Source organism: Anas acuta, chromosome 2 (assembly GCF_963932015.1).
Source record: "Anas acuta chromosome 2, bAnaAcu1.1, whole genome shotgun sequence".
In the NCBI taxonomy this organism is placed as follows: domain Eukaryota; kingdom Metazoa; phylum Chordata; class Aves; order Anseriformes; family Anatidae; genus Anas; species Anas acuta.
Window position 1 is genome coordinate 2,111,916 of NC_088980.1, and position 288,358 is coordinate 2,400,273.

Consider the following 288,358-nt stretch of genomic DNA (forward strand, 5'->3'; position numbering starts at 1 on the left):
TACCCTGCATGACACTCCTCAGGCTGCCTGAGTCCATGCTAACGGACTTAGTACATCAAGGACTTGGCCCATGAAGAAAATGTATTTTCTTTAGCCAGAAGAGATTAGGGCCATAAAAGATATTTGTCTCTGTGTAGAAATGAGGGGCGTGCCAAGCGAAATACCATATGAAATTAGGAACAGTAGAGAGCCTGCATTCTCATCGTTATTGCCTGATGCACCTCTTAGACACCTTAGGGGTTTGGGAGTTTTACTTTAAGAGGGTGGTTAGTTGGCTGATGGGTGGGTAGTTTGCTCAAAGCACCTCAATACATGACCTCCCCCACGCCCCAAATAGAAGGAAACAAAATGGGAAAAGAGAATGTAACTTCTGAAAATGACATTTTTCTTTAAGCCTATAAGACACACAACCTCTTTGAAAATGGTCAACCTTGCCCATAACATAAAGATCAACCCAGCCAACAGGTGAAAAGCTCTGTTTCCAGTCCTAGAAATATTTACCCATTTATTTCTTTATTTATTCATTTATTTTGGCTACTAGAAGGAGAAACCCATGGTTTGAACAGCTCTCCCTCCAGTTTGGGACTTCACAAGTCAGCTGGTGGAAGGAGACTCTCAGTCCCAGGGAAGGTTTCATTCATTCTCAGTGGGTCTAACCAGGTGATCAGGACAGCGTTGGTGATCCAGATTTCTTCCTTGATATCCCCAAAAAGGGAGATGGGCACAGAGAGTTCTCCTTCTGAAGGCAGAGCCAAAACCCTGCTAATACTTAAATCTGTATTATGAAACTAGTAATAATCAAGCAGATCTTGTTCACAGTCTAGTTGTGCAAGAAGTACACAAAGAGAGAATGGAAAGACCATTATTTTTCCTTGAGAGTCTCTGGAGCTGCTGTAATTACTCCAGAGGGCTTCATCCTTCAGAGAAAGCTGCAATTGTAGTGAAAAGGTGTCATGGAACTTCCTAGCCATATGTGTATTATCTCTGGGCAAAACAGAACAGAAACTATGCTCTGTTTTTCACTGTTTTTTGTTGACAAATGCTTTTTATTGATAACATTAAAAGCAAAACCAATGAGCAAAAGAGAGAGAGAGAGAGCAAAATGAAGAAAGGAAGGAAAAAAGAAAGGAAGGAAGAAAGAAATGCCTGCAGTTTGTCGATGGGTTTCTTTCACAAATGAACCAGAGATGAAATTCAAAATCTTCACCCCCTCCCATTGACCTGCTCGTCCGGACTCATGATTCTTATTGCAACCCCTCGAGGACATCCAACTAGTCCAACTCAACCTGCATCCACCAAAGGCAATGCATATTTTTCTGATGGCTCTTTTATCAGTGATGTCCTTGGGGTTTTAAATGACTTTCAGCTGTTACCTCTACTAACCTGTGGAACACTAATACTATAAAAAGATGATTGCTCAGGTGGATTGATTTGATAGAACAGATGCCACGAAAGACTTCTTTAGACTGAAGCAGGGATGTAACAAAAGTTAGGCACAATTTAAAACCACAAAAATGAGAAAATACATCCAGCACAAACTACCTCTGAAACCGTCTCCAGATACAAAATATAACTATAGAAGAACAAGGTCCCCTCTAGTGGAAAGTTATGGAATCTGTCGATCAGGAGCTGCTACAAGTCCTTCCTCATCCAGGTTGTGTAGTATCTCAGGTTGTTTCCTCTTTATCACCCATGTCATGAACACATCAGGCTCAACTAACAAAAGCAGAGACATTGTCATTAATACCTGCGTATCTGGATCTCCAGTCTTAAATCCTGCTTTTGGCCTCGGGGATTTGTTGTTGCACTTATGTTTTCAGAGAAATCTGTGTATCTCCAATTTTGTCATTATTAATGCATTTTGCAAAGCTTCAGCAGCTGTGGATGTCATTTTTTCCAATGCAATTTCTCCATCTGGTGGTGTAAAAAGCAGCTCTGGAGCTGCTGTTGGTCAGTGTGCTCCACTCCAGCAATGTTAATTTGCACCCAAGGAGGATAAATCTTGGAGGAAGTGTACACCAGTTTTGGGCCATGCCTGTAAATTTAGTTTAGTCCCTCTCCAGTCCTTACAACAAGTGTTGTTAGGTGGGATGTTTTCTTGAAAGTCTGCAACCCCCAGTAGTGCATTCCCTTAATTATACCCACACTCTGTAACTCTGACAAATTAAGAGACAAGGTGTTGTATCCCCCCCAGGTGATCCAGGGCCAGTCCTTCTCAAAGGAAAAGCAATTCACTTTATTTTATTTTATTTTATTTTATTTTATTTTATTTTATTTTATTTTATTTTATTTTATTTTATTTTATTTTATTTTATTTTATTTTATTTTATTTTATTTTATTTTATTTTATTTTATTTTTTAAATTAACAGAACATCTTATTTGTTTCATAAGGCATGACCATAAATTAGTACAAGTTGATATATAATAATGTGAACGTATATTCTCTCTGCTCTTGTCAGAAATTAATTAAAATTTATTGCAAAGACTCCAGTAGTCCCAGGTGTATTATTATTATGATTATGATTATCATTTAATGTAGGGGGAAAGCAGTAAGACTGGGGAGGAGAGGATTAAGGAGAGGTCTGTTTTACGCTGCAATGGTGAATTTAAAGAAAAATTGAAGAGGCAGATTTTCTTCACTGAGGCTTTGGGATCAGGTGTATATCTGTCCTTCTTCCCTCTTACCAAATAGGTACAGATTGGGTCAGCATCCTCATTCTGCACATCATAAGGAACACTAACAGCAGGATTAACAGCCCCACACCATGTTTCCAGCTGTGGAGCAGGGAAGTAGTCTTTCCTGCCCAGCTCACAGCTGGATGCTGTCCTACAGATGCTCAGACATGTGAATTGGGGTTTATAAGGTAGAGGCATCCAGTCGGACCCTAAAATACACAGTGAGCCAGACAATGAGCTCATGTAACCTTGTGCAGTTCCCAGGTACTGCCACCTGTGCATGCAGGGTGTGCATGCAGGTTTTTAAAATCTTTTTCCATTTATTTTCTCTTTCAAACTCTGTTAAAAAAATCATTAAACAGGGGGAGACCAGAAGAAAGCAGGTGACTGCTATGTAATGATTGATACCCGTCATGTTTCTCTGTGTTGGAATCAATGTGATTTCATCAACTCTGGCACTAGGAGTCTCTGCAGCTCCCCAAGCAAAGGGGGGAAGACCTAAGGAATATAAACTGATACCTCCCTCATCTGCTATTACACACACACGTACACACAGACTGGGTTACAGATCTGGGCTCTTGCAGAATTGCTTCCTCCTCAGCACGATTCTTGTGTTCCCATTTGCTCCAGCTGAAGTAGTGGATAAAAGTCCTTTTCCTTGTGTTACAACCCAGTGGTAGTCCTGAGCCATAAAGCTGGGCATCTGAGGCCTCTCAAGTTGAAGAGGGAATTAAAAACATTTTCTCCACTCCTGCTTGGAAGCTGTAATCCCCACGCTTCTTGCCTATCTTCAGCCATTGAAAAACTAGGGATGGGACTGAGATTCAGCAACTTAAATATAACAATGTACATATTCGCACTCATCAGGGGTTTAATTGCAGTGGATGGAGATTTAGGGTTCCAACCACCTGTCTGCATCTAGAGTCAGAAGTATTTTTCATACTCTATGGAGATCATACCTGGGGCCAGTGAGGTGCCACGATTCACTCTCCTAGTAAATATTTTTGTGGTTGTAAACATCTTTGCTCCTCAAGTCCCACACCAGCTCTTCACTAGCTCTGGTGCCTTTGTACCAATATGGGGTGAGTAGGAAAGGAGAGAAGGGGAGCAACAGGCAGGACGAATGTCTTTGCAGTGATAGATCAGCTCTCTGTGTACGCTGAAATCACAGGGTGGATAAAAAATAGTTGGGTTAATACAAATGTAAATCCTAGGTCCTGAGCCTTATAAGCAACTGGAGATAATTCCCTCCTCACCCCGCAGTGTAGCATCGTATACCACTATAAATACTCAGAGACAGTGTAGGCAACAGAAACAACAGGGAGAGATTTAGTCATCCAGATAGCTTGAAAACTCTCTCTCATTAGCATGAATGTGTTGTATTTGTGCATGTAAATATTCCGTGGCTATTAATCTTAAGGCATACATTGCTGTGATATTTACAGGACACGCTAGGAGAAAAGCTGCTTCTGTTAAAGGTACTCTTGAAAATTCTCCGGGAGGTGAGAGAAATAGCAGCCACGTGGAAGCGTAGCCAAAGGCCAGGTTTCAAAACTGCTCAGGAAGAGAGAGAAGACATAAATGCATTCAGCCCTGCTCCCTGGAGACCCTGAGTTTCTCCTGCAACACGCCGAATAACTTCACATCCCCTTTATCCCGGCGGGCTCTCGTCGTCTGCAGCCTTCGTGGAAGGGATGATGATGGACGGAGGGCAGCCACTGCCCGCAGCAGCACAGATGCAGTCTCTCTCTTTATTCTGTGCACATCCTCCTACAGCTTGATTTATGTGTCTTTCATCAGAGAAGAGAAAAAGGTTGATAAATCTTCTGGGAAATATGCAGTTCTGTGTCTGAGGAAGTATTTCCTTCAGCAGTTCAGAGAAAGAGGCATCAGAGAAGGAAGGAAAGCTCTCTCCCATGTGTCCAAGCCAACTCTCAGAAACCAAATGAGCTATGACTTAAAAACCCCCATTCTTTGGGTTTTAACAAGCAGAATTTACTTAATGCCTAAAATTACCCACGTGCAAATTCTATTTAGGAGGAGATGAGTGCTAGTTAATGTTTATCAAAAGCCTTTAGGCCTTCAAGAAGAACATATTTTAAATGAATCATGTCCTCCCTTTAGTTTAAGGAATGCAAATCTCTGTGAGGTTCCATGCTTGTCCAAATATCTGCTTCTTACTCCAGGCTGCAATTTGGTTCCAGCTGCTATTCTCACGTAGCACTGCACAGTGCTTTATTTTATTTATTTATTTATTTATTTATTTATTTTTACAAGCCCCTGTCTAGCCAAACGGCCAGATTTCCCCTAATGGACAAAAAAAGTCAGTGACTTGGTCTTCAAAATGTAATAAATCCGTACATCTAGTGGCACTCAACAGCCTGAATGCATGGAGGCAAGTGCCATCAGCTCCCCACAAGTATTTGAATGTGCCCTCCCTAGAGGACTGCTACCACCACCTTTAGCGGGGTCACTTCTTCTTTGCTGGGGCTTTGGCATTCCCACCAGCTTTGCCATTTGTTTTGGTGCTTCCTCCAGATTTTGCTGCTTCACCTTCTTTTTCACCTTTCTTTCCACCACCTTGCTTCTTGTCATTGCTGCCCTTTTCACCCTTTTCACCTTTTTCTCCCTTTTCTCCTTCTTTCTTTTTGGCATCTTTCCCTTCTTTCTTGGATCCTTCTTTCTGGTCTTTTTCACCATCCTTCTTCTTGGAGCCTTTGGATCCTTCTTTCTTACCCTGAGCCTTGTCCACTTTTCCAGATACCGTGGGAACGTCTTCTTTTTTTTCTTCTGCCACCTGAGCTGTATGTGAGGACATAAAAAGAAAACAGAAAGGCAATTAATGTAGGGTGACACTATCCAAGAAGAGGGTAAAACTCCTGCTCCCTAATGGTAAATCCTAGACAAAGGAAAAACACCGGGCTTTGTCCCTACAGCTGTTTTTCTCACTGGCTAGCAGCTTTCATATCTTTGTTTTGAGAAGGCAGACTAGTGGGGTAAAGCAGAATTGGTGATTTGAAGAGCTGAGCTGTAGCTCTGTTGGAAGAAATAGCTCTCATTGGTAAGAATTGGTCCCTGAACATTATAATGAGAGTCCATAGGCATTTCCCAATAATGGCATCACTGTGGAGTGGTCTCCTTCCAGGCAAAGGAACAGAAACCTCTCTGATGTAATCCAGTTCAGCCCTGGTCTGTCTTTGCTTTTTTTTTTATTTATTTATTTTTTTTTTCTTCCTTTTTTGTTTGTCTTTGTTGTTGTTGTTGCTGCTCTTTGTTTTGTTTTGTTGATTTTTTTTTTCATGTTTTCTTTGTTTAATTTCCTGCATGGGGTATGTCTCCTAAAGCTGAGAGTGGACAGCAGAGATTTTGTGGGGGGGCTTTGCTCTCAGAGACAGACAGGCAGAAGATGACCTGCCCAGCACAGGACTACCAAGTAGACTTTGCTTATATCCTGTCCAGACCTGGTCATGGGACTGGCTTCCTGCCTAACTCTGTTTTGTTATGTTTTAACACACAATCCATAACAGTTTTAAGAATTTTATAATATCTTTATTTCTCCAATATATTTACTTAGGAATATCTTGGATTTGCTGCCCATATTTCAAGTGAGAAGACTCATAAGTATCCCACTGGGTCTTGCAGACAAATTATTCTGAAAAAGGATGTTATGAAAAATAATTTTCCTGCCCCCCCCTTTTTTTTTTTTTTACTTCTAATAAAACTGGTTAATTTTCTCTAAAGTATTTCTAAGCTCAGAGCTTGATGCACTGAGCTCTCATTTCAAGTTGCTACACAACACTCAAACACAGATCAGATTTCCTATATTTCTTACAGATTTTTTTTTTCTTTGCTCATGACCAACCAGGTATAAAGTTTTGAAAAAATGAGGTGAAAACGTATTAACTTTCCACGGCTTCCTTTTCTGAAAAGCCCCATTGTAGGACTCAGATACGTAAACAGATAACCATATTGGCATAACTTAATAATTAAGCTCAGCCAAGATATAGGAATGACCTGGGAGTGACCCGAGGAAATGGAGGATTACTGGTCACTGTTTAGCTAAGGAAAGATGACAGTGAGCTGGCTCAGGAGGTAATTTGGTAAGGGGTGATCATTTGGTGAGATATCTCAACCTTACATGGAGCCATTAGACTCCTGTCCATTTAATTGGCCCCAGACCTCCCTGCTATGGAGATCTGTAGTGTTGCTTTCAGCTTGCAGCAATGTATTGCAGGGGTGAATCAAATCTGCATTTATTATTTTTGCCTAAAATATTCTTTCAGGCTGAGCACTAATTTGAAATTTTATCCTTTCACCTTGGGAACTGCTAATTCATTTATACACACAGATGGGAATGGAACATTTTTTTCTTATAACCACAGGGGAAATCCTGACATCTCATATAAAAAGAGGAGAGAAAACCAACCAACAAACGAATAAAACAAACACAAACAAACAAACAAACAAACAAACAAAACCAACATTGTCTGCTTCCTGGAGAAATGTGGTAGGATCCAGATGCATTCCCAAAAAAGTCAGCTGGATTTGCCTCAGACCCGAATACTTGAAGATTTCCCAGGCCACAACCCCAGACAGCACATCTCCACTCACAGCAAGGGCCCAGTTCTGCTTGTACCCCTCCCACATGCTGGGAGACAGAGCTTAAATAAATTAAGTTCTATGTAACATTTCATGCACTGAACTCTATCTAAAGTTCATTTTCTTTTATGTCCCCCCAAAAAAGGGCTTGCCATATACAACACTCAGAAAAGTGCATGGAGAGTCATTTGGCAGTTAGAATATTCCATCACATTAAATGTGAAATAGAGTCAAATAATGCCAAGAAATGAGAGTATTATTGTAATATATTCTTGATTAATAGCATTTGACACTTACAGAAATCTTTAAACCATTTAATGGCCACTCGGTAATTAAAAGCATTCAGGTTGTCTGTTTGGCCTTGACCAGATCCACTGAGGGTTGTCACAGTGTAAGTAGAGAAATAGTCAGTGAGTGCATACATCATATTTCATGACCACATAAATCAGGGTGGACTGCCAATTGTCAGTGGAGCAGCATGGCAGACCATCACACCCTGTACAGACAAGAATAATAGCACAGAGACGAAGCCCGAAGGTTTGCATACTTTCCATGTTAATGACTAAATCATGAAGTGAAACTCATCTGAAGACAGGATTCACATTAATCTCAGCAGGAGGTTTGATCACACACAGCTTTTGCATCTACCATTTAGGCACTGACGGTTGAGTCAGAGCCTTTTGGTCCTCAAGACTGGAGACATGCAGGCATTTCTAAGGCACAATTTACCTCCCTTACTCTGAGAGGAATCACATCCTTTTTATTTATCACTGTGGATAAAAGAATAAAAACTACATGACTAATGCTGATGCAGACTTCTCCACAGATGTGGGTAATGTGTTTGTGGACAGTTGAATTGCACCCCAGTACCAGTTCCTTCAGGGCAACCTGGTCAGATTTATGTCTGCCCACAGAGGACCAGGAGACTCAAAACAAATATCTTCAGAAGCCGTTACCAAACATCAGCAGCCACTCAGTGACGTTATCCACTAGATTCCTACCCTGCACCATGCCTTGACCATAGATTTGGGACTCTCATGAGGTTGAAGGGTGGTGAGGTACTCATATATTTCACGGGATAAAAGCTATATGGTGCAGGTGACTACTCATATATTGCTTTCTTGTGGCTATTTATTCATGAGCTCATGATGCAGCATTTTACCATGGTCCAATTAAACCCACACTAAACTAGCAAGCCTTTGGATAGAGTTTATATACATGTTTACATGTTGTGAAGGCTGCTTACAGGAGATCAAAATTTATTAAAATTCTGGAGTGAAACTGTCATTCTACTGCCCCAAACTCCTTTCTGTCTCTTTGAGATATTCTCATCTTTATTTTATTTTATTTTATTTTATTTTATTTTATTTTATTTTATTTTATTTTATTTTATTTTATTTTATTTTATTTTATTTTATTTTATTTTATTTTATTTTATTTTATTATTTTATTTTATTTTATTTTATTTTATTTTATTTTATTTTATTTTTTATTTATTTATTTTTAACAGCCAGGCCGTTAAATGCTACAAATCCTCCTAAAAGAAGATGTAGCAGATGGCTGAACTTGGCTTTCTGCTATCTACAGGAATGAGCCTTCAGACTCTCTGGGATCTACTGAGCACTGGTCCTTACAGAATCAGAATTTGGTCTTTTGACCAAGAAGTCAAAAGATGTAATAGTAAGTGCTCCTATACACGATTGCTTATACATGTAGGAGAGCATTAACTAAACCTTTGGATGACTTTTGACTTTGAAATACTTTAAGAGAATTTAACAGTATGGTCAAGGGTTTATTCACACCAATTGGGTTCAGGTCCAGAGAGTGGCCTGGCCATCTTTAGCTTACAGTATAGGCACAGTCAAGTGGCTGAACACATCAGAAATACTGAGGTATGTGCAACAGCTTACTATTAATAACATATATCTATAATTTGCTGGTGTGGGAGTAAATTTCCACAGTTACTTTGTCTGCCTCTTTCACCAGTTTTATAGACTGAAGCATCATGTTGTGAGTTAAAGAAACTCCAGGTTTTTATGAAGCTACAGACCCCATTGCTTATAGAGACACAGAAACAGGGAACAACCAAACAAATAAATAAATAAATAAAGACTTTCATTAAAAGTTCTTGAGAAAACGAGTGAAATGCAGAAAGGGAACTGAGAAGCAGAGAGTCCAAGGCATGATGGATCTCAGAGGAAGCCACGGAAAAGAGAAGCCACAGACAGACAGACAGACAGGAAGGCAGTCCCCTAATTTCCTTGTAGGGCCATTTCATCTTCTTCTTTCACCACAGGCAGGGAGTTGAGAGGTCTGGACTGGACATGACCAGAGAGAGTTGGGAGAGTTTCAGTAGAGCCTAGGGCACAGAATCAGGAAAGGTGAGTGAGAGGAGAGGAGACCAATGACAGAAATACTCTTGGCCATCCAAATGGGGCAGACCAATCATGGGCACTGTGAAATTCTAAAACTTTTTCTTCCTAATGAAAAAAAAACCCACCCCAGAAACTGTCCTTTAAAATGGACGAGACTATCTGGAAATTTTAAACATGAGATGCAAAGGAAGAACCCTTACTTGTACTATCAGAGAAACTGTCCCCTGTATCTGAGTGACCATGTCTGCTGCCACATATGTTGTTGGTTTAGAATTGTGCATCTGAATGGGAGAGGTTAACCATGTCACAGTGGTATCTTCATTGTTATGCCCAAGGAGCTACACTGATTTACACATTGGGAGGGCCTAACCCCTACCATTTAAGCATACAGAAAACAACCCCAAAAGAAGAGATAGGTCTTATGTGCAGGTGAGGGCATGAGAAGTACCTCCAGGGATCTCTGTCAGCTCATTGAGTGGTGGCACAGTCTCCAGTTTGTCTGCATACGTCTTGGCTGCTTGCCGTTGAGCATATCGTGCCTCAATCTCTTTCTTTGTCCGGGGAATCCGGCACTTGAAGATACAGCACAGGGTAATAACTGGGAAAGGAAAGAGAGAAGCAAGAGCATTGAGCTTAGATGAGCAGATCTCTGTCTAGCATGGGTTGGTTTCTTCAAGTGGGAACCTGGAGCTATTTGCATCTGTGGAAGGGCCCATCAGTTACCAATTAAGTTACCTGAAAATAAAGAATTATTACTCTTAAACTGAGTTGTGGAAAAAAATGAAGAAAGTCCTTCTCTCCAAAAATAATGTGAAACATTGCCTTAAATCATATATACCACTGCTGTTTCTGAGCACAACACAGTCATTACTTTTATTTTCATCACCACCCTGTAGATTTGTGAAGTATCATCTGACTTTTCAAGGTGTGGTAGGATATAAGAACATCAACAGCTCGAGTTCATTATCTGTTTTTGACATTAGCAATTAAGATGTACTGTCACACTTCAACAGTATGTTATTGCTGGAGATTCCTGACACCATATCTTAGTCACCCAGTTTTGTGGTAGGTAGGTCCTGGGGATATGGACCACCAGCTGAAGAAAGTAATGAGGATAGGAATGCTGTAAACCCTTCAAAATAGATCCAGAACAAGAGCTCAGTCTATGCCTTTAACGACTTTCATCCAAATCCATTTAGGGTAAGTCAAGAACTGAATCCAGATCTCCTAAATCATCATGCTCTTACTATATCACTATGCTTCTTTCCATGAGCTTCTCTTCTTTACATGACTTAAGGATGCAGCTGATGATTTAACTCCGAATAAGATATATCTTTCCTACGTGGCTAAATATGTACATTATTTCAGAGTTTACATCTGTAAATCTAATCATGATTCAGATAATTAATTATAAAGAAATAGCTATTGGTTGATTGCCTAGACTAGGAATTCACAGGCTTGATTAGATCATTGGTTCATCTATGTGTCACCTCTGACAACAATAAAACAGCAACTTCAAGAAAAAAGGCAATGAGGCTTTGAAACTAGTAATCACAAAATTAGGTGACCCATAGGTTCCTAACGCAACTGAAAAAACATACGATCTCATAGTCTGTATGAACTTTCAAATCACTTTTTCCTGGGCATTCTTTTAAAGGGATGTGCAATAAAACTCATCTTTTCAGTCTATCTAAATGCTTAATCTCATTTATCTATCCTGTAGAAAGAAACAGGTTCTGCAGGCAGGCAGAGACTTGTGCATAGAAAGACGTTGTATGATTAGTTTTACACGTTCTCTCTTATCTTAACTGGAGATCCCCCATGCTCTGAGAAAGGAACATACATCCAACTTTCTGGATATTTCAACAGCTATTTCCTCTGTTTTTCTATCACCATGAGCAATGGATCAGACCTTTGAGGTTAATTCAAGGAAAAGAGAGAAATAATCTCCATGTTTGGTTCCAAGTGCGAGCATTCCTCATCCACGAGGAGTAAAACCTTTTTGCAGAGAGCCTGCACAATGTCAGCACATAGAACATTTGCTGGTGTAAATATTTCTCCTTAAAAGTTTTTTTTTGAGCCTGTCCAGCCTCTCCTAAGCAGGACTATGTCAGCCAGGAACAAGACTTGCATGATGTCATCATATCACAAAAGAGAAAAGAACAGTAGTAAAACACCTTTCTTAGGGATTTAGTTGAGACTTGTGTGAAGTCACCAAGCAAAGTGCAGCACGTTCCCTATCCTTTCCTGCCAAAAATATCACTCCCCTTAAACAGCCTGCTGCAGGGGCTCTGGGCCACCTAAATGTCACAGCAGCATGAGACACCTGAAGCTGTAGAAAATTGCCTAAAACAATGTGAAATAGTAATAATCTGTAATTGGGGAAGCAATCCAGATGCTTTTATCCTTATTCTTCCACAAGGGTCAGCCACAAGCTGAGGGTAATTGAGCTTGTACTTGTCTGACACAAGCAAAGCAAGGTACCCATATGGTGTTGTTGGCAGCACAACACTGGCTGCTCACAGGTGGGTAACAACTGTGTCTGGAAAGCACATGGCTGGGTCTGCCTGGCTTTTTGGGGCAGCAGGATTTTTCACTGTGCACCTGCCCAAAGGGCCACAGCGATATTGCAAGCAGGGGATGATGAGGGCTTCTTCATGTTAGCAGACAAAAAAAAAAAAAACAAAAAAAAAAACAAAAAAAAAAAAACAGACATCCCCTGGGCAAGGACTCAGGGCAAGGTCAGGCTAGACACGCGTTGAAACAGTGACAGAAAGCTGGGGAAAAATTTACTTGGGGGGAATGGGGATACGTGCTTTTTTTCTCTGCCCACTTTTAAATCAAGATCCATGGTTTTCCTGAAAGCATTCTGGAATTCAGCTGAGCTGTTAAGTTCTCTACTCACAGTCAAGAAAAATAATTACTAGGAAAATTAGCACCGCATTTCTTGGGGAGTGTTAAACTTTGAGCATATCGACTTTCAAGTAAAGCACAAAGAGATAAATCAACGCCCTTGAAAGCCAAAGAGAAGATGCCTGCTAATATCACAGTTGTTCGCTCAGCCCTGAGAGAAGGACTTGGAATTGTTGTATCTCTCACAGATTTACTTCTTTTCAATTACAAAGGCAAAAAGCATTGTTGCCACATGACAGTAATGAGCTGGCCTCTCTGTTTAATTTTCTAATGGAGATGATGAAGTGCTGTATTGAGATATCAGGGACGTGTGCTGTCTTGGGGCATGAAATGATTCACAATCAGCCATTGCAGCAAGAAGATTACATGAAAATAACAGAGTAGTTTTATATCTCCATCCTCCTATGCTTAGTGTGAGGCTAAAGCCACACAGGGGGCTAGATATTGGAATGAATGATGTTGTGTTTTAACAGAATAGGCAAGTGAATAAGATTTTGGTACAGGAGCCTTAGGACACTGAAACTGAGGCCAGGAATGAACATGTAGTTGCAAGTGGGAAGTTATGGCCTGTTGGATTTCTTTGCTTTTCCATCCAGGTCAGACAGAGCAGGCTGTGGAATTCATCTGCTCTGGTTTGCATGTCCCAAAGCTAAGAATGGAGATTAGGCTCTCAGACAGTTACCCCAAGCTGCCTTCTGCACTGATAGAGAGAAAGAAATATCTCTACGGAGTGATTAATCTCATATTAAGACATATATTTCAGGTAGGTCAGATGAATGATCCTCTGCACCTGCATTTCTCCCATTAAGTACAAAAAGAGCCTGCAGCGACCAGTCTGACAAAGGGCCACGGAGAGCAGAGACCCCCTGAAGCAAGAGCCAGGGGCCAGACAATGTTCCCTAAGCTTCTCAAATGTCACCAGAGATCTACATTTAGGCATACAAACTCCCTCAAAAAAAAAAAAAAAAAAAAGGTAAATCTCATCCTTTGGAAGTCAGAGTGAAATTTTCATTCTGTATTAGAAGAAGTTTGAAGCCACGTTAGCATCGTTTCTGTTGTGCCTGGTAGATCTTGGATGTTTTTCAGGCTTCAAACCAGTCAGATGTTATTTGCTCCACTGGTAATTTATCCATTAAATGAGCCAGAAGGTGATGTAGCCATAATGTTTCCTGGGCCTTTGCTGGTGCCAAGTTTATTTCCACTTGGAAGAGCAAAGCTTATTTATTTATTTATTTATTTAGCTCTGCAGACAGAAACCTGGGAAGCTGAACATGCCTTAAGGGCATGCCTTAAGAACATGCCTGAGAGCACCACACTGCCAACAACCTTTCCGGAATTTGGCTGCTTGTGTTCAGGACCACATGAGAAGTAAAACACTTGATGGCCTTCAAAGGAGGAGTTAGAAGAAGCCTCAGGAGAGGCTCCCCTCTGCTTCACGTGGGAGTGACTTTCAAGCTGATGAGCTCATTCCTGGTCCTTGCCAGGGGTACACAGCAGTGGTGCTGCAGCTATGGCCATGGCAAGCCATGTGTCCCATTGAGCTGGACTCAGACCCATGGATGTGGTGTCCCAGCTCGACCTCAGACCTGCCCCATCACTTCTGCTTTGTCTGTGTCTGACTTAGCCACCATGTGAGGATTGTTGATAACGAGGACTGCCGTTTAAAAATATCCATTCCCACAAGACAACAGATCAAGATTTGGATTGTGCTCCCTTCCATGTGAGTTAGACATCAAAGCAATCCTCCTACAAAAGCTTAGTACATACCACAGCATCAGCTGAGCCTGTTAACTGATGGGCCCATGTTCTCGGGACAGATGAATTACCGTATAAAACAAACCACATAAAACCTCCACGCGGTTTATATATGCAATGCGAGTAGCTTGAAGATTTTGTTTGAGATATGAATTTGTGTAGAAATATTAATTGCAACTCAGCTGAATGGTGATAAACTGATCATGAATAGTGATTACTTGACCACTTTTGATTCTGGGTCCATAGGGTCAAGCAATAGGAAGATCCAGTTTGTTGGATGAGATTTGAGGATTTGTTGCCATGCTTTTCTTCTGGTAGGCAGATGACTGACTTCAAGACTTGAATGTTTATTACTGATTCTCTTATACCCCAGGTAAAAGCTTTAATTGCTCTGCTATCAGACGATATTAAGTTTCATTCTTCCATGCTGTGGCTCTTCTTTTCCTTTCCAGGATTTCAGCTTTCATTTCGGCTGTTGCAAAGCCTTCTAAAACGCAGCCTAAGTCAACTGTTGCCTTAAAATCTGATGCTGCTGTGAGCTTAAACAATCTCCCTGTAATGTATTAGGGCCACATGAGTGCTATGGAAGGTCCACAAGAATATCCAGGCTTGAAATGCTGACATTATTCATGGTTTCTTTGATGACAGACTACACAAGGCAAAAGAAACAACCTGTGCCACAAAATGTAGTGGAGTCATTTTCAATTCTCTCCCTTTTTCTCAGCTTTTCTGTATTAACAATATGGTCTTGTGATACCATGATGATAGGCATCTTCTATTAACTGCAAAATTAAAACATCAGCTTCTTTTGCAGCAACATGCTGTGGATTGCTTTGCTTTTCATCTGCTAAAAATCATTTTCCCATCTCTCCACCCTCCCCTTCCTTTTCAGTTATCTGACACACATGGCTGAATTCAGCCACTTATTTTTATTTTTGAAGGAACAATTATGTTTTAAATTAAAAAGCCTGGTCTGATTCTGCACACAATGTTCTTTCCACCCTGAAGGTTCAAGCTGACAACATATCAAACTATTTTTCATTGCTTCTACCACCCTGATCATAAGAAATGTAATTTTTCAAGAAGGAAACAAGCACTTTGTAGTCCTTTATGAAATGGTTATTTTAAAGGAATCAACTTTTTTCCATCTATGATGACAAAATAAATAGTTTATTTTATTATTATTATTATTATTACTTTATTTTTATTTTTTTACTTTCTTCAACAAATATTAAAGAACTCTGACTGGGGAAATAATGAGAAACTGAAACTTGTTCCTTTCTGGACTTTTACCATGTTTTCTTTAAATTTGACAAGGGTCAATGTCTTTGTAATATCTACTGCTATTCAGTTTGGAAGAGCTGAAAAACGGCCCTCAAAAGCTATAATTTTAAAACGTCATCTGAAGTACAGGCACAAAGCAAGTGTTAAATGTATAGTTCCTGCCATGAATAATTAGATTCCTGTCATCATTAAATGATGACTGCACATTCACTCTTGCTAGCTTAAGCTAAAATATTTTGCTTCATAATTAAACAGACTAACGGTATATACAAAAGACTGAAAGAAGCTTTAATGTCTTAAAACAAACATCCACATGGCTAAGTTACTTTGTTGTCTCTTTTCTCTTCCTTAAGTGAATTTAGCTATCAACTTAAACAAAGTTCCTTCCAATTTAGCTAGAGAGTAAATTCAAAAATCAAAAACTACAACAACAAAACTCAATTCTCCCAGGAATTAAGAAAGATGTAAATTAAATGTCTTTTCCAGAGACTGTCTAGCCTAGTATGTTAGCAAAGCTATGACTGAGAAGTGAACAATTTCATAAATTAGTTGGAAATTGGCTGTAATACACAGTAGGTTTGTTCTCTTTGAAGCTGAAAAAGTATAGCCTGCCAATGAAGCATTTAATTAACATTTAGCAAAGTAGCCTGTGCTACCGTGAGTTAATTAGGCAGCCATTCCATTGTTAATAATGAAAGCAATTAATGCAGATGTATTCAATGGCAACTTAACTGCAGCACTCTTATTTAAATGCTCTTTGAGAAGGCTAAAGAGTTGCTTACTATATGACTAAGATGGTGCTTTAAGGAAAGAGCTACCATATTTTGGCAGTCCAAGCTACTCACAGAAGTGTTACTAACAGGGTAATTGTGATAATGTGAATTCGTGAGGGCTACTGAACTCTTAAAGAAAATTAATGCTTGGGTGGCTGCTTGTAGGACTGGCCCACCCTGAGCGCTTCTGGTACCTGAATTACCTCATTTAAAGGAGCTCTGCTGCTACCAGAGCTCCTGCTGAGCTTCTGGTGTCGAGAGGAGGTTCCCCAGGCTCAGCTCCAGAAGAAAGTGGCTTTCCTTCTAAAGGATGTTCATCTGCTTACAGGGCACGTACGTGCAGTCTGTCTTGGCTCAGCATGGGCGTCAGGTCGTGACAATGGGGGTTTGGGATGTGTTTTCTTCCAGAGGGGGGAGACAGACATATGGATGGCAAAAATGCCAGACTTGGAGTCTGGATTAGGGATGGATTAAGTGCCTCTTCAAGATCCTTCTTAACCTTGTATTTTATTCTACTCTGTGGCTGTTCTTTCAAGGCAAATGTAGTACTTGGATTAATGTACTGATTTCCTAGCAAGCAAAAATAGGAGTGAATGAAGAAGGAGAGGTGGACTGCAGACTCAGTTGTGCCGATGTGACTTCATGCAAAGCATTTTTAAATGTGCCCACCTCTGCAAAAGGCCCTAAGGAGATGCTGACAGAACTGTTGAAAGGGACAGGGGCTGCTTCAATATTTGCACAGCCATCAACTACATTAACTACGCCTCTGCACAGGATATTTTCCCCGGTGTCTGGAAATGAGGGTCTGTCCACACCATGGGGTCACATCAGCTGACCCCTCTGTACATCACAAGCTGTGAGGTTTAATTAATGCCTGAGTGAAATAACTCGTGTTGGACTGAATCCCACCCTACTCCAGGGAGAGCTGTTAAAGGGTGGAGAGTGTGGCAATACTTAATCGCCTTCCCTGACACATTTATTTCTCAAATTCTCATTTGAATTGACCTGGTTTTAATTTCCAGACCCTGCTCTTGCTCTATCCACTAGACTAAAAGTACTTTTAATACTTTTATTCCTTCTGAAGTCCTTCAATGCTGCAATTAAGTGGCCTTTTGATCTTCTTTCCAACAAGCTAAACAGACCGTGCTCGGTGAGATTCTTGTTTGAAGACCTTTCTCCAAGCATCAAACAGAGGTGAGGATTTTACTTATTTATTTTGCATTTTTATTTATTTATTTATTCTTTCAGAAAAAGTTTTAACGCATAGGCAGAAGCACCCTGACAGGACAGCAGTTAGAGGTGAAATCACCTTCTTACTTGTCATCGACCCCTGCAAATACATTTAAATATCTCATTGATGAAGTATCATCCTGAACTGCTTTAGCTTTTTGCTTTCCTCTGACTATAATAGCTACTAAGTTTTGCTGATCATCGTTCAGTCACTGTCTCTTTATTCTGTAGATATGGTCTATACTCCTTGCTTCCAACCGTAGATCCTTACTTCCACCTGCATTCATGGCATTTTGTCTGAAAGAAATCATCATACTCCCTCCATAGCTCCTTCCACATCCTTTTTGATTCTCTGGTCTTCTTGCAAGGGTGATGGATTTAACAGCAACTGTTTTGTATTTATTTTGAGCTCACTGGTGAAAAATTTGGGTTAAGGTTGGGCCTTTCATTAAAACAAGTGTTTCCTTGGGAAATTTTGGTCTTAGTGGTCATACTGCTTGGTGCAGTAGCTCCTGTGGTGGTTTTAGTGAGGCTAAGGTGGAGCGCTCTCCAACCTTCTTTCCCCACCATCAAGACCTAGATCAGGGATGGGATTTACCCTTGCAGGGGGTAGGAGATGTGGAACTGGTTCCTCTCCATTGCCTCCATGCAAGGAGAGGAGCTGTCACAAGGAGGAGCCAGCACCGCAGCTGTGTGAGGCAAGATCTAAGGATTTTTCTTTCGTCTAATAAGGCAAAATGCCTCTTTTCAGGCATTTATTGAAAACATAGTCAATCAGCTGGGCCTGACTTTTCTGCCAAACTGGAGCTAGCAACAAAACCCAGGGTCCCAACACCCACAGTTAATCTTGTAATTTGGGCAGATAAAAACCAGATTGAGATCTAATCTCTGCATCTCAGACCCGTGTATACCCCTAGACCTCATGTAGTGCCAATGATATACACAGATTTCACACAGTGAAACACATTATGCACAGTGCACAGGATATACAGAGATTTCAATTCATAATTGAAATGTAACATCACTGTTACCTCCATTCATTTACAACAACTGAGGATCAAGGATGTGGGCTGTTGTTTACCTTGTTCAGGGAATCTGTGAAGTATTTATTGTTCTTTAGACATGTATTAGTGGGATTTTGCATGAGAAGGTGGCTTATGCCTGTTTTCTGCACTGGATGGAGAAAGCACCCGGCTGGGGGATTAGGCATGAAATTGCACGTGAAGAGCAAGTGGGAGTTAGAATTATGATTGTCTGTTGAAATAACAATAGTAATAATGAATCAGAACTTGAAGGCATAATCGAGTGGCAAATGAGTTTTGCCCAGGAAGGCAGAAAATCAACCTTTCATTTTCAGCTCCATAAAGCCATTCACAAGCGATGCTCGTCCGGTGCAGATCTCAAGCACAGCACACCTGAGCCTTGTGCACTGTGCAGAACAGCAGTGCAGCCTCTCCTTGCAGTCCCCATCCAAGACCCCACAGTCCCCAGACACAAATCTACACTTCCCAATCCCATTGCCCATTGCAGCTGAGGTCACAGAGCAGAAGAGAGGATGAGGTAGCTGGTCAGGATCCCACCTGGTGGGGACACCTGTGGGGAGAAGCTGTTTGGGAGTCTTGATGTTGTCCAAGGACCCCTCCTTCCCCTTGCAGATTCCATACACAGCCCTCTCCATGTGACCTGACAGCTCTCGCATTTAAGGGAAGCCATCCTCAGGCACTGACATCTCCAATATTTTAGCTGATTTGGGTCACAAATAAATCTTGTAGAAGACTTGAGCATATATACATGTGCCTGTGTGCATGGTAATGGAAGTTTAAGGTAACAGTACTGTACAAACAAGAACAGTATAGTTTATTATCAAAATAATCAACAAGAAATAATATTTGTTGATCATTGGAGGGCATAGAAATGGTCCTTTCTTTGTAAAAGACTTTCTCTTAATCCATTTTTTTTTTTTTTTGTGCTTGGCTTGAGCTACGTATGGTGGCGTCATGATATCTGGGGACTTGGGCTACAGCATAGGCACACGTGCACAACGGTTCTAAAACACAAGGCATTTTTTCATGTGGTAAGAGGTTTCCATGCGGCGATTTGGGCTGAGGGCAACAAAGATGTCAACCTGTTGTCCCATGCAAGAGCCATCCCTCATCCTAAGTCGTGTTCTGTGGTTGAGGATGCTATTCTTGCCCTTGCCATCTCTGCACAGAATATTCCGTGCACCCTGATGAGATTTTCTCATATACTGGGCTGTTAGTGAGGCAGCATTTAGTAGATAGATGGCTAAAGCCTCTTGCAAAAAACACCATGTGAAGCATCCCTTAGCCAGCCTAAATTATCTGCGCCTCACTGCAAATTCTGCACATTAATGGAAACATCTGGACAGTTTTGCTATCCAAAAAGTAATGGTTATTTAATTGTGTAAATCTTTTTTCTGGCATTTATACTTCGACACCCACAGCAAGTTGGTAAATAAAACCTCTAGCACTTCAAATTAAACTGCTCTTGGTTAATTGCATTCAAGATGTTCAACAGCTTTGTTGGTACTCGTTAAATAATACTTGATTACTGGGAACACATTTGTCCAATGTGAGCCTCCCTGATAGCAAACAAGCTTCTTTGAGCTTTCATGTCTGAATTTATATGTCAGGAGAGAAATTACTGATGCTTGTGGCCGGGGCTACACTTTCCCATTTGACTGGCATGAATGAGAATGGGAAAGTGCCTCCGGTAGGACAGAGATAGGGAAAAAGGGATCAGAACTGAGCCTCCTACTTTTGCAATCAGCTTCTGCTTTAACCCACTACTTTGTCACTCCTAGTCCATATACGATTAATTTTCCAGCAGTGCTAGACCTGCTGTGGACTATATGTAGGATGTCCCTGCCCGTGGCAGGGGGATTGGAAATAAGATCTCTTCCAACCCAAACCATCCTATGTACAGTGAGCAAACCCATTTCCATGGCCCCAGAGCTGTTCCAGTGCCACTAAACCACCAGCACTGAATAATCTTCTGTTAATTAAAGATCCCCCCCGCTCGTGGACGCAGAATGATCTAATGTGCACCACCAGCTTAGCTCAGCAGTTCCCTGGCATGGTCACAGAATCACAGACTGGACAAGGTTGGAAGGGAGCTCTGAAGACCATCTAGTTTACAAAATGATAACGAACACGTGCAGAGCCTTTGATCTCTGTGGATGAAACAGGCTGTGCGAGATTCAGAGATTATGAGTCAATTCCATCCTATCAGTGCTGGGCCTCAGTTCCCCATTTACAGCTCTTCAGAAAAAGAAAATGAAACGCCAGATAGAGCAACTAGATAACAAAGCTCCTGAGTGAATCAAGTCCTAATAGCTAATCCCATCTCTGTTGTCCACTGTTGTCTTATCAAGGTCTCTCTGAGAAAGAGAGAACCAGATGCAACCACAGTCTCTGCCAAGTGCTCCTGCTCGCCGGGGCCTCCTTCCTTATCAACCAGCACTCAGAGAAGCCATCCAGAGCAGCTAAACATTGCTAGGTGTGAAGAGACAGTCCTGATAAGGGTTTATTTCAAGGGACACTGGCAGGAGATTTCCCAGCCTAATGGTCTGCCTTGTCTACCTGATTAAAATATCTAAGGGGGATGGTTTTCTTTAACAAAGGACAAAATGACTGAGATAAAATCTGGGTAAAGAAGAGCAACAGTGAGTTAACTTGCTCTGTCTGGTAACTGAGAGGTTTTCTTCTGCCCTCTCCAGATTTTCCTCTAGAGGAGCTACTTAATTTAAAAATAAGCGTTCATGAGCATTCTTCAGTTACAGCAAAAAAAACCCTTAGCATTCCTATTATTTTAATAGATGAAAAAGAATTGTACAATGATCAAAAAACATATTCTTGAGGGTTATATTTCCAACAACACCTGAATGATGTTCTGCACATACTATGAAGTTATATTTTCTACCATGGGCTTCTATACTCCCAAAGATTTTGTTTGTTTGATTAGTTTATTATTATTATATTTTTTAGTTTATTTTATTATTTTATTATTATTTTATTGTTTTTATTATTTAAAGATTAGTTTGTTTTTCTGCCATGACCTGTACCCTATCACAGAACAGAAGCAAAGATGGAGAGGAATGGGTCTCTCAGGAGGAGCCTGGAGGATGCTTTTTTAAAGCATCTAAGAAAGCTGGCTATGAGCTGCTGCGGGAGAGGCAGAAAAGCCTCCTGCTACCAGGTGTGCAAATGCTCTGGCTGTCCTGGTCTCAAATAAGTAGAGTTAGGAGGCATCCCATTTGCTTTGTAACTCCCTAAAAATCTTGCTGTGAGTTAGACGACCTCCTTAGGGACCTGCTGCTCTTTTCAGTGGTGTGTGTTAACAGTATAAGAAGGTGCCTTTTTCTTTTCATTAAATAAGGAAATGTAAAAAGGTCTTGGCTTTTTTTTTTTTTTTTTTTTTTTTTTTTTTTCCCTGCCTTTTATTATGTGATGACGCCATCTTGTGGAAGTTGCTAAGAGCAAGAGCTGGAAGCAACACCTGGATCATATCTATATTTGCAAGCACTATTGCTCAGCAGAAGCAGGCTTGGGGGGTGGGAGAGCATGGAGGACCTGCACCCACACTCGTTGCACTTTGGGATTGTGGCTGTGCAGAAGTTGTAGCCTGGTCTTCTGGGTGTCCTTTGGAATTATGATGTACATCCGGGACTGTATCTTGCAGGATCAACTGTCTTCTCTTTCTATTTCAACCAAAAGGAACCCAGCATGAGTACTCCATGACCACTCAGAGTGAGGAAGGTAGGAATATCAAAAACATCTCAGGTCACCTCCTCATCTAAATTAAAATGATAAAGCAGACACACCTTTAAGGCCCTAAAGCTTTGTTAACGAGGTCAGGTTGTAAGCCAATGGGATCATGCCCAGGCCCTGAAAAGGCCTGGAAATTGGCCTCTTTTTTTTAGTGCTATGAGAGAGAGGGTTGTGGTCTCCACAACCAGAAGAAAAAAAAAAAAAAAAAAAGGAATTTATCCTAGAACCCTTTCCAGCTCTTGTTCCATGGGACAAGAGTAATATTACTTAGCTTTCTGGACTGATACTAAGGTGGCTTTCAAGAGCTTGCTCCTAGAAAAACCTGTGCCTGCTCTTGGGATTTGGAGCTGTGCTGGTCAAGCTGGGGAACCACCACTGCTTTGGGGATCGCAAGGCTCAGGAGCAGGAAGATGTTGCTGGAGCAAGATACAAGAAACTGGTGAGAACTGGCTATGGGATTCAGTCAATCTGGTGGTGTTAAATTTGAACGTTTTGGTTTGGATGAGGGACTTGGTTAATAGTTGCTTTTTAATAGTTGCTTTCTTCATATAATGCTTATTTTTTATCATAAAGTTGGCTGAATACATAGCTTAAGCTGGTACAGCTGTTCTCAGATCTACTCTGCTCATTGAAAGAAGAGGGTTCATCGAATAAAAAGGTTGTACTAGAGGAATAGTAGTACTAGAAGAGTAGTACCATAGACTGTCTCCCATCTATGTTGTCATGTACTTAATCTTTTTGTCACTCTGAGGCTCAGCAAGCCAAAACCCTCCAATTTCCTAGGAAATACTTTTCCACTTCTTAGTAATATGTCTGTAGCAGGCTGATGTAACAGACTTTTTTTTTTTTCTTATTTTTCTCTGAACTACCTATGTGTATTAGCTTGATCTCAACCCTTAAAGCAGATGGTGTTTTACGGAATTACACACAACCTGTTTTTGTCTAGATGTAGATCCTTAAAAGGATTTTAACTTCTCACTATCCACTGCTATCAACACATGAAGTACCTATCCTGTAACATTCTTTGTACAGTGTTTTCTGTAATAAGTTTTGCTTCTGGGCTGTCACTAGATCAGTTCAATTTACAGGGGTCTTTGCTTCTTGCTACAGAGAATTTTAGGTAACAAAAGAAAACTGAGTTTCTTTACTGTAAGTGGTGCACCTTCTGATGGCTTACCACTCTTCTGTTTTTAGTAACCCTAAATAACCCTGTGATATGTAAACCAATTTCTAACAAACAACGAAGTCATCAGACCTACTGGGTGAAATATTTGTGACAAGGTAACACACCTAAACAAAAGGAAAGCGCATAAATAAACCCTATTGCAAGCATACTTGCATTGTGAATTTGGTGCTTATTTCAGGTGGTGCATGGAGTCACCTGGCTATGTTTACTCTCCTCTGTAGAGTTTATTGAGATTATTTGCCAAGGGTGTTGTGGCATGTGAGGAATTAGCATAAGCTTCATTGAATAAGAGGTAAAATATGGGAGTGCTTATCCTGGAGACTAGGTGCAGGGTGTGGTGCTAGCCCAGAAGGGGCAATAAGGGGAAAACAAAAGAGAGGAAAAAGCTGGTTTAAGCTGTATGGTTGCTCTGGTTTAAACTGCATGGGAACATAACAGGAAGGCTCTCAGGAAAGGACTGCTGCAGCAGCCAAAGAGGAGGCTGTGACAGCAAGTGTCTGACTTCACCCCGTATCAGCAGAAACAACACACACACCGCAGAGCAATCAGATTTAAATCAGCACCACATCTAGAGGTAGCACCAGCAGCAGTTCTAGCAGCAAATGAAAACCTAGCAGGGAGTACTAGCTATTAGTTTTCTGCACTGCTGTGCTTTTAGAGATTGCCCAGCAAGCCCATTCCCTGCTGGCAGCTTGCACGTGGCTGCCTTGTTTTGGAGTGTGCTCATCGCTTATGAGGAATGAAAGCAGAAGTTATGCAGAAAGCTGAGGCACTCAAGGTTGTCCTCCTGCATAATGCTTCAATGTTAGACCTATGAAATTAATTTTAACAAGCCATTAGCTCCATAAGCCAGAGCATGGAGAAGGCAGTAAAAAAAATAAATATATAAATGCCTGGAAGATCTAGGTGTGTCTAAGCCCGAGTGGCTAGGTGACATCCTTCCTGGAGCAGGCAAGGGTTTGAGGCAACCTCTGAGCTGATTGGGTTTGCCTTGAGGGCTAGGGACAGGCTCTGGATGTCTGTTCCTAACAGGGCAAAGAGCAGGTGCAAGGGACTTCTAGATGAGTCAGTGTAACTTCATTTCACAGACTGAGGTTGGATGGGATCCCTGGAGGCCGCCTTATCCCAAACTCTTGTTTGAGCAGGGCCAATGAGAGCAGGTTGCCCAGGATCATGTCCTTTCCTGGAAAGAGGCTGGAAATGAATTAAACTCTTTGCAAATGACTAGAGGGTGATAAGAAGATGGGGAAATCAAAGTGGGTCTATCGATTTTTATTTATATCCAATTAATCTATTTTTTTTTTGTGTGTGTGTGATTCTAAAGTTGGCTCAAGGAGAGAGCAGAAGCTATTTCCTTTGAACTTAATAGGGTTATGGGCCTGCCCTAAATGATATTCTCATAATCAGACTTATGGCAGCAGTGCACAGTGAGGATGGTTTAAATATTGTTCCCCAAGGATGAGCTGCCTGGGGATGAAGGTGGATGAAGACTTTCAGGTGGGGAATCAGCTGCACCCAAACAGCCCCTCCAAGTGTGCTAGGACAGTGCCTGATCCCACTGCATCCACAAGGTCTGAGTCAGTGGATTCCTGATGACTGGATCCAAAAAGGACTTCTTTAGGTCTTGAAAACCCTTCCAAAATCAGATGGGGAGTCTGGACAGCTGGGGTAGCATTTAAGTACCCTAATGCTAGGTCTGGCTGTGACCACAGACCCCTTGGGGTTTCTTATCTTAGCATGTGGGACAGCACCACAAGAGGTCATATATGACTTATCTGGGTTGTGCGACAGGGCAAGACCACGTCTGTAAGATGTATTTGAGCCTGAATGCGGTACTGCAGCTGACAACAGTCCCACGTGTGGCACGGTCCTACAGTTTCTCTTTTGTTCTGGGATACCACCAGCTAATGCATTACAGGGTGGAGCCGCTGTGGCTGGCTTGTGGTTCCCTCAACCACCTCATCTGCCTCTCCCTTCCTGGGGGAGGAGGAAGCCAACAAAATACCCTCGGTGCTGCCAGGCACCGCAGAGCCTCAGCCCATGCCTTTTGTGTCCCTCCTCGGGCTGGCTCAGAGCCTGGTCCCAGGTAGGGTGGTGCTGCGGTGGGTGCAAGGCAGAGAATTGCCACTTACTGACTGCCAGGACAAAGATGGCAAAGATACCAATCACCTGCCAGAGGCGCAGCCCCCAGATCACCACCGTCTCCGAAGTGACAGGGTCCGGCTTCTTTTTGGGGGGTTCTGTGGTGGCCTGGGAAAGAGAAGGGGAAAAAAAGAGAAAAGTGGCTTAAGGTTGGCAAGGGGAAAAATGCCACCGAGAGGAGCTGGTGAGCCCTTGTCCTCCGGGCTTACAATAATTCAGATATCTTCAGGGAATGGAGACTTCTTTAGAGGTTGTGTCTAAAGCTTTTGTTGTTTTGAAATGTCTTAAGTGTTGGCAGTTTATTTGGTTAGGAAATAACAGTAAAAAGATTTGCTTTGTCAAGTCCCACTTTTTTCCTAAAAAGTTCAGCTCCTTGGGTCAGGAGGAGATCTTTTATAGTCTTGAAAGGCTTTTTTGAGGCTTAGCTGTGAAGAACAACATAAAATTAATAATTACATATATACTACATATATATTACATATAATAATTAATAATAACATAAAGTTATTTGAAACAGGGCAGGCTATGGTGAGGAGAGACCTCTAATCACCAGATGTGACCCTAGCGCTGGAGCAGAGCCATGGCCAGGCACAAGCAAGGCTGTAGCTCAGGCAGGGTCCAAGCACTTGAGCTTAGGGTTAAAGCAGCTCCTACAGGATGGAGCTCAGCCTTTGCTGGGCTGTCCCAAGCAGCTGGACCTCTAGGGATGGGATGCTGCCTTGCTCCTGAGCCCCTGTGTCCACACCTTGCACTCTCTGATTTGTGTTGCAACATCACTCGGTGCCTCAGCTTCCCCACTTATAACAGGATTTTTGCCTTGAGATATTTTGAAGGCAGATGTCATGTGAATTTGATACAGGAGCAGGTACTAGGGCCCTTTTATAAGCTGAGGAAGGATGCTTTAGTTAAATCCCTACTATAGGGCCCTAACTGCTTTATCAGTGGGGGATGAGAGGTTGATGGACCCTTGAAGGGCAGCACAGGCAGAAAATCCTACAACATATGTTTTAATTGTACAAACAACAGAGCTGAATTAGATAGCTGCATTTAAGTGCTGGGGATTCAAGCACATCATTTTAACCATTTAAAGTTAGCCTCATCAAGCAGAGATGTTAGATTTCATGCAATACAAGCATGAAGTGTTCCAAACAGGGCTGGTCTGGACTAGAGGCTACAGATTGGTAGAGCTCAGATTCCCACAGCTCCAGGAGTATTAGAGATTGATTTGATGCAGGTAGGTGAACATACCACAGGGAGATTAAACAAAACAGGCAGCACCAAAGAGATGAGACTAAAGCTAAGAGCAGGGATCTTACTTTATATTAAATATATTTATAGTATTAATTTAAATTATACATATTAGGAGTAAACAAACAGCTGTTTGCATCAAGGAAGTTATCTCCCATGAGATGAGAGGTGGGTTCCCCACCTCTGAAATGGGGATAAGGATATTTCACGGGTGTGTTAAGAGGATAAATGTTACATCAGATGGGTTGTCAAGACCAACTCCAGAGGTCCAAGTGCAGTGGTGATGTATTGGGTTCACACACATCAGCAAGAAGCATTTATTCTCTTATCTGATGGCTCAGAAGATCGGAGGTTCGCAAGCCCTCACTGCCAGTGAACTTTGTTATGATGTTCTGTGTTGCGGCAAGTCAGAGTTAAAACCTGCTAGCGACCTTTCAGAAGCAGGTGTTAACAAAACACCTATATTGGCTTATATCTGAATGTAGAATCTGATCTGAGTTGGCAACAGCCTTTTGATATAAGCTGAAAACACTTTGTTTCTGAAAACCAAACAGGAAAAAAAAAAGAAAAAAACCTTCTAAACACACATCTGACTCCCTGCAGTGCCCTCTCCTTTCCAGCCCAAGAAAGTGCTGTTAAAACACAGCTGTAATGGATACCAGAGAGCTGGGGCTGCTCTCCAATTACTTGCCGATTTATGCAACATAAACCATAATTCAGTCTTTTCCTAATGAAGGATGCTTCCCGTTGAGTCTGGAGTGCTTTGTCTCCCAGAGGATCCTATTCAGAACCCATCCGTGGTGGATAGGGTTGCTGTCTGAGCTCGGCTCTTCCAAGCCACTCAGCACCACGTGGCCTTGCCTCCCTGCAGTTTGTGACTGCCAAACTTCTCTTCTAGTGCTGGGCATGGAGCATCCAGCTCTCAAAACCCAGAACTGCTACAGCTAAACGAAGGGAGAAAAGATATCTGACTGGGGTGGTGTGGTCCTGTCTGGAACAGTTGAGTAGGAATCTGTGACAGTCACCACTGGAAAAAAAAAAATCCTTTTTCAACCATAGGGATTCTGTATGCTGCTTACAAAGCATTCAGTAACACTGAAAATAAATCAAAGAAGCCACAGTAAACAGCGATCCTGGGAGAGCAATCAGGGCAACAATTTAGGTTCAGAATATTTTGTCTAATTGGAAGTTAGACCAACAATGACCTAGTAAATTTAGATTGCTGACTCCAGCGATCTGAGTTTATTTCTTGCTGTGTCTCTGGCTTCCCGTGCTACTGATCCTGGGGTTAACCTCTAGGGTGGCCTCAATCCGAATCTCAAATCATAGATTATTTTTTTCTCTTTTTTCTGTGCGCTACTCGGTGTGACTTTACCCTCTTGAGAAGCTGAGCTCTCCCAAGGATTCATCTTTCCTTCCAGACTTGTCTCTGATGAGCATCTGGGAAAGGGAGCCAGATATAAAGAGGGAAACTGTTGGGTTTGTTGGGACTCTGGACATCTGTGTAGGTTTTAAGTGCACATCAGGAAGGGAAAAAAGAGAAGGCAAACAGGGACATGGTTGCTTTTAGCCCAGCCAGAGTTGTGCCAGGTGGGAGCAGAGGTGAAGTTTTGGCCCTGTTGGTGGCTGGAAGGAATGGGTTTAAGGTTGACCAGCTAATGCTCTAGACAGTCTTAAAAGCAAGTGCCCTTTGTGGGTCGTGTAACCTGGTTCACTGCCTGATGTCTGATCAGGGGGCATCTCATGCATCAAAACCTGATCTTCAGCAGGACATAAACTACAGACAGGAGGCAAACAGCAGACCTGAACCTGAGGGAACAAGAACCCATGCTCAGCACCAAGGATTGGAAGAGATGGCACCAGTTTTCTGCAGCACACACGGGCTTTGAGTCCTAATTACTGCCTTCTGTGCTCATCTCCAGCAGAGCATCAAGAATAGGATGTGTTTGCCTCCCTGTGTGACTTCTGCATGGGACAGACTCATGCAGCAGAGTAATTGTAATCGGAATCAGCAAACTGAAGCTAGTCGGCACTGACAGCATTAAGCACGGAGCTGTGGGATCAGAGGTCCTTGCTGCTTTTCCCTGCCAAGCCTTGCAGTATTGGTCTTTTTGCTCTGGGGACCTCAAAGCACTTAATGCATCATGTTTACAGAGCCAAAGCAATATTTCCAATTCAAAGTAAATTAGCTGAGACAGGGGCAATTAAAAGATGTTCTCAAGATCACAGTGTGGATCAGGAGCTCTGAAGCACTTGCCATCAACTTATGGCCGTTTCTGGAAGGAGTTGTGGCCATGGAGCAGCATCTTTCAGTGAGACAATTTGTGTTGGAGGGGAGAAGAAAAAGCAGGGTTGATGATCTCTGCCACTTTCCTTGCTTTCACAAAAGCTTTTGATGTGAACCAATACATAAAGAAGAAAATATCTTAAATATTTTAAGACAGGAGTGCAAGGCAGGAAGCAAGGCTGCTGCTGAGCCCTGGCCATTCATGCAGATGCTTTGGTTTAATCACTGCAGATCTTTATCTCTTCTTCATGTTTGTAGAGTGAGGGTTGAGAATGCCAAGGCAGAAACATAGAGTGAAGTTACTGTAGCATAGTGGTCAAGCTACCACAGCTTAATTAATCATCAGATAGAAGCTCATCTGTGGCAACTGCCTGTGGCCATGCACAGGGACTTGTAGCTGAGGGCTGAGTGCATCGCTACATATCCTGACCAAGGAAGGGGTCCAAATGTTTCAGTTGGTCGTAAGGTGCAATGCTGGCCCACAAGTCATCTCCAAAAGCTAGAAAAATGTACATCAAGAAGAATAATATATTAATGAGAGCAATTCTTAGTAGCTGCAGGAAATTGGAGCTATTGGTTTGTGCCTAGCAATACATGTCAAGATTTGGAGGTGCTGATTTGTGCATGGGAATAAATGTCAGGATTTGGAGTTACTGATTTGTGCTTGGCAATAAATGTCAAGGTAACAGTGATTGGATCAGGGACAAAAGGAAAAGATATAATGAGGCTGAAACACCACAGAAATGAAACTGTGGGGCAGGGCAATTCTTACATACCCCTAAGGAGAAAAAAATACCAAAAACCTGAAGCTGGTCCTTGCAGCTCTGTTGAGGGTGAATTTGTGCCAATGCATTCCAGAACTGGAAGATGTATGGATAGATGAAGAGGTTATACTTGGTATGAAGGATAACAGCATGGCTTTTTCTACACAAGGCAGCTGCAATGAATTAAAGATTCCAGAAGACTGGAGGCAGTAAAGAAAACTCCTGCAAGAGCTATCAGGCTTTGTCTTTAGGTGCAGGAGGGTGTTAGGAAATGCTCAGGTAATTAGTATGATCAGGGAGAGGCTTTGGGGCAAATAGATGAGAAAATATAAAAGAAAATTATGCAAACACCTCACCATGATGTTGGTACCACATAGGTATCTGGGCACTGTTTATGGGAATATGAAAAAGCTGAGGCTCAAGAAAGAAAAATAAATGAGCAGAAAGGAGTAATTGATAAGTTACAAAGCTCCCCGTGCCTCTAAGGATGCTCTGTTCTGGAAGAGTATATGAAGATTTTACAGCAAAAAGAAACTTCCAGCTTGGTTAAGTAGCCTGAACTTAAATGTAAAGGAGATGATGGAGACCTTGGTATATATTCCACATTACTTTGATGGAAGACCTGCACTATCTGGAGCAGCAGATAAAAAAACAGGCAGCACAAAATAAGATTAGACTGCTGGTGAATCCAACTCCTAGCCAACACCAATTATGAATATTAACCCAAAGCCAGACCATTGGTTTGGGTGTCTCTTGCAGGACAGTGGAATAGCTCCTCAGCCTCTGACTGTGTCAGCTGCATATCCCACAGCAGCTGGCATCACTTGTTGATGCCAGGAGACATAAATACATGTATATTTGTGTCTTGCAGTTCAGGCTAAATATCTCCCTCTGAAGTAAATGCATCTGCCCTTACTTAGGAGCTTAAAAATGTGCAGTACAAATAGTTAGGTCTCAGCTAATTTTTCCAGGGTTTTGGTATGGCTGTGAGAAAGCAGCACTCACACAGAGCCATCCACCTCGTTGAGGCAGCCTACTGAGAAGTGATGAATAAATGAGTATTTATTTCTCTTTAGCAATTAATAGTGGAGCTTATAGTGATTAGCTCAGATCTCACTGAGGCTAAGCTAAGGCTGGGTCATGCTGACAGTACCCTGGCCCCTTTCCTGCTTTTCCACCCACCGTAGCAGGCTCCCTTACCTCTGAAGGCACAAATTCTGCTTGTGATGAAAACCACACCATCCCCAAGCCTGCTGTCCCCAGGTTTTGTGGAGGCTCCCAGGCTGGGAGCAGGCAGAAACCACACCATAAGGAGCTGGATCCAAGCTGACATTGGGCTCTCAGGGCTGTAAAACATCTACTAAACCCCAAAACACTAAATCATTTCCAGGCAGGTTGCCTTTTCAGGTCAGAACGGTTTGACACTGTTTCTCCTAGCTAGAAAATATTCACATTCACCTTTTCTGATTCATTTCAGAAATGAGAGAGAAGCTGTCAGTGGTGACTGGGGCGGGGTGGGCAAGCAAAGGTACCCACCCCAGTGGAAAAGGAGACAGCTTTATTTGCTTCACTAAGCACCAAAGAAAAATGGAAAAATGGTAAAAGGTGCTACTTTTCAATCTGTGTTTTTTTTTTTTTTTTTTTTTTTTTTTAATGCCTCCTCTAATTAGGCTTGGCTGGTGTTGCTGCTTTTCCTGCAGCATGGCTGGGCTTGGGAAAACTAATGTTTAGTCCTAATCTTGTTTGATTGCACCTATCTAAAGGGCACAGATGTTTATGAGGGACTGTGCTTCAGACAGATGCACAAGCACACTCCATCCTAACTCCCTTCTAAGTAACAGGAAAGACATGGGCTACCTGAGGATGGGTGTCCTTGTAGGCAAAACCCACCCAGAGAGGCCAACAAAATCTTCTTGGTGGTGGGGAGCCCTGACATGGTCCAGATACTGCACCCAAAATACCGTGATGTTAATCAGTCTGTGGCTTCACAGGTCAAGGGACAATATAATATGATGGTGTATTATGGTGGGGAGGGGGAAGAGCAACCATAATGATTTAATTTAAGTGTGATAGCTGTTAAATCTGGTGTTTACTGTTAGATTACAGTGTAGATGTAGCTGTTGCCCTGGTCATGAGGCTTGCTTGCACTGGAACAGCTCCTGGGCTGGCTGAAGGACCCCTCTCGTGGTCTCAGACCTTCCACGTTACCCACTAGAACCCTGTTTTTTTCATACCTGGACCAGTTCACAGCCCTGTGAGCACTAGTTTAAGATTGAACCCTGGTGTTTCTTTTCATCTGAGAGTGGCAGCAGTCACAGAACAACCTCTTTGGCACAGCTGTAGCATTTTGTACGATATTTAACAGAGACTGTGCATTTAGTTACGGGCACTAAATAGCATGTCTAACCCTAACCCTAATAGCATGTCTATTTTTTTCTTAAGTTCATGTGTTTCAGAGGTCTGGCAAGGTCCAGTGACTTTGCACCCTGCATGCCTTCCATCCCTCCTCTCTCTCAGCCCACCTCCTCTGATAGACCGTGACAAGGAACTTTCCAGAAAACAGCTTTGTAATTTTCTATAATATTTTGAATCCAGCTGGCCTGAAATGCTTGTATCTTCCTTAAAGATGCCCTTCTTAAAGCGAAGGCTTATCTCTTAAATCATCATGTGTGTTGCTTGTGTGTGTGTCTTTGTGCACTATTATTTTTCTTTCTGCGCTATTATTTTATTGTCAGCTGTTGGGTTAAATCTATGCATTCACATGGGAAATCAACCTCAGGAATCCACTTGGTAATTTCGCCTACCTCCTTTTGAGCTACAATCACACACAGGTATTTTTAGATTATTGCATACAGAGTCACATCCATCACATTCACTTGTAGGCTACAAATGAGGTCTACTGTCCCTCGAGCCCAACGGTATACCACTAAATATAATATAAACTACAGATATTCATAACTAGTAAAAAAAGTAGTTTATTTTTCCCTGCTATCTAATCTGTATCGCAGCTTTTTTGTGGAGTCTAAGCTGGAAAGTGGGGGGATCAGAAACATCTTTATTTTTCTTGCTATATTGGTAGAAAAAAGGAGCAATAACTTCTAGTCTGATGGAGTTTCTGAAGAGTTTCTTTTACATAACTGCCTAGGATCTAGTTTTACCTTCTAACTCCAGAGCTCCAAACACCAATCGAGAGACTAAGAATGTATTAAAGATACAGCAGATGCAGAATTTGACTCAGTGAGGGGAAAATTGACTAAACCATGTGCTGGACACCAAACACCTGCTACTTATTCCCACCTCAGGGTCCAAATGCATACATATTCCAAGCCTCTTAGAGGTGAGCTGATGCAGGGAAGAAGAAAAAAATAAAGTCATGTTCAGAGGCTTTAAATACCTTCTCTCTCCCAAGTGGAAAATACGCACAGGTCTGCACCTTTGAAAATGCTTGGGCATCACTAAACAAGGTCATGGTCTTGGTTCCTTACTCCTGGTTGTGGGGTGTTTTTTTGCTCACTGAAATGCCTTGATGTCCAGTCCTTTGACCTTCCCTCTGTTTGCTCTGATGCACTGGCTTAGCATAAATTGAATTATTGGGGATAACTGCATTGTATAATTATTTGAAGGAAAAAAAAAAGTCCTTGCAGAGCTTTGGAGCAGCCTGTAATTCATCTGCCTTAAATACAGCAACTGGCTGTTCATCTAATCTCATTTTTTGGATACCTGGTAATTAACCTGTTGTACAGCTCGAGTTTCCAGACAAGATTTACTCCCTCCAGCACACTATAAGAAGCGGTCATGTTTTTTTCAGAGAGGCTGGTATATGTAAAACAGACGAGAAAAATCACACCTGTTTTATAACGATTTTCCTAGTTTTGACATTTATCTTTGTTCTGCTTTGGCGTGAGGACAAATCCTGGAAAATGTGTGTCTCTGAAACATCTGTCTTCTAACTGAAAGTGTCAGGGTGCTTATTCACGTGGCTGTCTTGGTGTTGGAAATGACAAGAAAATTTTATTTTATTTTTTAAGCCTTCCTGGTGAGGTAGAAGCTGAGTCTGCACGCTGACCTGGCTTCAGCGAAGCATGCCTTGTGAAATGTGCTCCGTAAGAGAAAGTTCTGCCTGGGCAGTCACCTTGAGAGCTGCTGTAGGCTGAGCAGCTCAGGAAAATGTCTACATCAGGGTGTGTGTGCATTTGCAAAGGAGCTTATGGGCTCCTGTTTGGCTTGTTGGGATGTTACAACATAGTCAGGTGGGTTGATAGACCCACCAATACTAAAATACTGTATTAAGTAAATTTAAGTTGAGGCATCTGGAAAGATAAGGCAGAACCTGGGCTGTAGGGTGGGGATATGAACATGGCACTGCTCCTGTTGCCTCTGTTTTGGAGACAAACTGCTGAAATCTGCAGACCAGGGGCTACGGAGATCAGACCTGACATGATGTAAGGCCAGGTGAGGGGCAGGGCTGCCAAGGATGCAACTCTTAAACTGCTTGAAACAAGATGTTCTCTTGCTAGCCTATTAGAGCCCTTAGCACAGACACAGCACAGCTGCAAGTTTTAGTTGAAGCAATCAGAAATGTGAGCAAAGCAAGCCCTGCTGTATGAACACGCTGCTCATCAGCAGCATAGCACTGGGGTGCTGACCCCAAACCAATGCAGTAGCTGCTTCCAACATGGTTCAGGCTTCCTTAGTTCAGTAAAGTGATAAAGAAGTTGAGGCTGCTCAATTTTTTGCAGCTGTAATTACAGGGGACCACCTTGTGGACAAGACTTGCTTCTGAAAATGCCAGCAATGAAGTTGTTACGGCTGCCAGGGCAGCAGTGGGTGGGGAGCATCGCCTCCGAAAGGAACATTTTCTCTGAGCTAGGCAAAATGAGGGAAGACGGAGGAAGAAAAATGCAGCCCAACCACTTACCCTGTACAGGTACATCCATGGATAGGATCAAGCCTGATCCTCCTCTGTCCCTGGGCCCCTGATGTGGGCCACTTGTTGGCCAGGCAGTATTGGGCTAGAAGATGCTGTGCTGGGACTTTTTGTGCTCTCTCAAGTTCTCTTTGGGGATTAAAGGAGCAGTTAAGTGCCAGCTGTGATCATCATCAGCTGCTGGCATTTTAAAAGCGCTTTCTTTATAGGCTGGGCCTGCAGAAAGCAACAGATATCACCTGAAGGAGCCTCTAAGTCCTTGGAGCCACCTTAAATTCCCTGCTTTCTGTCCCTCCTGCCCTCCCTGGGTAACCTGCATGGAAAAAACAGGATTTCTGGCCACCCCTAAGCCCCCTGATCCATAAAGCAGGCTGCTCCTTACCTCGATTAACTGTGCCACAGCAGCTCTGGAGCATGACAAGAAGAGGGAAGAAGGCTTCATCCAGGAGAAAGGATGCTTCAGGGGTGGATCCCACGCCATCTTCTCTCCCTGGTGCTGTTGTAGCCCAAAGCAGGAGAGGTGATGAATAACCGAGCCAGCTCTCAGCAGCGTTCAGCATTTACCAGAAGCCGTCACGTGCTGTCCCGACCCTTCTTTGCTGCCTTCCTTCCCAGCCCAGCAGCCACAGAGCCGGGAGTCATTAATTAATTAATTAGGCTGGTGTCGCTTACAGGGTGCTCTGCTGCTTCTCCGCTGGGGCTTTGTGCAGGGGGGATGCAGGGAGCCAAGCAGCGCTCAGCTGCTCCAACAAGAGGGAAGCTATTTATTCATTAAGACCCTGGCTTTTTTTTCTTTTTTTTTTTTTTTTTTTTCCTGTCTGACTGATTCCAGCTCTCCTGCTCTTGTTCTCCCTCCCTGCCTGTTGAGAGCAGTCTCTTCCCCTAATGAAAAAGGGCTGTAAGCCAAGCTGATGCATCAGCAGCATCGCAGCTGCCCTGTGCTAGCAGAGCCCGGTGTTACTGGAGATGAGCTCTTGGTGTCTCAGGATTTAAAAGCATCGTTCATCCCTGAAGGATCTCGGGGATGCGTTGCTGCTGTTTGCAACTTCATCTGGCCTTCAGGTCTTGAGGGAGTGGAAGGCAACTGGGAAGAGCAGCAGAGCCAAACCTTGGGCCACCAACCGAAAAAGAGGGCAAGGAGAAGAGTGTTTGGACAAAATGGGTTAAAATACCTGCTTTGCTGGATTAAAAATACAGAAATCTTACAGATCAAGACCCAGTGAAGGTGCTGAGCGCGTGCTGATGAACTTTTCAGCTATGGCTTTCTTATTTCAGCGGAAACATTCAGTGTTGGGAGTAGGAAGCTTTTTCACTTCAAAGTATTAGGAGAGTTGTTCTCAAAGGTCCGGTTCTGAGCCCAGTTACCAGAGAACCAACAGGAATCACAAAACTATTTAGAAATCTCCCTCCATTCTCCATTGCTATAGGAAACATAAAGTTTTGGTGTCTCATTGCCAAGATCTCTTAAAGAAATAAATATCTGGGCTTGTTTGCTTTTGAAATGTTATGATCCAACCACATGAGGACACATCCATCCTGTCTTCTTGTATTTTGGGGTGGCTGAGTTAACTGTATCCTCCCATACTCAAAGTATTCATATTTGTCGTGTTTTGTACTGGGAGAAGCCCGAGATTTTAGGTCAGAAAGTAAGCAATGAGATCTGTGAGGATCTAGTCACTTCTGCTACTGCCCTCTAGCACTTTTAGAGAACTAAGTGCAATTCCAGGAGAAATAGCTATGTGGCAAATTAATATTTTATAAGCTCAAATAGGCAGACCAAATTTAAGGCCTGCCTGCTGATCAGATGGTGAAGATTGGAGGAATATGGAATTAAGCCAACGCATCCACTGCGCTGGAGGAAAAACAGCATTAGGTCCTCTGCTGCCTTTGTGCAGGTTCACATGGTGACTGCTTCTGGTTCATGAGATGATATTTCATGCTTGGAAAATCAGTGTAAGGATAGGGTCTGGTGGAAAAGTGAAGCAGAATGCTGTCCTGTGAGGTCTGGTCAGCAGACAACAGATGGTGGCAGCATCGAGGCAGAAAATTGTGCGTCTGTCTCAGAAGTTGTACAGCTTGGTCCTCCCTTACCCCCTGAAAATCCTGCTGGGGGCTCTGGGATTCCCAGCAGTGGTTCCTGGTTTTATTTTTTATTTTTTATTTTTATTTTTATTTTTTATAGCTTGAGTTCATGGGGAAATGGGGTTTCTGGACAAGACAGTTTTCCTCCCCTCTCTCCCTTCCTCTGCCCTGTCTTCCCTCCTCTGGACTTTTACAGCTTGTTGTTGCTGTTTTAACTCAGCTGAAACTGGCCAAGGTTCAAGGAGATGCTGAATTTCAATGTATTGCATTTTCAAGTGTGCTATTGGGTAAAATGTTATCTTGGTTATAGTCCCCATGCAGGGAGGAAGGAAGGTATGGGGGCAGAGCTGTTACCCCCGTCCAAGCCCCAGGGACCTTTGGTTTGTACCCACATCTTTCCAGACACCAGGAAATGCAACCAGGGGCACAAATCCATGTTACGCTGTGCTGCCAGCTCTGCTGCATGTGGGACTGCTTCCCTTTAGAAAAAAAATGGTCTAAAAAAAATAAAAAATGAAGAGGAGTCTGGGAATGCAGCTGCTGGGCCCTGGGTCAAACACAGTACGATCCTCTGAAGCCTCTGGGGTGCTGTTTCCAGGCTCTAGATTATTATCAGTGCCTTGCCCATGGGCTGGGAGTTCAATGCTGCACCTACCCTTTTATTCGTAGGCTGTCAAGAGGTGTAGGGCTTTTTTTTTAATTATTACTATTTTTATTTTATTTTTGTTATAAAAAAGTACCAAGAGCTATGTAAAAATAGAACAAAAAAAGATCGTGTTTTTCCAGACTTCATATTTCCTATTCTATATATGGATCACTGAATTTGAATGCCTCCTTTAGTTTTTAGGAAGAAAAAAAAAAGGCAGATTTTTGCAGACTCCAAACCTGTCAGCACTTTATAACTTTGTTTCAACTTTTTTTCCTTGGGATAATTTGAAAAGACCTTGAACAGGTCAGAGCAGAATCTTCCACTGGGATTTTAAATAAGATTTCATATTGATCTATCTCTTTGATTTTTTTTTTTTACTTTATTTTTTTTATTTTTATCTTCGTTCATGATAGGGAAGGCAAGGAAACTCCTATGCAAGCATTTGCTTTCAGTTTGGTGACCTAACCCCTCAATGATGTTTTGTAGAGAGAAAAAGTGTTGCAAAACTTCTGAATTTAGCAACACTGAGGAAGTGGGCTTTGCAGAGATGGCAAATAGCTGTCTTTTCCCATGTACATCTCTACCAGCAGTGACCGCTCACTGGATAAGGTTAATCAGAGTCCAGATTGCACGTGCTCTTATGTGCTCACCGATGACTGGATGACCACCAGTCTCCTCGCAAAACCGCAGGTGCTGTTAAACTCATCAGCTTCCTATTTATAGCCTGTCTTCTGTGTCCTCCTGGGAAATACATGAGATATGGATCTCGTTAGACGTGCCAGCTTGCCAGTCGCTGGGACGCTGGTGGTGGTGCACAAAGGTGTTTTGGAGAACATCTCAGACCTGAATTGTATGCGTTTGCTCAGCTTTTGTAGCCAAAACCCCAAGGGTCAAAGCGCTGAAAGGGGATGGAGATGTGGTTCCTGCCTGCCTCATCTTCTCCTTTATCCCCTGGGGCTTATCCCACTGGCTGCCCACGTTTGGGCTGATGGACAAGTGGATGAAGAGCCACAGGAGACTTGAGGTCTGGAAATGCTCCAAACCTGACAGCAGGGAGCAGGGCAGTAAATCTCCTTCCTTCTCTTTGGCTTTATCAGTATAGATCTTGGCCACATACCTGGGATTTCTTAAAAGAGCTTTCTAACACGAGCGTGCTTTGTGAGAAGGTCTGGCTGAGTGCTCACGCTCACGTAGACGCCGTGATGTTGTTCACAGGCACTGCTGATGGAAATCTGATGGATTGTCCAGTGGGAAACTTCTGAGCATGCACACAGAATATCCCTGAATAAGTGGGAGGAAGGGATTTGGGGGAAGGTGGAGGGTCTCCTTTCCTGTCCAACCACCCCCAGAGCCCCTGTGCCCCCAAGCAATCACTCCCAGGCTTTCTCTGCTCTCCTTGCAATGAGGTTTCTTGTTCTCCCTGCTCTGTGTCCAGAGACTTCCAGGGAGAACACACCAGGCTCCCAGCTCCCCATCACTGTCCAACCCAACCCTAAACAAAGAAGAGGCAGCCCTGGGGCAGGGGAGGAATAGATCTTCTTAAATACTTTTTGCTGCCACTTAATCCCCAGAGCACAGGAAGATGTTTTCATCCTTGCATCCTCCCTTTAGGTATACGAGGATCATCCTGTGTCCCTGCAGGCTGCATCTAGGGAACCTCTCTTGTAGGAGAAACGAGGAGGCTGTATTCATTTTCACCCAGCTCTGCCATAACTTGCCTGCCCTGCGTACGGCAGAAACGTGACAAACTTCCCCACGGAGCCGAAAGCAAACAGAGGAGCAGCCCCAGCGCCTGCCAACGGGGAGCAGCAATCGTGTTGCCCGCCCCTGGCTGCCGTTTTCCTTTAAATGCCCTAAAAAGCCATCCCAGTGTTGAGTTGCTTGCTGAAATGTTAATGTGGAGGCTTGCCAAGGGCTGGCAGCCCTCCAGGGGTTTCCATGTCTACCAAGAATGTTTTGCGGTGCACCTTGGGAGAGGAACATTACTTCCTTGATTTTTTTTTTTCCTTTCCTCTTAAAATGAGTAAATAAAGCAGCTGAAAAGTTAGAGCAGGCAGTTTTCATCACCCAGCTCGGCTTTCCACCCACATGGCTGCGTGTCCTGGCTGATGTCTCGACCCATGGTAAGCCGGGGGGGCTTTTTGCTCAGGTGACGCTTGGAGGTGGGAGATGCTGCCGAGGTGGTCTTTGTGGGATGCTGTGGTCCTTTTGTTAAATATTTGGCTCCGTGCTGTGATGAAGGTCAGGTGATTACAGCTTTGGAAGCAGGTTGATGTTAAGTGTCTCTCTTCAGAGTTTGGTATTAGGGTATTTCATAGGGTTGGGAGAAGATGCATCCACGTTTAAGGCAGGACAGTTTAAGGAGGCTGAATTCAGAAAATCCTGCCACTTCTGCCTCTGTAAAACAGGAACGTTACTAATTTTGTTGCTGCACAGAGACAGATATTCACAAAGTCGTCCAGGCGTGTACGGCAGGATCAGCCCAGTGAGACAGGACTGTGCTATCCACATTGAGGCACTGAAGGGAGAAGACAAATGTGGCCATCTTAGTGGTATGGGAAGGTTGCTCCAAGGCAAGGAGAAGGCCACAGAAGAAAGGTCACCTGCTCCTGGTCAGCTCTACCTCTTAGGGTGGTTTTGTAGTGAGTCATTGCTTTTACTGCAAAGGTGGGTTGCTGATGGGTCTGGTCTGTGCTGCTGTCCCATGAGGGTTTGGGGAACTGGGAGGGATAGGAGTGGGGGAATGACTGGGCCAAGTCTTGCTTTGCTCTTCTGATTTGCTCTTGTGCTGGCTACCCCTTGTCATCTGCTCCCATGCTGCCTGTGTCTTCAGGCAGGATAAGCCCTTCCCAACCCTCCCAAATGAGAGGGTGGCTTTGTCAGGTGGTACAGATAAAACCTAGCAGGGTGATAAGCGTGGGTCTTGGCCACGAGTCAAAAACATCCCGTGCATTGGGAAAGAAAATGTAATTGATTTCTGCTCTACGCCCTCCTTCAGTGAGGCTCTCCGTGTACTCGTGTACCCTTGCTCCTCTTTCGTGTCCCCACGTGCCAGCCGCCTCTGGATATTGGGTTCCTCTGATCCACCGACGGCCTGCATGTGACAGAGCTTGCCCAGGAGTGGGAGGAAGGTCCCAGCATTGCAACTGGGCTTGTGACACTGAGCTGAGAGCATTTGGGGGAGCCCTGGTAAATGTCACCATCCTCCTCTATGGCCAAAAGGGCCCCCAAAAGGGCTGCAGCCCCCAAGGACTCATGAAATGTGCTTGCTTACCTCACTGGCATCACTTCTCTGCTCCAATTCAGACAAATTCCACCTTATTTTAGAAGCCTGAAGGGTTATAGTCATTCTGCTACCGTGAAAGAACAATGCAATGCTTTTTTAGTGCTGTACAGTTTTCTGTAAGCTCACCATCCAGCCACTGAAAGGCTCCCAGTTTCAGCTACCTTTGCCCAAAAGTAGCAGTTCTGAGCTGAAAGATGACAGCTTGGTGGTGATGCCATAGGAATGTAGGCCTCTTTTGGCCAGTTTTCCTGTTTTCTGGCTTTCTGCATGTATATCAGCTCCTATGTAACAGGCTGACTGCCAGAGGCCGGTGTTTGTTTTCCTCTTTAGCAAGGCCTTTGGCTGGACAAGCTACTACAGAGCAACAAATAGTTTTGAATCACAAGTCACATTTTATTCCTGTAAGTAAATGGCCATCATGGGTTTGTTTAAATAAGTCTTCGTTGTTTCTGTGTTTGTTGTTATAGAAAAGTAATCATCAAATAGAGTTCTCGTGCCTCTCAGCCTGGCCAGCTGGCACTGTAGAAGGTAGCTGCTCTATGGACAGGAATTTCTGATCTCTTTTGTTCTGTGGAGTGAGAATTAGAATTGCTTTAATGACCAGTAAGCACATCGGTCACATAACTTCATGTGGTATGGCATCTCAAGTGCACTTGAGCTTGTCTTGGATGTGATGAGGAGCTTGGTGCAACTGCTGAGGTGCCCCTGGTCTTCCCAAAGTGTCTGCAAACCATCTGGGCATCCCAAGGTCCTGAGAGCAATGCAGCACCCTGACTTTTTGGCCAGATATGGGCATCCTGATGGGCCCCCATGAGGCAGGTACCACAGGTCTCATGGAGGGAGGTGCACCTTGACATGGTAACCATCGCCACCAAGGCCATCTGGTTGTCCTGCCTTCACAGGCTCATCTTCTACCCCATGTGGGATGGAGGGAAATGGGATCAGTTGGTGTGGCTTGGGACCAGCTGCTGAACAGTTCCAGCACCACCTTGCTGCAGGTGGAGTTTGTCCAATGGGGTAAGGAACTGGTACAGCTTGACTAACAGGCACAAGGAGGCTAATGCATGTTATTCTTGGACACTTTTTGGTCCTTCAATCAAGATCAATGTTTATTCCATTATGCTGATTATGCTCCTTTTATTTTTTTTTCCCCCTTCCAGCTCTTTCTTACCCTAAAAAGAACCAAGTTGGTGAAGGCAGTTCAACTTAAACTGAAATGTGTAGGATCAGGTATACTTCCAGGGATCAATTCTCTTGACTCTCCAAGCTGAGAGCCTGTGTGGGACCAACACCGTCACGTTTAGTCTGAACCTGAGCCCCATCTAGCAAGCAATGAGACTGGAGGTTGTAGAAAGAGTTAGCCCCATAACTCTTCATGGGGCTTTTCTACCTCAGGAAAGATCTCAGTGTGGAATATATGATTATTTTTTTTTAATGTTTGTGTCTTTTCTTCTTATGCTTGTTCTGTGCTGGTCATGCTCCTGGCCAGTCTTGTCTTCGAGTACATCCCTGGTCTTCTCTGATGGTCGGCTCCATCTCCAGTAAACATGAGTACAGATGCCCACACGTGACTGTGTGTTACCTGAATTCCCATGTGCAAGCAAAGCACTCCTTGTGCAAGCTAGAAAACTTCTAAAAGTGTTTGATTGTTGTACTGGGTTGCTAGTGAATCGTTGCTCAGATGTAGAAAACATGTCTGTACTCATTGTCGATCCCAGTTCTGCACCTTGTTTTCTAACCACTCCTGCCTTGCATACCTCTCTCACCCTTTAGGGGAAAAAAAACCTTGTGTTGACTCAGTGAAAAGAACCAGGACAAGTTTGATAATCAAGAAGGTTGTGAAAGTCCTTTTGCATGAGATATAAATAATTACACACATCTAGCTACTGTTTCCACGTGTAGTTTCTCAACAGCGTGCACAAATACCATGTTTCTGGGCTTGCACGGCACAGGAGTGAGAGTACATGCGTGTGTCTGAAATCCACCTCTACATCAGTCTCCTGGGTGAGTGAATTAGAAAAATGCAGCTCGTTGCTCCTTGTTGGGGTGGGTGTTGTGTCAGATCTGACTAAGGTAGAGCAGATCCAATGCAGTCCCAGCAGCTACGACTGCCCTCATCCCTGCCAAAGCCTCAGACGGTCCCAGGGCATGCCTGCAGCAAGGCGACAGACACATTGAGTTGGTGCTGGCTGGGAATACAGGCCTGGTGCCATCTGAGGCTGGTATTACATCTTTAATCTCTCAACTCTTCTTGCTTTGATGTTGACGTTCATCTGCAACTCTTAGGATGCATTGGGAAGTGGTCAAAACTGCTGATTTTTTTCTAAAACAGCTTTTTGGAAGGAAAGGTAAACTGCTTGATGCTGAGACTTATACTAGGGGAATCTATCTTTCATTTGTGGGGGAAAAATGTTTTTTCACATCTTCAAACAGCCTTTGCCCAGGGGTAAGCAGGAGCCGAGTGCCACTGTGAGAACTGGAGGCTGCAGACTCCTTGCTGCTGCTCTGGGGCATGCTTCAGTAACCCTGTATCGGAGCTGGCAGAGTCAAGGATGTTCTTGTTAACAGGGTGAGTCATAAGGCAGCTATTTCCAGCATGGTTGGTTCTTGTAACATGGGCTGGTATTGCCGTGGTGATAGAAAGATGTGCTGGCCAGCAGCGCTGACTCAGCATCGCAGCCCCAGAACTCGGGAATGTGCCCAGTTTCCGTAGAAGAACAGGGGCTATAAATAGGCTGTGCTTAAAACCAAACCCAAACGACAGTGACAACAAAACCCCTCCTCGATGGAAAATGCCACTTGTTTCAGAGAGGCAGTATTTGAAGGACAGGAGAGGTTTTTCTCAGCAGTTGTAAGCTGGGGGGAGATTTGTTCAAAGAGCCCATTTCCACAGTTAAAAACCCAAACACAAGGTGCAAGGTGAACTTCTCTTAGTTTTATTGATCAAAGCCAGTTCTGTATTTCTGAACGGGCAAGTGCTTTTAATTGCCACAGATAGCTGAATGCCAGCTTAGATAATCTTAGAGGTCTTTTCCAACCTAAATGATTCTGTAACCCTATGATCTATTTAAGGGTAGACCTGGATCTCTCGGAGATGGCACACTTGGTGCTACTGCACTGCAACTCTCTCCTGTGATCCCTTGAGTGATGTTTGGTCTCATTCCTAGAGATGGTTTTAAGCCTGGCTTTAATCAGCACTCCCCAGAGTGATGCCTGTGAGTGCAGGAAACAAAGACTTATAACTGTGGTCAAGCAGAAGAGCAAAATATAAAGCCTGAAGCAGCTGTCGCTGCTGGTTGGAGACAAAGGAATGCTGGTGGCATCCCCAATGCTCCCGCTGGAAATGATAGCACGCGCTTTGTACTTGAGATCTGCGGCTGCTGATAGCCAGAGACAATTTCATTAATAACAATCTGGTCAGATAATGGAACTAGACCTGACGGGGAAGATTTTTAAAGGCTTCTGTGGAAAGCCACTGGTTTTATTTAATAAAAATTGTTGGTAGAAGAGGCTGCACAGAACTCCAGATGTGGACTCCTTTTGTCAAAATGAGAAAGCTCCGGCTTTCGATGTGTCCCTGATTTTTATTTTTATTTTTATTTTTCCCCAAGCAAAAGTCTCTTAAGTCTACCTTTTATTTTTTAAAAAGGTAAAAACAGATCTGTGGACTGCACAGATGACAACTTGCCTTGCCCACACCCAGGAAGGATGTCTCAGAGCTGAAGTGAAGAGAGGCAAATGTCAGAGCTTGGGGCCTCTGCTGCAGTCCTATGGGGTTACGGCTGAGAACAAGCCTGCAGGTCTCAGACCGAATGTGACATTTTTGCCAGCTCTGTGCATTTCAGGAAAACTAGTTGAATGGCTAGAAACAGGATCCTGATAGGAAATGTGAGCAAAAGAAAGAGAATGTCCAAAAGCAAATTGTCATACCCCTCTGTCAGCAGTTTCTAGCATTACCAAGCTAGAGTCAAAAGCACCGAGAAAAACATGAATTCAAGACACACCTGACCAAGCTATGAATCTCAGCTTGAGTCCAGGTCTAAATGCACTCAATGGGTTGAACCTGAAGGTCTTAGCCATGCAGTGGGCTCTCCATTGTCCTGGCATGGAGCACAGCTCCTGGGCTTTTCATGCAGTGCTGCTGGGGTTCTGGTGGTCCCCAGTCTGTGTGCTTGGTGAGAAAGTGCTCAGCAATGCCATCTCTGAAACCCTCTTTGGAGGGCAGGCATGATCATAAGCACCATCAGGGAGAAATCTTCATTTATACGGGATCTGGAGGCTGGAAAATCCTCCTGAGCTCAAGCACCTGTGGAAAGACCTTGGAAAGACTTGAGGCTCAAGCGGTCTTGAATGGCGAGGTGCCCACCTGGTGGGTGAGCACTTCAGACGTGGGAAATCTGATTTCATTCCCAACCTTGGACTGGCAGGGAAAGGTCTGTCATGGTGCTGGAGCCTTGGTCACCAGCTCTCTGCTGTCTCAGCTTGTAGAGCAGGTAGGAGCCTGGCGCTGAGCTCATTGCTCGCTCATCCTTTCCATTCCCTTGGCCGCATCCTTCCCTGGTATGCATCATTCCCTCCTTCACATGGGGCTTATTGCTCTGCCTGCCCCTGTTGTGCGGTCTAATTTAGACGGTGAGTTATGGGCACATCCCATCCAAAAAAGACCCGGGAGTCTGGGAAAGCAGGAAGGAAACCAACACAATAGAAGAATCTCTCCGAACAAAAGGTGATCGAGGCACCTCTTGTCCCCTGCTCCACCCTGCGCATTCTCACTCTACGAAGCCGACTTGTCCTCATCCCTCTGCCCGCAGTGAGTGCCACGAGCCTGGAGAAGTCCTTGAGGTCATGTAGCCAGGGAGGAGGCGAGCCGCAGAGTCGGAAGATGTCCGAGGGCCTGGGGAAGAATGGGGCTTTGTTCATGCTCTGAAGCAGAAGGGGAGGGCGCAGGGCTGCGGACTTAATTTTTCCTGGTGCACAGAGTGAGTGTGTGGCGGGGGCTGCAGCTTTGGCAAAACATCTTTGACAAAACATTTGTGGGGATTTGCTAATTGTGGATCGATTGGAAAAACACAGGGGGTGTGTGCTGTAGGAGAGCTCCTATAGGTGAGCTAGGCAGGACACTCAGTTGTTTTTTGTTTTTTTTTTTTTGTATGTTTATTTTTTGCTTAATAAAAGGAAGGGGGAAATTATTGCTGCTGGCTGAGGGGTAGCAGAGGACAGGCTGCATGCACCACATGCATCACATGCAGCCTGTCACACGCTCTCAGCAGCAGGCTCTGAATGGCAGGAAACGTCCCGTTTCCCAGGGCTTCCGCCTGCCTTCTGTGGGCTCCAGCAAGTGCAGAAGTTGTGAGAGGAGAGAGACCGGCAGAACGAGGAGAAACTTCACTCGGCAAACAGCTATGGAAATGCATTGTAGGGGAAAAGGGATCAAAGCTGAGCACTGCCACTCCACACAGAAAATAATATATAGCCTGTTGTTTTCAATAGCAATTTCCTGTGTTTTAACTTTTCTTTCAACACGTGCCGCAAGAGCGTATCTCTCAATTTTTTTTTTTTTTTTCTTTAAGAAAAAGAGTGAATAACAAGTAATTGCTGTAGAAACCCCATTTACGCGGGTTTCGTAACTGTCTCTCCGGGCCCTGTGGGTGTCTCAGTTAATGAACAGGCCCAGATTTGTGTTTCGGCAGAGGAGGCGGCTGGACGTGGGAGGGAGCGGTGGGAGGGGAGAGCGGCAGCTCCGGGAGCTGCGGGTATTTCAGGACTCGAGAGCTTGGAGGAGCTGCTGCCGTAGCACTTAGCACAGGGAAGTTGTAATTGGCCACCTTATGTGAGGTACGTTGCTCTACGCGCTGGTTATTTTTGGGTTTCGCGACCCGTGTTCGTTGGTCGGTTATGTTCCCATTAGTTCCGAGGCTCAGTTTCGCGTGTAGCATAGGAAGGGTGTGAGATTGGCTGTAGCAGGCTGAAGGGGACCGCTGACAGTGATGTCTTGTGGATAAAACTCCTGAAGCAGCATAAAGCTTTGGGAGTGTTTTCTGAAAGCAGAAATCATACCTGTGCAGGTCAATGCAGGTGTGGAGTGCATTTTCCTGGAGTGCAAAATGCACGTGCATGCACGCCGTGCTTCATCTGTCCACGTTGGCTTAAAGGAGGTGCAACATCTTTAAGTATTTAATTCCTAGGATGATCCCGCGCCATAAAATCCTCTTATTGCTCTCAGCTTGCGTCCTCAAGAAAGAGATGCTGGAATAGCACATGCATGTGGGGTCCCTGTCCTGCAGGCAGCTGTCCTGTCCCCTGTGTTGGGGCTCCCTCCTGATTTTAGGGAGGGATTTTCCACCTGTGTCAGGTGAGCAGGCAGCCTCCGCTGGCAATGTGAGCCTGATGAAGCAAGGCTGGAAATAGAGCGTTCACGCTGGGTTTGCACAGCTTGCCTGGCAGAGTAAAGAAACCAATACCCAGCTAATTAGTCACGGCGAGAGAGGCTGATAAGCTCGCCTGGGTTTCTGCAAGGGAGGGAAGCAGTCGAAAGCTTGCAGGTGGTTTAGGTGTTAAGTGAAAAGTCTGGGTCAAAGGCCCAATTATAGGGGAATGGTAACACACTTCAGGTTTCTTAAAAGGACCAAACAACTAGGTGTTTAGAGCCAGAAGAGGAGGAGCTTCAGTTCATGGGAGGGATTGTTGTTTTTAAGCTTTAACTTGGTTTAATTTGGACCTGAACCAAAGCTGTGTCTCTTTGTCCGTGGAAATTTCCTATGGCCAGGAAGCTTCCTCAACCTTGCAGCTGCTTCCTCGACTTCATCTTTGTCATTACTGCAATGACTTCAACTCCCAGTGAGCTGCAAGACAAGATTTTTGAGGATTTGCAAGGAAAATAGGCAGAATTGTCTGTCAAGACCTTGCTTTCAATTTATTAGGGCCTTTTGGAGGCAAAATATATAAGCACATTCAAGAGGGATAAGATCAACTTGGGTCCATAAGCAGATACTAGGGACCAGTAGGGTTTGCACCCTTTGAGATCCTTAATTCAACAGCTGTTTTTTTGGGGAATACAAGGGGAATGGACCTCAGAAAAAGGCCAAGCTCACGTTTGTTGCTCTTACTGCCAGACAAGCTGGGCCCCTGTCCTGACCTGGCCGGGCATTGTTTACATTCTTGTTGAAATGGAAGAGGCTCATGCAAAGCACTCGGGGCTCAACAAACAGGAATTTTATTGTGAAACAGTTTTGCCAGGACTTCTGACCAGCTCTTCAGGTCATCAAAAGACCTGGGCTTTGGCACTCAAAGCGCCTTAGTGAGCTGTGGCGTCTTGGAATGATGATCAGAGGTTAGGGAGCGCTGGTGACTCTGTGCAGGTCTGTCCTGCCTTTGCTGGCTTGTAATTTGTCCTCCAAGAGCACCTGAAGGCTTTGATTAAACACTGGGAACTTCCTACTGCAGTGACTCTTTGGTAAAGGCCTTGAGCTCTAGAGACAGGAGGAGGGAAAATTTGGCAGCTGCTCAGTCGGGCTTGGTGTAAATGTTCCTGGCCGGGAGACAGCTTAAGGAATCCAAACAGAGAACAGAGAACGACTGAGTGCAGGGATGACACTAATCCAGGCAAGTCTTTTTTTTCCTGTTCTTTTGTATGGGCTTCAGCCCTGCCCTGTTTCTGGCATGTATCGGGGATGCCGTGCTAAAGGCTTCGTGTCTTCAGGCTTTCCTTGGGCTACTTGGTAGGGCAGATCTGGGAGGCCCTGAAAGTGGCATTTCATTGTGACACCTCGATACCTTTTGAGTATTATGCCTCGAGCATAAGCAAATGGACTTGATGGTCCTTATGGGTCCCTTCCAGCTCAGGATATTCTATGAAATGTGTCTGAGATGAGAGGAGAGGGCAGTCCTAGCATGAACCTGGAGCCTCCCTTGTGAATATCTGGTGAAGTCAGCCATCTCACAGGTGACTGCTGCAACAATTTTTTGATGGTCCCATCTTTTAGCACAGAGGAAATGAAAGCTTCTCTCGTCCTCCTTAATTTCTGGAGGTCCTGAGTGGAGGGGATGGAGCAGGGTGGTGGTGTTACTATATATTGAGCTCCATCTTGTCCATGAAGCAATTGCCCCGTCAGCTCTCCCATTGTTCCAAGGGACACTGCTGTGATATCCTTTGTGCCTCTGGGTTGTTTTAAGGGCTGTAATTCCAGCTCATGCTCTGAGTCTGACTCAGAATTGCTTTGATACAGGTGCTAACGTATTCTGAATGTCAGATGTGTAGCACCTGTGTCATTTCTCTTGCTTTTTGAGGCCCATTTGCTTTTGAAAAACAGAGTTGGCATGTGGGGAGTATAGGGCCAAGTAAAAAGGAGCTCCTGTTCCCAAAGCTGTGACACAAAATTGCACAGAATTTCCTATAATGTTCTTGTTCCAATGGTGAATTATTGAGTTCACTCTTTTCATGATCTCCTTTCTTTAGATGCCCCTAGACAACCTGCAGCTACGTCACATCTGGCTTGGAGTTTCATTTAGCACCTCCAAGTCATTTTGTGTTGCATATCAGTTGCAGGGTCAGAATAACTCTGCTTCCACTTGTGAATGCTGCTTGCAAACGATAATGATAACAGGAGGTACAGGATCATAAGGGATTAAACCACTAAATAAACATCTCACCTCTATGCCTTATCATACTTGCCTCACTATTTACAGCGGTTAAGTGATATCCTCTAATTGTGGTGAGAGTGATCTAGCCTTAGCTGCCAACAAGTAAAATGTCCTATTAGAACTAAATGTTTAATTCTGTAGCTAGTGAACAGACCAGGCATGCCCAAAGGTCCCTTCATCTCACTTAGGCTGAATAAAATTGAACTTCTTGTGTGTCTCCTATCTATGTTGGTTACAAAGGGGGTCTGAAGTGGGTAGCTCAGCCCTTGGATAGCCAGCAAAGGCAGATGGGTTTTGTCTTTTTTAGGTCAACTATAGTTTTCTGTTTGTTTTTATTGATATGGGGAGTGAGCTCTCTAAGGGAGAGACATGAACTCCCAGTTCAGGTTTGGGGAAGAAAGGGAAAAAATAAAGTTGCGTATGTTAATTTTTTTTTAAGGGGGTTTTGCGTTCCCTGTTTTTGGGGAAAAAAAAAAAAAAGAGAGAAAAGCACGCTCACTCATGGCTTCCTCTTTTTCCTGTTTTGAAGATGGGCAAAGACAAAAGTCCGGAGAGGGGAATAAAAAACAAAACAAACAGAAAACCCTTCTGCTTGGGCTGAAAAATGAATTACTAACATTTCTGCGGAGAGTACTGATACATTGTTTGACTTAAGCTCCTGGCTGCACACTGTTATCCTAAATCTGCTGAAATTTTAACTTGGTCCGTGTTTTTACTACCTTGCGTTGTTTCATCTCCTATTCCCTGAGGTCCTACCATGTAGTGGACCAACAAATGTTTTTACGGCTGGTGCATAAAATCAGCAGTATCAAGTCAGGCTACCTCACCCCTGATAGAGCAGAACATCGTGTCTGGAGAAGAACAACACAAAAAACTGGAAAGGGCTGTGGTAATACTTCCTCCGTATGTGCTTACCTCCTCAGGGACTTCCTGGGCTGGAGCTGATGTCTTTGTTTTTATTAGCTTTTAATTGATTTTTCCTCCATGGACTTGTCCAGCTGCTTTTGCATGCACGTATAAGACACTCGTAGCAACAACAGACTCTTGTGGCAGTGAGTTCCACAGTTTAATTAGAGGTGGTGAGCGAGGTTGGACATCCTGCTGGTTATCCTGAGCTGGCCCCATCGCTTGAGGGCAGAGGAGGCTGTGCTGTGGTCCTAACGTATCTTGTGTGGCCCAGCTCTGTGGCAACCTGGACCACTAACTTGAGGGTCTCGTCCTTGGGGAGAGTCTTGATGGGTCTGTTCCTTTTTTTGTGTTTTCAAATGATATCATGAATCGTGCCTACCTTTTATTATTGTTATTCTGCTCAACAGTTTTGCCTGGTTAAGAAAAGTTTGAACCAGACCCTCTAGCTCCTTCACACTCAAGCTTCTGCTGGTATCTGCACATTCCCTGTATTCTGAGCTAAAGTCTAATCTAAATAACTACTACCTCCTTTGTTCTCCCCCTCCTTTCAATGCTAAGGGCTGTCCTGGGATTTGGGGCTGTATTGTCTTTCTGCCCTATTTATTCCCAATTATTTCTTGTACGTTGTCTGTTTTTGGTGGCTACGAGGTGGCTCCAGTAAGTTGGTTGCTAATTCATCCTGGGGCTTGACAAGACAGTCTGAACGGGAGCATTCACTCCAGAGTGTTGGTGTTGGTTAAACAAAGCTTGGAACTGTTTTTCCGCACGACAAAATGGTCTTTGTGCTGGCCTGAATGCAGACTCAGCTGGAGCGTGACACGTGAGGGGAGATGTCATTTGGAAATATAATTAGCTGCATGAGGAACTTGGTCCTTAGAGAAAAGTAGAAAAGGTTAGGATTGAAAGAGGAGCAATGTCTCAGCACGGGACACCAGAGTTTCCTCCCATGGCCCAAGGAGCTCCTGAATTTATGGACTCTGAGCTGGCGCTGCTAATGAAAGAGGATATCCCATTCTGCTTGTGGGCATGTTTATATGCTGTTACCTTAAATAAAGCTAGGGAACTGATTTAGGCTAAAAACTAATCTGGCAAATAAAGATAGGTCCAAGTTCAAAGTTTTCCTTCATTCTCCTCACATTAAGATGAACCCTTATGATAATCCATTTTTTCCCCTTCAAAAATATATATATTTTTTTCTGCTCATGGTGACACAGGCATTGAGCTGAATGAAAGGAGGAAACATACATAAGTCTATGTTCATTTCAGTTTAAGGTCCCTGTACTTATCGCAAAGCATCACTGTGATGTGACAGAAAGCGTTGATCTGTAATAACTCAATGTGACAAACTCACTGGCAGGTTTTGTGCAGAACTGTATGGTATTCTACTCCGTGATGTGCATCCTGTAGAGCTATACACTGAAAAAAAAAAAAAAAAGTACTCTGGAAAAGTATAATGATCATGCAAAGGCAAAGTGAGTTGTTAACAATGGGAAAGGAATTGTGTGTCCTGGGCTCCTAGAAGACAGGGTGGTTTGAAAGTCCCAGCAAGCTTTTTGCTTTCAGATGCTTCAGGCTGCAATCTGCTGCTAAGTGGAAGGGCATTTACCAGTCTCAGTTTAAGTGCTCATTGCATCCTCAGAGGGATTTAGTAGCTTTAGTGACAAGTAACACCATTACCAGCATGAGAGAAAGTACAGACTGAAAGGTGATATATGGAGAAGAGTATAGGGTTTACTCTGATGGAGAAATATCTTTAGTACCTCTTGTCTTCACTTTAGGCTGCTTTTATACGCTTCTAGACTACAGCTTGAATTATTGCAGCTTTATCCCTGGACGTGCTCTGTAGCATGATGGTACATCTTGAGCTACATGGCCATAACTTGACTGCCTCTCAAAGGACAAGAAAGGGAAAACTTGTCCTGTTTGAGGAGTGGATGTGACAAAGCATGAAACAGGCCTTATTTCTGAGGCTGTTGGTAGTAGAAAGATCGGGAACTGCAAAGACGGAGGAGATTGAAAGGGCTTCAGTGGTGCAATGTCCCTTAGGAAGGCTGATGCAGGGAAAGAGAAGAGTTCACTGGGAGGGACTACAGCAGATGTGGTCATGGCTTTTACATCCCAGGCAGCTCAGTATTACAGTGCCCTGAGTGCTCCCTAAATCTGGCATTGCTCTTGCCATGTTTCTCCTGAGAAGTCTTTGTTTTTACGGACTGTTTTTATAGACTGATAAGATTAACTTTAATGTAGAAGGGGATTCACAAGAGGAAGATGGAAAATGAACAGTCCCTGTATGAAGATCCAGTTTTTTCCTTGCTGAGGAGATGATTGGATCGTCTGGCTGGATGTGTTTCCAGGACAAACTTTGTGCCATGTCTCACAATAAGGGGCTTTCCAGGCTTTTTCATGGTGGAACAGCTGCTTCAGAGCAACAGACCCCACAAAGCTGAAAACGAAGCTCAGCAGTTCACCAAAACGTCTTTTTGCTTGGTTTCCTAACCGTTCCACCAATTTCCTCCAACTGGGTGTAACTTCCTGTTGTGGCTCCTCAAGAGATGAGCTTTGCTGATGTACAGTTTTGGACAGACACTGTTGAGGACAAATGCTCTTCCAGATGATCCAGGCTGCTCACTTTGTGATGTTGGATACTTGGGAACTGCTTATGCTCCCATTAGCTTCTCCATCGCCCTTTGTTCTGCCCCCGTCATCATGCATGGCAGACAGGCCAAGAACACGACAAGCCTCAGACATCCAGCGACTCCCACAGATGATGTTTCTCAAGGCCTTTCTTGTTTCTGAGTGAATGCTGCTGCTTGTGTTCCTTCTCTGACTGCAGACATGACTTTCCTGTACCTTCATTTAGACAGAGGGAACAGAAACCTCTTCTATTCTGGAAAATATTCTCCTAGAGATCTCACCATTCCTCGTGGGAGCCTGAAGCAGGCGGGTGGCTGAGTTTTGCCTAGCAGGCCCTACAGAGACTTTTGGGGATCTCCATCCTAACTGGAGACTTTCTGACTTCTTCATGTAAAACCAGCGGCTCTCATGCTGTAAACAGCAGGCAGACCCTTCCTTGGGGACACATATCCTGCAGTTCTGGCTGAGGGGTGCACCGACTTTGTAGACCTGGAGACCCCACCAACAGCAGAGCCGTGCATGAAGACCAGAATAAAACCTCCTGAATGAGCTTCATGGGAGCTCTGCTCAAGCTTGCCCTGCCCCTCCTTGAACACAGAATTACAAAAACCCAGGCAGGGGGAAGGAAGACAGTGTGACAGCCGGGTCCCAACACCCAGCGCCGCTGCACTTGTTGAGTTTTCAGGCGTGCAGACATGCAGTGTGACCTCTGAATACCCCAGACCGTCCTGATTGTTTCCTTTGCACCCTGTGGCTGAGTCAACGTTGGTTTTGTTCACAAGGTGACGAGCTTAAAATCCCCTCCGTCTGACTGAGCTGGAATACGTGTGCAAGTGCTGTTTTACAGAGCTGATGGGGAAAGCCTGGAAGTGATGTCTGAGACTCGTGCTTACCTTATTGGGTGAGGGGATGTGGCAACTTAGGTCTTTTTGTGGTGCCAGAAGGGCTGTTTTGAAACCTGACTGGTGCCAGTACAGTCAGGTACACTGGGTGTCTGTACAGTGCTGCTGTTGTTGGGGTTTCTCAGCCCATGTACTGCACCACAGGGATGCTTTGGGGATGTCCTAATAAAGTCTGAGCTCAGGACTTCATGGGTCATGGGATTTGCAGGTAGGCTGGGAGGAGCAGCTCATGGTTGGAAGGAGCAATGCTGCATCCAGACCAGTAGGTGTCCCGGACACCTGCTAGGACTTCCCCGGTCCTTTCAGTACAGAAATAACCAGATTAGCCTTAGGTTGGGGCAGTGATGCTCCTTGGGTGTTGCATCTGTGCTCCTCAGCCCCCTGGCCATGGGCTATCCTGGCTGGTGGAGCAAAGCCGTGGGTATCTGCACCCTTGCTTTGAGACATGCAGCTTGCATTAAGCCACCTGTATCTGGTGGTTGGGTTTTTTCTTTGCCCGTTTCGATATGAGAAGAGTTTGGGAAAGTCTTTCTGAGGCTGGCATCTACCACCCATTCTTTTTGTTCAGCCCAGATTAAAATCTTTTCTTGCAGAACTAAAGGATCAGATAGAGAACAAGCCCCTCCTACACCAGTTATCTTCCCTCCCTCTCCCCCTCTTCCCCACACCAAAAAAAAAAAAAAAAAGAGAAAGCAGTCAGGCATAAAAAATATGAAAACCCACCAGACAGTTACTCAGTGATCCTAATAAGTGATCCTACCACCCCCACTGCCTGCCTACTGTTCTGCTGAAGCATTTGAAAGCGCAATGCTGTCACTTATCCAACCTGATTCTTTTTCCCTGATTAAGCAAGCTACTCAGAAATTCGCAACAAGCTTGAACGCTCTCGAGTACCTTTGAGAAACAACTTTATCTTTGTGTCTACAAGACAGGGTGATTAGCGGTGGTGGAAAATAAACTTTACTATCTGCCCTGTCCTCCTGGTGCTGTGGGGTGAGGGCTGTCTGGCTGCTGCTTTGTTTTGCTTTTTTTCCTGGTTCAGTTGCTCTCTCTGGGAGGGGCGAGGAGGAGCCTGGATTCCAGCGTTTTGACCTGGTTGCATGCACAGAGCTTTCCTCTGGGACGATTCAGCAATGTTGCTGCAAAAAATAGCCTTATGGTCACGCAGAGCTTGATATATGAAAACTTGCACACTAATAAGATTATGGAATTTTTGAATGCTTCCAATTTTTCAGATAAATGAAATTTAAGAGGCAGTGGTTATGAAGAAGAAAATACTGTTGTTCATCTATGTAGTATGTAGTTGAGTTTAGACCCAAGCAACCACTTAAAACCAGGCCACTTAACCATCTAAATTGCAAAATGTCCCTTATTCCATGGTGCTGTATCACCCCCAGCTCTGGGATGACAAGGAAAGGGAGCTCCTGAACAGGGTTTGGTGAGTTTAGAGAGCTCAAATGCTTGTGTAGCAATGAACCCAGCCTCCAAGAAGCTTAGAAAACGAGACACTCCCACCTAACTTAGTCACCCGGAGAAATTTTTATAGCCCATGATGAGATATTTCAGGTATTTCTTCCCATGAAGTGTAAATAGTAGGCTTAGGCTTAGACGTCTGGCTTCTGGACATCTCAACATGAGGAGAATGAGTCTCATCTGCTATCTACAGAAATCAGGGTAGAAGCTTAGGATGCCTTAGAGTATCCTGCCAGCAGACAGCCTGAGTTTAGCTCTTGCTGGGGACAGTGCAAATATGCTAGTTACATCTCTATTAGTAAATAAATTAGGGCTGGCTCCATAGCCTAGTGGTTACAGCATAACCTATGAGTAGCTGAGCTCTCCTCACCTCCCCAACCTGCGTGGCTACGTGCAAGCTGCCTGTTTCAAATGGTCCCTTGGCCACGTCTGAGCATTGTCTGGGACCGCACTAGTTGGCACACCTCAGGACTGTGCCAAAGTGTGCCACCAATTTAGCAATCTTTGCAGTGTGATGCCAACACTCACTCGCTTGCTGTTTTGGGTGTAGCCTTTGAGCCTGCACTCCAGCCAGGCCAAGGATAAAAGTGGACAGACCATACGCGGTCCCTTCATTTTGCTGTTTTGCTTCACAAAGCTGAATGAGTCTGAGTTGTGTGTTATTTCTCTCGGTTAGTATCAGCTGGCTCCGCCCGTAGTATTTTCACCACCTGGGCTTTTTCCAGATTAGTCTCTCATGACGTGCTATTAGCTGGCTGGTACGCACTTCCTCTGATACATTTCTTTTGGGAGGTGAGGCTAGGAAGGAGGAAGCTGCCGAAGCTACTGGAGTGTGCTCACATGGGTTTGTTGATTTTTTTTTTTTTTTCTTTCTTTCTTTTTTTCTCAGCACTTCAGTTGAAGTGCTGCCCACTTCCACTTTAGGCAAGCTGTCCCTGTTGACACTGGAGTTGTGACATACGACCAGCAGTGCAGTGTCCTGCTCAGGAAGGAGTAACACCAGACTTCTGTTCCTCCAGAGGGCTGGATGCTTTGCAATGGCTGGCAGGGCTTTGCAGCTCCGTATGATAGCTTACGATGCCAAAAGGTGCAAGCTGAGGCATGCAGGCAGAAAACCGGTGAGAGACGGGAAGAGATGCTCTGCTTCATCTTTTGTGCGACCTCAGGGATTTCCCTTTGGGAGACTGAATCTGGCACTAAGCAAGATTAACACACACCGAGAAGTTTAGGGCCATCTCAGCCACATGGAGAAGTATCGTGGTTGATGTGAGAAGCTCTTCAGCTGGGGCATCAGAGAAATGGGCTGTAGTCTCGGTGGTCTTCTGTGACACCACCTCATCTCTCTTGAGCTGTCGGGTTTCTGTTTCCTCTTCTAATATTTGTAAATGCTTTTTGAGGACAGCAATTACATCCGCGTGTGAATGCTGCTGAGAGCAGGGAAGGCTGAATGTTTGCAATGAGCACCGAAGCCATCAGTAGATGGATAGCCTTGCAGGGACTTCACGTGTGCCTTTTGTGTTGTGTCCAGGACATGTGTGCAGCTGAAGCTACTGCATCGTTGCTCCATGCGGAAGAAAACTTCTCGGCGTGCCTGGCACGGATAGATGCCCTCATCTTCAAGCCTCTGCTCCAGGCAGGTAGGTTGGAGAAGATTAGTTCTTTGCCTCTAGATCTTCCCTTGAGTTATACCTGAAACCCGATGGCTGAGGGCTTGCTGGGGGCAACTTTTCATGCAAGGCGAGGACTGTGATTCCTGTTGGTTTTAGAGGTTAATCCAATTTCTGAGTAGTGTAATTTCCAAGGCTTGCTTCCAGCATAACACACGGAAATCCAAAATGCTTCTTGCATATGTATGACCCCTGAACTGTGCCCGTTCTGCCGCTCTGCTCTTGGTCTCTGCTCATGCCCATCTTTGAAGGTGAAACTTGTGGGTGCAGGTTCTAAGCTGGCAGTAAATCAGAGCAGCTCCACTGAAATAACAAATCCATAAATATTCACAAGCTTGTCTGGCCAAAAGTGGTGAGACTGGATTAGGCCCCTAGGCTGTTTCCCTCCTATGCCATCTTTCCTTTTTGGTCTGTCCTCCGAGGAGACTGGGAGCAGACCTTTGGGCCAGGGGCAAAAACTCCCCCAGTTTTCCTCTGATGCTCGTGTCTGAGCCCTGCAGGCTGTCGTGACCACATGCCCCACAAGAATGGAGAGGAGAAGGCCTTAGAATAGATAACCCATGCAATTATTGACAAGGGCCCAACCCTGAATAATCGTCATCTCCTTCCTCATTGGAATTATTTTCCTATACGAATATATGTACTTCACACTGACAAATTGGGCTGATTACTTGGTGTGGGCAATGTCTTGCACAAGATTCCCTGGATTTAAGGCTTCTTGATGGCCTTTTTTTCCCTTTTCCTGCCCTAAAGAGCCTAGTGACCAGAAAGGAAAGGAGAACTTTAAGCTCTTCCTGCTCCTGAATGATCGATTTCAAGCTCTCTGGAACCTCACAGAGGAGAATTACCGGATAGTGAAGCAAAAATGCAGCACTTCGGAGTCATTCTGCATCCAGGATATTTACATTGTCTGGAAAGGAGACCTGTTTCTAAGCCTCTACATCCAGTAAGTACAGAAGTATTCTGGAGTAAGAATAAGGTATTGAATTTATCAACTACCTCTGCCAGCCATGGTAAGTTAGTGCAAAAGGGATGCATTTAATATGCTCGGTCGTGTTCATTAGTGTTCAGTCATCAGGTCAGAGAAGGGGCTGTATTCAGTATCTTTGCAGACCATCTAATAAGTAGTCTTTTTTATATTGTCTTGTATTTGACTTGACTTTTAAGAGGTAGGATTTGTCTTGTGAGTACATATATTTTATTATTATTATTTTTTTAATTCATGTTACAAATGGGAAGAAGACCAATAGGAAAACCTGTGCCTGGGGGACTTCTGAAAGCAAAGGCTGAGCTGTCACAGGAATGGGAAGGTTTACACGAGAAGGTTTAAAGGACTGATGGGGGGATGAGGAAAGAGATGTCACCAGACACAGTTCATATTACCTGTTTGTGACATGTTTATTTGGTTTTGGCAAGGGATATGATAGCAAGTGATGGATGTAACATGATATGAAAAACATACTGCCCCATAGCTGTTCCTACAATTAATTACATGTCTGCTCCCCATCTGTCTGCAATGCAAAGTAAATGTTTGCCAAAGCCACTGGAGTGCATGTAACCTGTGTGTTGATGTCCTACCATGACAAACAGGCTATGGGCACCTGAGGTGACGTAAAGATCAGATGATGTTTGGTCCTTCGTTCATCTCAAATACTGCCAAGCTCTGCCTAGATGGGCTGGTACCATCTGGGTGGTTTGGCACCCACACAGGACTGGGAGATGGCCGTTCTGGCTCTTGGAGATAGTTGTTCATCTAGTAGTCTTGGTTTTGTATATGGCTACACAGATAGAGGGAGGAGGAAGGACTATTTTTTGTTTTGTTTTCACTTTGACAGCATCGTTTTGGGAAGTGATGCACTACAAACTTTGCCTTTATGTGAACAGGCTTTGGAGCTGAGTATGTTCGTTTGGAGCCTGATTCAGTGAATTAGAATTGGTTTGTCTTAAAAAGGCACAAAAGAGATGAAAACTTGTGTTGAGGTTTCAGCCGGTGAAAAGGAGGAGCTTATCTGATGATCTCTTTTCCCCTCATTTTGAAATTAAGTCTGTTTTTGTTGGATGTCCTTAAAAAAAATAAAAAAAAAATGCTGGTTCCTACCCACCGCTGCTGACTCACTCTGTGCAAACTTAATGTCTCATCCTTCCTGCAGTGATGTAGGAGTAAACAAAGCCCCTGCTTAGGGTTCTGAAAATCAGTAGTAAATACTGAAAATGTAATCAATGATAATTAGACTGAACAGAATATCTGATTTATCTGAAACCACTACTGGAAGAAAACATGGTATTTGCTGACAAAATACAGCTCGATCTCCCTCTAGTGTGAGTTCAGATACATTGACACGGACGCTTTGACTTGAATTTGCCACCAGTAATGTAGGCCTGGTAGATTTACTTCGAGCAGTAGAAATTTATACATCTGAAGTTGATCTCTTACGGTCAGCCTTTGTAGATATCCTTTCCAAGGTTTTTTGCACAACTTATGCTTGTGCTAAAAGCTGGGAAGACTTAAAGCTCCTGAGACACTGCTAGTGCAAAGTCAATGAGATATTAAAGCCACTGAGGACAAAAAGGGTGCAAGCCAAGGTGGGAGGTCCAGTAGCTGTGCCTTTGCCTCTCTTGAAAATGCGGACCTGACACGTTTTCAAATGATCTTCTTCCTTCTGTCATTTAAACCTCATAGCTAACATGCATCTTTAACTCAACTCATGATCGTGTGTGTGTGTTTTTTCTTGCCAACAGATATTTCGTCACTTTTGCCAACTATGTTGTAGTCCATGGCTTCGAACATGCCACAAAGAGCAAAAGGTCAGTGAAAAATGCGTATTTTAAGGGCTGATAGGAACACAGTGATACTGTATGGGTTAAGATACTAAATGAGAGTGAGCAGCACTGCATCTTGCAGTGAGCTCTGTGTCATGGTCCAGCTGGCTCTCTTCTGAACCGACCAGAGTGGCTGCTGAAAGGTTTCCCCTTCTGATCTCTCTCCATCTGCTTTGTAGTAGGCACAACTCAGACATTTGGGAAAGAGGAATCCAATAAATTTGGGAGTTCAGGGAAGGAGTGGGACCTGAGAAAGGATTTTGTGGGAACCTGGCAGGGAGTTTACACTGCTGGTTCCGGATATTGTCAGAGTCTCATGGAAAACAGCAAATGAAAGCATGAGAGCAGAGCATGAGAGGATTTATAATCACTATATCTGAGTCATTCAGTGCACAAACCATCATGGAAGTTATGCCATATTCCATGCATCTGTGGGTGTGATTCGTATTTGCAAGAGCAGCTGGGCCAGAGACGGAACAAATGAAGCTTTTTTCCTCATTGTCCTATTTTGGTGTGTTTGGTGTGCAAATGTTTGCACACCAAACACACCAAAATAGGACAATGAGGAAAGATCTCCTGCTCTTTGAAGTCTTTTAATATCTTTTCTGGGAGTGAGGTAGCTTGTAGTGCTTAGAAAGCAGAGCAGCAGCAGTTTGTAGAAGGACTGATTGCTGAGCCTTTGTCTTAATTTGTCACCTTGCAGCGAAGCCTGGAAGCACCACAAGACAGTGCTGAAACAATTCCTCACGGACTTCACCTCTGAGACCTCCATGTCACTGGCCTTATACACTGTCCTTCACAAACCGATCCGGGACCACATCGAGCAATATATACTGCTCCTCACCAAGCTGAACGAGGTTCTCAAAGAGGTAGGGGGCTTTGTGTGATGTTACTTATGTGGCTCATGTTAACATCTTATGGAGAACTTGAGGGGCTTGGTGGTGGTGGGAGGGAATTCAAAGCAGGCTGGAAGGAAAATGCTTTCCAGTGGACGGCCAAAGTGGTGCTAACCAGCACTGGTGGAGCACAGTCCACCTGAAGGTCCCAAAGCAATGAAGAGAGGATCCTCTAGCATAGTCCGAGCTACTCGTCATGGAGAGGACCTGCAAGGGTCAAGTAACTGACCTAAGGCTGCACGCTTCTGCTGGCTGCAGGGATAATGTTAGAGCTGGGAGGGTTTGGAGGATTAACCTTGATTAGTCCTTCGAATTCGGAGTTGCTGAGGGTTTTGGGTAGCTGTAGCCCCAAGAGTAGATGCCCTGCATACCCATGCCTGAAGCATTGATCAAGTCCTGCCTTCCTTTATCAGGGCTCTGAAAAGGACGTGGTTACCAGCGCTGTCAAGGAATATGTGAAGCTGGAGTCCTTCATCAGCCAAGTCCTGGATGAAGCTTGTTTTACCAAGACCTTATGGAAATCCTTGGGCTACAAATTCACAGTGAGTCACAGATATATTGTGTATATTGGCAAGGGGCTCCTTGGGAGATCTGCTTATCCATGGAGAAAATTTCATATGGATCAGGCATCTGGGGCTTCATTTGGAAACCAGCAGGGCAATGTGGAAACCTTGAAGAAACATTATGACCGCTCGCTGCTTTAGAAGTTGAACACTGTGTCCAGTTCTGCTGTCACTGCCAGTTTGTGCCAAGAGGTATCTGGCCTCTGCAGGAACTGTTGGCTTGAGTTGGATGTCCTCTTCTAACTTTGGTGTTTCCTGATGCTCTTGTTCCACAACCTTGACCTTTGTGGTGCTTTTTGCAGGATATGCTGTGTGTTCCTGAAAGGAGGCTGCTGGAGGATAGCAGAAATCTTCCCATCTCTGCCAGCACAAATCGATCAGACAGGATCTTGCTCTTTGATGATGTCCTTGTCTTAATTCAGGTGAATTTTCCAGCCTTTCAGGGGGATTGGAAGGGCAGCAGAGATAAATGACACTAAAATTAATGTTCTTGTAATGCTGAAACTGCAGCAGAGCTTGGATATGTGCAAAACCTTATCTTGGATCCATGCACCTGTGGTTTGCAGTGGAGAATAAGAGAAGAAAGCTTAGGGTGTAGGAATAGAGGAATATCCACAAATCTTTTTTTTACAGTAATTGTGTACTATCTAACCACCACAGACACCTTTTTAATAACCCAAGCCCATGCCTGTGTGTAGATCTGTTCATTTTTGTCCTTGCTCATTCAGAGGAGTCCTGATGGGTCAAAACTCTCACACTTCAAATACTTGAGCACAGGACTAAATACCAAGTTCCGTGGCTGACTCTGCTAGTGGCATGTGTGCAGAAGCTGTAGGTATTCTTGGGGCTTTTTCAGGGATTTGGGGCCAGGGCGTGGAGCAGTCAGGGAGTGTCTACAGCCAGGGATGAGCACACAGCACTTGTTCAAAGTTGTTCTGCGGTATGTTAACGAAGTCCAGCTTGGCTTGATCTGACTGACGGCACCTGTAATCTAGTCTGGCTCTCCTCACACGCACCTCACTCTGCTTTCCCTTTAGTGATGTGCCAGTGCCCCAGGTGCCTAAACACATGACTGCCGTGTGAGCTGATACATCCCACAGCCTCCTTCAAACACGGGCCCTTGTGATAACGCCGGGCAGCTCGGCTGCCAGGGCCTAGGCCTCAGGAAATGGAGTAGTGATTATCTTGTTCAGCTCCACGTAGCAGGTTTCTTAGCTCTGCAGTGATCTTGCTGTGAGCAAATCCCCCCGGGCTCCCTTTGCAGTCAGGGGAGAGGAGCACGCGCTGCCTGGGCGCGGTTCTTCTGGCCTGTTTTAGGTGCCAAAACTGGGATGAGTTGAATCATGCCCTCAACTCCATTGGCCCCTGGGATGAGAGCCCAGGGTAACCGTCTGACGGGGAGATATCTACATTGTAGACATCTCTGTTCAGCCAACGGTTTCCACCCACTGCGTCTCATCTGCTGCTGGGACTGTTACTGGGGTATGTGGAGACATAACTGAACTGGGATTGAACTGGTTGTCTTGGGATGCGAGCAGGGAACTGCTGATGAGAGCTCTGGTGTTGGGAATCCCAACCTTCATTTTTTCCCCAAATCTGGTAGATACATCAGTGATTAACTCATGGTGAACTCCATGGTGCCAGTACCCAACCTGGTTCAACTACATCCTTACAGACCAAGGCTGTAATGTAGGTACCCAGACTTTAGACAGTGAAGGGGCATGTAATATTTAAACACAGTCTTTAGCTATTTTTTCAACAATTTCTTATTTTTGTTGCCTTCTTGATTAAAATGGTAACTCTTTAAATGTCTTCATAGGCCACTCTGTGGCTGTGTCATTGAGTCCAGATCCTAGATAAGCAGAATTAGAGCGTGCCTTGTGTCAGGGATGATTTGGGAGCATTTCCATACGATAGGGAAGAAACTCTACTAGAGATGAATACCTTCTGAAAGGTGTCTTGGAACAGAAGGTCTGTTTCTGTCAGTGGTAGAGCTGTGGATTTATGGACCACTACTTTAAAGTGATAAACTGAGAATGTTTTTCCTTCTCCTACATTTTTTCGGTTTCTGAGATCTGTCATCATAATATGAGATAGATACATGAACTATGGGAGAGGGAATTTACTGTGCTGCCTATCTTGCTCTGCTGTTCAATGAATTAACACAGCAAGGGCAAAGTGTAGGGGTTTACATCAACATAACATCTTCTCCCTTTTATTCCAGGGAAACAGCTTTCAGAGCTTTGATCTGAAGCTTGTGTGGGTAGATGAAAACTGCAGGGAGAAATCAACTCCAGGACTGTAAGTAAAAAATCTCCTCTTGGAGGTGTGGGGGGAAGTTTTCAACTTAATTACTTGATTGTGGAACTGAGATAATGGTTCAAAACTCTGTCTCAGTTCCTTTCTCCCTAGTGGGGTTGGTTCTGGGCTACAGGCGAATGATTGCAGCACTTCTCAGGTGGGATCACAGCAGCTTGGGCTTGCATTGCTTGTGTTTCATGACATCTTGAAATCAGTAATAAAATGATTTGGGTAGCAGACCTAGAGAACAAAGATGACTTGACAGTCGAGTACTTCTCTAGAAGGAAAAAATTGGCTGTCAAAGTGACATTAGCTTCTGGAGAAAAAAAGAAAAAAAAAAAAAGAAAAAAAGAGCTTCTGTTTGACTGAGAAACATTTTTTTCAGTCTCTGAAATGTCTTTTGTTTTGCAGGTATGGACTCCGCATTATAACCCCAGAAGAAACATTCTTTCTCTCTGCCAAAGACCCACAGATGAAGGTTAGCAGCGGTCAGGGCCTTTCTGTTTCACCTGAAAGTATTGTGTGAACAGCCTTGAAATAGGGAAATGGCATAGAAGGGATGACAGCTCTGTAGTGGGAGCAAAATGTTTGCTAGTCAGTGGAAGCTGACATATCAGTAAGCATCAGGATTTATGCTTCCTGATCAGAAGACAGATTAGTGGGCTCTGCAGCTGCTTAAATGCAGACAAAACCCTTTGTGTGATTTCTCCTCTCTCTCTCATTTTTTTTTATTTATTTTTTTGATTAGTTTCAACATAATAATAAGTAGCACAACTTTCTCTTCATGGAACCAATATCTTCCTGAGGTGGCTCAGATACTCAGCAGCAGATATTAGAGGTCAGGGTGCTGGAAGTGGAGCAGGGAACAGAACAGGTGGGCCATAACCCACCAGCTCAGAACATCACAGAATTATTGGGAGCCCCATGGCTTTTTCCTGCTTATCCTGGAGTATCTCTTGCTGTGGACCATTTGGCTTTCTCCACTTGTACCTTCAGCTCTCCTCTTCCTCTCTTCCCAGGCTGTTTGGCAGTGGAAGCTGAACCAAGCCATCCGCCAGGCTTTGAATGGGAAGCGAGATTTCCCCTTGTGGGGTAAGACTGGAGAAGGCACCGAGCCCCCATCCTGCCGCTTCTTCACCTACGTCTTCAGGCTGGAGAGCAAGTTCAAAAGCGCATCCTACGAGGGCGAGTGGCACTGGGGAAAGCCTCATGGCAAGTAAGGAGCCTTTTCTGCCCTCTTCCTGAGCAGGAATATGCAAGGATGGCCTGATGTCTTGACGTAGTGCTGCTTGGATCCAGTGGAAGCACTGGAGGATGTATAGATGGCTGTGGACGTGGGGTGGTGCATCCCATGCCGAGGGTCTGGACCACAGACTGGGGGCTGGTGATCTCCTGGGATGTGCTTGCTTCTCTGGCTCCTGCCTCGCTTGTTTCCACAGGGAAACCTGGTGTTGAGGACAGATTTGGGGGGCAGTTGTGATATAGTTGCTTGCTTTCAGGGCTTGGTCAAAGTATGAGTCCTGCCACATGATCTACATATTGCAGATATCTTGCTAATGGTACTGATTTATGCAGTAAATTTTAGAGGCTGTCCTTAATGTGGCAGTGATCACGTTGGAGGCACTGCACTGAATTATGCCAGTAATTAGGGCTCAGAGTTGAGCCAGTGCTTATTATCAGGATCTCTGCCTGAGGCATAAAATCTCACCGTTGTGATAAGGAAAATAAAATAAAACAAAAAACTTTGCATGCGAGAAGTGAGGCATTTTCTCCCATGCTATCAAAATGCATTTTAACAACTGAACAATTATCAGGTTTTTTTTTTTTTTAATTCATTAAATACAAAAGATGCTTAAATGCATTTCTTGAGTACATGAGAACTGTTCACTAAACCCAACCCAAATTTAAGAATTAGCTATGCCAAAAGGGAACAATTTATAAAAGAAAAGTTAAACAGTCCCAATCAAAATCTATTTGACAAAGGATATAGAGCACAGACTATGTTTTTATGAAAAAAAAAAATTAAACACTACCAACCTTGTCAGACAAAAAGTTACTATGGGATTTTAATACTTCCTGAGTTTATACAACTTTTATATATGGTTCGTTTCTACTGAAGCAAAAAGGGTGCCAAGATTTGGTTTGAAAGAACCTTAAAATAATCAACAATACCCAGAAACAAAAGCTTGATCCTGAATTTTCTGTGGAAGAGCTTGGGCCTTGCTTCAGAACATCATTAAATAGGTGTTTGGAGTAGGGTTGTGTTTGAGGCAGTCCCTCACATCATTGCCACCTTCCCCAGCAGTTATCCCAATGAAATTAGAAAATGAGATTAGAAACCCACTCTGTGCAGACACAGAGGGACAAGCACTGCTTGTTACTCTTTGCCTTCTCCTATCTTCGGGTTGGAAGAAATGTGATGAAGAAATTACCTCCGTTGCTTCAGATTAAGTGACTTGACTGAGGCATCCCAAAAATCTCATGGCAGAACTAAGTGACTTCTGGCGCTTATAATACCTGGGCTTTCAGTTGCTTGCTGTCATTCCCACCACTAAAACTGGTCTCCTGTATTACTTGATACTAATACAGGGTTACAGAAGAGCAAATCTGGCCATGATGGCTTGTCCAGCTCTTTGCCTTTTTGTCCCAGTACTCCTGATGCCTTGAAGTGGAGGAAAGAAACAGTCCTGCTTGAACCATTCCCGTGACTGGAGCTGGCATTCTGTTTGTTTTGCTCTATTTTGCTTTCATTCAAATTAGCAAAGCAAAAGGAGATGTATTTTAAATCCACTTAATTGGATCTGACCACTTCCCTGTATCTTAAAACCCAAAAAAGAGTCTGTCACGTGTAGGTGTTGACTTTCACCAAGGTTGTTTTCAAGACAACACATCAGGTTTTTGGTACTGCACCAACTTGCACTGTCTTTGGCTGGGGACGTGTAGCAAACTGGCTGTGTCTGGGCTGTTGCAAGAGTTAAAACAGTGAGTGGGTGTGGGTGGAGTGGGAGAGGAAGAGGGAGGAAATTCATTCACAGCTGGGCAAGGTTGTGCAATAATTTGACCATTGCATTGCTGTGACAGTTCCAGTCTCATCGTTGCATTGTTACCTTGTGTAATCATTTCTACAACCCCAGCACAAAACAGATGGAAAGATACAATCCCTTTAGGCCAGTACTCATCTCTTTTGTTTTCATTGTGCCTGGTAGAATGAATGAATTTCTGGGCTGTGGTGTCATTAACTTACCTACAGGGATGTGCCCTGCTGGAACTTCAACTGGCTTAATCATGTGCTCTGCTTCAATTAAAAAAGAATCATGTGCACTGTCATAAATGAATGACCCAGCAACTCTACAAAATGATTTTGAGATAAAAGAATTTGGAAAAAAAGATTCTTCCAGCCCATTCCAGGACATGAAACCCTTACGGTATCAAACCCTTCGATGCAATCCAAGATCCCAGAGATGCCCATAGAACTCTCCCTCTCGTTGTCCTCTGAGGAAACATTCTGGTGTTAGCAGTCTCTAGGATATTGATAACTTCTGTTGCAGCTCTGTACATCGCTGGTGATCGTACTTGTGTAACACTCCCTTCAAATTGCAGGGGGACAGTGAAGTGGCGTGATGGACGCAACCACGTTGGAGATTTCAAAGAAGGCTTGGAGCACGGGTAAGCCTTAAACAAAAATCTTAAGACATTTTTTGCTTTCAAAGCAAGCTAAGGTATAGTTCCTCTTAGAGGTACAGAGATGCTGGTTATCTTGCCTAGGGGCTCTATTCACTGTTAGAGCCCAATTTATTTGACCTGTTCTGGCCCCCTGTATTAGGCTCAGTAAGTTGTAACTTAATGAGTGGATTGACAGTGAATACAAAAAAGGGAGAGTGTGCAGATGACCTGTTCAGATGCAGACATGTCCATTTGATTGGATGAATCTCACCTTTGATCTCCAAATCTAGGTGAATTCTTTCATATAAAATACCTTGGAAAATCTGTTTTGGATATCTTTTAAAAATCTCTCTTAAATCAGATTTTTTCAGAGGGAAGGAAAACATAGTATGAAATTCAAACATTATTTTCAACAAATTTGAGAAAAATAAGACTTTTAGATTTCATATTTCTAAATGATTTCCAGAATAGGCTATATTTTAAAGGGATAAAACGTCTCAAATACTTAGTGTTGGGGTTAAGAAAACATTTCATTAATGTCAGAAGTAAAACTGGCCCCAGACATTTTAATCACTCCAGCAGGCCCTTAGTTTTTAAATCTTATCCAATACAACTGAGTCTCGTTGTCGTGCTGACCTCCACCATATGCACCCTGTAGGTTTGGAATATGCCTTGTCCCTCGCCGATCTGAAGACCGGTATGACTGCTACAAATGCCACTGGTATGAGGGCAAGATGAGAGGCTATGGAATCTGTGAGTAAGTAAAACCCAAAGATGGACTCTGGTTAAAGATGGTTATAGCTTCCCAACAAGCTATAACCATTGTAACTATTGTGTCCTTTTCGTGAGGATGTTGTTGGATATTTATGCTTGTGGTTGAGAGTAGAGAGTGCATGGTGTGCCATCAGCCCTGGACAGGCTTGGAGAAGCACACAGCACTCTCTTAGCTGGCCATGCTGTCTGACCTAAACCTTATGTAGAGCAGTTTCCTTAATGGTGGATTGGATCGTTGGTCTGGTAATCATAACCATTATCCTGAAGTGGACTGCTTCCCCCAGTTTGCTCCTCTTGCTCACTCAAATTCTGAGCTTAAACCCAGAGCTTAATTTAGGAAGTGGAGTGCCAGATGCTTCTGGGAAGAATCATTTGCACAATTGTGTCTCAAAGTGGTGCTCTGGGGATTTAGTTAGATGGACTCTGGCCTGAAAAGCACCCTATTGTGGGCATATGGCAGTGTCCCAGCCTTACCTTCCATCCCCCTTCAATTTAGAAGGCCAGAAACAGCAGCAGAAGGGGTGGGCAAAGAAAGGTGAAGGCAGATCTGTCTTCCTGCTTGATCGGATCTACTCCCACCCTGGATTAACCTGTTGTCACTGGGATCTGGTTGGCAAGAGGTCAAGCGCTGAGTAGCCTCTCAGAGGACAACTGCAAACCCTACGTGTTGTATGCTCAGGTTATGTTGAAAGCTATCTGCTAAGTGATTAGCTTGCACCATGCATGTTCCTAATAGTGAACAACTAGAGGTTCCAGAGTCATCAGTCAAATATGTGCAATATTTAGCAGGCAGAAGTGCCCAATGTACTCATTTTTCTGTCTTGCTGCTCCAATAGGAGCTATCAAATAGGCACAGAATCTACAGACTCTCTCTGTATCTCTCCCTGCAGATATGGGAACGATATGGTCTACAAAGGCTACTTCAAAGACAACGTGCGTCAAGGGTTTGGGATACTGGAGAACCACTCAGCTGAGCATCCATTTAAATACACGGGACAGTGGGAAAATGACAAGAAGAATGGATACGGAGTCTGGGAAGACAAAGACAGGTAAAGGTGGTGTATAGATCAGCAATGCCTGTAGGTGCCTGGGAGTTTTCCCCCTCTATTAGCACAGGGAAAGCCTCATGTTTTGACAGGGAGAATTGGGAAGGAATAATGTGTTCAGCCTCTGCTATAAGGCCTGAACTCCTGGAGAATTGCAGAGTTGGGTTTGTGCAGTAAGTCTGGCTTTTATGCTATGTGGAGCACTATATCAGGTAAACGTAGCCTCAGTAGGTGATATATCAGATTGACTAAAATGTAGTGAAATAATAGAAAACATTTTTTTTTCTTCTGCATTCTAGAGGGGAGAGATACATAGGGACATGGCTCGATGATCACAAACATGGACAAGGCATTGTAGTCACCCAGTCGGGTGTCTGCTATCAAAGGACATTTCATGCTGACAAAATGGTGGTAAGTATCTGTTTTCAGTGGACTCTAGGTGTTGGTGGGACATGGAATTCCCCCATTGAGGACAAGATTAAGATTTCCCTTCATAATTAATCTCTGAGGGAAAATAGAAGGCAAGAAAACTTAAGCCTTCATATTTTACCACAATAACATTTTTGAAGAACAAAGCCTAGATGAAATCTTCCATTTCTTACCACCTTCACAAGGTACAGGTAGGAACTATGTGGGAGACTCTTTTCTCCTTGCTAATGCTAAGACACTTTGTAAGCTTTGCTGTTCAATTGACCATCAGGTCACGAGTATAGAACAAAACTCATGTGAAGTGCTGTGCTAGTATATGCAATGCTATGCCTGTCTTGGATATCATCAAGTCTTTACCTTGCCAATGTGAGCTTACCTATGCTCAGCTGTCTTTCCAGTTCATTGAAAATTTAGATGTTGCTGTAGAAAGCAAAAGGGACTGGCATAGGAGAGCTGGCTTGGAAATAAAAACATTTCTTCTCATGAAAAATACGCACTTAAAAAAAAAAAAACAAACAACCCCCTCCCCTCACACCGAATTAGAACAAAATGTTTAGCATGGAAACTCTGTTGGAAGGGCTTTCCATAACAGTTCCATCTGCAGGGAACCAAAATAAAGCTGGCTTTTGGTCTGCCAGCTGCCAAAGGCTCCTTTAACTTCAGAAGGCTTCCGGGTGGGAGCAATCGCTTCAGTTTTCCTAGTGGAAAATTGGTATGGCCAAGAAGCTTCCCGTGGAAACCTTTTATTTTTGCCAAAAAAGGGCACTTTCCATCAAGAAAACCGTTCCAGTGGAAAATGTGTTACAACTCTAAAAGTGACCACATTTTCTGGCTGGTGTGGGTATGTATAAACCTTTGGGCTCAAACCTTGGGCCAAGCCCCAGTGAGAAGAATCTTACCCCACTGGCAGAAATGATTCTGTGTCTATTCTGCATTTTGGTGCTCTTCCTCTGAAATGCGTGCTACTGTAAGCAGCCTTGGGAGTTGGGAAGTAATGGAGAGAGTCATTTCATGAGTGCTTAGGAACAGCTCATTAAAGCCCCGTTGACTGCAAAGCAAGGGACAAATCTAATTCTCCACGGCAGCTGTCTTCCTCTTTTCTCTTACAAAGAATGACACAACTGGCTACAGTCACCAGGAGGTCATAGGATCAGGAGGGTCATGAATTTGATCCATATCACAGCTCTAGGTGACCACTCATAGAGTAGGAAGCTGCTATTTCTTCCTTGTTCTAAGGAAATAAATGTAATATTACTGTCAGTTAAAACCACCTGACTACCGTGTATGTCTCCTCCATGCTGGGATGCCTAATGGGCTGTCTCTAAAACACCTCCTTGCTTTCCTCTTGAGCATTTCAGATGATATGTTGGGCTTTCATAAAGGTATTCGGAACCTGCAGCCCATAAATAGTCTGAGCCAGTGGCTGTTTCTAGATGAACTGGAGTAGGGAGGGTGTTAGTGTCATGAATTCATTGCTTGTGCTTTTTAAATGAAGGGTTCTGGGATTCTGCTCTTGGAAGATGACTCGGTCTACGAAGGAAACTTCACAGAAGACCTAACCTTTGTTGGAAAGGTGAGCATGTACTTCATCTCTCCCTATCCATATGGTTGCTTGCTTTCTAAAAGGCCAATAGATTTTTCAAAGTCCCATACCCCATCCCTCCAAAAAATAACGTTTTCCTGTTATTCCCTGCCTCCTCTTGTTATCTTTTTCATTCACAGAAGGAAGGCTGCAGCTGAGAGATTTCAAGAGGCAGGAGGATGAAGGCTTTAGTTGTTTTGTTTTTTCTTTTTACACAAGGCTTTGTTGTGTTTTTTTTTTTTTTATTATTTATTATTATTATTTTTGTTGTTTGTGGGAGATATTTGGCTGCACTTCACAGCTGCAGCTAGGATGTTTCTGTATTCTTAGAACAAATGTTTTTTGCCTTTGTAGTGGCTTGGGAGCACAGGAAATGATGCATGAAGAAAACAGAGCTGCAGTACCAGTGCTCTGCTAGCATAACCCACATGTTAACATAGCTGAAGGATCTTGGAAGCTTAATTTTACAATCTGGCTAGTGAACTGACATGTTCGGCATTTTTCAGTTAATCTTTAACTGAAATATCTGGTTAAAGTGCTCATCAAGTGCCCTGTTGCAGGGAAAACTAGTCCTCTGGCTTGTTACAGAAACACGTGGCAAGTTTGACGGGATGTGTGTGGTCAAATCAGACTGAGTTGATGTCAAAATAGATACTCGGTGAGGGTAGCAATTGCAAATTAGCCCCGTCATTTACTGACTTGTCATGGGAGGAAGTGCTTGTGTCATAATCTTCAGCCAGAGGTGTTGGGGTGAATTTGCAGAAGCAGCTCCTAGTTTTTAGATGCAGCTCCCTCCAAAATTAATGTTTAGTTTGGTGGTTAGTTTAGAAAAATGTGCTCATTATCTCAAGACAGAATGCTTCCTGCTATGAGCAGTAAGGATTTCAGTCTTGCATTGGAAGCCAGATTAATTACGATATTGTTTAACTTTGGATTTGGTTTAATTAAAACCTTTTAAGTTTGAATAAAGCTACTGCCTGTCTTCTCCCATATTTGCCCCAGAGAATTTAAGGTTTTTCTTGGTAGCAGAGAGCGTTTTGAAAGCTTTTGTGGTGAATATCATATGTTTCCCTCTACCCATGAGGCCAAACTTGTTTGTGGTTTTAACAAGCAGAGGAAAAATAGAGGAGAAATTACAGTTTCATGTGTTTTAATTTTACAATGTAAAAAAAGATATTGGCTACTTGTTGTAAAATATAATGCAAGAGTCTTACTCAGTGATGTCTTCACCCTCCAAAATGCTACATGTCACTCAACAACAGAGATGTATTGTCTCCAATGATCACTACCTTAATGATGCTATTGTTTTGGATGCTGCAAATGTGCACTTCAGTGCTGAAAGTTGTTCTTAGTCACCATTTCAGGAGCTGGCTCTGCTGAAAAGAGAATTTGCGATCTCGGTCCAGCTTGTTTCCTCTCGCTAATGAGATCTTGGCAGAATAACCCTGTATTTCTCTGTTGCAGGGAAAGCTGTCCTTTGCCAATGGTTTCATCCTGGAGGGAACCTTTACTAACAAATCAGGGCAAGGCCTGCAGACACAAGGCATCCTGAATACGTCGAACGAACAGCCGGATGAGAGGATAACCAAAACGTGAGCAAAACCAGCCTACTTCTTGGGTTGTGATTTGTGTTTTGACAATACCTGGAAGAGCACTGGACCAGTCCCTTCAGGGACGAAAGCAATCCTTGCCTAAAAGAGCTGGTCTGAAAACTAGTGTTTATACAAGGGGAGAAGGAAGAAAGGAGAGCCGAGCTTGTCCTTTAATCTTAATTAAAGGGAAGCAGAAACCAGATGTTCTTTTCCTGTCCTGCCACTGGCCACCCAGAGGTGCTCCCATCCTCAAGCTGGAGAGAGTTTTGGAAGCTGAATGTTTTGAGTAATTTGTTCATGTGTGTGTGCATGCCTTTCTGTGTATACACACAGGTCTGAAGCTACACAGACAAAGCTGGGTTGCTGAAATATATCACTTGCTCCTTTCCTGACCCTCTGTGCTGCTATCCAAATATTACTAATTGATAGTTTAGAGAGAGGAAAGCTACCAAAAATCAAGGAGTGAAGCATAGCACGTGAAGCTCTGAAGGGCTTGGGTTGGGTTGTGCTCTATGGGGAGGAAGGTGTGGAGCCAGGATCAGAGCATGCAGGCAGTGGTGCCAGTGCAGGACAGGAGCAATTGAGTTGAAGCTGTTGGGCCACATTCTTCAGTACAGACTCTTAAACTTGGGTCTGAGCCCCACAGAGGGATGCTCTGGCTGCCAGCCTGGCTTTTAACCTAAACGAGGGAGTCCCTGTGGAAAAAGAGCTACCTGTCCTCTGAGGCAAATTCTTCTTGCAAAATCCTGTTCAATTTCTTCATCTTTTCTCCTCAAAGCACTTCCAGTCCAGCAGAGCTTTTATATTGCAGAAACACCTCCTATTTCTTGTGCTTTTCAGACATCAATAGCTGCTGGTGGTGGTCGCTCAACTGTCTCTTTGCTATCTGTCTTTTCTGCAGGCTTTCAGTTGAATTAAATAGTCTTTCTATCTTCAGAAATATCCATAAGTGGAACAGAAAACCTGTGATCAATTCATCAGCAAAGTCTAAGACTATTGGCATTCCATGCACGGGGAATTAGTTTTTCTTGACCCAAAGTATCTCATTGCCAGGCAAATAGACTTGAGTTGCTTTTTCTGACTCACCGGCTAGGCACTACTGACTTCTCTGCTTCCATAGTTCTTATGTTGATATCTGATTATGGAGAACCTCCCGTGTTTGAAAGTGAAGTCAGAAATATATATACGGAGGGGTGTATAGAAGCCTAACACCATTCTTGTTCTGCAGTCAGCTGGGCCTCAAGGAATTCCCAGTAGAGAAGAGGTGGAAGGGAATCTACGACCAGTTCCTGGAGTTCATCCATTCCGGCTGCAAAGAAGAAACAGAAGAGTCTTTTACAGGGTTCCACATACAAACAAGCAAAGAGCTGCGGAAATCTCAGGAGTACCTCTTCTGCCACAGGTAGGAATATTATGTGCCCTTGTGGCAACTGAGGAGCCCGTCTGTGTAGAGAGGAGAGTGGTTTATGTTTGAGTAAACCATTCAACTTACATTGAGTCTGCCTTGCATTGAAGCTATAAACCCAAGAATTATCCCATTTTTCCTGTCCATGACACTATCTCTTGGAGGAGGATGTCTTTTAAGTCTGTATGTATTATTGTGCTCTTGAGGCTGATTCCCCTGTATGAATATTTGGGTGGGATTCATGTGATTAAATGTAGACATCTGCATGTGGATCAGTCATCGCTGGCTCCTCTGCTAGTTAAAGCAGACCTACCTGACATTGTCAGCAGATTCAGGCTGAACTCATTTTCCCTGAAGAAAATGTCTCAAAAAGATTAGATGAGCGTGTGCAGGATGCAACTCAGGCTGGCTGTGAGGGGACCTGAGGGTGATGAGTTTTAGGTGACTGCAGCTGCTATAAGGTGGTGCATTTCCATATAAAAGGGTACAGCAGAATTCTTTTGTTCTAATAGTCTTACTGCCCCCTTGGTATCCACCTGCAAGACCAGCTGGGATTTATCCTAAAGCTTTCCTACACAGCTTTTCATTCTCACCTCTTAATTTTCCAGGGGGACTGAGGATGTCTCCTGGAAAATAGAAGATATTCTTGAAGAGCTTGTCCACCTCAAGGAACTGGAGTCACTACAGCGTTATTTAGAGAAGGTAAGGTTTAAAATCCCAGTGAGCTATGTCTGTCCATCAGACGTGAACAAAGGTCAGAGAAACTTGCTTTCTGTTAGCACGTACAATACAGCCAATGACTTCAAAAGTCTTGTCTAAAATGTGTGAATATCTTTGTGAAGAGGAGGGCTTTCTTGCATGCCTTTTGGATATATTGTGTACAGCTATACAGGCCAGGAAAGTGCTGATAACGCTTTACTCTCCGTTCTCAAGCTGTGTCAGGGAATAACCAGCTGCTGGAAATGATTAATCAACTTCCATGCACTCAAAGTTGTTTTGCACTCAGCCTTACCCTGGAGCATCCTTTGCTCTCTCTTGCTTATCACAGCAAAGATCATCAGAGCAGCAAGTTCTACTAAGCACATTTCTTTCTGACAATGGGAGGAGAATGGGCTCTTGGCAGTTCAAATAGACCAAAATTATAGGTGATTACCTCTAGGCTTGTTCTCCTCTGCTGACAAGAGAAGGTTGGATTGCCTTTAAGTGTTCTCCTCTGCTCGTGGCAAAGGCGGACTTGTAAAACTTAATTTTCCTTTATCATGCAGGCGTTGAAGTCTTCTCTGCATCCACTGGGAAAGCTGCTGAAGGCCTTGACAATAGCTTTTCAGGCAACATATTCTGGGATTGGGGCCAACAGACACTTGCTGACTATGGCACAAGAGGAAGTCAAGTACTATGCGAAAAAAATATGGGAGTTTTACCAGTAAGTAAAGAAATCTGAGGCCTTTCTAACGGGTATGTTAAGAAGACTGTTGGGATAATTCTTTCATGTCATTGTTGCTTTATTTCACACTGTTTTTTTTGTTGTTTGTTTGTTTTTTTCCTGGGGGGGGAGACTTGATTCAAAACTGTGTTGGATAGAGGTATTTGTAGTAACTAAGCTCTTATGGACCTAGGAAGTATGTCATGTCCATTGTTCAGGAAAGTAAATCAAAGCATGCAACAATGGTGATCAATATCGATAACTGAATGAAAAAGAATTTAAGCTTAGCATGCCTCAACTCAACTGGAGGCAATGTGCAGCCTGAGTGCATTGCTGAGGCTGGGCTGGAGCAGGTAGAAACTCCAAACTGAGGTTGTTCAGCCAGGTGGTTGTGCCCATGGGTACATAAGGATGGGATCAAAGGCATGATTGAGGTTCTGTTGCTGCTTGAATATCTGTTTAGCAGGAGATATAAGAAATGCCACAGTAGGCAAAGGTGGGGAGCTCTGCCTCTAACTGCACTTGGGGAAGATATTGCCTTAAAATGAGGAGGCTGGATAAAAGCTTTGTTGTTATCAGCCTTGTGTACTTGAGGAAGGCTGCCAGCCCTGCCATGAAGAGTTCTCCCTCCTGGGGCAGTCTGAAAACACCAGCACAGCTGATGGGAATGAGTCAGACTTGATTCACTTCATCTGCTGTGTGTCTGTGTTGTGAAAGAGGGCGAAGTGGAGGGATTTGGGCTGTGTTTGTGAGCAGCACAACAGGGCTGCCAACCTAAGCATTGGTTCATGTGAACCTTCATCTGAGCTTGGTGCTTGGAAAGCTTGCTTTGTATCTCAAGACCGTTCTGGTGTAGTGTGGGGAGCTTAGCCAGGGTCCCTCTGGCTACGTCTCCTAGACTGATGCTTCTGTGTCAAAAACAAGCAACCTCTCCTTAGCCCTTTTCAGCATTAAGCAGTCTGGTTTGGAAATATCAAGACAAACCCAAGCTACTTTTTCAGAGTAGAGCATCCTCGAACGTTCATAGATAGATTAAAGAATTGGCTGGTGTGACAGGTCCTGAAACCTCATGTTTTTTAAGTGAGAATACAAGGAGCTCAATGAAGACCACAGTTAGGATCTTTGGATTGATTGCCCTAATTTTCAGAAGGCATACAGATATTGTGAAGCACTCGTTCATTTCTGGCATCTGCTGCTAGTAATGGAGAATGCCCTCAAACTGTGAGGTTTGGTTTGTTGATAGAGCTCCTGGAGCCAGAGATCATTCTATCAAGCTCTATTAATCAGGGATTTCAATGTAGAACAAACCAGGATGCCTACAATACAAAACATGCCTTCAGAGAAATAAAACTTAGCTCTGCTTCTCTTCCAGGGGTTTGCTCCATCTGGCACTGGAACAGAAAGGCCAAATGCCTGCTAAGTGTGTGGATGGAGAGACAAGGTAGGTGTCACCACTGGCTGTTTAACTTCAGGCTGCTTAAGCCTAGAGGTGTTTTCTAAAATGTATTAAATGCTAAAGTGATTGCATTTGACACAGGTTTACATCTCACACGTTTTTTTAAGAGCTCAGAGTTTTCAGACTTTTTGCTTGTAGCAGAGCAGCAGCTTCTTCTAATCGTGTTCTGTAGCAGAATAAAGGTGTGGGTAGTTGGAGGCAGGTGGGATGCAGCCCTGTGAGATAACCCACACCAACTGTTGGGCTGGTTGTGTGCAGGACAGCAGTCCCAGCACCACCACATGCTTCACATTAGCTGCAGGAGCCTTCCATACCATCACCGGGGAAAAAAGCAGGCTTGGAAACAGGGAGTGTGCCGCAGGAAACATGGCAGAGAAGGCAGAAGACATAATGTTCCTAGAATAGGATGTTAGGAATATTTTGGGGGGACCTAAGTCCCAACAGGACTCAGCTGTGCTTGTCTCTGCTGTAGTGACCAGAAGGCTTGCAGTGTGGTCCTGCCATTGATCTTGCCCTGCTTCTACCCTGAGCTTTTCATGCTCTACATGCTCTACCATGAAAGAGAAGATGACCTCTACTGTCAAGGGATTGTGGACCTAAGTCTGTTTCCTGACATCAAGCTGCTAGAGTTTCTGGATGTACAGAAGTAAGTGGCTTTTTTTCATCTCAGGATACACTCTGATATCAGCTGGGAAGCTGGCAGCCAGGGAAGGTTTGATGGCATTGGGGGGGAAGGAATTGAAGTCTTCCCTAGCCTGCTGGAGGAAGTCCCATCATGGAGTGCCTGCACTGCTGTCTGGAAGGACAACGTTGACTAGTGGAAAGCTGCTATTAGCTGTGCTATTTTTACTTTAGCAAAACTCTTCATTTCTAACTCACCAAATAAATGGTTTCCTCCAACTTGGAAATAATAGGATATAATTTATAGATGTGTCTCAGAAAGGAGTGTAGACCACCAAATGGTACCTGCCGCATGGGCACACAGTCTCGAGACAGGGGAAAGGCTGTGGAGACAGGCATATCTTCACCTATTCCTTCAGTGAAATCCATCTTTGGAAGTGTTATGTGAAGACTAATGACTTAATGACTCAGACTCAAGAGACATGTGAGGTTTTCTAAAACTGTGTCATCTGCTGCTCAATGGTCTAAGTGGTGTAGCAAGACACCCAGAGTCCCAATGTGATTCAGTCTAGACCCAGGGAGAAGATTTTCACCTGAAAGTGCCAAAGCTCTCCATGGATTATTACAGGAGCATCTGCTGGTGAAACGAACCCTAATTTCAGGTCAATGACCGACCTATTTTTTCTCCCGTAGCCATGTAATAAGAGTAGAGAACTCAGCCTCGTGCACCACCGTGACTTCTGCATCACCTTGAGCGAAGAGATTTGAACAGTCAAGACTGACTTAGGGTGGAGTTAAGACATGGACATCTGCCTTCTAAACCTTTTTTTCTGTCATCTCCTTTCAGACACCTTTGGCCTCTGAAAGATCTCACCTTGACCACCAACCAGGTAAGAGTTAGCACCTCTGTCATATCATTGGGGTTCCAACGTGTTGGCCAACGATTGAGCTTCACCTGAGTGAGCCCAGAGACCCTGCACTGCACTCAGAAATCCTAAATGACATGTGATGATTAGTTATGGCCTGTAACTACTGCATATCAGTATTTCTGGGTGGGAATATTTGCTCAGTGTATTTTCGAAGACATCTAAGTTTGAACGCACTTGGATGTCTACAGTTCCAATCTCAACAGTGCAGCACTGTCTACAAGAGCTTTATTTTGCCCTCAGTGGGCAGCAAATACGCTAGTTTTGTGCCCAGCACTGAGGAGCCATGGGGTGGCTCTTGAGGAGATGCTCATCCAGAGGCACAATTCTTTGTCTCCTTTTCAGAGGCGGTCCCTCATCAAAGACAAGTGTTTCCTGTCTGCCACGGAGTGCTTGCAGAAGCTGATGTAAGTCACCAGCCTTAACCTACTGACAGTCAGAGCTGATGGGGTTTTTCCATATTCTGGGAGGTGCCATAACAACACACCTGCTTACAACAGCATATGTGGTTCAGCCTGCAAGGTTGTTGAAAGAAAAACTATTTGACATTTATTCAGCTGAATCTATAATGTATCTTTTGTAGAAATTTTCTTTCCCTCCAGAAGTGTCAAGACAATATCTAAAGTGTTTAAAAGCAATCCTCACCTGGAAAATATCTCCATATAATTTTGCTGAGAAAAAAATCCTTTATAAAATCTGGCTTTGAAATTGAGTTTGCTCATGTGAATATGCCTCACAAATTGGGCCTGTCTGTGACTGCCAGGTCATGATATAACCCATTGCTCTGGACGCATAGATGGAGCTAGGTGAGGGATATCCAGGCAGTATGGTGTCCCAAGATATTAAAGTTAGCAAAATCAAGTTCAATTTTAGAAGCTCTGCTTGATTTTTTTGGCTTAGAGGTTGTGGGAAGGGAGATAAAAGTGCAGAGAAGTGTTGAGAGCTGTATCAGGTGGAGTCCTTGGGTACTTGTGTGTGCTAGTCCTGGTGAGAGACCCCTTGGGAAGCCACTGTGACCCCTGTCTGGGGAAGGCAGTGCAGGTGAGTGCCTTTGTAGGATGTGATGGGCAGGAAAACCAACTTTATAGATATGACAACTGTATTATTCCCGTATGAGAACACTTCCTTGGTAGAGCTGCCCAAAGTGATTTGTCCCATGCTGCTTAAATTTTATTTGAGGGACAGTGACTCAGGTTAGTCCTACCTAAAATGAGAGGTTGGCATTATGGTGCTCAGGACCTGGGGAGGCTCAAGGTCCACCTGGAGCTCATTACACCGTGGTGATACCTCCTGGCACTGCCTTGTTGACTCCCTTTTGGTGTTGCCATTTAAGACGATTGACAGACTTTTTTTGTAGTGTGAAGGTCTGCTCTGAGTCTTCTATTTTTTTTAAGTGCCACTGCTTTATCCCTTGACCCGCGTAGAGGTAGCATCTTTGACCCAGCTGTTTTCACACTGACAGCACCACAGTGGATCCCCGTGAAAAGCTTCTGATCCTCCAGAAGACGTACGAGGAGATCGAGAGCACTGTGTCCCGGGTGGTGGAGACGGACTACAAGCTCCCCATGGACGACCTCTTGCCCCTGCTGATGTACGTTGTGTCGCGAGCTAAGTAAGTGGCACCTTTTCACTTCCCAGTCCCATGGTCGTGTGCTACCTCAGTCAGGCATGTTTCCAGGTCCAATAGTTTTAATTAGAAAAACTAGTTGTGTATTAATGTGTTTTTTTCCTGAGCTGTATTTGGGTTCTTGCACGCTATGATCTGCCAGCTGTGGCCTGATGGTGTTGGCCATGACCTAACGTGGTTGGGGACTGGCTGTCTCCTATCCAAGAGGGTGGTTCAGGGTTGTCGTGAGAAATGCAGTCTGACTGGCATCCCAGATTATCATAGAAAACAGGAATATGTGGTCTTTGAAGGCCAATTGTTGATGCATTCATAGACTGAGAGAGACATGAAGGAAAAATCTTAAGACAACAGGCTTTAAATCAACTCCAGTGCAGATGTGCAAGAAAGGTGTTGTGTTCACCTTGCTGCCCTTCCAGCAGACACTAGTCCTATCTGGATCTTTTTCAAGAGGTTTGCAAGAGCTGCTGAAAGGCTGGTAAATTACTTTGCGCTCCGTTTTGAGGGTGAAAAGCTTAGGGTTGACTTCTAGTTGGTGTCTTGCTTGCTCTGCCCTCATAACCTGTTGAGAAATCTCTTCAATTTTCTGTTCTCAATGAGGCACTGTGGTTCAGTTTGGAGACTAGAAAGGTCTTGAATACTGACCACCTGGTAATTGGACTTCTCCTGTATAGGAATGATTGTAAATGTTAAAAAAAAAAAAAAAAAAAAAGTGAAATGTTTAAACTTGGGGCTGAGTCTTGAAATCCAGAAGTTTTTTTTTTTTAATGTTATTGTTATTTATTTTTGCTACCGTTGTGTGATATAGATTTGTATTGCCAGGCATCTTTCTTGTCTGTAGGTGATAGAAGAGTGGAATCAGAGAGGCTGGGCATCCTCACTGACATCCTGTCACGCAGGATGCTTCAAGGACTCAGCCTCCTGAAGATTAGGGTGATGCACAGGGAATCAGCAATGGATTTCCAGACCTGTGCCTCCCTCTCTACATAATCTGATTTCAAACATGTGCCCAGGGATTTGTTCCAGTTGTAGCTTTTCTTTTTTCCCTAGAATCCAGCACCTGGGAGCTGAGATCCATCTGATCAGAGACTTGATGGACCCCACTAATCAAGGAGGACTGTATGACTTCCTGCTAACAGCACTGGAGGTGAGGAAATTTTATTATCAGAGACTGTTTCAAGAAGCTATAGGAAATCCTTTTTTTTCTGTGGAGACACCGATGCTTGCAACCTTTGTACAATTTTAGAGGGCTGCTCATATGCCTAGCACAGGTTCTTTTCCTTCTAGTCAAAATACTTTTATCATTAACTTACAACATGCAGATTTAATCTTTTATCTAGCTTAGGGTGGTAATCCAGCTTCACTCTGTGCGCTGGACACCAAAACACGGCTCCAAAGCTCCTAAACTTTTCCCTAATGGGTTGCTTTGTTCTTTGCCCAGTCTTGCTACGAGCACATACAGAGGATGAGACTCCACCAGAGAGAGAACTGCCACTTGAGCCACAGCTCCTGAGCCCCAGGACCAGAAGGGAGCCTCCTCCCTGCCACGTTTTGTTGACCAAGCACTGTTGGACGAAGAAGGCACCGAGTCGCTGCTGCTCCAGCTGCCTGCAGGAAGGGAAGTTTGGTTATTTTTCAGAGGCTTTTTTGTTGGCTTTTCTCTTAGAGTAGCTACGACAGCAAAGCACAGACACGCAGATGGCTGTGGGCTGGAAGCCTTCGATACACAACCTCAGCTTTGCGTTGGGGAATCTCTGTGGAAAGCGGTCAAGGTTTCTTTTTGCCCTATAGATTTATTTCGCTTTCCTAAAAATGGCAATCTGCCTCTTTCCCTCAAAACCCTTTTTTTTTTTTTAACTGTTCTCTCAGTTGCTGTGTTTGTTTTGCACTGGTGAACTGACATAAGGGAGAAGAGGTCATTTTGTAGAAAGTGGTCAAATGAAGCCTGGAGAGACATTTTGGTGGGACTATTTCTGGGTGGTAGAAATGTGGCACAGGCAAGAGAGACGTCTCTGCACTCCTAAACAACTTGTACCTGGAGTGAGGTGGCTTTTCCTGTATCCCTAAGATATTTCTGTTCCTCTTCCTCCCTATGCCAAACTCAGTACCTCTTCATTGCACTGTAAAGCTGCTATTGACTAACTTCCTTAAGATACTTGTATAATTTGTATTTATACTCTGCAGACTCCTATCAAATCTCAGGGATGTGACACTTGCACCTTGAACATGCTGGTGCTGCTTTGTAATTCTGCAGGGGTTTGCGTGTGCCCAAAAGGTGACAGGTCTCAAATTCTGAGGCGAAAATACACAAAAACACATGGCCTTCTGCGCTGACAGAGCTGCAAAAACACTGATTTTTTTCCGAGGTGCACAGCCTTGTGCTGACGGACCACCCACTGACACCAGTGAGGGGTACAAATCAGATTAAAATGGGGCTGGTTTTTATTCTGCCTTTAAAAAAGGCAAATGGATATTTGGTATGCTGTTGCTATCAGATGAAAATACTAATGTGTGTATATTAGAGCAAAAGCTCTTTTGAACTAGATTTTAACCTGCTGTTTTTTTTTTTTTATAGTTTGACTTTTAAATTGTTCAAGTCTGTGACTTCAGGAAAACAAAACTCAGCAGACTGCTTCTTCCTGTTTGTCATTAGTATTATGCTTTAATAAATAGTACACTGGTTACAATAGTTAATATATTGGTATGAGAGTATCCTAATGTATGTTTTACAGTAACTGTATTTAAATAAATAAAGCTGTTTAATTTTTAAGAGAGATTCCAGGTTTGTATACTTATTTCAACCCTGTTGCTGTTTTCAGATTCTTGTGAGAATTTCCTTTCCTTTAACTTTAGAAAATACGTGGCTTGCTTGCTGACTTCTATGGGAATGGAATAATTTGAAGTACAAAATACTTAATATTAAGAGACTGAACCAATAAAGCCAACTTTTGTGCTACTTTTCCCTGCAGAAATGTGGATGAAGTCTGCGGGACAGCAGTGCCCAAACTGATCCTGGGTAGGCTGAGATACTGGGTTCTCAGTGTAAAAGTTAGACTTGCATTGACATGAAATGAAAAGTACTGTTCACCTAAGCAAGCCCTTTAAGCACCCATGGAATTCACAGCAATTTTATAAAGTGATTGGTGCCAATACCGGTTACTCAGCATGCAGTGAGACTGGGGAATACAAAACCAAACATGCTTTCCTACCAGCACCCTGATTATCACCTTGAAAGCATTGTTTCTTGTCTCTCTGAAACCTCACCTTATTCTTGTAAGGAAGAAAACCTCCAGCTGCCTACATTTGAGAATGTAAACAAGCATAAGTGGCAGCTGTGAACTTTTAATTTCAGAGTTGCTTAGAACTGGCACTTTTTCAGTCCAAAGAAATACCCTGCCAGAAGAATGAATCACAGAGATGTAGTCACAGCTGTTTAAAAACAACAAAAAAGTATTTTCTCCATACTGTGTTCTTCCATGCTCTAGGTATTGATTTTCTTCTCAGGTACCATTTCCTACTCAAAATGCTCGACTTCTACTACAAAATAGCACATGCAGAATGCATGCATGTACAAACTTCACAGGATTATCTAGAAAACGTTGAGATTTTTCAGCCTATTGATGACTCCTACTATTGCACTGTCTAAACATAAGCGTATTAGTTGCTCTTACTGGTCAACTCTGTTTAAAAATTCAGGAAGTTCTTGACCAGGAATTCAAGTGAGCCCTAAAGAGGCAGCTAAGGTAACAGTGTGCAGCCATTTGTGCTTCTAGGCTTTCTTGCCAACCAGTAAAAGCAAGAGGGATGCTTCACTGGAAATGTTCTTTAGCCTGAGGGTAGCATTCAGGTTGCAAATTGTGCTCTGTAACCATGCAGTAGTGCTATCTGAGTGTTAAAAGCATGGCTTTTTTTTTTTTTTTTTAGGAGATAATACGAGGCTGCTTGCTAGCTTCCCTGATTAATCAAGTCTCTACTTGATGAAATACTGTGCCTTGAAATAGTGTGTAGAAATGAGAGAGTACATTCAAGCTTCTTTTGAGCTTGGGTAGATCGCATGGTTAAATCATTAGTGGTAGATTTGCTAGCAAGACATCTTCCTGGTATGTTAAAATTAGTCCTGCAGGCCCTGCAGCAAAACGAAGGCTGGTTCTACCTGAGGCTTTCAGCTTCAGAGAGACACCCCTGTATAAGAAACTAGTACAGTCAGCTCTTCCACAGTCAGGCTGCAGCAGGGGAGCCAGCTCTGGCTTCAAGGGGATCTAACAAGGGTCCTCTAACATTAAAAAGCCCAAGTGACACCTGGAGTCAGCACAGGTCTTAAAACAATTTCACTGTGACCATACAAAGCAGAGCTTAACTGCTGGAGTCTGCAGCACAGGTTAGTTCTCTGTATGCTGTGCTTTCAGAAGCAGAGGGAATATGGTGCAGACCGCTGCTGTCTCAGTGTTTAGCCCTGCCAGACTGAAGCTTGCTCCACAATTTCCGTTCCTCTACCAGCAGGGCTCAATTTATCAGACTCTACACTAATAACATCATTTTTTTCCCATTATCTTTTTTTTTCTAGTTATTCTAGATACTTTGCTGTCAGTTTAAAAAGTACTCAGTCAGCTCATGAATGTACTCCCTCCCCACTCTATATTAAGGCTCTTTGTACTAAAACTGCAACAGCTGTTACACAGGGAGGAGTCATTCTTCTACAAACACCCATTTCGCAAAAGGTTCATTTTACAAAGAACTGAATAAATAGGAAGTTAGAGTAGCGCTGTATCTATTGCTGCTTTCAAGTGGTGGAGCAGTGCCTCCGGAGGTGGAGAAAGTGATGTCAGGTCTAGTTTCTTGAAATCTTCATTAGCACTCAATGATGTTAACACCTTCACAGTCCTCTTTAAATCAAATACTGCATGGAGCATGCCCAAGGTGGAAATGGCAGCTTTTGGAGTGTTTTTTGCTGAAGCTTCGTCATCCAGGCCATTTTCCAAGATAGAAATCCTGTTCTCTGCAATAACTTTGAGGAAGTTGTAGAACTCCTTGTAGTCTATACCCGTACAAGATTTCATGATCAGCTACGGGGAAAAACAACAAAAACCAGCACTGAAATGGAAGGAACTCTTTCGTTTACAGTAAGAATTAAAGGCTTATCTACCCAGAATCATGAGTAACTTTTTTTTTGTGGTTTCCTGATGGCACTAAAATTTCTTAACTGATTTGAAACTTCATTAGCCCCCCCAAAAACCAACACACAGTTTGTTCTAGCTACTAAATGGCTGTGATTTTTGAAATTATTATTGGAGGGTATCAATCGAGCAGTATTATCAACCTCCACAAATAAACTTTACACCTGCTTCACACTCAAGATTTTGGGAACATACAAGATACAACACTGTTCATTAATTTTGCCTTCTGAAAGCATCATATTTGCAAACACACAAGCCTCTTGCCACCTTCACCTTAATTTTACTTGTTTTGGATTCACTGTTTGATCACGATGATATTCAAACCAGTTTTCCTGTGTGACACTCTCTAAGTTCTGCTGTTTAAATGAAAAAGCACTTACATGTTACAAAAGAGAAAGTAAATACTACATAAAGGATTGATCCCAACACCAATGCTAACTCCATAGTTGAAAAACAGCTGAAGCATTAGTTTTTCAGACAACATCCTAACCTCCTTTACACAGCAAGTATGCACTGACACAAGCCTTTCCTTATCTTCCTAAAGTAATACTTAACTTCCTGAGAAATTAAGTCATCAGAAGTTCCTACTTCCTTAGGAATCATGCAGGAATTCCAGGTAGGAGCTTAAGGACCTGTGTGTCTTAGAGCTCTAATAAGGTAGAACAATAAAACCCCAAAATACACGACCCTTGAGTCAGACAGCCAGAAATGTGTTGTTATACCTGACATTGTAAGTGCCAATCATCCATAGGGTCCTTCCACTCATTGATTTCCCGCTGGACAGCTGCTAATTCATCCTGCAGGAAGCACCACATTATAGCTACGTTGCAGCCGTTCACCCAGTTGTGGTTAATGGAGATGGTATCCTCCTGAAGGAAGAGGTTAAATGGTTATTAATCCCTACCTAAACTTTTTCTAAAAAAGTTTCACTCTCTAAACTTTTTTGTAGTCCAGTTAGATTTTAGCATCCACAAAATGCTGTGGCAATAAAAGTTTGATCCAATTCAAGCCTACTGTTTATCTCTCTGTGTCATTAAAAGGTCGGCATCAGTTATCTTACCAGGTTGTAAACTTGATGGTGCCATCCACTGGGGATGAAGACTATCTCCCCTGCCTCCTGCACAATTTCTACAGGGGGTTGGCTTTGGTTGTAGCGAGGGTAAACAGTCTTGTCCTGAAGACCAGGCGCAGTGACATCGAAAGGCAAGTTGCCATGGCGATCTTTCAGGTAGTCCTCCTGACCTGGTGGGTAGAGCAGCCATTTCTTCCTCCCACATATATTGGCTGACCAGCTATAGGAACGGAAGACATCAGCGTGGAATGGAGTCCTGTGGGACAAATCAGAGCCTTGAGTAAAGACAGTACCTAAAATATTTACAATGAATTCATGTCTCCACAAGTCAAGCACACAGAAGGCAACCTTTACTATGCAAACCTGATCCCAACCTGTCAGCCTCTTTATTTACTTCTGTTTTAGTATTAAGAGACCCTTGTATCTGAATAGTATTGCAGCATTTTATATCCTCTGTGTTTCTTTATCAGTTAATTGTTAATCTGTCCTATAAGTTCTTCAACAGCAGGAGATTGTGTGACGTGAACAGCTGAGAATACTCTAAATGCAAATTTATCACCAAGGCTCAACCTAATTTGCCACCTGCAAAATATCTGACCAACCCATCAGCGCCCCTCTGAGGCTTCTGTTGGCTCTGCAAATCACAAGAGGTTGATGGTCCCCTATGTCTTTTCTTCTCTAAAACCTTTCATAAACCTGCTGACACTCCTTACAGATTCCGTGTACACTATTCAGGACTTTTTACAGGGCAAAAGGACCTCAGCTGACTGCATAAGGAATCTTCACATCCAGAAAAAAATCAGCTGCTCAAGAAACAAGATTGCTGGATTCACTGCTGCACTGCCTGAAAGTGCACGATATCCTGAAATATGATGTGATAATCCCTGTAAATCTTAAAAATCCCCCGTAAATCCTAAAAAAATGAGTATGTAAAAATGACAGAAGCCAAGCTGTCTTACCATGAACCTTTAGGTCCCATATAGACAAACCGGTAGTCATCCACAGCTATAGCATCCCAGTACTCATTCAGCCAGTCGGATGAAAAATACACGGGTGTTGTATAAACATCTTGCTCTGGGAAAGCTCTTAAAAAGATAAAGTGTGGGACATGGGTCTCAGAAAAATACAGTGTTATTCCTTCTACCTCAATTCCCCAAGCCTAGAAGCAGAGACCAATCTAGCAGGCCATTAATACCTTGCTTCTATCTCCTTTGTACCTTTTACAACTCCAAGTTGCATTCAAAATGCATGCAACTGTGTTCTTCTGTCTCCCAGGAAAGCTGTGAAGCTTGACTATTATTTTGGAGACTCCTCCTCATCATGGCAAAGACGGTTCCTAATAAACACTTTCATTTTAGCTGAGATGCCATCAAAGCCAGTTGTCCAACTGAATGACAGATTGGAGGTGTAAGGGTTAGGAAGGAAGCCAGGCTGTGGGATTTGACAAATGTGTGGCCTCTTCCCACAGTATATACTGCCCCTTTCCTATCGAGGCCACACGTGTAGACTTTCTGCAGCAAACCACAGGACTGCTGTCTGTGAAAGCAAACAAAGGCGGAGGTAGAGACTGACTAATTTCCTCTGTTATAAGTCACTGGCACATTCAAAAGTGAAAACAAGAACTGAAAACAAGAAGGCTGGATTAGAAGCTGGATACATTTAAGGAATAAGAGGTTTGGGTGAAAAGACATAAAAGTCCCAGACAGATGTGGTTGAATGGACAATTCAAACATCTCCCAAGCAGCAGGCTGAAGAAAGAAAGCCTGCACAGATTGAAGTCTACTTTAATGACTGGGAAAGTCAGTAAAGCAAATGGATACTAAAGGATCATAGCTCATATGAAAAAGGACAAAATGGTCACTGAATTAAGCACCATTAGAAATGCCTCCCTTCTTTTTAGAAATAACAGTCAAATGAAAGCCAAATGTTACAGTCACCTGGTTCCCACAGTCATGTAAAACACAGATGAAAAAGCAAGTGCTCGAGACTGGAAGCCTCTTCAGGACACAGTGAGCTGTTTAAGAATCTCACTGTGTGTTGTACACCATGAACAGGACTGATATTTCAGTGGGCAGGTGCTAACAATCAGCACTGGCAACATTTAAACTCTCAAGCATGAAAAAGACAAGCATTAAGGCTTCACAGCAGCTCCCTGCTGCGCGTGGCATGCACGGGGGGTTGCACGGTGCTCTCTTACCTGCTCAGGTGCCAGTCCTTCAGGTAAAGGCACCCTCGGGATGAGCGGTAGTCATTTTTAATGTACTCTTTCCAGTAATTTATGTACTCCTTGAAGGGAAGCTGCTCCTTTGGGTTCGAATTGTACTCCTTGACATCACAGTTGGCAACCGGTACTATAGCGTCTCCTGAAATATAAACTCTTTGAGCTCACATGGGAACAGAGTAACTGGTGCTGAAACTGAACTCCTTTAACCTTATCCACTGCGGCCTCCTCTAATGTCTGGACACTACCATGCTAAGCATAGTCCAAATCCATAAAGCAGCAATCACTTGCCCAGCTCTCACTCCTGACACCACCATTCTAGGCAAACAAACATGCTTCAAAACAGAAATTATTTACTTAATATGGCCTGCAGTTCCTTTTTAACAAACTACATTGGGAATTGATACTTATTAAATACACTATTAATTTACAGTCTAAAGGTTAGCTCTGAGATTTTTCACTGCAAATATTTTCTCCTTGCCTATCCCTACTCATTAAGTGTCAGGCTGCTCTTGTGGTTATAGTCAAGCAGGTATATAAAATGGTATGGTTAAATTATACAGCACTTTTTATTTTGCTTCATTAAGGACACAAACTCAAGATTGGAAATCTGACTGCAACAAAAAGTATGAATACGTATAGAAAACAGATGCATTAACTTAGTAAAAAGTCTGGAGAATTGCTTCAGTTTGGCTAGTGGTTCAATTTCTAGACAAATAAAACAAAGTATGGTGCCATTTAGCATATGTTTCAATTAGGTATTAAAAACACCATGACTTACCAAACTTCTGCAGCAGGTAATCAAAATCAGGCTTTCCATCCCATGTAACCCAGTTTCTCCTGCTGCCCCAGCCCTCGGTGAATTTTGCTGAGAAAACACAGGGATGGTTGGGAATCAGGTAATCGCGGAAGAAGTCTGAGTACGTGAACGATTCTACTTTATCAATAAAGTCAACGTGTCCCGCGGGGAGGCAGAATGAGCTCTGAGACGAGCTGCTGTAGTCACGGAAAAAGGCAGTGGAGCAGGCAAATGTCGCCCTGTCCATGCAGGCTGGAGGCTCTTCCTGGCTTGGCCAAGGCAGCACGGACCAGATGCTCCCCCGTTACATGCCTTGATCCTGGAAGCCTGTGAAAACTCACAGGAAAATATGAATGCTGAGAGGTAAATCGGGGTGTTGTGCAAGGGCACACCAGGCTAATTAGGATCTTCCATGCTTTGTAACGTGTAACGGTGAGGGGTTCCTGATGTTATGTGGCAAAGATGCTGTTTTCCTGTCACGTTCTTGCCTGGGCAACCCCGCTCTCAGGGGGCAGTCGGCGAGGGCTGGCTCCGTCCTAAAAGAGCAGAATTAATTTCAGCGGGGGTCCCTTGTACACAATTTGTTGTGTGGGGGGCAGCAAACCACCCCCAAACACTCGGGACCACAGCAGACAGCTGCAGACTGTTGGAGGGGGGGCTCCTTTGTGAAAAGGGAGGATCCGAAATGCGGCAAACCCCCCCCCCCCAACCCTCCCCACCCTCCTCAGCCCCTCCTCAGCGGGCCGGGGAGCTCCCAGAGGCGAAAGGAAGCGAAGAGACAGCGGGGAGCGGGGAATAAAAGCGGGGTGGCCGCGCTCAGGGCGGGGAGAACCGGCACGGTACGGAAAAAGGCTTCAGGAGAGAGGTTACCGAGGGGATTGAGGGACAGCAGGGCGCTGAAGGGGAGCAGGGAGCCGGGGGAGAGCTGAGGGATGAGGGAGAGGCGCGGCCGCCATCTTGGCGGCGCCATTTTGAGCCCCCCCCCCTGTCTCCACGGGGAGCACCCGGACGCCATAGGGCGACGCACACATCGCCCCCCTGTAAGGTTCGCGGCCCGTCCGTGAGGCGGATGGGTCCCGATGGAGCCGAGGGGACACCGGGAGGCCGCCGCTACTCACCGCCGCCTCCCTCGGGGCTTCACGGCGGGGCTTCAGGGCGGCGGGAGGCGGAACCTCCCCGCGCCGCCTCCCGGAACGCCCGCGTTCGGGCAGCGGCGCCGGGGGGGAGCGTGAGGAGGGGGCGCTGCGCTCAGCCAATGGGAGCGGGCGGAGGGCGCAGGCGCGGAGCGGCGCTGCGGGGCCGGGAGGGAGGGAGGTGGGTGCGGGGCGGGGAGGGGGTACTCGGGGGGGGCTCCCAGGGGGTTGGGGGAGATTTGGGGATATTTCGCGGAAATTTGGGGAAGGAGGCGGCTGGGAGGGGAGATGCAGGCTGGGGAGAGGGTAAAGTTTGCGGGGGGTTGGTGGTGAGGGATGGGAGCTGTTCTTGGGGGGTGTTTTGGGGTGCTTGGGGGGGGCAGAGGTGGTCCTGGCGCTGTGGGGGGGGGCTGAGCATGGCTGAGGTAACGGCAGGGGAGGAGGTGGGGTGCTGTGGGGTCGGGGGTGGGCTGCAGGGGGGTTAGGGACAGCAGGGGGTGCTTGGGGGGAGATAGGGGTAGGAGGTGATGGCATTGGGTTTGGGGTGAGGAGGGGGAAAGGGGATTTATCCTGGGGGTTATTTGGAAAGGGGGGGGTGCCTGCATGGGGTGAGCCTTTGGGGTGGCAATGGGGAAGGAGGAGGGATGAATTTGGGGGGGGGGGCAGACGGTTTGCCACACGTGGGGCAGGGACCCCAGGGGGAGCCAGGCTTGGGAAGTGGAGGTGCGGTCGTGTTTTGGGTTGGAGAGGGCAAGACAGGGTTGGGACTGAAGGGAAAGCTGGTGGGTGTTAATCTGGGTGGTGTAGGGGCTGGTGTGCATTCAAGGGAGCAATCTGTGGCTGTCCCGTAGTTAAATAGGTGTGGGAGGGTTTGGGGGGACTTGGGGCTTCTTCAGAGATCCCCTTTGTATCAGAAATGGTGTGCAATCAGAATGTCTTTCTGGATGGAAGCATTGATGTGGAGGAGCCCCTTGGTGTGGATGCCCCTTCTCAGTAGAGGTCTGTTGGTCTCTTGAGGCAGGAGACAAATCTCAGGTAGCACAGAGCTGCCACCAATCTTTGCCTGTCGCATTTCTCGGAGGGTCACTTGGAAGTACTGCGTCTTGTGGCATCACTTGGAGAATCAGTTAGGAGCCTGGCGGGTCAGGAGCTGCTGCTGGATGCATCTTATAAATGTTTTTCTTATGAGGGTTGTTGGGCTCACAGGGCTGTTAGAACTCATGGTTTGCCAGATGGTGCCGTGTGCGAATAAACCATCAAAGATGCTGACCCTATGGAAGCCTCCTCCAGGAAGAAAGACAGAGAAGTGATGTGTGTTAGAAACAAGTGCAGTAATGTCCTGCAGGTAATCTGCAAGTGCAGGTGAGGGGAATCCCTGAATTTTGGAGGCTCTGAAGCAGGCACCTTGTGGAGGGGTGAGCTGGCAGTGCCTTCTTGCAATGTATATAGCATCCCCTCGCAACTAGGCAATTAGTAATGCTGGGGTAATTAGTGATGCTTACGTTTCGTTAGGTGTTCTCAAAGCACCTCACAAGAGAGGGTGAGTCACCTTCTTTTTATGCAACCAGCCACTGAGACGTGTTGGCTGAAGAATGTGCACGATGTTGTGGTGACACTGTCAGAAATATAATCCACGTTTCGTTGCTGCTGAGCCTGGTTCTCGCTGGCTGTTGTGCTGCTGTGTCAAGGAGACAAACATTGTGGTGTGTCTTCTCCCAAAAAAGCTGGTTGGCAGAGTAGAGCATGAATTGTTTGATGTTGAGGAGCCCAGGCTGGGCGAGACTGCCTGTGTTACCTGTGGTGTGGACAAAAATGTGGGCAATTAATTGAGAAATCACTCTAGGTGGCTCCTCCTATTCCACTGCACGCACAGCAAGCAGTTCAAGCACCGTAACCCTTATGAACCTGTTCCTGAATGTATTTATGAGTAATTTAAAGCCATTTGTTTGTTTTCTGCCATCTGAGTCATTTTCATGGTAATATAAGTGACTTGCTTACCTCTGTTCATTGTTACTTTTCTGGGTGGGAACACTGGAACGTGTATTTTATTCCACCTGAGGCTTTTTTTCAGTGTGTTTCCAGAACCATGAATACCACGTCTTGTCGCTAAGGAGTTTCTAGACCTATTTTAGAAGGAATAGAAATGGGGAGCAGCGTAATGCTGAATTTCACATTTAGAAAACATGGGTAAAAAAAAAATCTTGATTTTGAAGGACAGTAGCGGAGCTATTTAGCGTTCAGCAGTGAATTCACAGTTCACATCGGAGATGAAGCTGGTGTATTTAACAGTGCTTTTCAGTGCACAGCTCAAGTATAATGAGGTGTCCTCCGTGTAGCTGCTGTACAAGCTAATCAGAGGGAAGTTAAGCTAATAAGAGGGAAGCTAAGCAGAGGACAAGTGTTCTTCATAAAAGGGAGGATGCTGCTAGTAGAGACCGAAGAGAAGTTTCCCTAATATAGGTTCAGGACAGTGGAGCTACAAAAACAGTAGGATTTTTTCAGTCATTCAGAAAAAATGATCACAGGTACCCATCAGACAGACAGAAGACACAGTGTGGATGTCACAGGTAAAGCACAGATTTGATGCCTTTTTCCAGCTAAATTCAGGTGCCCAAGACCATTTCCTTGTGTTCAACACTTGAGGGATTTTACTGCTGTTAAGAGCAGGCTCCTTGAAGCTTTGTGTTAAATTATAGTGCGCTGTTGAAAGCTCTTAAACAGTAGCTGCGTTCTGTACCATTGATGTCTGTGTTTTTGTTACTGAATAAAATCATTCTTACATCGTGTAAGTGAAGTGCATGTTTAAATGTTTTTATCTTGGGGGGAGGTTGTGCAGATCCAGTGCTAGTTAAACCATTATATCGGGGAAAAACATGCTGGAACAGTGAAGGGGCTTGATTACCAAATGGGTTCTTGCTTGGGCATTTTGCCCTCGGGCTAAGAAAGAAGCTGACTGTCAAGCCAAGCCTGTGAGCTCTCAGGTGAGTCAAAAGCCATATGACCCAAGGCATGCACACGTATAACTCCACGGGTCAAGCGACTGCTTCATTTCTTCCCCTGGGCTGAGACAGCTTTTTTACTCTCAGATCCAGGGGTAATCATACCTCCTCTGTTGATTATAGGCTGCTGGTTTTTGGTGTTATCTGGTAACGGGCATAGCAGGATTTTTGCTTCAGCTCCGTTTTTATTTTCACCTGCTCTCCTGGACGTTGAAGAGAAATACACAGGGGAAAAAAAATCTATGTAGAGATGGATGGTTCTGTACAGATAGCAGCTCCCGTGAAGCTGCCCGAGAGTTCTGTGTCTACAGATAGAGGTAAGGAGCCTGTTAGTATGGCACAGTTGTGGGATTTGATATTTCTACATCTATTTCTGGTAATGAGCAGGCTCGAGAGAAAATGCTGTCTGTACAGGGGGGTTTGTGAACCCTTAGCCTGTGAAAATTGGCTCTAGGCTGAGATTTTACAGAAGTTTAAGGGTTGCTTGCTTGTTTACCACTTCTCCTTGCCTCCACAGTATGTTTGTGCCTTAATTTAGGTGGCTGGTACTGGTAGCAAGGTCTGGGAGTTGTTTTTCAGATGACATTTTGTTCCTCCGTGCTTGTCCCAGCATTGAGCAACCTGCCTTCGCTTCCAGGTTTCCCTTGTGATCCTCTGCAGAACTTGTAATCCTTCAGTGTCACCGTTTCAGCATTATTTATAAAATACCACTTTGGGGAAACAGTTTGTGAGCAGCTTGCTGCTATTTAGGAGATTTTCCTGAAAAAGGTGTAAGTAGCAAACAGTTGCATGCTGCTGGGGTAGGTACGGGTGGTGTCAGGGTTGGTCCTGGACATGATGCACTCTTGATTGCTGCTGATATTTTGTTTGTTTTCCCCTGGGTCTGATAGGAGCTCCTTCAGTACCTTCGCAGTATGTGTAGGGTATGAGGAGCTGTAATACGAGATGTTTGTTTTGATTTATTTTTTGTTTGCTATCGTGTCACTGTTCCTGGAAGTTCTGAGAGCACTCCAATAATCTGTGTGACTGTATGTGCATCTCAAATACTCTGTATTCACGTCTTAAAACATGCTAAATGGATGGCAATTTAAAACCTTTGAGTGTGTAATGTGAGGAAGGGAAATGATAATACCTCTGAAAGTGTTTTTATAGAAGGAAAAAGTCATTGTCGAAACCTAGGCAGCTTCAAGCAGTTAAACGCTCTAGGTTTGTAGTTCCTAAATCTCTGGATTTGTAGTTGCTAATTAACAAAGCTCTAACTCCATGATTTACTTTTACCTGGTGCTGATTTCAGTACTTAAGTAGCTTAAGTTTTTTCCAGTTCAGTTTATGGCTGTTCTGGAGCCCTGCTCCTGATGCGTGGTTCTTTGTAGTCACGTTTGGCTGATCATTCAGGTGTTTTTCTGTTCCGTTTCTTTGTGAATGACTTTAATGTTTAATGTTGTTGTTCTATGTTGCAGAAAGAATGATCTTTAAATAGAAATTATCATCGTTGGCTGCTCACAAAACCCAGTCTTGGAGGGAAAGAAAAGCTCTTCACGAGATCTGTTCGATCAAACCTCACTGCATTAGAGGAGTTACTTTCCTTTCCTAGATGGAAGGATTTAAGGGCAGAGCTTTTAGTTTTTCCTCCAAATTACAGAGTTATTCAGTAAATGATTGATATAAAACTGAATTTCCTAAAACTGTCACTGCTTTCTGGCTGTAGCTACTTTTCTAAATCAATTTTCTGCGGACTTTATCTCACTGTCTGGCTCACATCACAGTGAGAATTCACTTACTAGGATTGTAGCTTTATTAGTCCTGTACAGATTGATCATTTTCATTGTAAATTTGTCTGAATTCTACATAGTTTTTTTTTTTTTTTTTTTTTTTCCCATATGCCTTGGTGAAACTCATTGCAATGGAAATAAGGTTTGAAAAGGAAAGATTTTGTGGATTACGGTGTGCAGTGAGTAAATCCTACCTCAGTAATAGCAAAATCTTAAACTGGAGCTGGGCTTAGAGTGAGGAAGCTCTACTTAAGGGTTATTAAGGAGGCAGCAATCTGAAAATGTCAGCAGATTTCAAGTGTGTGCTGTGGGAGCTCATAGCAGTACTACCTGAGAAAAAAGTCTGTTAGTTCTTGGTTGCATTAGGATTCCTTCCCCCTTTTTAAGGGGATTAGATCATAACAAAATCAGAAGGTATTATGAGTCTCAATATCAATTTGACAGGGCTTTTGTGGTAGAGATCTAAATTTCATTCATTATGCCATACAGGTAGCTGAGCACCTGATAATGCTCTGGCACTCATCTGTAAATTATGCTGTAATACGTCAGAGGTCTTGGAGATGATGAGTAAACGGGTAATTAAATCGCTAATTATGTAGCGGCTGCTCACAAGGAGTTAAGTTTTGGAAGATAATTGGTCTGTAATGCTCCTGCTGAACACTCACACTACAGAGGAGGTACTGTGGGACACAGACTGGCCCTTTGGGTGTAAGAAATGGCTTTGGGAGTGGGATTTGCCTTTGGATTTGCCTTGCTTGTTGGATTTGCCTTCCCAAACTCGAGATTGTTCTGGGATAAGCAAGTCAGGCCTTGGGCATGTGATGGCTCCGTGTGTTTCTGCTGGAATCCCAGATGCTGGTGAGCAAACTGTGTGGTTGTATACCTTATATTCCAATACCTATATGGCATCTTTTTCATCCCAGCTTCCCTTTGGGTCTGTCAGGGCTTTCCCAGCAGCATCACTGGGTATTTCTGCTCCTTAATGATCATGACATCTGATCGGTGGTGATTTGTGGTTTCACTTGTGCTGTTGAATCTGCAGGATGGACATCCTGGGTGTTTTTTATATACCTGGATGTCGGTATCTTGAAGGGGAAGGAGCAGTGGTTTCATGGATGTGTATGGTTTGGAGGCAGCACTGTGGTGGAGGGGACAGCAGTACTGACAGCCCTGTTCAGGCAGGATGAGTTTTTCTGAGGGAAACACTCAAATGGTAACCAAATCTTGTAAAGTACCTGCAGGTGTTTTCAAATCCTTCTTGTGTGCGTATCTAGAAGGATACGGTGAAAATACTGCCTGTTGTTAAGGATTCTTGCTTATATTTATTTATTTTTCTCTCTCACTCTAGTTTCTCCTGGCTTTGAAAGCGTTGCTCTTGTGGAGGAGGCTCTGAACGGCGAGCTGATGAACGAAGACATAAATATCCACAGCTGGCCTTGTTCCTACTACTTGGACACCAACAAACAATGGGTCTCTGGCAGGCTCTCGCTGACTCCTGTCGCGATCAAATTTACAGCTGACAAGACCGGGGAGCTCTTGGTCAACTTCCACCTTTCCAGCATCAGCGAGATCAAGAAGGAGTCTTCAAATTTAATCTTCAGCTCTCTGACCATCCTGGAGAAGAACACCAAGCACTGGTTCAGTTCCCTGCAGCCCAGCAGGAATGTGGTGTTCAACATCCTCGAGCACTTCTGGAGGGAGCAGTTGCTGTCCAGCCAAGGTGCTGCGGGGGCAGAAGCAGCAGCTTTGCAGACAACGAAGGGGAAGGAGCTGACGGGGTTATTGACGGGGTCGCAGAAACGGCTGGAGGACACCGCCAAAGTGCTGCATTACCAGGGCGAGCAGTTCGATAACATCATGAGGGGGCTCAACAAGATCGAAGGGGATATGGATGTGGCAGACAGGTACGGTGCTGTGACATCTGGGCTAAGCAGTAGTTGTGGGATTGTGTACCTAGAACTCATGAGAGATCCACAGAAAAGTCTTCAGGAAACTGAATTGTTGAATTGCAGTCAAAGTTCAAGGCCATGATGCTCTCCATGGATCTAGTTATTGTTGTACAGGAGAGATGGATACAGAAACATTTTTTTTCTCACACATTTTTTTTGTGTGTATGTACTTGTCCTCTGTCCTTAGATAACTTCTGAGTTTCACCTACAATTGGCAGAAATGGTAGAGATGCCCAGAAGATGAACAACCTGGAAGTTTTGAGAAAATAGACAACTAGTTAGGGGAAGGGTGCAAATGAATGCCCTGCTAAAAGACGTGTTATGGAATTCCTATTTTTATTAATGCCCTAAAACGTGCATAAATGAAAAATATTCAAAGTTTGGTTCATTTTGCCAGTCATGGACCAGCCTGCTTCACAGCAAACACAACCACAGCTCTGCTTTTCTGTCTCTTTTCAAAGGAAATACTGAATGCAGCAGGTGAGCTGCTGACTTGGAAACAGTTTCTTAGAGTTATCAGGAGACAACCCCAAAATATTCTTTATTTTAGGTAGCTTATTACAACTACTTGTATTCATACAAGTCAGCTTCTGAGGCTGCTTTTAACGTACAAAACCGTGTGTGGTTCAGGGCTTTGTTATTTGCCCATTTCACAAGAATTTGCTGCCCAGCAGTGAGGATTGGGTCTGTGCTGCAGATATATCCAGGAAAACAGCTGGAGAAGCAGTGCCTTCTTCTGTGCATTGTCAAATTGTACTGCTTTTAACATTGCAGAGAATTTTTTCTTTATTTCTTTAGGTCTAGGTGGTCAAAAATAGGTTTTTGAGGGGCCAAAGGGACTGTGCTTTGTAACACCAAATAAATTGCAGAGTGTGTTGATGAGAGAACTGGAGAGTTAGGATGGGTAGGACAACAGCAGGCTGTTTGTGGCCATCTCGATTAGACACATAGGGGCTGATTTTTGAGAGCAGTGGCTTAAATGATTCATTTAGGCAGCAGAAGTTGATCTGGAAAGCATTTGAGATGTGTGTATTTAGCTGTCTCAGAACTCATTGTGGAGGGTAAGTGGTTGTCATCACAATCAAGGTGTTATTTTGACTTTAATGATTCCTATTCACAGTGAATTGCTCTCCTTTTTTTATTTTTTATGTTGCAAATTGGAGTCAATAGCAGTCCAAAAGAGCCAGGTTAAGAGCAGCAGTGTTATGTTTGAAGATAAGTAGCTACAAGTGTCTTTGTGGAAGCTCCTGACACCTGCAGAAAGAAATAAACACAATAAAGCTCAAAGTAGTTGTTGTTGGAAGAAGCATCTGTTTTTAGAAGGCTATCATGTCTAAAAGAGATCATGGATTTCACAGTGATTGTGGTGATGCTCTCCGTGCCCTTTAATGAAAAGCCAAGATAACAGAAAGCTTCAGCAGTAGCTTTTAAAGTTCTGCAGCAATAAACAATGAGCAGGAAAATAAATACCTGCTCATTGTTCTTGGAAGAGGGTTTTGTTTGGGGTTAGGATGCACTGGGAGGTATTATTTGTCCTGGTGGATCTGAAGAGCCAGATGCTTTGATTTTTAAAATGAAAAAAAATAAAGACCTTGACCAAATGTTAGCTGTGATTTTATTTTATTTGTAGTATGCAGAGCTTAGCCAGTCTGCTCACAGGCTGAAACACGTCCCAGGAGCCTCTAGGCAAACTGTTTTGCTTGCTGTCTGCTTTTCAGGGGGTTCTAGCTCCTGTTTCTAACACAGTTTGTGCACAGAGTTTTTTTTCCTAATGATGTAGAAGATGGAGAGGAGCACTGACAAAGCCCATTTAATTGTTGCATGTTGGTTAATCCAGCCTATTAACATAGTTAAATATGCTGATGTCTCTTGTCTCCAATTCTTGCTTACTTTAGAAACTTGGTGAGAAATAATTGCATGGATAATGTAATTCAGGACCGTTTGGCATGTGCAGCAGATCTTGGACAGGCAGACTGGTGAGCAGAGGGACCAAACTTTGGTGTGTTAATTCAGGGTTGCGAGCGACAGCAGCGTGGTGGTGGTGTCTCTTCTAAAAAGAACCAGGCTCCTCTATCTATTTTCATATGTTTAAAGGTTTTTGATTAACTTTATCTTGCCTGTACATGTGGGCTTTTTTAGATTATGGATTCTGTTCTTGTATATGCCTGGGTATATACAGCTGCTTTCAGTGGAACCATGTGCAGATAAGCAGGGCTGAGTCTGACATGCTAGCAGATGTTCAAAACCCCAAAATAAACAAAAAATCAGATTTACTGGCTCCTTTTAAATATATCGCTATCAGAGGACAAGGTGCTCTGGTTGCAAACTTGCATTTGTGTATGAGGACTGATGGTATAGTTTGTTGATACAGAGGGGTGACTCCTCCGTGGAAGGGCAGAAAACTTGGCTGGAGCTTTTGTTAGGGCTGCACAACCGAAAGATCTCGACTGTAAATCAGACGTTGCACAGCCAGGATGTCAGCCCCTTGGGAAAGAGGGGAGGGTGAAGGGAGAAAAGTGTTTAAAAATTAGGGCTAGAAGCCTGTCAGGAATAAGCTACCACAGTGTAAACAGAGCTTTAGGTTTGTCACATTGCAGCTGCTTTTCAGTAAGTGAAGGCACGTGCTTTTCATGATGAAGTGAGCACGTACTGTGTTAGGGATTTAATGACTTTTCACACGTTAAGACACAGGCATAAGCTGTCGTTGCCCTGAAGTACGTTGTTGTAACTCTTTTGTACTCCAAGAGGGCAGAAAACCCACTTTGTGGGAGTGACACCAGGTCACTTGTTGCTCTTTCGGTACAACAGGTGAGTTGAAGCATGGCTCTTAATTAGAAGATGCTATGTGCTAGCAGAGCTTACATTTTTTTCCCTTAGTCTCTATGTGAACTTCAGTTGAACCTTAAAATTTCAGGATTCAGCCCTAAATCTGTGATACCGTTGTCCACTCAGAATCTGTTATTGTAGAGCTTGGTTATGTCTCGTTTGGTTTGTCTTCTTTCCTTTTTTTAAAGGAGTGTCACAGTGGTGTCAGAGGGCAGCGGAGGCTCCCAGACTCATTACTCATCTCGCTCGCTATCTCCTAAATATCTGAGGTCCGGCTGTAGCTGGGAGTGTGCTCTTGGAACAATTCATCCTGCCTCTGTTGTCTGTGAATTCGGTGGTTTGCTCCCAGGGTGACTTTTTTCTGCTTTTCCCAGCAGCTGGCTTTCTTTAAGAAGGTCTGTTCTGAAGCCGGTGCGTGGCTTTGATGGCTCGTAAACAAAGCGTTCGGTTAGAGCTTCCTTTTTCAGATTAGACTGTGTTTACAGCCAAATTAAACAGGATTTTAAAATCGCAAGGTCTTCTGCAGAACGGCTCTGAGTCTCTCCTGGAAAATAAATCATTACAAAAAGTATCTTGAGAGCAGCCCTGCTGCGACGCATATTTTATCAGGCAGTACCTTTCTAGAGGGAACTTGGAGCAAATTAAATACAGCTGGCTCTCCAGAATAATAGGGAAGCAAAAATACTTTGTATTTAGGTTTGATAAGGCTGTTTTTTTTAGGCTTTATGTTTGTAAATAGTCTTCTCTAACATCAGTAAGGTGAGAGGGTTTCATTCAGAGCCTTATTACACGCGGTTGGCCTCATTAGAAGGTGAGGGGCAGGAGCTGAGTGTTGTAGATGCTGGCTCTAACCTTTGCTGAGATGTGGAGAGGGATGCTGACAAGTAGGCAGCACAGCACGTGGGAAATCAAAGCGAATTCACCACCTTTCCACTCATTCCCAATCATTTCCAGTGGAAAGACTACGTGTGAGGCTTACACCCGGTGAGATCTGTGATGTTGGGCCTGGAGAGAGGACCCCAAAAAAGGCGAGAGGCTCTGAAAATACAACAGGAGGATCATATCCAGCATCTCCTTGACTCTTGCTTCTAGCTGTACACAAACAATCTTTAATCTGCTGTAACTTGCTTTGAGCTGGTGGGGCAGCACGACCTTCTGATGGGTTCTCTCCCTTCTAACTCTCTCTTCTCTCCACTAGGTTGTTGACGGAGCTCGAGTCTCCTTCTTGGTGGCCATTTAGCAGCAAGCTCTGGAAAGCACCGTTGGAAGCCAAGCCAAAGGAAACTGCCACAGTTTCCGATTCGAAGAACCAGGAAGGAATCATAATTAGAATTCCAGTTATTATCACCCACAGAACAGACTCGAATGTCAAGCCAGGAAAACTCACGCTCTTCACTTCTGGCCTGGAAATCAGTGACTGCAACGCTCAGGTCATTCACCGGTTTGAGTCAAAGGACGTGGACGATATCAAAGTTCACACGCCATACGAAATCAGCGTCCGTCAGAGGTTTATTGGGAAGCCTGACACCTCGTACAGGCTCCTCTCAGCCAAGATGCCAGAAGCGATCCCCGTCTTGGAGATGCAGTTCAGCAAGAAGATACAGTTTTTGGAGGATGCTCTAGGATTTGTCGGTGCCAGGAAGTCTCCTCAGGTAGATTTGGGCACCTCCATTTGGCAAGCAGGTATGTGACACGCAAAACGAGCTATCCAGAAGCAGGAATGTCTTTCCCCAAAGTTTCCAAGTGGGTTTTGACTTCAGAATAGGATACGGTGTTTGTAAGGAGAGTTTTCTCCTGTGTTTTACCCTGTGTCCTTTTTCCCAGTGGTCACCAGTACAGAACTGTACCAGTCTGGGAAGGGCCATCAGGAATTCACTCTCATCTGACTGCATGCTTCCCAGTCCTCCCTCACTGCTCTTTTTCCTTTGGCAGCTTTTAGCTGGAAGCATCTCATGTAAAACCCAGCGTTCAGTTAAGCGTAGAAAGCTTAAAACAGACGTGCAGTTCAGCAAGCTTTTAAAGAACGCATTGAGGTAACCATCAGGTTAATTTGAAAAATGGGATTTTTATTCGAGACCTTCAGGTGCTTGGATTTAGGAGATTTTTAGATTTCAGATGAGGTGAACGCATAGTTTAGTGGTTTTGAAAAACACCACAGGGACTGAAAGCCCTTCACCAACAATAGGAATGAAAATCCTTACAGCTACTAATGCTCCTAAAATTCTGGGCAGGGCTGTGGTTTTTGTTCATTTTTGTAATCCGAACCTGGATTCACTTGGAGAGCTGTCTATTAGGAATTTATTTCTATTAACATGCCTGAATCCTTTTTTTTTTTTTTTTTTTTTTCCCCTAATTGTCAGTGACCAAAGAGGAAATCAGTGGATGGATTTATTCCCAGTATGTTAAAGAGTAGAAAATTGATACAGTAAAACAATAGATGGAGCTCATTCTATGCACAAAGCTGAAACTGGATTTCAGGAGGGAGGATAATGTTTTCTTCTCGTCGAGTTTCAAGGGCCATAGCTTGGCAAAGCTTGTTAATTTTGAAGGAAGTCAGTCTCTGGGCATCTGGCACTAAAATGTCAGCACAACAACTTTAGAGGAAAAACAACCTGCTGGTTTCTTCAGCACGGAGTTATTCCAGCAAATTGGTGTTCAGTTCCTGATGGTCTTTAAGGCTGGTTACATAAAATAATTGGTTATACAGCCCTTACTGTGCTTAATTTCCCCGCTGCTCTGCTCTGTTTGCATCTGAGTCAGTGACTCAAGGATATTGCTCTCCTACCCCCACCTGCATGTGGACTGTTTAATTTGGAAACGTCAGGAAAGAAAACTGGAGGCTATGGAAATCCTGACTTCTGCAGCTCCACCAAAACCCTTGTTTGTTCCTCCCCTGGAGACTGCTGCTGCCTGCGTGCTGTCGCAAGATGGCAGTCAAGGACTGGCTTTTACCCTCTGCTTTTTTTATTTTTTTTTCTGTGGCTGCTTACAGGGTGAAAATACTGATTTTTTTTTTTTTAACTTTTCTTTTTGCTAGAAGCTTAGGGGGAGAAAAGACTCTGTCTTATGCATGCCTGCCTCTGTGCACACATAAAATATGTGTTTTCAGATAGCTCCTGTTGATTTAGAGCCTTGTAGGAGATGTGTCCTCGCAGCAGAGCTACCTCTGGCTCACCAAACTGGCTCAAAGCCTTCTCTGCTCTGGGCAGCACACAGACGTGGACATTTCCACGACTGTCACAGTCTCATCTGAATCCTGGCTGTTTATACGAGTTCTGCCTTCAAGTTGTGTGTATTGCACATTTATATAAAAAAAAGTGCAACAAAACTCTTGCTCCCAAGAGTTCAGGCTTGATTTCACATAGAAGGGGAATTTGCAAGGCGTTTTATACACACGAGATTATCTCAAACTATTTTTAGCTGCTTTGCATGTGTTTTCTGACTTTCTTTATTTTCGGACCAAGCTGCGTGGAGTGTTTAAATGCCGAAGACAGGGCAGCAAGGTTTGTTTTTTAACAGAGGCTCTTCTGTGCTGGATTAAGTCCAGCGCTTTCCTAGCCAATAACGGCTGATAACAGCTCCCCGAGATTAAAAGGTGCAAGAAATCCTACAGTGTGTTAGCAGCATAACAACCTCGGGCAGTGCTGTCTTAATCCTATAGCTGGAGATTGGTATTCACAGCTTTTTAGCCCTTCCAAGGCTGCAGATTTTGCCCTGCACTTTGTTCAGAGGTTTTGTAGCTTCTCATCCTCCCGTGGAGGTCCTGCAGTCCAACTGGGTGTAACAAAGCTAAACAGAATTGCACTTTAAATGTTTCTGCCTCTTATTTAATATTTTTTTTTGCTAGCAAATTGCTGAGAAATGCCAGATCCCCTGCCCCTGTCCAGTTCTTTCCGTGTACTTTTGTTGTGTCCCCCTCCCGTTCTCATCCTCAGGGAGATGAATGGGGGTGAAACGGACAGATTCTGTGGCTTTAATTAAATAATTAGTGTACAGTGACACTTGGCTGATAAGAAACATGAAGAATCTTGTCTGGCTGTTTGCCTTCATGGCACCCACTCCCCATTTTCCCATTTGAGGGGTACCACAGCAGGAATTCACCATAAGCAGCATTTTGCAGTGCCTGGATCTCAGCCCTTTGCTGTGCAGTGAATGCCTTGCTTGTCTTAAACCCCGATGGTGTCTGAGTCCAGCGACTCTCAGCCTGATAACCGAATAATTCCGGGGATTACCAGTTTGCAGTAACTACTTAAGAGGGATTTCAGGTTTGCTGCTCTGGTTTCAGTTTTGTCTCTGTTTTCATGGAAAGGCAACGTTGCCCCTAGCAGATGAGGGTTTGCTGCCAGCCAGCTGGGCACCAGCCCTTCGATGTGGCAATGAGCTCTGGCCTCTGATGTGCTTTCACACCCCACGTGAGCCCATTCCCCAGGTGCTGCCTTCAAAATTTTCCCAGCAGTGTGGTCACCTCCAGTTTGGCACTGCACAAAACGGCTCAAAACCCTTTCTAGCAGAACTTCAAGGCTCAACCTGGCTTTTCCGAGCGCTCTTTTTCTCTTACAAACTGCTGTGTAGCAAAGTGCAGGTCAACCTCTTCCATCCCAGTGCTCCTCCTTGCTGCTACAGGAGATGGCAGTCTTTGACCATGGGAATTTCTCTTGCAGCCACGGGACTCCTGGGAGGAGTGGTGCAGCCCAGCTCGCCGGCGGGAGGCAGAGAAGGGACGGACAACGACCAGGTTCAGCTGCAGAAACACGAGAAGGTTTCCCAGGAAGAAGCGAAAGAGCTTAAACAGGTATAAGCTGAGAATTTCCACAAGAGCTGTTTCTCTCCCTCCTTGTCCTAGCTGACATGCGTGTTCTTACTTCATCAGAAATGTAGTTACTGTCCTTAAAAACAAACAAACAAAACCAAAAACATCTAGCTAAACTTAAAAGAAAAAAGCCCGTCAAGCCTTTGCTTAAAATACACTGATAACTTTCCATTTGTTTTTAACTATTTTGGGCAAACTGGGGATTATTAGCAACATATATTAAATGATAGGGCTATAATCTGGGGATATCCTAACATTTCACCTGCTTTACCTGGAGAGTAAGAAGCTTAACAATTAGATCATTTTTTTTATATATTTTTCCGTGTTTCCCCTATTCTGTTTTCCTCCTTTTAGTAAGAAGCAGTGGTTCTGTTTCTATTTCACCCACAAGCCTGAGCAGTGTTTTATAAATGCCTGGAGAGAACTGTAGTTAAGAAAAAAGTGTGCAGTCCAGCAGAGAAGGGGAAATAAGTTGGAGCTTCTGCTAGAATCTGCTTTAAAGTAATCTAGTGTGATATTATGCCTCTAAATGTCTCTTTAAGGAATTTCTTTTGTAACTGATGTTCAGAGCCTGTTTTGTGTGAAATTCCTCTTTGTAGGACGTGCTTGATCTGCAACATGAACTAACTGAAAAAGCAAAGGAACGTGGTGTTAGGTTCTTGGTTACAGCAGGTTTACTTGTGATCACAGACACATCACAAGTGGTTGAAGGTTAAACTTTATTCTTAATTATTTTTTTCCTTAACATCTAATTCTTGTTGATATTCCATCTGTAGTTTGATCATAGCATCACGTGAAGTCTCTGTGAAGTCTGTTGCCTCTTAGCCAAGCCTGCAGCTTTCCAGACCCCTTCTTTTATGTTGTAGTTGGGAATTAGACCACGGCACGTTGTCAGCTGAGTGCATTTGAGAGTCACAAGCACATAGCAGTGAATTAAGTGACTCGAAAATAAAACTCCTTGCACGAAAAGTATATGTATGAACAGTAACCAAAAATATATTTGGGTAAGTGAGGGTTTAACGTCAGAAAAATGGGATTTCTGCAGAAATTCCGTGCTGGATGGTGGACTAGAAGCAGTGTTAGATGGCCAGTGTTACTTAAAACAAAACACTTCAGGATTGACTAGAGCCCAAGAGACAATTCTGGTATTTATTTATACCTCACCAAGCCAAGAATTTTTTAAACCAGTTAATGATTTGGGGTAAACTTGTGGGTTGGGAAGGGTGGGGAGAGATTCTGAATGCCAAATTAACAGCCTATGAGTTGGCCTGATTTTTTTTCCAGTAATTACTGAGCACCTGTTCCCTGAGAATCAGACCTTTTTAATCGTCATTGCAGTCATTAATAATTTTAGAGTACACGCACTAATATGTATTAAACTGCTGTTTCTTTTCCTTACTAGAAATAACCATGTAAATGTACCCTTTTAGACTGATACTTGGTTGTATTTTGGTTAAGAAAGCAAGGTCTTTTGAGTGAAACATCTAATTTGCACCTTTTCAAAATCAGAATGGGCTTTTAACACTTTAAAAGATGGGAAGGGAGAGCAGTTAAAGAGCTTATCACCACGATCTGTCGTTTTATCAAAAAAAATCAGCACTTTCTGAAGCAGCGTTGACCTTTTGGAGTATCTTAGGGAAGGGTATTTTTTAATCGTAGTTGTACAAATATCATCAATCTGTCATTCATGCATACGTTGCCGTGTACAGCTATTAAGTATTCAGAAGGGCTAGTTGTTCCTCTCTTAAATGTCAGCTTTTCACCACCATAAATCTTGATTTGCAGCCAGACCCAAAAAAGCTGAATGCTGCATTAAGGGTTATTGGTCGCGTAATACTTTTGAAGAGCCACAGTTTGTTATATCTTATAATAACAACAACAACAACAAAAGGCTTTCTAGGAATTGCTTCCCCGGAGCCAGTTGGGAACAGCTGAACAGCAAACAGCCGTGGTCAGTTCTTGATAATATCAAAGCAGTTGGCTGCGACTAGAGAATCAGAGGAAACGTAGGACAGAGGGGAGCTCAGCATCCTCCAACAAGTGATGTGAACGGGGAGCGAAGCCTCTCATCCCGTACAGGCTGGTGTTTTTTCTCCAGCTGTTCCCAGGAGTTCAGGGGCAGCATCGTGATAAAGAAATACCACAAAGGCCTTCAGGTGTTGTACTACCTGCAGTCAGAGAAGCAGAGGTCTTGAAACTACATCTGAGCAAGACATCTAATGGTTATCTAAGTCCATATCAAGGCTTTATCTTAAGTTAAATTTGCCACGCCAAGTCTAGCTGTAGCTGGAAGCAGGTGAAGTCCATCAGTAAAGCAGGGCACAGAAATGGGAGCTTTGGTTTCCAACTGTGTGGCCTTACAAAGTCAGCTGTGATTTAGGTTATGAGATAATCTTTGCTGAGGTTGTAGCCTGCTGCTTAAACCCTTTTTTTTCTCCCCAAAAACGTGGCTTATCAATAAATAGGATGCATCATCATCTCAGCCTGCAGCAGGGGCTTGTCTTTGTTGCAGCTGCTTCCAGCTCAGTTCCTGTGCTGAGTATGAGCAGGATGATGATTAATTACTTATGGAAAGCATTTAGAGATCAAAGGGGGGAAATATTATAAATGCAAAGCATTAACGTGCACTGAAAACCATGCCACTTGTGGCATCACTCCTTGTGAACGAACTAAGGCTGTTGGAAGTCCTTGTGTTTGACTGCAAACAGTGTTTTTCTGAGCAGTTTCATCTCTCGAGGACTGTTTATGACCTTTTATTCTCCGATCGTCAGTAGCGTGAACATTTGCTTAAAAAAGAGAAAAACAAAACCCACCCAACGACCAAAACAAAAGCACAAAACCCCCAAAGCTCTGCTTTGTTCCCCTCATTACTTCTTATAAGATGAGTAGAACTGTAAGTTGGAAGAGAGGAGTTTGTGATGAGCAGATTAAGTGTTGACTTTTCTCTCTTCTCCTTTAAAAGAAAAGCACTTGCTGTGATGATAATAGCTGTTTTGCAACAGGAATTGTTGAATTATACCAAATTCCTTCCGTTAAAGCTGGATGCCCTGAACAATGTGCAGTTGCAACTTCGTGCCTGAATAAAAGACGTCTCCGGGACACGGTGAAGGGCTGTTTCTGTTAAAAGCAGAGCTCGCGCTGCCACAAACTCCGTCCCTAACTGTGCTATAAGAGGTGGAGGAAGAAGCCTATGGAGTTCCTGTGGTCTCTGGCTGAGCCTCTGCCTACCGCCTCGCTGCGGCTGACATAATGGCACTGGGTGTGGGAGGGGGTGGGATAATATTAGCTTAAGGGCTGTGGTTGAGGAGGGGGAGTAGTTCTGCTCGCTGGATTTGAAATTGTTTTGCCAAACCAGTGCTTTCTAATTTCCTCACGGGTTCCTGCCAAGGAGCCGTTGCCCTGATATTTACTGTGCCTGCACATCACACATGCCATGAAGACAGAGATAGCGTTAAAGTCGTTAATTCCACAACATCTGGGGGGGAAAAAAACCACATCCCGGTGCTTCCCCGATGTCTCCTCAGGTCTAGAAGGTTCCATTTCCATCTCTTGCTACATTCAGTGTTTATTTACCCTTTTATCGTGCCATCATCTCAGGAAATCACAACCGTTAGGTCAGAGAAAAAGCGTTTTGTTGAGGAACCGTTCGCTCCAAGTGCTAAATACCAAATTTGCTCATAGCATGGCCTTGTTCCACGGCCAATAGCAAGCACCGGGCGGCTGATCTTAACAGACATGTGTAATGATCGTGCCCTGGATTTTGTTTTTTGAAGGCACAATCTGGGGAGAGAACTGAGGTCCTCACAGCTCATGCTCTGTATTTGCTTGTGTGTAACTTAAATATTTTGTGATAGCAAAATAAATGGTGGTAATAAAGCCTGGGAAACTGAGTTTGTCACAGCTGCTTGGGCTTTTTTTTTTTCTAGACAAGGCTGCTGGTGTGCTAGTGCCACCAACATTTTTTCCTCTAAATTTTTAAAAAATTATGCATCAGCACAAGAAGAAATAATAGGAAAAGCAGGTAACAATAAATAAGGAAGTAGCAACCCTTCCATGCTTCCCTAGGAGCTGATGCTGTAAAATCTCTCTACTGTCGTGCCCTTCAGAGAGAGGAGACCCCTTGTCCTGGCAGACTTACCCATTCCAGCATTTGCAGCTCCCAGTTTTGTGCTACAAGAGACCACCTTTTCCTAGAGCAGCCAGAAGCACTTTTGCTGTGGCTGGTGTAGAGCTTGGTTATTCACACAAATGCAACTCTGAACCAGGCAGAAAAAAATGTGTAAACAAGCACTGATGGCAGCAAACAGAAGCTACCCAAAGAGGAGGAGTGCTAAAGCAGTGCAAATCCTTACATTTTTATTAGGGTAAGTTATACTTGTGGCATTAACTTCACCAAATCTCCTCCAGGGGCTTATGCTGTGGTGGTGTAAGGTGGTGCTGCTCCCTGCTTGCCCACAGCCTGTCTACAGGTGGACGACCCTTTTATCGTTTCAGTGCTGATCACTCCGTCCCTAATGTGGGTTTGAGTTTATCAGGGGACTATGAGTTGGGATTTCCTAGGTACTGTCCCACTTTCTTGCTCTCCTGAAATATGTTCAGCACCCAGATGGAACAACGCCTTAAATCATCCATCTCAGAGCCTGTTTGCACCACAGTTCAGAATACTGCAAAGGACGGTTTGTTGTTTCCTAATAACAGGTGAATTTGGCCTGGGAGGCTGCATCCACGAGCCTTTTCTGGTTACATGTGCTCTGCTCTAGCATTCAGACCTCATCTCCTTTGCACAGGCCAACTGAAGCAATTTAATGGAGGATTTCAGGGAGTTCAAACTACAATTGGCAATATTTTCTGCATTTTCACACTTATTTTATTCTTACCACTGGATACTCAGTATATGGAGGTGATAGGTGATTATTTTACAAGCTTTAGATTAAAAATCACATTATTAACAATGGCATCTCAGGACCCAAACCAAAGTCAGGTCTCCATTGTAAGACCTCTAGGGTACAATTTCTGCTTTACTGTGCTTGGTGCCTTGCATCTAGGTCTTCAGGTGATCTGGCAAAGGGGTAAATAATAGGGTTAAGTACTAAGGAGGTTCATGGGGCTTGGGGTCCTCTGCTGTTGTTCCAGCTGTGTCTGCACTGCACTTGTTTCCAACTGAGCTGGGCATCTCAGATTTTACTTCAGCCAAAGAAGGGTGAACTGGGCATTACCCTAACCTCTCCTTAAGCAGATAGATTAATGAAACACAGCAGAGGAGTCACAATCTCAGTTGTAATGGCCCATCTTAGTTTTAGGCCCAGCAAGGCCTAAATCTGCTGTGGTTGAACATTGGACACGTTTCTGTTTTACAGCCTTATTTGCTAACATCCTGAAGAGACAAGGAACACAAGTGCAGAGCTTTAAAGGGGAAAAAGCTGGGGAATATTCAGGAACTTGCCTGAAGTTGCTCAGAAAATCTTGGGCACAGCCAGGGCACTAAATCAGACTTTCCAAGTTATAATCTGGTGGCATAAATCCCAGGCTGACTCAACGTGAGGTTGACCAGTGCCTGGCAAAATGTGCCTTTAAAATGCATCTTTGATGGGACTGTACCTGCTCTTTGGCTCTGTGTAACAGATAAAGGGTTTCACATGGCGATTTTGTGTCTTGGTTCATGGTCCAAAGTGTGGGCTGGCGTGGAAGGTGCTGCAGCTCTGAGCAGCTGGCAGGACTGGAGCAGTGATAACTGGACGTCTCACCAGCATTTAGCCTTGCAAAAGCAGTGACCAGCTTTGGCCACATTTCAGATTCCAGTAACTCTTCCCAGCAAGTTCTGTGGGCTCTGCTGGAAAAGCACCTTACCTGTTTCCTTTTCTCTTCTCAACAATTGTGTCTTTTTCTGTATTTTCAACGTGAAGTCTGCTCGAACGAATGCAAAGTTTATCAAAAGCCATCTGGTTTGCAACTAAAAAGAAACTTTTTCATGGCAAACCTGAGCCATTTGTGGCACAACATTGACTCGGAAATGAATGGAGTGCCTCTTGGAGAGGTGGGAAGGGGCAGCATCCCTTCCTGCACCCTGTTGTGGCAGCCCCCCCTTGCTGTGTAGGTGTCTTGGAGGAAGCTACATGCATTTATCTTCTGCACTTGTCTTCTGCACTCAACAGATTTCACAAAATAAGGTGGTGTGGGTGAGGACGTTGCTTTGGACAGCAGAACCTGCCACTCTGCAAATGGTGCAGGGTATGCTGGAGGAGCAAAATCTCTCCTTCTTAAAGCAGCACAGAGATTTAAAGTATTTTTTCGAGTGGAGATTGCAACCTGTAGTCCTTTCTGTCGGCTGAGCATCAGAGCTGGCTCTGCTCTGAGTCAGGGAAGTGGACCAGGAGGACCCCAGAGCTCTCTTTCAGTCTTTGTTGTGCTGTGACACAATGAAAGCAAGGCTGCTGTCCGTGTTGCTTGGTAGGATTCATTCCATGTAGCACTTTCTTTTATGTATTTATATATATGCTTGCAGAAGCAGCTTGAAGGGAGGCCTTAGAGCTCTTCCCAATTCCAAGCAGTAAACGTACTTCCTCAGGAGAGGCAGGACCTTATCTCAGCCCTGTTTCCTGGCTCACGCACAGGATGGATCCGATCACGTCATTTTTCTTTCTGGTGCGTATCCCACACGCATCTGTTACCTCCAGTTGGGGGAATTCAGTGACAAGTAACACTTCAGCAACAAGTTTCACCGTTACAGCGAAAAGAACCCGAAGTGTTTCATTTGGGACAGAAACAGTGTTTTCTTCACTTGTAGTTTTGGTAAGAACAGAAATAGGTAGATTAGGCTTGATCCATGGTTTGCTTTGTATTTCTGCTTTGGCAGCCAAATTGCAAAAGCAGTTATTCACACGGCCGTATTTCTGGCCACTTGTGATTTATGGAAGGAGCCGAGAGATATTTTACAAGATAAATCTCACTACGGTGGCTGACGTCCAGCTCCAGTCAAAGAAGTCTGTCTGCATAAAATTCCCCTGCCGTTCCCGTTAGATACGGTGCTCCTCGCTGCTTTTCTCTGACCCAGCTGCAAACGGTGGGATTGCAGTGGAGTTCAGCCCCACACGTGGAAATGGGGCTGGTGATGTTTCATAGCAGCTTTCTGTGGACTGATACGTATTGTAGGAGAATAAACTGTGCTGTGATGTGTATTGTAGAAGAAAAACTGTTCTGTGATTCTATGAAAAGCAAGAAAACCGTTTGCCAGTTGTTATGCAAAAAAAAAAAAAAGTAAAATAAATGGGTGCGTGGAGGACAATTTCTTCTCCCTATTTTAGCAAAAAACACAGATTTCTGTGAACTCCACGGATTCTAGTTCTGGTATCTTCAGTGTGGTTACATAGATGCTTATGCATCACAGCAACTGATGGTGTAGACTGCTAGTGCTGGGAGAATTTGTTGGTACTTGAGTGATAATTGAGATTATTACTGCAGTTGATGGGATGAACTGCTCACGTTGACCAGGCAGTGTGAAGATATCCTCATGGACCCCCGTGTGGATGCTAAAGGAAGCAGATCATGTAGACCAGCAGAGACAGCCCCTTTATGATCTGAAGGAACTGCGAGGCTGCATTTCCAGCTGTTACAACGTGATGTAGCTCTGCTTTCCAGATCTCCCCCTGATGCATTTGAAGGAAGGCAGCGGAGACTTGCCTGCTTAGCAGGTGCTCTCAGTTCCTGCTACCAGGATTGTTAAGGGAGTAGCCACAAGAGGGAAGAAAAGGCAGCGATATAAGTCGTGCCTTAGATTGCTGCAATAAAAAAAAAAAACCTTTCTCCATCCTATTTGAAAAGTCCTGGTAGTCAGGGAAAGTCCCTGGTGACTGGGAAAAGGGAAACATCACTCCCAGTTTTAAAAGACGTAGAAAGGAGGACCTGGGGAACCACAGACCAGCGAGCCTCGCCTCTGTGCCTGGGAAGATCATGGAAAAGATCCTCCTGGAAGCAATGTTAAAGCATCTGGAAGACAAGGAGGTGACTTTAGACAGCCTGCAAGGCTTTACCAAGGGCAAATCCTGCCTGACCAATTCTGTGGTGGAGTGGCTGCATCAGCAGACAAGGGAAAAGCAACAGATACCATCTACCTGGGCTTGTGTTAGACCTTTGACACGGTCCAAAACATCTTTATCTTGACCATGGTCTTTGTTTGACCATTCAGTGGATAAGGATTTGGCTGGATGGACACACCTGGGTGAGGGCAATCCCAAACATCAGTACATAGGGGGATGGATGGATTGGGAGCAGCTCTGTGGAGGAGGGCTTGGAAGTGCTGGTGGATGAAAAGATTGGTGGATGGAAGATTGGGTATGAGCTGGCAGGGCATGTTCGCAGCCCAGAAGGCCAACTGTATCCTGGGCTGCACCAAAAGAAGTGCAGCTGGCAGGCTGGGGGTGGTTATTATAAGGGTGGTGAGGCCCTGGCTGTCCCCAGGAGCTGTGGGGGCCCCATCCCTGGCAGTGCCCAAGGCCAGGCTGGATAGGGCTGGGGGCAGCCTGGGCTGGTGGGAGGTTGGACTTCAAAGGTCCCTGTAGTTAAACAAATTTTTATGTTCTTTTACCTGATTTCTGCCTAATCTTGCTACACCTTTCGCCGTGTGATTCATTTCTGGCATTGTAACAGCTGTGCTCTGTGTCCACATCATGCTCTCGGGGTGTGCAGCATCTTAGGACAAGCTCCTGCTTTAGAAGCAGACCTGCCAAGGAGATAATAACAGAACAGCCAGGAAGCTGGCCTTTACACTGATTTTTGTTTCTGATTTTCCCATAAAACTGTAACTTTTCAGGTTTGGTTCTTCTGGTCTTCAGTGCATTGTTACACATCCCACTTTAGCTTAGCAGAGCAAAAACTCTATCTTTTAATCCGGGATGCCTCCAGCGTGCTTCAGGGCATGACTTTAAATTATTTTGTCCTTCAGAGCAAAGAAATGACCAATTGCCTTTTGTCTATTACACTTCTTAAATAACTGGCTGGTCGTTCGCTCAAAGCTCTCGGCCTTTTCTCCCAACAGATACTGCAGAAGCTGAAGAGCCTCGCCTTGGAGACAGAAGCAGAGCTGGAGAGGCAGGACGAAGCTCTCGATTCCATCACTACCTCCGTGGACCGAGCGACGCTGAACATCGACAAGCAGAACCGCAGGATGAAGAAACTAACGTAGCACCCCCAGGAGCTGGTGGGGACGGTACCACGAGGAAGAGGGGAGCAGGGAATTGTGTTTTTAAAGACTGTTTCTTTACAGACTTTGTGTGGGAGCTGTTGCAATATGGTCTGGAATACAATCCTGTTGATGTCGAGTTTCAGATAGTTCTGAAAATGTTTCCAGACTCGGATGATGTTTTGACGGCTGCTTTAGGATTAAAAAGGTCAAGCCTCTTAATTGTGGTGAAACAATGATAGTGGCTTCTTTACTACAGAAAATCTGTAAATACGAGGGGACGCGATTTCATCAAAATGAACTTTTACGCGTTTTTTTTTTTTTATGTTGTTGCTTTTGAAAGTTTTTTTTTATTGTAACAAAGAAGTGAAATGAGCTGCATGTGAGACTACTTTAGGTGATTACAGCCTATTAATTCTCTCTCAAGGTCTTTCTTGAAAATAGTTAATAGCTGAACTAAGGGCCAGATGTCCAACTGCAAGTCACTGAGGCTTTTTTTTTTTTTTGCAAGTTAATGCTGAGGTGAGTAAATGATGGTGATAAAACCTTCTATTCACTGAACAAGTAGTTTTAATAGGTTTTGATCACGTTTTTAGTGTACCCAGAAATTTTATAAGAATAGTGAAGGCTTAGTGGCCACAGCTGTCTGTTGTGCCGTGTCCTGGGAAGTCAGCAAAGTTTAGGTAATGTCCATGTATTGGTAAAGACATCAACTTAAGGAACAGTTCTCATTTTTCCCCCCCGTTGGATAAATGTTTTCCTAATTTAAGTCACTTATAAAAAATAAGTGTCCCCAAAAAGGGATTCCTGATCTTTGATGATCATCTGCACCTTTTTATTTGTTTTTATTCGACTCTCCAAATGGGAACTTCATGTGTTGTGGGGAGCGTCATCTGTTTTTTGTGCATCTACTCCAGGTTCATAGGTTGAGGGGCCTATGGCTGGAGCCGTAGACATCTGTGGCATTTGCAATTGTAGGACATCTGCCTGTCTTGTGGTTATTATTTCTTTGCACTAACTGGTAATGAAACATTTCAAGACTTCTTGTAGCCCTGTCTATTTAAAATAAAAGGGAATATTGCCAATTGTTCTCTAACAGGTTTTGTTTACAGTTAGCTCTGTTGAGACTACAGGACAGTGGAGACCTTTTCCCTTCCTAACTTGGCAGATACAAGGTAGGAGGGATTCTAGGTAATCCAAATCATAGAATCATAGAATCATTTAGATTGGAAAAAACCTCTAGGATCATCTAGTCCAAAAGACAGACTTGCTGTTCACTGCACATTTCATCAAGTCTTACTGTTGACCAGCTGCTTTGTTCAAAGTAGCTGTTGTAATATTTTTTTTTTATGGTTTTGTATAAAAAAAAAATATCTTGTATTGCTTTCAAATACAACCCATAACCCTGTTGGTGCAATATTTTTAACTTGTAAAGCTTTGAACTGTCTATTCACTGATAGCTGATGTGAAATTTTCCTGTTTAAGAGTAACACAGCCTTTTAAAGAAATATATGGTAGATTACAGCGTGTTGTTTTCAAGACCTTACTCTACCTTGCTTTATATTACTTCAAATTAGTTTGTTAGAACTTGAGGAAATTGTACTTCTGCACTGCAAGTCCTTCATTTTCAGTCCAAGTTGTTACTGGCATGCACTTTACTTATTTGCTGAATATGGTGAATATATACATACACACTATGGACTGTGAAATAAAATGTTGTCTATTCTCATTCTTGTTTGTTTCTGATACCCAAATCACTGTTGTTTTACTGTGAAAGGATCGTATGTTTACACAACTATATCATGAAGTTACAAACGTACTTTTCACAAAATGTGTTAACTGAACCTGGTGCTGACTGGGAGTGGGTCTCTACACTGAATTAGTCCGGATCAGGACTGCCAAAAGTAAATGCTAATTACACATCGTTGAGTGTAGCATTCTTTGTGCCATATTTTTATTGTTGTCGTTTCTATCTCTAACTCCTGCATCTGATTCAGTACTCTGTGTTAGTCTGTGTCCGTGCTAAAACAAAGTTGTAATGTGGTTTGTAAGAAGCACCCCATTTTAGAGCTGTACTGCCTAGCCGAATTTCACATGCCTGGAGGACTTCCATTCTGTAGTTTCTTATTAAATACCTTGTAATAGTGGTCTCCTCTCTTGAATTCATTTGGCTGAGAAGTGATGACAAATGCTCTGTCCTTTCCTTTGTCATACCGTGAAACAGAACTCTGTAAAACTTCGCACAGGATTGTATTTTAGGACAGGATGCTTTCTTTTTATTAAAAAAATAAAAAGCAAAATATTATCACTGTACTTATCAGCCATCAGCAGCTGGACAATGAATTGGGTGAACGTGAGCACAGTGCACGTGGTGGTTAGTGCTCTGTCATGGGGACTGGTGCCCAGGAGCTGCTCCAGCTCTTAGTGTCTTAGTGGGCTGGGAACTGCCTGGATACATCCCAATGTGAGGATTCCCAAATAGAGGATTTACTCCAGTCAAAACTTCTCTTTCTACACTGATTTTGTTTCTGTTATAGCCAAAAGTGCTTAGAAAATCCTGAGTTCCAAACCCAAGTGATGTTTTCCAAAAAGCATCACAGATCTGGACCAGCACTATGTGGGGAAGATGCAGCAGGTAGCATGCAAAACAAGATTGTTGTCCTCGATTCCTCTTTGAGGCAACTGTTACCTACATGAGGCTTAAAAACATACTTTTCAGATAATTTATGCCTTTTATATTTAACAATTTTATATAAATTTAACAATTTATAAGGTCTTTGCATGTCTTTTACTATAAAGTGAAAAGTGGGGGCTCTGTCATTAAGGGACATAATATAAGACCAATATAAGGGGAGATTCTAATCTTAAAGGTTTTACTTGTGAAGGCTTTTCAGCTCACACAGAACAGAACTAGATCAGGCTGTACCATAGGGTCAGGTTTTAATCTGGTGTCTGTTTGTGTCCGTGATGATTGGGCCTGAAATAACCAGAGCTTAAATGTATTTCTGCATGGGAGCTCTGCATGGTGCCCTGCGGTCCTCAGACGGGTGCTGTAAGCAGCTTTTTCAGGCAACTCATTGAACTAAAGCCTTGTAGTAGCTGTCTGTGTTTCCAAAGCCTGCGCTTTGAAACAACTGGTTTGCTCCTCATCCAAGGAAATGGAGCAAAAGGGCTTGAAAGCAGCGTTTGGGAGAGAAAGGGGCTGCATTTAGCTATTAGGGTGGTGGGCAGTGGTATCTCTGCTTTGCCCACCTGCCTGTGGCAGCAGCACGGCATCTTCTCGCTCATCCCAGCCCAGTGAGCCTGAGCAGTCGCCGGGTGAGCATTTTGCCTCGTCAAGGTAAATCCAGCGCCTGGGGCCAGCTGCGTGGGAGCCAGAGTGCACCGATGGCAAAACAAGCGCCCTGGCTTCAAGCTGCCTCCTGTTTGAAGTGGAACCGTGTTTGCTTAATGGTTTAAAAGTTCAGCCTGGCTTCTGTCAAGTGGTTTAATTTTAAACCCCGCGGATTTTAACCCTTTTATGTTTTGGCAGCAGAGGGGTTAAAGTATTCAACACCAAAATTAAGAAGCCGGAGTTCAGGCGTGATTGTGATTTTTTTTGATCGCTTCCTAAGACTTTAATTACATCCTGGATCATTCAGGCTGAGGGGAAAAAGGGCTGAAAACAGCCAACTGGATGATGGTATCATAAACTATCGCCTTACAGCAGGCAGCACGCTAGCTTCTCAAGAAAATCCCACAGAGCAAGAGCTGCCCTGACTTTTCTGGTGACAGTCTGAGCATCGAACCACAAGGATGCTCGTGGGGGTGAGACAGTAAGGAGCAGGGAGGGCAGTTGGGCTCTTGCCTCTGGGAAGGATGGTGTAGGTTTGGGTGTAGACTCTGCTCTCAGTGGCTGAGAATTCATCAGGAGCTGAGATTTCTGGAGAAGGAAACTCTCACTTGAGATTTCTGGAGAAGGAAATCTGTGCTGGGTGGGATGAGGCTGCTTTGGGAAGGAGGAAAACTGAGGTGGGAGATCTGCCCTCCGTCTGACGAGGTTTTGTTTCTGGCAGTGCAGTTGGCTGGTAGTAGTCTTAATTCAAATCCTCTCTTTCAGAGTTCATGCTTGCTGCTTTGGGTAAGCACCCTTTGTATCAGCTGAAAAAAGAAGGTCCTTCCCCTTGGTATTCAAGTTGCTCACCTATAACATCCCAATATCACTGTTTCTCATCTCTTTACCATCCTAAAAAAGCTAAGAATCTTAAGCCATCAACAGGTTTGTTAAGGATCAGCCTGCAAGGAAGACTAAGACACAAATTTTACTGAAGACTGAAGCACAGGGAGGAATAAAACCCTCTTGTAATGCATGAGGCTTCTCATCATGTGATGTTTATCATAGGCTTGTAAAACCCTTGCTGCTTAACATTTTGCTTCTAGTTTAGACAATGAGCATGTATTTCTGTGAGCTTCTTTTTTCTTCTCCATACAGATCAAATATTCAGCCTGACAACTGGATCCAGTTCAGTTTTTAGCTATTTTATAAATTCCAGTCTTTTCCGGTGAACTTCTGCACTGGGGGTGGAAATAAATGACAATAAGACCCCAGGTTTGATGCCACATTTTGCTGTACTCAGCTTCCCTTTCTTCCTGGTGGTAAAGCAAGGCAAGGAGCTATCCCCTTGGTGTTACCCCATGACCTTTCAACAGGTCAGATGCTCCTATTGTCTTCTTTTATTATTATTATTCTTATACTGTGATAAATGAAGACATTTATGGTTCTTGACTTTTGCTTTTGATGGGATGAGCAATTACAGGCAACTACCTTGGAGCTGAAGACCTGCCCTGGCTTGTTTTCTATGGAAGTTGGGTAGGGTAGGGTAGGGTAGGGTAGGGTAGGGTAGGGTAGGGTAGGGTAGGGTAGGGTAGGGTAGGGTAGGGTAGGGTAGTTCATCATCCTGCCATAGTCACATGCTACGTGTTTGTACACTCAAACCTCCAGTACCATCTATGTCATTACCAGTTTAAACATGACAGGGGCACAATTTATTAAAATCTTTTCTGGAGTACAGGAGTCACTGTGGATTTGGATTTTTTTTCCTCTTTTGTTTAATATTCAAGCCCGTTTCCCAGACAGTGGCATATTGCACTATCCCACACCTGATTTTGTTGAGAAGTAGCTGGTCTTTTTCATACCTATAGACAGTTTACAGCAAATACAGTCTTAACTGTTCTTATTATTTTAATCTCCTTTCCTCTCCCTTATCATTCAGTCAGTGGCTTCATGCAATGGGCATTTTATAGAGAGCATCTCCCATCCAGTACTTTTACTTTGTCAAGCTAATCTTCATAAACAGCCTGATGAAGAGGAAAACTGTTTGCTCCCATGAGAGGGAGGAACTTCTGTGTGCAAATTTGATAATTAACAGAAATTTATATTCAGCCACAGTATGATCAGGAACTTGTTGTGTGATCTTTCATCTGTATTGAAATGTTCTGTGCTTTGGTTCTCATGCGGTCAACTGGGTGTTACAGTTCATCCTTTGCCTGTCTGTAAGTTACTTAATGGTAAACCTTTGGGACATAAAATCACCTGCTCATTTGTAAACACCCAGCACAGCGGGTCTTTGGTTGTCACTGTCCTATGAACAGCACTAATCTCAGGTGAGCTATTAAGAAGTCGTTGGTGGAAGTAGTTGCCCAAGTCTCAGTGCAACACCTTGTCCACAAGTTCCTAATTTTATCCTTGACCGTCTTGCACCAAAAATCAGGAGGCATTATTTTTCATTGTGACTTTTTTTTTTTAAGCTCTACGTACATGTGAAATATTTCCTTGAATAAGGCGGGGAAAATCTAAATGAAGTCCTTAAAAATTGCCCATTCTCTTTGCTTAGGACTCCCCAACTCATGATGCAGCAATTTTTCTGGGCATTGCTCTGCTCCATGTAGTATTTGGTATTGAAGGAAAGATCTCGTATTAAAAGTTGTCTTGTGAAATGAGTATTGAAGAACAACACAATACTTATGTGACCAAGGAGTAGTGATAATATTTATCTTCAAACTACTCTCCTGTGTGAGGTAGCTTTGACCATTCAGAGGTCCAATGATCCTGTTGGGTTTTGTGCATATGCAGCTGTGGAAAAGCTGAGATTTTATTTCACTGGACTCTCAGGAGGTATTTCAGAGAGGCAGAATTTCCCCTTGGACACTAGATGTTCCCATTGCACTGGGACTCTGGCAGGAAAGGATCACTTTATGGTACAGCTCATCTGTCCTTCAAAGCTGGTAGGTAGCCAGGATTTCTCCTGTTTGGTCTTAGAAATGTAACCAAGGTGTGTGGATGGTCATCGTGTGTCCTTGCTGTAATTGCTGGGGAAAGTGTCATGGAGACTGGCACTAAAAGGCTGCCCTGGCTCACTGAATCATTTAGGTTGGAAAAGACCTTCAAGGTCGTGAAGTCGGTTCGTCAACCTGACCTACCAAGTCCCATCACCAAACCATGTCCCTCTGTGTCACATCCACACATCTCTTAAATGCCTCCAGGGATGGGGGCACCACCATTTCCCTGGGCAGGCCATTCCAATGCTTGATCACCCCCTCCATGAAAAAATTCTTCCTAATATCCTATCTAAACCTCTCTGGGTGAAACTTGAGTCTGTTTCTTCATATCCTATCAACTGTCACCTGAGAAAAGCGACCAACGCCCTCCCAGCTGGTGGTTGTAAAGAGTGATGAGGTCTCCCCTCAGGCTCCTTTTCTCCAGACTAAACAACCCCAGTTCCCTCAGCTGCTCCTCACAACCCTCATTTTCCAGCCCCTTCGCCAGCTTTGTTGCCCTTCCCTGCACATGCTCGAGTAACTCAGTACCCTTCTGGTAGTGAAGGGCCCAAAACTGAACGCACCACATGGGGTGCAGTGTCACCAGCGCCACGTACAGGGGGACGATCACCTCCCTGGTCCTGCTGGCCACGCTATTCCTGATGCAGGCCAGGATGCTACTGGCCTTTTTGGCCACCTGGGCACACTGCTGGTTCACAGACAGCACCCCAGGGCCTTCCCCAAGCCTGTACTGCATGGGGTCGTTGTGTCCCAAGAGCAAGGCCCAGCCCTCGGCCTTGCTGAGTGCCATACAATGGGCCCCTGCCCAGAGCCCTCTGCAGGGCCTTCATCCCCTGGATCCTACCAGATCCCACCCAACTTGGTGTCACCTGCAAACTTTCTGAGGGTGCACTTAATCGCTTCATGCAGGTAACTGATAGAAATATTAAATAAAACAGGCCCAGCACTGAGCCCTGCGGAGCACCGCTGGCAACACCCTCAGACATCAGCAAGGATCTTTGGAGGGACACACACGTTTATAAAAGCAGGTCAATTTTCTGTGTAAAAACTCCCCATTTTATTTCATTTCTTCAGCTATCTAAGTGGTTCTTGCTTTTTTGGTGTAAAGGTGAATTTGCACTGAAACACTTCAGTTTAACCGGTAGCCTCTTTTATCATTAAAGGCCTTTTTTTTTAATGCTTTGGGGCCAAATCCTGCACATGGATTTGCATGAGCAGACCCTGGATGCTTCTCTTCGTTAGACCGTGAGGAGCTGCTCTGTGTCTCTGAAACAAATGAATCCAACCCCATGTTCAGATGAATGGATTAAAAATAAAATAAAATAAAATAAAATAAAATAAAATAAAATAAAATAAAATAAAATAAAATAAAATAAAATAAAACCAGTCTTTGACACCAGGGCCAGAGCCTGCCCTTTCCTGGACAGATAAGCTCTGGAAGGTTGTGGAGAGCTCAGGTATTTTGTTCAATGGGAGTCACATTCCTATATAAGTACACAGTCCTATTACTATTATGCAGTCATAAAAATATAAATTAAAGCAGTATGCTGTTTGAATAAAGCATGAAAGAGGTCAGCTCCCAATACAGGCTGTTGCAGAAATAATCTTTAGCAAGAACAGAGATTTTTTAAAATATTATAAACCAGGGACTTCTACAACATCCAGCTGTAAAGTTTTGCAGGCTGTATGAACACTGTGTTCTCAAATCCAGCAACTTTATCCCAAATACCATGTAATTTGAATTTTTCCTTTACAGTATCACAGAATCACACATGCAAAGGCTGAGGTTGGAAGGGACCTCTGGAGATCACCGAGTCACTGGGGTCACCTAGTGCATGCAGCACTGCAACCATGTCCCAGGTCCAAATACCAGGTCCTAATTTCTGATGATTAAATGAGAATCTGAATTTTTAATCCATGTACAATTACAGAGGTTGCAGAGAACCTTTGCCTTCAGAACATTACCAACATCTTTAAGACCATAAAAGCAAGTCGGGGCATTGATACCTGTTAATTAATAAATCATTTTATTTATTTATTTTCCTGCCATTTCTATAACTCTGAGACCAGTTCAAAGTTAGGAAGCTCATGGTCCTGTGATCCTTCTGTAATGAACGGATGGAGAGAATGTCCTTCAGAGAACCTGGAGCAAATAAGTAGCTCCTTTAAAGCTTAGAGGACTTTCTGCCAGCAAGGCTTGCCCACTCCTTGCTCTTTGGGGCCAGCCCTGACATTTGCAGCTGGAGGAGTTGTACATGCCCTGTGCTTCGGTGGTAAAACCTCCTGCTGAGGGGAACAGCAGGGATTGCAAGTCTAGGCTGCGTGTGGGCACTTCGGTGCCCAGTCCCCCCTGCAGAGCATCTCAGCAGTGAAATCTGGCTGTGTTCCAGCTTGCACTTTGTTAACCTAAAAGAATTAAGTGCAATGGGTGACCTGGGAGCATGTTACCGCTGCTCAGCAATCCCTCTCGCTTCAGCATGACACTTAATCAGGCGTTTGAGTCCCAGTGCACTTTAAGCATACCCTAAATCTTAAGCACATGTTTAAGTGTTTTGCTGACTAAGGGTGAGATTTAATAACAATGCCTGGCTTTTATATAGCATTTTCCCTAAATGTCACATCATGGGGTTTTCAGATATAATTTCATAAATTGTAGATGGGGAAACAAAGGCACAGGATGGTACAATATCTTGTGCAGCAGTGTACAGGGGTTTAGTGACCAAACCCAAAAATGAATTCCTTGCTTCCACCCAACTGCTTTAGTCACCATGGTAGGTGGGCTGACAAATCCTAACAACATTTGGGGCAGGGATGCAAAAACTTTTTTCAGAAGGATCCTGGGACATTTTGCCTGCCTAATGCCAGCCACCTAATACTGCTTTGAGATGAGCTACCAGATCTGCTGAGAAAGGATGACTTTTAATTTGTGTATTTATTCTGCCAGGTCACTTTTTTAAGCCCAGCCTTATCCCTTATGGCGTTTTTACATCTGATTACGTGAGCAGGGCAAGGAGTCCTTCCCGAATGCTCCCTCCCCACCACCTCCCACATCCAGGAGAAGTAGAGCTGGAAACCTGAGCTCCCCACCTGAGGTCAGGGCTCCTTTGGGTGCCATACGTCTGCATAAGAGATTGCCCCAGGTTTGGAATTAAATAGCAGAAAAGAGAGAAGGGAAAAAATGACGGAGTGCGTGAAAGAAATTACCTGGCGACCCAGCACAGCAGTGCTGAAGGACTTGTCCTGCAGAGCTGTTCTCTGCATAAGTACACACTGTGTAAGACTGAGAGACCTGGACTTGCCCTTCTTTCTTGATTTCTGCATTTGGAAATGTTTCTGGAGGACTTCAGAGATTTAGGGTCTATTTGCAGCCTTGCTGGGCAATGCAAGGCCATCACTGCACACCTCAGCTTCCCTGCACATCACATTTAGCTATTCTTAGTGACTTTCAGAATTGGCTTTAAGGCCCATGGTTGACATGGGACATGATAAAATCTCCATATTATGATTTACTGTTGCATTTATATTCTTAGCTTGCTGGTGTTAACCAAAGGCTATGTTCTCTTTTGCATCAAGCTCTCTCCCTCTCATAACTGCAGTTGCCCCAGTAAGTGATTTTCTAGCCTGCTCCTACATATCTACAGAAACAAACCGCTGTGGTTTCTGCTCAGGAAATGAGAGCATTCCATCATCCTCCATGCTAGCCGGGAAATGCAGGCTGGTCAGCTGGGGCAGCATCCCCAGGCACCTCCTCAGCCTGGGCTGATGGCAGGGCCTGAAACAGCATCCACACAGGCTGCAGTGGAAAAGCCACTTAATGAAGTTTACAGCGTCCTCTGGACGGGCAGCTCAAGCAGTCTGCAGCAAATGAAGGGGTTTTGACTTTCTGCCCGTAGCAGGTGGAAAGAATTTGCACTCAGATGTTAGTAACAGATGCCATTCTCCCTTATGATTTTCTTTGCATGCTCAGGAAGGTGTTTTCGGCTAATGTTTGGTATGTTGTCCCCCCGGGAGTCCGGTTACTTTTATTATAATAGGATTTTAATTTTAGCTTCTAATATGAAATTATGCTGGTCTCCAGGTACATGAGAAAATAATTTCCATACCAGCTTTCTTCCATGGCTTCATAACCGTGGGCTGCAGCTGGGCGGGATGGGGGAGACGGGAGGCCAAGAGCAAAGAACAGGGAGCCAAGGGTGACAAAGTGCAAAAGGTGAAAGGAATGGCTGATGGCACTTCAGCATCGCTTTCTGAAACCTCCATCCCCAGGAGCATTCATTCCTGCTCTTAGTAAAAACGCTCTGTCTATCCCCTGGCCAAAGGTTTGCTCTGTGCTGGGCTATGCAGAAAGGGGAAAGATCCTCAGTGTTGCAAACGGCTGGACCATGGACCTGGGGTCCTCCCACCTCAATGCAGGCTCTTAATCGAGAGAGCTCCGTGGTGGCTGTGGTCACTTTAGGGTTCCTGTGTAGTCAGTGGATAGAGATTAGGACCTCCAGAGGGGAATTCTGGCTGTCCTGCAGAGGGAAGGGTTGGCTTCTGAACATGACTCTCTCCCTACAAACTGTGAACAGCCTACCTAAACCTAGATCTCAGATGGGATAATGACATCCTGGGCATCTAAATAGTGTGGGATCAGACTTTTGCTCTAAAGCAGAGTTGCTCAGAGTCACTGATAGATGTTGCAAAGGTCTCCTAAGGGAGCCAGATCTAATCGACCTTCAGCTCAGGCGTCGTTTCAAGGACTTGGCCTTAAAGTCAAAAGGGAGCCCAAAATTCTGAAAAATTAATATTTCAGGCTGATGTAATATGCTCAGACTAATTCCCAGCTATTATTGCAAATGCAATATACATTTACACTCACTTTTAAATTTCTCGCTCTTGTTAAAAAAATAAAAATCTATGGATTTACTGAAATATTAAAACCACATCAAATGGGTTGAAGCTCGCCATTACTATTGTTTGTACTGGCCAAAAAATCACTTCTGATGCCTTGAATGAGTCCGGCAAAGCTACAAAGGATTGTATACACTCAGCTTGATCAGAATAAACATTAAAATAGAGCAAGTCGTGGAAAGAATGACAGAGAGCTCAGCAGGACACAAAAACAGCCAATTCAGTTTTTTTAACATAACTAATACACCACTATCCCTATCATTTTATTTAGTTTTATCTTGATAGTCAGGTATGTGACCTGAAATTAAAATGTACAGCTGTGGCATCAGAACATGTCATATAAGTAAAAATAAAAATCCCTAATTTGAATGATTTTCCAAAAATGTGGTGGCATTTGAGTTTTAGTGCTCTTGTCAGAGGTTTCAGGATCTCTGTCACCCAAAGCTGACATGTTCAACAGTGATGAAACGCAACTCCATATTTCTTATAGTATTTTAAGAAGCACTTTCATAACACTGGTTGTTTGGGGTTTTTCTTTTAAGGAAAATAGATATATTTCAGTAACAGTTTTCAGACGGGGGAATTTGAAACAAAAAGTAGTGATTCAGAAAATGTGTCCTGTGGTCTCATACTGTAGCCTGCATAGTCTGTAATTTCAAAGTTCCTAGGCCTGTAGGTCCATGTGGTTCATGGACACCTGCAGGTCTGTAGACTCTTTTGCTCCTGTCTTTCAGACATTGCTGGACATTGAGGGTCTTCAGGCATCATCTTGGAGGTCATATCCTCATCATATTTTAGCCAGGTAAACTTTGGAGCCAAATCTATATTTGCCCAGGTTCTTCCAGGTAACCTGGACTAAATCCAGATCTATTATATGTACTAAGGTCTGTCTCCTCACATCCCCTTCTATTTTATTTTATTTTAAATTCTCAAAGAAACAAGGGATATTATCTCCCCCTGTGGCATTCTCCAGATGCCACTCCTATCAACCACAGATCTCTGTGGCTGTGTTTGACCTGCACTCTTTATGCATCCCATGAATTTTGATGTATTTAAAGTAACTTGGCTTGACGTGAGCTGGAGCATGCAGCTGAGCCAGAATGTTTCAATCATCTTTGTGGTTTGGAGCTGGCTGGTTTAATGTTATAACTGAGGGCGCAATATGGAATCCATTGAAAAGCCCATAATAATGTTGGAGCTAAACAGATGAGAATATCATTATTTTTGTCTGAATAGCCCAAAAAAATAAAAATAAAATAAAAAATTAAAAAAGGGCAAACTCTAACCTAGCCTAGCTCAGCTTGAATCAAGGGGAGGCCACTCCCCAGGCGGTCTGGCATCCCGTTCAGCAGGGGGCAGGAGGTGCTGGAGGAGGTGAGCTGGATAAATGTTGGTACCTCTTTGGCACCTATGGTCCCGTGCTCCTGTGCATCACCTGCTGCCCTCACGCAGACCTGCTGTCCCAAGCAGTTCCTGAAGAGGGAAGCTGCCTGCACATGGCAGCTGGGCTGCAAACCCACCTGCTTCCTCCCTTTGCTCCTTTCAACATCACTTTTGGCCCAGCTGAAGCCACAAAAACGCTCTGACTGTCCTTCAGCAGCTGGTTCGCTGTGCCAGTCTGCTCTGCTTCCCTAATCTGCTTATCTGCAACCCAACCAGCCTGTGTCTTGGGAGGCCATTTGATGAGAGGGTTCAAGGCACTGAATATGGGCTGCCCATAAAATAGGTGGTCTTCTTCTTCTTCAGCTCTCAGGCACTGGGGTGGAGTCAGCTGAGGAGCTGACCTGGCTGCAACCTCAGCAAGTGGAATAAAAAAGAAAAAAGAAAATCTTCCTTCCCCATCAAGATCCTGCACATCCTGCGGCCACCTGAGCGTTAGTGCTGGCATGGAGAAGTTGCTAGCATTGAGAGGGAGTGAAGAAGCATCCCCATAGGCTTAGACCACTTAAACCATCATGAAACCTGAGGTTTCAGGTCACACCTCATCTGGCTGTGGTGGGAACATGGGTTACCTCCTCCCTGCATCCCCAGCCACGCGCTCCCTCCCTCCGCCTTGTGCTGGAGCTCATTGCACTGCCCCAAGGAGAATGGGATCGAAGAACTGATCCCACGTGAACCTCCTCATTTTTCTGCCCCAGCCGCCCATTACGCTGATTTACCATGTGGCAGCACAAGTGTTGTGAGGGTGTCAAAACCACACAGCTGGAAAAGGAGAAAGGGGGCTGTTGCTGCCCGCAGAAGCCAGCAATTTACACCAGATTTGGAGTAACGTCGACCCACACCCCACCTTGCAGGCGTGTGGACTGGAAATGTGTATCAGCTGGCTTGAGCAGTGATGGAACAAGGCAGCTTGACAGCACAGATCTCACAGTGAGCAGCAAAGTCAGGCCATGGAGCTAACATGTGGAGCTAACATGGAGCTAACAGTGGGTCCAGTTGCCATCAGCATATCCCCCGTGGCTAGCTGCTCCAGACATGCTCTGCTGACCCAAGTTATGTGTTTCCTAACCTGGGTCATTGCATGCATGGCATCAGCACAAAACAAGCTGAGACCCATGGGACAGAGCTTGGTCTTCCTCTCAGTTGCTTCTTTCCCAACTTCCAGAGGCCAGACAAGACAAGAAATGAGCCGGTGCCCAGTTAGTCCACCCAAATGTTTTCTATTTGGGCCAGTTCACTTATAATATTTGAGTGTTTAGTGCCACAGGGCTGTGGTAGTTTAGTCTCAGAGCAAAAGGTGCTGAAATTTGCAGGGACTGTCCATGCCCTGCAATAAGATGCTCATCCCACAAGCTGTCTGGGGCCACCCAGGACAATTCATCCAGCCTTCACCTCAACTTCAACAACCCTCTTTCTCAGGAGCATTGTAACAAGCTGTGGGCTGGATGGATCCTTCTGGAGGTGGGAGCATTTTGTGTTCAGCTTGCATCGGGCTTGCTGATGCCACAGTCCCTCCTTCAGGTTTCCAACTACGTGGACCAGCACAAGAAAATGGCCTCTGAAGCCATTGGGAAAGTTGATGGCTGCGAGCAGCCACCACTTCACCCAACCCAGACCTTCTGCTTCCCCATTTGGGAAACAGAAACCCACTTGGTGAACAGAAACAACTGAGTGAATTGTTGTGGCAGTGACAGCTGCAGCAAAATAACCATTTCTAGAGGCCCCTTGCAATGGGTCCCCCCTTACCTGGGGACAAGTGCAATGTGCCCAACTGGCACAGAAATTGGGAAGCATTGGCTCCGCCACCAAAACAAATCAAGAAAAGATACAAACCAAAGGACTCCCAGAACAGCCAGCGATGTGACTTTTAATGGCAGAAACACTCTTGACCCTTTCACTGTTTTGCTTTCTGGGCTTTCCCAAAAGAACGAAGCCAGACCCACAGGCAGGAAGACAGGAGTGAACTGGCAGCCCTCCTCAAAGCTGCAGCAAAACCAGAGCTGGAAGGGTGTGCTAAGAGATTTGCTGTGATGCAGCAGGCATCGCATACGAGCCTTTCCACGTCAGCTCTGGATCCCACGAATAACAGTGCAGCTCATGGCTGGGATTCCCTATATCAGGACAAGGCTCAACAGGCCTGTGTTGTATTTCAGATTTTCCTCGTCATGGGTAATGACAGACAAATAATTTGGCTTCGCCAGAAATTGGACTGGGCTCTACACTTCTCTGTGCTTCAATTTCCTCATCTGCAAACTGGGGATAATATTACTTCATTATGGCGTGGGGATCATATAGCATTATTACATCTGTAAATCGCTCGCTGATCCATCTGTTCTCAGTACATTACAGGCAACCATATGGCTGTTGGTTGCGTTCGCCTCAGCCCCTCGTCTCCCATTCATCTCAGCCAACACTACAGAAATCATCACTCAGGGGTCCCCTTAGAGCTGATGAGGAAGAATAGGAACTTTCAGGGCATGATTCATCTGACCTTGTTTATATGGTTGCTACTGGATGAAGTGAAGTCCACAACTCATCATGTAAATCCCACCCTCGGTATTGCCATGGGACAGAGCTAGAGCAGACCACGGCCACTGATGACCTGGGTAAAGCCGGAGCAAGGAGACACACACACTTTTCTGTCTGTGTATGGAGATAGTTTTCATTTTTTCCTTAAAAACTTCTCCAGTTCAAGAAAATATATGATTTTACATATACTGACAATGCTTTTCATCAGGACAGTATTGATTAGAGACATGTTTACTCAAATTTTCTCTCTGGTTGCCTCTCTTGATTGAAATTAATGTAGAATTGAGTAGGCCAAAAGTGGTATTTTTGATGAAAATTGTTGAGATAAATTAATATTATTTTCATATTTTTATATTTTTCCCCCTCATTTTGTTGATTTTGTTTTTATCTTTTTAGTAGAAATTTTAAAAACATTTTTCTTTCCAAGAAATAACTCTTTTATTATAGTGGCAGAAGTTTAATGCTGACTCTCTAGAGTTATTTCATTCCAGAATAAAGGAGAAAAGGCAATGTTGAGTGGAAAAAGATTTATTTTTTTCAATGTTTCAACAGAAAACACACACACACATAAAATAAAATAAAATTTCATTGAAAATAGTTTTCCACAAAATTAATACTTTATTTTCAGAAAATACTTTCTGAATGACCTTAACACGACTGAGTAGGGTGGTACTGTAAAATATGTAAAGACACACGAAGACATGTAAAGTTAGATCTGTAACTTTGATCGTTCTTCTAGGTCTTAGGCTGTGACAGAGTAATTATTTCTCACCATTGACTATACACTGGCTCTTGTAACCATTTCTGCCTTCAAAGATCACTCCCACCTTCTGCCTAATTGGGGCATAACTGGCAGAACTTAAATTTTGTGTTTTGACAAAGATACATTTAATAAAACTGTGCATAAAAACATTTTCTAAATTATCAGGAAATAGTTCATTGACATGCGTGGTCTCAGTCCTTAATACTGACATAGAGAAAAACAGCCAAAGAAAGAGAGCTGATTGGGATGGAGACACGTTGTACTCAGAGGAATTGTTGTGCATACTGAGAGAACGGTGTCCTATTGATTTAACCAATATTTTGATATTGGTTCCGATCTACCTCTACATTGGCATCTCCATAAATAAGCTGAATAGTGCCTGTGCAGCACCTTGTGTGAAGGGACAAATATCTATACCTAACTGTGTGTCTAGCCAGCCCCTACACACAATTTTCACCAACCTTCTTGTTCTTTTAATTTTGTTGTTGTTGTTGTTTTTTAAGTAATTTGGCCCAAGATATTTCCTTATAAGTGTGAATAGAAATATATATTTTTTCTATGATTTACATGCATTTAAAAAGAGGTGAAAACAAAAGAAAACAAAACAAACAACCAAAGAGAGAGGAAAAAATCACCCCATTCTCAATGGGTGTTTATTAGCACAGGTTGTCTCTGCCATTTGCTTTTATGACAAGGTGAAAAATGATGGATTTCAGAAGCATTGTGCTTTTCCTCCTGCCTCCCCTTCAGCCCAGTGCCCCCCTCTACTTGGACTCCTTTCCCTAATGGCTCTGAAATAATAACCCGTGGGCATTTGCTGCAATAAAGCACAAAGACCTTGTTCCAAACGAGTCCAACTGCAAGAGAGAAGCCAAAACCAACTCAAAATGAGATTTTTCTCACTCTGTGAATTTGCTATACTTGGAACTAGCAAATAATAAATTGAACAGCATGTGGAAAACATGCAGCCCTAAGGATATAGGAGAATGGCTGGCATTGGGTGGGGCCGTAGGACTGTTCCTCCATGGGTTTCAACATAATGCGGCTCCCAGCCCTAGTCTGCTTCCTCTCCCTTTGGGTTGCATTTCACAAGCCTGACTTACCCTGAGAAGTGCTTATCCACCTTGGGAGGAGTGGAAAGGCTTTGGAGAAGTGGTGTAGGGGATAATCAAGAGAAGATACAAGTGTCTACTGAATTCAGGACTCTATAAGCCACAGTGGAAGAAAAGTTTTCCCAGAGGGCAGGTCAACTCCTCCATGCCAGGACCTGAACTGGACTGTCCCCTGAGGAGACAATAGTTCTGAGACTAATGCTACATTTGGGACACTGAATTGTCCTTTGGTTTAGCAATAAACCCTTCAAAACAAGCAGGGCAAAGGAAATCTGGGGCTCCTTCGTGTCGTTTCAACACCTGTCAGGGCAGATCTCTCAAACTGCTGTGGGATTCACCAGCTCTGCATTAACTGTCTGCAGAATTAAATATCTGCAGCCAATGACTGGAGTGTGATTCATTTCATCTACTGAATGCAGGTCTGAGTCACTTCTGTGACCCACACCATCCACACAAGCGCACCGCCATGTGCAGACAGAATCACAGAATCACAGAATTTTTCTAGGTTGGAAGAGACCTCAAGATCATCGAGTCCAACCTCTGACCTAAAACTAACAGTCCCCACTAAACCATATCCCTAAGCTCTACATCTAAACGTCTTTTGAAGACTTCCAGGGATGGTGACTCCACCACCTCCCTGGGCAGCCCGTTCCAATGCCTCACAACCCTTTCAGTAAAGAAATTCTTCCTAACATCTAACCTAAAACTCCCCTGGCGTAACTTTAGCCCATTCCCCCTCGTCCTGTCACCAGGCACATGGGAGAACAGGCCAACCCCCACCTCGCTACAGCCTCCTTTAATGTACTTATACAGAGCAATAAGGTCACCCCTGAGCCTCCTCTTCTCTAGGCTGAACAAGCCCAGCTCCTTCAGCCGCTCCTCATAGGACTTGCTCTCCAGGCCCCTCACCAGCTTCGTCGCCCTTCTCTGGACTCGCTCAAGCACCTCGATGTCCTTCTTGTAGCGAGGGGCCCAAAACTGAACACAGTACTCGAGGTGCGGCCTCACCAGAGCCGAGTACAGGGGGACGATCACCTCCCTAGCCCTGCTGGTCACAGTGGTCACAGTGTTTCTGATACAAGCCAGGATGCCGTTGGCCTTCTTGGCCACCAGAGCACACTGCTGGCTCATATTCAGCCGACTGTCCACCATCACTCCCAGGTCCTTCTCTGCCTGGCAGCTCTCCAACCATTCCTCTCCCAGCCTGTAGTTCTGCTTGGGGTTATTGCGCCCCAGGTGCAGGACCCGGCACTTGGCCTTGTTGAACTTCATACAGTTGACCTCAGCCCATCGGTGCAGCCTATCCAGATCCTCCTGCAGAGCCTTCCTACCCTCGAGCAGATCGACACACGCACCTAGCTTGGTGTCATCTGCAAACTTACTGAGGGTGCACTCAATGCCGTCATCCAGATCATTGATGAAGATGTTAAAGAGGACCGGCCCCAGCACCGAGCCCTGGGGGACGCCACTAGTGACTGGCCTCCAACTGGACTTGGCTCCATTCACCACAACTCTTTGGGCCCGGCTATCCAGCCAGTTTCTAACCCAACGAAGCGTGCGCCAGTCCAAGCCAAGAGCAGCCAGTTTCTTGAGGAGAATGCTGAGAAAGACGCTGAGACTTCAGCATAATGCTGAAGACTTCAGCATAATGCTGAGAATGCTGAATGCTGAATGCTGAATGCTGAATGCTGAATGCTGAGACTTCAGCATAAGCCTTGGAGTGATCCACTGTGGGAGGATTTGCAAGATTAGAACCTTAATTTAGACTGGAAGTCTTGTTCACAGTCCATTTAGGAGGAGTTCTACTTTTAAGGATGTGCTAATCGGGTAGAGTTGGGTCAGCAGGCACATAGCTGATGCTGGGGGTGGTAGGATGGTGATTCTAGGCAGCACCATATGAAAGGCATCCTTCCATGAAGTATTAAAAAATAAATAAATAAAAGGCAGTTACTTTGTTTTAGGTGTTAGTAAGGTGTTAGCATAGTGCAAACTGGAAGGACCAAGATGTCATAAGGCATAGACACATGGTGTAAAGCAACTGAGGAGGCCAAGTCCCACCAGTAGTTTCTCACGCTTTTAAGAACCAATGGAAAAAAGGTGAATTTCTACCCAAGTCCCCTCTTCTTCTTTTTTTTTCCCTCTCTTTGTGTTGTACCACTCCAGACCCCAGAATGGCAGGCAATTTGTGGTGGCTGCTCTCCTCATCTCTCACTTGGACCTGTGGTTGTCTCAGGGATGGACAAGTAGGATATTTGCAGAATGTTTTGGTCTCTCATTGCCCTCTGGCCCACTGCAATTCTCAGGCCTGCAGACACTCCTGGTACACCTCAGCTCTTGCCACAATTGCTGCTCTCCCTCTTACTGCTTTAAAGTGCAGCAGCAATGCAAATAATAGTGTTCGACAGTATGTATAGCAATGTTGCAGCAGTGATTGCCTTGAGCTGCGTATGGCTTACAAAGAGAAACAAGGAGAAAGATTCAGAAAAATCATGGCTTCTTGTTTATTCTTGCCCCCATGTTTAGCCCTGAACTACATAACAACTCCTTAGGCAATGAGAAATTGCCATAACTGCATCAGATCTGTTGTAAAAAGGGGCAAGCAACGTGTTCAGAACAATCTGTTCAACTGAACACCTAAACGGTCAGTAGGATGGGCTGATGTCTATCTAAGGAAAAATGCTCCTAATTTAAAATACATTTTCGTCAAAATAGCAATGCTATATAGAAAAGGGCAGCTTTGGTATTTCTCTTAAATGTATTTTCTGTTGGAGAAAATTGAAAGGAATATACATTTTTAATTTATTATTATTTTTTTTTGACTTAAAACTGCAAACTGATGATATTTTCAGTCAAAATCTTACTTAGAAGGGAAATGTTTTATTTGATTAGGTGTTTTGAAGCAATATATTTTGGTTTCAACAAACCAAAAATATTACTTTTCCATTGCTCAAAAAAATTCACTTTTTTATCAGTTTGACATTCAGGAGTTAAAGCTTTTCTCAGAGTATTTTTCTGCAGTTTTCAGTAGATGTTTTGTATTTCCTTTCTCAGATTAGGAAAAAAAGAAAAGTCAAAATGTTGGAATTTCCAAACAGCTCCTGCCACTCTGCACCCAGCGTCTTGTTGTTTGAGGACCCAATCCAGAACTGCTCTGCCCAGGCACTTCCTAGAGATTATGGATGCCTAAACCAGGGCTCTGCATCCTACCCTGAGCCAAGATGTCCAAACCTTAGGCATTATGATGCATTGACGCATGAAGGACATGCTCATGTAAATGTAGCCAGAATGGTTTGACAACCTGCCAGATAGGAAATAGACCAGCTGAGCATGCTTAAATCTGCTTCAATGCAAAGTTAGTTGACTTAGTTCAAGCTGTCAGGCATGGTAGTTTGCACCAATAACTGGACGGGTATATAATTCACAAAATAGATGAAATAGCTTTTAAAACTGGTGCAGCTAGATTTGCAAGAGTTCTGTGACTATCTCCTAAATCCATACGCAGTTCTGAAATCCCACGTACTCTTCTGGTTGGTGAAGAGCTGACTGTAGTTTCTTGGAAGCAGGTTTGTAATTGCAGATTATTGTTCCTCTTGAAATCAGAGAGGTTTTACCATAGGAAAACAGGCTTTTATTGCTCAACAAAAGTAAGTCTTCCAACTGAACACAAAACATAGACGAATGTACTGCTTGCAGACAGTGAAAATGTCCAATCCTACAAAAACAAATTGTTTCAAAAAAAGCTCCTAAGCCAAAACCATTCCAGTCATGTAACTCCATCACTCCAAAGATCTGCACCCCACAAAATTGCCCAATAAAGAAACTCAAGCAATTTGCAGAAGCAACTTGGGAGGTTTAGGCACTGATTGATTGTAAACACCTGCTAATATTTTTAGTAGTTTTCATTCTATTAATATTCTTTTCTCTTTCTCCATCTTTACTTATTTTTTTTTTCTTCCTTTCTGGCAGCCTCAAAATAGTGATTGAAAAAATAAACACTAGGAAAGTGAGAGAATCTTGAGTAGACTGCGGAACATGTTAAAAGCTGCAAAGTAGCCATTTGCTGCATGTAAGAATTTTATTGGTCCCATATAATTCTGATACACTTTTTAAGTCTCACCCACCAGAACCCCTAGCTATTAACAGCAGCTTCCCTGCATGGACATCCAGCAACTAAAAACTTCCTGCAGATGAAGTTGTTTTGAAGAAAAGTCTGCCACAATGTTCTAAGGAGACAATCCCATCAACACCACTAATCTTTGGATTCACTTCTAAAAGGTGCTGAAATATTCATCATATCATTCCTTGGGATCACAGGCCAGAACAGTTTCCTTCATGTAGTCCAATCCCATCCTATACATGTGTTTAATAGAAACCTTTCCGTAAGTTGGTCCTATTCCAGCCCCAAAAATCTTGTGTGTAAGCTTGTTTGTCATCATTCTTATTTATCATCCATATCCTTTTTGGCCCCAGAGGGCAGGGATGCATATTCTGTCAGCACTGCATGATTTCAAGTGGGCTGAGCTCCAGACCAGCCTTCCCATCCCTCTTTAGACCACCTCCACTAGGGTAGACCTCATTTCCACTCTGCTACAGATTTCATTCTGCTGGATGGTGTCCTCAGGCTTTTGATCAGCTATCTAAATTTCTTTCTGTCTCTCCTATACGAGAATTCTCTAGGACATCAAACTCTACATAATATTATTATTTAGGTTTGGGGGTATTATGCTGTGATGTTTGAGTATTGCCAGGACAAAAGCCCTTCCTCCCTGGTACACCTTTCTGTCAGTGTGTGGCTGCCCTAGTTTTATTTTGTTCCTGGCCGCTTGCTGCCTTGTGGGCTTCAGGAGAAGACGTCTGCTCAAGCTCCTGTTTGGCAGTGCCTTATCAAACTCTGATGTAGAGCATTGACGCTTTTTGCCTTGTACTTTATCCCTTTCAAAATCAGGCTGCAGCATCCAGAGCTTAACTCTTGCCTGATCCTTCCAAGAGAAAATAATGAATGACTTTAATGTAACCAAGCATTAAACATGATCTGGTTTGCCCTACCTAGCAAGAGTGAGGATCTCATGTGGGTTCTTCTCAAAATATTTTTCATGGTAGCAGATTGGACCATCTCCTTTCATTGTGCTGGTTTGTTCAAGGCAGTAACAATTTCTTAGTGATCCTGTTTTGTGGCTGGACTGCACACAATTTTAGTCTCCTTTTATCATGATTTTCTCCAAATTTCTCATTGTGGCTCTGTAATTAACTCATGAAGACTCTCCTCCCCATTTTAACCAGCTTTTGGCTAACACCTTACTTTACATCATTCACTTGTCCCAACAAGATCTGAAGTCAAGACGGGATATAAGGATATATACGCAATTCCTTGGCTAGCTGAAGCCTAATTCTAATGAATTAATTCTGGATCTCTTTGGCAAACTTCACATCAGGCTGCAATGACTGTAGTTTCTTTCAAGAAATAGGATATCCAGGAGATGCTGTTGGGGAAAATGACACACGGGCTGTTCCACTGCACTGACATATCAGTAAATAGCTTTGCTGTGCATTGCTGTCTCTTTGATTCGATCACTAGAGAGTTGTGGCTTTTTCCAGTACCCTGTACCACTGGCTATAGTCACACTGGCTTCCTCTGTACAGTAGCAGACAGAGGAGTTCACAGAATCACAGAATACCCCAAGTTGGAAGGGACCCATAAGGATCATCAAGTCCAACACACCAAAATCAATCCTATGTCTGACAGTGTTCTCCAAATGCTTCTTGAACTCTGGTGTAGAAGTGCCCACATCCCTTGGTGCCATGACCACTTCCCTACTCAAGCAACTCAAGCTGCTTGAGTGTATTCCTGGCTTGGTTGCCACAGAGTGTGATGGAAGGGCCACCATGCATCTGAATTTTATTCAAACACCATAAAATGGGTAGGACTGGAAGCTCCTATTTATCCCTTGTAAATCTTCAGCTAATTGACTGACAAAATAAAAATCTTTGTGGTCATCTAGACCTTTGGTTAGCTCCTCACATGCTCATTTTGCCCTTTCTTCTACAGTATCCTAGTCCCAACCACTCCAGGGGACTCTGGGCTAGGCAGATGGCTATTCTCACCCGAGCTGGCCAGTCCCAAGTCCATCAGGCTGTGCAATGCAGTTTGAAAAAAGTTTTAAAGGTTGAGATTCAAAGTTCAGGACCAAATCCAATATGTCACTAACATTTAGCACTGCTTAAAGGCAGAAGTTTGATACTACTCCCTATCTCCCTATCTGTTAAGGTTACTAAGGAAAAGATGAAATATTTGGATTTTTTTTTTCTTTTGGTGACCCTTATCTGCTACACTGATAACAGAGATCAGCTGTGGTTTCATATTTAACAAGGAAATTCCCTTCCATTTCATTCATCTGTGGTCTTTTGAAACTTACCACTTCATTCTGCATAGCTTTAAATCACTTTGTTTTCTGTTCTTGACCTTGAGCTGTCATTCCACTTAACTATGTTCAAGAAAGAATAAAGAAGGTCACCATGGGATTTTTGGCAGAGCTCAGGAAGAAAAAAAATAACTGATTTTTTAAGAGTCCTTTGCATGAGTCAGAATTTCATCTTAAAGAACATAATTGCTCCATTGCTCAATTGTGGCTTGGGGTCTTATTAGCAGAGAAAAAAAAATGTGCTTCTTCACTAGTCAGCTCTCCTCCAGACTGCAGTGGCCGTGCCAACTTCGCGGGGATACATCTGCAAGGAGGAAAGTTAATTCCATGGTGCCTGTTAGCTATTAACACCCTGCTCTGATTGTGTACTGTGCTGGATGCTGCAAAGCTGCGCTTATGTCTTCGTGGCGGGGGCAGGAGGGGGAAATGAGGGACAGACACGACTGAGAAGATTGCCTGGAACAAGCGGAACCAGCACACTGCTCAAACAGGAGCGCTCTCAGTGCTCAGTGGGTACCAAACAAGCTGCTGGTCCAAACAAAAGCCCCTTGAATGATTAGGTTTGGTCCCACTGAGAAGCGAAACATGAAAGCCAATGGTCAAATGCTGCATCCCTTCATTACTCTTCCATGGCTTATGATGCTTTCTAAGCAAATTATATGCTGTGAGAGGTATCAGTTTTGCTCTAGTTTTGGTAACTGCAGTGGTGTCTTACTGTGGCCTCAAATAATGCATGCCCACATTACTCTCTGGGGGTAATATATTTCCTGTAGGGCCTAAGCTGAGATCTGGATGGCTGGGAGCAGCACGACGTGTCCAGAAGTTGTCCTGGATTTGCTTTCTTAGAGTGCTTCATTTGCCCTCCTTCTGACCCTTTCCTTTCCCAGATTACAATTTTTGTACAGCTCAGAACACATCATGACATCAGCTTGGGTCAAAACCAACAGACCTTTTTGGTGTGAAATGGAAAAAAATAACAAATGAAAGAAGAAAAAAGAGCAAGTGTTGAAAAAAAAATATTTGAACATTTACAAAGTGAAATGTTTTGACTAAGAGGCTGGAGACAGGAAGAAACTTGCACAGTATATGCAAAAATAAGCCCCAAATTACCTTATCTACACCCCAAATCATCAGGTCACTTGGCTGAGATGCAGCAGCACTACCTATGTCAGTTTGTCCATCCTTCAGGGCAGGGGAGAGGGTATACCGGAGGCAGAGGTTCATGTCGCAGAGGATCTACCCCAGTACGTGCTTGAATTCTTCATCTTTTGACTGAGTTGAACTTTCTTTCTCTCTCCCAGTGGATATTTAAACATGACACAAAGCGTATTAGTTTTTATAAGGGAGAACCCACACTCAGGAGATAAGATGTTGTTCCTTGGTAGCAAAATAACAGGATTTTAGATTAATCAAAGGAGTTCTCCACAGCCAAAGCAAATATTTCAGCCACCCAGCTATAAGAGGCTTCGTGCTGGCAATCCCTCTTCTGTCTCGTTAGGGTTGCACACCCAGGCTCAATTCATTTGCTTATGCTTTGGGGTCATTGCAGGAACCCTGTGGAGCTGCTGTTCCAGGAGACCACTGTACTCTCCCAAGTCATCTCTGCCTTGACATCATCTACCTCCCAGATATCCCAGAGCATCACGAGATCCTGAGATGTGCTGTTGGTAACTGCACTTAGCCCAGAGAGTCCAAGGTGTAGTTCAATGTCTAAGAAAAACCTTCTGCAGCTATGGCTGCACCACCGGTTATATGAAGCAACTCAGGTCAAGGCAAATGTTTTGTTTCACTGAAATAATTTTTATTTTATTTTTCTGAAAACTAGAACAAGATCACCAGAATTAAAATGATCTTTTCAGCCAGCACACAACGGAATTGGGATATGTGGCTTGTAAAGGTGTTCCCTGACCCACAGAAAAAACAGTCTTCATAAAAAAGGTAGAACCGGTAAGCCTGTTTTATAGATGGGGCGAAGAGAATGTTTTTATCATTGTGTTTGTGAATCTTCATGATCTGGAATGAGGCAGTATAAATAGTAAGTGATAGAAGTCTGATATCCAGCAAAAAAATCTGTATTAGAGCAACGTTTCCTGATCTTCATATTCTCACCCCAGCACTTTGATCATAAAACCATCTTCCCTTTTATTCACATCTAATTCTGACAGATTTTTACCAGTGTATATTTAGTAACCTGAGTAAATCACACTTTTACAGAGGTGAAAATGCTTTTCAGTAATTCCTATGACCATAAGCTCTGTCCTAGGGGAAAATACATTGTTCTGAAGCGAAGCAGCTAACGTGGTTTTATTTATGTCACCTTTGTTAACAGGACCCTCATTATTCTGTAGCACGCTACGTTAATGTGAGTGATTGATTTTAGACCTTATGGATGGAAGCTCTCCCTTCCCCTCCCCCTGTACAAACAGCTCTGTTTCCAGACGTGCAAGGATGCCAAGTTCACTCCCTTCTGTAGACAGCCGGACTTGCCAATTTTGCTGTCATTGTGCTTTCTGGTCCCAAAGGTCATGGTTTTCAAACAGGGGCGGGCGAGCAGATCTGGATGATGGAAAAGCCAAGACAACTCGTCACTCCGGCCTGGAGTCAACCAGATGGAATATTTCTGGAGGTGTAGAAGTGGCTGGGTCATCTCCCTACCAATTCTTACCCACCTTTGAGGGCCGGGAAGAATGGTCAGCCTTGCACAGAGGGATGAGATGGGGCTGCATCACCACTTCAAATAGCAGCACCCACCACTTGGTCCACATCTGCCCCAGAGACTGGTCTCACCAGGTACCTCACCAAGACAGAGGGGTGAGGGGGCACATCTCTGTGTTCCTCTGAAAAGAGACCTGGAGGCCAGCTGGGTATCTAAGGGCATCTGCAGTGGCTCTGCACACCCATGATTTCCCGGCTGAGTTATACCAGGGATGTCCACGTTGTCTTGGCTGGGAGCTCAGACACCCAACACTCACAGATGCCTTCATGGAGGCACCTAGATTTATGTATTTTGTTGTGTGAGCTGGATCCCAGCCCTCCTGACACCATCTGCTATAACGGGGGGTGGCCAAGTCTCCCTCTGTACCTCCTGTGCTTCTTTTCCTTACAGGGTTTCTTTATTTTAAAATTTTAAAATGAAGGAACCAGAAAAAAAAAATAATAATAATAAAAAAATAAAACAGAAAATGGCACAGGATGAGTAGGCAAAGCAGTATGGATGCTGCATACTGCTGCTTGGGGCAGACTTCCAGGCTCCAAGCCCAGCCGTGTAAGCTGAGGCTAGTAGTAGGTCCTTTGCATTGCAACCCTTTGTAGCACATGCTCATCTCTTTCTAGGTGTATCCACTCACCCCTTTGCATCCTCATCCTTCAGCTCAGCAGTGGGGCCAAAGCTGATATCCAACTAATTTTTTTATTTTATTTTTTTTTCTCAGCTGGGGCAGACACAAATCTGTTCTCAATGCTCAAAATTCCTGTGGCATCTCCTGTGCAAGAAGCCTACAGACCCGTGAGCCCTCAGCTTCAGCACTGGATAAGAGCATGTGTATTCAGGCTCCCAAGGCCGATACGTTTGGAAGAGATGGAAAACCTCACTTTAACAGAGATTTGTAGGAAAACTCATGCCTATCACCAACATTTGAAGTCTAGGCTGGAGAGCAGAGCACTGTGAACCCTGCTGCTCCCGGGAGGAAATGGAGAGGGAGAAAAGAGGAGGGAGGAGTGTTCAGTTCTTTTTCTTATCTCTCTGGTCTCCCACTTTCTCTTATCTCCAGGCCCTGTTTGTTTTTCCTAGGTGCATGCAGGTAGCTCCCGCAGCTTGTCATTTTTCCCACTGGGCCATGCATGGAAAATGTAAGCACTCTGCAAAAAGGAAGCAAGAGAGGAGCTTATCTCTGCCTCGTAAAAGCTTTTTTCAACAGTTCAATGTACCTGCGTGGTGTGATTGATCGAGGACTCCATCCGGCTCTCAGGGATGCTTTTCCTTTGGTTTCAGAGGTCCTGAAGGAGGTCTCAGCTCCCCTGCTGAGGCAGGACCAGGGCTACAATTAAGGCAGCTCAAGGCAAGGGCAAGTTTTGACTTTTTTCCAGTTCAAAAAGTTGGATGTGATGAAAGCACATGGTCATAGGAAGCAGATCAGCAACTGTCAGAGCTGTTTGAAGGGGCAAGTCCACACTGTAGAGGTCACTTCAACTGGAAAAATAAATTAGTAAATCCAGTGCAAGTACATTGTGTGGATACTTTTAGCCTATTATTATTATTGTTATTATTTTTATTCAATTAATTTGGTCTCTTCAACAAATTTCCAGAAAATCACAACTAAGGTGGTCACTATTTGATTGTTTTCCCCCTTTTTTTTCTTAAAAAAAATATTTTATTTTTTATTTTAAGGTGGTCACTATTTGATCATTTTCCCCTTTCTTAAAAAAAAAAATAAAAAATTATTTTATATTTTATTTTTGTAGGGACATTTTTGACCCAGATAAAACTTCTACTTGAAAAACTCCAAAGCTGCTGAAGAAATGACAGTGAAACTTGATACGATTTGTTCTTTCTTCCTCCCTTCCATTCCTTCCATTCTTCCTTTACGCCACTTCCACTATTATGAAAACTATCATAGTTTGTTTTTTTTTTTTTTTCCCCCCTCTTCATTTCGGTCTGTTTTTCCTTACTGAAATCTCATCAGTCCTTGTAGGATTCTAGTTTGAAATGTGCTGGCTAACCTGGGCATTGGCCTAGCTTACAGGAAGGAAGGTGTTCATCCTGATGGAGCCAAAGGATGCATTCTGCTTCTCAGGATGTGACTGAGGCCAAACCCTGGGGATCCGAACCCCTGTCCCAGCACGGATCAGATATGCAGGCTGGGAATGAAAATCCTGAGCGGATGCAGTAAGGTGTCCTCTGGGTGGAGCAGGGACACCCTAAACCCACCTTGTACCTTTTGTCATGCCACGTATTTAATCCATGTGGCCAGGAGGGGCCACATCTGAGCTGAGAACAGCTACAGAGAGAAACACTATTCCCAGTAAAAGTGCAAGCAGTAGAAAGCCTGAGACCCACAGAAGAGCAACATTTATCTGGCTTTTCAGGGTCATTGGATAAGCTGACAAGCTGTGTGCTTTTCTGAGTGCTTTATTCCAATTTCCCCTCTCCCTCCTCAGCCCAAGGGATGCTTCCACGTCACTGCCTCTCCCCTGGGCAATAATGAGTGATGATGAAAAGCCAGCAGTATCTCTGCACCAGGGCTACCTTCCGTTTGCACACAAGCAAGGCTGCTGTGAAGAGCCATGTCCTCACCCCAGCAACTATTTGCTCTGTCCTCCTCACCAGATTAACCTTTCCATGCCACAGGCAAGTGCTTTCCCCTTGAGCTCTGAAGTCCCTCCTTTCTCCAGATGCCAAGCTGTCACCTAGCCAGCATTACCAGTGCTGGGCAGCCGTTGTGCAGCGTGGAAAGGAGACACAACCTTCACTGGGCTCTTCTCCAGAGCACAGACACCTCTGGGATTCCAGGTGTAGGTATTTTGCTCTGTGCTCACTCCGCCCCTTTAACAGAGACAGGAAAATGCAAAGGGCTGCTGAGTGCTGCAGTTTAGGGCTGCTCAAAGTGATGCCAGGTGGGAAGGGGGTCCTAAAGCTCAGCTGGTCCCCATGTTCCTGCCTGTGTGGGTTGTCAATAGCTTTAGTAGGTTCATGAAATCTCAGTGCTTTAGATCAAATGGGCTGTCCTCAGGGGAAGATTCTCATCACCTGGTAAGTAATTGTTGTGCTCTGATATTGGCCTGGTAGAAATGAGCTAAAGGACTCTGTTTCAAGAACAATGTTTTCCTCTTCTTCTACATATACCTGCCAGTGAAATAGGTTTCTTGGGTCTTGAAAGTCTCAATTTCTTTTGAATTTGCCTGAAACGGAAGAATCTCTTTACTTTTACTGTAAAATAATGGACTAGTGCTGTGTTAACAAAAATGGGGCCAGGGATCATCGTCTGGCTCTGAGACCCATGGCACCTTTTGCATCCTCTCCCGCATAGGATGGCCACATCCATATGGATTATTAGGAATGACTCCTGGCTCAGGGTAGCATGTCTTTGGAGAATGCTGGTTGGCAGGGGCAGAAGAAGAAGTGTGGCTCTTCCCATGGGAGAGCTGGGACACTGAAACACAAAGGCCAAATGCTCTCAGTCTCGGAGAGACTCGTAGCTGCCAACATCATGAGGCTCAGCCCATGCTGGAGGCAAATGCATTTAATCAAGAGACACACCAAGTGTTTTTCTGATCGCTCTCTGAGGACAAGGACCAGGTTTCAGGTGTTCCCTAAACTCCATTTCTCTTTGGGACCCAGGAAGGAGCACACTCAAACACAGAACAGGAGGAAAAATCAGCCAGTTCTCAGCTTCCCCAGTGCCAAGCAGTTTGGCACTAAGCAGCTTTTTGCTGTGTGGTGTCTGGCAGTGCTGGGTCTTATTTTCAACAAGCCCTGTTAAAGGATTACAAGAGCCTAGTTAAAATAATGCCCTTCGAGCTTATTCATTATTGGAAAGAAAACAAGAAAAAAACAGAAAGGGTTCTATCTTCCACGGTGTTATTGCTTGTAGTGCTTTGAAAGAAGAAAAAAAGAGCAAAACTGGCAAGTATGGGAGAAATATATAAACACACACACACTTGTCTACAAATATAAAGAAACTTTTGTTTCATTTCTGGTTTATAGCTCTCCAAAATAAATCAACAGCTTCCCCCTCTCCTCCCTCACCCCCCCCCCCCCCCCCATTTTTAATCTAATTACTGCTGATATTTTGCCATTGCATTAAAAGTTTTACCTTTAAGAAATGATCAATTAAAAAAGAAAAGAAAAGGAAGAAATTCCAAAAGGTGGTTGCTATATTTACCCTTTTAATAGAGTTTATTAAACCTTCATTGTAAAGCCAAGGAGTTTCACGTCAGCCGGAACAACAACAACAAAAAGCTAAATTGTAAATATTGTTTGCCACAAGTGGTCATGTTTTCCAAATAAAACAGCCTTGCGTGGAAGGCTGGATGGCTCAATGGAGAGCTAATGGGGTAGGGAGCCTTTCCCCTTCATGCTGCCAAGATGAACCTCGTCCAAACTGGGACAACAGCAAACATGGAAGGTCCAAATTCAGCTGTTCACAGACCCCAGACCCTGCTGAGGTCTCCTGTACTTTGCAGGAAGGTGAGATGCACTCTGTTCCTTTTGCAGATGGTGAAACTGAGGACCTTGAGTGAAGGGAGCTTAGCAGGTTCTCCAGGAAGCCACCTCAAGGCAGCACAGATTAAAGAACTTGGGCCACATTGAGAGCTTCAGTTTTGTTTCATCACCCTTCATCTCCAGAGCAGGGTAGCATCATGCCAGGCTTCCTATCTGCTATAAATCAGCAGCCACGTATCTGCTGTATTGGGCATCTAATGGAAAGGTTATCGTGGTGTTAAAGTGGTGAATGCAGGAGCAATGATGGGTTTGGAGGAGTGCTATGCAGAGCATGAAGAAGGCTCCTCTAAGCAAGGAGCCTGCTAGAGGATTTATCATCAGCAGATGCAATTCCAAGAGCTCCCTTCTTCCCCAGGACCCACAGTCAGGTAGCTGGCAAATGTAAATATCACACTGATCAACAGCTTCTGGTATATGGAGTCTGAGCTTGGAAGACAGGAGCAGGGAGCACAAGGGATGGCTCGGTGAGAGATTCATGCCTGGTGGGGTGGGAGGAAGTAGGAGACAGAGCCAGCGACTGGCATTTCACTTATCAGCTACTGGAATAATTTATCCTCCCTCAAATCCATGTCTGACCATAAAAATTGCCACACTGGAACAACCCCAAGACCCACCTCGCCTAGGCCATCAGCTGACTCCTTTAGGGAGGAATATAACAACAGGGGAGGTATGCAGGGCCTTTTTCCAGAATAATGTCTCAGCTCCCAGTACGTCATGGCCAGAGGTAATATCTTTGTTTAAGAGCTGTAGGTAAATCTACTTTTTGAATCATGGTGGCTATAGGCATCCATGGATTCTTGTGGCAAGGAGTTTCAAAGTTTGTTCAAGTACTGGATGTGCCACATGCTGATTTAATTTGATCCTCTCTAGTTTTGGCATCGGAGGAAACTGGTAACAGTCACTTTTTGCTTTTTGCTCCTCATAATTTTATAGCCTGCTGTCATTTCCCTTCGATCCATCCTGAATAGTCCTATTCTTTTTAATGGTTCCTCACAAGAACAACATTCCTTCCTTTTGGTCTCCTGTGCTGCTTTTATCTCAAAGTATATTTGAATCTAGTTTATTGAGTTTTTCAGACCTTGTTTAGCTTTATGACCTGCAGTGAACAGAAATACTTGGCAGAAATGTGTTGGTCTGAGGCTGACAGGGAAGGAGATGCTTCCTTCAGCACAGTGGCCCGTTCCAGTATGTGTGCATCACACGGTCACACCTGCCCGGGTGTGTATTCTCACCAATTTCAGCAGCCCACTGTAATCATATCAAGAGAAGAGGCACAAGAGTTCACCCTTTAACTCATTTATAGTTACTATATTATTCCCTCTCTTTGCTGTGCCTGAATGCACTGGAGGCAGGAATTCTGCCATGACAATTGCAGTGAAGCTCCTGGCTCTGAGGACATGGTATGGAAAGAAATTTGTGCTATTAAACTCTTTTGCCTCCATAAGAGGGCAGCCCCATCCCAACTGCCTTTTGAGTTCAGCCCCTGTAACATTCAAATTCCTAAAGGGCATCCAGGAATGGCTTGGGAAGATGAGAGCTGACCAAGAGTAAAACTGTGCCACAGATTGTTCTAACAGTTTGCTGATATTTACATGGAGCTGAGTGCTTGGGAACAGTCTTTGGCACAATCAATTTATGAAAATTGGTGCAACCATCCAGCCTTGCAACTGGAGAGGGAGAAGACCAGCTTTCATTTCTGCATGTCCTCAGTTCCATCAAGTTTCATTTGGTTGATATGAGAAGCACAACTCTTCTTTTATCAGCATTCCCCAGATCAGTGAATGGGCAAAAGCCTAACTATGCCCCAAATCTCTGATATACCTCTGAGATATAATCTGATGCATTCAAACAGTGAAGATTTTAATCTGCTCATCACTTATACCTCATTTATTTCTCCAACTTTGTGGCTTTAGATTGTTTTTCTTGCCATGTAGAGGATAGCTTCCAACTTTATGGGTAGGTGTACAAGTTGAATTTCCCTTGGGCTCTAGAAAATTCATTCATTTTCATTCTTATTGCATATCTTCCTGAATTCCTGAGACCACACTTTCTGTCTCCTTACCTCATTACGATATGCTAAATCAGAGTTCCTAATCCAAAGAACATGCACTGAAGTGTGAACATCTCTGTTTCTCTTCCCTTTTGCCCAACATGGGGCAGTGGTGGGAAGATGTAGGACATAGCATGGAAAGAGATGGAGGCTCATCGTCACAAAGAATGGAGTTCACCAGGCATATGCAGACCACATCTGAAACAGCAGTTTGATCCTTTTTATTGTGCAGAGTGGAAGAAAGCAGTCCTTTTGCCAAGCAGTATATAGCACTGTTAAATTTATAATCAACAGCATATTGTTTACCAAAAGACCCTTCATTTGCTTGCAGTTAAAGGAGAAAAAAATCTGCAGGCCAAACAAACTGTTGTATAAGGGAAGGACAATATTTTTGAAATTAGAGTCTTTGGCGTAGTGTCAAATCCCTGCTTTTCACATTCAACAAATATCCAGAGTTAATCCGTCCACAAGTAGGGCTGAAAAATGAGCAAGCTCCTGAGATCTTGAGCTCCAAAGACATCAGGGTAGCTGTGTCCAGTAATCTTGAGTTAGCAGCTTCACTGCCTGGTGGAAACATGGTTGTCACCAGGGATTGGACCAATTCCAAACCCCTTTGCAGTCAGCTCAAAGGGGTGCATTAGGTCCATTATTTCCAGGATTTTTGTTGATGTTGTTGTTGTTGTTTTTTCCCATTAACATCCTTAGAGTGAAAAGCTGGGAAGGATGTTTCTGAAATCAGAACTCAGTCTGAAAAAACTCCTGAAGTCTAGCCTTGTCAAGAATAAAAATAATAAAAGTAAATAATTTTTTTAAAAGCAAAGATGGGACAAAAGCAGAAGGAATTTAATTTTTGAAATGTGGCAGAGGAAAAAGCGTATAGAAAGTGGAAAATGCTTATAAAAGTCTCAGTTTCAGTGGACATGTGGGTGGTGTGACGTGGATGGCTCTGTAGTCTTTTTCAGACAGCAAAATTTATATTCAAGGTTTTCCCTTGATCCTTGTTCCAACAAAGCATTTCGAAGCATGTGCGTAGCTTTGCGAGAGCATCGACATTCCCATAGAAATCAGTGGTACCATGTGTTCCAAGATAAGCATGTGTTTAAGTACTTCAAACGCTCAGGCTTCAAAGCAGATCAGAGACAACAAAGAAAGCAAGCAATAAACACAATTGCTCACTCCTGAAAAGAAGTTTTGAAATATTTTTTGTCTTTTTGTTCTTTTTTTATTTTCTGAGAAAATCTCAACTCTCAGAGTCTGGCGATTTGGGGAAAACCTCAGATTTCATTGGAAGCCAAGAGCCTATTCCTAGCTCGTGTAATTGCCAAGAAAGTCTCAAAAAGGCCACCATCAAAGTCCCTAGTCTTGTCTTTCTCTTGAGGAAGATGTTACAGTTTTAGAGACAATCTTGTGACTTTTTAACCTGGGAGGGGTAAACAAATGGGAGAGGTGGAAGAGAGAACATGACCTCCATTTTTTAGCAGCATGGACCTGCCAGTCTCAGATATTTGGTCTAATAGCTAAATTATGTCAGTCGTTGTCATAACGCTTAGGATTAAAGTATTTTTTAGGGATGTATATTGATCTTCTGGGATAAATGCAAAATAAATCCATTTGATTTCTTTACAGAAGAAAGTATGTGAAGTTATGAGAGCCCAAATCACAGGCTTCTTGTTAAAACAGAAATTTAACAACCATGGTAGGGTTAAACTGCCTACAGCCGTGGTAGGGTTTGTTTGGGTCTAGTATAAATGCAGAAAACAAATGGACTTGAGAAAAAATGCTATTTATTTATTTGTTTTTCTACCTAGAGACTATTTTGAACTATGAGAAAATAACCTTTTTGTGGTTGTGTTCTGGGAAATGGAATATTAGTTGCAGTTGCTGTGAATTGAGAGATCTCATCCTTACAGTACCTGATGTTCACAGGATGCTCCAATTCCTAAATATTGAATAATTTCTCAGTACAAAAAATGCCGGTGTTGGCACTGGCAGTGGGTTCTAGTATCCAGGAAGAAAAACTGTGGCTTCTTCTTCAAGGAGGACATAATGGTGCGGCTCATGGAATGTGAAATCATCCAAAAGTTTATAAAAGACTTAAAACAGCAGGACAAAGAGCCTCAAGTTTTGCAGAAAGAAAAACAATAACAACGGGAGCCAGCTAAGAACTAAGAAAATAAAAAAATGTGTCTGTAGTCTACAGATTAAGGGAGTTTGAAAATAATGTTAATTAAAAAAATAATAATAATAACAAAAGCATTTCTGCTAATGTCTGGGATTATTCAGAAAACCAGCCAGCAAGAGAAGACACTCTTTTTCCCCTTACAAAAAATGTAAAATTTGCCAAGATTGACCATCTGTGTCTAGTGTGTCTATGAAAAAGCATTCACCAAGTTTGGAAAGAGGCATCTACATAAACTGGAAAAAGTTAGATGGAAAGGTTTCATCCAAAGGTTTGGAGGAACAAAGGTTAATTGCAATGTCTTATTTAGGCTTGATCATGGGAATCAGTCCTGAGGGAACACTGGCAATCCAATATTTAATAGACATGAAAGAGCAGATAAGTATCGATATTGGCTTAAATCTGGCAAATTTCGGAACAGGCAAGGAACTCATGCAGCCACAAAACTGAACCTCCTGATTTATCACTAGTTGAGATAGCCACTGGGGAACGTGTACAACTCCAAAAGTGGGAAAAACTGAGTCTGAAAGTTAGACGGCTGCAATACGAGATAGCCCGGCGAGGTGGTGAGCTCATAATCAGTCTGGGGCTGCAGATGGCTAATAACCTTGTGATCGGTGCCCAGAAAAGCTGTGGAAATTCCTTTCAGAGATGTGGTCCATTTGAAGCCAATGATTTGTAGGCAATCACTTTGCAGTACATAAGTGTTCTTACTGCCAGAAGCAGAAACTGTTACACCAGGCCTGTGCAGGGATGGTTGTCCAGGAAAACTGGGAAATGCTGAGGTCTGCTTTGGGACCTCAGATTTTGGATTTTTAACTGTTAAAATCCTGTCTCTGACCTGGTAAATGGCACTGGTTGTGTGAGCACACCTTCAGGTTCTTCCCATAAGTGAGTCAAGGCCAGTTATATGAAGGAACCTGAAGGACTGAAACAAGTGAGGAAATTATGGTACGAGTGCCTAAACTATCAGTTTCAAGAACCAAAAGGAGTTTTTCAGCCAGGATAACTGGTGGAGGTGAACTGGAAGTGTCTGCTAACAACTCCTGTTGTGCATCCATAACCCTGAGATCCTGATTCATACCACTATTTCCTTCCTTAAAATGTTTAATTTAATATTAGGTAAATATGAATTCAATATTAGGTAAAATGAACCTCGGGCTAATTAATTTTCATAACCCACCACCTTCTGGAGAACATGAGCAGCCCCAATCTACAATGAAAGGTACCGAGGCACAAAGAAATAGCATGACTTGATCCAGCTCATACTGGGACTCGTTGCATGTAGAGGTCATCCCAGCCTTGGGTTTCTCACCTGTGGTACCATATGAACACCTGGTCTCCCCTCCTTTCTGAAACACTCAGACGTATACAGAAAGGAAAGAAAATAGCTGTGGTTGAGCTCAGGGATTTTAGATACAAAACCCCAAGTTCTGTTCCAAGAGGCGTAAATCCCAGGAAAGTTTTGCAGTTCCTTTAGGTTCATACCAAAGCTATTCAGACCAGAATTTGACTCCCCAGGGCACTTTTCAGCCTTCTTGTTACTGCTTATAATTTCCACTTGAAAATGAATAGTCTCACCCATTTCAGGAGGCTCAGGTCGCACAGGTCCTGCAGCAAGGATCCCCCTCCTCTCCTCCTGATGCCACAAAGAGATTAAAGCAAGGCTGCCGGCTGAATGCACCGGCATCACTGCTGCCCGTAATGGGGAGATTTACAGCTCTCATTACATACCAGAGGAGTTAAAGGCCATGCACCTCATCAGGACCTGTTCCCAGTTTATGGCTGCCGCCCACCAGCCCCACTAATGATCCCAGATAATCGCTCCTTGAACGTTCCCAGTCACCTTGACTTACTGCTCTCTCCCCGTGAGTCATGCTATGAGTCTACAACATGGTATGTGGAAAAAAAAAAAGCTTTCTTGCATCTGGCTTTAATTACCTTCATTTTTAATTAAGTTCTGTGGTTTTAATATCAATAGCCCTGGCCTGGAAAGAGTTGCTTTGCTCGTATGTTTGTTCTCCAGACAGGCAAATGTTGCAGGTCACTTATCCCATCCCGTCCCCTGTAACCTCTGAGGGTTTTACCAAATACTGTCGAATTTAACCAGCCCTCCCAGAGGGCACAGATCATATGGACCAGGCTGGGCAGTTCAGCATTTTCTTATTCACCTTGAATCAACTGCAAAGTCCTTTCTTTCTCTGGCTTTTCATTTCATTGCTCCTGAAGCCAAAAATATCAATATCAAAAAAGCTAAGGGTCTTGTCAATGGATTTGAGAGATGAGAGATGAGGGGGACTTTGGGTGTAATAAGTAAGCTCCTGAAGGTAGGACCATATTTTGACTTGTATGTATATATACATGTATATACACACCACTAGTACCTTGTCCCATGGCAAAGAATCAGTCAGCATAAATAAAAAGATGGGGAAATTAAAACCTGATAAAAGGAAATGCTTTTCCACACACTGTGAAAGCAGACCATGGAGAGCACTAAGACAGGAATGTAACAAGACTCAAAGTCTGGATTTTCACCTGGCTAGGAAAAAAAAAAAAAAAAAGGCAGTTCATCACTACTATGAATGGATTAAAAGGCTTTATTAAACCTTAAATTTGAGACAATCTGTATCTATGAGAGACCTGGGACAAGCCTTAGCAGGTCACAGATTTATTTTTTTCCAGCCTTCTCTGTAAGAGCTGGCACGGCTCACAGTATGAGGGAGAATGTGCCAGCACCAGACTTGTGTCCCTGCATAGTTTGTTTTCAACAGGGACAATAAAACAGAGTAGACATGCTAAAGCTGTGCTCTTAAAGTATAAAGAATCGTCTGAGCTATGGCTGAGGATTTACACAGTACCTTGAATGTTATGGTAACATTATCTTTCATTATACTGGAGTGCAAAGATGAGGGGGTTCTGCAAGCTCAAGGGACAATCTCATTTTCAGATACCCTTCTGGTGGCCATGCCTCTTCAGAGAGGTCTGCAAAGGGACTGTATCCTAAAATTATCTGCTTAGCTCTGTGCAATGTACGTTTCAAGGCTGAGATAGATCATAATTGCCATGACCTTCTGCACACCCTCCATCCACCCATCAGCCCAGGATCTGGATATAAGCTCAGACTGTGGCTCCTGGTCAGCCTGATCTGTGGTGGATGTCCCGAATGAGGTTGGTGAAGGCAAATAACAGTCCTTGGTGTACCTTGACGACATTCACACACAAAAAAAGCAGCATCTTTCCATTGCACTGCTGCTCAGGTGGCCTGGAGGCTGGCACACGTTGGGAGGGTTGTGGTTTAACCCGGCAGGCAGCTAAACACCACACAGCTGTTCACTTCACCCCCTGCAGTGAGATGGGGGAGAGAATTGAAAAGTGCAAGACCTTGTGGGTTGAGATAAGGACAGCTTAATAAGACAGAAAGAAAGAAAGAAAAAAAAATAATAGGAACAACAACAAAAGAATAAACAAAGCAAGAGATACACGGCGCAACTGCTCACCACTTACTGACCAATACCCAGCTAGTCCCTGAGGAACAGCAGCTCCCCCAGTCAAATTTTCTTCAGTTTTATTCTTAATCATGTCGTTATATGGTATGGGGAATCCCTTTGGCCAGTTGGGGTTAGCTGTCCTGGCTGTGTCCCCTCCCAGCTTCTTGTGTACCCCTGTACCCCCAGCCTCCCCACTGGTAGGGCAGAATGAGGAGCTGAAATGCCCTCATTATCCTCATCCTAAATCCAAAGCACAGCACTGTGCCAGCCACTAGGAGAAAAATTAACTCTATCCCAGCCAAAACCAGGACAGGGAGCTAAAGAAAGCAACATGGGACACATGGCCCAGCTGGCCAGCTTGGTCCAGGTATCTTCAGTAGGACTGGCACCACTGAGGCTGAAGCAGAGCTCTGTAATTTGGGGGATGCCAAATGTTGGTGCTGCTGGTACCCAACTACAGCGAAGTGCTCCAACAAGACTGTGCTGAGGGAAACAAGGCACCACACAAGGGATTGTCGTCAGCTTATCATGTTTTTATTTCATTTTAGCAGGTTGCTTGTTGGTGCTATACCTTGAAGCTACAGTCAAGATGGGATCACAACCGTCTAAAATCCTCTATAAATGCCTGAACAGGTTGCTGCCTTGTTTCACTTGGAGAAGAAAAGCACAGGCTTAAGGTACCAGGGATTAAATAAAAGCCATGATCACCTCACTCCACCCAAATGAAAGAGCAGGCACCTGCTAATGGGGTTACACTATTTCAAGGGCCTGCGTTCACACCTCTGGGCAATGTAGATGCTGTTAGTACAGGGGGCTCTCAAAAGCCACAGGTAATGAAGTGCCAACATGCTAAAGGGACTGATCATTTTAATGGAAAATTAGCTACAGTTTTGGGACTATGACCAATGTGGAGCACCAGGAAGAGGGCTGAAATATTTCAGAAGAAGAAAAAAAGAGAAGCTGGGGTATGATGCAGAGAGGAATGGCTTGAGAAAACCTCTCTGAACTCACAAATAAATGTAATGCGGGGGAGAATATAGAATTAGTGTAAGCCCACAACGCTCTGGAGCTCAGACAGCAAGCAGAAGACATCTCTGAGAAAATATCTCTAGAAAATTATTGAAAACTTTCAGCAGCCAATGCCAAGAACTCGCTGCCCAAAAGGCCCGGGGGAAATTCCAGGGCATTTTGGGCTGCTTTCAGGTTCCCCGGGCGGGTGGCAGCGGTCCGTTTTCCCAGCAGAGGTCAGCCTTTCCCAAGGATTTGCCAGGGGTCGCCCACCGCCTCCAAGGGAAGGCACCACACCGAGCAGTGCCGGGGTGGCTAAGAGCAGGGAACAACGAAGGAAGAGCTCTTTGCAACGCGAACTCACCTGGGTGAGGTGACAAACTGACCCAGTGTTCCCAAGAGGTGGGAATTAGCACTGCCTTGCAGCAAGCTTGGGGAAGAGATGGGAAAAAACATGCTCAGAAAAATGCTCAACAGTCATGATTTCTTTCAGCAAAATCTACTCTCTCATGTATGCACGACGAAAATCCTCTCCCCTCCGTTAATGCTCTGGCATAGATCTCAAAAAGACTTAATATGACGGTAAGGATGGGTCTTAAGAAACTACAACAAAGCCATCCATGCTCCCTATGTAGCGGTTGCAGTTACTAGGTCTGAATTAAGCACCGACCCCCAGGGAAATGTTTGAGTTCCCTGGTCCTCCAGCTGTAAAAACACAGGGCCCTTCCACCTGCACCGTCAGGTAACACCTTTACCCCGTCCATTCATGGGCTCCTGGCCCTCCAGAGGTCGAAGCTTTCACTGAGGGCTGTGGCAAGTCCCTCAGAGTAGGTCCTTCCTTCTGGGTTCGTATTTTTATAGCCCATGGCTGCCGTGATAAACTTCTTAACAAACCAATACAGTGATGATTGCATAAACTTGAGAGATCCTAAAGCATTTCTCACCAGGATCATCCGTCCTCTTTTCCATCAGTGTCTTATGAAACTGTTAGCTTGAAAGTCCTGCAAGGTCACTTTGATGCTAACTATTTCAACACTGGATGTTCTGGTGGATGTAACGTCTATAAAGGTGGGCATGAAACCCATGTGACAGGTCTATGGACTTAATGCAAGGAGGGAGGTATAAAAAGAAAGTCCAATAAAAGAAACAAAGAAAAGTGCAAAGAATAAGGAAACAGGAGACACACAGGGCTACTTTAGTCTGCTGCAAGACCAGACTTTCTTGCTGCATGGAGAACTGAGCTATAAATCACTAGGTAAATAATAGTTAAGAGCCATACTCTAAAAGATATTTAAGTCCTTAAATGCTAGTACTAAATATTTCACCTCATAAAGGCTAATGCTTTCTCCTTGATCTCCAAATCTCCCATTGGCTCTTGACTACTTATAGAATACAGCCCTTATTTGTACCCAAAGCAATTTCAAATGCAGGATCATGCCTGCTTCCTTCTATGGGTTGGCATTGCTGGGCAACCCGACACTCACGTCACAACATGAGCTTGTCAAAATCTTTCAGATCAGGTCAAAATGTTCCATTAGGATATTTACAAAAAAAGAGAGGGGAAACGTTCCTTTAATTATAATGCTGTTCTCTTTTCTTCACATCTCAAAATGGCAGTCAAGAAAAGAAAATGTTCTGAAGCTTGTTTCCATTATTTTTAGTCCCTTGTTATGCAGGCACATTTTGTTACAGTCAGAAGGATTATCTTTGTTTTCAAAGCTTTACATTTGGTTAGCAGGGCTGCATGAACCAAGGTGGTAGCTATGCAATTTATGACTATGGTCTGATCATGTCTTCGTCTTCCATATCTCTGTGTGTATCATATTACTGTCTTAAGTATATCTTGCCTGTGTACAGCCATGAAGATCAGGCTCCCACCATGATATTTGTCCGGGTAAATGCAGACAACTTGTTTGAGCAGGAGGGGTTGGATCGGGTGACCTCCAGAGTTGCCTTCCAATCTACACCATTCTGTGATTCTGTGGCATCTGCATCTGCACTGATAGCCTGGTTCCTTCCAAATTGATGGAATTCTAGGATGAACTATAGCCCATGGATGTGGCCCATCCTCCCATGCTAAAATAGGAGCAGGAGCTGTATGAAAAGAGAAGGGCTCATTACTCATTGCTCATTTATCTTTGTTGGTTATGAAGGGAATCTAGGAATCTACAGTGAGTAGCTCGTCTATAGGCACATGAATTTAAAAGTAGGTAAGGCTCCTTTCCCAAATATGCATCAAAGTTCCACCATTAGCAGAAAGTCTAGACTGAACACTCTAGTGGTTGGAGTGGCATTGGTGCAATAACCTGGAAAAAAATGTATTAATACGGAACTTATCTGGGACACAAAATGATGCAGCTCCCTGAATTGTCCCAGATTTGTTTATTAAAAAGGTATTGCCATCTTACTTCCATTTCAGAGTGGAAAAGAGATGAATTCTTCACATTAAAATTCATACCTAGCCACTCTGTGGTATGCATCTTTTGACTAAAAGATTGAGTTTTCAGCCTGGACCTACCTTTCCAATTAAAATTTTCATAATCTGAATTACATATGCCTCCCATCTCTTCTCTAAACTTCTTTTCTCCACCACTTTGAAAATGATATTTTATTTACCTGTGTGATACTCTATTCTGAGTTGAATTGCTTGGTATTAGTCTGACAGAAGTCACAAACTCAACATTGTGTATTTCAGATTGTGAGCAACAAAATTTAACGAGTGAGATTAATCTCATCACATTTTAGATATCTATTGTTTCAAGGTCTGCGTCTGAGCTAGTTACCCCAGGTTCTCATTATAGTCAGTGGAAAGAGCTAATACTTGTACAGTGCAAATAATTAATTTGAACCATTTTTAGTAATCCATTTTTGAATGAGATGAAATTCTCCCCTCAATATCTCTCCCTTTACTCCCTTTAGGAATATTCCCCAGGTGCCATCATCTAAACTGTAGAAAACTGTATCTGATCAGAGAAACCCCATTCAGCAGCAGGTGTATAAAGAAGAGAGATTGGAGAGTGGGAAGAAATCCTTTATATAAAAATAAACCTGACAAATATCTTTAAACTTTGACATTAATGAAAATACAATGATGGGGGAGATAGTTCCGTAGGGGAAGAGCTAGCCTGGGAACCAGCTGTAATATACCCTAATTGTTCACACTGCCTCCAAAGGTTTTCAGGTTATTTTCCAGTAAATTACGTAGTGGTAAAGACCATGATTAACAATGCTGATCAATGCTAAAAAACAAGGAAGTAAGTTTCAGGCCCAGCTGGGAAAGTGAGAAAACTTGGATAGTAAGACTGAAGGAAAAACAGTATAAATTAGTGGTGTGTTACTCTGGAGCTCTGTGTTGAAGTCCTAACTTTCTCTAAGACTTCCTGTGTGCTCCTTGGCACATGGAGTTTCTCCTCATCTGCAAAAAAAAACATATATATATATATATATATATATATATATATATTTTTTTTTTTTTTTTCCCAAGAACAAGAGCATACATACATTTTGGACTCACCAGGTTGGTTGAAGGGCCATGTAATGCTTTTCAGCTGCTTCCACTGAACATGTTCCCATCAGAGTCCCTTTGAGCCCCTAATTCCTTCTGGAGTCACAGCCCAGAACTGCAACACAATTCTGTTGGTCATCTGCAGAAAGGTAGAGAAATTGTGTCATACAAATGCAACTTTCAAATGTGGTGGAAATAAATAAGCCCGGTGTGTACAGTACAAGCACTCTGTTTTCTCTGTATGAAGAGCAGCACCCTATTGCATTTAGGACCAGTAAGACATTATATAAATGGTAATCCTTGAAGATCTGCTTGGAGATCAGCTTTATGACTTGGATGGGGATGTATCATATAGGCTGACTCAGGGTATCAGATGACTCAAACCTAATTCACTCTTTATCTATCACCCACTGCATGAGCACACAAATCTGTTTCCTCCATGGTACAGGCTCTAATGCTTGTGCTGCCTGTTGCTCCCTCTCATACAAAAGAGATTTGTATCAATCCAGCATACAGAGGATTGCAGCTTTATTGACAGTTACTGTTGGTAAAAATGACATCATTTTGTGAATGTATGGCCACAAACTGTTTACCTACAGGGAAATTCATTGAAAGATGTAAGTGCAATGGCATCTGGTGAAGGCTATGCCAAGCAGTTACTACAAAGCTTGGGAAAAGCAGTGAGTGGTGAATTCAAGCTGTTTCTAGCAGCAGTAATCCTCATGGTCAAGAATAGAGATTCATATAGGACAGGGTTTGTCTCACCTCCTTTTAAAGTGTACAGTTGAATTATTCATGCTGGGCCTCCAGGGGAGAGAAAAGTTTAGGGAGTGATGTGTTTGACTTATTTAAGATATCAGCTTTGGAATGAAGAACTTCATTTAGGTAACACTGTTGTCTAATGCAGTGTGGGATTTCTCTCTAGAGCCATAAATGGGAGCTGAAGGAGCAGAAAAGCTCAGCAATAAGTTTCAGGAGTGCTTTAAAAATATATATATTTTTTGGATAAAATATATTTTTAGACACATAAGAGCAAAATATATTTTTATTTCTGAATTGAAAATGAAGAATTGTTTTGTTCTCAGACTAAACTTTTGTTTTTGTTGTTGTTTGATTCTAAGTTCACAGGAAGAGATTCATTCTGCAAAATGTAAGGATTTATTTAGCTAAAAACCCTCAGCATTCTATCACAAACTAGCTGGAAAGGAACATTTGTGATCACCCTTAGTTTTTAAATGTGATGGAGAAAATGTGCCAGGTTTTAGTCAGTTGCTTAAATAACCTACTCAGACACAGTCAGTAAAAGACCCAACCACTTCTGGCTCACAGCAGAGTGTCTCTCACTACTGCAGAACATTCTACCTCTGCAGGTGACAATTTCAGGAAGGAGTGGTGCAGGAGTGAACACAATAGTGCTCAGCCAGATTTCTGAAGACAAGCAGCTTTTTTCTCTAGTCAAATTGAAACCAAGGTGGTTTGCTTCTCCTCTATCCTCCTCTATCTTGGCTCTCCATATCACCAGATAGGCATCAGCACCTAGATTCCAAATGAGGAAGAGGATCCTGGTTTTAAAGTTGTCTTCTGCTAAGTCTATGTCAGAGGCCAAATCGCTCTTTTCAGTATTCCCACAAAAGGCTACACCAGTATTACCATGCGGGTGATGACCCCTGGATCCTCATCTTTTCCTCCCCTTGACTTTGTCCTTGCCACGGCTTGTGCCTCACCTTTCCATGGCAGCTGGTTCTTTGCTCCCCTCCAGATGTTGACTCTGTACTAAGATTTTTGGCTTTTTCTTTCTTGCCCCCTCTTGCCCCCTATTTGTATTTTTCATCTTCCCAGCACCAGGAACATGTTTCTCTTTCCCGTTTCTCCTCCTTGCTGAAGAAAGGCATCAATTAGAAATTTAAATACTGTAAGTCACTGCCCCTTGTCCCCTTCCCCCTTCCTGCTCACCCTTCCCCCACCAACCCAACTCTCGGAGCATAAATCATTTTCTGTGGTCTGTAGCTCAGCTGGAAAAACTAACAAAACGGGTCTATAATGTCACCAGCATCTAATTTGGTGGATTTATGGGGTCTGGCCTTAAGCACTTGCTGCTTTACAGCGTGTGAGTTCACTCCTGCAGGAACTCCCTCCAGAGTGCAGCTCTTTATCCTTGACTGTGGCTGTCCACAGTCTCTGGAGCTTTGCACAGGGCAGATCCTCCTCCCTTGGAAAATGGGAGCTCTCCTTTCTGTCCCACCCCTTGCCCTTGCTTGACAGACCTGAAACAGGACTGTAAAATATTTCTGCAGCCAAGAAAGGCTTAGCAGTGGTGATGTACTGGTTGCAGCAGGCCAGAGTGGTAATAAAACCAAGGCAGACCTGTTGAGGTTCATGTACTGAGCAGGAAAGTCACACAGCTGGCTCTCTGCTTGTGCTCCCTCACACACAGATTGATCCTTTCCATCTCAAAATGTTTCTTTTCTTTTTATTTATTTATTTATTGGTGACTGGCAGTGTCAGATAAAAGGGATTCACCAAGCATCTTGCTGAGGACATGCTTCTTTACGGAGCCCTGCTGGAGGGTGCCATTCTCTGCTGCATAGCTTGGCCCAGGCAAAGCAAGCACAAGGTGTGGAGCCAAGTGGTGGCAAACATCCCTCAGCTGAAATTCTTCTGGCTGCAGTAACTTTGTGACCACCTTCCAGGAGCAGCCTGTCCCCTGGAAGACCTAGAGTTGGTGAGCATTAGCTCTTACAGTCCATTAACACTCTGGCATTTGCCCCAGTAGAACTAGCTTAAAGTTAATTCGAGCCAAATCGTGCATCCAAGGCAGCTGCTGTTCAATGACAAGCCTACGTCTAGGACACTCATTATGTTATCAAACACAAATGCCAAGTACTCAGGACACAGATCCACTGCCCTCAAAGCTAAACTCCACCTGAAAACAGTAGGCATGCTGCTTTAACTTTGGTTAGGTCCATGACCAGCTCAGAGCTGGCACTGGTCCTGGGATAACAGTCCTCAAGACCCAGAACACTGATGCACTGGTGCAGAGCAGGGACCTGGATTGGCTTGGTCTGGAGCAAGACATCAGAAGTGCCGATATGTGGAGCACAGACAGCTGGACAGCTTTGAAAGAGCTCAGCTCAAAGTGGCAAAGCCAGTGATGGAGCACTGAGAATTAAATTTGCTGGTTGCAAGCTGGCTCCGTTTGGGTGGAAGCTCTGGAGGAGTGTTTGCATGATGCTGAACAATGCTAGAAATGTAGGACTGGCTCTGGCAGCAGGAGAACCACCCTCTCAATGTTTTGAGGTGACCTTGCTGACCTGAGACTGGTTCTTCATAGTCAGCTCTGGTGTCCACATCTGTGTGTGTATGTATACATTTATAATTATATATGTGTGCGTGTGTATTTATATCCCAGGTATAAAACCTAAGATGATCCAGACACCAGAGTGTGAACTGAAGCAGCGTTGGCTCTCTTTTCTGTGCTTATATATTTGCAATCTGGACATATATCTGTTTTCCAGGATAAACATACTTTCGGACAGAAGTATGTGCTGCAGCGCGGGTCAGGAAAGGGATGACAGCTCTGATTTACATGCCATTTCCCTTGCCTTAGCATATTAAGCAGGTTTATTCTCTGTCCACCACCCCTCCTCCCTGGGACATTCACATCTCATGGAAACCACTGATGCTTTGTGGAAAGCTGGGAGAAGGCCCTCTGGGGGGCAATATCTGTCAAACTGTGCCCGGTGTGTTTCTACCCTGACTCCTGGCATATATAGCTGCATGGATGTCTGATTCAGCTTCTTGCTTTAGACACTGATAAGACACTGATAGACACTGATAAGGTGTGGGTTTAATTCACAGCTCTTCCCATCAAATAATGGGGATGCAGGTTCACATGGAGCCTTGATCCTTTGAATCTCATTGTCTTCCCCCCCTACCTCAGGAACCTGTGAAATTTCCCAGCTGCATGAGAAGGTCAGTCCTGCAACCCTTAAAGGATAGAGAAACTGAGGAACAGCTTTCGAAAGGGAACCTGTCCAAAATTGCACCACACACATTTGGGAGAGCCAGAAAGAAATGCCAGATCTGTGGACTCCCACTGATTTATGTACATGTGCAAGCCACAAAGACCATCCAGGCTCACTTTCTGAAACCCACAAAATGCCCACAGCTCCTGCTGCTGTGCCAACATCATTCCGAATAATTTTATTGAAGCTATTTGCCTTTCTTATCAAGATATTTCCCAAGAAGATGGTCTTAGGGTGAGGGTACTGATTTAAATTAAGGAGGAAAAGGTCTTCAGAAAATATTATTTCTTTCTGCAACAAGTTTTGGTTGAGCTGAGAAAGTTCTTGTCAACATTAATTTTTGTTTAACGTGAAACATTTTTGTTTTCCAGTCCTTGAAAAATCTCACCAGAAAGTTTAATTCTTTAATTCTATTTGTTTTTATGACAAGTACAAATTAACATTTCTTCTACTTATTTTGGCCATTTTTTTCCATCCACTTCTCTTCCAACCAAAAACACTTAGTGTTGGAATTTTATGCAAAAATTTCCATTGACAGATAAACATATTTTTTCTTTCTGTCCAAAATATTAGTAACCCAGTACAAATAGTTTTATTACTTGGTTTCTCACCAGACCCGTTCTCACCACAGAGCCTTTGCTCATGGAAATGAACCCATTAGAGGAAAGGACACCACAATTTTTGCAATAGTGAAGGGTCATCCCTTGAGCCCCACAATTTCTGCCTTCATCAGGTTTTAATATGTCCAAAGAGATACCACCATTTCTCTTTTTTCATGTGATATGGGCAGCAAATGGTTCAATATGTGGCTGGTAATACTGATGTAATTTAAACAGCTGTCTCTACAGAAGCCAAGCCCTTACTATTAAATAACCTTTCTGTCATTCCTTAGCAGCTCTGGAAAGCCTTTTAGAGTTGTAAGGAGCAAAATTATTGCAACAGTTAGGTTTAGATAATACACTGTCATTAACATCTCTTGTCTCAGGGTCTCAGACTGTTTAACAAAGCTGAATTCTGCCAAATACTGCTTTAAAGTTATTACTTTTGACTACATGGAAAAATGGAATTGCAAGCATGCAATGGGATTCAGCTTGTTTAGGGTCAGTTGTCTAGGATGTCCAAGCTAAATCAGAACTCTTTATAGCCAAGGGAGAGACATGGACACCTCCAGGAGATGATTTGCCTCACCTATATTAAGACAAGATTCATCAAAACTCTGGACATGTCTTTTTGACCCCGTAGATTGTAGAAGAAGCCAAGAGGACTGACATAGACCATCTGCCTGACCTCAGCTGGCTCAAGGTGGTATGATACATCAAGTCCAAGGTGTCAGGCAAATAAGGTCTGTGCTGAACACATTACCTCAGCTCAGTTAATTGCCTATTTCGTCATTGTATTTTTTATTTTTCCTTATCCTGCTTCTGGATGAAGGAGGATGCAGCAGGTTGGTCCTTCAATAGTGTCCAGTCGTTGGCTTTGGGGTTGACATGGAATCGCATAGAGCATTGTCCACCAGCAATAAAACCCAGTTTAATCGACTATGCAGAACTGCACTTGATGAGGTTCATGGCATTCATTTGTCAGATATGAACCCCTCAAATAGGTGTCTTCTGTCACTGCCAAGCCCACTGTGTGTTAAGGGATGAACTCTCTCTTTCAGGCCCTTTTTTATGGCTCTTTCATGATCAGGAAGGAAAGACTTCAGAAGTGAAATTGTCTCAACAAATCCCTCCGAGACATCCTACTCCCTTAGCAGTCCTTGCAGCAGCAGATCCCCGGCATGCATTTTCCTGTCAACACCCTCGGAGAGAAATCCGAGCCCTGGTGTTTAAAGCCAGATGCTCAGCTTCCTTCCCTGCCTGCACACATGCCAATCTGTTAGGCTGGCCTCCTGCCTGTTCCCAGGTGGTGTGCCAGGATCAACAAGGCCTAGATACCAAGGAAAGAGAAGTGGCCTGGGAGAGCCTCTTGAAGCCCTCGTGCTGACATCCCCTCTGAAAGAGAATCCTCACAGTGACAGCTCGGAGCAAATGGCTGCCCCGTCTTCCATGGTAAGGGACATGAGCGCTTTGCTGACTGCATGTCTGACCTGCTTTGCTATTTTTGTACCTAGCAAGGGCCCAAGTTCCTGCAGGGGAAGGCCAGGCTCTTGGCCATATTTGGGAAAACAAGGGACTGGGAGCAAACACCGTGCTTCTGGACTGTGTTATGGTCAAATGATTACCTTCAACCCATGCAATGATGTGCATGGCTGAGACACTGACCTGGGACTGATCTCAGACAAGTTTCTGATGGGCTTCTCCAACAAGTGGCCCATAGAAACAACCATTGGGACACTTCCCATTAGAGACTTCCAGACACAACTAACCCAAAACGTTGACTTTTGCAGATGCTACAGAGAGAAATTCAGAAGAATAGAGGCTCATATATCCCAGCAGCCTGTCTCTAAGAGTCATCAGCAGGAAACATCTAGGAAAAGTTGACTACAGGAATCTTATTCCTGGTTCATGCTTCCAAAATGAAAGATTTAGGGACTTACTGATATGATCTTGAAGGTCTTTTCCAACCTTAATGATTCTATGATTCTAAGATTATTATATCGGCTAGTACTGGTGGACTCACCTTTCAGGTCTTTGTCTATATGTCTTAGAGTTTTTGGTTTTCTGGCCTTCACAAAGCCCTATATTTAGAGGTGTCACAGGTTTTACAGAGCTGTAGGTAGCCATGAATGAAATGAATAAAGAATAACCTGTTTTCAAGACAATTTTCAAATGATACCACAGAGAATGGTTCATGCTAATAGTAGGAGTCCCAATACGCTAGAATAGATCTTCGTGACTCATATCTAGAGGTTATACTGCTTGAAGTCATATTTACTTTGGGAGAGACAATGCAAATGAGGTTAAATTCAGGTGAAGATAATTGTATTGTATGTTTATTCATGATAATTTCTGATTTAAACATAAAAAGCTTGATTTAACAGCTTCATCTTTCTGTGCAGGACACTTCTCACTTAACCAGCCAAGTTACACAGGTTTTCTCCAAGTTGTCTGGTCCTTCCCTGTGCTTAGCAAAGAATAGACACTTCCAGGATGCAAGCACTGTCACTAGGCTCAAAAACATCTCAGAAGATGGAATGAACCATCTGTCCTCATCTGAACTGACCTCAAAGGTGTTCAGGAAGCAGTGCCTGGGACATATTTTTCTTGAGAAATCCAGGACAGTTGAGATGGAGAAGTCCTGGAGATGCTGGAGATGTTTTTATTTTTTTCTCCAGTGATCACAAAGGGAGCCCAGGGTGATCAGTCCAGCCACATTGTAGATAACCATATCATGAATCTCACCCTCTTGTATTTCACTTCTGCATCAGCAGGAAGGCACTCCCAGTGAGACACAATCCCTGCCTATTGCAGGCAAGCCTGTTTTTGTTCAAATCAAAACTCTCTCTTACCTGCTATGTACATATACTGGGACAATACTGCAAGTTTACTGGAAATACTAACTTCTGCTCACCTTCTTCCAGTGAATCCAGGACTTCTTTCTATTGAACTAGTTCTGGATTTCTGATCAGCATTTTAGGCTTCTGTTTCTCATCAACTGCGCATCACAAATCTGACCAGATAGTTGGCTTCCTTTTTAAAACATTTCCAAGTGAAAACAAAATCTGAAGCTTAATTATACAGTAGTAAATTACCCATTGAAAACTTCTTTTCATGAAAAACAGAGCAATTTCATCCCCCCCCACCACCACCTCCACCCTTGGAATAAATCCTGAAAAGTATAAATAGTGAGAAGCCAAAGAATTAGGGGGGATGCTAAACAGTGGGACTCTTGTTCTGTAACACTGAAGTGTGAGAACTGAGGAGGGTGAGTCTGTCTGGGTGAATCATGAGCTGACCATGTTTTGTTTGCAGCCCATTCCTTAATGTATAGTCTCATTGCCGCCAAATGTTAGACTGTTCCCCTGTAGGCAATCCAGCAAGGGCAGAATTCAATGTCCTGTAATTTGTCATAAAAAAAAGTGATATAAGATAAAGTGATATAAAATAAATTAAGCATCTGTTAGATATACTAATTTGAGGGTGAACTTTTAATTAATATTATTTCATAATAGTGACGTAGGCCAGGGGAGGGTCACCTGGGTCATTAGTTGTGCCTATACCAGTTAAAAGCCTGCAGCGCTGTTCTCTGGCACTAAGTCTGGCTGGGTTAAGATAGACTGCATCCATAGCATTAAAATGCCTTAGCTCTGAAATAAGGATGGCCTCATGTAAGCAGTCATTGTGAAGCAGTCCTTATCTTGCACTAAATTTTAGGCTTAATATAAAATTAAGCTTATCTTGGTGTTTTATTATGGTGTTGGGCCCACACAGCAGGTAGTTTAACTCACGGCTAGCAGAGAAGTAGAGTTTCAGCCCCAATTGGTATGAAAAATTGCCCTAGAATATTAGAAATGACTTCTGGATCTTCATAAAATTCACATGTGATTCAACCACTAAAGTATGTTAATTTATTGAAAATACTTATTATAGGATTCATTCTACCTAACTCCAGCCCTTAAAAGGTGTGTGTGTCGAAGAACCAGGCATTTAACCTTCCTCCATAGTTGACAGAGAAAGAAGAACCCCTAGATGACAATTTGTTCCTCAATTTGTATAAAACACATCAGCCTCACTTGTGTTTATGTCAAATAGTGAAGTGTGTTGCAGTGGAAGGTTTTTTTTTTTTTTTTTTTTGAGCTTATTTAGAATATAGCTACCAGAGAAGAGGAACATGAATAAATACAGGGAAACTAAACAATAAATTAGTGATTTTAAATTCTCACATACGTGGACAGTGGATTTATTATCTTCTAATGTCAGAGTCTCCATCTTAGTAAGTAATCCTAGGCTGTTTTTAGAGCTGATGAACACTAGTTAGCACAGCCATAGAAATGGAAGAAATCTCTGGAGATCTTTATCTGCCCCTCAGAACAGGAATAGACAAGAGTAGCCATCAATCAGTAATGTATCTGGACAGATCAAATTCAAGAACAAAAATTAACATGGAGAAATCACAAGAAGACGCAATTGATGTGTGAAAGTGTGGAATCAGAGGTAGTCACTTTATATAAGGGACAACAAAAATCAAGAGTTCAAGGCTAAAAAGCCACACAAACATGCACATCAATACACCTTGCTCCAAAATTCATTTAGTTACTTCTTAAATTGAGCCGAGCTCTTTTCCCCAACCACTCTCACAGAGAGACTATTCCTGAGAGTCCCTCTTTGCCAATTAGAAAACAGAAGCATAAGAAGTAAAAACAACAAAGCCTGTGAAGCACTGCGGCAGTACATCTTAACCAAAGTATTTCCATTACGTATCTCCCTTACTTTTAGGTTAAATTACATATTTTTAATTAATTTCTTTTTTCCACAGGAAGTAGTCACTTTTCACAAGCCATGACTCCGGACTCCAGAAGCCCAGTTTCCCGCTAGGAGTTGGTTTTGATGGAGCATTGTGCCAAAGCCACGTTGACAAAACCACAGGCAGAATGTGGCTTGCTTATGCAAAGATACAATACGTGCAAGAAACAGCAAAGGGAAAAGGAAAGAAACACCAGGAGGTGGGGGACAAAGAGAGGCAACACATCTGACTTGAAGTTTTGTCCAGCCTTTGCTGTCTGCATGGCTTTGCTTCACAAAGCTGAAATGTCTGCCCTCCCTCCTTCCCCAGCAGCACAACACGGCCCCGAACAGGCTTTCTGTCTTTCTCCTTTCATGTTGACGAGAAGGGCAGGTCAGTGTTAGCAATCCCTCTGCAGCTCCGGTTTGATGCCTTGCTGAAGGGTGATAACATTTCACTGCTGAAAGGCAGAGGGGTGATTAGCAGGGATATAATGAAGGTAAGTGTGCAGGTAGGAATGTTTCGGAGCAGTCGGTCACCAATGTCCTCAAAGCCTCTATTGTTGCTCATAGCAGGGCTAACAATTTGTCCCTCTGAAGCACGCAGATATGGATCTATTGCCATCTCTCCGGAGAGCCATCCGACGGAGCTGCCTGAGGAATGATACGGATCAGCCTCGGTGGCTCCTTCAGCCTGCTGGAATGGCTTCAGAAGGCGGCTGATGTCAGAAGTGGTGTGGAGCCTCCCTGCATCCCCACAGGGGCATCTTGTCAGCTATGGGCTCCAAACAGGGCTCCTGGGGTTCAGTTATACAGGTACTGGGTACAGATGCTGAGCTTCATGTGATTTTGTATTCTCAGCAATCCCTCCAGGTAGAAGTTTTCCATTCTGAGATCTTTTATCTTCACTAGGGTAAACCATGGTGCAGATGAGAACTCCGAAGATTTAATTCACTTTGTAATTGTTCAGGTTTACACTGCTTCACTTCCTCTTACTTGGGCAGAATGAAACCACAGCTAAAAGAGAGAGACAGAATGGTCCTTGTGCTGCTCCTTTCATCTTGAGAGTTCTGCCTGCGTACACCAGGACAGTGACATCCATGGGGCTCTTAGACATGTTAAATAACTAGATGCCTCACACACAGAGCCTTATTTCTAAAGCAGAGTGTGAGCTTGAAGCCTAAACCCCAACTCTCTTGGGACCAGCTACCTCAGTGGCTAAGGGGCCAGACACCTACATGGTACCCCAGTGCTACAGGCACTGGGTTGTGTGAACTGGATTTGAGCATTTAGAGGCTTTGACAGCAAAGATCAGCATAGTTACCGTGTTTATTTTCACCAGTTCAGGATCAGTCCTTAATGTTTCTTAAAAACATTAAGTGAAATTTTGGCCACCTGGTAGACAGTGAAAGCACCACCATAGGGTTTCATGTGATTTATCATCTCTTTTCCAAGGCAAGCAACTTAAAAAAATATAAAAGAGAAAAAAAAAAAAGGAAAAAGGACCCATCAAAGTGGTAAGACTTGAGTTTAAAAACCAGAGAAAACAGATTGAATGACTAGCTTTACAACATGTCCCACTTCAGAAAGTGAAGGCGGATGTGGTTTGTCTTTGTTTTATTCTCATCACTCAGTGATGTCGGTTTGTCCCTGCTCAGAAAAGGGTGATAGTAACTCCACTTGATGCTCCAGTTTAGGGGGACAGAAAACTCTTCTGGTACTGTATGAACTTCCTTTGAGTTGTGTTTTTTTTTTTTTTTTTTTTTTTTCCTCAGTGAGAATTTATGACTGGTGATTCAGAAAGTGAACCGGTGTTTATTTTCCTTTTCCTATGATACTCCACATTGCCTATGTTCCAGGAAACATGACATAGCTGTTATTGCTAGAAATGAGCTTTTTGCCAGTGGTTTACATTCAAAACTGGCTTCTGAAGGAAGGAATTCCTGGCAGCTCTCCTCAAACTGTATAGTTTTGTCCCTTGCAGTATCCCTGGACAATTTTTTTTCCAGATTTGCAAATCCAAACAGAAGATAATTAAGAATTGCTTCTTGGGGCTGGGGATTGTGTATCTATTTTACCTTCTCTCCTCACTTTGATTAATCTCTGAAACAGCTTAACGCATTCTGCAGTGGTTGCATTCTGCAAGATCCAGAAGATTTAGCAACCATTTATGGCCATATGCTGCACCCTCAGTGGGCAAAATGACATTGCTTCAGCAGCAGCCATGTGCATACATTCTGCCTCTGCAAGAGGATACGGCTCCAGTAATATCAACACCATTAGATCAACAAGAGATACGAGTCAGTTTTATAATAGTGCTACCCAGCAACTAATAGCTTTAGGGAAAAATCTGGCTTAAATGGGAAATTATAATTAGTGCACTTGAAAGGACCAATTGTGTTAAGAAACATGAATTCTGTTTGCATGTTGGTAGTACAGCAAGAGCAAAGGACACAGGAAGACTTCCCTCATTACAGGAAGATTTGTTAAAAGGCATCTTGTGAAGCTCTGAGTAGAAACAAAGATGAAAATCAAAGGAGAGAAGGAAACGAGGATATTCAAATATTTTTTTTACATTCTGTTTTGCATTTCTGTGCATCATCGTGGACAAATACAGTTAATTAGAAGAAGAATTTTTCCATGTACCAACTGAGGTGGACAATGTTTTCTCAATATTCCCCTCCCCCCCACCCTCCCCAGTTCTCAGCAAAATTTTGAAATTCACTGGCCTAGAACAGCAATTCACTAAACACCATTTGATTTTGCTGGTTTTGGCTGGCATCAGTCTGCCCCATGGTGTCTATCTGGGTCTTAAGGAAATTACAAGTGGTTAACAAATAAAAGCCTAATTGTGCCAGATGTGGGACATTTTGGCAGCATTCGAGTTCCAACAGTCTGATTACAACTCCTTTATTCATTCATTTCAGGGAACAAAACCTTGTAACAAAGTCTTCTTGGAAACAGCACCAAAATTGATGCTTTTAATTAAAAAAACAAAGAAAAAGAACGAATGAACAGAGTAATTACAATTGAGGCTTTTTGGTCTGACTTTTCCTACTGGAAAGTTGGAAAAGGTTATTGAAATGAACACTTTTTTGCCTGTGTCTAAACATTTTTATTACAAAGAATAAATGTATTTCCTGGACTACAAAAAGAAAAATACAAGGCAAAGCAGCTTTGCTTTCAGTGGTAATATTCTAAGCCATTTAAAGCAAACAGACGCGGTTCTCTGATCTATTTGGAGAAGGTTAACAGACCATGTAGCTGTGACCACAGCCTCTAGTCTTAAAACATTTTGTGTCCCCCCAGGCCAAGACTTATACCCACCTCAGACTTCCCATTTAGAAGTACACCCAGAGCACTGAGTAACTTTGACACTTCTTTGTGCTGAGCATTTGCAGGTGAGCAGTGACCTTTATTTATTTTGTTTTTATTTTTATTTTTATTTTTATTTTTATTTTTATTTTTATTTTTATTTTGGCAGATTTTTAGACCCTTACTATCTCCTTAAAGCTCAGCTGCTGAAGGTTGAATCAATACATTCCAGTTTTACCTGAACAAAATCTTTGTATGTAAGAAGTGGAAATGATGTCAAAAGAAACCAGTGTGATAGTCCTAAACTGAGCAAGGCTGATGGGGGTGACATTTCTGATGGGTTCAGCAAACCTCTGTTTTAAGAAAGAGTTGTCCTCTTATGGATGGGAAAAATAAGGCACAAAATAAATTGTACATCTCTCTCCTCCCTGCTTCTCCTCCCTGCTTTCCAGACTGCCCTTATTTGTGAAAGCTTTGCTGCTCTTGAGCTTAGCTTCTTCCCTGTTACTAATATGCATCGACGTACTTCTTATGAGCAATTTTATCAATTTTCAGTCTTGCCTTAGTTTCCCTGCAAATATCAAAGCACCTTGGTGTCCTCAAAAGCCAGACTCTTTACACATGGTGTCCAACTAACCCTTCTCTGTGCCTGCTGCAGTCTGAGTCCCAACACTAGACTTGCAGAACTTTTGTTAGTCAAACTTACAGAGTTGGAAAAATAAGTAACAAATAAATAAATAAATAAGTAAATAAGCCAACAAAAACAAACAAACAAACAAAACAAAACAAAACAAAAAAGCAAACTTTTGCCATCAGATTAGGCACCTCGAAGGAATGACCACAAAATAGGCCAGGGAGAGAGCAACTACAGAGTTCACATGGTGGACTGGGATGCAGTCCTTGCCTTAATGAGCATTTAATTATTCTACCTATGAGGTATGTGTTTGATAGCAGATAATGAGAAAAGACTCTTAGGAGACACAAGACCACCCTGTGAGAGATGGGGACCCCATCTTCTGCCCCAGACAAGCAAAGAGGATGTGAACACTGGTTTTCTTCATTTTGTCAAACAGTTTGGCACAGGACTCTAAAACTGGCATTGTTACAGTTTCTTTTAATGCTGCTCTGTGAAAGATTAGGTGTGTTTGCACTTAAAAGATGAAGTTGTGCTAAGTCTGTGTACCCTGTAGTGCTTTCTGAACACTTTAGCACCCATAATTCAAGGACCTGTAGGACCTTGGCCCTACAGGGATTAGATGGGATTTGGAGAATTTACCTTCTTGACATAGGCTTATAAAAGGTATGTCTGGATTATACGTTAAACAAACACAGATATCCTTTGGCTTGGATGTTAGCTGGCATACAACGGCTCAAATTCATGCTAGCTAACTCATTGTCTTCCAAAACAAGGTATCTGGCATCTAACAGCAACTGGCTTGTCACGGGTCCTGCTTTGCATTCCTTAGTTGCTAAAATGGCAGGACCATTCCTTACCAGATATGGGGACTGTTCTTTGACATAGATCCTCGACTATGCTCAAGAGCTGTTTGGGAGTGCTGGATGGCCCTCACCAAAAACATGCCAGGGAACTTGTAGACGTTAGCATGTCAGTGACAGTGGTAATTTAATAGCACAGATGTTGCTAGGTGGCTCTTAGGATGCTTGGAAAAGCCAGGTCCAGACTCAGCCCTTACCATGCCCAGCATTAAAACACGTAGAAGGAAAATTCCCAGTCCCTAAGCTTAGACATCTAACTCAAGCTTTTTAGAAGACAACTCTATTAGTCACTTCTCCGTGGGAAATGGGTGGGGAAAGAGTGCCACTTTTGGCACAAGAGCCGTGTCTCTAGGGCACACACCCAAGAAATAGAGAAACCTGGATTCAGGTCTCTGATCAGCTTGAGAAGTTTCAACCTTTGAATGCCTCCATATCAGGAAGGTACCTAGCTGCAGAGCTGAAGGTTAAGGGGTAGGAGGTATCCCTTTCATTTGGTGTGAAAGGTGGGCTTCTGGGATGAAGAGATGAGCAGAAATCTGTGTCCTAGAGGACGAAAAGAAGATTTCTCTGGGAGTGGGTGATATGCACTCAAAATACCCAGGATACTGGTGGTTATGGCTCCGATGCGAAGATGAAGCTGTCTTACTGAGGGAGTCGTCAATGTCTAAGCTTGTAAAAAACACCAGGCAGAATTAAGTCTGATGAAGTAGCTGCGAATCCTAATAAAACCCTTATAATAGCACTTACGAACATTATTAAAAGAGAAGCCTTTCAGTGCAGTGATTCTGACGCGATCTGCAGTGCTGCAGTTACCATCTCTGAATAAAAGTTGATCCACTGTTTTCTGCAGCACCGTGGAGATCAGTGATGATGAATAATATATATATATATATATATATATATATATTTACATCACTAGGCGGCCCAAAGGCCATTTGCCATCTGGCTTTTATTTAATAAACAAAGTGAATCAAATTAGACCAACAGAATAGTCAAGGACTCATTTGACTTTCAGATGGGGTTAAATACACACATCCCTCAACATCCTGAGGAGAAGTATTTTCAACACAAATAGACATTGGAGAAGGCTTTCAATGGCAGCTTTCAATATTTATTTCAGTGGAGAATTGCAGGGAAAAGGAAAAATAGGCCTCGAATAAATCATGTTCAAGATAACACAATTGTAAGCACAGGCAAGTTGAAGTGGGCATCTGATTATTGTATAATTGTATAATACCTGACGAGAGACATACAGAAATGTAATTACTCTAACCTGCCAGATTTTAAGGCAAGAAAATAACTGTAGAACATCTCATCTAATTTATTCTAGATCACAAATCTTATAATTTCACTCAGTGGTCTCTGCATCGAACCCCATAACTTGTGTTTTTCTCATCTCTATCTTCCAGAAAGACACCTCTATATGCAGATTAATCTATGTGTTTACTTTTAGCAACCAGATTCATTCAACCAAAGCACAAATAGGACTCATCTCATTTGATTTTTACCTGTACTTTAAAATCATGTTGACAGGCACCAGTGGTAATCTTAAATAGTAATTCCTTATTGGTTGGATCCCGTATCATATCTTTGTTAAGCCTTCCTGAATTACGGAATCACACAGAATCATCTAGGTTGGAAGAGACCTCAAAGATCACCTAGTCCAACCTCTGACCTAACACTAACAAGTCCTCCACTAAACCCTATCACTAATAAAATTAATGTCAGATGAATTAGTGCATAGTTATGCCAGTTATTCCACTTTTCCATTGTGAGCAAGAAAAGAGATCCAGAAATCCAGGTTTAATATACAAACCCAAGACTACCCTTTCAGGGTCCAGTCTAAGGCTTTCCCTGTTGCAATATCCTTTCTGCAACCGAGGCCAACAGCAGTTATTAGGCAAGAGTGTAAGAATAGAACAAACATATTGTTAATCTTATCTAGAATATTTTCTATATTCTTCTTCTCTGTGACATGTACTAGTCATCCCCACACTTTTCCTCAGCACAAGCATCAGCCAGTCTGGTTTTCCAGGGTTCAGGCCCAGGCAAAAAGGCAGGAGGGCAGGAGTCTATTTATGACCCCTGAAATCAGTTGCACATGTCTGGGGAATGGCTTGCTTTGCTTAGGAAACTGCCAAAGCATTAGTCCTGCAGCCAGCCAGCTCTCCAGGGAGCTATCTAGGCCTACTGACTTGCAAATGCATAACCCTAGGAGATAATATTAAACACAATTTTTCATTACAGGTGGGGTGGAAAGTTGTTTCTCATGATACGAATCCAGCTTCCTGTGCCTTGCTAACTACAGAGCACAAATATGTATTGAATGCCCCACCATCATTCCTCAAAGCTTGATCATCTACGTCTGGAAATGGGCATTTATTTTTATTACAATGTCTGTCTTTTCTAAAAATATTCAAAACAAATTCCTAGGGTCCTGACAGCTGTGGAATGTAGCTTCTCTCATCATATTTCTCCATTTAATGCCTTCAAAATTATTGGCCCCCTGCCTTCTTCCCCTTCCCTCATTAGATTTTAACCTGGATTCTGTTGGAAGCCGGGCTGATATGATCGTGTTGATTTTTCCATCTGCCTGCCTGCCTCTCCCCGTTGCTTGTTGAACTTGCTGTCCATACCAGACAGAGGGGTAAAGCACTGCAAGGAATTACGTACCTACAAGGCTTATGAACATTGATGACTGATTAGAGGAGTGAGGAACAAGATGTAGGCAGTTATATTTCAGTCCCTTATTTTTTCTGAGATGAAAGCTGATCAATCAACAAGGATGGTCCATCTTGCTCAGCAGCTGGAGCAGCACATGATGAGGAAAAGAGGAGATTGACAGTGTGTTGCAGCAGGGAAAGGAAGAGATTCTACATGCAAGGGAGGACCTGGGACACCATGGCGAGGTGGGGACAGAGGTAGAACCCAAACCTGTGAAACTCTGCTTCATTAGCTCCACTGATAATGTTGCAGTGCTGCTATAAACAAAAATTATCTTGTTCATGTGTTTTAATTCTCACAACGTTCATTTCCTCCATAAGTCATCTGGGTTTTTATGAAAACACATAATTTTGACTGGGAATTATAACTATTTAATACACTCATTTTAACAACTCCCAGTTCTGAACTGCATTTGTTCAGTCTCTTTTTTTCTTGTGGTCCATACCGCTGTCAGCTTTTCTTAGAACAGACAAATTTATTCTTTTAGGCAGTCAAATCATTGATGAATATAAGTTTGCTAATCAGATCTCCTTCATTCACACTGGTTTTCTTCACTCTAATAATAATATCATATAGATATTATAAAGCTTTATATTATTATTATTATTATTATTATTATTATTATTATTATTATTATTATTATTATTATTATTATTATTATTATTCAAAGAAATATTATAGTTAGAAAAGATAGGAACAACATCTAATCTGTATTATCTTCTCTTTGACTACTTGGTATAACCAAAAAAGGAACTACATTTTGGGGCACACAGTTTTTTCTGGGAGAGGTTAAGATTACTGAGATTGTAAGGTCAAGAATATTGAGTTGTATGGGAAAACTGCAGCAAAACAAAGGGAAGTGACAATCTTCCAGTAGACTGGGAAGGTCAGATAAAGTCTCCTGTATGTCTTCAGCTAGAATGTCACACTTTGCTACCTTCCTTCCTTGCAGACAAGAGACCGCTTGCACAAGTTGCTTACTGGCAGACATGATCAAAAAGGGTAGAATTTCTTGCTCACAAGAAACGTATAGTGCGCAAATAATTGGAACAATTCACACCATCTCCTTAAATGGGATGCAAGTCCCTGCCATAATTGATTTATTTTTGCTGTGTATTAGGTAATATGAACATTTTTTCTTGCTGCCTATAAAACACAAATGTTTCCCAATTAAACAGGGATAGGACTGAGTAAGCACAGCACTATCATCATCCCTCCACAACTAATTTCCTAACAGGAGCTTCACTGAAACGTAGCACAGGCAAGTAGTGTCCCTCTGAAGGCTGGAGGGGAGTGTTTTCAGGACAGTGTCTGGGAAGACAGGAAAGACACAGCATGCTCAGGAAGGGGCTTCTCCCATGAAGAAATGGAGAAAAGCTGCTGGGCTCCAAAATGACTTTGACTTCCCGGTGTCTCTGAGTTTTCACTTGGAAGTCTGGGAGCCCTCATTAGTTTATGGTTATGAATATTTTAGCTCATTGCTGGATTTCAAGTGCCCATTTACATAAGTTTGACACTTGCCCATGACTACATGAGGTCAACCAACATGAATCACCTCCCAACCTGCCGTGGAGACTGACATAGGGAAGGGTGGGGTTCCTGGGCTTGTTTTCACCCCAGCAGCTGAAGACATGAATGGGTGGAACAAGGACACACCCTGCGGAATTAAACCTGGAGATGATAAAGAATCCATGGACAGCAGGGATTTCAGATCGAGATACCAGGGGATACTGAAGAGCCAGGGTCCTTTATGTAGGGACTTGAGAAGGTTGCATTTGTCCGATGGTGTCTGAAAGATGCGGGGACTAACTCCAGTCATTGTAGGGCTGATATCTTCACCAGCTCAGGTGAATTGCTGATTTCTCTATCCTGACTGCTAAATAACAAAAGTTTGCCAATAATATTGAAAATCACTGTTGGCAGATTTTGAAGAGTAGAACACCAAGATGTAATAATCTTTCCCCCAAATCAGAGCTTGGAGATGCTTCCATTGGTGTGATATTTCCTCTGGATAAGGTGTCAGCTCTTCTCATTTAGTCCAGAATATAAAACTGCTTCTTCTGTGCTCTCTGGAGCAGCTGTCTTCCCAGTGCTTCCTGCAGTCCCTGTTCCCAGGTTTATGCCCTGGCCTTTCCTAACTTCAGATTTGGAAAAAACTACCCATTTTTGTTCCTCATGCCCTCATGCCTCCTGTCCTCATGCACGTCCTTTCAGAGGGCAGGGACATGAACTGCAGAACATTTGAGCAGGTCCTCTGTACTGCAGGCAAGGAGTTTGGATAATTTTTGATTACCTAAAGACAGACTGGCCATCTAACTGAGAAAATCGTCCATTGAGAAAGCTTTGATTGAAATACTGGTGTAGATAACCCAAGATTATGCTTCAATAATTGAAGATTAAATGTTGTGGCTCTGGCTTCTTCCTTCAAAGGTGATCAAAGGATTTAATGACTGGTCTGCCTAAGACCGGTCTGCACACCACAAGGCTATTTCTCCATCAGGGAATTAGAAAATGAATGTCATCCATTCCTGGGAAAGCACTGAAATGAAGAACCAGGGTCCAGGATCAAAGACCCAGAACCAGAGTTTGGGATTCATTTGAAGCAGCAGCCCCCAGAGCCGTTTGCATTCCAGGCCCTTTATGTCAGGATCACATGAAAAACAGATGCAAAAATAATATTTCTGGCTTTTAACATTGCATAGAACTGAGTACGTAGCCCCCAGTCTTGAGAGAGCATCAGCGGCAGGGGTGATCAGGGAACCAGATGGGGGCCACATCCCTCAGCAGCAACCTCAGGCACCGGCACTGGTGTTGGTGTGGCAGAGCAGAACAAATTCATGTGCACAGAGGAATGTCATTTCCCATCTGCAGAGCAGACACAGGGCCAGGAGAGAGGCAGCGAGCGAGAGAAGCACTCACTCCACTAAATGCCAGCCAGTGTGGCACATCGGCTGACCTCGCCGCCCTGAGCCCACCCTTTGGAGAGTATTGTTTCTGCTGACAGCCCCCTGGCTCCACTCCATCCCCAGGATCAGGTGTCTGGAGGCTTTAATTTGCCACATGGATAGCGGGTTTGCCCACAGGAGCTTGAGAAGCACAGCATGTGGGGGTTATAATGCTGAGGAAAGATCAGGTGATGTGGGTATAGCCTTCCACTTCGAGGAGCGTGAATGTGACTGAGATCATCACATTCCTTAGACACCTTCTGTCCAGTAAAGGAGAACTAAACTAAGTCTGTGGAGGAAGTTTGGTCAGTTTAGGCCAGCCTCTCAGGAGGCATAACTCAGCACCATTTCCTCTACATCCACAGGACCATACTGGCTGTCACCAGCAAAGTGGTTGGCTCCTTGGGCTACAAGAGAAAGACAAAGGCTGGAGAAAATCAATCAAGGCTGAAAAGACAGACTGAATCTTTCAGCTGCAGGGAAGCAGGGAATTTGTCTGAATGAAAGAGCTGTTGGTGTCTTCAGGTGTGAAAAATGCAACCTGGTTTTTGCATTTTTGCATATTTTTTTTTCTTCATTTTGCATTTGCTGATGCAAATGTGACAAGGGAGGTGTGTGTATGTTTATGTATTTTGTCTATATTATTGAGTTTAAAGTGCCAGGGAATATTCCTAAGCACTGGAAGATGGCTGAGTTTATACTTTTGCATTGCTAACATGTACCCTAGCACATTTTTTTTCCCAGGCCAACTGGCAGTCTTCCAAAAAAATCCTTATGCACAATTTGAGGTTAGTACAAGCCAGGGACCATTCCCAACACATAGTTTGAGATATTTACCACCACCCTGTGTTTGCAAGAGGTTTAACTGGAAGGACGTATGACTAAGCCAGCTCCACAAAGTGCCTGATAGATACCAGGAAAGTGATCTTCTCTCTGTTTCTTCCTTCCTCAGATTTCCTACCTCAATCCCATGGAAACATGGGATTCTTCCACTCCTTGGAAACATGGAGCGGAGAGTATGATTTAGCAGGCAATGTGAGCTGGAGTAGGTGACTGACTTCTGCAGCCAAAGCACATCACAAATCTCAAAGTGAAACTCAGTCAAAATCTCAGGAGATTTGATCTAAAAACCCTAAAGGGATTTATGTTTCCTTACAACAAGGCCAGTAGTCATTGGAGAGAGTGTTAAATCCCACTATGCTGCAACCTTTGCAGCATTTAACAAAGGCACTGTGACCCTGAGGAGTTAAGCAGGGTCATTTCTAATTTGCAAATGGTTTGGAAAGGGGCATGAATACTTCCTTCCAGGAACACTGCCTGGAATGACACTTCTGCATGCTAGGTCATGCTGTAACTACACGTAGTAAGAGTAACAATCAAATAAAATTGACATATTTGCATACTTGGAAATGAAATTAAAGACAGTATGGGACAGGGATGTGCAACATGTAGCTGTGTTTTAAAGTTTTGTGTGACAGATAAAAAAAAAAAAAGAATAAAAATAAAATGCTAAAAAATGTATGTATTTCTGAGGTTTAAATATTGTGCAAAGCGGACAGCTCAAGCATGAGAAAATAATACTAAAGGAGAGAACTAGAGGTATAGAGCAGCTTTATTCCCAAAGGATGCCTTGCAGTTGCAAGTTTTTAAATTAATTTTAACAGCAGACAGGTTTCACTTATGCATCCATTTTTTGCGAACCTCAGAGTGAAATATGGTAACTGATGTCTGTATTACTGTTTTGTCATTGTTATTTCTACAGTTATGCTTTGAATTCATTGTCAAAGAGAAGAACCCAGTCATACAAGGTTCTCTGTAAGGACAGAAGCAATGGAAAAAACTTGTTCCAAAATCAACTTACTCTACTCATTCATGTACAAAACTGTGATGGGGAGCAGTGACACATAAATGGAGGGGGAAAAGAAACTATGGATAAATCTGCACAAAAAAAAAATAATATATATATATATATATATTAGGACAGATAGGTAGATAAAAAGATTCTGACAAAACAAAAATACTGAGCACTGGGATGAGAAATAAAATATCCTATACATTTACTTCTTCTCTCTCACAGGCCAATTCTTGAGCGAGAAAGAGATATGTCAGGAAGGAAGGGGGTAAGGGGCAGAGGAAGGAATGGAGGGATAATGAAAGGGTTGAATGATTACAATGCATCTCTCTTCCCTCCATTCAAAACACATGGCAGCACTGATGAGGCAATATATGATTTCCAGCTGTGTAAAGCCACAAACACTCATATATTTTACAAATATTTGCCCAAGAAAAATATGATTGCAGAGCTATCCTTGCTTTGTCCTCATATTCAAATGAAATGCTTCTTAAAAGGAAGCCTTTCCAAGTCACTTCTTGGGCAACACACGTATCTGGAGCAAGCAATGCCCTTGATCAGTGTTTTCTTCTTTTTCAGGCTTGTCAAGGCAGCAGATATACAGGCAGAGGGGTACTCAACAGGCAGCCAAGCCAACAACCATCCCAGAATAACAGCCCTGCATCTAGTGAGAACATGGGGTACTAAAAACACTCCCAGCCCTTTATATGAAGATCCGGGATTCAGCAGGACCAAAACATGTATCTCCTTCTTTAAAGGGATACTTATGGCCTGGAACTCTTCTGGGCATACCTTGCACCATCTACTGGGGCACAGTTCTACGTATGGAAAAGAGGATGTTCTTTCTAATTACAAACAGTCTGTCTCCACTTATCTCTCTGGTGATGGCCATGGCCAATGTCTCCAGGTTGATGTGAAATAAGAAGGAAGCCAGTGTAGGTGCCTCATAGATGTTACAAGAAAAACATAGCTACACTGCAGGCTGCACAAGGAATATTTGCTGGATCTCAGAGAGGATTTATTGTCCCATTTAGCAAGGCAGTAGCTATCATGAGAGGAGGTGTATACACTCAGAGGTATAAAAGGGACTGTAGGAAAATCCATATGTGGCTATAACATACATTATATTTATCTTATCCAAGAGTGAACAGAACTGAGGCTGGAAAGAAGCAAATGAGGATTGATGGGTTTTCATTTGCTTTCTACAGCAAACTGAAAACTCCCAGCTCCTGTCAAACGGAGCATGTGTATGGGGAGGAATAAGGGGAAAAAGAGAGAGCTTCTGAGTGCAACAGCTATTGCATTAATTAGAGTTCATGTGTGAATTGCCTTGTATTCACCAGCAAGAGTTCTGGCTGATAACACTGAAGTGAGTGTTAAATGCATTCCTGTACACTTGCCATGGATAGCCAACTGCTGTGGTGGAGGATATCAAGGGAAACAAAAAGAAAACTAGCCAGGTAGTTAATCTGCATTGGCTCAAGTTGTCCTCTGTGCACTGTCTTCAGCCCGAATGTGTTGAACAGGTGATACCAGGGTGTCACTATGATAATTTCTTAGCTTTGTTCTGTTTCCTATGCAGTCTTTGGCAACTTCACCTTCTTGGTCACTTCACTGGGTCACTTCACCTTCTGATGTCTCAGCTTCCTGAATAAGGGAATACTTTACCTCCAGGAAGGGCAGGGACAAGATATAGCCATGAAACTGGTGGGAGGTGGAAGACATTCCTCATCCAATATCCTGGTGCTCCCATCCATTGGTACTGATGACATCAAGGAAATGCTGATTAAGCAGGTCTTAAATTTGCAGGTTCTTTCAGTTTCTACAAGAGGTGAAATTCATCTGAACCACTTTGGAATGAGCTGAGTTGATCTATGGTTGACACCTGTAGCTAGATGAATTCAGTATTCCTGCCTCCTGGTTCCCCTTTCATGAGGAAGAATTAATAATACTGCCTCATCTTTTAGAGGTGCCTGCCTATTCACTGGTGCTGGTTGCAGCAAGTGCTGACATTATCTGGGGAAGCTCAATTTTGCCAAACTAAGTCTTCAACGGATTTTATTATTATTTTATTTTATTTTATTTTATTTTATTTTATTTTATTTTATTTTATTTTATTTTATTTTATTTTATTTTATTTTATTTTATTTTATTTTATTTTATTTTAATTACTTTTTTTTTGGGGGGGGGGGAAGGAGGAAGAAGGCACAGGTGAGGGGAGGCAGTGTTCATATGCCTGAATACTCTTACCAAGTATTTGTCTTTACATTTCTAAAATATTTTCAGGCACAAGAAAAGCCTGGAGTTTAGTTGCACATCAGTAAATAATCCTCTGAAAACTTCCACAAAAACAGATTTGGACAAATTCTCCCCAGCCTTTGTACAAAGTCTTCTGACATTGTAAACAACTACATTTTTTCAGATGAAACAATCTAGGGTTTTACTTTGGGGCTATATAGCACACACTAGCACACACGCTCTTTTTTTTTTTATTTATTTTTTTATGAATTGAGCCCTGAAGCCATATCTGAAGAATATCTGAAGCTTATAAGTAGGCTATTGACTGTAACTGAGGTCCATGGGTACAGCATTTAATGCACTAACAGTTACAGCAGTGAGAGCAATAGGCCAAGCAGAACATTGTTGCACAGTGGGGTGTGTAGTGGCCGAGAGTTCAGCAAAGATAAATTTCTGATCCCTTAGCTTGACCTTGCAATTGTTTGGATGCCTAAATTGTCTCCCTTAAATTAGAAAACAGACTGGAGACTGGTTGGTTTGTACAATAAAGAGCTTTGTTAATCTTGAATTGTTGAGGCCTATTCTTCATTCTGTTGTTGGCATCATATCCTCAAAGCAGGACATGCTGTCACAGAAGGAAATAAAGAGATGGATGGATGTCTTTGTGGAAGAGCCAGGTGGTTAAGTGAGACAGCTGGCCACAGACAAACAGAAATTATGGCTAATGATCAAGCTAGGTACCAGCCAGAGTCAACAAACTCCATACTGGCTTATTCCAAATTTGGTGTCTAAACTTAGCAGGGCACCCTGATGTGCATGTAAACCTCCAAACTCTTCCTCTCCTGGAAAATGTTTTTCCTTCTCTAATTTCAAGCGGCAGACGTCTACATTTCCAAAAGCAGCATTGGTGACACGTTTGAGAGTTTAAATAGCAGAACAAAATGGAGAGGAAAGAAAAGGTTCTCATCTGATTATCCCAAAGTGCCAGTATTAAGTAGTATCAGAAGCTAAAATCTTCTGATTGAGTTTCATCTTCCATCTATTGTCACTCAAATCCTTCCCTTTAATTTCTTTTATGGCATCTTTAACTCGTCTCTGGTAAAGGAGGTCAATGCAAACATCCCACCTCTCTGACAGACATCCAGTAAAGGATTCTTCTAAACTCATGGTTCATCCTGAGGGCATCCACACTGGAGGAGAAAATTTCTTTTGTGTAAGGAGGTCAAACCTGGTCCTGTGAGCAAAACTCCTAAGAAAGAATGTCTCCTTCCTTGTGTTATATAGTTTTTTTAATAAAGTACATTATTACATATAATTTGATTCAGAATAGAGACAAGGATAGACACTCCAAATGCATAGGGAAAACACTTTGAACATTTAAATCTGTTTTCCTGGTTCATTTAAATCTTTTTTTTTTTTTTTTTTTTTTTTTTAAACAAACAAGCAAACAAACAAACACATACAGCAACAACAAAACAGTTATTCCCATTTCATGACAAATAAGCCAAATCCTTCATTAGACAGACTTGACTGATGCTCATGGGATGACACCCCTTTGTGATGTGGTGGCCTTAATTGACACTAAGTTGCTGGTGCAACTTGTTCCCAAGTTTAAGGGGATGAATCTTCTTTCCTCTTGCATAACTGCAACCTCTGTCCTTTAATTTTCCTTGAAATATAGAAAAGTTTGGTTTGGAAGGGACCTTAAAGCCCCTTCAATTCCACCCCCCTGCCATGGACAGGGACTCCTCCCAAGAGCCCAGGTTGCTCCCAGCCCTATCCAGACTAACCTTGGGCACTGCCAGGGATGGGGCAGCCACAGCTCCTCTGGGCAGCCTGGGACAGGGCCTCACCACCCTCATATTGAAGTATTTCTTCCTTCCATCTGATCTAAATCTACCTTCTTTTACTTTAAAACTGTTAACCCTTGTCCTATCACTACACTCCCTGTTCCTTTCAAGATGAAAGACGTCCTTGCCAGACTCTCAGCAATAAGACCTTGCATAAAATACCTCTAAAAACAACACACCTCAAAAAAAAAAAACAGCCAGCAAACCAGAGAACCCCAAGCTTGCCCTTTGCCCTGCAAAAGCACACATTTTCTTTACCAATACCAGGAATCCCAGGGGCTCCCCCCTGCTAATAAAGGTAAGTATGTACATAAACATTTGCAAGGGCGGGGGGGTGATGAGGTGTTAAGTGGAAATTTCTTTACTTAGCAGTGTTGATTTGTGAGTCTTGGGGGAAATATGCTAGGGGCCTCAATGAAGAGGCTCTGGATTGATTTTACTCTTATCCCCTTGTGTCAACCAGAGAGGTAGTAAATAAATAATAATAATGATTATATTTTTTGCTGTGTTATAGTACTATTCTTCTAGAGACCCAAGCATCTGTCAAAACAGGCATTGCTATCTCCATTTTCAGAATTTATCTACAATTGTATGGCGAGCTACTGAGGATAGAGCCTAGGTTTCTCCGTGTCCTCAAGCTCTGGACTCTGAGCACTGAGGGAGTTACTAAACTGAGGCTGCCTGCATTTAAATAAAACTTATCATGCATACTTCAGCTATTGAAATCCAGGCTGGCTGGAATGCTGGGGTTAGCCAGATTACATTTCATACATGCACGCCTGACAATTTCACTTACCTAATTCTTACTTTCAAAGGAAAAAAACATGCCGGTGCCTCTTTTGCACAACAAATGGATCCTATTAACTCAGAATAGCTTTGGTTTTAACTTTATAGTTTCAGGCTTCCTGGTAGTGTATTGCAAGGTTTATACCTCAATTCTTCATAGGATATAAATCTGAAATAAAAATATATGCCCAGGTTTTAGTTAGGGCATGGTCTTTTATTTGGGTGGGGTGTGTGTGGGGGTTAGGTTTGTGCATTTGAAAAAGTATAAATATTTATACACACAGTTTCACTGATTCAAATTGGCTAGCTCTCTGGTAGGTCAGAAGTTCAATTCTGAAATCATCTGAGGTTCAAGCTTTCGTGTCTTGGGGTCTGTTTGGTATGTAAGGAACTGAAATTTTCCCTGTGCTGGTCCCCACCCATATTCTGGTAAGATTAATCTGGTTCATATGCCTCAGCATTGGCCTGGGTTTTCAACCCCTGAGAATGCGCTTTCATGTTTAGAAAAGATTAACAGGGTGGTTGAGTTGGATCAAGCTAGAAGTGAGACAAGATCATCCCTCTCCAATTCAAAGGCTATCTCAAATCATTGTCCAGGGATGCAATCAGAGATGAGTGAAAGCAAACGGAATTTAGCCATGTTTACTGCCACACAGAAGTCATTTCCACAAATGTCCGACAATGCAGGCTGCAAAGAACTCTTCTGACTTCTTCACTTTTCATCTACGAAGAAGATGAATTTCCTTGCTTTATTTCATGTTACTGAAGGACAGGCTCACCTTCACCTGCACCCTTGAGTCAAGGCTCTTCAAGGTAGGGGAAGACCACTGAAACCCCAAAGCCAGGGCAGGGTTTGCCAGTAGATGTGATTGATGTCTTCCTTGCTTCTGGGGTCTTCCCTGCCCTCTTCAGCAACTCTCATATCCTCCACAGGTGCCGTGTGCCCTCAGTTCAGCAACTTTGGTCAGTAAGGCCATTCACTGAGTAGCTGTGACTCCTGACTTACCCCAAATGGGAAAGAATCAGGCCCTCGACTTAACATGACCATTACCTATTTCTCTTCAAGAAGTTGGAAGAGTTGCTAAACATAAACTGCAGATTTGAGCAGTCTGTTACCTCACATTCGAAGTTCTGTGCAGTTTATTTTCCAAAACATTTTTTAGAAGAGGAGAAGGGAAAGTTGCTCCTTAATACAAAAAGAAAAATTAGAGGTCACTTTTCCAAAGCGGTTAGAGATACAAATAGACCCAGCTGAGCTACTTTAAAAGGACTTGATATTTCAAAATGCAGTAAATATCTGCCCTCTGAGAAACAGACTTTTAAGTTTATTCTCTTCAGATCCACACATGTCCAAAGTCTATCAGTCCAAAACTTCTGGGCTACGTTTTCTGCCCCACTTTTTCTCATTCATTTACCAAATGGCGAATTTCCCCTGAAAAGACCATTTCTGAGGCTGTAACAACCCCTTTTTACCTTTCCATGATGGAATACATCTACACATCTTTCCATTTCCTTGGGAAAAAAAAAAAAAGCATATGTCAAATAAAAGCAGCTGAAGTTAGAATGAACCATGCCACAAAATTGCCTCTCCCTTTTCACCTCCTGCTTTGGTCATAAATTTCATTGCATGGGATGTTTTCAAGTTTCATTGCTTTTCTTCTGTATCAGAATAGGGACGCTTTCGCATAAATTGGTAATTCCATATAAATGGGAAAATGCTTCCTGCCCCACTTTAGCAAATATTGTTTGTTATTTTTCCAAAATATGAAAAACGCTTAGAAAGGAGGATGAGAGGGATCAAAAGCCAAAGTCCTGCCAAACAGTCTGCATAGGCTGTGGGATCTCCTCTCTTAGTTCAATAAGCATCACAAAATGATCTGTTCCTGAAAGCCATCAACACTAAAACCCCATCAGTTCCACTGTGGCCAGGCTTCCCCTTTTGATTTCTATGGATATCTCCATTCCTGTGGCTGGTGAGTTCTTCTGAAGAATAATAAATAATGGCTTCATCTGCATGAGTAAACTAAACAGAGCTAAGCCCTGGCTCAGGCATTTCTCTGGCTCTGAGGCCAACTAAGCATAGTCTGACCACATTTAAGTTATTAAACTTGCATAGTCTACACAAGAGGGTGTCTACATTTGAGTTGTCTATATTTGAGTTGTCTATGGGGAAATAGTCCCTGGACTATGCTAATTCCTGAAGTATGGGAGAATCATTAATTATCTAGGCCAAAACAATGCTGGGGACTGTTGCAGCAATCTACTCATCTAAGGGATTGAATTCCAGGGCCTGGGAATGCTCCCTGGTGCCGATCTTTTTTTTTTCTCTTGGATAGACGTGGCCAACGTGTCCTCACAGCACACTAACAGGGGCAGCACACTTCTGCACCCATGTTAGATCACCATTTCACAGGCAATCTCTGAATGAACCAAGCAATGAAGCTGTTCACAGCGGAAATAACCTGTCTGAATCCCATCAGAATCTTGTTTCATCTTCTATGGACAGTGTCTACTACTGTGAGCCACTGTTACACTTGGTAATCAGCTGTCTCTGGTGGCCACTTTCTCTTGTACCTCTGGAAGTTGGCTTCTGCTGGGAGCCATGCATCTCTTCTTTGCTTGTCCTGTACCTTGGACTACTTCCTGGGTTGGAGCAAAACATTTACAACTCACCTCTGAAGCAGAAAAACTGTTTTGCTTTTATTAGTAGCATTATTATTCCCAGAGGAATGTCTGTGTCTCAGTCAGCCCTAGGTGTCAGGGCCAAGATTGGGCTCTTTTGTGTTTGGCTCTGGAAGATAGGGAGATTGTCTTTGTTTGGCAAAACTGCCTTTCTAAACAGCTGGCACAGGGAGAGAAGAGGATAAAGAAAGGGTTTCATCTTCTCCCCCAAACTCTTTCACATCCAGCCAGTGATTCCTCCATGTCTGATTTTAAACCAAAAGGCTGATATTAAAACAACATTCACTTCTCATTTGATCTGAGCAAAAGACAGAGAAATAAGAAAAGATCCCCCCAAAAAACAGCCAGCCGTAGCACTGGCGGAGTGCCAGGGAATGTGGGGAGGATCGGGGCTGTGGGGTTGGAGGAATGCAGGCCTTCCTATCTCTTTTCCCAAACATTCCCTTCTGCAGCAGACTAAATATTTTCACATGCTGCTGCTGGAACACCCAGGTTCATGGTCAAACAGAGGCGCAGCGAGCAGAGCCCGCCTCGCGCTCCTGGGGCAGTGGTCCTCATTACAGCCTGGCCTGGGGCCATCTGCCTGGCACTGAGTATCACCACAGTTTCTTTTCTTCATCCAATGCCTTTCAGGCTTTCTTTTCCTCTTGTTTTTCCACTGCCCCTCCCTAATTTCACCTTGTGTTGCAGGTAGCAGTTGATTTCACCCCACTCACCAGTGGGTTTTGTTGTCCTCAGTGCAGGGAAGGGAGCTTCTAAGAAAGTCATTGTGTGACCCTACGGAAACCCAAGACTCTTGTATATCAGGATCCTTCATCCAAGACAGGTAGGTGACCACAATTATTGCAGCTCCAACAGTTCGAAGTTGGCCACTGGCTAGGAATTGGCAGAAAGAAGTTCATATCATCATAATCCCCTGCCAAAGACTTCTTGTTTGGTCTTGGACAATCCAACTTGACGGACACCTGTTTAATAAAAGTGAAGGAGCTATACATCTCACCCTAAAGCAAAGGCTTACATTTTTCCAGCTACACATGTCTGGACTCCACAGAATAAAATTTGCTCTTCCACATGGATTCCTGGCATTTGCCAGAAGGGAGGAGGTTTGCCATAGATCCTATGCTGTATCTGCAAGCCCTATGTAGATGACTTGGGTACTCCGAGGTATTTCAAATAGCACCAGGCACAAAAGTATGTGGAACGGAGTCCCATCCCCAACGCATATATAGATGCTGTGCTGTGGACTCTTTTAGGTGATTGCATCTCTACAGTAACTGCAGTGAAACATTAATAGCAGAACAACAATGACCAGGATTTCTTTGGACAGCATATTCTCAGTAAAACGGTGATGAAAGTGTCTTGGAAATCATCATTTTTACATGCAGCTTCTCATGAAATATAGCCTTCATGTATAGCCTTCTTCTGGAGGCCCAGTAGGATGTGCTTTCATGCCTAAAATGAATTCAGACACTTTCACTTAGTCAAAAAATTGTCATCTGGAGGAAAAATGTAACTTCAGATTAAGACACTTTTATAATTCCACATATCAGCATCTGTGTTTGAATCAGATGTCTGAGACCCCTTCCCTTTATTCAGTCCCCCATTTTGTTTTGTTTGGAGGGCTTGGCGCTCCTTGCACCTGGAGTGGATGGTAGTATTCAAGAGTCCCTTATGTCTGTGGATGCTGGTTCCTTACTTTCTGCCAGACATTTCTAAATCTAGCCTTCCCTTCTCCCTCTCCCCAACATACACATTTGTCCCTTAATTTAGTGATGAAGAAAGGTTTCCAGAGTCTTTCGGTAAGATACAATTTTTCCTAACATGAGTAACTCACTTCCCACCGTAAAACTGACTTCCCGCTAGGAAGGGACCAGGGAATTCAGGTAGAAAGACTTTCCATCTCATGAAACTTTGTCAACAAAGAAGTGTTACTGTGACTTTACATGTGACCTGTTAACTGTCACTCCTTTCAAGAGTTGCATTGGCAGGTTTCCACTGATTTTGGTTCTGGCAAACCAACACATGCTCAAAACTGGCTCAGATATATCTGCATGGAGCTACATTGTGCTATGTCCATAATTCATTCTGAAGCTATTTTATCTTCCTCTGATTCACCAGGCATTGACCATTTTCAGAGATGGAATATCCCATTAGATGGTGCTAGATAGCAAAGTATGTTGGTGATACCTTTGATGTCTTGAAGTACCTGAAGGTGGGAGAACATCCCTTGATAATTGCTAACATATGAGGGGAAAGTCTGAGTTTTCACACCATGCTTTCTGTATTGCCCAGAGGGGACATTTGAAATCAGGGAGACGTAGCACTCTTTTTTTTTTTTTTTTTTTTTTCTTCACAATCCCTCCTGTAAAGTTTTCCCAACACTTTTGTGCCAGGAAAAAAGAAAAACAAAATAAGAGCTCATTTTGTTTTTCCAGATATTCTTGTCATAGGGTCATTTATGTAAGGATAGGTTGGCTTTTTTTTTTTTTTTCTTTTTTCTTTTTTTTTTCCCTTAGTAATTCCTGTAGCCTTTGTCTGTTATATTTATGGGGAGTATCTACAAGCCTTGAAGAGACATCTCATCCCACACTAAATAATCTGAATGATATTCTTTATACTTTTCATGGGTCTGGCACTCACCCTGAATTTCAAACAGCTTTTTGTGTGCCCAGCTAGAAGCATCAGTACCAAACCAGGCAGGAAAATAATTCTGAATATTGTGAGCTTTGTCTGTGCAGTGCATGTTTGCATGCATGATTTATTTTCCTTTTTTCTATGTAACCAAGATATCTAATGTTAGCACTAAAGAAACTGCAGGGCAATGAAGTGTGATTAGGAGCTGAAATATCTGGATTCTCTGCTTATTCTTATCGTAGGCCTATTGGGCCTCATACGAAATGTTCAGAGAAACTTTAAGGACATGTTTGCTAGTCTACTGAAGATGGGTTTGTAACCTGTCATAACGTACCTGTGCTAGCTGAGTCCTGACAGCATGAGAGGTGGGAGTTACAAGGACACAAAGATTTCAATTAATGTGAAAAAATGGATGATTTGGCCAGGAGGGTCTGTGTAGTTACTGATATCATCACTACCTGTTAAAACCTTTACTACCAGAGTAACATTTATAATTGTTGATGGTAGTTAATCCACCCAAATTAGAGCCACTAGTGCTCAATCCAATAGAGCACTACTGGTTCCATTAGAAAGCAAATGGAGGAGAGTCTAAATTCATTCGACACTGCTGGTGCTCAAAAGTTGTCACAACCCATTATGTGCAATTTATCCAAATCCCACTTTTGTTTCCACATTCACACATTCACTTTTTTTTTTTTTTTTCTTTCCCTCTCCTATTTTTAGTGTTTGCCATTTTCTTCATGTTCCCAATGTCAGAGCTGATCTCTGGAAAAGGGGAACATTTCCCACTTGTTCTTCCTGCACTTGCCTAGTACAGCAGCATTCTGGCTTTGACTTCTCTTGGGAGGACATTTTATCTTAAGCAAATATTGAATTTCTGGGATTAATATACCAGCTGGTTAGGAAGCAAAACAAGCCAGTTCCAAGAAGCATTTGCTTACTGATAGCAATTGAGATAGTGTGTGTTGATTGGGTCTTGATGTCTTCTAATTATAGATATAGAAGACTAATTTATAAACATTAGCAATCTACAGATTTCAAGTCAGTACTAATCCATTAAATCTATACAACTATAGTGATATGCATTACCAAATGTCCTAGCCTCAGTCTACAGGGTTATTTAGGCACCTCACCTCTAGATAACTGCATGGATTATTGAGTATGAGAATTAAAGTCAGATACAGATGCACCTTTACGGTCCTGAATGCGTCATCAAGATGAAGACAAGTCAAATCCTGATGCAAAGGTACGATGACCAGACTAAATATAGATATTGTGTTTATAAAAGCTAAGGTTTTCTCCTTATATTGCTATATAGGTTTCTATAGACTACAACCTTTTTATTTATTTATTTATTTTTAAGAATGGACTTGCCCATCCATGAAGAGAAGTAAGAAACATCTCACTGCCTTACATATTCATGCCATGAGTAGATTTACTACGAGTATATCCTTATTATTGTTTTTGACCACCTGAATTTTCCTGGCTTTTAGTGGGAGTTAAGCCTGTAAAAATTCTCTGGACTTAACAGACAGCAACCACAATTCCTCTCGAGTTGCCTAATTAAAATCAAGAGGACTGGTAGAGTTTTCTCCTCTACAGCTGTAATCTCTCTCACATTTTATTCTGCTTTGATTGTATTGGACACATGTGGCCTGTGAAAGTCTGTGCTGGGTCATATGACATGCGACAGGCTTTGACTGTGGCTGTGGGGTGAAAATAGCTTGCAGCAAGTTCCACAGAGCTCAAAAACCTTGCAAGCTCCTCTGCTCCCCCGTTTCAGTAAATCCTGCCTGTGACATCTATGGGGAAGCCAAAAGGATCTCGTTAAGCAGTTGTGCCTGACCCTGGGGACTGTGAAGCTCAGGCGAGACCACACCACTGCCAAAGTGGTAAGCACAGGTCAAGCTGAGTTGGGCCATAAAGCAGGGATCACTCTGTGAGCTGCATGCATTATATGTGAGTTTTCATGATATTTCTGCACAAATATTTCTGCATATTTCTGAAAAAAATAATTATATATATATATCTTGACACAGAAAATTTAAAGCACTTGGAGTTAGGGATGATCTGGGATATTAAGTTCTGTGCAGAATTAGCCTGGTTAAAAGGCTCAAGAAAGTTCAGAAACTTTGTTCCACTTTATTATTTTACAGCATCTCATATAGCCTTTGCAAAGTGGCCAGCACGTTATCTACTTTCCTCAGGTAGTGGACAAGTAGAATAACTCAGAAAAATAGTAACTGTTGCCCTCTTTATTTTATTATTATTTCAATCAGTTAAAAAACTGCTTCTTTTTATTTTTTTTTCTAACTTCATTTTTTTTGTTTCTTTTTTCTTTTCCTTTTTCTTTTTTTTCCTTTTTCCTTTTTTTTTTTCCCTTTCTCTTTTATTCCCCCCCCTCTTTTTTTTTTTTTTCCTCTTTTTTTTTTTTTTTTTTTGTTTTCTTTTTTAAATGAGGAGTTATATAAATCTTCAGAGGAACAGTTTGGTAAACTAGAAGCTGTTTATTGAATACATGGAGATTTATTTAAGCCATGACAGTCAGTTTATCTTATCTCATGAACTTAAGACCCTCTGTTTTATTCAATTTGAGGACAGAAATCCACTTTGGGCACACTGCAGCATCTAGACTGTTCAGGGAAACTTGGTGTATGGCTTAAAATCTTGGGCATTATTACCACAGAAACATTCATAGAATCATAGAATGGCTTGGGTTAGAAGGGACCTTAAAGATCATGAAAGTTCTATGATTCTGTGATTCTAAGATCACCCAACTCCAATTCCTCTACTATAGGAAGGGATGTCACCCACTAGGTCAGGTTGGCCAAGACCCCACCCAGCCTGGCCTTGAATACCTCCAGAGATGGGGCATGCACCACTTCTCTGCAGTGTCTCACTACCCTCACAGTGAAGAATTTCTTCTAAATGTTTAATCTGAATCTATCCTCTTTTAGTTTAAGACCAATCTCCCTTGTCCTATCGTCATTTACCTGAGTAGAGAGTCTCTCTCCATCCATTTTATAAAACCCCTTAAGTATTGAAAGGCTACAATGAGGTCCCCCAGAGCCTTTCTCTTCTTCATGATGAAAAACTGCAGCTCTCTCAGCATTTCTTCATAGGAGAGGTGCTCTAACCCTCTGAGCATCCTTTGTGGCCCTCCCTTTCTTTAACAGCTCCACATCTTTCTGGTGCTGGGCACCCCAGACCTGGACACAGGACTCCAGGTGTGGCCTCACAAGGGCAGAGCAGAGGAGGACAATCACCTACCACCACCTGCTGATCACGCCTCTATTGATGCAGCCCAGGACGCAGCTGTCCTTCTAGGCTGCAAGCATGCACTCATGTTGAGCCTTTCATCCACCAACACCCCCAATTCCTTCTCTGCAGGGCTGCTTTCAATGAGTTCTTGATTTCCCCAACCCAGGTGTAGCACCTTGCACTTGGAATTGTTGACCTTCATTCAATTCACATGGATCCACTTCTCCAGCCTGTTCAAGTCCCTTTGAAAGGCATCTCTTCTTTCTGTTGTATCAATGATGATGTGGGAAGCCTGACCACCAGTGAAGATCAAGCCAAAGAAGTTGTTAAGTACCTAAGCCTTCATCACGTCTCTTGTTGCTGCTTCTCTGTCTTCATTTGTCAGAAGCTGTATGCTCTCTTTAGTCTTTCTTTTGCAGCCTATGTACCTGTATAACCCCTTCTTGTTACTCTTTGCATCCCTCACCAAGTTTAGTTCTGTCAATGCCTTGACTTTCCTGATCCCACCTCTGCATACCTGGACTCTTCCCAGGACATGTGGCCCTATTTCCACCATCTGTGCATTTCCTTCTTTTGCCTAAGTTTGACCAGCAGGTCCTTATTCAGCCATGCCTGTTCCTTACCTTCCTTGTTCGATTTATTACATACGGGAATAGAGAGCTTTTGCGCTCTAAGAAAATTACCCTTAAAGTGTTGCCAGCTCTGATCAGATCCTCTGTCCTAAGGACACAGCCCCATGGGATCTCGTCCACTAATTCTTTGAACAGATGGAAGTTTGTTTTTGTAAAGCAAACCTCCTTGGTGATGTTTTGCCAGTAAGAAGACCTGAGAGCTTGGTGCAGCAGGGGACCTCAGATCACTGGTGACACACCTGCAGGTCTGGGGTGTTCTCAAGCACCATTTGCCTTGTCACCTCCTCAGCATTGAAATATCTACACTTTCCTTCCCTCCACTGCTTCTGTTGTGAACAGGTCCCTGCTCAGCCTACCTCTTTGTCCTAACTAACCTCTCTTACCCTTTGCTTAACCTTTGCTTACCTGCATTTACAGATTCAAGAGGAGGACAGAAGACCATAACCACCAAGTGGATAACCTACAGATTTGTCCTTCACATGCTCTTTATTTTCCCTCTTAAATATATAAGTAGCAAGTGGGGAGCTGTCTGAGGAGATGTTTAGTTTAGCAGTTCACATTGGCCAGAAGTTCTTAAAATTCTTGGGTGACGTCCACAATGCTGCACAGCCCCATCCTCCCTCTCTTTAATCTTGCCTCCAAACACCCCCTTTCAGCCAATACTGTAAAAATACATTTTCTTCATTTCATTGGAGCAGAGTCAAGTAAACTTCACAGTGAGAACAGAAAAGTATAATTTCTTCTATTATTTTGAGATAAGGAGATGGAAGCATAGCTATCAAAGTAGTCCGTAACAAGGTCTCAGATGCACTGCCCTGGACCTAGTTAGAGGTGAAGACAATATGTGAACTTCACCCTTCGTCATAAGAAAGGCTTGTGTACAAGAATTTGTCACTTCTTGTCCAGTGATTTTGTTGGGTCTAATAAGACAAATTACCTCTGCTTGTAACCCTTGCCTCCTGTATATTTGCATGTTATCATGGATATAGCTAGGCTACAGTTATTTCTCCCTGTGGATATGTCATTGCTGGGCAGATCAGCTTTTCTCATCCCTGAATGACATCCTGAATGACATTCCCTATGGTCAAAGTCAAAATAATCCTGAATTCACTTAGGAATAATTCAGAATGAATGTATGGTCATGGGGGGAAAAAAAAAATACTCTAAAAAATGCAGACGTCTACAGTATAATCACTAAGGGTTGAGATGCTCTCTAATATATCTCTTTGCAAAAAAATAGACAGAAATAGGTACTTTAGGATAAGATTAGTTTGAATTCAGACGTCAGCTTCAGGAATAGTGCCTTTAACTCCACAGACTAAATTAACTCCCTTGACTATAATGGGAGCCTTAGATGACTGGCTTAGATGGCTTGGTCTGCATTGTAGACTCTCTAAAGTTGAATGAAATGAATGGCACTCTGAATGCTGCTTTATCATTTCATTTGAAACTTCCAGAAGCTTAAACTTCCTTCATGCTAAAATAAGAGTTTGGCATGAAAGCTTTTAAAATCTTCTAGTTTCTTAAAAATTTACCACCTCAGAGAAGAGAGTGGTGTCCAAGGAATGGATGACACTGGGAAATTATATTCTTCATATTCCTCAATTAGTAAACACAAACTCTTTCATAAGCTGTGTAAAGCACTGTAGCTGCAGTGAAATACTTGTCATTACATTAATTTTCACCTGCTAAGGCTTTAATTCAAAATTTCTCAGTGCGCTTTGGAGAGCAGCTTCTTTTTGAACTAAAGGCCCTACATGCACAGAAAAGTTATCATGCCATCATGGAGCAATTCTCCTTATTGGCTGAATGGCTATAATTCCTTCCATGAGCTGTAAAGCTACACATATGGCTTTACTGCTCCAGAGTTATTTTAATAAGGATTCCCCTTAGGGCTGTCCAGACAGCAGATGGCATCGTACGTGAAAATTAAACTCCTGAACTGAGGCTCCAAACCTATTATGAGGCTTATAAAATACACCTGGAGGCTTTAGGTGAAGTGGGAAAGCCAGGAGGTTCCCAGTGCAAACAGAGATTGCTAAATGCACAGATAGAAAAGGTCCCTTTTTATTTCCCAGCACTAGCCCAATGACTGACTTGTCTCGGACTTCTTTTCATGAGTCCCAGGACAGAGCTAAACGCTCTCTCATTTCTTGAGCTGCCGGAGCTTTGTGCCATATAAATTTAAAGACAAACCACTCATTTTTTGTCGTTGCTGCTTCAGTTCTGCTTTAATTACTAGATGGCAGATGTGGAGCTGGTTAATAAACAAAAATTCTGTAGTGATATCAAAAGTTTGCCCTTTCATAAGAAATGTAAAAGGTTTTGGAATAAACAAATAAACGTTAATCTGCTTGTATAGTTGTAAGCAGAAGAGGGCAGGTGACATCTGAGCTCATCAGTAGTAGCAAGTCTACAGTACCCTGCAACATTTTCTCACCCATAAATGCTTTCTGCCAGGCTCTGTGCCCTTATCCCTCTCCTTCCACGTTGTTCTAGCTCTCTTGTTTATGATTTCAGGGTTAAGTTATTGGTTAAACATAAGGAGTGGGAGGTGGACAGGAACAGACATTAGGTCATCTGTCCAGGCCTTCAGAGAGTTTGCAGTGGCTGTGACTGCAATGTTAAGGACTGCTTCATAAATTAATATTCTTTGCATATTACGTGAATTAGAAATACTTTGAATAAAGAAGATATTCCAGAGTGAGGTGTATTGCAGTGAAACCCCTCTTAAAACTATGGAAAAGAGAGAAAAAAATAAGAAAAAGGAAGGAAAGAAAATGGTGAAACCATCTATTACTCATCCTGCATCTTATCCATCTCTCAGGCAAAACAGCAAAACATTCCAGTGATGTTGGAGATATAAAACATAATTTTCCTACCACCTTTTATGGCCCACACTGGCACTAAATCCTACTACAAATGGTATGATGGAGCTTGTTTTTCAGTGTAACAGAGGTTGGTAATCCAAGGTGGGGTTTAACACACAGATTAAGACTGCTAAATTGAAATGCTTACACATGAGAATGTGTAAATTCACAAGGTAGTTGCCTACAGTTGAGCTAATTCACTCTAACTCCCTTTACAGTCAATGAGAGAACTTAACACTGCCTGTATTTGCACTAAGTATCTAAACTCTCGTAGTAGTCAACGGAGATCAAGTCTCAACAGGGATCACTATTGCTGTGGTATTTCTAGAAACCATGGCACAGTCTAATAAAACAGTTTTGCAAGACAGGGAAATGCTAATAGAGGCACTGAGGTACTGAGGTTCATCCTGAACAATTTTTGGGAGAAATATTAGGATGTGGTGTGCACAGTTGCATATCCACATTCCCCCTCAGCTTCTGAGCTCTTAATAAAGCCAGCCTTTCCCTGGGACCTTGGCTATCCGTAGCCATTGTATAGCTGTGTTCTTTGTTTAAGCATAGAGGTGTCTAGTATCATGCAAACATCACCGGCTGTCCCTCCTGACCTCCATGTTTCCTCACCACAAGGGTGAGGACAGCCTATAAACTCTCTGTCAGTCTGCCAGATATGACATCTGTGTGGGTGTCTTGGCCTGTCTCAAATGGCACAAGGTGGTTGTACATGTATTTAGACAGGTGAATAGAGCACCTACATGTGTTTAGCAGAGTTGCTTGCTAGACTCTGTTGGCTACGTTGACTAGCCCTCCTCTGGCTATAATGTCACAGAGACACCAGCTCACTTGCAGACACCTACATGCAAAAATAGTATTTATCTTGCTCTGTGAAATCAATCCCCCACCTGGTGTGCCCCACTGCTGGAGCTGCTCCTACTCAGAAGAATCAAACTCTTGCTTAACTTCCTATTCAAATATCTCCTGGAAACACAGGAAATGAGATTTATGCTCTCTTAGATTCAATGTCAATTTGCAAAATATGTTAAGTGCATTGGGGTATGTTGGAAGGAACAATGCTATATAAAGAGAATTGCTCACTTCCATAATATTTTATAGTGGTCCTCAGCTTTCAAGACATATGCCAGCTGTTGAACATTATAAAATGTTTCTTATTTGTCTTGCAAAGGTTTCCACTTACATAAAGTAAATGTCAAAGCATTCAGAGAGCATCCCTGCCATAGGTCTTGCCTATGTGAGGTGCAGCACTCTACGTGTTTGGCAGTTGTGGTTTTCTTAGAAGGTACATTTTTCTTCCTTCAACTGAAATTCCTGGAAGGAAGAAGGGTAGACCACTACAAATTGCTAAATAGAATTACCTAAGATTCTGTTCCTCTCACCCAGTTTTGGGTAATTACAACATAGTTATCTACTGATGAGCCCGGCACTCTGGGCTCCATTTATAGTCAACATGGAGAAGTAGCCACTTTTAGATGTGATTCATAAGATCTGTTTTAGACTTCTATTTTAGGAGAGGATGAATCATGACTTAAACTCTATTGACCAGCTCTCCATCGGATCCTCCTTAAATTAACCTCCTCTGGAAACTCTGTAGACGCTGTACCCATATCAAAGAAAATTCATGCTGAAAACCAAGGAGGACTTAGAAGATAGCAACAGTTAGTCTTCTATTCATAAACCATGGGCAACCTCTTCTGAACTGGGACACGTGGATCAGAGCAAATGTTGGCACAGGGCAATTCTAGTAACAGAAACCAGAGGGATGTCATGGCAGGAATGAGAGACTTTCTTTTTATGTCAAATGGCTATTTTCAGTAATGATTTCTTACTGACCTCAGGAAAGACTTTTCCAGAAAAAGCGTAACCACAAATCTATCCTTTTCTCACTATTCCTTCATTGCACAAGAATTTTTTTCCATCTTTAAATTATCTCCAGAACAACTCTCCCCAGTGTATGACAGTGCATTTGGGGATTCTTCAATGGGAAGGAATAAGCTGAAGTAAAGCACACAGAACAGATAGGATAATGAAATTTGAGGGCATAAGATTACACTGCAGCTATTTCAAAGGATGTGGTTTTCACAGAGACATTCCTTATTTTTCTTGGCGATGTTTTGCATTTGTCTTCTCCACACTCATTACAGCTTACTCTTTATCTTTTATCCTTTAATATGCCCAGGCTTGAAGAGGTAGAGGAGAGGGCATGCGATGAATACAGATTTCTACTTAAGCATGACTTTGAATAGCAAGTTTCCCAAGTGAAATGCCCATATTTTCTTCAAATTTATATATATATTTGGATCAGTTCTTATTCAACTGTCAATCATGTTGGATGAGGCAATGCTGATTTACAGATGAAGGTTCATGCAGGTTCATGCTGTAACTCTGAAGAGGCTATAGTGATCTTATATTGTCCATGTGTACATAGAACTTAAACTGAGGCCCATCAATGTCTCTACTATGTCAATCAAATAGCACATGCTCATAACTATTCAAAGGCTAGATTTGGTGATGGACTTAGTGGATGTGTGAAAAGGCTTTAAAATACAACTGAAAGAAGAGTCTTGCAAAACCAAAAAAAAAAAATTCTTTCCTTTTTTCTTTCCTTCACTAAGACAAACTACAAGTCACACGCCATGTAAAATAGCATATTTGCATTTCCTTTAGAGATGTGTGCTTTTAGACCAGTTAAGGGTTAAAGTGCAACATCAGCCAATGCAAAATCACAGACAAATCTCACAACTTGAGTCTTGTGCTGCTACCTTCTGCTTTAGACTTTACCATAGGTAAAGCCACGCTATACGCATCTGCAGATTTAGACCATAGCCTTGGAAAATCACATCAGCTGGGGATCAAGATGCGAGGGAGACTTAAGCACCTTAGCTGTAGCCTGGAAGCACATTACATTGCCACTCCACATACTCAAAGATGAGGAACTGGAATTCTCCCTGCTTACAGCTGTGTTGTTCCCTTGGCATACAAAGTCTTCAGGAAATCAGGCTGGAGGAGACCCACACATGTTCCCAAGTCTCTTAATTTCTTTAATGCAGAACAGTTTTACCCATGTCTTTCCTGACATTGTCTAATGGATTCTTTGTGGTCTACCAGCCCTGTTCTACTGGTAGCTCAATACCTGGCTCCAATGCATTGTGCTTTGTGATGCTGTACAGATAAGGATGATTTATAAAGGTACAAAAATGCCTGATTTATAGTAAAACCAAAGTGAACGAAATATTTATGTCACTTAAAAATAGATAGATCTAATATTAACACCTCAGTTTTTCTTTTTTGGTAAATATGGGTATGTGACCTTTCCCCAGGTCACAAGGGAGTTTTGTAATAAAGCACATTTAAATCTTAGAAGGCCCTGTTCTGATGAAAGTCAGGGAATCACTTTACTCTGACAAACCTGAATTCCTCTTTTCTACTGGGTTTTACTGTCACGTGCCAGCAGAACAATTCAAATTCACCAGAGATATTTGCTTGAGGGCAAACAATGCAAGCACAGTCTATTTTGACTTTCCACTGGCATCATTCAGAACAGAGATTTTTCCTTGACATATTTGCATGACTTGCCAGGAGAAATTCCAATCCCCAGCATACTTTATGCAGCTAAATAAATACCATAACATGAATAAACTTCATTAGTAATTGCTGATTGAGTTCAAGCCCCTTCAGTTTTTTAAGGGAAATGTTTTATTATAAAATTCTGTGAAGTTTAACCTCAGACTTGATGAGTGACCTGAAAAAATTAGAATATTTTTTTGGCAAGGGAAATTATTAACAAGTGAATAATTTTCCATCTTCTTTCCTAGGTATACCAAAACTTTACCATTAAAATGTGGTTGATGTTGGAGTGAGTAAACAGTAGCAACCCAGTAGCAGTATTCTACATTTTTTATACTGTCAAGTACCCAACAGACCCAGTATGAACAGAACACCATCCTATGCCCCATTCATCTTACTTGAAGGGGTTTCTTTTGCTGTGTTAGCTGTGCAGTAATGAATTTTCCTGCCCTGTGTAAATTTGAAATTGAAAAAAATGTCTCCAGTCTGCATGAAGTGAAGGTCTTTCTCTCTTTTTTTTTTTTTTTTTTTTTGAGGATCCTAAAAAAAAAGAGAGAGAAAGACCTTCACTTCACTCAAAAAAAAAAAAAAAAAGGATAAGAAAAAAATGTTCAAAAGAGGTAGCAGCCCAGTGGTTAAGTGTATGCACTTGAACTATGAAACATCAAGGCATTCCTCTGTTTTTATTTGGTTGAAAATTTAAACTGTGTATTCTGCATTTTAGATATGTTCTCTAACTACCACACTTCTAGCTGTTTCATAATGTGTCTATTCCCCCTTTTGATTGTAAATTCCAGTCCAAAGCAGTGTGACCTTTCCCAGGAAAGACTCTGGTTAAATAAGTACATTAGAATCATAAAAAGCTGTTTGGGATTGTGTTAAGTGTTGGGACACCACCTTTCCAGAAGTTATTAATCCAAATATTAAAACAGAAAATGGTTCTTCCATTAATGTAAACATTATGAAATTTGAAAATTAAATTTCCATCCTATGGGAAATTTGGATAATTTAATATTTACAGCCTTTTAAAACCAGAATGAAAAATCCAAAGGATCAAAGCTTTAACTGAGCAGGCTTGAAACACTGATCAGTTTGAGGCCAGATGAACAGGGACCTGTCATCTGCCTGAACTGCTGGAGTGTCTCATGGGAGTTGAAGTTTCTCCTTTTCTTTTGTGAGCTGTAATCTCTCCAGTTTTAAAAATGCACCATATCTGTTGTTTGCCATTTCACTTCATGTCAGCTTGAGCTTTATGAAAGATTTCATTCTCACTTTCAACAGAATTTCATGCTGAACTAGTTTTTGTTTTTTTTTTTTTTTTTTTTTGGTTAGGGGGTTAAAAAATAAAAAAGAATAAAAGAAAAGAAAATAGACAAAATATTACAAACAAATCAATTTCTGTAACCATTATTTCTTTGGGAATGTTCAGCTTTCCTAGTAAATTTCATGTGTATTAATTTGACCATGGACTTAATTATCTACACAAATATGTAGGCCAGTTTTCAGCTGGTGCATTCTCTGTCTCGCTCTTTTCCTAATGCTCCATTTATCTTTTGTTTTTAATTTTACGTGGTATAAGATAAAACATCTTCTAAACACATGATCACTTCCTATTTTACCCACCAGCCTAATCTCACCACAGATAAATGTATGTCATCATATAAAAACCACTGAAGCCTCATTGAAAGTCAGTCTTAGAGAGCAAACGTCATCACAATTCTACATAAACCATGCCATGATGATACGTCATAAATTTTAAATCACATGTTCTCTACAGAAAAACACTTATTTATAGAGAGGTGGAATCAACTACCTCAGTGCAAATCCCACCACTTTCACCACTGAGTTTATGTTGGAAAATTACAGAAATAGGATTGGTATTTAAAGACTTTTTTACTCTGCTAAATCTGACTGTCCGATGCCTGTTGTCAAAATATCTTTGTCCAAGAAATGCTCACACATGACAAACACAGTGTCCACTCCCACTGTCTTCTGATGCCAGCAAGGTGAGAGCAGCAGAGGGTTTGGAGCTCAGCACTAGGGCCTTGGGGTAGAAGACAGGAAAATCTGAGGACCATCCTCCTAGACCTTCCACTTCAGAAGTCGCTGTCACCTCGAGGACCATATGCAGTAGAAAAACCTGCTGAAATATTGAGACTAAGCAGACAGCACTTGAAACATTAGGGAATGCATGATGAAAGCCATCAAAGAAAAATCTTTATGCGTTGCTTTGACCACTGTATACTTGGTGTTCCTGCTTATTCTCCTTGCAGTTTGGGAGGGTCAGTACTTCCCAAGGTGGAGAGAGTCATTTCAAAACCACTCTTCTTGATAGACTTTGCAGGCAAGAGTTGGTGAGCTTGCCAACACTGAACTAATAATTGAACCAGAGTAATACACTTGTGTGTTCAAAAATTAATTTAATGTGACATCTAAAGTTATTTTTCTTCTAAGGATATTATGACAAATTATTCTGCTCTTGTTTATCTCAGCACACTCTGTAAAGCCATGAAGATTATTCGAGTCACTCTGGATTTGCTGTGGGGCAAAGAACACAGGATGTGGCTAGATCCAGTGAGCATATTTTCAATCAAATTTCCATAAAATCCACCCCTCCCCCTTCCAGACATACATAAACAAAATATTCTTATTGAAATAGAGCTGACTGTGGAACTTCCTTTTGTCCTGTGAGAACTTCAGATTTCAGAAGTTTTACTGACAAAACTTGACAATATTTTCAGTCCAGTAATCTGTGAAAAAATCAAGATCATTTGAGATATTTTTCATGTTTTAGGTACCGTTAAAAAAGTAAAAATAGAATAATAAGAATGTTAAAGCAAGAGCCATTTCAAGGCAAAAGTAAAACATTTTCTTCAAAGAATCTCAAAGTTGTATTTATTTATTTATAATTTTTAATTTTTATTGTTGTTTTTGTTTTTCCCAAACCTAAAGGAAATAGCTGCAACTGGGTGAATTAGGGCTCTTTCTAGGAAAACAAACAAACAAACAAACAACAACAGCTGCACACATGTTAGCAGAAAATTCTCAGTGAATTCTGATCCACAGATTTCACCATTCCTCTTTTCCTGAAAATGCAAGCATGAGGAAGAGAGAAGAGAGAAGAAAAAATGCATGAAGTGTTGCCAGTTAAATGAAAAATGTCATTTTTAGGCTCTTTTTCTTTCTCTAGTGACTTAATTTTCTCTGGAAACCCCCAGCTCCGCTCTCCACTGTTCTGCAAAGGATGGACACCACATGGAAAGACACAAGCAAGTCTATCTGGATGTCTTGTAGAGATGTGGAACAGGGAGTTAAAAACTTGCTGTGGTCTACAAAAATTCAGCATGGACCTGAACCTCATCTGGCATCCAGGGTAACGGCCTGAGCAGAAGAGCAGCCATCCTCTGCAATTCTTGTTCACTCCCTGGTCATGTTTCTGTGAAATCATCACATATATTGGAAAACAGTTGCCTCTGGTCACCCTTCCTTGTTTCTAGACTTTCACCCTGTTCCTTACCTGATCTGTGTCAAATGCAGAACCAAAATGGGATAGAAACTTTCTTATTATGTAGTTTTTGATAACATTTAAGAGAAGTGTTGAAAAGCCCCACTTCAGTGAATTCTCTCTAAAATGCAGGTAGGATCCCAGCTATAAAAGAGATGGGGTTCCTTCCTAAATCTGCTAGGTTTGCATTCATCAAAAACACAATTGTGTGCTCTTCCCTAGAAAGGGGAGTCCAGGATTTCCAGACCACTTAGACACCCCATGGTGGAGAGCGTTGTCTGTATCCTGGGAACATAATGAGAGCTTTGTTACCTCAGTATTTTTTTCACCCCTCTGCAAAATAGAGATAGTTTTCCCCACTTAATCAAAGGATCGTCAGGTCTTCAAGCTGTATGTTTAATGTAGGAGCAGGATGCCCATCCCTGCAGAGGTAGCCCAGAAGTGCAAACATGTTTCATAAGGAAGGAAAAAAAAAATCACATTTTCCAGGTTTATTTTCCTGGAAAGCTCAATCCTGAAACTATTTGAATTTGAATAGTCTTGTGTGTATTTCTGTTCAGTTTAAACTGGATTTTTACTGAATGCTGGAAGTTTTCTACATCGAACTCATGTTATTATAGAGAACGTCTTGCTCTTTTGCTCAAATATGTTCTTCCATTGAGAAAATGACAGAAATTACATAACTGAACAATGACACCAAACAGTAATTAGTTAACTAAACCCCAGCACCACCAAGGAATTTGCCATGGAAATCATTAAGTATGCAGTTTGAAGGAAGACATATGACCATTAGATTTTTTTTTTTTTCTTTTTTTCTTTCTTTCTTTCTTTCTTTTTTTTTTTTTTGAATTTGTTTATTTTTTAAGTTCAGATCTAACACTTTAAGAGTACCATTGTGTACAATAAGACAATGACTGAACCTGTCTGCATATAATAGATTGTGAAGCCCATGTAATCACATTTTAGTGATCTGAGTAGTGATTTTAGTAATGTCCACAGGATAAATCAAACCCTGTCATGTAAAGTAGTTACAAGGAAATTAACCACTGCTGAGATATCAGTTTTGCTATCAGGGCCATGGTCCTTACCTTGGCCTTCCAGTTTGAACCTCAGAGAACCTGTCCTGAAGACATGTTAACAGATTTTCTTTCTCCTGAATTCTAACAAAATCAAGGGAAACTGCATAGGTTGGAAAGACTTCATTCTACCGGAATTAAAAAATATATATATTTTCATCAACTACTGTTAAGAATACTTGAATACAAACCCAGCATTTTTCAGTCTCTGCTTGGTTTGCATAGAGGTTACCCACTCAACTGTAAGTATTTTTTGATGTAACATTGAGAAACTGGAAGCCAGAAATTGAAAATTTTAAGGAATTAATTCACTCTAAAGAAGCTGCTTTGTGATAACTATCTATTCTGTCAGATAACTACGAGTTTCTTTGGGGCAATGAAGCCCACAGTCAAAGAAACTGAAGCTGCTATGCGTTTTCTGGAGGGCAGGAACCTCGCAAAGCACTTAACCTCCTTGGAAGGAGGCAAAACCTGTGGGCTGTTAGGATAAGGGAAACTGGAAATGGCCTCTTGCTGTCAGATTTCAGTCACTCATTTTAACCCAAGGTTTCCCCAAGGCTGCAGAACAAATTCATTCTGTGCAGGAAGTGCTCGGGCTGCAAAGGAAAGTGCTAATCCATAGGTTCAAAGCCTGTGTGAGGAAATATAATGCTTCCTCCAGGGACTTTTCAGGGGAGAGTGGTTGACCACAAGAAAATAAAAGCTCCTGCAGCTGATCGTAAGCCTGTGTGAGAGGGCTGTTGAGGAGGCACCTAGGAATGACTGCAATTCCAGTTTATGAGTCAGCAGAGAGGGAGCAACCCAGGCCAGCTTTTGGGAGATGCTTGCGCTGTCTATCGCCTCTCAGACCATGGGAATTCTGCAAGGAAACAATGTGAGGACTGTGAGAATTCAAAGCCAGACCATGATCATGGCTGGATTGACATAATTGCCTTGTAGGTATGACAGCACCTGCAGCAAGTAGAGATGCAAACTCCGATCCAACAGTACTGTGTTATGTAAAGGTAAGGAATTTTGATTTCTTTCCTCTTCTTGGTCTTCAAAGACAGCAAAATCTTGTGGGCATGAGTTGTCCTGATCTATCTCTGTATAATGTTTGTGTAAGCGAAGCTGAGTTTCCTCTGGATTTTCCCACATGTGTGAAAAGTCATATGGCCCCAAACCTACAGCCTAATTTCCTTAAGAGAATTTGAGAGTTCATTCGTGTGTACACTAGTTTAGAGGAATATCATAGAATCACAGAATGGTTTGGTTGCAAGGGAACTTAAAGATCATCTAATTCCAGCCTGCTATGGGGAGGGACATCTCCCACCAACCTGACCTTGAACATTTCCAGGGGTGGGGCAACTACAGCTTCTCTGGGCAGCCTGTCCAGTGCCTCGCCACCACCATACTAAGAGTTCCCTGTGTCTAATCTAAATCTACCATGTTTTAATTTCAAGCCATTACCCCTGTCCTATTGCTACACTCTCTGATAAAAATTCCCTCAAAGCATCTCTACCCTTCCCTACACAAAGCTGAGGATGGAGGGACTTCAAGTGGAACTTAAGTTCCTCGAAAAAAAAAATAATAAAAAAAAATGAAATCAACTCACTAGATGTGCTCATCGTTTGATTGTAGACCTTTTCTGAACTGAAATATTTTCTTGGGCAACTAGTACCATATCAGAGTGCTCTTAAGTTTTAAAGCACTGAACAATTTGTAACATCAGAATAGAATCACAATAAAGTGTGTCAGAAAGAGAATTTGAGAAATAACATACCTACCTCACTGTTTTGTCCTCCTTTTGGAATAGGATCAACCTTACCTATAACATGCTGATGTTGTGTTTTCTAACCTGCTCAAACTTTCTATTTATAGAAGTTCTCCACAAACTTTTGGCATGCCCAGGTTGGACAGATGAATCCAGCCCTTGGTTGTTTGAGGAATATGATAATGCTCTTTAGGAATGTTTTGACAATATTTTTTTTGTCCTGGAAAAGATGGATGTGTTTAAATGGAACATTTTCATAGCAATGTAAAGGTTCTGGTGAAGCTTTCTTCATGGACTTTGTTTATTTATTTATTTATTTATTTTCCCAGCTGAATTTCTGAACACAGTGAATGTAAAGTATAAGATTTCCCCAAAGATCAGATGGAAGTAAGAAAATTCCCCCAAGAACAAATATTTCCTGCCTGTCAGGGAACTTAATCATTTTCTATGTAGAACATCTCTGCTCAGGCTCCTCCTCTACCTAAATTTAGATGAATGACTTGAGAATGAATCCCTTGTCACTTGGGTGAATGTTTCATCTTTCAACGTGTTGCCTCCTTTTCATCAATTCCCCTGTGTTGCTTTGTATTGTTTTATTTTCTGTTTATTTTTTCTTAGATAGACTTAGTTACAGCTCAATATGGACTGAATATCAAGGGAATGAACAAGAATGATAGAATGTGTTTTTTAGAAAATAAGTCACAATAACTCCAAAACAAGTTATGATGTCCCCTTTGGGATTACACAGGCTGGTCATGTGTTGGCTTCAAGTCTGGGCTGAAACTGTTACAGCTCAATTGAAATCAACTTTCCAAATGTATTTACTCAGAGTGAGATCCATGCAGTGCAAACACCCCAGGTCTAATGGTGCATGGAAAATAGAAAATACAACCCCTACTCGCTTACTATGATAAATGATCACCTCAAAATCCTAATGGCTGTGGCATTCTATCAACATGTTCAGCTCCTACCTAACTCCAGGTGAATGGTGGTGGTGGGTGAGTGTGGCACTCAAATTATATTGCTGATCTTGGCAGGCCCTGGATAATTTAACAAGCCTGATTAGATACTAAATAAATATTGGCTTTGCAATGTGCTCACCAGTGTTTAACTTGGATAAAAGAGGCCACAAATACTGTTGCACTGGGTGATCTGGCAACGGGCACAAACACTTTAAAAGATCCATTCAGACTGTGACAAAAGTGTTTGAAAAGGAAATTTTGGTGGAATCATGTTTTGCTATAATGAAAACCCTCTGTTCTGCAGTAACTGAAGAAAACCAGCAAGCTCTTCCCCTCATGACTTCAATTTATATCTTACACTAATTTAAAGGCCAAACAGCTTTGTGAAAAAATCAAGTCCCTCAACAAACCCTAGATGACAGGTTGACAGCTATGGACAATTTCAAAATATTGTAGAGAATTTCATGATTCCTCTTTGGAAGAAGATCACTCTGGAGCAGGGAAATATAAAAAATAAGATATGAGAAATCAGACTCAGGAGACCTGTCAACTGCAGTCACTTCGTAGAATCATAGAATACCCTGAATTGGAAGGTACCCACTAGGATCATCAAGTCTAACTCCTAGACTTTGAGATTGGCATCCTGAAGATAACTCACTTCTTGTAATGACATATTTGGGGGATTTGATAAAGTTTGCAGTTCTGAAGATAAGACTCCTCACATCTGGCTGCACACACACATCATTTGAGATGCCTTTAAATTATTCCAAATGTGGGAATATAACAGATAGGATGAAAGACATAAGAGAGAACCAACATTTGCTGGAGGATAAAATATAGGACAGGTACTTTAAGACATTAAAGATACATTGAGTCCTTTAAAATATCCTGTCTTTAGGCAGCTGAATCCTGCTCTATGTGTCTCCACCTGAGCTGGGGTGTCTGAGGTCCTACTACTGTCTATCTTCATTTAGCCAATGTTGCAGCAGACCCTAAGAATAACCACACAACAGGTAAAAGTTTTTTGCTCAGAAGTAGAAAATTAACTGCTTTCAAATTCCATAAACAGAACAGATAAGAAGTTCTGAGCATAAAATTCAGCAAAATAGGCTGTAGTAATATAATAATAGATATGTAGTAATAATAGTGTTATTTATTATTGTTAATAATAATAAATAAAATGCCCACACAGCACGCAAACAACAGCAAAGGTAAGAATGAAGGGGAGGTGGAAACCTGGAGGAAAGCAGGTAGCATCTCTCTACTGGTATATTTAGAAATAAGTCGTACAATTAAAGTATATTTAGAAACATTTCTTCCTTTAGTCTCATGAGGACTCTTTCAGCACCATCGATATCTAACTCTCTGTGTTCTGGCAGGTAATATAGGACTGCTGTTTAGATGTGCAAATCAGCAGCCATGCCTCTATAACACAGGAAGAATTTGAATGGAGCTACAGCCAGTTGCAGCAGCAAAACTTTTAGCCCGCTACCCTGCCCAACCAAATTTATTCCAGCTATCCACAAGGGGAACATCAATCAACAAACCTGTACACCAAAAGACTTGTTGTTTCAAACACCACACCCCCCACCCTCCCAATTTATGTTGCCAAAGGGCTGTGCAGCATAACACATTCTCCCTGCTCCTAGCAGTGAGCAAAACAGACCAACAGCACCATGGGCACTTGTCAGCATTTAATCCTGCCAAGCTGAACTCCCACTCTGGTTAATTAGGTGCTGCTCCAGGTGTTTGGTAACAAATTTCTTAGGCTAGTTCCTCTAAGATGAAGAAATTGGGGGGGAGGGGGGGAGGCTCTTCCCCTCCCTCATCTCTGAGTTCTTCTAGTTTATTGGCTTTAGACCACAAGGAGTGACTGAGTATGAGCTGAAGAGATTCGTGTGCTTCCGGTCCCCGTGGAACCATAAATTATAGGGGGTAAAACATTACCTAACTCATTTAACTTGTCATGCTTTTCTCCCCTCGGAGGAAAACTCAATGATTTTCAGAGCAAACATTTGGGGCTGTGACGTGGATGGTGTTAAATATGGAGAAAAAAAAGGAAAAAAAAAAAGAGGGATTGAATGGAGAACTGGCCATCAGGTAGGTCTCAGATCTCCTGAGGTTCAGTCGATTCTGTCTGCTCTTGGAAAAGACCTACATGGATGTTGTGACTGACAGTGCCAGGTTTATGTCAAATGGGGTCACTTAAAATACTATGTTGATGTTTACATCTCCACTGAATATTTCTTGTAAGTAATTATGTGTGTAACTGTGTGTATGCCTGTGTCCACATCCTCACCCAAGCATTATGCATTTCTCAACATATTTTTTCCTTTAAACATACAATAAAAAGGGTTGTTTTGTCATATTCAGTTTCTTAAGAGTATGAGTTGCTAAAGAAACCAAGCTAATTATATGTAAATATAATATATATATATAATAAAATGTAGCTAAATTGGCTTCCTATTTTTGCAAAGGAGGAACCCTTCTTGTAGTGCTCGCTTCATTTTCACTATATACATATGTGTATTTTTTTCAGTAAACTGTATGTACACACACAACGATGTGTCAGTGAATGCCTGTTAATCTTTGCACTACAAAGCCTTCCCAGTACTTTCTGCTTGAACCAAAGTAGACCATACTTCAGCTAAGGTACTGTCCACTTTGTCCTGTGCAAGTGTGAGTGGTAAATTGTAAAAATTGTGGTCGATATTTGCTTCAGTAACCCAGAAGCTATCCTGTGGTATGAAATCCCTATTCACAGTTGCTGTGGAATACAACTACGTAAAACAATACACAGCCTTCATGCCCTTCACACCCTCTACCCTTCACCCTTCAACTACTTTTGAAAGCTGGTTCACTGGTAGTCATTGTGCACTCTCCTTCACTGCACTCACCAATCTTAACCCTTGGCTAAATATGAACTTTACTGCTTGCTTCAAATATAGTGGTCTTGACCTTCTCCTGGAGTAATTTGGTGTAAAATATCTTCAGTGGATTTATACTAAATTGTTTCTAGCTTCTGAAATGTCTCTTACTGCTCAAGAATGATGGGATATTGGCTCATATTCAGAGATATCATTGAGGTCTCCAGGTGTAAATCAAAGAAACATAGAATGGTTTTGGTTGAAAGGGACCTTAAAGATCATCTAGTTTCAAACCCCTGGCATAGGCAGGGACACCTCCCACTAGATCAGGTTGCTCAAAACCCCATCCAACCTGAACACTTCCAAGGATGGGGCATCCTGGAAATGTTGCCTTCTTGGTCAGTTTTGGAGTCAAGAATTGAACTATTCATCCCAGTTCTTATTTTCAGTTAGAAGTCTTAATTTAAAAAAGAAAAAAATGTTGATAATGTCATACTTTTCAGAAGAAATTATGCTGGAAATTATGTAAGAAATTATGTTGGAAGACTGTGTGTGCAAAAGCAAGTATTGGTATTGGAGATGATGTCATTAAAATTCATATAACAGTAAAAGAAAATGATCTGTAGATTTTCAGAGGACCATGAGTAACAAATACAACTGTAGTTCATCACAGTCAGTATAGGATCCATTTAAAAAAGACCTCAGTATAGATGTGTATACGATCTAGTAATTTTTACAGTGTCTGTTGTTAATGAGAATCTAATCAATTCAGGCAATGGAAGCCAGACATTGTCTGGGAAGATGCTAGGGTGTCATTTTAAACCTTTGGTGGAATGGGAAGCTATTAACCTCATTATAAAACAGAACTTGTCATATTTATGAAAGAAGGTAAATACACAATAGATCATACCTGATATGGTAGACATGCTTGCCATTTTGGCCTGCATACTGAAAATCTGGAAGTTCCATCCCAAGAGTTGTAAAAGTTATCTTCAAAAAAAAAAAAAAAGTAATGGAGAAGAAACCATAGCATAGACAGGTCAATGTGTTACCAAACCAAAACTTCCAAGTCCAGTTTGTGTCCAGTTCTGGGTTCCCCGGTACAAGAAAGACAGGGATGTCCTGGAAAGAGTCCAGTGGAGGGCCACAAAGATGATATGGGGCCTGGAGCATCTTCCTTATGAAGAAAGGCTGAGAGACCTGGGTCTGTTCAGCCTGGAGAAGAGAAGACTGAGAGGGGATCTCCTCAATGTATATAAATATCTGAGGGGTGGGGGACAGAATCACAGAATCACAGAACTGTAGGGGTTGGAAGGGACCTCTAAAGATCATTGGGTCCAGCTCCCCTACCAAAGAAGGATCCTCAGAGCAGGCTGCCCACGTAGGAGTCCAGACAGGCCTTGAATATCTCCAGACAAGGAGACTCCACAACCTCCCTAGGCAGCCTGTTCCAATGCTCCGTCACCCTCACCGTGAAGAAGTTCTTTTGCATGTCAGTGCAGAAATTCCTGTGCTCTAACTTGCAGCCATTGCCCCTTGTCCTATCCCCACAAACCACTGAGAAGAGGTTGGCTATGTCCTTCTGTCCTGGTTCAGAAAATATGTAGGTATAGCGCTTAGTGACAAGGTTTAATGGTGAACTTGGCAGTGCTAAGTTAAAGGTTGGACCAGATGATCTCAGAGGTCTTTTTCCAACCTAAATGATTCTGTGATTCTATCAGTTTGTGGACAGCACTAGGTTCAAGCAGTCAGATGAAATGCAACTGCCCATCGTGTGAGAAGCTGAGAAGGAGCTCTGAGACTGTTAGTGGTGTCTCAGTGGTGGATTTAGGCACCTAAAAACAACAAGGCCATCAGACACAAGAGCTAAAACTCAAGCATTCTTTAATGCTGTATTCATTGGGATTGTAATCAGCCACCCTGACTTTGGATCTGGATCTTGAGGGTCAGCTCTTTTGGTCAGAGCCACACACACTGTCAAAAGTACTATTTTTTTCCCCAGTTGGGCAAGTAGCCCAGACTGTGCCCTCATTTATCCCGTAATAACCTTGTAACATTAGCAAGTGTCTCCATGGGGAACTGGGGACATTTAGCACCTCTCAGAGGGGACTGAGATTTTGCCAGGCCTGGCCCTAAAAGCTTTATTTTTCTACCAGTATCCCTTTTTGCAAATAGTTTGTGGAAGCTGTCAGTAACCCTGATGAGCTGAAGGTTATTAGCAATTTGGTTTAACAACTCCTTGTGGTTATTTTTTCCCTCTGCCCCTTAACTGAAGTGGAAAACAGAAATTCCTGTCAGCATGTGTGCATCTGCTTCTAAAATCTGCCAAGAACATCACATGGCTGTCATCATGTCTTGCAGACGGGCAGATCCTCGAAGAACTTCCTAGGGTCTCTTTTTGGTGAGGATGGTGCAGACACTTCTGCATATCCCCTCTTTACTAAGAGCTAAAGGACTCTGAAGTAGCAATTATGAAAGAAAGGGTAGGAAGAAAGATCTTCTGAGGTCACAGTAGAATTTATGAAGGTATTTTTTTTAAGCTCAAAATAGATAACTTCTATAAACGGTACATAACAAATAATGTGATGTCTTGTGACTATTGGATATCTCTCAAGGGATATCTGTCTCTTCCAGGAACCTGCTAAATGGTGTTCTGTAACTTGTTTTGCATCTCTGTGCCTCCATTTCACCATCTATAAATTAAGGGTAATGGTTATGACTTCCTTTCCAGTGTTTTGAGAAGTATTTACAATATAGTTCAATACACAAGACGATTGGCACATACTGTGATTCTCTCCCCTCTTCAAATATAGAGCTGCGTGCTTTTCATTTAATGTACCTCTGCACCAAAGTGCTGAAAACAATATGGTCTGTGTAGTGCTTTTCAGAGGGGAAAGAAGAGGAAGAAAAAAAGAAAAGAATGAGAGAACTCCAAGAGATGATGTTTGGAGTCGCCCAGCTGTGTTTCTAACACTGTGTCTCAGATGCTGGTCAGCTTCCAGAGGCAGAAGTTCCTTCCAACCCTATCTGAAAGGGAAAAGGGCCACTGTCAATAAACACATTTGGGGTATTTTTCTCTTAATGAATTTGGAGAGAACCTCTTATTTATTTTTTCAGCAAAATTTTGAAGCAAGCCAGCTACAGGCTGGGGTCAGGACTGTGCCTGCCAGATCTCTAAAGGCAAAGCTTTCTCTGGGAGCTTTGTCTAAGCCAAAAGGCCCATTCTGAACAAGGTGTACAGGCCCAGCTTCTGTCTTCTCTAAGGAGAACACGTTCTGGGTTAAGTGATGATTGAGAGGTTGACACAAGAGGTGATGTGATAAAGGAGTGGCCATGTCTTAAGGCAATAGAGGTGAGATCTGCCAGTCACAAAGTAGGCTGCTTCTTCTCTGCGAGGGCAGCTCTGGTAGATGTCCATTTTTAAGAACACACTCAACAAGTGCTGAGGATGGCACCTTGAAGGAAGAGAGAAGATGAATCATAGTTCCAGGACATGCAATGTGAGCCTGACTGGAGAAGTGAGAACTTGGGACCTGACTTGGTGACATTTACACAACATCACTCTCATCCAGCAGTCAGGTTTGGATTATTACATATCAGCCCAGCTCAGGGCTGCTCCGAGTTATGGATGTGCACCATGATCTAGAGGAAATTTGTCCATGGGAAACCTTTGCAAAACAGCTTCATCAGTGCCTTCCCTGGCACTGATGTTATTCTGGAGCTTAGATCTTTGCTGTGCTGAAGCCAATGAGGGGTTTTGTTGCTGGCTTCAGAGTGGTTAGGCCAAGGGATCTCTCCTTCTTGAGGAAGTTTCTAAGCCTGAACACAAAACAGAGCAGTAATGCAAAGGAGCTGCTGTTTTCTATAATTGCCTTCATTGCTGACGTTCTATTTTTCTTCAGTCAATCAACTCCTGCCTTAATTATACATTAGAGAGCCTATGGACACCAGTATTTGCAGGGTTGGGTCCCTAAAGCATTTACAAATCTGCCTTGTTTTTAAATGGGCTGAATTGTGTTGCCTGTTAAAATAAATTCACTTGTCAAATCCCTTTCTTCAACAGCCTTGCATTACACCTCGCCTTGACAGTGTAATAATGTCTGAAAAAACAACCTAAAGGCCACTTTTTACCTACAGCCTCCTTTCAGCTCTCAAATGAACAGCAAGAAGGGGGCAGGGGAAACAGAAATTATAACCTGTACTCTGGGGTGGCGTTACAGGGCTCAGACCTACTGGCATCATTCACAAAGACTGGCAAGACTAGGTGAACCTAGTCTTGAGAAAATGCTGGAGAAAAAAAAGCTAAGAGGAGCTGATAGAGGTAGTCCATGCAGATTGTTAAGGGGAGGGGAAAAGCTGTGTCACCTGTTGCTGATGTGAGGTTTGGGGATCTGGGTCAGATGGGCTGCTTGGCACCTGCTGGGTCTTCTGAGTGAGACACTCTGCCTGGGAGTTGGATTTGTCTGTCTGGTCCAGAAGATGTGGTTCAAGGTTTCCCAGTAGCTCAGGAAACACTGCGCTTTGAAATGCAGTTTATGACTCTGGATGTTTTCTGGAGTTACCTGTGCTTCTGTACCTCAGAGGATGCCTCTGGTCACAGCACGGATTATGCACCAGTGGGGTTGTGCAACCCACCCTTCTATGCCTCATCCATGCAGCACAGGAGTTACTACAGTCCTTCTCCTGCCCCCTTTACCAATTACCCCTGTCCTTGCAGAGCGGGTCAGACTGCAGCAGAATCTGTCTTGTGCAAGGGCTGAGGATTTGAATCCCATATTATTATCCGGTTTCAAATTCAGTTGTAATATACCAGAAGAAGGACTCTGGGTACTCAACATGATATATGTTCCCCTAACAAATTTATTGTGGGACTACATAAGCTACCATCTTCTAGATTTGAAATCTTCTCTCCTGCCCCTTTGAGAAAGAGACCCAAAGAAATGCCACTCACACACCACCTAGTGCAGCCAAAGAGTTAAATCACTTCCCATCAGCATTTAAATGGGATACAGAAAGAACCTTTCCCACTGCATCCGCAGCTGCCAACAAAACTCAGTGACAGCTTTATAAATCACACCTGAAGCAAATAAAAATGCTGTGTCCAGAATAAGCCCTTATCTCTTCTTGTTTGCATTTGGCTTTTTTTGTTTCTAAAGGTCATGGGTGGAAGCAGAAGGAGCCATCATGGGGCGATGTATGTTGGCTTTGGCACAGGGTGACTAATTCTCTGTTAGGGCACAGTAACACGAAAGTGAATGGAAGAAGCAGGGGGAGAGAGAAGAGAAGAGGCAAGAAAAGTTATGAAGTAAGCAATCATGAAAGAAAAGGGGAAAAAAAAAGTGTATTTGCATAGCTTCCAAAATACATGAAACACCAAGCAGCTATTGAGGAAAAAAATGAAAAAGACAGATGAAAAACACGTATTTCAGCCAGCTTTTGTCTTATTTTTTGTAAATGATGGAGAACCATATTCTTCTGTGTCCAAGAGAGAAACATTCCCTTTTGTCTGCTGCCTCTCATATCCCATCTCAATGTAGTCTGGAAGTTATCTACACAGCTTATTGGGGTCACCATAAGGAAAAAAAAATATGTTTACTCATGTAACCATTAATCTTTCAGCCTTGAGAGGAGGGGGAGAGGGGAAGAGGGGAGCTATTGCTGAGCAGCAGCCATTGCATTTGCTAGGAAATAGTAACGAGGTTAAGATTAGAAACTTTCCCTCAGGGATCAATACAATGCCTCAAAAAACTTCTGTCTGGGATAGGAAGTCACTTTTAGAAGGGTATTTGGCCTTGATTTTAAACATTTAGGTGATGCAAAGCCCATTGCCCTCTGGAGAAATTGTTTCAGTGGTTAATACCCTAACATATATTAAAAAAAAAAATAAATCAGGGATTTATTTGTACCTGATTATGGTAAATGTTAGCTCTGTCTCAGTGAACCTTACGTCTTCTCGTCTTCTGATGAACTACAGCATCTACCTGTAACAGGAAAACACCAACATTGGGCAAAATCTCAACAATCAAGTCTTAACTTGCCTGAAATGGCAATGATATGTAATGGTATGCAATGATATATAAATTTTTTAGTAGTGATTTGTCTAAAAGGGTTTTACTTCATTAAATAAATAAATAAAACTCCGGACAAGTCATTGAAAGTAGATTTCATACTGACGAGCAAGCTGGTCCTCACTGAGCCTGGTCTCTTACAAACACAGACTCAGAAAGCACATCAGTTGCCTCAAATTGTCAGAAGTCCCTAATCCACAATCTTTTATTTTTATTTTTTATTTTTATTTTTATTTTATTTTTATTTTTAGGTATCCATATCCTCTGTGGTGAAAATCTTTTTCCTCAAAGAAAAGGCACAAGCAAACAGTTTTCCTGAGGTCCCCCGGCAAGTTGTGGTGCTGAAGCAACCAAGCACAAGCAAGACTAGTTTAATGCATGTCAAATTGGGCACCACAGACCTTGGTCACTTGAGAAAATTTAAGCCAATTCTTGTCCAGCTCAGGAACTCAAAGCACTTTGAAAACATGAAGGAATTAAACCACATGTCCTGCCTGAGGTAGGTGAAGTATTTTTATCCCCATTTTACGGCTGGGTAAGCTCAGACAGTGAGGGGTCAAGTGACTTGTTCAGTGTCACAGTCGGTTGGGGAATGGGAGACGTGAAGCAACAGGGAGAGGCTGACCTGGGGCGCGCGTGTGTGTGTATGTGTGCTTATGCACGCTTGCTCAATAGCTTCTTTTCCTATAAAACACATAACTGCATTTCAGAGTGCTTGCTACAAGTGCATGCCTTGTACAAGGAATGGGAACAGAGCCCGTGGATGAAAGAATAAAGATGAGGTCAAACAGGAACACAAGGACAAGTTGGCACAATAGTAGCTGGATAAACGGATTAAGGAGTCGGCTGGGTTGTAGAAACAGGAAACACTGTCTCTTTCTGAAGCGATTGGAATTAGTTCAAAGTGCCCTGCATGGGATGTAAAAGCCCTGGGCTTTGAGGGGAGCAGGCAGGCCCAGCATACGTGATACGTGCTTAGGTGGGACCCAGCAGAGCTAGAAGCAAGATAGATTAGTACTTTGGGCCAAGACTGTGAAACCAAGGAGCCTAAATTCAGTTCCTCACTTCTTTTGCTGCTGCCTTGGGTGACTTGAGGAAGCAGCTGACCATAGGATTCCTCTACTTTCTGCTGGAAGTCTAAAGCAGGCATGAGTCAGCTCCCTACACATGGCCAAAGGCCTCTGGGGGTACCAAAAAGCACCTGAGACATTGGCATGGGCCTGATAGATAAGACATGAGACTTACAGGAGGCCCAAACCTCTGGAGCAGTAGTTGAAGGTCTTGTTGACACCCTGTGGCTTATCAAATGGCACCAGATGCCTCTTTAGGTACCTGAATATTCCCTTTGACTGTATGAGGAGTACACACATCAGTGTCTCCATCTGAACTAGAGCTGTCCAGGTAGGCACAGCCAGTTGCATTTGAGATGTCCTGGCTTCCAGCTGCTGATCCAAATGGCTCAGCATTGTCATTTCTGCCAGCTCCTTATCAATGTATTGACTGGATTTCCTTACTAGCACCTCTAATTGCTTTCAATCAGGCAGAGCAAGCTGAATGCATACGTAGTTTAGGAGCAGTGCTGAACAGGCAGGATACAGCAGGATAAAACAGCCCCTGCTGAGGGGCAAGTGTATAAAGGGGGCTGAAGGGAAAGAGACTTAAAGGTGATGTCATGTGTCCTCGATCTTTTTGTCCTCCTGTTAACATTTCTCCATGTCAGCACCATGAGATCAGAAATAGCAGCAAAATCACTCAAAGAAAGTGCAAAATGGGATCCATGAGAAAAGAATGAAACTCCTCTGTGTGGCTCTTCCATTATTTCCATGTCTTTGGAGATATCAGGGTTTGTGCATTGCGGGGTGGCTGGAAGGTCCCTGATTTTTTCGGAGCCATAGCACAGTGTATGCCCACCTGCTGTGTCTCCAGAGAGCTTGTATACTTGTTCTTTAGTGACTTGACTGCCTTCTGTATGCACACATCCATGAACAGATAGGAAAGGTTACATTTATTTTTTGGAGTTTTTTTAAAAATCAAGTATTTACATATATATATATATATATATATATATATATACATTTTTTAATAACACTCTGACACCTAATTAAAAATAAAATTCCACTAGTTAGATTAGGTATGAAATAAAATCACTTCATTCATTTTCAGCCTAAGAAGTACTTTTGGGGGACATTTTTTAATTCCACGAGAAAAATTTGATCAATTTTTAAGTCAACTTTATACAATTTGCCTCCTTTCATTCCTCTTCTTTTTCCCCATGCACCTTCACTCCAGTTTCATGTTTTGTTTTGCCCTTGAGGAGAAAAAGTCAAAAAAGAAGTATCTCTCCCAAAAATGAAACAAAACACAAAAAAAATAAATAGAAAAAGTAATTATTTAGATGGATTTAGCTGATATTAAACCTTTCCTTTCTGGGGTAATCACAGATTCAGTGCCAGGCTTCTTTCTCTGTAGGAAACCTGAACATACATAGGACAAAAGAGTGAAAAGGTGGATGCAGACAGCACCATGGAGGGAGGAACCTCTAGCAGTGGGTGGTTGGTGGGGGTGCCAACATCTGGGCAACGTGGTCCAGTCTGTTTCTATATAGCTAGGGGCTAGGTGCTGCTGTCTTGAAAAACAGCAAAAGAGTACATCCATATCAGACTGAATTTGAGTTGCATCTCTGTAACGACTGGTGATATTTAAGCAAAGCTGAAATTCTTATGACCATAAAACCTGGTCTGGAGGTAAACAGGTACTTCAAAATCTCTTCAAAACTCCCAAACGATAGCCAAAGAACACTGAAATGGAAAGCAGGAGCCACACAGAACCAATATTGGTTTACATTTCAGCTGGGCCATTATATTTTAGAGATAAGATTTTTACTGGATATTTAAGTGCAGAAGGAAAAATATTACACAAAGCTGTGTTTCAACAGGCCCATACCCAGCTCTCACCTGTACTGTAGATGTTGCAATGTGTCTCAGCATCCTTTATGGAAAAAGGATAAATTAATTTCAATTCTCTTCTTCCATTTTATCTTTATATTACATTCTCATCCTAGGCAAAAATTATTTTGTCATGTCTCCTAAGGAAACAGGTGCCCATTCAGTTGGGTCTTTATTAATATTAATTATGAATCATACTGCATGTAGGTATTATTTGACCTATGATCTTTGTTTTTCACTTTTTAGTTTCTCTTTTCTTGATTTTATTTATGTTTTTTTTTTTTTTAATTTGTTTTTATTTATATATTTATATATTTATCTATCTATTTATTTATTTATTTATTTATTTTCCCAAAGACATCACCTACATGATCGATACTGTCCCTTGAAACACCTGCAAACCCCAAACCTGAATCATCATCCTTCCGTGGTGATATCAGTTTGCTGCTATGGAGACTGTGACATCCTGAGGATGTCTAGCAGATGAAAAATTTCAGGTTCTGAAAAAACAATGGGGATCAGACACTTCTCTAAAACACAGATCCTGTTTGTTTTTCCATGCTTGTTCTGAACTGAACAGAAATTGTGCATTGTAGAAGAAATTTTCTATTTCAGATAGAGAGGAAATATATGGCTTTGTGTGCTTGCTATGCATCTGCCACAGGGAAAGACACAATTTACTTAAAATAGCAGTCAGGGGAGAGCAGGATGGTTTCAGCAGGTGATTGACTGAGTTTGTGGAGAACAATGGTCACTGGAAACATCATTGATACTTGGCTGTGGAAGAATCCTAGGAGATTGGTTCAGCTGTCAGAACATAGATAGCAATAGCCAGTTCTGTTCCTTCAGGTGTCCTGGACATACACAAATCACTGACAGATCTGACATGGGGCCAAATGAGACCTTCAGGAGATGGTGAGCGGCAAGAATGTCTGAGGACATCTTCAATGACCTTATGTACAGGCAAGTGAGTCATGTTCCTGATGACTTATCTAGGAACCCACAAAAAGACAGTGGCAGTAAGTCTACACTCATAGCTCTGTAATTCCTCCTCATCTTGGAGGAGTACCCCTGTACCTTCCTCTTTGAGAGTCCGTATCCTCCCATGCAGGAGGAGAGGGTTTCAGAAAACCCAAGGCCTGAAAGAGATCTCAAAGGTAATCTGCTGTTTAAACATCTACAGATGAACTTGTCCTCCCTGGGCTGTCTCCCTTTGTAGTGAATCGAGATACACAGGCATTTCTAAGGTAAGGTTCATTGGACCCATTTTAGATGTCTGTGTCAGGACAGACATCTATTCTTTACTCTATTGGTTCTGTGTCTATCTTCAGTAGGAAAAGAAATCCTACCTAGTTATTTTTTCATTTTGCCAGAAAAAAATATTCTTCTTCTTGTCCCAGACAGGCCATGTGGCCTATTCTTTCTTCTCTTCAGAAGTATCTCACATGTTTACGATAGTTCTTTGATTTTGCCTGCATATATTCACTTCCAGAATGAGGAATTGTTTACTTCAGTCTTTGATTGTTTTTTTTTTTTTTTTTTTTTTCTTTTTTCTTTTTTCTCCCCTAAATCTGTGTAATTTATTTATTTATTTATTTATTTATTTATTTATTTATTTATTTATTTAGAGTTTGGTCCTTTGGGGACCCAGGAACTGAACTTGATGATCCTTGCGGGTCCCTTCCAATTCGGATGATGTTCTATGATTCAATGATTTTTGCCACCCTACCATTCCCAAGTGATCTCAAGTGATGTTATAAAAAAAAACATTCTAATGAAAATTAGCCAAAAATGTATTTGAGAGGCCAAGGAAGGACGCATAATCTAGTGAAAAGGCCAGATAATCATGAGCTTTGTGGATCTGCCCTATGTCTTGCCAGTAGGCCTCTCCCATGTGGGACACCTCCAGACAAGAAAGGGTTTGCATTTCTCTGAAACACATTTAACCCTTGACTTTTCCAGAGAGGCTGCCAAAGAGATGACTTGTAACTCCAAAAGAGCAGTAGTGGTTTGGACACGATAGGCACTCATCTAGCAGAGACCACCAACTCGTCTTTGTGGAAGCCATCAGTCCCTTTGAGATCTGACCTTCAGACACTGTTGGCCTTTGCCATGTTGGAACCACTGACCCAGAATAGTGAATGGGACTTAAAATCCATTTGCTAAATATTGGGTTTGTATTGTTTTAGCCTGATATTCCTCATCAGGAATCCTAATTGAATTACTTACACCATGTGTAGCACCAAGGCAATAATTACAGAAGATCTTGAATTCTGATGCTTCTGATGAGGCTGAGCAAATAGGATTAGAATTTTTCCTCCCAAATCAGCAGTGCAAATTAAATGTTTATTCTTTCATGTAGGGAAAATGTCAGCTGTTTCAAATTACCTGCAAAAAATTTCAAATGATTGGGAATCAGGAAAGATAAAAGTCCAACATATGCTTGAGAATGATTTGTAGGTCTGGGGTTTTGTTCACCTTTTTTTTGTCTATGCATTGCGAATAACCCACGAGCTGAATGCATCTATGCTATTTTTCTTCCCTCCTTCTCTGCCCCTCCCCCCCCCCTTTTTTTTTTTTTTCCATTTGTTGAGGTCAGTGAGGTACTGATCACTTTACTTTTATAGTCTTTAAAATTCCAGGCTTAAAAGGATATTGTCAAGTCAAATTTTACTCCAAATTAGGTTTTGGGCTGGGAATCAACAGACATGAATTCTAATCACAGTGACCTGCTGTGTGACCTGTTTCACCTTTCTGTACCTCAGCATCCCTCTAGGTAAAATAGAGACACAATGCTCCTTTTTGCAATAAACTGTATTTCCTCTGATAGTCTAACACTTCTAGGCACCACAAGACAGCTTTGTCCACTTAAAGATGAGTGACGTCAAGAGAAAGGTTATTTAGTTGTCAAAGAAACATGCTGCACATCCACTTTCAGCTTCACGGGGCTGAAGTTGTCCCTACTGCACCTCTGCTGATGCCAAATGGTGCTGAACATCGTCCAACGCGTACACTCCGCTTCCTGAGGGACGTCAGTGGTGAAACACAGCCAGTTAGAAAATGCAACCCAAAGAAAATCAATCTCGGCATTCCACCTGCACAGACAAGTTCACTCACATCCTTATCAGCTCTAATCTCAGCTCTGACCTCATACAATTTTGGAAGTTACTGGCGAGGCTGTAGGAAGAAATCCAACTTCCTGAACCCTGCAAAATTTGACCTTTTTACTTCTTTTCTGTACCACTCTGACTCCTACCTTGTTTTCAAGGGTTATTCCAAAAGGGACACATGGGCAATGTATTATTGCATGATGGTGGTAAAGCAGCCAGCATCTTCTAGAGCAAAACTTTTATGTTCAGGAAAACAATCTGCTAACACAATCACTTCTACCCCTCTCCTCCCTTAAATGCAGTCTTTCTCCTGCTCTATGAACACGTATACCTGCATTAAGACCAAAGTCAAAATAAAATGAGCATCTGTGAGTGGCTGTGCAGCATGGAGCACTAGATAGGCTACCAGAGCCTGAGATAAAACCTGGGTTTGATCTCAGGTACATGCACTGTAGGGATGAAAAGTACTTCTGATATAAGCTTGACCACTTCTAGGCTTTGTGCCTCTGGGCTGAAACGACTACGTATGAATTAGTTCTTTCTCAATCCAGCAATAGAAATTTCCTTTTTTTTTTTTTTTCTTTTTCTTTTCATTTTTTTTCTTTTTTCTTTTCTTTTTTTTTTTTTCTTTTTTTTTTCTTTTTTTTCTTTCTGTCATTTGAGGAAATTTTGCACAAACCAGTGTTAACCTCACACGTGTAGACAGCTTCCCAAGATACCTTTACCTGATGGTAAAGGTACCTGATTGAGACTGTAAGTGAGTGCAGGGATGCTAAAAGGTACAGGGAAGAAAAATGTCTCTCCCTGTCTTAAGTCCCCCATTACTGAAACCATTATTTTGTCCTGTTTCAGGTGGAAATAACAGGCCATTTATTTTAGGGTAGAAGAGATTAATGTGAGTCTTGGGAACGGGGGAGGCAACTTTCTGACAGACAACCTGTTTTAGTGCATTCCTTCATGTCCCTTCTCAACACAGCCCATGATGATGTTTAACTCTCTGCAACGTCTTATGTCCCCCTCCTACCCACCCAAACCAGCTGTGGACTACCCACCCAAAGGGGAAATCAGCACACGTTTTGCCTCTAATCAGCATTCCTGCTGAGCCGTGCTGCACCCCAATGCTCCGAAAGCCCCTGACAGATGTGGCTTGGGGCCAGGCAACAGCTTGAATGGTGGTGATTTTACAAGCCCTTCCTTGTGTGGCTATTTTCATGCCCCCTTCCTCACTCTGGGAAACGCTGGGGGACAGCCATAAATTTGTGATACATCATCGCTCGCACTCTAGGCTGAATGCAATATTCCCCCAGCGAGGCTTCATTAAGAGGAAATTCATGCCTTAAACACCTTGCAGCCTGCATTTTTGACAAGTCATCACATTTTTGTGTGCCCTGCTTTATTTTAAAGCCCCTCTAGTAATGACATTCCTGAACAGGGGCTGTTTTGCAGCTTGCAAAGGGGGAGCCTTTGTCAGCTGGGAGCAGTAGAGCAGGAAAAATATGATGCAGAGTATGTATTACAACGGAGGGGAACAACCTGTTGTGTAACTTTGTCTTCATGGACACCCACATCACTGTCCCTTTTTGGCTGGCACGTACAGACAGGAAGCAAGGCAACGTCTTAAATCCATAAGGAGGTTATCACATAGGAGCAGAGCATGCTGCAAATAATAACACAGAGTGTTGTTTTGTCCATACAAAACCCTGTGGGGAAGCTGCCCTCAAACTTCAGAGCCCACCCTGAGCTAGCATCTTCTTCATTGCCATTATATTCCTGCCCAACCAACTTTGCTTGCAGGTAGAAGAGGGGAATCCCTCCAGTCTTGCACTCACCCAGGCCACCTGGGAGAGCTTTCCAGGAGTGCTGTGTTATTATTTTTCTGGTCTATTTGCAGGTGTCTAGTTCTCAGACCATGGCCCAAAGCTGTGGTATAGAGTGATTATAAGATGTAACTATGAACAGAAAACTGATTCCAGGAGTTCTCCCTGGAATGTAAATAGCACAAATCAGGACAGAGTAAATGACCATTTAAATAAATAATTTTCTTTGAGAAAAAAAGTACACAGGACAATGCTTTCCAACTTGGCTGACTACTAGCCAAATCCATGTTTAGGTGTCAAAGCAGAGTTACCTGCCTTTAGCTGAAGATCCTGGGGATCCACACTGATTATTGGATTGATAAGTGAGTGATAAGTGATTTTTATTTTGGTTTACCTCTATTAAACTCTCCTAACAAAAAAAAAAAAAAAAATCAAATACAAGACCTCTTAACCTCCAAACATGCATCAACCCACCATCCCCATCCAATGTAGATATATTGAGTAAAGACTCAATATATCAACAAGACTCCTAGGAGCAGAGTCTACTTGAAATACCTGAAGTTCTTACCATCCCTGATACTAGATAAATCTTTTCTGTCCTGAAGATTTAGATGAGTTGTGGAGATATTTGTAATTATTTAAGATAAAAAATGTCAGTTATATATCATTTCAGTGTACTTAAATGATGTATTAGTTTTTTGTTAGTTTAGAGCTGTGTTAGTTTAAGAAGTAGCGCAAATGTAAAGTCAAGCAGTTTCATCAGTAACTAAAATTAATCCTTTCAATGCTGAACTGAATTAAATCAGGGTGTGATGATAACCCCTTATGTATCTGTGCTAGAGCTGGAGAGATCTTAGTAAACAACTACAGACTGTCAACGTCTTCAGCTGTAACAGCTAACTCTGGAGATCTTCTGCCTAATACCCTCACGATTCAAGTCCTTTTCCTTCTGCTCAAGTCCTTTTGTAAAATTGATTAATAACAGGACAATTGCATAGCACGTTTTGAAGTTTGCCATGTCAGTGTTTAGGTAGGTCAAGTTTAGGCAAATCTTCACCTCCGCACTCTGTCCCAACTGAACAAAAGAGGACTACCTAACCAGGGTAACAAGATGTACTCAGCTCACAGAACATCCCAGTCAGCTGGGACCTTGCTAATGGTGTACAAGAAAGAATTCAATGTGCTAACACAGAATAGAAAAGGCTGAAGCTAATGTGGTCTCTGGGGCAATCATGTAACCACAGGCCTGATGTCTGGGTTGTCAACTGAGCTGGGAGAGATGACTAAAACATTTCAGCCTCAGAGACTTCTTGTCACCAAAATTCATTCATTTCCCCAACTTCACAGACAAGGACAGCAGAGTATAACCAGACATACCTACAGCAGTGAGTTTCACCAGGAGGAGGTGGAGCTTAAATACACAACCAAGATAATATGGCTTAAAACAGTCATCTGTTACATGCTTGTGTGAGCATGCTCTTTGCCCACCCTAACAGCAAGGTCAAAGCTCACTTCTTTCCCATTGTGTTATCTGAGCCACAGCACATCACACAACTAAAGACTATGCACATGGACAGGTAATAGAGCTGAGCCATTGACTGTGCACTCATAATAGTATAAGATTTAATCACAGGATCTCTCCCTGACCAAAACAAATTAGTATATTTCTAATTTCCATGAATTTATATCTGCCCATATATTCTTACTGCTATGCTACTACAAACAAGCTAAGCATCGACTTGTAAATTCCACCCTTCCCTGGGGGGTTATCATTCATTTGACCATGAAACTTGCAATGAAGATTTGCAGTTGCCCAAGCAGATTTCCTTCTGCAGAGACCTTGCAGCAGAATCGTCCTTTTATTTTATTTTATTTTATTTATTTATTTATTTATTTATTTATTTTTCTGTGAGAGTCAGGAATTCACCCTGATTTTGCAACTAGAGAAAGGTCAGGTAAAATTTAGCTAAACATATTGTCCAAGAAGATTTTGCTTTGATTTATGGTCACTGAAATGAGAGAATTTGGAAGGAAGACCTACTGATTTGAAGCGGAGGTGGAGCACGGCCACTATTTATGATCTCTCTGCTGTATCCTTTCTTTCTGGGTTGAAGCAAAGACGTTAATCATGGAACAAGTAAAGACTTCAGGGTTGGTGTCCCAGGTTGTGTGTGGGCTGAAAGGGAGGAATAATTCATGGATTTAACTTCACATACTCAGACTTAGAACCCACAATGGACCTGTTGGGCCCAGGCTCCTAGCAGTGTTGGGACACCAAGGTCTCCTGGAGGCAAGGAGGAGTCAGAAGCTTCCAATGCAGAAAATAATCTGGGCTTTGGTCTTGCTTCTGTTCTGTGACAATGCTTTCTAAAGGCTAATTGTCTCAAGAAGGCTGTTTATTAATTATGAATAAAAAGGATTGGCAATGATCAGAAAAAAAAAAAAAGTCAGGAACAAGAATGTCTCTTTTTATTGTAGTCTGAAAGCACATACATTAAGAAGGGGGAAAGAAATCCAACTGAAAATTCCATCTTCAAACTAAATGAGATTACAGGAAAGCTCTCCCCAAAGAAGTGGTTACAATGGTCAGAATCTGCTGAAGTGGGTGCAGTGGCCTCTGCACAGAGGCTGGACAGCAGCAGAGGGTAATGGAGGGTGGGTTAGACTACATGACTTGTCTCAGGCTTGTAGTGAAGAACAGTAGACTCAAAGCCTAACTGTACCTTTTTCCTCCTCAAGCTATGCCCAAGTTGATAACCTAACTTCCCTTTTAGTCTTGCTTCATTTTTCTCTGAAGACCTGTTTGGGGATAAATGTCTAAAGGCTTCCTGAAGCAACTTATCTTCCCTTTGAAGACATTTTAGTGTTTGCTTGTCTTCCACTCCAAGGATTTCTTCATTTTCAGTCCCTTCTCCTTGCCTGTAGTCAAGAGGATGGAATAAATTAGCAAGCAGCATGTGAACCTCTGCTCTTGTTAGCTACACCTAAATACTACTAAGCCTATTAAGTTTATTCCTGGAACTGTCCTGTGCTACCACCCCCAATAACTTTTCTGTTCAGTAGATTTCATTTCCTTTGTTCTTACTTAATTTACTTGCAGCCAGGGGCTCCAGCAACCGAGCCATTAGCTTGCTGCTAATTAGCTGGCACTAACAGCCTCTCGTTATTCGGGAGGCTTGGAGAATGTTTGCTCCGAGTCACATGGTGGGACAGCCGTTTAATAACAGCCATCCTGTCTAATTCTGCCTTTCCCCCAGCTCCTCATATGGGTATCCAAGCTGAGCCCTCTGGCACTGCTTGGGGGGTATTTTTGTAACAGATGGAAAAGGAGAGGAAGCTATTCTGTGATACTCTTTTCTCTGGAGGGAACGTGTTCCTCCTCCGGTGTGCCCAGGAAGGGTCAGGAGCGGTGAGATGTGCCTGTAGCACCTGTCGCTGCAGAAGGAAAGGAAAAGCAATTCCTGCTCTCCCACCTCCTCCTCCTGCCGCAGGAGGTTCATGACGCCCCCTCTGTGCTTGGGCATAAAATCCATCCTGTTATTTGCCACCATATGCTCCCACCAAGGTCCTGGATTTGGGTATTCACATAGTGCTGCTATTCTCTCCTGTGCTGGGACATTAACCATCACTGCCCGAGGGCTGGCAGACGGGCATCCCAGCACTGGGATGGATAACACACCTCTGGCTGGCGAGATTCCCAGTTGCATCCTCCCTGCGCCGTATGGGATGGGTCGGGGGACCCAGGGTGCTACCCCACACCGCAGTGAGACAGATGCCATCCTGTCACACAATCTGGAGCATGACCCTTGGGTCCCCGGCTTCCAGGAAATGCAGAGGTTAGGATGCATGCAGGCAGGTTGCAAATTGCTGAAAACCTCCGAGCATCTGCCCCACTTGCCAGTAGATCAGGTGGTGTTTTTCCTGGCAAGCAAAGAGGGCCTGGTGATCCAGGGAAACCAGTAACCCTCCCCACACCCTTCTCCAAACCCCAAAGATGCAACTTTTGGCACTTTCTAGCCACCAGGTGCTCTCTTCCCTCAGCAGCAAAACAGGAAATGAGTCAAGCAGGGAAACACACACTCACACGAGGAATTGCCCTGGTAGGGCTTGAGAAGAGACCGCCTCAGAGGTGTTTGTTATTCCTGAGCACGGAGGATGCATCTGCACACCATTCCCTGAGGTGACATGGCTGCGGACTGTCAGCAAAGGGTGGGGACAGGTGGAAAAAGCTGCTGTCTTCTGACACCTTGTTTACTCAAACACTTCCAGCTTGCTTGCGCCAATTCCTCTGAATCCCTTTCTCAATTGTTTGTGATGAACGCCCAGTGCCTGGAGGTCTGTGCACCTCTCAGGGACCTGAGGGAGGGTGCCAGAGGTTCAGCTTTTCAGGGAAATAGCTGAGATACTCCCATCCTCCTCTGTGGGGTGCCAGAATCCTTCTTCGAGACACTACAAGGAGGGGCAGCACTGAAATTTTTAAGTTCAGCTCTTCAGTGCATCTCACAGAGGCAGATGTCATCTCCAGGCCACCCCACCAACATGGGTCTTATGCCATGATTTGGTTCTCCTGCAGACACTTCACGTCTCTCCCTCTGCTGTGAACCTCTGGCAAGGTAAGCTGTGTGTGGTGGGAGGCACAACATCTACTCCAACCTTAATTTGGGCCTGCCGTGAAGCTCAGCCTGCTATCAGCCTCATAAACCCTACACCCTCTGGCTGAGATACCCTCAGCACACCCTCTGCTTCATACCTCAGAAGGCCCTGAGCTATGAGTGATTCAAGGGCTGCCCCAGCAATGAGAGAAGAATACTGAGTTTTTGTGTGGTTTTGAATGTGCCCTTCCTCCAAATAAAAGCAGGAGGCTGCTTGGTGTGCCTACTTTTCATTTCAGTGAGAGCTGCACCGCCCAGCTCCCAAGAAGGGAGGAAAAGTCAAAGTGTGGCTGTGTTTCCTGCGATACAACTGTTATCATCTCCCCATGACCTTGATCAGGAAGTCATAGGAAAGGAGGGGGGAACACAGCTGCAGAAGAGCAAAAGATATTTTTCTGTTGGGCAGCCCTTGTGCGGTTGCATCTGCTGCAGGAGTAGGTGGGGAGGAACCAGCCCAGGAGCCCCTGCTGTGCACAGCATCCTGCAGAGCCCCCTTGTGCCACCTGATGCAATGCGGAGGGGGCCAGTGCCCCAAATCCTCTTTTCTGACTCGTGCTGAGGACATATCAGAGCACTGCTGTCTCCCAGTGAGCAGCCCAACAGGAGGGCACTGTGCCCAGCTGGATTGCGTTAAAGCCCAGGAGGGGTCACTTTGGCACTGGAAGCTCCTGTCCTTCAAAGATACCTCTACTCTGTGTCACGTAGGCAGGCTCAGTTCCAAATCTTCTTCCTCCCTCTTTGTGACTTTTTATCCATAATTATTGGTGGGTTTGTTTTGTTTATTTTTTTTAACAGAATAGGTTTTTTTCCTTCCTCTCTTCCAATTGCAGAAGCCTGGTGACTGGTGGGACAGATAAATCTCATATAGTTATCCATAACAGAAGCAGAGAAACCACAAGTGCCAGCTGAATTGATAGATGTGCAGGTGGAAAATTATCTTAATCCCCTGCTTTTGTCCAGTAAAGCAAGTCAAACAGTAGACATAGATTGTAAAAGGAAAATATTGTATTTTCTGAACTTCAACACTTGAAGCAAACCTGCTTTCTTACAAAACTTTGTTTGATTTGCTCTTTTGATTGATTTATGAGTTCTTTTGTCACCATGTGACAGTGAGGCAATCTCAATCGTCACTGCCTGCAAGCACTTGTGATGGCATTTGAATTTTAAACATCTTAACCTGACCCGATAACCCTGGATTGTCTTCATGATTAAAGGCATTTCAGGGGAGAATCTTCTCCCTTTCTTTAGGATGAATTGAATCAGGTCCTAGACTACTGCCTCTATTGTTACTGAACACCCAGTGAATATCTCATATAGGGATATTTGCAATCAGGATGGCAGTATGTGCTGGCATGAATACCATACACATGGAATTTTCTACTAGTTAGGATTTAAAATCCTGCAATCAGTCTCCACGAAGTCCTTTAATGAACCATTCCAGGCAAGGTTCATCAAAATCCCTGAGGAATTAAAGTCACTGATTAACTCTTTGAATAGAGAGGAAGGAGACCTTCCTGCCTACGTGAACTCCTCACCGTGGGATGGTTTGGATACTCAGAGCTGACATAGTCTCAGGGGTAAACTAGATGAATTCCTAGAAGTAGCATCCATGGGGAATTATGAAGCAGAAAAATAATTTCCCTGTATTTCAGGAAGTACTTGATCTGTAAATTCTCAGAGGCTGGGAGAATATTTGGAGAATTATCACTACATGTTTTGTTTATTTTTACACTCTTTCAGAGGCATTTGCTTTTGGAAAGAGGCATTTATGGAAAAAAGACACCTGCCCAGATGGGTCTGTGGTTTGGACTCTAACACCCATAATCACCCAAGAAGGACAGCCTGATGGTTTAATAAATAAGTCCCTGACAAAACCAGACTTCAGAAATTGAGTTTAACATTAAGCAGGTTCACAAGAATTGAAGTGAGGACAGGGTGGAACTGTTAAATTGTCAGGTTTTTGTTTGTTTGTTTGTTTTTCTTCAGTTATCAGCTTCACACGAGTATCACTTCCAAAAGTTGGGTATTTTCCAGAGTGAGAGGATCACAGCTCTCCTTTGGGAGTGAGAATGGTGGGTGAGGAGGATAAGGTCTTATTTTGAATGTTATAGCCGCAGCTCCCCACCATGAGTTCAGGGGGATCTTGGCCCTTACTTAGACAGGGGAAGCCCAGGACAGCGTTGCGACCAGGCTGTACCCACCGGCTGTCTTGACAGAGGCTGACAAGGAGTCGGTGTTGCCAGGGCAATGACAGCTATGCCCAGGAGGAGGCAGAAGGAGATTGCCTGGTGGAGTAACTCCCTGGTGTGCCAGACAGAAGGGCACCAGAGGGATGTCCCCAGAGAGTGGTGGAGTCCCTGCCCTGTCACTATTGGGTGACATGGAGGGGACCAAAAAGATGAGGAGGGTTGGAAGCAAATCCCAGTTCAGGAAGAGAAAAGGAGACCTGCATGGTTAAACAGGGAATTACTGGGCAAACTCAAGTGGAAGAGAGAGTCTACAGATCGTGGAAGGAGGGGCTGTCCACTCAGGAGGAATATAGGGCTGTTAGAGGATGCAGGGAGGCAACTAGGAAAGCTAAGGCCTCCCTAGGTTTAAACCTTGCAAGAGGGGTCAGGGACAACAGAAAGGGCTTCTTCAAATGCATTGTGGATAAAACTAACACTAGAGGCAATGTAGGCCCACTAATGAATCTGGTGGGTGCCCTGGTGACAAAAGATAAAAGAAGGCAAAGTTACTGAATGCCTTCTTTGTCTGTGTAATGCCAGAGGCTCTCTCTCTCTCTCCATCATTTTGCTTTGCTTAGGAAGTAGACTTCTCAGAAGCATCTTGGTTTGTTCAGTAATGGAGAAATATATCATTAACAACTGGAGTTAGTGACTGTCATTGTTTCTCTTACAAGGCTGAAAGAACTGAGATGCGATTTGCAGTTACATCCATAAACAAGGTACATCAAATCATATCTACATTCAACATAAAATGTAGATGAATTTTAATAGAAAAATTATTCAATAGAGACATCATCAGGCAGGGAGCCTGAGAATCAAATTATTTTTATCCTTATATAATAATCTGATGCTTTGTATCCCACTTATTTCTGTGGTCTATAAAGCACACCTAAGGTGTTTAGCGCATTTGTAGTTATCTGCATCTTAGCCTTCTGAACATAGAAGTTATCCCAGCCTCACTCCCGGTCATTACATTCACTTCTTATTCCATATACCAGAGAAGCCAACTTTCTGCAGTGTAATTTTAGAAAGAGGAGAGTGAGATAGACATTAGTACTTTATATTCTTCTGAATCTTTCCATGACCTTCACAGGCATAGTCACCCAATTACTTTTCTATCTGCTAGCTGCATATTTTAATTGACAGGCAACTGAAATTTATATGAAATGACTTCCAACTGTAAACTATGACTTTCTGGGGTAAATGACAAATGCAGAAAGAGAAGCAAAACTAGGATCATTCCCTCAGTCAAATGTTGGTAAAGAAAAGCCTTCATACATGCCTCAGTTTTTATGATGCGTACATTGTGTGTACTCATGTCTTTGCCAACTCAAATGGACAGCTAGACAACATTTTAACTTTTTCGCAAAGCTGGATTTAAGTCACATTTAGTTAAAGTCCTGTAACAAGTTTTGACCTTTCCAAGAATAGCTTGGATGTCAGTCTATGCCTCATAATTCCAAGGTGGCAGCAGGAAAAGAATTAACATCCTATTGTTTACAAACTATTTCAATATAAGCAACGAATAAGTTTCATAAGACTGTTTCAAGAAAGGTTTGTGACATATATTTGGATTATTTTTAAGCTCCCTTCATATGACCTGGATGTGTCTCAGGACCTGGTTATTCAAACAAGGGAAACAGTGCTGTCTGACATGACTGGTAGCCACAGGGCTCCTTACTTGCCAACAACAACAGATGCTGCAGTACATTAGTGCCAGCAGCTTCCTAGGTCACCTACTTTTGGAACAGAATTCAGTAACTCAATAGGAAATTCTACCTTAAAGAAAGACAGGAGGCAGGCTTGAGCTTTCTTATGGAACACAGCTGTCAGCACCATTCAGACACTGGTCCCAATGCATGGAAATGTGCCAGGAGAAGAGTAGGCTCAGTGAAGATATGTAGGCCAGGAAAATTAGATTTATTAGGTAAGAAGATAGCTGCAGTACCTAAGAGCTATCTAAAAGGCATTTCCTCCAATTGTTTAGCACCTTTCTTTTAGCATCACGCATTCTCCCTTCCCCTCCTACCAATGTGTTTGCTGGGAAACAACCGAAGTCTGAAGGCATTTGTCATGGAAGTGGCATGTAAAAGGCAGCGTGCCATGGTATCCACTGTGTGTCAACAGATCTCTCTTTCAAATACTTTGTAAACAGCTTGCCTTGGTGGCTTTCAGGTCAGCGTTTCTTTGTTGTTGTTGTTGCTTTTCCAAGTATTTAGTATCTTGTCTACTTCCTTTTCCATGTCTCATGATCTTTCATAGTTCTCTGACATTTATTAGCCACGTGAAGTGCATTTTGGAGGAATCGTTTAATCATTTCTGACCTCTTCTCCTTCCTCTCTGGAGGGACATTCTGCATATCTACTGCTCTTCTTTGCTGTCTACAGGCACACTAGACTCCTGCCAGGCTCCGTGCATGGCTCGGCTCCATTTTTGATTGGAAGAGGACCACCTCCTTCTCCACAGAAATATCTTATCTGACAGTCAACGCGCTATAGGACACATGGTGAAAGGTAGTCCATGCTCTGAAAAACTCAGCATTCAGAGAGTCTAAGCATGTGTTCTCATAGTAATTGTGAGAGGTTAGGATGCAAAGAGTTAAAGTGTGTGATCCCTCCACTGTAAGAATTGCCACAATCTTAGAAACACTTTGCTGAAAGACTTTGCGCTCTTAGCCTGTCTCTTTGATGGTGGCTTATGCTAAACGCATCATGCCTGACAATACCGCTGGACTGAAAATGCAATGCTGGGCTGTTACTATGACTTACCTGATAAATGTTAACTTATTAAATAGAGTTTGTTAACTGATTTCATCCTCTGACCATATTCTAAATCTGGAAAGCATTTCACCTATTTCCACCTGCCAAAAGTTCCTGTTGACTATACAGAGCTTATGATAATTAGCGTGGATGAAGATGTCAGGAAACAGAAAAGCAGGGCTGCTCCATGAGGCCACAACAAGGCAAGAGCTGAGGGCAAAACCTGACAGAGATGTACATTATAGATATGCAATGTCTCCTACCCTCTATAACTTATTATCATGCTGAAAAATGTTAATAAACCTAATACTAGAACCTAGATCCCTGGTTTATCATCAAATCTCAGCTATAACCTCTGCCAAGCATGATATCTGCTGGATGAGTTCCACAAAGCTTCTTCGGTTTCCATTTTAATCCAAAATTTTAATGGTCACTATGTTTATTTGCTGTCTTGAAAAATGACACCACTCTAACAGATATCACTAAATAAAAATAGGTCTGGAAACAGACTTTCCTTTTCTGCATCATTTCACCTTGTTAAAGCAATTTAAAGCTGTTATGCACAAGAAAAAAAAAATGAAATCCTGTGAGATATACAGTAAAATGTTTTATTGTTTACTTGGGCTAAATCACAATAATTACGGCAGCTCTGCTTTCCAGCCTATTGTCTATTTTCAAGAGAAAAAAAAAAAAAAGATAAATCAGAGATATTTTAATGTATAGCTCAGTGCATTTAGTTTCTTGGGAGAAAACAAAGGGATGTTGTGGTTATAGTTCAGAAGTGCATACAAATGCCTGCAGATAAGCTAGTCAGACTATGGTCTTTGCATATATAAAGGGTATAAGTCATTATAGTCAGTACTGTCAAAGGAAAAAGGGTGAAATTCACCTATCCCTAACACAAATATCTAAGTCAGACCAGGTGAATCACTGTCTAAGACAACCTCTTTAATAATAATAATAATAATATATAATTATTATAAATAATAATAATTTTTATTTTATTATTTTTATTTATTATTATATGTTATTATTTTATATATTATTTATTTATTATTTTTATTTTCTCTTTGACCATAAAGGACATAAAGGAGGAAATTAAAACCTGGTCAAAAGTTTTGCTGGAGCTAAAAGGTTATTACCTTACACTGAAAGCAATGGTTGGTTAATAGCTCCTATTTTTGACAGGTACATTTGCCATTGGTCCTATTCAAATTATTACAAAAGTGACACTGTTACTGAAACAGAAATAAAAGAGCAAAGTTGTTCTTTGGTAATCAAATGAAAGAAGCTCTTACACAAGGCAAAACCTTCCTGGGAATGTGCTATCCCTTTTAGTCTTTCCACCTTCTTGGCCTGAAAAAAACAAGATATGTAACAGATGCTCAAACTGTTGTAAGAAAAAAACACAGATGAACCATATCATTTTAATACCTAAACTACCGAATTTATATAATCGTTGACAGCAGTAAAGAGGTATCTATCTCACAATACTCTCTTTAATTTGAACAACAATCTGTGTTTATTTACATCACTTCCACATTAACATTACCTTTTAAGTTACCATAACCTTACAAGCCATCAAAAATCTCCTTGTCAAAAGAGCCTTGCTTTAGGAAGACTTCCTCATCACACACTGCCAGAACATCCCCACTACCCCATCTCAACACATGCCAGACCAACAAATTAGCACATCAGATAGCTTTCCTGCTCTGCTATCCAATTAACAAAGAACAGATGCCTTCTCCAGTAACAAATGCAAATTGTTTCCCACATCCCATTATGCTAACAAGCATCGCTTCCAACCCACTTGGCTCCCAGGGGCCTCCTTTGGTTTGTACCAACACTGTTGCCCAAAACCTTAGAGGGGTTGAACACAGAAGTTAGTTACATGGTAACCTGGTTCTGAAGAAGATGATGAGGTTGACACTGATGATGCCATCATGTCATTGTCTTCTTTATCAAAAAGGGAGTTTTTCTGCACCTCAGTTTCAAGGCTCAAAAATCATGAAAAGAAAAATAGGTGAAAACTCAGACCATTTAGCTATGCTTCAGCACTGGACTCACTCATTAGGTGAGCTATTCCTTGAAAATCTGATTCCTACGAATACCATTTATTTGGTTCCTTTCAGAAGACAGCTTCAGACTCTTTTTCCAGCTCATTTATTTATTTATTTATTTATTTATTGACAGCAACAGTGCTTTCTGTGTCTGCCCTTATAAACATCTTTTGAAAGTTTGCTGTGAACTATTTTACATGGAAATAAATAAATAAATAAATAAATAAATAAATAAATAAATAATCTCATTTAAAACAACATGCTGAGTACATTTTTATGCCAATTTTTACCTTAGTATATCCTCTTACTATTAAACATGGTTTATTAAATGAGGAAGATAATTTTGTATAACTGATCTTGGAATCCACGTTTCTTAGAGAATTCAGAACTTGTACTACATTCAAGCGACTTCATTAGACATATAAGCAATTTATACAGGTACTTAAAAAACTTCTAACCCAAATATAATGGTTTGCCACCCTTTGTCATCCCTTTAATAACTTGTATTTAAAATACCTCCTTAAGAAATCCTGATAATGGCCAAGGTTTCACTTTTTTGAAAACTTTTTGTTATACAACCCTCATGTACAATGCCAAATAGTGGCAAAGTTTAGGAGCTGGTTAGCAGGAGCCAGAAATTTCAATGAAGTGGAAAAGAAGTGGCTATTTTCTTGGCTTGGATGTTTTAAGATTGAGGATACACATTTTAAGATAAAAGACACTTTCAAAATTTATTGGCCTAAACAGAAAAATAACAATATCAGGAAAGTCAGCAAAAAATAAAATGAAGGCAGACCAGCAGTCTGGAAGATATTTCAAAGAGTCAGAGAAAAGGAAGACTGGAAAAAAAATCAAAAATTCATCTAGTTGAAGGATGAATTAAGCATCCCTGACAGATATATATAATAAATATTTTGTCTTCTACAACTGCCAATAATAAATATTCTTCCTTTCCTCATGGCCAATCAAGTCCAATACTTTTCTCACTATACTACTACAAAAATGATACTTCTATCTTATCCGAGTTTTCAAAGGTGCCTTCCAAGCTTGTGACCTTCCCTATCCTGACCAGACAAAGGGAGCAACCTGTTGGTAAGCTCATATGGATGTTTGCACTGAACTATACAAAAAACTTTACAAAAACTATAATTTTGTTGTGGCTCTATATATCTTACAGCCTCTCAACATGCTCTTGGATGGAGAGAATGTTTGCTGATGTTAGGATGCACCTGATATTTAACATTTTCATTCCTAGCCAACAAATTGTTGTGTTATACCTGACACCCTGGAAGATCCTGGGTCACTCCATGTTCCCTCATGCACTGTTTAGGCTTTTGTAACCTACTACATGAGTTGTCTTTGTGCAAAATATCCATGTGGTGGAATAGCACTGCTCTCTAAGAAAGTCTTTGGCCAGTAATGTTGAAAGATATATGGGTTTTGCAATGGTGCTGAGAGGCTGCCAAAAGGATGATTTGAGCGTGGAGAAATTTTTCTTTGTTTTTGGTTCTTCTTTGTTTGCCTAAGGTGGTTGTTTTTGGAAATGTATGCTATGAGGAAAGAAAACTGCCTGGAATTCAGTCACAAACAGGAAAACCAGAGTGGGGAAAGTGAGGAGTTGTTCACATGGATGTTAAAAATGCTGCCATCAACAGCCATTCCTGGAGAAATAAGAAATGACTACAAGGCATGAGAGCCAATTCAGCTTGGTAAGCTAGCACTCCCTTTTGAGCCTTTCAAATGAGGAAACAGAGAATTAAATCCAAGAGTGCTCCAGAGTGTTGGTTGAAAACCTGTGTTTGAGAAACTGTATGGTTGTGGGATGGTGAAATGTGCCAGGACTCATGAAGCCAGGTCTATATTCCCTGTGGTGTGACTATCCAGGAGCCATGGACAAATGTATATGCTCTGTTTTCCTCATGTGGAAGGCAAGGACAGCATACTAATGCCCTACCTTTTAGGCACAGAAATTGTTGCAGAGCCCCTGCTATAAAACACCATGGTTTTGAGTGCCTCAACCCCATCCTGAGAACCTTTTAAAGGTTGGACCCACACTGGAAGCCCCCGCAGGCAAAGTCAATTTTGTTGTCAAAACTTGATGCTGATCTTAGTGGTACCAACCATACAGAAGCTTCAGGGTGGCCCAGAACATACTGATGTAACAGTTCTTATGCCAGAGGTGAAGGAGAAAGGTGTGTAATGGAGCATGCATGAAGTGCACACTGTGCACAGTTTTCACAACTGGCCTCTATCCCTTACACCTGCAGGTCAATTCCAAGATTTTGGAAACTCTTCTAGTTTTTTAAGCTGTATGATGAAGGGAGCTCATTGGTGTGGGTAAAGTCATCAAGCAACCTAAATGTGGGTCTCTATAACAAAGGAGAGTGCACTGGATAAAAGCTTATCTACAAAATATGCTTTCCCTTTCAGCATCTACCGCTACATCTCTGTGCCACTCATGTCACTATTTGTCTTGCTTGTTTGATTCACAAGTGCCTTGCAAAAAGGTAAAGAGAAAGGGTTCATCTCAGTGTGTAAGAGTACTGTGCCTTGCTCAAGGCTAAAAGCACCAGGATCTAAGCTTAATGTGTAATAAAAATAGATTGGTAGGATGTATTTCTTTTTCAAGAAATAGGTCTGAAGTTTGCAAGTGTCCTGGACCTCCTGCACGTAATGAAAACAGTTACTAGGAAATCTGAGGCTGCTGATCCTCCCTTCCTCTGCTCTTTGAGCCCAGTACAAGATGATGAGAGAAGCAGAAGTGAAGTTAATAATGATAAGGTTGGTACACGGTGAAATTCAAACTACAGAGGAAGATCACGGTAAGCTCCCTCTACCAGAAAGACATCTATTTTCTGCTTACTCCTCCAGTCTAATTTCACTGCATTTGAAAACTGATGATGAATATACAGGAGGATGAATTGACGTGCTAAACAAATCCCCACAGCATGTGACAGGATTTTGTCTGTGAGGAGAATGGAGGGCTGAATCAATGGCAAGAGATAAACTTGTCATCTTTGCAGCTGATATGCAAGAAGGTCACCTCACCCAAGGGAAGTTTAAACAAACAAGTGGTGTCCAGGGTTACAGCAAGATCAACAGTTACTCAGAGGCTGTTCTTCCAAAAAGAACATTGTAAAAGCAGGTTCAGCTAAGCCAGAGTCACCAGTGAGCAAAAACTGAGAGCTCCCTGCAGGTGTGTAGTCTCCCAGGTTTCGTGTGAGACTCATCATAGGTGGATTTAGCATCTTCCCCTCTTACAGGGCAGCTACCCTTCTGCTGCAAGCCCCAATGCAGTGGCTGAGCCTAAACCTTCACTCGCAGGCCAGCCACAGCCAAGAAACCTCACAGAATCGTAGAATGACTTTGTCTGGAAAAGACCTTAAAGATCACCTAGTTCCAGCCTGCTGCCATGGGCAGGGACACCACCCACTAGATCAGGTTGCTCAGAGCCCCATCCAACCTGGCCTTGAACACCTCCAGGGATGGGGCATCCACAATTTCTCTGGGCAATGTGGATGGAGAGTTCTTGTACTCTAGGAAAACTGTCCTTAAAGAGTTACCAGCTCAGATCTGTTCCACTGTCCCTAAGGACAGCATTTCAGGGGAATAGCAGGTCTTCAGATAGCTTGAGTTTTTACTCTTTAAAATTTCAGTGTCCTGACTTTACTCTTTGCCAGGCTCATATTCCTTGATCATAGATTCAACCAGGGTGTGGTCACTGCAGCTCAGACTGCCTCCAGTCTGAACCTCTTTAATGAATTCATCCATACTGGTGAGCACTTCTCCTCTGGTTGGTTTGTCTAATACCTGGACAAAGAAACCTTCAGCATGGCAGAGAGACAGAGAATATTACCTATAAGAAAGCTCTAGGCATTCACATCTTTCAAACAAAGAAAAAAAGAAAATAGGACCCAGACAAAAGTAGGAAACAGGACCAGAGACAAAGCTCTACTAAAGGTTAGCTATAGAGAGTTAGCTTTCAAAATGGAAGGATGCAACAAGCTGGGATATGTTGGCATCCGTGCTGTCTCTGGAGGTATTCGCACTTCCATTCAGGACAAGGTTGGTGGAAGAGGAAAGGATCCTATTATACTTGTGGAGGACATGAAGTTACTCTGGACTGCTAGGTATGTTCCAAAAGAGGTTTCAAATTCAAGTGACCTTGGTACATTGTAGAATGCCCTGTTAAAAGTAATAATAATGATAATAATAAAAGAAGTGGGCTGTAATTTAAGAGAGACATATACGAGGATTTTCTTGTAGGCAGGAATGGATAAATGCACAGACAGGATGAGAAGCAGCCAGCAAGGCAGGAGATCTGTGTTGCTCATTAGCCAGAGGATGCAGAAAGGCATGTGCAGAGGGTAACTTAGTTCCTCTCAGATCTCCCTCTCTCTCTGGAAGGTAACAACCCTTCTAAACTGGGTACACAACAAAATGCCCAAAGTTATGTCAGAAAATACCTGCCTTACAGGGCTTTGAAAGGGATGACAACTGGGCAGGAGAAAAAAAATTTAACCTTTTCAGTTCTGCTTGAACTGAAGGGAAATACTTATTTCATTGTAAAATGTAGATATTAAAAGGGAAACTGGAAAAATAAACAAATTTTGTGATTTTTTTTCCCCACAAAAATATTTAGTAAAACAAAATCCCCAACTCCACAAAGCCCTCAAATGCAAGAAAAAGCAAACAAAACAACAACAAAAAACTTGAGAACTCCTTTCAGATGTTAAATTTTCACTTGTTCCCATAGAAGAAATAGGTGCCATGAAATGACACTGACAGGAAGGTGGTAAATTCAAAGCAAATAAAATAAAGATGTGGTTTATCGTACTAGGGCATGGGGATAGTTCACTATGTGGGCAGTGAAGCTGTGGATCTCCCTGTTACTGGATGTTTTAGACACAGAAAGTTTCCAGGAGTTCACGGGGAAACTCAGTGAAAGAGAAAACCATTAAAAGGTACAAAATGCACAGAAATCAAGTCCAGCTTAGGAAATCCCAAAGGCAGAAACTGTTATAGACTGTGAGAGTATTTGATGGAAACATTACCATACGCTCACCACATTCTTGCATTCATTTGGTATTTGCAACTTTATGAAATAGGATATTGCGCTAGGTGGATGTTTGGTCTGACCCATTTGGTGTTTTTATGTCCTGAACCCCCAGCAGGCTCCGGGCTTTGGTGCAGGATCTCTAACCTGTCAGTTAATTTAGTCTAGCTCACCTGCAACACACAGCATCCAGCAGCAGACAGCTCCATTATAAGCTTAGTTTCAAATGGGAACTTTCCAGCAGTTGGTAACTCCAGTGGTAGGATAAGCTCAGGTCGATGAGTTTAACAATGAACTGAGAAAACTTTTATAAACAACCTGGAGTTCTGCCTGTCTCTGTTTCTCCATCTTAGCAGCTTGTCTCCAACCCACGACAGCTGGGTACAGCCCTCACCCAGGTGTGCTAGGGACAGAGAATTGCATTTTCTTCCACAGCTGGGGGGATGTAGCACATAAACCCTCACCCTGGAAACTTGTGGTTGTATGTCTCAAGCTTTTTTTTTTTTTTTTCCTTTTTTTTTTTTTTTCAAAAGGACAATCAAATATTGAGGAAAAGCTGCACTGAGAGCAATCATCTGAAAAATCCTACCACCCCTGTCCAGCAAAGCATTTTGGTCTTATAGGAGGGCAAAACACATTGGTCCTAAACCTCTTTGTTAGTCTAAACCCTGGAAGTTAATGCACTAAATCAAGAACTAGACAACAAATTCTTTCTACCAGCTCTGCTGCAGAGATGGGAAGGACTGTGCAGACATCATAAATTAGCACAGGAAGATTAATCAGATGCATACGGATTGTGCCTTCCTGGGATGGAAATCATATTCTCCTTCTCCATCGGTAAAGCACCTAGCGCTGAGTGCTCCTTCCAGATAGGAAGTAAAATGACCTGCCCAAAATCTCACAGTGCCAAGCAAGGCACCTGGATCTCCGTGTTGAGAGGCTACAGATCCATCAGTAACAGTTTACTATTGTCCCATACTCTTTTTCCTCATTCTGTCCCTTCTGGCATTTCCTCCCCTCTTCCAAGAAGAGGACAAGCATCCTCTCAAGAGTAAATACTTCAGTAAAGTCAAAGCAAAAGGCAAGCGAGCCTGCTCCAACAGACTGCACACACTTGACTGGAAAGCAGAGGCTTCCCTGGCCTTTCAGCAAGCCTTTCACTGGCTTCACTTTCAAGATTAGCTTTGGCAGCTGCAATGCTTTTGTTTTTCACAAATCAGGCAGGGAGCTGCAGCAGACCTAGGCTGACCGCAGGTCCGCAGCCACCAGCTGAAGGCAGCAAGCACTGCTGGAAGCACAGCTCCTGACCTTCAGATGGCATCAACAGCTATCCAGAGAGGAAAATAAGTGAGAAGGGAGATGTATCAGGAGAAAAAACACTTTCCTAGCACTTTTCCTGGACTGTGTAACACTGCACTGCAGCTGAAACCAATAGCCCACCACCAGCTTGTGTCGGACGGGGATTTGACCATACCAAACACTCCTTGCCTATTATGTCTGGTCTGAAGCTCAGACGGAGGCCTTGCAGTTGCTCCAGGAGAGTGGGAAAGGAACTTTGTACCGTCCTGCCCTCAGAGGCAGGCTGAGCTTTTCGGTGGTGTTAATCTCGGCTGGCAATGAATCTGTCAGTAGCACATAACTTAACGGCGGTGTAACGTATCGGCAGGGCGAGCCAGGAGGGTTGGGGGGAGCTGGGCACAAGCCCCATGGGGTTTACTTTTATTACTACCCTGGCCTTTTGGGCAGTTGGTTCTGGGGATGATGGGCTCGTGTGTCTTAGCACACTAGGACATCTTGGTAATAGCGGTGATAATAAATAATAACACAAATGCAAGCATCAGCATATAAAGTTTTTAATAAAGAGATTCCATTAAGGCCTCTGGAATGAATTAGAGACAAACCGAGCTTTCAACACCTAAAAGAGGAGCTTCCTCTCAACGTGAGCCAGCCATGAGGTTCTGCATCTCCTGCCTCTTTTTGTCAGGTACAGCTGTTAAACAGCTGCCCTATTGCTCCCCAGACTTGGCCAGACTTTTGAAGTGGTTAAAGAGAACATTCTCATTTTCTTCTAAATATTCGGGGGATGAAAGATTATGAATAAAAGCCATAATTATAAGTAATAAATATTACTTGCAATGTAACTGTGACATGTTGATTATTTTTATATGGGAGAAGGAGGAGAGAGAGGAAACCCCCCCCCAAGCCAGGCTTTCTGTCTGGTAGTTTGTGAGAAACCAGAAAGCACAATCTCAGATTTCAGAGCTGGAGGCCAGGCCCCAGGCATGATGCTGTTTGCCCAGCAGAAGGAGCTCTAGCCTATCAGAAGGGCATCTGCTTTTCCAACAGCACTGAATGAATTTCTCCATTAGATCTTGGCATGTCAGTTTTCTGTTTTCTTTGCGGGAACAGCTTTGGGATCCACTGGGTTGCTGCTGTTGAAGGGCTTGTGTACTGGTGGAGATGGGAGCTCATTTGCTCGGGTGCTGTCATCGCATCCTGTTGGATGTGGATGGAAGTGGAAAGAGAGGTTATGTAAAAATAAAAGTACAATAGTGTTTCAAGATCAGCATTTTCCAAGAATGTGAAGTGAACTATGGTCCTAGCAACTGCTCCATAAGAAGCTGTAGGATTCGTAGCACTGAGGATGTAGGGTGGTTTGTAGACACTACAAATCCCACACCCTAAATGAAAGAAGTGTTACCAACAGCAGGGCCTGAAGTGGCTAAACTCCAGCATGATGTGTCCAAAGAGAGCAGAAGAGACTGAAAACGTTGCTTGTGTCTGATGGCATGCTGTAAGCAGCTGTTTGTTAGCTAGAAGGTACAGTGTAAATATAGGAGATTTGTACCAGGGAGAACCATGGCTAAAGGTGACTGAGGACATGCAAAAGTTGAGGGGAATCTGATGTGAAATAGGAAATGACACAGGGTTTCTGCAAGTGTGAGAAAAATGATGTGAGAGAAACCACGAGAAAAAACACAGGTTCTGAATTTCCTCCTGTAACCAATTCTGTGCAAAAATCCCATTCCCTTTACAGCGAAGTTTACATGCTCAGGTGCTGGGTAACATTTGCTATTTGTGTAGTGCCTATGCAATTTACCTGAACTGAAAGAGCAGTTGTTTGAAACAGGGTTTTTGTTTTCTGCTAACTGAAATGCTTTCAGCAATCATACTCGTTACTGGAGACTATTGGATGGCTTAGAAATGCATAAGAGGCTTTAGATGTTTTCCTCTCTTTTTAGACTCTTTTCTTCTCTCTCTCTTTCTAAATAGCTTAAAACCAAAGATTTATTTCATAGGATAAAATTTGACTGCTTTATTCTCTCCCCAAAATTAAAAAAAAAAAAAAAAGTCACATGTTTAAACTGTAAAAAAAGGGTTCTTGCTATTTTTGGTTCAATCTTAGAAAAAAAATATTACAATCAAATCTTATTTTTTTCAGACTAATAAAAATAGTAATAATAATGTAGCAAATTTCAAAAAATATTTATAGAAGTACCTATTAGATAATGAAAAAATTAAGAATTTTGAGATTTAATTTTTCATTTCCTTCTTCAAGCAATATTTCTGCTATGTGACCAGCTGTTGTTATTCTTTCTGTTCATACATCTGTAGAGCTTCTGAGCTTCCTGCCAGTCTAGAGCTCTATTGCTCCAGATGTTCTATTAGCATCATTTAAAAACATGATTTTTTCCCCAAATACCATTGTATACGTGCAAAGTACCACATAGGCTTTCTTTGTATTATTTCATGTATGCAGGCTGTACGCAGCGGAGAGTTCTGTCTCTCTAAAAAGTCACTTAAAATAATAAAGTCACTGGAAATAATAATATTCCCCATCTCCCTAGTTCTTTACAGACATGGATTTACTAATGTGCTTCCTACCACACCATAGAAAGCCACTTTAATAAAGGCAACAAAAGACCAGAACTTGTTCTTACTGGAATCCTGTTCTATCATCCTTTAAACAAATATTTTGACTTGGTGTGGTGGTGGGTTGCAAACCTACCTTTACAAGGGCTTGGTTGCTCCAGCTCTAGTTTTATGATGCTGAAGTAGAAGCTGAACATATAGCATGGCCAAAACATGTCCCCTTAGATTGACAATTACAATGCAGTAAGAATTAAAATCCCCTGAGGAGCACATACTTCATCTGTGATGTATGCCAGAGAGAAATTTCAGGAGCCCTCTGTGATTTGAATGTGAGTAAATTAAATTAATTGGGCACCTTTGCCCCTAGGAGACAGCAAGTGACTTTTTTAATCTTAGTATGGTAGTACAGACAGAGGATCACTCCAACTCTTCCCAAAATGCCACCACCTCTACAGTGAAGTTATCACACTTGCTAGAAGTGTTATAAAACCTCTTAGCATTGAAAAAAAGATATGATGGCCATGTCTAGATGGCTAGGTGATTCATCTGAAAGATTTGCATAGTCTGACTTTACCAAAATCAGTAGGGAAAAATGTTGAAGTTGGAAAAAAAAATGGAGCAAATGCTAATGTGCTGTCCTGAGCAGAGCATGCCTGACTTTCAGTCCCCAAAGGAGCTAAATCCAGCCCAAATGTAGGCAGGTACTGAAAGCCTCCAGTTCAAAATATTAATTTAGAAAACTCCCCAAAGGGACAGTCAAAGACTGTGGTAATTAGTAAACTTTTCAGCTGATCTAGAAGATTTTGGATTTTAACTTTTTAGTATCTATTATTCTCATTTTTGAACTTGAGAAGCTAAATAATATTGTCTTAACCACAATTCTAGACCTTGGCTGTGGACTTTGAGGCTTTTTTGGACGGTGCTCGTTTCTTATTTTGTCTGCACTGCACCCTGAGAAGTTCATGACTGGGGCTCTGAAGCAATAATACAATATATATTTTTCTTTTTACTGTTATGAGCTTTATTGGCATTATTATTAGGCTGAACTCATTCATGTTTGAAGAAGCCTTTGAAAACCTCCAGCAAAAAAGTTCCACTGAGACCTGCTGACATTCGAGTGTTTTGCGTCAAATTCCAAAATGGCAAAACCTTGTTATGAGATGAAAGGGAGAGAGGGAATCTCCAAAGGAGTCTGCAGACCCCGCTGACTCTCCACATCTACGTAAGTCAGGGAATTGAGTGATAAAGCAAACATCCCAGGTTATGAGGGTGTGAAGTTTGCTTAATGGAACAGACACAGTAGCACCCCCGGGCGAGAGGGGAACGCCTGTGAGTTGCGTTCCAACCAGAGGAATACTCAGGAGGTATGGGAACTGGCGGGGAAGTGGCTGATATATGTGGGCTGCCCTCTGATTTCCCTCTCTTCCAGGCCAACTCTTTCCTGGCTGACTGCAGTACGTCTCGCCGCAACCCCTTTCTTGTATGGCCTAAGCTAAGCAAGGTCAGTCTGGGCGAGGAGTTCCATTGGAGACCTCCAAGGAACACCTATCTGCTGGAGAAAGTTGTGCTGGTGATGCAAGAAATGGCAAGTTTCCCTCTGAGTCAGAGCTGGATTGTTTCAGCCGGCCTGGAGGAGGAAGGTTGGAGCTGCAGAGCAGATAATGATGGAGACGTTAGGACATTTCCTATCCGGATCAAGATTTTCAGATTCAAGAAGGGGTGCCAATGCCTTGTCCAATCCACATCCCCAAATGTACATCTGATGTCAGCGTAACCCGACCATCGCCAAGCAAATCTCCTGCTATGTCATCTCAGCAGGGTGCTGTATATAAAGCCCTGAGTAATTTCATCCTGAGCAACTGGTAGGACAGGAGATTTAAGGTCAGATTTTTCTCACCTAACTTCAGACTCTTAATTAAGGCAAATAATTGCCCTCTCCCTAAGAACGGTAAAAAGAGAGAAAGAACTACAGATTGCAATGACTATCTGAGATCTTAATTGACTATAAAAACCTGTATAGGTTCAATAACTTGACATATTGAACTCAAGTTCAATAACTTAATTTCCTTGTTGCCAAGTCTGAAGTTAAGAGGCTTGAGTGAAGACCCTTAAGTCCGTATAGCATTTCAGTCTTGTGATTGACACTATTGATTCTGGACAAGTTCTCAAGTTTAGCCTAAGTCAGATGATCCTCCTTTTTTTTTTTTTTCTTTTTTTTTTTTTTTCCTGGTGAACTTCAGTTTGTTTGTTTGTCTTTTGTCCTAAAACAAATGTTTTTGGGTGCAAAAAGAATGATGTTTGGGGCTGTCAATACTGTATAATCTCCTGGATTAAACTGTGCCACTGTCATGTATGATCGAAGGCACCAGAGTAGAAAACCCAGTGGAGTCACAAGCAGGGTGCAGAAACCTCCCAGATGCAATTCTTACGTTGGCAGATAAGACGATGTATTAGTGTTTTGTTGAATCAAGGTCTGTGGATTTTGCTAAGAGTCCTGGGACAGTAGGAATACAGGGACATGTTAGGTGGACAGATACATAGAGGGAAGGACAATTCAGGTTACCATTTGTCAGTTTAGACTGAGTCACTAGTTGGACTGCAATGGCATTGGTGGAGCTCCAAATCTAAGGCTGAGAGGCAGAGCAGAGAGGTAGGAGCAGTTCTCTCATCTGAACAGTGGATGCAGAGGAGCTTTCAGACCTTACTGTCTCTGAGAAAAAGTGGAGAGAAACCTGACCTTCATCTCTTGAAACAAATTGAATTGGAAGACCTGGTGGGAAAGAGCTTTACTGTATTGGAGGAAACAGTATCTAGCCCAAGATAATGGATATTTCATCTTCTTTGGCTGGTTCTGCCAAGACTCTTAAAGGCAGGGAGGAATCACAGATAACGTATTGGAAATTCCCAACCCATTACAAAGGTCATATAACTTCCACAATATGAGAAGTAACCACTCATTTTTTTCCAACATATTTCCCTGGTTTCCTGTCCCAAAACCTCATACCCTAAATCAGTTCTTACTCTAGAATCAAGCCAAATGCCTTGTTTCATAAGAAGGCTAGCAAGAAGCTTCCCCAGATGATTTTGGGAAGCCAAACTCGGTTGCACAGTTGTCTTTCTCCAGCTCAAATAAGTGTTGGACAGCTGGCTCCCATGGAAGAGTGTTAAATGGCCCTGGGGACCAAAGGCACCAGTTTGCTAAGGACATTGAATTAATCAGGAATCTTCTCATCTCTGTTTGGAGCCAATGTCAGACAGAGAAAACAAAACGTTATGTTGACAACATGCATGATTTTCCAGGTACTGTGGCCCAAAGGACAGCATGTTTGGGGATCATTCCTTCAGAAATCATCACTTCACCTCCAGAGCCCTCCCAGTCCAGAAGTTTCCAAGCTATGGAGTTGGGATGGATTCTCAGAGGACAGGACCAATAAAGTCTCTTCTGCAATTCCCAAGTTTTACTTGGGACCATATAGGCTCAAAGTTTTCAGGGGTCATGAGCTAAGGATCTGAGATATATGCAGCAAACTGGTACTCAGCACAACTAACTCCATCTCCAGTTCCTATTGCCTGTCTTAAGCCTTGTTATTGCATCCTGGAGTAAGATGTGTACATATGTGTGAGGCAAACTTTGCAAAGGGAGAACTCAGCTGGGCATCCATTCATTGGGGAACTCTTAATTTCCCAAGTAAGGTGTGAATAACTGCTCTAAAACACAAGGGACACTGGAGAAAGGGGAAGAAAAACATCGGAACAAGGACAAGGCAGATTCTTTCAAGCAAAGCACTCCCAAGACAATCCTCAATTTACTTTAAATTCCAATTAAAATTGGAGGGAAGGAGAAGGAGGAGGAGAAGGTAAAAAAAAAAAAAATTAAAAAAAAAAAGAGGAATGTTGCTGACGTATGTTTTCCAGTTTGGTATTGACCAGGAAAAAAAAGTCACCACCCAGACCCTTTTTCTGATTAATAAGAATGTGATGGAAATTTCATATGTCGTCTCAGCTCCTAAGCACTTCTCAGTAACATCTGGCAGTGACTGTGAGCTCCTTCCAGCCTGTTTATGTTCACAATGAGAACATTTTTTCCAGCGCTGTCAACAATTATTGTTTCCCCTATGGGGAGGTCAGAGGTTGTCCCTCATTTTGGCCATTAAAAAAGCCTTGGCTTTGAAGTGCCTCCCTGGTCATCTCGTGGTGGTGTGTCTGAACAGAGTGTGGACAAACACGGAGGTGACCTGGTCCTTGACTGTTTCTCTTCCTGCAGCTTATGAGCTGATGAGGTGTCTGGAAAAAGGGTTTATTTGTGAAGAGGAGGCATTTTTATATACTCCCTTCGAACTTGCGTGACTGTCTATTGGAGGCCAGGAGAAGAGATGGGGGAGAGAGAATGAACGCCAACCAAGCTTCTGAGGCCTTCAGGACCAAGCCTCATCAGCTTTGCTCAGAGTTTCCTCATTTTTATGCCATATCTAGGGGCAATTGAGGAGGAGGAGGATCAGGATCAGGACCGCAATAAGAGAACTTGTCAGAACTTGTCAATTCTGAAACACGGTACCTTGTTTTCCCTCCTACGTGAGAACAGACATCACACCATCCTCTATCATAAGGCATGGCAAATAACTTCAAACACAGTCATGAAAGTGGTCGGCAGGAGACTCTTGAAGGAAAGGGGCACTTCTGAGCTCATTTATCATGGGGGAAATCAGTTTGGAGGGGACCTCTAGAGATCATGTAACCCATCCCCTGTTCAATCAGAGACAGCTGAAGTTTGCTCAAGGTCTTGTCCATCCAGGTTTTGACTGTCTCCAAGGATGGAGACTCCACAACCTCTTTGGGTAACCTGCTCCAGTGATTCACCACCCTGACAATAAAAATAAATAAATTAATTAAAAAAAACAAAAAAAAAACTTTTTCTCATGTTTAAATTGTATTTCCTTTGTTTCAGCTAATGCTCATTGCCTCTTGCCCTAACAAAACCAAAAGTTTAAGAAAACTCTAGGTAAATGTCAAAAGTAAACTGCATTTGTTCTCAAAATTCGCTGTGAAATCTACAAAATTTCCAGTCCATTAAACTCCTTATAAATTTGATTTCAAAGTACATTCAGTTCTTGTTGGGGAGGTAAAAAGTTTAAACATTTTACAACCAAAATTCTAATATGGATCACTCCTTTTCTTTATTCAGTCTGACACAGAGAAGTCCAGGTACTCTAAACCTTGATTATTCACTCTTTGAAACGTAAGACACCTTTAGCTTATTTAAAACTATTATCTTCAAAACCTGAATATCACACGTTTCTTTCTTAAACTGACTGCCTTCAAGAATGCTACATAAAGTGTTAATTCAGCAATAAGCACACTGTCCATGCTCCAAATTTTTTTACTGTCTTCAAGTGTACTTGCAGAATCCCCAAATGACCATTATTTTACTATGGACATTCTCATTATATTTGGAATTTTGCTTCCTTAAGAATAGTTCTATACAGAGAAATTAAACAATTCCAGGAACAAACCAGTATCAGTATTTGAGCAATTAAACAACAGCAATAACAAAGTATTTATAATGAGTTTGATTTTTGCACATGGTCTGTTAGAGTCATGCAAAGCATATGTATTGTGTTAGTGAAGCAGTTTCTCCCGATTTCATGAATGTAATGGTCGTAACTGTTAGCAGAAACATAGAACAAGAAAAGAAGACCCTGAGAGGCTGGGGAAGGGAATTCTTTTTTCAGGGTAAGTTTAGGGAGGCAGCAAGGCTCTGCTTCTCATTTATGACTTCCTTCCTTCCTTTGTGCCATGCAGCACCCATCCAAGCAAGGCAACCTTTTTATGTGACAATGTCAGAAAAATGGGGACTGCCACAAGGAAAGAGTTCTGCTAGAATCCATTCTGAAGTCTGACATATGACAGAAGAAACAGTAAGAGCTCTTCTAACCCTTAAATTGGTGCTACCTAAACCAATGTACTGCAGCCCCTCTCCTTTACATTTTGTGATGTGCATTTATTTCTCCTGCTTGCCAGGTTCTGATTGTTATGCTTAGTGTCTTACAGCACTGTTGTTATGTTGTTATGTTGTTATGTAGGCTGTTTTCTCACAGAGTTTTCTTAGACTGCAAGCAATCTTCTTAAATTTTTCTGTAGCATCATGCATAGAGGAGTCCCAAGAAATATTGTGACAGGAAGAGTTCTATTTCAGAACATAGTTCTCCAGAATAAATGCATATATCAGGAGCGGAGCAGCCTCTGATCAGTCATGGGGATATGTGAAGGCAATGTAGGATCTAGGGCAGGTTCATAACCCTCTGGACAAGGTGCTCAAGTGAAGCCAGAAGACATTCCTTGGAAGTGCCTGCTTGCCTCCACTGACTGCAAGAGGAGCCTGGCGTGACTGACTCAGCTAGAGACTTGCATAGCATGCACAGGGGATGAAATTGAATCCCAGAATGAAAAGGGATCCTTGTTTTTAAAATACACCTTGCAGTTTTTAACCCATCTTTTCAATAATCAGATACAAGTGCATTACCGTTTAGCATTGGAAGAGTCATGTCCTCATGCCCCATTTGACAGTGAAATATATTCTTGTGCTGATTCTCTTTCATTTCTGGATTCAACCTCCTCAGGGGTTGGCAAACACAATTTAACAGATGTAAAAAACTACAGCCAGTTATCCCAACATATTCTGCCATCCTAAGCCAGATGGAGATGCCCTGATTCCTAGAAGGGAACTGGAAGACCCTTATCAGAGTAGTACCTGGCTGTGCAGAGAGGAGTGTGTGAGAACAAATTCCACCCGTCGGAGAGGAAAAGGGCTCACTTTCCTTGATGGTGCCCAGGAGATGAGTGGGGAAAGGAATCCAAAGCTAACTTGACCTTCAAATATGCAAAGACCTGAAAATGAATGCAAATTTGGCACCAGGCAAAATTGCCCAGTCATGCTTCTTGGAGGCCTCAGCTGTGCACCCAGTGTGTTATAAGCTAACAGCAAGGGAAGGTTTTATCCAGAGGCTAGTGTTCTGTCAGACTTCTTCTAACATTTAGTTGCTGCTCAAAGAAAACACTATTTGCTGCTGCATTTCTCTCCATTCTTCCTTCTTTCTATATGTACACAACCCTTATTCCTCAGTAACAAAAGTGTTGAAAGTTATTCCAGTTCTTAAGTTATCATGAAGACCAACCTAGAATAGTAGTGACTATTTATTCAGGTGAGGTATTTTTCTCTTCATTGCTCAGACCTCTACTAGATTAAATGAGCAGTTTTTTGGGGGGGGGGCATTGCAGATATTCGCACTGCAATGCGTGTCCTTAAATCCCTGAGTGGGAAGAGATTGTCATTAGTTTTGCGTAGAAGGAAAGGAATCTGTGGATGAGCAGGATGTGAATGATGAGTTTCCGTGTTATACGTGGCAGACAAGGAGTTAGAAGTTAATCAGAGCTACCTCCATCCTGTTCCCACCTCAGCGTAGCCAAGCAACCCTAGCATCTTTTTACCTTCCTATATTTAGAGTAAATAGGAGCACGGAAGTTATTCATCTGAGAACTGATACTCTGATGATAATACACTGTGTTTGCTTACCTGTCTGTTGGTCTATCTACCCACCTACCTTCCACCCCCTGAATGTCCTACAGTGATTAATAATTTTCCATGGCTCCATTTTCAACTGCATCATTGGCTGTGTCTATTCTTGTACTTAAACAGGAACAGGGAGCTTAGTTTAGCCTTCAGGCCAGCAGCCACAGCCTGAACATGGCCACATGGCATTTGTCCATAGGTCTCCTTTGGTCCCCATGTATTTCCCATGAATGTAAGTCATCTTTCTTGTTCACCAAGTGTTTTAGTAGTTCATAGTGTCCAACAGATGATGGCTTTGCTAAAGTCCAGCAGTAGTGTTTTCACAGGGAAAAAAATAATAAAATAATAAACAAACATATTGTTTCCTTTCCTGTGGGGTGTCACAAGAGGGTAAAGGAGGTTGTCTGCAGATACAAGGCTTTCTGCACTAGTGCTGGAGGGCTATAGACTGTAGTCTTGTTCATTTTGTTTATGGCCCCCAGGGCTTTCTGTCCACAGTTGTGTCTGGGACTTGTCTAGGAGAGGGCTGTTGCTGGACTGAAACAGCACCAGGTGGATGTTCGAGGTTTTTGCTGGCTCTTTTATCAAAAAAGACATGATAACCAATATCACCCACAGGACCATAATTTTCAGAAGATAGACACACAATATCACATGAAAACCTGATCCCATTGTAAGCCTCTTTTAGGCTCCAAATAGAGGAGACTGCTTCTCCCTAAGGCCCTGGCTAGACATGTCATTACCCATAACTGTTAGACTGAAACCAAACTCCCTCAAGGAACCCTTTCTTTTTGCAACACAAAATTCTTCTTACTCATCAGTAACAGGCAAATAAAGCGTATCCTTTCAGATTGAAGACATTGAGCCTTGACAGTTCTTAAATGTAAGTGTTTAAAGCCACTCCAAACTCTCCTCTCTTCTCAGTGCTCCTCTGATCTCTCACAGCCCTCTGGGAGAAAACAATTTCAAGCAAATGCTTGAGTCTTTGCAGCCTGCTTTGCTCCCAGCTTGAGCAGCAGCCAGGACAGCTGGTTCCTAACCTCTGCCCTTCAAGCAGGTGTTTACTTCTGCACAGTTAAAGCTGATTCACAGCTAGCAAAGGAAAGAGGAGCTTATTTATCACCTTCATCCACAAAATAAACGCACCCCTCCCCCCTGGGATTGAACCTGGTCCTAGTTTATCCCTGGTATTTCTATGAGGAGTGCTTGAACAGATCCCTGTTTAATCACGGATTAAATTGGCTCTTGCAACACAGCGTTGAAAGGAAAGTGAGCATGTTCACTGGTCCAGATTGTGTGTCATGTTTTTTGGCTCAAAGTAGGAGGAAGGATAACAAATACTTGGTTGATATCATCCATGCATTGTCTTCCATAGTTTACAACACCTTATACTCTACCCTAAAACAATCTTCATTTCAGCACAGAATGGAAATTTCTGTTTGAGAAAATCTTTTATTTATTTATTTATTTTCCTGATATGTTCCCAGCAGATGAAATCAAGGAGGGAATATCAGTCTTTAGAAGCTGAGCACCTGGAACATTTTCAAGCCTCTGTTATTCCACATAGAGATATGAAGAAAGGAAAAGGAAAAAGGCCTTTCACAAGAGGACAGACATCTTTAATATGTTAACCTTTTTTCTTAAACATGTTCTTCACTGAAAACCTTTGATGGCAGACAGGTGGGATGTCAGGAGAGAGGGAAGAAATGAGTGGAATTTGCCTTCATTGGATTCCATGTAGCATGCTACTCTAATTAGTAGAGATAGGAATTAAAATCATAATTTCATAAGATCATGTCATTGGGCTCTGGTGGAATTTTCTGCCTTATCTGACATGTAATCTTATCCAGCTTGATTTTAGCAAGAGATCAGGAATTAGGAGACATAATGGGATTGTATTGTCTAGACTAAATAAACCAGAGACCATTGGCATATGCAAGAAAGGGGAGGAGGGAAGGGGGAAGGGACCATTCAAGATGCACTGCCTCTCAGCTTGCAAGATCTGCAAACTCAATATAATTCACAGCAAAGTTTTCATAATCCAGTACAGATGCTTCAGTTCAAGCCCTGGAGCTGCAGACTTTGTCCCTTTCGTCTGGAGGACTGGTTAAAGTTCAGTTTCATCTCTTCCGTTATCCAATGTCAGTGTTGAGATTTTAGTTCAAACTATCCCCTGGGACAATTCAGAGCCTGAGCCCTGATCTCCGCTTTGCAACTTGAATCCATTGAGGAAAAGTAAAATATTACTTGATGTTTTACTCTGCCAAGGTCCTTTTGACTTTTGAGGGGCTTGATTCACCCTTTTGGCATTCCTGTGTTGTGCAGAAGTCATTCACCAGGTTTCTCTGGCCCAGAATGAGTTAAACCAGGGCCTAATGGTGTGGCTTTCTCTCTCCCTCTTCCTCTGCCTGTATACCATACCCTACAGGATGGCACAATGCTTTTGTTAGTGTGATATCAGTAATGTCAAAGCTATTGGGTAGTTTAACATCAGATGAGCATCATTCTCCAAGGATTATACTATGCCTGTAGAGAAAGTGAGGGTCTGAAGGTAACTTCCTGACCACAAAGCTTCCCTCGAGTTAATCTACATATGTGATCCCACTCATAAATTTAACATGTTCCATTGTCCAGCTTCTTAAGTGCTTGGATCTTCTGTTCCATTTCTCTCATTAGTGATCTCTTGCTCCTTTCCAACTCCTTTTATTCCACACCAGAATTGTTGTATGACTTTAGCAATTCATCTTGTTCCTTGAAATTCAGCAACATTTCTGCTTGCTTCTTTCATTTTACTAAGCTGACTATGCCAAGCCCCATAAGTTTTCTTTGGTAAGAGAAGCTCTCCAATCCCTCGATTACAGCAGGAGCTGTTCTCTCCAGCCATGCCTGCTGTAACACAACTTTCCTGAACACAAGTTTGTTCATTCTGTAAATCATCTTCAGTCTCAATGCGATTTCAAAAATAAGATTGGCTTTTGCTCTTGATGGGGAAGGACTTTGCTGACAGCCAGGGGGACACTGAAGGTGAATTCTTCTTCCTAGGACAAGTCACTTGTGAAAGGACTCATTCTCAGTTAATTATGCAAGCATAACAAGATTAGGTGAGTTGGCAAAGGTCATGCTATGAATCACTGGCAAGGTCAGTCATGGAACTTAAGAGTCCTGACTTTTTCTTTTCCCTTCAGTGTTTTACATATTTTTATGGCTCATCAACGCTGTGCTAGGAGTCATCCAGAATCCCCAAGAGATGCCTGTCCAGTCAAAACATGCAATTCCTCTGCCCATGTTCCAAACCAGTTGGCCATGAACTCAGCTCTATCCACAGGGCCTCTGCTCAGGCTAATAAGCCAGAGAATACTTAATAAAACCTTCAACACAGCTGAAGTGTCTACACAGCCTGTCTGCACAGGATCTGGAGGTGGGATGGAGCCTGCTCACACCTGTTTTCAAAAGCCCGTGCCAACATAACCTACATTTGCAACCAAAATAGAACTGAATTCCCAACACTTGCCACTGGTCTCCTGTCTTGGCTGTTAGAAGTTAAACTGGATATGTTCTTGTGTAAGCCTCTCATCTCTCTCTCCCTGTCTTTTTCTTTCTTTTTATCCTGATACATAATGAATACCTTTTACCCTGCTGAGTACATGTTGAAATTTGTGATTTGTGGACAATGAGTTTGTGGTCTGTTCCCAGTTGCAAATAGACATCTAAAGAGTTTCTGGAGTTCAGAATCTGTTTCATATGAGAAATAATGAGGTTCTTTTCTCTCCTTACACCCCCCCCCTTCCCCCCTTTTCTTCTCATACTGGCAAAAATAGTGAACTCTGGGGAAAAACCTGTGAGATAGCAGGGGTCATCAGGAAGAAGTTCTCCTGCCAGAATCTGGCCTTATTTCGATAAGAGTCTACATGTTGGAGGAATTAAGGAGGGCTCAGCATCTGATGAGGGATTTACTGCACCAGCATCTCCCCATCCAGAGGGACAATTAGCTGTGTCTCATCCACTTAAGTGCAGTGATCCCAAGGACATTGCTGTGGGTGCTCATTGGGAGATACTGTGAAAAACATATTTCCTGTCTTGTTTGAAATCATTGTCTGGATGAAAATCATGTCTTTTCTTTCAAGAAGGAAAGATTTATCTCTCTCATGGTTTCTGATGCTTACATCTTTTCCTGGCAGTCATCAAGGTCCAGATTTTTCACTATATTTGAGAGCTCTTGAGTAGAGATGAATTGTCTGAATTTTTTGGACTAATTTTATTCTTTATTTTATTTTTATTTTTATTTTATTTTATGTGAGAGAATGCATTTCTATAAATGTGTGTATCTATAGAGAGAGGTCCACCTGCAAGGCTATATCATATGGCTTTGCTCCAGACAACCCTGTGATTGGTTCTTTTCTGCTCAGGAAAGGCAGTTGGGAGTGAGAAGAAATGAGAACATGAGGAGGCAGCATGAAATTTTAGGTGTCTGCTCAGAATAGACACCAGGCTTACAATGAAGTTCTCCTGTATGCCTCAGCTCTTTTCCTGACCACTCAGTGGATAAAGGAAGACCAAGCAGGTAACCTGTTCTGCAGACTTTGGGAAATGGGACAAAGTCTTCCACTCAGGAGCAAAACTTGCATGTCCAGATCCACACACCTCAGCTCAACAACAGGACGTTATCTCTATGTTAAGGAGAAAGGAAAAATTGCTTTCCTTCAGCCTTCTGTAAACAAGAAAGGAAGGATACCCTTGAACTTTTTCAAATATCAGTTCAAATTTTGATCTAGAGCTCCCAGGGGCCTTGGCCATACATTTCCCATTGGACCTTAAACAAGTCATTTAATCTCCATGCACTTATTTCTCGCAGTAGAATATTGCTCTAAAATGATTTTCCACTCCCTCTGTTCCTTGTTGTGTCTAATTTACTTGGGGTGGGTGAAAAATATTCCTCCTAGGCAAGCCAAAATATTTCACTAATTCCAGTTGCACTGCCAAATTATCATTTGCTCAAGAAGTGCTGAACCAATGATCTGGAAGTTTTTTTGAATATTTTCTACATACATCTTTTGAGGCTGTTTTAATTTCAGTAGACCTATGTCCTATCAGAAGAACTGGCTGCCACCTCCTCAGGACACTTCTAACCCTATCCAAGTGGGTATTTTTGGAAGTGGTTGAAATGTTTCCATTATATGGTCTATGGGTGAAAGTTTCACATTCTTTCAAACATATTGTTTAATTTTGAGAATTTCTTTCCATTTTATTGTGAAATACATTACACAAATAAAAGCATGATCTACAAAAAAAAAAAAAAAAGTTTTTGTCCCAGTCTGGATTTTGTTGTTTTAACTTTGTAAATTACTAAGATCAAATGTATTTGGATCAACCAAAATCATTTATTTTACTGTTTTATGAAATTTGTGACAATTGAAATAACTGACTTGGCATTTACCATCTGTCTCTACTAAAGGCAATCCTGTGTATATGCATTGCAATCATGTTTATAAACAGTGCTAGGTGAGAAAAGTCCCCAGCCAGCAGTTGGCTGTAAATGTATATTGACTACAAACTTCTGAAGAGTGAGCATGGATATAATTTCAACCATTTCTTTTTGCTTGGAATACAGCAGAATTTTGGGAGGAAGGATCTGACACATTTTAGATGATAAACTACTACTTTTCCAATAAGAAAAAAAGAAAAAAAAAATCCTCAAACCCATTTATTTTCATATATATATATAAACAGCTTCTATTTTGCTTGACAGATACTCATTGACATTATAAATCATCACACCAAAAACATTTTCTATCATCAGTACTTAAGATTTTTTTTTAGCTTTTGCTAACTGATAAACTTAAATTTCAAAGTTTTTATTGTAGTTTTAATTCAAATTTTGATGTTATTCAAAGCTAATAGATTTTTTTTTTTGTTTCAGATTGTTTTGCTTTAAAATAATATTTAGAAAAAATGAGAGTTTTTAGTAACCTATTAACACTATTCTGTTGCTACTACTGCTATTAGTTTACTATTTATTCATTTATATTCCATCTAGATCAGTTCTGAAATAAGAATTTAAGTTTTGTTTTAAGTGTGTGACAAAATGAGAACAACGTTTTATGGAAAATAACAACTCAACCAAAGCTCATATGTCAGAATTTTAGAAGTGAAAAGCTGCCCCAAATTGTATGCAATAATATTTGTACTTCTTGTCCAGGCAGGTGGTAAGCAATATATCTTTTGGGATATGCTTGCCTTCAGCTATCATCACGTAGTGCATTAGTTGCCTTAAATCATGTATAATTTGGCAGAAGCTACTGATATGTGTCAGCAAGCAATTCATTCTGCTTTGGTATTGCCTGATTAGGAAAGATGCTTTCCTCAAGCTAAAAAATTCTGGTTCTTGAGAGGTGGAGGTTACCTTCCCCTCAGATCAGAGAGCAATGTCTGGAAAATTTTCTAGACAAAAATGTTATTCCTAATTGCTCTTCTAAGATTCTTTTCCCTTTCACAGGACAGTGTCCAGGTCAGTGAAAATTTTGCTTAGTTCCCAATTTAATCCAATTTGAAATAATTTACATGAAGGAGATGCTATGGTAATCAATGCACCCTCTGAATATATTGGCAAGGAGGGGCTGTCACTGAGATATAAGATCTTGTCAGGCCTGGCCACAAAACCACCAACAACAACAAAATCAAAAAACACATAATATGAAGTGGAGTTCCTTATAGCCCACCTTTAAAGGCACAGGAATACAGGAATTTGGTCATTGGTGGAATGCAGAAGGTATGATGCATAGTGAACAGCTGCAGAAATTGCAAGGTTAAACTAACTTATTAGCACAATTTGAGATGTAAACATAAACAATTCCTACATTTTGTATGACCAGTCTCATATGAAATGCTTTCTTGTCTATAAATTTCATAAAGCTCAGATTATTTTGTACAAGAAGATGGAGCTACAGAGATCTCTAGGGAGATGAGCTTATGAATCTAAGAATGCTTCAGTAACCTCCATTACAGGGACACCCGATGAGCTGACTGCCAACTTAGTGAAAATTCAAACTTATCCTATTATCATAATTTCCTATACAGTATTACATGAAGGTCTCAGCTGACCTGAACACATGAAAGTGATGAGTGCAAACAAAAGCGTTTTCACCTCTAGGCATAAACATTCTGAAGGTGCAGAGGAGAAGGTGGGAAACAAGGAATCAATAACCACCTGCTTCAGAGACAATAATGTTAATGTTAGAAAAATTACTCTTGTAGTTAAATGTAGAGAGAAAAGGGAGGAATTAATTATCTTTACAGAAAGTCCACTTCTTTTTCACCACTTCTTAAAGTTGACATGAAAGGTATTTTTTCTTTTTTTCACTCAGATGTATTTTTCTCACAGTATTTTCCCCATGAAAAGTCATCTCCTGGTGTGCTGGCAAGTCAGGGCAGGAAAGGAAGGCAGAAAATCCAGTGGGCAAACTGGACAACCCTTCAGCTGAATGCAGATAACAACCTGTTATGACTATCAATAATTCTCATCCTTCAGCTCAAGTGCTGGCTGCCCATATTTTGGCTGCTGGAGGTTCTCCCACCACATCCTAACCACCTGCAGACACTAGGGGAGATGATGCTTGTATTACAATGCAAATCGGATTGTCAGCTTGGGATATTTCGTCTAAAAACTGAAGTTCACAGGGGATGGAGAATACTCAAAGCCACTGTTGTTCTTCATTAAGGCTCTTTCTAAATCTGGCTTTCAACAGATTTGTCTCCCAAGCCATTCATTGGAGCAATAAAGGTGAGAGATACGTGTTTGTTTGTTTGTGTGTGCGTGTTTGTTTGTTTTTCCTTTGTCTTAAATAACTGCTGAGATTCCAGCCCTCTCTATGTCTCAGAGAGTGAGGACTCCAAGTGCAGGTTTGGTTTACCTTAATCTGACCCTTTAATATGGAGAAAATTCTCTCCTTTTAGCTGAGCACAAGTTCCCAGCTGAGCAGACCTCTCCCGTCTGTACATCTGCACAGAGGGAAATGACAAAATGTTCCAATTTTTCTAAAATGTCAACTTAAAAAAACACACTCGTGCAAGTCCAAATAGAAAACAGATGCACCATGGCAGTCTGGGAGATATAAATTTTAGACTTGGAGCTGTCTTCACATCCCTCACTACCACTTTTATGGTCCTGCTTTCACTGGAGCACACCTGAGGCCTCCTGGCATGACACGTCTTTTGAGTGTGGGTGACTCCCCAGTTGAAAACAAGCCATGAAAAAGCCTACTGTGTCTCTGGACAAGAAGGTAAACATAAAAAGAGACACTCCCTGGCATCGAATCAGATGCTGCCAACTTCACTTAGGCTCATGTTCACCCACTGAAGGTCTGACCCACTATCCTCAGAAGCAAGAGCATATAGAAAACATCTGTAGTTTCTGGTTGCACTGCTGTTCAACCCTCCTGCTCTGGAACATGAAGAACAGACCAGGCATGGACAATGCCAAGAGTCCTACTAACAAACTCACCTGTTGTTCTTTTTGTTATTTATTAAAGTCTGTTCTTATCCTTCCTCGTTTTACTTTCTTACCATTTCTTTCCTTTCCTATTGCACACTTCCTCATGGATCAAAGGCAAATCTCACTGGTGGAAAGGAATTTGAGTTCAGGTCAACATATCTGGTGTATTAATTCATAAGAAATCATAATTTGGTAACATTTCTCATTAATTATTGCCTTAGATCAAAACTGAAGACCTTGACATAAGATCTGCCCTGTCCCCAAAATTTCTTGACTCATGGGATTATTTAGTTTCAGTTCTATTGATGGATTTTTAAAAAGTAGCAGTCAATGAAGGGAACACCATGGAATGACATGAAAAAAAAAAAAAAAATCAAGAAAAAGGAAAATGTAGGGAACTTGTAATAAAGAAGGAGAATAAATATTAATAAGAGTTGAGGTGCTTAAACTTCAACAGGGTATCAAAAAACTCTCTGGGGACAGATTCCATGTACCCAGATGCTCTACATGTCCAAGCACCCAGGTCTCCATGTCCCCAGAATTCCCAAGCATACAGAACTCTTAAAGCGAGCAAAGCTCCAAGACTTGGGCACCAATAATACTCCAGGAAACTCACAATGAGCCAAAAAACCTGTAAGTGATAACAGTGGGGCCTCTGCCATGCTGATCTATGTCTGGCCCTTCACTTTCCCTCAAGTTTTGTAATTTGGGGGTTTCCATCTGAAATGAAAATACAACCATTCAAAATGATCAAGTTCCTTGGCAAAGCTCTGCCCTTTACAACTTTGGATCTCCAAACACTTCAGAGACATCTCTTTTCATTAAGAACATAAGGCAAGAGAAAGACCAATTTTTGTCTTGTCATGGTCTGAACTTGGGTAGACCCGTGTGGTGTCAAGAGTTGGACTTGATGATCCTTAAGGGTCCCTTCCAACTCAGGATATTCTATGATTCTATGATTCTATGAATTGTCTTTATCCTTCTCAGTGATTTGGAGACTACAAACAAAGTAGATTTGGACCTTTCTTTTCTCCTTGTCTGCTGACACAAAGAGAAGGTGGTAGTTTTTGAATCTGAGTGTGGTCTTCACAAAAAAGTGGTTAGGGAATAAACCCATACTCACCTTTCACCACTGCCTTTGGAAACTCATCGTCAAAAAGCAGTGTAGAGATGAGGAGCCTATCAGGACTCGGAAAGGGACTGGAAACTTTGTCTTGGCACTAAAGTCATCCTGAGCTCTGATAAACAGGGCTCATAAATACTACAAGAATTTCAAAAATAAATCAGTACAAACTATAAATATGTTGTACTAGTCACTCTTTCCATGCTCTCTACTCGTGATGCTTGAAAGAAAAGGGCAGGTTAAAATATTGTTTTTAATCTCCTTTTAGCTCCAAGATTCCTAATATATCCTTTCGTGTAATGCCTTGGATTTTAAGTGAAAACTGAAAGATAAATTTTTATTACTTTAATCCCCCTTTTATTTATTTTTTTTTCTATTATACTTTCCCTTTGCAGCTTTCTGTCTCCCAATCCCATCACGTCTCCCCTTTCGCTTGCCTCTCGTTTCTCTGATAAAGCACTTAGTGGGATTTCTAGAAATATCTTTCATTGCCTTCTAGTAACTGAAGCTCTCATTAAATGCTCAGAGTCATTCCCCTCTCAGGTGCATGGCACGTTGCCATGCATTTTGGGAAAACAGCTACTGAGCTCACATGTATTGCGTGATAACATGCTGAAAAGGCCAAAACAGTGAAAGCTGGAGATGTGTACAGCTTGTGCTATGTGTCAGCTGCCAAGATATCACATGAAAAACAAGCGACAGGTCACTGACAGGACTCTGGCTCCATCAGAGTTGAGTAACAGAGCCTCAAAATCCCAGCCCTCTTACTTAAATCATTTAATTACTCATAATACACAGGTAGTGGTTTCCTCCACAATTTTTTCTCATCTACCTTATCCAATCCATCTAGGATTCCCCCAGGCTGCTGGAGCAGCAAAGCTGAGACTCTGCTAATGTCTCACCTTTTACCTCTCTGTTGCTCATCATCTCCATCCTTTTTCATGCATGAATGTTTCTTGCATTTATGTTGAAAACTGTGTGCTCCCAGTTTAAAATCTTCAGTCACAGAAGCTACAAAATTTCCCAAATAAGTAGCGCTTCACCACCCTCCTTTAAACAAAACAGATAAAACTGTCCCATGGGAGGAGTCAGCATTTACCAGTAGTCACCACATGAAACAACTGAAGAGAAGGAGTCAAATCAAGATTTTTTTCTCCAAAACATCAGCTAATTTCAGATTGTTTAGTTTTAGCAAATAATGAAGATGAAGACACAATCTTTACAATTAAATATTCAGAATGAAATTAATGAACTGTGGACAATAGATAGGAATTACAAGTGAAGTGACAAAAGTGTCTAACTTGGGTCTGTACTGTTCAGTACATTGCTAAATAATCTGGAAAAGGTGGTAACAAAAAGGGTCATGGACTTTTCCAGTGATAGGAGAAATAGTCCAGGCTAGGAAATACTAAAAATGGTTACAAAATATATCAGGAAGATCTTATGAGACTAAGAAATTAAAAAGGAAAGGTAGCAGAAATTGATATAAAATTAAAATGGAAAAATAATAATTAACAATAATAATAAAACCACAAAGACAACAATAACAACCAACCAAAACAAACAAACAAACAAAAACGAGCACCTAAAGCACCTATTTCAGATATCCATTCAGGTTGATAGACTCTAGTAGCTTTTACCATTCAGGAAACTAATCTTGGAACCACTGTGGAGAAATCTATAATGAAAATTGGTTTAGAGGCTGTGAAAAAAAGGCAATGAGGTTGTTAGGAATAGATATTTAGGGACTAGAAAGAAAGACAGAACAACTTTGTCATGTTCTTGTAAGGATGGTCAGTGTCTCTGTGTCTTGAATACTTTCTACGTCTTTGTCCACACTCTGAGGCATATATAATTGTTGTGAAAATGATATAGTGTCACAAGGATCATCAAAAGTGTGGAATAGTTTCCATATGAGAAGAGAATAAAGAGAACAATTGTCTTTGCCTGGAGAAGAAATATGTGTGAATGGTATGTTGCAGAGAACACAGAACCACTATGCTGCAAAGAAGCTGAATGTTGAATTAGTAATTATTCACATAGTTAGAAGTGCTTTGGGACACATAATAAAAATATCAAGAAGAAAATCTTAAGTGGATACATTGCTGCAACACACTTCAGAGGCTAAAAGTGTCTGCAAATTCAAAAAGCCATACATTTATGGGAAAAAAATAATCATCAAGAACCTTTAGATCACAGAACCGCAGAATCATCTAGGTTGGAAGAGACCTCCAAGATCACCTAGTTCAACCTCTGATCTAATACTAACAAGTCCTCCACTAAACCATATCACGAAGCTCTACATCTAAATATCTTTTAAAGATCTCCAGGGATGGTGACTCAACCACTTCCCTGGGCAGCCCATTCTAATGCCTAACAACCCTTTCCGTAAAGAAGATCTTCCTAATACCCAATCTAAACCTCCCCTGGTGCAATTTTAGCCCATTGCCCATCATCGTGTCACCAGGCACATGGGAGAATAGACCAACCCCTACCTTGCTACAGCCTCCTTTAAGGTACCTGTAGAGTGTGATAAGGTCGCCCCTGAGCCTCCTCTTTTCCAGGCTGAACAATCTCAGCTCCCTCAGCTGCTCCTCATAAGGCTTGTTCTCCAGATCCCTCACCAGCTTTGTTGCCCTTCTCTGGACTTGCTAGAGCACCTTGATGTCCACTACAAATGGTAGGTTCATGAATCTCCTTGTGACAAATTCATGGAAGATCTATGTGCACGTGGGAGTGAGCATCCTCTTGTGAAAGGCAAGGTGTCCTGATGAAAGTATCACTCCATACATGCCCTGTCCTTTGTATTCTTTCCTAAACCATTCAGTGCATGTTACTGCTGGGAATAGGACAACCTGGTACAAGAATATGGTCAGACTCAGAATGGCTACTCTTATTTTTCGTTGTATAAGTTGGATTTCTTTTTCTAAATTTTTAGCATAAATTTTTTATTTTAATTTTAGCTTTTAATCCTTATTTATCATAAGCATTTATGTTCAATAGCTCATTTTTTTCCATACCAGAAGAAATTAAACTTCTTACCCTGGTATGACCACATTAAGTAACAGAGTAGGGACAGGAACCATCACAATGATCTTATACCTAGTCTTCATATCTGAAGAAGATCTAGTGATCTGCAACCAAGCTCCTCTGCATTGTCCTTCTAAGCAGTGGAACCTAGTCAGGACTAACAGGACACCATTCAAGTAGAGTTTCCACTGAAATTAGTGACTGTGTATCTCACACAGCATATGTCATGAGTCCACATTAAACAATCTTCTTCCATTGAGATTCAGCTTAGAATCATTCTGCTTGGGGCTCATTTAAATCCGTCATCCATAATGCGGTAAAACAGCACCTTTTTAGAAAGAAAAAGAAAGCCCATATTCCCTGTGTCTCTTGATACATCTCAAGCTATTTACGCACTATTTGGCTTCAGCATGGAAAAATAAAGGTTGATTTTATAGAGGGCTTTTGTGGCCTTATAAAATGAAATAAGAATGTTATAGAATTCATTGCATCTGGACTGCTGGATATGTTATGGCTGCCATCTGTTCTTTTAACACTGGTGATTATTTCTGTGAGCCTGGCAGGTTTCTACACAAAAGAATTTGTTTGAAACTGGAGAGGTTAGTGTTCTTATTACTATCTCAGTTTAAAGTATATATATGTGCATATATTTTTCATCTCTGATGCCCATTATTCTCCCAGGCTTCTGGTGAAGTGTTGCAGCTCAAGTCAGAGAGAGGAAAAAGCAGATAATAAAATGAACAAAAGACAAGGTAGGCAGCAATATCAGGACTAGAACTTTTTCAGAATGAACACTGCATTCCACCTGTCTCTTTTAGCTATGTGACATATCCTTGAAATATTTTTATTGACAGACATTTTTGTTAGTTGTCAGTGAGTGCTTTACTAGTACTATAAGAAGAAATATGGTCCTAAGGTAGAAGAGCTTCTAAGAGGTAGGGTATATCTCTATTTTATTTTTTTTTAATTGGAAATAGTATAAAAAATCAATGAGAACATAATGTCCTAATGGAATTTCTCAGAGCTGGTGGTGGACTATAGTCCCAGATGACACATCTCTTCCTGATACTTTCTTCACTGCTTTCTAGCTTGTGCTAGAGCTCTTTTTTTTTAAAAAAAAAATATATATATATATATGCATATATATATATGTATGTCTCAAAACTTTCCCTCCCTGCTCTGAGTATTTATCCTTGTTGGCTGTCTCTCATGACTCAGGGATGTTCATTTGCATCTTTTGCTTTCCATCCTGCCCCAGTCTTCTTCCTTAAACAGTTTTTCTGAGCTTCTGACTCTGTCTTGGCCATTGCAATCTCTCTTCCTGGAAGGAGCCTTACCCTCAGTTCTGGAGTGAGATGTTTCTGTATACTCAAAATAAAGGCTGTATCTTTTATTACAGCCACAGTTCTGCTAACAGAATTAAGACTGACCTATGGACGTCTTGTGCTAAAAGCATCAGCTAGGAGGTTTAGTAAATTCTGGAATGAGAACAATTAGGAAAACTCTCAGAAACTATGTATGGACCACTTAAGACTCTAAGACTCTCCTAATTCAGATGCAAATTCTTTGTAGGAACATTAGTGGAGTACAATGAAAAAAACTTTTATTTGCTCTTAACCACCTCAGCAGAAGTTGTGCTAAAGGAGAATCAGACAGGACTCCATATACTACTGTGTCTTAGTTGTTTCCTAGACCATTTATGGAGATCATTTATCTTCCAAACATTGCACAAGGTGGAATTTTGGTTCTATTGTTGCAGTTGTTTTGTGATTCTTGTTTATGCCTCGCCTGTTTAGCTTCCTCATGATTAATTTCCTCAGCCTTCTAGACTTTTCTGCTCCAGTTCCTGAACTGATATATATTCTTACCTTTTTTTTTTTTTTTTTTTTTTTTTTCCTACTCAGCTCTCAGGTTGCTCTGTTGATCAGGCAGTAGAGAGACCTTTATATTCCTGCCTACAGGTCTTGTATCCATTATTTTACATGAGTTATGAAGAAATAAGTGAGGACTACAGAAAGTCATTTATTCACTTAGAATCTAATCCTTTTCAGTCTATGAAAGGAGATTGACAGCTGACTTGATTACAGTGCCTATGTACCTTTACAGGCACACAGTATTGGCTAGCATTGTGTTCTGTAGACTAGATGGAAAAAAGTCAAAATGAAAACCATTTGTAGGAGCTGAAGCCAGACAAATCCAAATAGAAAACAAATTGCAAATTTTTAAGGGAATTTTTTTTTTAATGCAGAAAACCCCTGAAAGAGGGGGTACAATTTCCAGCATTTATTATGATTCAAATTACAGGTTTGGATACATCAAGAAACCTACATGGAAGCTATATCTATATGTTGGTCTAAACTCCCACTATAGTGAATAGATGTTTTTGGCAGGAATCAGTTGCTAATGCATAGAAACCTACTGTCATTTTAGGTGCTCTGAGGAATTCTGCCTGGTGTCCAGCTGCCTGCTTGAGAAATAATTTTTTATCCCCAGTTTTCTGTGTCAAATTTACAAACTCTTGTTGCTGTCTGTGATATTTGGGGATTCCTCACATGGCATTAAACCATTAGACAGTTAGAGTCAAAAAATCATTGCTCTGGTCAAATCATTCTCACTGAGGTGAGAAGGGCTGCTTTCTAAACTCCACTGATTATACTGATTAAGGACTTAGTTGCACCTTATGCCATCTTAGATGTTCTGAGATAACCCCCTGGACACCATAAGTTTCATTAGGGAATGGGTCTCCTGTGAGTTGTGCATTAGTGGCAGGTCTGTGCAATGCTTTGGCTATGCTAGACTAATTCAAATGGGATAAAGCATCTGTGTTTAGGCAATAAATTCCATCTGTAGCCAGTGCAGGCAATTAAGCTTAGCGAGCTATTCGCCTAACCTACATGTGATCCACTCCCTTCTGGAGCAGCATCTGGAAGCCAGGCGGGATACCCCACAGTGACTAAAATAAAATGAAACAACTTTGTTTATTTTCCAACAGTTACAGGAAGTTGTGAGAAGGAATCAGTGGCTTTTAACTAAGGGAGCTCTGCAAAGGCTCACCTGATCAATGTACATGCAGATATCTTATACAACCTTCAAAGTTTTCCAATAAAGGGGCCAAGAAAACAATTAAGTATCAAAATATTCTACATGAGATAATAAATACCTGGGATGTGAGAAAGAAGTAATAGTTTACACCTGTAGGTGGTCCGAAAGGTGGCAGTAGATTACTCTGTCTATCTCCTGTCATAAGGTTTCACCTGGTCACCCTATAACAAGCCCAAAGAGTTTTATTGGACAAGGGGTTTAGGTCTTTAGCAAATAAAGCTGCATTTCAAAGGGAATTGCTATAGGGAACAGATAGGTGAGTTATGTACAGTTAGGCCAGCAGGTAAAATATGGTTTGTATAAAGGTAAACTGAAATCAGTCTAAAAAGGGGAAAATAATTTAAGCTAATCATATTGATGTGGAAAGAATATATCATAAACCTTGAAATTTGATATTATCCAAATTCTTTTACTATCTATGATTTTTCCCTTCTTTGTTAATAATGGGAAACTGAAGAAGTTATTTATAATCTAGTGATAATATTGCTGTGGACTCTTTGCAACTAATAGCAAGACAAATCATTCTAGAGTACAATCCACATAAAGATCTGGTTTAGGCCCACTAAGCCACTGCTACGAGGAACAAATCTCTCTGACTGTAGAAGAAGCCTATGGATACTGGCTCCAAACAGTAGTGGAGGTTATGTCTCCCCATCATCAGTAAATAAATGGGAGAAATCTGTGTTCTGATCCGAAAGCAGTGTTGCTGAGGTTTCTGTGATGATGTGCTCAAGTTAATAAGTCCTGGTGAGCAGGACTGGGACAGATATCAACCCTGTGCTACTTAGTTGAGATCTGTCCCCTTTTCCAGAAAGTGCACAGTTCAGGTAGAGAAAACACATGACAAATTGTGAATGGTTGTGAAATAATGCCCATACCTCAGGTTCTCCTCAAAGGCTGAGGAGAAAAGTGATGGACTTCACCTCACCACACTTTAACCATCTAGGAGCTGGGAATGTACACTGAGCAAAACATCTAGTTGCCTTCTAGAACAGTGGACAGTGAGGGATACTTCCAGGTTATGAGTCATCCTGTCCTGGCAGAGGTGTCCAAAATAGCTGGAATGAGATGCCTCCCTCTCACTTCATTGACTATTAAGGAAACCTAGATGACTGTTTTGGACCACAGGCATATGTTTCTGGTGGTTAAAGTTACACAGGATAAATTCAGCTCTAACTTCAAAGCTTTCAATAAATTTGTCTTTCTTTTCATCGCATTAGAGAACCAATTAGGAACCTCTCCACAAAATTTGTCTTAGAAAATGTATAACTGTTACTGAAGTACTTCTCCTGAAATAAACAAGCATGAAATGAAATGGGAAATATAATCCTGAAGTTGTCTGAAAACATATCCAGTTGGAGAGAGTTGCAAAGTTTTTTACTGTTGTTGCTGCTGTTTTTTGTCGTTATGGTTTGTTTAGTGTTACATTGTGATGTTATAAGTCACTGTTTGGTGCTTCAGATTAGCTACTGCATTTCAGATGTACTACTCCACAAACAAGTTCATTCAGAAAGGCTGCTTGTATAGCAAATGGTTTGAATCTGGAGCTTTTATCACCCTTCTTCACCTCATACCAAAAGTATTAAATGTTTAGATGGTGGTAGCAAATTTCCCCTTTAGAAAGGGGAAAAAAATATTTTGTTTTGCAAAAAGAGAAGTCCATCAGAAATTCATAATTTCCGAGAATACAACATGCATACTATGTTCTTTATTTTGGCACAGGACATTTCTTCCCAAATAATGGAATATTTTCATCTTTCCCTTGTATTCTGCATCTCTGCTACGAAGGGATTAGGTGCCTTCCCTTATTTAGTTTTGGGGATTCTGCATATTCATTTACTCATGGCTTCTATAGATGCCATGACAAAGTCATTGCTGGTGAGGGACAGGCCAAGACTGTATGTCTACTGCATACTACTCATCTGTTATCCTGGATGGAAATAAACTTACTTACAGTTTAAAATAGCTAATTCTGTCTCTTAGGGAGATAATTCACTTGCTGTAAGTAGTTTTTAAGTGGTAGTTGACACACCTTCTTATCTTCCATTTGATGCTCCTAAATGCTGAAAATATCATGTAGGCCCTGTGTCCAATCTGTAAGTCCCAGAACCTCTTAGAAACTCACGTGTCAAATGTTTTAAGATTCCCATGGTTAGGAAACTGGCTGCATCATGGCAGCTCACGTGAGCAAGGAGTCTAAACTCACATTATAGTCACCATAGATCTATTCAGGATCAACAGATTTAGAAGAACATTTTAGAGTGATTCAACTCATGATAAATCAAACTCCTACATTTCGTCAGCTAAGAAACTATCTGAATTTTTTTTCTATGATTACCATTGTTTAAGGAAGTAGATATCTGTATTTTAGGTCTTGCACCCTGCAGTCAGATACCCAAGTTGAATGTTTTGAGTATTACATTCGTATTATCTGGGTACACAAGAGAGGATAATCCAAGTGCTTCTTCTGACCTATTCTCTGGTTACCCAATAACACTGACTCCCTACTCACCAATCTACATATCCTTCCACCAAGGTCTGAATACATGCTTGCATTTTTCCAGAGATAAGTATTTCCTCCTGTGTCATGTGGCCCATGGCACAATTCCCAAGATCCTTCAGGAATGCTACTTACGATATTATTTGAAGACTTGGGATACTATTCATTCACATTGATCTTCCCATCTCTCTTCATATGTTGCTTTGAGTTTGAGATGTTCCATACTGCACATAGAGTGTTATAGTATGTGACCAGCTACCAGTGCGTAGTATGAAGTGTGTATTTTGTTGACTCCTCTGGACTATTATTTGTTCTGTAACTGTCAGGACTATTCATAAAGATGCAGAGGATTCCTTAAAGTGGCATTTTATGACCTATATAAAACTACTGAGTGTTACATGCTTAATAGGAAGTCTAATAGGAAAACTGAGTCCACATTATATTATTCCACTCCCAATGGTCCAAGGATAGTACTACACTGCCCTTCTAGTAAAATCAAAGGCTTGCATAAGACCTTTTCATCATGGAAGCAAATCGTCTTGATAGTATGTCATATAATCTCCTATAGTAAATCACATAATCTCCTGTAGTGGCCTTCTAGGATACAACTGTTATATAATTAAGTTAATCAATCCTTTCTCCACCTTTGGTTTCTTCCAAGAGTGACAGCCATTATGAATCAAAAGTAGCTCAGAGATGAGGTTGTAGCTTAAGGACTAAATGAAGACATTGCACTATGTTTAATAAATACTTCTAGAAAAAAATAAACTAGACATAAAATCATACTTCTACATATTACCCACAACTCACTTCAAAACAAATTTGCATAATATTCCACCTAAATGCTGTTTCTACTTCCACCCACTAGATGGAAGCAAACATTAATTTATGTGATTGTGCCAGCTGTGCACAGTATATTTAATGACTGAATGCCAATGTGTGTGGTCTTGTGGGTTTGACTTACCTTTTTAGTACTGTTTAATGAGGGAAACGCGTAACCTAGAGCAAATCAATTCTCGGACATCATAAAAGGTGAAGATTGGCTAAGGACCAAAGGGACCACTTCAGTAGAAAATAGGAAGGAGAAGAAACCTGCAGTATCTTTTCCTATAGACTAAATCAAATCTACATGTTTGTTCATAAGGTGTTATATTTTTAAGCCTTCACTTAGCATCTAACGTTTTTTGAATCTGCAGTGAAAATATCTAGAATCAGGATCTCTCAATGTTCACTCATTAACACTGCGTTCAGCTTCTGACCAGTAGGCCAAGAATAAAATCGTGTCAGTGAAAGCTGCATCAAGGGGAAACAATTTCTAGAATTTTATTGGGTATACATGTGTCAGCTTTCCAAGAACTGTCTATTGAGTGACCTACATTTTCTGTTGCAGCAGGGAGAAATATGAATCCCGTTAGCTGCTGTTTACTGGAAATGGTCGATAAATGAGTGTGTCAACATAGTGGCTCCTGAGTCACATACAGCTTGCAAGAAATTCAAGCAGAGCTCCCTTGCACAGCCCATATCACATGGAAGGTAATGAGGCAATGCTTGCATAAGGGCTTCTTGGTAATCCAAAGACCCAGTCTGGGGACTTGATTGATGGGCAGAGGCAGCTGAAACCCATACTGAGATGTTTTCCTGGAACCAACTCCATGGCCAACCCAGACCCATCCTTTAGCAGAGAGGATTTCTTGTGAAGCCTTGCTGTTTGTCACTGTGATCAACCTTTCTAGTTTTCCCTCCCCCATCTCTAGCAATATATAACATGTTTTGACTCCTTGTGGTGCTCTAGACAGTAGTGGTAATATTTAAGTTGTGGGTATTAAAGTTAGGGAATATAAGCTCCACAGCCATACACTGTCTGATCACCAATGCATAGGAAGAGAATTTAATTCTGTTTCTTCTCTTTACTTATTTGGGTAGCAAAGGAGTGTTGTTGGTATTTCACTATTTCAGTAACAGTCTAATGTCTTATTGACATGAAATTAAATATTTTAATATTTATTAATATTAATATTAATATTTTAATATTATCTAGATATAGAAAAGTCATACCAAGACATTTTATTTACTCCTACTTCACATTTGCTTTTTAATGGTTTAATGTATTTTCTGGCCAGATTGACAGAAATGTAGTTCAAGACCCTTCGATCATCAGTGAATTTGTTATATTAGAATCAAACTTCTGTTTTGTATTAAAAAGAAAAGAAACAAACATAGGGAAACAAAGACTGGACAAGTGGAGAAGGAAGGAAGGTCAGGAGGATGGATGAAAGCCAGGCTAGAAGGCTGGAAGAAAGGTTGGTTCTCTGATAGCACTTTTTGTTTCCCAGTGTTTTCCATCATTTCTTGGTCCTTGTTTAATAGGTGGGGAAACAGAACCAAAGCACCATTGATGAGCCTGTTCAGGGGCATCTAGTAGGTGAGAAGTAGTGCTGTGAATAAAGCCTGAGTATCTGTAAATCCCATTCTAGTACTCTATAGAACAAAACAAAACAAAACAAAACACAGATTTGTTGTATTGATTCAAGAATGGTTTGTGCTCCTTGTACAGAAGACATCCACTGATGTTTTGCCACTGTTCATACTATGTTTCTCAGAAAAAGACTATGGCGAAGGTAGAGGATCTTTCAGCAGCAGTTCCTCACCAGTGCAAAATTTTGGGAGTGGAAGACCTAATATTTATCTGCTGCAGTGAACCCAATTTGTCTTCTTATAATGAAGCTTTGCTTACGTTAATGGGTTTGATTAGCTGCAAAGAGAAAGCTTTTTTCACATCATTGAAAATACATGGCACACAACGTGGAGTAAAAGAACTTCAATCTGGAGAGAGAAAAAACAAAACAAAACAAAAGGCAACAAAAAATACCACCAACAGAACAAACATATTATAAAGGGCAAAACTGTTCATAATACAACAAAGCAGGGTTGTTTTTTGAAGGATGGATTTATGAGTAGACAGAGCAATATTCTGGAGCTTCTGATGGCAGTGGCATGGTATTGCAGTGACATGGTATTTCAGTTAGCTTAGACTTTTCTTTGATATATTTCCTCCTCACTCCTTTGCAGTTCCTGGGACTACCTCTTTTTTGTCTATTTTATGGGTAACTATAATGATTTATTGCTGCATAGGTCTCCTGAATATTACACCTATTTCTCCCTGCCTGGCTTTCTATGCCTGTAGAGGCATGGATTGATGTTTTGGACTGAAAGACCTTACTCTCTTTCTGAGAAAGCTGAAACTAACCCGGAAACATGGAGATGTTACCTCACAGACAATTATGAAAAAGGAAATCACAGAATCACAGAATTATGTAGGTTGGAAGAGACCTCAAGATCATCAAGTCCAACCTCTGACCTAACACTAACAAGTCCTCCACTAAACCATATCGCTAAGTTCAACATCTGATGTAAAAGAAAACTGAATGATGCTTTCTGAAATATAAAATTTCTTGCATGTGCAACCATAGTGGGCAGGTCAGATGTCTGACTGTGTAAAAAAATAAAAATAAATAAATAAAATGATAGGTGCAGAAGAGAATTTTCATTTCAAAATGAATTTAACAAAATATTATACTAGTTTTTTGTTTTGGTTTTTTTTTTTTTTTTTTTTGTTGTTTTTTTTTTTTTTATGGAGGTTAAAAACTGCAAACTGAGTTTTTTTATTATTACTATTATTATTCTTCAAACTCTGGATTTATTTATTTATTTGTTTGTTTTGCATACTTAATTTTGGTGGGTGTTTATTCTGGGTTTATTCTGGAGTTGTGAAAAAAGGTAGAGATCACAGAACTACTAGCTACTGTACAGAAGGATGTTAAGCTGACTACCAAGCAGAATTAGCAACACTGATAAGACAGGTATTAGTTGTGAACTCTTGGGTTCAGGGCTTAGGTTTGTTACAGCTTCTCTAAAATGGGCCCATAAACTAAGGATTTTCTCAGGCAACTGAAACTGTAAATCTATTTGGCAATTCTCAGAGATCAAATTGGACCCTGCATCCAAATATTCTATGTAGTATTCATCTATGCTGAACTCAGTAGGTGCATCTTTGCGCTTCTGATGTTTATGATTTAGTCATATTTTTTTATGATCTTTTGAAATGTTCAGGCCCTGAATTCATAGAACAGTGGAAAATGTTTTTTGTTTTATTCAGAAAAAAAAAAAAGAAAAAAAAAAGGAAAGAAAGTCCTTAGATCTTGTGATCCAAATAAATAATTAAAAAGTGATTTCAGTACAGGAAGGAGACGAATTAGCAGGGAAATGAAGAAAACAAATCTTATGGGATGTTAACCACCCCCCATTCAAAATATCCATTGTTTTAGAGGATTACTGATCAAGTGAGATGAGAGCATCTCTCCAGCCCCATAGCTCTCCTCTCTCACTCATGTCAGCCCCAAACATGCCCTAATTAAACAGAGTTTTAATGCGTGTTATCACCTTAAATGCATTTACTTTGCACTTTCCTGATATTTAAGGCCTCAGAATTGCTGAAGTCTCGATGCCAATGACACTGACTTCCAGCTGCATCATCATTAAAAAAAAAAAAAAAAAAAGACATTTCAGTGCAGGCGCTCCTTGCTTTAATGAGAGGAGCAACACAAAGGGCATCTAATGTAAACCAAAGAAACGAGACCTCTTCTTTCTAATTAAAACTGTGCAAACCCCAGAGTAGCTTTGCCCAGGGCATGTAAGCGAAAGCAGAGACTGGTCATTAGTCCTAACAAGAGAGCTGCCAGGAAGTGCCCGGACCCTTAAGTGAGAGAGCTTTAGCTTGTCATGGCAAAAGCACATTTATTACGGCTAACGAATCTGGCCAGGGTCTATAAAACACTGGTATCTGCCCGAAGAAGCCCTGGCTGCCTTCTGCAGCAGTAACCTTGTCATGTGCACTGATAGAGGCCAGAGCCATGCTGCGGGACCCTCAGGAGGTTACAGGGTCTCGGGGCTGCTCCTTTAATTAGCCCGCAGATAGCTCCGGAGAATTTCCTGCTGCGGTTCACGGTGGGACAGGGCAAAGGCCTCCGAAACAGCCCTGCAAAGAGGAGGCGATGTTTATGCAGCACGCTGACCCCCGTAATCACTGCGCTGACTTCAGCGGGTGGGCAGGGGGGCCGAAAGGAGCACAGCCGGGCTGGTGGCTATTTATAAACGGGAATGGGGGGTGGGAAGGGGATGGGGGGAGCAATGCCACAAGTGTGGAAATGGACTGCAAGCTGTGATGCTGGTGGAGACTATTCTTCTCCTTATGCTTGCTCTAAAATGCACAGGAATGGGTGAACGTCCCTTTGGCAGTGTGATGCAGGACCCACACTTGTCCCACTATACCCTCCTAGCATGCACCCTGGTCAGCCTAGCAGGCACTTGCACATCCCTTGATGCCATTGCCCTCTTGCAACAACTTTGTAATTGCCCTGACACAGTAGACTAACTGCTTTGGGTGTTTTGCACTTGACTGCCACACTTCGTAAGGAAGAGCCCTGCAGGTTCTTTTTGTTTGTGCTGGAATCTGAAGGAACCCCAGAATGGTTGCAAGATTAAAGAGAAGGAAATTTGAGCTGAAAGGTTTTAACTTGTTTCTGTCTCCACTGCACACCACTCACACGGACGTTTCACCGAGGCTTATTCCTTGTGGTGCTTGGAAGTGCTGTCAGCATTTCATACTGGATTCAGAGCCAGGGCACACCAGACAGACAGACACAGTAAGCATGTGCAGACACATTTTATAGACATTAACCTGACAGGAGAGGAACAGCTCTTGCCTAGAGCCTGTCACAGGTTTGGGGACATATATTCTGGAGCATCACAGAGTATTCTTTGGATAATTATAAAGTTCATCAGCTCAGTGGATCATTCTAAGCATCCTGCTAAATTAATAAGGTTTAAAACCAAAAGATGACAGCTAATATTTTCTTTATATAAATGTGTGTGGTTTTGTGTGTGTGTGTTTTTTTTTTGTTTGTTTGTTTTCAAATAAGAAAACCTTTACAGCCATTAGATAAAAAGTATGCACGTTCCAAAAGACTAAGAAAGTCCACTCTTTTGCAGAAAGATGGATATAAATACTCATGAGTAACATCCTTCTTATAGCTTGCTTTGAGAGGCTGAGTAGGGCAACACCAGATAACTGTTAAAGTTGGTTGGTTTGGGGTTAGGATGGGATGGGTTGTCTTCTCAGGGAAACTGGAAGTGCTCCTCGCCCTTTGGGAAGTGGTAGCTACCTGGAAATTGCATCCACACTGCTCTGGGAATATATCACTTGTGACACCCCTTCAGAAACTTCCCAGAGCCCTCCCATTCAATAATTGATAGTGGGCTAAGCACAGCCTTCATGTGTGTTGGTCTTCATCTCCACTGACATACTGAGATTATAGGTTTTCTTTCCCAAGAAGCTAAGAAAATGGGGAAGAAAAAAATAAATAAAAATCATTTCCCTCTTGATAGACAGGGTGTTGGTGTTAGACCGACCTTTCCTCTGACCCAGGCCAACCATTCCTGACTTTATTAGCAGAACCAAGATGTTTTACAACTGCTGTGGCAGCTACTGGTTTTAGCTATGAAGATTCCCAGTGTGATTTCTGCAGTGTGAGATGGCAAGGCATTTATCACTCCAGCCTGTCTGGAGATACATTTAAGCCCAGGAGTACCCTTCAGACAACAAGTTCAAGGATAAATCAATGACTTTGCAGGAGTTCTCCCTCCCCTTAAAAATTAATTCAGGTAACTCAGAGTTTGATAAGAATTCTTCTGTCTAAATGGTGAAATGGAACTGGGATTTTTTGGCAGGTCTTTACACAGTTCTTGGGGTAATGAGCTATCTTAAAATTTATGAGAGAAAATGCCTTTTACAAGTTTTTTGTTAATAGCATTTTATAATGTTCTATTCTTAGGAGAGAAGAATGAAAAAGTAAACCACAGTATTTTCCACTATTCTTATGCAGTCAGCATTGCAGTGTCAGACTTCAGGCTTGTTACACTGATTTTGTTTGCAGACAGAAGACTTTGGAGAAGTTGTTTACAGACTCATTGTTGAAATCCACTGAGGGTTGCCTGTGACCACTAGTGGGCTGCAGTCTGCCCTCCCATTTCTGCTTTGGTAGCTGCTCCAAATGGAGCAAATTCTGCAGGTACTACAATGACATTAACCATATCACATACATCTCCAGTATACAGCTAGTAGCATTTAACATTAATATCAGCATAGTCCAAAATGAAGAGTACATCCTGGGGGGTTTGGAGGGTGTAGACTCTTTTCCACTCAGTATAGACCTTTTGGACTGTCTTGGGTTGACTACATTTCTGCACATCCATCTGCCATCTCTAGAGATGAAAGAGGGAAAGGAATGGAGGTAGGTAAAGAGCACGGAAACTGGATTCTACTGAGACACAAACTGATCCACAATTATAATATTAAATTAAAGGTGCTAATGGTTATTTTCATATGGTCTGAACACTGGTATTGCTATGGGGGGTGAGCTGGATGGGTGCGGTGAACTTTTAGAAAGTCCTTCACTGAGGTGTTGAAATATTTAATAATCGATGTCAGACAATGAAGATGAACAAGGTTTGTCTCTCCCATCTCAATGAATGCCAAGTCCTCTTCACTTTCACCTTGTTTTACACTCACATTGTAGGCTCTCTTTGTAAGGGATTGCATTTTTACAGCTTGTAAAAAGCTGTAAAATAAGACCGTAGTTTTCTTGATGCTGCATGCAGCCAGTGATCAAAACATGTAAGTATCAGCAGACAAACTAAAAGCTCCTCTGTACTGGCCAGACCTTTCCTCTGTGATAGTGTGCATCTGTGTGTGCAGTGTGTGTACGTGTAGATGTGCAGTGTGGGTCTCCCTATGTGAGTATGCCCATTCTTGCTTAATGCGTGCCTGGCCTAGCTCCGCTGACTTCATATGTATAACATCATCTGCAAATCTGCTCCCTGACATATTATTTCCAGCTTTCCTGAGAAAGTGCAGTCTGTGTGGTCTAACTGTAGCATAAAACAATACCTTGAGGGAACAATAGCGATGCTGCTGATGTCAGAGTGCCGAATTATTCTGCGCTGGATTTCCCAGGCTACATCCCTCTGATACAAAGATGAAAAATCAGGGTTAATTCTTAGAGAGGACCGCTGTGTCTTGGTAAGACAGAGTGTGGGCTGTGACATGTGAAAATGCCACTTCATTAGTTCTTTCATTTTAAAAGCTCAGATCTTATTTTCATGTCTTCAGCTTTATATCGACAGACTATTGAATTTGGAATTCCCTAGACCTATTTTAAAGGCTTGCTTTGCTTCTATAAACCTACATCTGTTTTGGCTGGATTTTCTCTGGTCTTGGCATGGGTTTCAATTACCAGCTTGCCACCTATATAGTCTGGATGTATAAAGCTTTGAGGTTGTTGCTGCTGGAGGGAGGATTTTATTTTTTGTCCATTTGTTTTCATGGGGTATCCCAGCATTTTCTTAACTCTTTTCCTTTTCCTTCTTCACAGTCTCCCAAAAAAACATAGCCCTTCCCAGTGATTTTACATGCCCCTAATCCCTTTTTGGATTGGTTTTGATGCTGTTGCCATGTTAACAAAAACAGAATTTCCTCGCCCAGGCCTTCCGGTCTATAACAGCAGCTATTGTAGTTTCCAATGGATTTCAAGCTCCAGTTGACAGCCAAGTGGTTCACCTTGCCAGTAATGCACGTCAATCATAAGGAAATAAATGAATTTCCTTGTGCACAGATCTTCCTATGGCTACAAGACCAACCCTTGAATATTTCATCTGGCCTAACATCTTCCAGTTGTTTTGCTTTCTCTTGGAACAATTACAGTGGGTACTGCTATGAGAAAGAGAGCACTATGCCAGAGCTTTTTGTGTGCTGATGTAATGAGCCTAGATCAAAGGGTCACAACAGCCCAGTAACAAATAGAAGGGAGGAAGGGGGGAAATAAGATCTGTCTGACTTCATGCACATGTTTGTAGACGTGTGTGAGTTCATAGATTGTGGATAAAGGTGGGAAATACACAGGATTCACCATGAATGCCTGACTCTCCCCACATCCACCAAGAGCATATTGTTAATATAGCAGTGATCTTCATAACATCCAATAAAGCAGTTAATCCTGATGATGAGTTACTCTGTACTGGAAATAGCCACAGGGCAGCATGGTCAGGGCATACATATTTGTCTTCTGAATTTCTCTGGCTGTCACTCCATGAATTAAACCCCCGCTGCCAGTGCATATCAATATCACTTTTAGCAACAAAATTCACTGATCTTTCAAACACTTAAATACATGGACATGGATGGTTTTATAAACATGATAGAGTATCTTAGTGTTTGTTTTTTTTGTTTGTTTGTTTGTTTTTTTTTTTTATGAAACTGTTCTTTGCATGCTCAAGTATTTCCTGTTTCATGGGCTAAATGGCTGGTTCTTTTGTGGAACAGGTCAATGATGAAGTAAGAAATCTTTCATCATTTCTCAATTCTGAGACTTATTGGCTGAATAGTTTCTTTGGTTCACCTTCATCCTGATTTTAAATGATAAGTAGGTATCTAGTTCCCCAGGTGTCTATAAACTGATCAGCAAGTGTCTATAAATTTCTGATAAACAGGAGTATCATCTTCCTGTCCCAATAAATCAATAATGGTTAGTGAAATATGGGCTTTCATGGGCAAAAGCATTGCGCTTGTGGTCTATCAGCAGTTCACGTACACAAATGGCATTAGGATGGCTGGTGGTTGAACATCATTGTAAGGGCAACTCGAATTAAGACATCCTGCTTATCCATTTGACTTGTTTGCTGATTTTGCAATGGGTCATTCTAGGAAGGACCTGAATCCAGTTTTTGACCCTGGTGTCAATGCTACCATATTACTGCAGGTACGGAGTTGATAGCAAGTGGCATATGCCTTCTTCCTTGAGCCCTAGAGCTTACTGAAGGTATGTGTGTGACTTGAGTATGGACTTCTGGAAAATATGGGTTCAAATGTGAAACATCTGACATGCCCCAGATCCTTTTCTTCACACACTACAAGGAACAAACTGCCTTTTCCTGTCTGCATGTACATGAAGCCTAGTGTGCAAGGTCTTAACCTCATCTGAGACCCCTAGAAAGAAATATAAAGCTATTCAGTAAAAGGGAAAGTTGTTTTTAATCCATGAGTCAGAGCTTTTTTTTGCTTTTTTTTTTTTTTTCTTCCCTTTGATCACATTCATCCTTAAGACTTTCTTTTCCTTGCTGATTTCCTAGCGTGTTTTTCATTCTTTGTAAGAATTATTCCATGCGTTTAATCATCATATGACACTTCTTGTACACCCCCCATTACCACCAGGATCCATCGTACAAAAAGGAACTGGGATAGAAGTATTACCCAGAAACTCTCTGGTAAGACAGTGTTCTTCTTTTTCCTTTGAGGAGCCCAAAATTTCTTCTACCAGTTTTGGTGTCTTTTCTCCTTATACGTCTCCTCAAGTGTATTTATTCAGTAATATAAACGTATTTTAAACTGTGTTGTTATGTAGTTTTATTAAACAAGCAATAGGAAGTGCAGATGCTTCCAGTGCCTTCAAGCCAGGTTCTGAAGTTCATTTACTCCAAAATCAATTCAAAGTCACACCCGTGCTGCCAGTGGTTTTATTCCTTGTTTCCCGATAGACATAACTGACTTCAGGACTTGGACAATTTCATACGAATTGCTGATGACAAGCCACATAGTAATGTTTCAGTTTTCAGCTGCCAAATGGAGGAAGTACAAAGTAGACTTTGTTTAATCCCTGTTTTTCATCCTTTGTTTCCAAGGTATAAAACATTGTTTTTTGTTGTTTTGGTATTGTTCTCATATACATGAAATGTAGCTGGTTGAAATAGAGTGGGTGTCAGAGTTTTCCATCAAGTCCTTAACATGATGATTCACCAAAACAAATTCTTTCTGCCAGATGGCATCATGCCCATCAGAGTTCCCACATGCCAATTAAATGGACTGTCCCAGACTTTTCCAGGGTTCAAGAGGCCTACAACAGGTTGGGTTTTGTGACCTTTCCTCTTGCCTACTGAGAAGTTCAGGAGATGAACTTTACTTGGCTATGTTACAAGATCTGCTGTGCACAACTTAAACACTTCAGTGATTCTGTGCTGGGAAGAAGAGACAATGTTGGAGATAGGAGCCAACTTCAAGTTCAGTGGAAAATTCTTTAAAACCTGACTTTCCTCACACACACAGGCATAAATATGGAACCGCTGAGCACAGAGCCACTGAAAGAAGAAAAACGCAGAGTGAAAATTTTGTTTTCCACAAAAGCACAATGAAAACTGTGAAGAGAGTTAAAGAGATGTTAGGAGACAGTTGTTCTGGAATAGAACTGGAAGTAACACAGGGAAGACTTCCTTGACTTCAGACCAAAACCCAAATTCCTTCCTCATGAAGAACTCTCAAGTTCTGCATAGCGTTGTTTGAACATTGAAACACTTCTCTATGGAGGGTAGTATAAATGTGCAGATCATATTCTTCAGTTAGAGAAGCAGTCATCAGATTCTTTCATTTCACTGGTCCTCTCTTCCAAATACGATTCCTCCAGGATCTTTAAATAGGAAGGGAACTAATCAAAGGGGAAGATCAGTACTCCAGCACAGTCAGTGACATTAAATATTAATAAAGCTTTAATTTTGTCACAGAGCCTTTGCATTTCAAGCTTGTCATCTGGGATCTTGTCATTTTAGCACCTTAAGACAACTGTTCCTATATAACTTAGATATATCTAAATATGAAAAATCCCCTTCTGAAGTAGCCAATCTGTAACTATGCCTGGGGGAAGCCTGGTTTGCCAGCAGAGAACAGAGAGCAGACTCTAAGATAGTTAAACAGAAGGGCTGAAACTCTCAGTCAGTCAGTGCCACTGCAGAGAAATCTGGTCTTTTATCGTTACTGTATTGCATACAGCCTGAAAGGCAGAAATGTTCCACAGTCACTTTGTCTTTTTTTTTCTGGTATTCCTTTTAAAGTGATTTAAAGCAGTGTCTTAAGCTCTATTAATGGCTACCAGCACATTTCTCTTTGTAGACAGGAACTTTATCTATCTATCTGAAATAACAGTTGTAGTTCTATACAGCCTGTCCTTTGTAGTCAGTTGTTTTCTCTATTTCACCTCATTCTAGCAAGATGCTTCCTCAATACAGGATACATGGTTGTCATCATGTTTATACAGGGACAGACACTTAGAGTAGGATTCAATGAGCAGATGAAGATGAAGACAGTTATATTTTTGTTTCTGTGTGTTTGTGTGTGTATCTGTATGGGGGTTCCTCTCACCAATTCAGACATCTAAATTTAGGATACCAATTAATTCCACATGTATCAGACACCTCTACTGTTAAGGGATGACCTGCTCCCTGAGAATACATTTCTGTGGCTGCTGAGCTTTCAGACATCTAAAATTGAGTGAGATGACTTGCACCATCAGACCCTGTCCTCCTAATTCATTGTTATGTGAGCTGAGCAGGCAGGACTTTGATAGTGACAGTGCAACAAGTACTCATACCCTCTGCTGGCATGCACAGAGTCCTTGCACACAAAAATGCAGCACATGCTACATGAGCATTACAGGTCATTGAGATGTGCATGGTGTAAAAAGACATAGAGAGTTTGGTTCTCAGGTCCCGTGTCCCTGTCCTTGCAAAGGTACCTCTGTGTGGCAGTGGGGGAAGAGTGAAGTCTGGATTTAAGTAATTTCCCATTACCAGACCTATCCAAGGAGCTACTCCGTATGTAGCATAAGTAAGATCAGCTGAAGCTGCTCTGATTTACTCTGACTTCTCTTACGACCCTTCTTATCCCACTCTTTCTCTATTTGCTGGGGACTGGGAGAGCATAGACATCTGGGAAGGAGAGGAGTCCTACAGTACTAGGAATTTCTAAAAGTTTAAGAATAGAAAAAGGTATGGGGAGTTAAAGTCCTTGCTTGGACCATGCATCTGGATGAAATTCAAGGATGAGAGAGTTCTGAGATTGGGATTTGTGGTAAAAGAGTAGAGGGGACAGGGATCGTGGTGTGAAAGTCCTGCTTTAGGTGTGGGTGTAGGCATCAGGTTGGGTGAGAGGAGAGAGGAGTGCAGAGAAAGGGGGTGGCCTGACAGTGAGTCCAGCAAGAGTTAACCACCCAGCCAGCCCCTGGTAGGGCATCTGGTGCATTGCCATCCCCTCCCCTCAGCCCACCGCCTCCCACATTCTACAGACTCCCTCCTGCATCTTCATTATCAGCCCCTGGTGATGACAGTTTGCACAGCAATGTTTTCCACTGCCGGGCTGTGTCATTTGGGGTGTATCAGCGGTGCTGCTTCCCTTCACAAGAGCTCCTATCTGCTTCCCTTGTCTTAGAAACTCATCAATACAGTACGGGCAAAGCCCAGGCAGCAAGGCCTTCACTTGCTTTGGAAAACAAAACACACGTGCAGACAATATGAAAAACAGACCCACCCATTTTTATGGGACTTTTGTTTTACAGGTGTTGCCAAAAAAAATACAAGAAAGATTTGTAAGCTGTAATCAGATATATAATGACCATAAGATAAATTGTGTATATTTGCATACAATAGAATCCAAACCTTAGCCAGAGATAAATGGGTCATTACTGCTTTTAGTTAGAGAACGCTGTACTAACAGGAAAAGAAATGTCTGGGATTGCCACATCTCCCTGGAATTGGAGTGCCCAGAGAGAGCCATTCTTGGATGTTAAAGGCTCAGACCCACCTTATTCCACCTGCCAAGAGCTGACTTCAGGCCTCTGTGCTTCCCTCACCATAGCAGCTGATGACCTCGCTGACACCTATAGCAAGCCCATACCCTCCCTGCCCTGTGCGAGGTGAGAGTGATGCCATCAGGCTGCAGGGGAGCAGGCAACATAACGCGAGCCTCAGCAGGTGGAGCACCGCTCCTGGTGGAGGGGCCAGAAGCAAAACCAAAGGAAAAAGACCTACACTCGTACTTCCCACTCTTTAGGCTTTTATGATTCTGAATCATGAAGGCTGGAGTGATGGAACGGTTCCTGAAAGAAGGGTATTGTTTTCCACAGTTTCTGTCCTCAAAAAGTAGATGCATCTTACGTTGGAGACATTGTGAGAGAGAATAAATAAATAAATAAATAAATAAATAAATAAATAAATAAATAAATAAGTTTCAGAAATGCTTATGGTCTTCTGTCTTGGATGGGTTGGTTGTCGTCTCTTGTATACTTCCCAGGCAGATGCAATATTAGGGAATGCCTCAAAAGGCACAAGTCTCCACACCCTGTGAAAGGCTGGGCAAGACCCAGAGCAAGCGTAAACCAAGACAGGTGAGCTTAGGGAGTCACTCCTCTGTATACGTCAGCACTGCCTCAGCAAGCCCAGCTCTTCATCAAGGATAAGTCTTTACAACCCCTTTACAAAGAAGAGGACAGATGATCATCTGAGGAAATCAGTATGGCTTTGTCAGACAGAACAGTGAAAGATTTCTGATGGTGTAACTGATACAGTAAAGGACAGGCTCCTAGCTGGGGTAAACTGGCATTGCTCAGCTGGTAGTTGGAGTGCCTCAGTCAACCTAGATGTTGATTTGACTTTGTGTCATGGCTATTTTTGTCCTCTTATTAACTGGGGAAAGAAAATAATAATAATAAAAGTTTACTATTTAGACCCCTGTCATTGTAAGACTCCAAAGTGATGAACCACAAACCCTTCTCCATTCAGCTCTAACACCATCTTTCCCTCGTGGCCGTGAGGCCATTGCCTTCTTGCTGATCTCACACAGCTGTTTCTCCCGTGTCTTTGACCACTGACGCTGGCTGCTGTAGTGCATGCCCAGACGTTTATTTACTCTTTGCTCCCTTCTGCGATGGTGTTTGAGGCCCCTGTTTCCCTGCTCACTCCCACCACTGCCCCCTGTGAAGCCCCACCATCTGCTGCCTGTGTTGACAGAGCTGCTTTCATGCATGGCACCAGTTCTTCAGCTTGACTGGCTTTCAGCTGGAAAAAACGGTGCCTCGATGAATCGATGCTATTCTTTGGCATCTTCACTCTGTGTGCAATGCAAAGAAAACCTGTGGTAGTGAACAAATGTATTAAACACAGTTGTTTCCATAGCCCATTCTCTCCCCAGCCCTGCGGTTGACCATTGCTTCTGAGAGCCACTTGGTCCTGTAAATCCTTGGTCAAAAGTGTTGAATGCTTTCAGGGTTCAATATTTCAAAAACTAAGAGCTCCAGCAAGTCAAGGTATGCTGGCTAGGTTTACGAGGTAAAAACAAGAAAAGGTTTCAGCAAAAATGGCAGATTGATTGACTATGGCTTCACTGCTAGCTGAAGTACAAGCGTATTAAGCACACGAAGCCTCTTGACCCTTGTGCTGGCTGTCAGCCCAGGTAAAACTTAGGCTCAGAACTGCCTCTAGAGTATGCAGGACTGCCTGCATGGTTCTCCTAGGGGCCTTCAGGCCACATTCCTGATCCACCACATTCACTAACCCCAGTAGAGACCTCCAAAGAGTGTGAAGATCAGCTGTGCTGCCCTGCTGGACTGCTTGTGTATGTGTGCTGAAAACAGAGCTCATCACATGTAACCTGGATGACAGTCACCCCAGAGGAACTCCGTCCTGAGTCTGCCAACATGAATGCCCTACTAAACCCTGAGGAGTCTATCAGACCACAGGCCAAGCCTGAATCCTTCCATACGTCTATGGACCAGTGGGTGGAAAAGATTCATCACCCATGAAGGTGAAGATGAGAAGAAGATATTCCTGGATCAAGAAAGTGTTCAGCATGTTCACATAGTTGCAAGTCTTCCTGCATGCTCGTGCCTAAGGGGAGGTTGATGAATACATAATGTAATGTCAGACTCATTACTGAGGAAATTAAAACCACCACCAGCACCTGTACCCCCCCCCCCCAAAAAAAAACAAACCAAACCAAAACAAAAAAACAAAACAAAAAAAAAAAAAAACACAACAAACAGCATAAGGCATAAGGGTAACTTAGAACTGAAATTAGTTGATTATAAAGGCTTTGAAATCTCCATACCTGGATGTTTTGAAGACCTAACTGGACATAGACCTGAGCTACTGGCTCTGAACTCAGTGTTGACACTACTTGGAACAGGAGTTTGGACTAGATGCCCCCCAAGGTGGTCTCCAACAAGGATGAACCTATGATTTGAGATAACTCACCAGCCAAGATGTACCCAACAGTGTCTCACATGGCAGTTGAATGCCGTCCTAAATCCCTGCTGACTATAGTGGGAACTCAGGTGTCAAGTTCATGTACAGTTGCCTCTGAAACCTGCATTTATGCAGGTCTATGATTGTATTTAAATCCCACCCTCTGCTTCTAGTTGTCCTCTATGAGATTGTTCTTTATGAGATTGTTCCAGAGTCTATGGTTCAACCACTTGATACTGGATTTGAGGAGCATTTCTATCTGCAGTGCTATCTATCCTTAGACTCAAGACTTCTGTTTTCAACAAGAAAAGCACCTTTCCTAGTATCCTGCTGAATTTAATGATCTTTTTTATGCTCTTCAACTAAAATTAATATGAATGAAGGAAATTATGGATGGAATTGGGGTAAAGAAGAAGGGGTTAATTGCTTATTATTATTCTATAGCATAGGTAACTGCAGAGATATGATCATTTGTATAGCCCAATTTGCATATGCATTTATTTCCTTTGGATGAATTCTGAGAGACCAAGAACATCCTAGGTAAGTATGAACATTAATATGCACAGACAGACCAAAGAGATGTATGTTTGTATCTGATTTATTAGAAAATTTAAATCAACTTAAATAAACTGCCTGCGGATTATGCAGATATATAATGCATGTCTGATAGCTAGTTAGATTGAATACAGGATTTTAGGACCAAAGTTTTTATTGTTTTTGTATATTTGTTTTTATTTTTGTTACCTGCATTAAAATTTACAGTGAATGGTAGATACTAAAACCAAATGAAGCAAAATTTTGATTGGACATGACTGCCTACAGTTAGAAAATCCATTTCCAAACCCCATTGAGGTAACATTTTAATTTGTGCACATTATTTCTTAAACTCACTTAAGTCTCACAAATAAGTGTCATCTAGAACATGGAATACTCTTCCTCAGTCCCACAGAGCTGATGTTGGGAAAGCCAATGAGTTACTTAATAAGGTCAAGCTCACCACATTGAACGACCTATGTTGATTAAAGCATGTCCATCTAGTCCCTACTTTAAGGATATTTCTAAAACAGTGCAAGATGACCATTTTGCCTCAGTCACAGGGCTTGCTCAGGTGAGAATTGACTTGAGGAACTATCAGGATAAAATTCTTGGAAGGTTTGTGCTTCAGTCCTGAGTAGAAAGCACTGCAAATCTTGCAAAACAGTTTGTTTGCAAATGTATTCCCAGTAATTTAAGTGATAGCACAATTAAAGCCAGAAGCTGTAATCAGATAAGATCACAGTTTTTCAGGAGGATCAAGAGAAACAGAAACTATAAAAGATTTTCTCCAGTCTGGGTTGCAGGCATATGAGTAGGATCCAGTAATCGCAAGCAGGGATTCTCTGGTATGAGTTACGTCTGCAGTTGGGTGTGTGACCACAATTGCCCCTTCCAATCCTAGGAAAATAAACAACAAATAATGATGTTTAAGAAAGTCTTTAAAAAAGGAAATTGAATCAAAGGATTTTTTATTTATTTTTTTCTCTTCATTTTCCTTAACCCCAAATTGGTAATGAGAGAGCAGCAGCCAAGGAACATACATGTTCATTGCAAACAGAAGGTAGAAAAGGCACTAATCAACTCCTCAGAGGGACCTGACCACTTCAGAAGGCTTCTTGAGACAACCACCTTCTGAGGATGAAGGGCCTGCTCTGGTTCTCATTCAATGAATTGCAGCTTTTACACTTCAATGGATTTATGCTTGAGGTTCTTTCAAGAGCTTTTATAGCCTCTTTAGTCTGCTGCTATAACTTTCTTCAGGAGGTGACTGTGGGAAGATTAATAGATTTAGTTTTCAATGCCCCAAATTTGCCCTCTCTGAAATCAGTAACACAAGTTACCAGTAATTTAAACAAGCCATGGACAGACCTTGAACCTTTCTGAAGTATCAAGGCTCAATACTTTTCAGCCTGTGATTTTAAAGAAGACGCTAAAACATGATGTTGAAGCAAAGAGAAGCAAAGCACCCTTTTTGACAGACAGTGCTACCCAAATCTGAAAGCAAACACTAACACAGCCCAGCATAAGGCAGAACATATAACTCGTCTGCCTGATATGTCAGCACATAGACCCGTAACATGCTCACAATATGCATGGAGAGAGTTCATTGCTCATAGGTCCACGTTACTAAACTAAGTGCAAGAGTCAACGGAAATGGCACAATT

At 42.4% G+C, this 288,358-nt stretch overlaps 4 protein-coding genes and 1 long non-coding RNA gene across 24 annotated transcripts in view; 2 read left to right on the forward strand and 3 right to left on the reverse strand.

Moving 5' to 3' along the window:
- Nucleotides 1–604: 604 nt before the first annotated feature.
- TMIE (transmembrane inner ear) lies at nucleotides 605–35,530 on the reverse strand. Its single transcript, XM_068673207.1, has 4 exons — nucleotides 35,333–35,530; nucleotides 25,715–25,832; nucleotides 10,100–10,249; nucleotides 605–5,479 (listed from the first exon to the last, which is right to left on the reverse strand). Exons 1-4 carry the CDS (start codon nucleotides 35,429–35,431, stop codon nucleotides 5,148–5,150), a joined length of 699 nt encoding a protein of 232 aa, XP_068529308.1. The 5' UTR covers nucleotides 35,432–35,530; the 3' UTR covers nucleotides 605–5,147.
- On the forward strand, nucleotides 22,549–83,087 carry ALS2CL (ALS2 C-terminal like). 9 transcript variants are annotated; one of them, XM_068673189.1, is made up of 26 exons: nucleotides 22,549–22,835; nucleotides 57,054–57,162; nucleotides 57,946–58,138; nucleotides 59,932–59,997; nucleotides 60,716–60,881; nucleotides 61,322–61,450; nucleotides 61,774–61,893; nucleotides 63,696–63,772; nucleotides 64,184–64,250; nucleotides 64,792–64,988; nucleotides 67,373–67,438; nucleotides 68,094–68,192; nucleotides 69,100–69,258; nucleotides 69,555–69,666; nucleotides 71,180–71,257; nucleotides 72,731–72,858; nucleotides 74,087–74,260; nucleotides 74,872–74,965; nucleotides 75,529–75,686; nucleotides 77,059–77,127; nucleotides 77,615–77,788; nucleotides 78,611–78,653; nucleotides 79,035–79,096; nucleotides 80,152–80,301; nucleotides 81,364–81,460; nucleotides 81,755–83,087. In XM_068673189.1, exons 2-26 carry the CDS (start codon nucleotides 57,057–57,059, stop codon nucleotides 81,824–81,826), a joined length of 2,856 nt encoding a protein of 951 aa, XP_068529290.1. In that variant the 5' UTR covers nucleotides 22,549–22,835; nucleotides 57,054–57,056; the 3' UTR covers nucleotides 81,827–83,087. The 9 variants fall into 9 exon arrangements, with proteins under 9 accessions (XP_068529290.1, XP_068529287.1, XP_068529293.1 ...); XM_068673186.1 differs by lacking the exon at nucleotides 22,549–22,835 and adding an exon at nucleotides 39,635–39,804; XM_068673192.1 differs by lacking the exon at nucleotides 22,549–22,835 and adding an exon at nucleotides 45,754–45,777.
- JMJD4 (jumonji domain containing 4) lies at nucleotides 82,947–90,830 on the reverse strand. Of its 2 annotated transcripts, none has more exons than XM_068673205.1 (7): nucleotides 90,698–90,830; nucleotides 89,562–90,115; nucleotides 88,757–88,922; nucleotides 87,519–87,644; nucleotides 86,548–86,815; nucleotides 86,210–86,356; nucleotides 82,947–85,376 (listed from the first exon to the last, which is right to left on the reverse strand). In XM_068673205.1, exons 2-7 carry the CDS (start codon nucleotides 89,824–89,826, stop codon nucleotides 85,065–85,067), a joined length of 1,284 nt encoding a protein of 427 aa, XP_068529306.1. In that variant the 5' UTR covers nucleotides 89,827–90,115; nucleotides 90,698–90,830; the 3' UTR covers nucleotides 82,947–85,064. The 2 variants fall into 2 exon arrangements, with proteins under 2 accessions (XP_068529306.1, XP_068529307.1); XM_068673206.1 differs by lacking the exon at nucleotides 90,698–90,830 and adding an exon at nucleotides 90,450–90,583.
- On the forward strand, nucleotides 90,289–116,390 carry SNAP47 (synaptosome associated protein 47). 11 transcript variants are annotated; one of them, XM_068673193.1, is made up of 7 exons: nucleotides 91,358–91,850; nucleotides 91,919–92,057; nucleotides 93,215–93,279; nucleotides 96,832–97,387; nucleotides 101,457–101,941; nucleotides 104,920–105,050; nucleotides 114,100–116,390. In XM_068673193.1, the coding sequence occupies exons 2-7, from the start codon at nucleotides 92,047–92,049 to the stop codon at nucleotides 114,244–114,246; spliced, it is 1,395 nt and encodes a 464-aa protein (XP_068529294.1). In that variant the 5' UTR covers nucleotides 91,358–91,850; nucleotides 91,919–92,046; the 3' UTR covers nucleotides 114,247–116,390. The 11 variants fall into 11 exon arrangements, with proteins under 11 accessions (XP_068529304.1, XP_068529305.1, XP_068529298.1 ...); XM_068673194.1 differs by having other exon boundaries at nucleotides 91,358–91,838; XM_068673197.1 differs by lacking the exon at nucleotides 114,100–116,390 and adding an exon at nucleotides 108,071–108,966 and having other exon boundaries at nucleotides 91,355–92,057.
- A 170,351-nt stretch (nucleotides 116,391–286,741) lies between these two features.
- The window catches only part of LOC137851638 (uncharacterized), a 4,419-nt gene continuing 2,802 nt past the window's right edge, over nucleotides 286,742–288,358 (reverse strand). Inside the window, exon 3 of the long non-coding RNA XR_011093310.1 lies at nucleotides 286,742–287,591. This is a non-coding gene — a long non-coding RNA (uncharacterized lncRNA). The remainder of the gene's footprint in view (nucleotides 287,592–288,358) is intronic.

Excerpts from the sequence above, each read along its gene's own strand:
- TMIE (XM_068673207.1), bottom strand. The coding sequence starts at position 35,431 with ATGGCGTGGGATCCACCCCTGAAGCATCCTTTCTCCTGGATGAAGCCT. Across the intron at positions 25,833-35,332 it reads CTGTGGCACAGTTAATCGAG|GCCACCACAGAACCCCCCAA; the intron begins GTAAGGAGCAGC and ends TCTCTTTCCCAG. Across the intron at positions 5,480-10,099 it reads GCTGACAGAGATCCCTGGAG|CTCAGGTGGCAGAAGAAAAA; the intron begins GTACTTCTCATG and ends CCTCACATACAG.
- ALS2CL (XM_068673185.1), top strand. The coding sequence starts at position 56,563 with ATGGCTGGCAGGGCTTTGCAGCTCCGTATGATAGCTTACGATGCCAAA. Across the intron at positions 63,773-64,183 it reads GAGAAATCAACTCCAGGACT|GTATGGACTCCGCATTATAA; the intron begins GTAAGTAAAAAA and ends TTTGTTTTGCAG. Across the intron at positions 81,461-81,754 it reads TCCTGCTAACAGCACTGGAG|TCTTGCTACGAGCACATACA; the intron begins GTGAGGAAATTT and ends TTCTTTGCCCAG.
- JMJD4 (XM_068673205.1), bottom strand. The coding sequence starts at position 89,826 with ATGGACAGGGCGACATTTGCCTGCTCCACTGCCTTTTTCCGTGACTAC. Across the intron at positions 88,923-89,561 it reads TTACCTGCTGCAGAAGTTTG|GAGACGCTATAGTACCGGTT; the intron begins GTAAGTCATGGT and ends TTTATATTTCAG. Across the intron at positions 85,377-86,209 it reads ATTGGCACTTACAATGTCAG|CTGATCATGAAATCTTGTAC; the intron begins GTATAACAACAC and ends TTTTCCCCGTAG.
- SNAP47 (XM_068673193.1), top strand. Across the intron at positions 101,942-104,919 it reads CACCTCCATTTGGCAAGCAG|CCACGGGACTCCTGGGAGGA; the intron begins GTATGTGACACG and ends TTTCTCTTGCAG. Across the intron at positions 105,051-114,099 it reads AAGCGAAAGAGCTTAAACAG|ATACTGCAGAAGCTGAAGAG; the intron begins GTATAAGCTGAG and ends TTCTCCCAACAG.